Genomic DNA, 275,019 nt, shown 5'->3' on the forward strand with positions numbered 1-275,019 from the left:
GGGGGATATTTGATTTAATACCCTCTAGTTTGACACTGTTTGCAAGAAAATATATGTAGTCCTCGATTTACAACAGTTCATTTAGTGACCATTCAAAGTTACAATGGCATTGAAAAAAGTGATTTATGACTGCATTTCACAGTTTCGATCTTTGCAGCATCCTAGTGATTATGAGATCAAAATTCAGATGCTTGGCAACTGCTTCATATTTATGACCGTTGCTGTGCCAAAAGGTCATGTGATCATCTTTTGCGACCTTCTGACAAGCAAAGTCAAAGGGGAAGCCAGATTTATTTAACTAACTTATCAACTGCAGTGGTTCACATAGTAACTAAGGCAAGAAAGGTCATAAAACGGAGCAAAACTCAAATATCTCCTTTAATAACATAAATTTTGGACTCAATTGTGGTCATAAGTCGAGGACTCCTGTGTCTTATGTATGCTCACAAATCTGTTACTTGTCCCTCTACATGATCTCTGCACTTGGAAGTTTCACTGGGCCAGAATGATCTTTAACTGAAGAAAAAACTTCACAGAATAAGCCATAAAGGGCTGGTAGTAAACAAACTATGATGTGGGGGGAAAATGTATTAGATTCCATTGAGTTCTACTATAATAGTTTTGTGACCTTAAGTGGAAATCAGCATAAGTGGAAGGAACATTACCTTTATTATGAGCTGGGATTGTTCCGGCACTTTCCCTCTCTTATAATATATTTACAAGGCTGAAAAAAGCCAGCTACACAGCCAAAATTCTGATAGTCTTTGAAAAATAATTCTCAAATAATCTTAAAATGAAAGTTGCATTCCAGAATACAATAAAGCTGATTACTGAAAGACAAAATTGTTAGGATGTGTTTGTGTAATTTTTCAATGAAAAAATAATAAAAAAAATTAAAAACCTTTGTTGTTTTCCTCATACTATGGAGAACATAGAGCCATGGTGGCAGAGTGGTTAGAATGCAGTATTGCAAGCTAATTCTGCTGATTGCCAGGCTAATCCTGATAGGCTCAAGGTTGACTCAGCCTTCCACCCTTCCGAGGTCAGTAAAATGAGGACCCAGATTGTTGGGGGCAATATGCTGATTCTGTAAACTGCTTAGAGAGGGCTGTAAAGCACTGTGAAGCAGTGTATAAGTCTAAGTGCTATTGGTAGTGTGAAAAAAAGATACAAGAAAAACAAGAAATTCAAGAAGAAACCAGCATGGCTGCACAAAAATCTCTCTAAAAAATTAAAAGATAAAAAGAACAAATACAAAAAATGGAAGGGGGCACATAACCAAGGATGATTATCAGCAGACAGCCAGAACATGCAAAGAAAAGTCAGGAAAGCAAAGGCCCAGATTATTTGAGATTATCTTTTAAGGCAGGGGTATCAAACTGCCAGCCCATGGGCCGGACACATCACAACAAAACCGTGCCCACCCCATTGCCGGCAATGGGGGGGGGGAAAGTTCCAATATGTCACGTGACATCATGTGATGTTGCGAGTTTGACATGTCTGTTTTAAGAGCTTCTTCGTGTAATCTTTTATTTAGATTTGTTTGTCTTAATTTTATAGGAATTAAAATGAAGGAAAATTACATTTATAAACAGGTTTAGAGATATTTTGTTTTGAGCAGAATAACTGTTCTGACAGCAAGATTGTGATCCTGTGTAAAATGAGGTCAGTGCCTCTAAGGTTGTATTCTTTATCTTTTAAGAGACAGATCTAATTGAGCCAGTCAGCTTATACCACTCATTCTTCAGCATTTATTTTTGCACAGATATCAAGGAGCATTGAGGGACTTCACAAACAGCAGGGCTTTGAAATGCAATTGGTTGCTCTCGACTTGACTCAGGCATGTAGGCAGTTGGCACAGCAATAGCACATTCACTTTTCCAGGTTCTAGGAAACTGCGCAGGAAAAGTGGAATGGAGTGGTGGGTCTTTTCTGCCTTTAGGGGACACAACTGATTTCTCTAAAACGACGGCATTTCATCACTCACAGGAAGGTCTCCACTTTGTGCAGGTCTTTCCTGAAGCAGGACAAGAGATTGTGGTTTTTCAGCAAAGCAGCTTCACTCTGGAGATTGAATTCAAACTTTTCATAGCTGGGTTTAAGCAGCTGAAGGCCCATCTTCTGGAAATAGATGTTGTACATGGAAAGAGTAATAAAAAAGTATTAGGCATCTCATTCTGCTTCAAACAAACATCACACACACACACACAAACACACACACATCCTCAACTCAGATTTACTGAGAAGTATTTAAGCTAGGAAATTAAGTTAATTTATAATAATGTACAATTTCTAATATATTTTATGTAATGACATACTGTATATAGTTACAATGAAATATATATTTTATTCAATAAAATTTATAATAATAATTTATAATAATATAATTTGTAATATGCTAAATACTAAACCTAAGGATTGGGACATAATGTGTTTTTATGTTGATTTTGTGTACTTCCTGTTTGATGAACATAAAAGGAATAGTGAGCCTGTAGCTGCATCATTGTGACCCTCTGAACTCCATTCCACCATAGGCCATGGGTGGGTGCACAACCATGGGTGGGTGGCAAAATTCCCACTTTTCCCAATCTCAGGAAGGCGTCTGAATATAGTTTGAACTTCATATTGTTTAGCAACTTTTGAGTTCTGGAGTAGGAGGGCAAGGGCTGTGCTGGTTGCAAATTAATGGGAGAGTTGAACAACACTATAATGACTATGAAGCATAAATCTCATTCTGCAGATTCCATTGTAAGAAAAATGCATCCCTCGGCCCCTTTTCTGCACCCCCAAAAACATAAGAACAAAGCTCAAAATCATGAAAAAGCACACAGGAGCCGTTCAGAGTAAAAGAACATCAACTCCCTTTTATTTCTCTAAGCTGGCCACATGCCTCAACTTAAAGAAAATATTGTTGCAATCAGGAATCTGAATGATGCCACCTGTTTTGAAAAGCAGAAACATTGAATCAAGCCTATTGATTCACAAAGAGAGCTCCCTGGACCATTAGACATATTAAAGATAAGGGGATAAAATTAATTACATTTGTTTGACAGAGTTGAAACCAAAGGAAGCCAGTATTTTAGACCCATTGCTAGCCTTTGTGAAACAAGCTAAACAAATCTAATAACAAAAGCACACAAAGCAAGCCTCCAAATTACGAATACTGTAAAACTGTGTAAAAATCCTTGTATATACATCAAATCAATTTGTCAGCTGTTCCAGAACTACATGCTGTTGTTGGTTCTGCTCATTATTAAACTTTCTTTCCTAAGCAGCTGGCCATTTTATTTCCAGCATTTTAGCCTCCATTTTATTTCCAGCATCTTACTCCCAGCTTGGAACTGGACCTGATTTTTCTTCCAACATGACGATCATTGAATATAGGTCCTTGTGAATTAATTTTTGGGATTTATTTTCCTTTTATCTTAAAGAATACCATAAATTCGTATGCTTACTGGTTACAATCTCAAAATCAGGTAATTTTCTTTATCCTTTATCAATCGCTCCATTTGTTTACATTATGAATGATTATGAATTATGATTGTAAATCATGTTGGTTATTAGGTGGGCCATCATGTGACCAATCTGATTTTACTTTTTTTGTAGCAATTAAGCAAACACAAAAAGCAAGCCCATTGTCCAAGCAATCTCCCCCCCCCCCAACAAGCAGTGCATGGATATTTTTCTTCTTGGAACCTGGAAGTAAATGCTAATTTCCAGCAAGAACAGTCATAAATTGCAGGGACCTGACAGCAGAGTGCTGGAAGGCTGTAAATGAGGACCATTTGCCAAGAGCCCAAAATGTGGTCCTATGACCAAGGAGGGAGCAGCTATTGGAATTTTGAATCTGGGTCACAAGAATCCTTTTGGTGATGCATTGTACCCTCAAATGGTCACTAAGTGACTGGCCATAAGTCAAGGACTACTTATATTTTTCTATATTTCTATATTTTTCCAGTGTTGATAAATCATAATAGCAAGGCTTTCTCAATGGAAGGTAATAATCTTGAGGGCTAGGATTATTCTGATTTTATGGGTAGAGAGGTCTGTCTTCTCTAATTTCATAACATTAGCCAGGTGGGACAGCACAATCTGTGATAGTACTTAAAAAGTGCTCCTTAGGAGGGATTGTTTACCCTCATAAGAACCTGGATGCCTTGTTCCGAGTCCTGGAGTTTTCCGTAGACTCTGTCTGAGGTCCCAAACACAAGACTATTTGTAAACATCCTGTTTAGAAATCATATAGGATTTAGCCAGGACTGAATGAGAATCAGCGAAAACCTCAGCAGTTCCATGTCCTAGAAAAATAGATACACTTTAAAAAAGCAATTTAAAAACTTCTGTTTTCTGTCCTGACCTCTTAGAGCTCAAAGGAAGAAAGCAAGGACAGTAGCCTTCTGTTGTCTGTCTTAAGACAAATGGCAATAGAAGTTCAACAGGCAAGAAAAATTCCAGCCAGGGCAAATTGTCTTTTTTCTGATCAGTTCCTTAAACCTGCTTTAAACTTAGTTTCTTGCTAAACAGCAGTGATACACTTTCCATTATTGGAGAGGACATGTATGGACAGTAATAGATAGAAATGCTTCTTGGGTGGCTTTTAGATTTTTATAGATAGAATATGTCTCTTTGTTTCTATGAAAGCATGACATGTAAAATTAATCCATAATACGATCTGATTTCTTTTTGGCTTAATGAAGAAGCTTCTCTACATAGGAAATAATTGCTTATAAACCACAGTGGATGGGTTTTTAAACCAAAAACAAACAGCATTCATGGCTAGCTTAGGTATGACATTGGTTAAATGAAAAGCAATAAGGAGAAAATTTGCAGAGGTACCATTGGGAGAGTAGCATGTTCTGTGATGGATTGGCATAATATGACTGAGTTCATTATACAAAATCATAATCCAAGTTTGCCTTTAACCATGAGTTGAATGAATCCAGATTTGTATTTGTAAAGCTTGACTTGGGCTTTAGCTGCTGGTCTTTCTCAGTGTTGAGTTCAAATGTTATCCAGAAGATCCCAACATTATAGAAAAGTACAGTTTGTGTACAGAAAATCTAGTGCTGATCCTCATTCTAACTCATTGTTAATGGTATTACTCTGATAAAAACAAAAGGATAGTAGTTTAGTCTTGTGGCTTTGGTGCCTTCCTTCTTCACATCGGTAGCTGATTGGAAAAACACCTACTAATTGTGAAGCAGATTCACACTATTGCCTCACAAGGTCCTCCTATGTGTGCAATGTCACAAGGAATGTAGTGTGATGTCACCCTCTTATCCTCTTCTATGAAGCACTGATGTACTCATAGCACTCCAGTTAGAAGAGGAAAGATATAATTTCAGAACTGTTGTATCCTAGGGTCCTTTTGGTGCTGCCTTTCCAAACTGAATAAAGAAAATTGGAGACATGAAGGGAACTAAATGAGAAACAAAATTTTTGTTTAGCATTCTTCTCCCTTGCCACATTCTTTTTTATATTAGAAACTTCCAGATACTTCAGTGCTGGAAATGGTGGAGGTATGGAAAGAGTTGGTCCCATGACTCCATTGTAATGCTACATACAATACTGCTATTTAAGCAGTTTGGCACCATCGTGCAATTGTGATAGACCACTGCCAAGTGCTGCTGAATCAAATTCTTTAGGTGGGGACAAACACGGAATATCAGCAGAGGAGTTGGAGCAGACTAGAGAGAGGGGCATGCCTGCATCATCCTGGAGCAGTCCATAAGCATCTTTCTATTCCCACCCACTATTGGTCCCCTGACTTTACCTCTGATGCATGGGTGATGAAGCATAACAGATTTTACACATTTTATGGCTATTGAGATATGGAAAACTGACCTGTACAGCTTGGGAAGTATGCCGAGATAAAAGACAGCTTAAGTATGTCTTACTCATGGGTTGTGGTCAAGATAAAGGTAACATTATAAGAAAACATCAGAGGAAAAAAAGTTATTGCTAGGTCATGCAAGAGAGGTATAGCCCATGTCCAGAACCTTGCCTGAATCTTGGCCAAAGATATTTGAAATTTGCAAATGTGATAAAGTGTAGAGTTTCTAATGCTTTGTCCTCTAAGAAATCAGATCCTGCAACATAGAAATGAGGAATTGGGAGCCATACAGACAGTTGACTATATTATCTAGTCCCTTTCATTTTTACCTGGGTATCTGATTAGCTCTCTGACTCTTCTCCAATGTTTAGATTACACTTACTGCTATTTGTTTTGTTTTGTTTTTCAAACGAGTATAAAGATTTATTGCAAACTTCAGCTCTCTACAAGAATCTGAACTACTAAACAGTCAACAGAAAGGGCAGTAGATAATAATAACACTAATAATAGAGTTGGAAAGGACCCTGGAGGTCCTCTAGTGCAACCCCCTGCTCAGACAGGAAGCCCCACACCACCCCTTCCACCTTTATGGGTGACTCTTCCAGAGGAGGCATTGCTGGTCAGACATGAGGAATAGAGAACAGAGGATAAGAAATAGAGAAGTGGAATGGTGGGTGGATGTGTGACAGAATTTTACAGATGTTAAATAGACAAATAAAACCCACTTGAACATACAGTAAACTTTGGGCTGTTCTTAAAAGTACAGAGAGAGAAAGGGGGGGAGGAAAGAAGAAAAAAAGAACACAGTTCTCTTCACCCTGTTTTGCTGGCCAAGCAAACTGGGGTGAGGGTATTCCTTTTGTTGGCTTATTTTAACAGAATTTCTAGTAGAATTTTAAAATTCTTGTCTCTAGGGATTAACCTCGAGGACACACAAAGACCTTGACACACACAAACACAAAGACAAAGACAAAAAGAGAGGAAAACAGAACACTCAGTTTTCACATCCTAGTTCATGCGTGCCAGAGGAAGCACTCAGAGCCCTCTCTGTGGGCATGCGTGCCATGCCCTAGAGATGCAACCATCCCTCTTCAACCAGCATAGGTCCCATGTGGCCGGATGCATCCCAGCATGGCTGGTTTCTCTCCCCCCCCTCCCATCCCTCCTGGCCTCGCATGCTCTCCTTTTCCCAGGCACAACCCACTGCATCACCTCAGCTGTCGGCTGGCTGTCCAGCTCAGAAGCTGCTTTTCTGCTGGCGGTGGGCTACAGAGCCCCAGAGTGCACCGGTCGAGGGGCCAGCAGGCTGTGACTGTAGATGGACAGTGTTGGCCCCCATGCATTCGCTGGCCTCTATGTGTGGGGGTCAATGGTGTCAGGCAGCAGCCATCCTGGCCCCTGCCTCGCCTTGCCCTGTGACAATGGCACCTCTGCCCTGCTTCATCCATGAGTAGAGTCCACTCCTGCATAACCTGCATGCACGCTTCTTATACATTTCTGCCTGGATGGGCAATTTATCCCTGCCCCAGGCATTCATCCATCTCCCTACAGGAGACCCCGGTGGGATTCTAGATCCTGAGCTTCCCGTGCTCTTTCCCACCGCCTGCGATGAGACTCCAAGGCTTTCTCCTTGGTCCCTTACAACCCGTGGAATACACCACCAGCAGAATACACCACCTCCAACAGTGGAGGTATCTTTCAACTTGTGGTAACCCCTCGATTTTTCAGGCAAATGGCCTGGAGGACTCTTTTCACCATGATTTCAGAATACAGGCACTTCTTTTCCAGAATAGGGCTCTGTTCAGTGATTCTTAGGTAGTTGTCCAGCAGTAAAACCCTTTCTTTCCTTTGCACTCATTTCCCGTGCACTTTCTCTTCTCTTTCTCAAAAGGTCCTGGACTCTGGCCAAACCCCCTTGCTTTCCAGGGTTTATTGGTTAAACAGATCCTTTTTGCAGCTAGGAAAGGAGAGAGGAGCAGTATCCAGTATGGCAGAAAGAGATTCCACCTACACACATATCCACACATACAAACCCACACACCCTCTTTTGCTTCCTGGCTTCTAAAGTTAAATTTTAGACGTACTCACCTTCTTTCCAAGCAGCCTTTGAGTTCAAACTCAAAACTCCCTTTACAACCCTCGCTCCAAATGGAGAGAGTCTGGGAAACCCACCCACAGATACAGGGAGTCTGCTGCCAGCAAGATGGTGGCTTACCAGTCCCAGTCTATTGATGAGGTTAGCTTGAAGTCCCATCTGGATTGCCAAATTGTTGAAAGAAAAATCTTCATCAGGGTCCAGTCCAAGCTGGGAATAAACAAAATGGAGACTGCTTTAGGAAAGAAGGTTCTTGTTTATTGAGTTGCAGAACCAGATAGAAACATGGCTCTAAAGCAGTTGACCAGATGGAGCTGGGAGTGGTGGGTTTTTATACCTTCTTGGGCTTTTGTGTTTGGAGTTGTTCCTGTTCCTGTGGCATGAAGTTTGACCTGAGCTTTTGAGCATGACCTTTTGATATTCTGATGGTAATTAGTTAATCCTATTATGTCCTAAAGGTCATGTCCTGCTTCTCTGGGGCTATGACTGATGGCTATATCCTGTGTTGGATTTTGGGGTGAGGGTTGCTGATTCTAATCCTATCACTCTGCTGTTGTTAGCTATCAAATCTTGCTCCAAGGGATTTTGAAAGATCCTAACTTGAATGGGTTTCCGCGGGTAGTATTTGTCTTTCTGAATGGGATTATCAAATCTGCATTTCTACAGACCTGCTGAGTTTCTGGCTGAATATTTCCTAAAATATTTCTTTCTACAAAGGAAACAAAAAACTCCAAAACTGCAGAGACATAATTATAGCAAAGCAGGAACATGAAAAATAAGGAGCTTGAACACAGTAAAAGATTAAATGAAGTGATTACTCATTAACATCTTAGTGATTAAAATGGATTGGAATTTGATACGATGAGAATATCATACTGCTTATTACACAGGACACAAAAAATGAAACAGCAATATTGCTTTCACAGTCAGGAAGAGTATACAGCAGTAAAACAGCGAGTGACTACAATGTGATCATTGACCAAATAATGTTAATTAGATTTGAGAATTCTTTAATATGACAATTATCCAAATTTATGTTCCAATCATTGCTACAGAAGAAGGGGGAAATGATTATTTTTATGGTCAAGTTCAATTTGAAATTGAAAAAAAATACAAACAAGATGTGCTGCTTGTGGCTGGAAACTGGAATGCCAAAATGGGAAATATTAAGGAGGAAAATGTAGTTGGACTATAAGGATAAAGAAACCAAAATGCAGCAGAACAACATAAAAATCTTTGCCAAATGAATTATTTCATTGCTAACAGTTTTCAGATAAACAAAGTGACATCTATATACATGGACATCACTAGATGGCCTCATACATAGGAATCAAATTTACTATTTTATTGTATGGATTGCTGGAAGAGCTCAGTTATAACAGGAAAAAAGAAATCAGAGTCTGATTATGGAACAAAGATCACAAAATGTGTGCAAGTTCCAAGTTAATTTTCTAAGCAGAAAATGATAACCAACCAGTTTCCTCAATGCAATCATTAAATATTGATTGAAGTCCTGAGCCTCATCTATAAAGAACCAGAGAATCTGTGAAATGCAATCAAGTAAATGGTTAAGAAATAATATGAAAAGTAACTGCCAATTCCATGAAATAGAAGAAAGTAAAGAGGATGACAGAACAAATGGTGGAAATCACAGAGAAGAGAAGTCAATGTCATGAAGGACAAAGGAAGAAACTTGATATGAAATTTCAGACAGAAGAGACAAAAACAGTATCACAACAACATCTGTAAACACAGTGAAGATTAAACAGACGGGGGGAGGTCTTCCAAAGAGATCTCTGAAATTAAAAGGAGATCACAATTTCAAATTGATATGTTAAGAGAAGTCAATAGACAGACAGTAACCAATTCAAATAAGATCAAAAAAGGGACGGGGTATACTGAAATTCAGTACAGTACACATGTTAAAATCCAGGATATCTCAGTAGATATTCCATACTTAAAAGAGTCTTTAGAACTAGAAAATGAGATTACATCAGCACTCCAATCATTACAAACTTGTAAGTCAGCAGGAATTTATGGAATATCTCCAGAAATAAGGCAAGCAGCAGAGAAAGATTTTTTTTAACAAATTATGCAAGGAAATCTAAAGAATGAATCAGTGGACAATAATTTGAAAGAGGTGAGTCTATCACATAATAATCCTAATTTTGCATTCTAGCAAAATGAGGCTTAGGATCGCCAAATATAGATATGATTTATTAATTATAGAAATTGGGAAAGATATTCAAATGCATCTTTTCCTGCAAAAATCAGAATATGACAATCTATGGCAGAAAAAGTTGGAAGAAGCAGGGGGGAAAAGTATATTGGTACTTCTGAACTTTGGAAAAAGGCCTAACAACACCCTGGATTACCAAGTAAAGAGTTAATGGAATATCAAATAAGTCAATCTGGAGTTCTGCATTAGAGACATTATGCAAAGACCTAGCTTTTGGAGAAACCCATAAAGCTAAGGAAGTTGAAAGAAAAAGATGAGGACAATTAGCAGAAGGATGGATAATTCAATTATAGCAGCAATGGGTACATCTTTGGAATATTTGAAGGGGCAGGTTAGGGACAGATTGTCACGGAGAAAATCAGTGTAGCCATTAAGAATTGTCACTGACTTGATGGCACATAACCAATCAAGAGATCAAACAGCAGAACTGGCATGTATTATTGAAACCTGCCTTTGTAGGGAGAATGATATCACTCTGTCTGAAATTTGGGGTAATCAGTATTATCCTGATAATACTCAACTTTATGTTGCAACTTCAGGTTGTAAGAGAGATGCTGTTGATATCCTATCCAAATGCTGTGAGATTGTAAGGATCTGGATGGGAAGGAATAGCCAGCACTTGCAAGAGTGGGTAATTATACCTGATGGTTTCTGTCTGCTCCACCAGATCTGTGGGATATTTTAATCTGAGGTTTTATACTTATTATTTTACTATTTTAAAATAATACAGTGAATGTTTTGAATGTTTTCTATATTAAAGTAAATAAACCAGAGCTATAGGGTTGCAGTGGTATATAGACAATAAATAAATAATATAAATATTCCTAAACAGTTGCCAAGTGTTAAAGGACAACCAATGAAATATTACATAAAATAAGAAAAGATAAAGTTAGAATTAATAACAAGAGAGAAAGGGGTGAAATCAGGAAGTAGTGGAGTGAATAGAATAAAATGATAAATAAGGTCTTGATGACCTGGGAACAGACAAAGGGCAAAGATAGTAAAATAAGAACAAATGATCAGGAGGGATAAAATCAGGAAGTAGTGGAGTCACAGAATAAGATGATAAATAAGGTCCTGGTGATCTGGAAAAAGACAAAGGTTAAAGGTAGCAAAATAAGAACAAAGGATCAGGAGGAAAAGGAGTGGCTGGAAAACACTGAAGAATGTTGTTAACATTGACATGGAAATTAGCAGCACCCCCAGCAGTTATACAAACCATCCTCCTCCTGACTATGACCTGAGTCATTGAGTGAAAGCAACAGACCTCAGGGGGGAAAAACAGCAAAATGAAAAAAAGTTTGCTTTAATTCAGAAAGGAAATGATAATAAATTGAAAACTTACGAGTGTAATAAGGAAATAAATGATTTGTAAATATGCTTTCTCCATTTTTGTTCCACTTTTGTCCTTGCTTCCCAAAGTTCCAGAGAGAACCAGAGGTAGAAAAAACAAGAATGTATAATTGATACTGGGGAATTAATAATGCTCACTGTTATGTCCCGAGCCATGCAAACGGCTCGGGCGTTTGCAGGCAGTCCCGGGCAGGTGCAAAGCTGCCCGGGACCAGACAGGCTGTCGCCAGCGCCGTGCGCATGCGCGGGTGCTGGCGCGGGAAAAAGTAACCCATTTACCCGGGAGTTGCCTATATAAGAGGCTGCGAGGCGTTTGGGCGAGGCTGAAGCCATCTTCCTGTAAGCTGAACGCTGAATAAAAGAAACTGAGAACTCCAGCTGCTTCTCGTGTCTGTTTTCCCGCCACGGACTCAACACTGGCGACGAAGGTGGGATGCCTTGCACTACCTGGAAAGGAAGAAATGTAAGCTTACCCAAGGAGTCCTGAGTGGCGAAAGAGGAACGGTGTCGACTCGGCAGCTGCCCGCCAGTCCGGTGCGCATTCGGGGGTAGGCTGGCTGATAGACCCGTCTCCTGAAGATCCGAAGATGGCGAAAATCGGAAGGCTTTCAGAATTCGACGTCTCACATCCAGAGCAGTGGGAGTCCTACATATCCAGAATGGAGAACTACTTCAAGGCAAACCAAGTGAGGGAAGATAGCTTGAAGGCGGCCACCCTGCTTTGCGTTTGCGGCCAAGACGCCTTCGAAATCGCAGAAAACCTTGCAGCACCTGTCCCAGTAGAGTCTGTAAGCTACGCAGACCTGACGAAGCTGCTGAAGGAGCATTTCCATCCCAAGGTGTCCGTTATCTCATGGCGCCACACCTTCGAACAAAGGGATCAACGGTCCGGTGAGTCAGCCAAGGAATATATCGCCGCGTTACGGAAGGCCGCCAAGCCCTGCGAGTTCAAGGACCTCGAGGAATGACTGAGGGACCGATTCGTGTGCGGGCTAAGGCATCGAGAGCTACAACAGAGACTTTTTGCCAAGGAAGAATTATCCTTCCAAGACGCCTTAAGGGAAGTCACCGCAGAAGAAGCAGCAGGCGGCGCCATCAAAAACATGCGGCCGATCAGAAAAAGTGCAGAGGGTGCGTCCGTGCACCAGGAAGACGTCCGACGAAACTCCGAGGAGGATCCGGACGAGGAAGTCGACCGTCTACACCCCGCGAAGGAAGAGAACCAGAAGGGAAGCTCTTCGGCTCCGCTCAAGTGCATCGGTTGTGGAGGTCGCCCCAGGAGAACCGACTGCAAGTTCCGCTCCGCTACCTGCCGGGCATGCGGTAAACTAGGGCACATTGCAGCTGTGTGCCTGGGCCGACGAAAGGCACAACCCCAAGAAGAACGCCTGAAGGGTACCAGATTCCCCAGCCAGAATAGGGTAGGTTTTTGCGCTTCGCAAAGAAGCATCTGTAGAACAGGCACACACAAGCCCATGAAGAAAAAGCTGTCACTCAATGTGAAGCTACAAGGGGTTCCATTATCTATGGAACTAGACACAGGGTCTGCCCTGTCCATCATTTCATTGCATACATTTAGGAAGATTTGTTCCAGAAGTGGGTCTAAGGCCAAGTTAAGGCCTTCTGATATTGTATTAACAGATTTTCAAAACTCAAGAGTGTGTGTTAAGGGGGAGGCCACCCTTAACGTGCAATACAAGAGTTTTGAAGGTCCACTAGACTTATTAGTAGTAGGGGGTGAACGAACGAGTCTCATAGGACTCGATTGGTTTGAGGCCCTGGGGATACACGTCACAGGACTCAATAGCTTACAAACACTCGACCTACAGGAAGTCTGCAAAGAATTTGCAGATGTTTTCAGCCCCCAGCTGGGCACATTCAAAGGACCACCTGTGTCCTTAAAGCTAGACCCCACTGTCACTCCCATTAGATTAAAGCAAGAAGGGTCCCTTTTGCTTTAAAAAGTAGATTGACACTGAATTAGACAAACTAATCCAACAGGGAATCCTAGAACCTGTTGATTCCAGCCCATGGGAGACCCCCATTGTCACGCCTCTAAAGGCAAATGGGGACATTCGCATTTGTGCTGATTACAAATGCACACTCAATAAGGCATTGCAGCAACATGCCTATCCTGTTCCTGTGGTCAGTCACATCCTGGCCTCTCTCAAGGGGGGGCGTGTTTTTGCAAAGCTTGACCTAGCTCAAGCATATCAACAGCTGCCTGTTGATGATGATGCTGCCATAGCTCAGACCATTGTGACCCACAGGGGTGCCTTTAAAGTAAAAAGGCTACAGTTTGGAGTGAATGTCGCTCCTGGGATTTTCCAAAGCGTTATGGAAAACACACTACGAGGTATACCAGGGGTCTGCCCCTACTTTGACGATGTCTTGATTGCAGGAGACTCCACACACATTCTAGCTGAAAGGCTTAGGGCTGTCCTGTCAAGATTCAGGAAATCAGGCCTCAAGCTCAGAAAAGACAAATGCCAGATTGGGGTGCCTTCTACTGAATTTCTGGGATTCAAAATTGATGCTGCTGGGATTCATCCTGCTGAATCCAAACTAACTGCTATTTTAGATGCACCCAGGCCAAAGTCTAAGGCCGAACTTCAGGCCTTTCTAGGCCTCCTGAATTTCTACAATTCTTTTCTTCCACATAAAGCTAGTGTAGCTGAGCCTCTTCACAGGCTACTAGACAAACAGGCTGTGTGGCTGTGGTCACAAGCGCATGAGGCTTGCTTTAAAGAAGTCAAGGCCTTGCTCACTTCTAACAGTGTTCTTGCACATTTCAACGAGTCTCTCCCTGTGTGCATCGCTTGTGATGCGTCCCCCTACGGGGTTGGAGCTGTCCTGAGTCACCTCAGGTCTGATGGAACTCAGGTTCCTATTGCATACTACTCCAGAACACTGTCTTCTGCCGAGCGCAACTACGCTCAGATAGACAGGGAGGCTCTGGCTGTTGTTGCTGGAATTAAAAAATTCCACGATTTTCTATATGGCAGGCATTTCACAGTCTTCACTGACCATAAGCCTCTGCTGGGACTGTTTACCACACGTAAGCAGACTCCCCACATCATTTCCCCTAGAATGCTTAGGTGGTCTATTTTCTTGTCTGCATATGATTTTTCATTACTCCACAAGCCTGGGAAAGAAATGGGCCATGCTGATGGCCTCAGTAGATTGCCTCTGCCAGTAGTAGAAGCTGACCCCGCGCCAGCTGTCAACATTCTATCGATCCAAGCCTTGCCCGAGCTCCCTCTTAGTGCCAGGGATGTTACCGCTGAAACAGGTACAGATCACACACTTTCACGTGTCCGCTCCTGGGTCCTGTCCGGGTGGCCTGAACACTGCCCTAGTCCTGAGTTTCAGAGTTTCTGGTCCAAAAGAAACGAACTGTCCCTTTCTCAGGGTTGTCTGCTTTGGGGAAACAGAGTTGTCATTCCCACCTCAATGAGGACTAGGGTCTTAGAATCCCTCCACGAGGGTCATCCTGGCATTGTTCGTATGAAGGCTCTTGCACGCAGCCACTTGTGGTGGCCTGCTTTAGATAAAGATATTGAGGCTAAGGTACACGCATGCCACCTGTGCCAACGATCTCGCCCAGAGATGCCCCAAGCTCCTGTGCATAGATGGGAGGAAACACAGTCCCCATGGTCTAGGGTGCACATTGACTACGCTGGGCCCTTTCAGGGCCAGTTCTTCTTGGTCCTTGTTGACAGCCATTCAAAATGGCTTGAGGTTGTGCCTGTCTCATCCACCACCACTGCAAAGACTATTCAGGTACTGAGGGGGATTTTTGCTGCACACGGGCTGCCAGATGTCATTGTGTCCGACAACGGCCCTCAATTCACCTCCTCCGAATTCCAAGCTTTCTTACAGGCAAACCTGATTCGTCATGCCACGTCTGCGCCTTTTCACCCGTCCACCAACGGTATGGCTGAACGCATGGTGCGCATCGCAAAGGACGCCTTGAAGAGACTCACCTACGGGGACTGGCATCACAGGTTGGCTGACTTTCTCCTTTCTTATCGCACCACACCGTCCACTTCTACAGGGAGAAGTCCAGCTGAACTTCGTTGGGGGCGCCAACTTACTACTAGACTTGACCGGTTGCATCCGGACAGACTGCCTTCATCTACCTCACATCCTAGGGCACCTAGACAACTACTTGTGGGTGCCCCGGTTTGGGCTCGCAATTACGGGCCTGGTCATACATGGGTCCCCGCTTCTGTGTCCAGGATCACAGGTCCTCTCTCCTACGAGGTTGCCCTGGACAACGGTCGTGTCCTGCGTCGGCACATCGACCAACTTCGCTCTAGGCGAGGACTTTTCTGCTGAGACTCCTGGGTCTTTTCCAGGGGGGAGGGGGACCCTTTGGAGCAAAGGGAAGGGCAAGAGCTACTGCCCATCTCCACTGAGGGAGCCACAAACGGCTCGTCCCAAGGTTCTGCAATTGCTCCGAAAAGAAGTCATGGAGCTTACCCACACAACAGGCACTCACGCCTACTCCAGCCAGGGAGTCACCCCGGGGGCATACTCACTTTCCACACACATCACACAGCACTCCAGCAACGGAGGATACCCGGGGGCATCCCAACAAATCATTCCCCGCAAGAGAGCTGGCACACAATTCCCAAGGTTGGCCTGACCTTACCCCAAATCCTACAGGGGGTCAAACATACACAGAGCTAGTCGAGGAACCAAGTCCCGACTACAACAACCCTAGCACAAATCAGGGAACACCTGAGTTTTGGGAAAGTACAGAAACCCACACGAGCCCGAACACAGAATGGGGTTCAGGGAATGGACAGCCTCCTGACAGGTCTTGGACTGACCTAGGAGGTTCTACAGAGACGCCCAGCAGCGGCTATCACTTCAAGGGGCCTGAGGGTCTACAGCTAGGTAGGTCAACCAGGTCACAAAGTAACAGAAGCCCTGGCCTGACGAGCCCGGTGGGCAAGCAAGCAGGCCAGGCATCGGGGCACAGTCCTTGGAAGACACCAGGGCACAATAGAGAGAACAGGCTCACGCCTCCCTCCAGTCAGGGGACTTATGCCAGTAATCCAGAGCTAAGAAGGTCACAGAGAGCAAAGAAATCTCCTAAGTATCTAGAAGATTACATAACATTGCTGGCAAGGCAAAAGCCAGTAATCAGTGGGAGCACTGGGGAGCAAAATGTCATATAAAATAAATGTTGTATGTTGGTAGTAGTTTTAGCCCGGGGGAAAGGGGTGTTATGTCCCGAGCCTTGCAAACGGCTCGGGCGTTTGCAGGCAGTCCCGGGCAGGTGCAAAGCTGCCCGGGACCAGACAGGCTGTCGCCAGCGCCGTGCGCATGCGCGGGTGCTGGCGCGGGAAAAGTAACCCATTTACCCGGGAGTTGCCTATATAAGAGGCTGCGAGGCGTTTGGGCGAGGCTGAAGCCATCTTCCTGTAAGCTGAACGCTGAATAAATGAAACTGAGAACTCCAGCTGCTTCTCGTGTCTGTTTTCCCGCCACGGACTCAACACTCACAATCCTCCATGCAGACAAAGTCAAATAGTTCTATCATATTGCTCACTAAATAACTATCCTGATTTGTTTCCACTCACTTTGTGGAAGCAAGCAAGGGTGAATGCTTACCCAAGGCCTGACACTGTAAGAATAGAAAGTTATGAAAACTTACGATTCATATCTTCTTAAAAATCTCCAGTGATGGAATGCCCATGATTTCTGGAGGCAAGCTGTTCCACTGGTTGATTGTCCTCACTGTCAGGAATTTTCTCCTTAATACCAGGTTGCTTCTCTCTTTGATCAGTTTCCAACCATTATTTCTCGTCCTTCCCTCTGGTGCTCTGGTGAACAAAGTGACCCCCTCTTCCTTGTGGCAGCCCCTCAGATACTGGAATACTGCTATCACGTCTCCCCCGTTTCTTCTTTTCTTTAGACTACCAAACCCAAGTCCTGCAGCCATTCTTCATATGTTTTAGTCTCCGGGCCTTTGATCCTCTTAGTTTCTCTTCTCTGAATTTTTTCCAAACTCTCAACATCTTTTTTGTGATATGGTAACCAAAATTGGCTGCGGTGTTCCAGGTGTGGTCTTACTAGGGTTTTATAAAGCAGTACTAATACTTCGTATGATCTTGATTCAATGCCTCTGTGTATACAAACCAGGATTGTATTGGCTTTTTTTTGTTGTTGCTGCTGCACACTGCTGGCTCATAGTCAAGCACTAGGACTCCAAGGTCCCTCTTGCAGTTACTGTTTTTAAGCCAGGTCTCATCCTATCTGTACTTGTACCTTTGATTTTTCCTGCCTAAATGTTGCTTTTCTCCATCTCTTCTCTGTGGTTGAGCCAGAGAGTAATAAAAGGAAAAGTGAGTAAAATTTTGGTTAGAATAATCTGAAGGACCTTTCCTTTCTTCCCAGTTTTTGACACCAACTTATCTCCAGTCTTCTAATACAATAGAAAAGAATAGAGCAGAGCTCCATTATTTTGGGAAGGAAAACAAGAAAAGATAGGCATATTTATACAATCCTGCTTTAATTTTATCTGAAATGTTTAAATGGTCACTATTTTATTTGTGGAAAACAAGGGAATGAATTGAAACTATTTAATAATATTCTGAAAAGGGATCAGTGAATATCTTTAACTTTAGAAGTAGCAGCAGCCATGCTTCTTAAAACTGCAACATCATATAAATATCAAGGGATGTTGAACTTTGATAGGAATGAGTAAATGGTCTTCAAATTTTAATATTGAAAAAGAAATTTAAAATTGAATTTGCTGCAGAGGAAACTTACTTAGTGGAGAAACAAGCTTACCAAAGAACTATAATGGATGGGGAACAGAAAAGGATAGCATAAAGGGAAGATGTAAAATAAATATGTAGGCAAAAATTAGCTGGGTCTTAGAGTGGGAAAGGAAGAAGACAAGCTATAAAAACATCTGTAAGAGGAAATGGCTAGCCCGGAAAACTTAACTAAACTGAAAAACAGGAAAGAACCTATGCCTAATATTTATATTATTAATGTACATGTGATATGTGATTTAGTATGTAGCAGGAAATAGGTAGAAGACGGTCAGAAAGAGTGTAACCTCATAGTACCTCAGCCAATGGGGAAAGAGGAGGGATGTGGCAGCCAGGACAAGTTTGTATAAAGAAGGGAATATTTTGGATTGAAACTTTGGAGAGAACCAAGCTTTGAAAGCTTCTCTCCCCGCTTACTGCAATAAATGAAACAAAGGGCCTTCACTGTGTCTTGGCTGGTTATTGGTCAGGCAAGCTTGCCTCTGGTCATGAAGGAAAGTAGCCAGGAGCACATAACAACTTGAAGGCAAAACATTTTTGCCAGTTTCTTTACATTTGTCAATTTTAATCACTTTCTTTTTTCCCCAGAAGCTAATTAATTTTAATTCTTCTCCCATAGGAAAGGGTTTCACAATCACAGCAAGATTTGACATCCACCTTTCTAAGAGCTATTTCTGATTTGATTTTTCTCCATTTTTCATTCATGTTATTTTAACTGGGAAAATGCTTGGTGGGATATAGGAAGATGGGATTGGCTGGCTGGCTGGCTGGCTGTGCCATCAAATTATTGTTGACTGTCAGAAATCCACATAGATAATTTTTCTTCATGACAACCTCTCCCTAACCTAGTCTTTCAGGTCTTTAGTGGTGCATTCATTGCTGCTGTAACTAAGTCTATCTACCTAACTACTTTTTATCCTCTTCTTCTCCTTCCTTTTATCTTTCTCAGCATTAGAACTTTCTCCAGAGAGTTAGATCTTTGCAAAATATTTTCAGAGTGGGATATTTTGAGTCTGATAATGTATACCTTGAGTGAGAACTCCGGGTTGATTGCTTGATGACTCATTTGTTTTCTTGACTGTCTGTGATATTCTCAGGCATCTCTTCCAACATCAAAGTTCAAAAGCTTCAGTACTTTTCTTACTGTGATTCTTCAGAATCCAACTTTTGGTTCCATAGACTGTGACAGGGAATACTATTGCTTGCACTGTTTTGATCTTTGTAGGTTTAAACACATTGTGGATTTGAATATCTTTTTCAAGGCCTTCAAGGCTGATTTACCAAGTGCTAGTTTATCACATTTTTTCACTGCTTGTTCTTTATTGTTGAGATATGGAAGAGATGCAGACAACCTAGAAAAATCAGGAAGAGTCCTGAAATCAAGCTTTCATTCTTGTTTCAGTGCTTTAATGGGTGTTGTTCTCATTTCTTATTGGTAACATGGTGAAGAAACCATGTGAGAAACTCAATCATGTTGCCTGTAATGAATGGCACATTGACTATCAGGACAGCACCCTCCAGCTATTATTCTGGAAAAAAAATGCAATAGAAGCAAAATAGGGATGAGAAATCCAATTTTGTGCTGATGCAAGGAGAGGTGGATATACTTAATTTAGCATTGTGAAAAGCTCCAAAACTTTTTAATATAGGAGGAAGAGAAAAATCAAATTGCAAGAAATTTACACTTCTATTCTATTTGGCCTATATGAGTCTTCCTCCTTTCAGAGATCAGGAAGAGGAATGAAACAATCTATTTCAGAAGTGGTAGAAAACATACAGCATACAATCTTAATTTTTGAGGGAATGATGGAGATATAAATCTGTATGTGTTTTACCTGATCTTTCAGACAATTTAGGTGCACATATGAGCATTCCTGTAACTCCTATATCCCAGTAGTTATTCTGGATGGAGTTGTGCATCCCTGGCAGTATTCATAATTTTGGCTAGCATAGTACCATAGTAATGCCCTTGACTGGGATCAGGTTTCCTTGACTTCAGTAACTCATGCTTTGATCACACTTGATTAGACTAGTACAATGGGCTCTACAAGGAGCTGCCTTTGGAGACAATCCAGAAGCTATAATTTGTACAAATAAATTGGACAGATTATTGACAGGACAATCTTGTCAAAACAAAGCTGTGCTGATGCTGATGTTTTCAGAGCCAATTCAAAGTGTTGGTTACTATTTTAACAGGCACAGCACTGGGATGCATCAAATAGCAGCTTGCCATGGCTGAATCTGCCTATCCGATCTAGACATTGAGAGAGGATTAAAGAAAGTTCCCTCCCTTCACAAGTATATGGAGATTCTCAGTCATCCAGATCATGTTTGTTCCAAGGGTGCTTTTTCAAGAGCTGAAGAAGCTTCTTGAATGAGAAGAGAAACATCTTCAAAGAAAAACAAGAAAATCCAGTTGCTTCTTGAAAAAGCAAGGGTGAGATGGCAGGGGTTTTCTGTTTAATAGCTTCCAGCCAGGGCAGGGGTCTCAACATTCTTCAGCACATTGAGCCCCCTCATGAGGTTTCAGAGTGTTCATCATCTTTCAGAGATTTATTATATGAACCCGATTTAATAAATATTATTTTAATAATAGTAATACAAATGATAGCCAAGACAATCAGCAGATATGAAACTTGAATGCATATCATAAGCAGAATCTCCAATTTCAGTTGAATTAGAAATGTTTCTATCAATCAAGAAATGCAGTAAACCGGTCATCACCTGACACAAAAGAGACAGTGCAGTTCCCAGTGCAGCTATGGGACAACCCAAAGAAATATAATAAGAATGAAGCTTGAAAAAAGGGGGTGCAAAACAATTTTTAAAAATGAAATGAAAGAATTTGTCACAACAGCAGAAATGTTGGTGAAAAGGGCAAAGAAAATCAAGAATTGGTCAGCACCAGGCAAAGATGAACTGCATGGTTTTGACTGAAACATCTGGCTGATCTATACCAACTCATTGCCAAGCAGTTTAACATTATACTGCAAGAAAATGAAATTGAAGATTGCTTAACATCTCACAAAATCTACCTGATAATGGAAGGTCTAACAAAAGGGGCAGCCCCGGGCAACTACAGGCCAATTACTTGCTTTTCAGCAGCTACAAATTGCTAACTGGTGTGGTAGCTGATGCAGATTAACAGCATCAGCTCTTTCCACCTGAGCAGAACCAAAGTGCTCAGATAGCAAAGATAAAAAAGATCAGCTCCTAATTGAGAAGATTGGATCAGAATCAGGAGCCTAAAGTCTTGTTACATTCTGTGTAGTTGATTTTTTAATTGTAATCAAAGTTTGAGTTCGTATCTCTGGGCTGACATCTTGTTCTTTTCTGTAACCTCTTATTTCATCAGTAGCTGTAAGAATAGTTTGATGAATTGCTTTCAACATAAAGAGAATCTGTTCCTAATCTTCATCCATATTCTCTTAGTAGTGTATTAGGTTAAAAACTTTACAATCAGAGAATGCAGAAAAAAAATTGTCACTGAGAATGGAACATAGATGGGTTTCTCACAGCTGATGTCTCAAGGTTACATAGGCCTTATCTATTGTCTAGGCTGTTGGCCAAGTCTCTTTTAAGCAATAACAAGTTGTAATATCAGGTTTAGTCACAAGATGTCGCTCCTACCATTTAAAATTTTCTTCTAAGTCCAAAGTTTTTATACTTTTTTCAGTTTTGCTTCTTTTTTATAAGTAAAAACCTAGATCTTCAGTAAGAATAGAAAATCTTTTAGTTCACAAACTTTAAAAAATAAAATTCAGTTAGGATCAAGTTATTCTTGCAATGTTTTAAACTGCCCTGGATAGTCAGTCACCGCTATTTCTAGAGGGAGGGATAAAATCTCTCTTTCCTCTCCACAGGGGGGAAAGTACTTTAAGCAGCTTATGCAGGTAAAAAAAATAGGATTTAAGAGAGGTAGATCTCACCCACTCATCCACACTGCTTTATAATTGCCTCATGGTAAATGTGACTTCGGCTGTCTGCAGCCTAGTGACGAGCCATATTGCTATGGCCAGTCTTTCATCTCCCGGTTTGGAGGGCTGCCTCAGATCGAGCAGAAGGACTACTGCCCTCCCGCAATCAAGCAGGGAATCCCCTCCTTGTTGGTCGCCCCTACAGAGTGACTTTCTACCCTTTCCAGAGTCCCACAGCAAAGCAAAACTGGACGCAGAAGATGGAGCTCACCTTTCAGACATCCAGGGCAGCTGCATCGGCAAACCGGAAGTCCAGGAGCCTAAAGTCTTATGAGGCCCAGACAGTTTATATTTCTGTTTATAATAGACAGTTTATAAGAGACAGGCTCTTCAACTTCTTCATCAATGATTTGGATGAGGGGATAGATGAGGAACTCATCAAATTTGCATATGACACCAAGCTGGAATAGTCAACACTCCTGAAGATAGGCTTAAGATACAGAAAGATCTTCTTTTTGAAATCATTGATATCTGCACTAACTAAAAGAATGAGTATTAATTATATTTATTGATAAGTTTATTATGAATATTGATTGCTGTAATATATAAGGGTTAGGTATATTAATACCTGTATTTAATATATCTAATTGACAATTTATTACTATACAAAACGTAATATACTTAGGTCTAATTGTGACAATTTTGATATACTGGAGAGAAATATAAAAATTGTAAATAAGTGGGGAGGTTGGTTTGAAGAGTTGAGAAAGATGACAAGTATTCCCAATCTCATGAGAGTTCGAATAGGGAGGAAGCAGACAACACAAACCACAACAATGGAACCAAGTCCAGCTAGGCAAAGATCTCTGGAAGAAGTGACACAAAGAGATAGAGCGAATTCATTTAGAGATTTGCAACTAATGCTGCAATCAATGCAAGAGGTAATGTGCAAAAATCATGAAGACCTAAAAAAAGAAATAGGGGAAGTAAGAAGTGACACAGGGGAACTTAAGGAAAAGATGAAGTCAATGGATGGGAAATTTGAGTGTTTTCAACAACAGATTATGAAAAATGAACAAAAGTTACCAGAAATGGAAGAAAAAATGGGAAAAGAAGAACAGAGAGTAGATGAAATGAATGAGAGGTTAGTCCAGGCTAACAGAGAATTGAAATCAACAGTTATTTCCCTTGAATTAGAGAAGGCTGCCCATTATCTACAGTTCCAAAATGTCAGAGAGATGAAAGGTGAAGATTTACCAGTGATGATGATAGATATACTTGCGGGGGTTTTAGGCACCAGTAAAGAAGAGATGGTGAATGAGATAGATGAGACTTATAGAATCCATACGAATTATGCGAGACGGCATAATCTCCCTAGAGAAGTCCACGTTAGATTTGTTAAGAAATCTATTAGAGATGAAATATTATTTAGGACTAGAGGTGATCCATTGGAATACCGAGGCAGACAATTAATTGTACTTAAGCAAGTACCTAGAAGGGTGAGGGATTTGAGAAATCCTACCAACGAATAACCTCTAAATTGATAAGAAAAAATATTAATTTCAGATGGCTGGCACCGGAAGGGATTATGGTTGTGGGGCAGGAAAAGAGGCTTTGACTAGATACAATAGATAAAGCAGATGAATTTTACAGACAACATTTTGGCAGTGAGGAGGAGTTAGTGGAAAGAGAGGCAAGAAAGGAAGGCACATGCCATAGAAGAAAAGGAATCACAAACTAAGGGCAAGGGAGCTGGGAAAGGAGAGGATATAAATAATGGAAAAGATAATGGAAAATACAACGAGGATAGACTCAAAGAAGTTAAAGAGGCTAGATCGATAAGACTATTAGTGGAAAGAGAAAAGGAATCACAAGAGTCTAGACCAGTGGTTCTCAACCTGTGGGTCGGGACCCCATTTGGGGTCGAACGACCATTTCACGGGGGTCGCCAAACAAGGCTGTCCGCCATTTTTTCCTCCTTTTCTTTGGCCACGCCCCTGGCACCCGGTGATGTATAAGTGGTTGGGGGTCACCACAACATGGGGAACTGTATTATGGGGTCGTGGCATTAGAAAGGTTGAGAACCACTGGTCTAGACCGACAATAATAACAAGATCTAAATATAGATAAAGAGGTAAAAGAAAGTGCTGAGATTTTATCCCTAAATGTTAATGGTCTCAACTCCCCATTAAAAAGGATTTTTTTAAAAAAATAAACTTAGTAAGATGAATTTGGATATAATAAATCTACAAGAAGTTCGTATAAAAAAACAACACCAATACCTACTAAATTGCCCCAAATTGGGGAATATGTTTGCAGCACTTTCACAACAACAAAAAGGAGGAGTTGTAGTATATATCAAAGAGGGAATTCCGGCAAATCAAATTTATAAAGATGAAGATGGTAGAATTCTAATAATAGAAGTAATATTGAATAAAATAAAAATAGCCCTCGTGGGAATTTATGCCCCGAATGAAGGGCAGAAACAATTCTATAAAAAATTACATAGTATTATTAGTGAGTTTGAATATGACAACATCTGTATAATGGGAGACTTCAATGCAATTGCGGATAGACATCTAGATTATAAAAATGATAAGATTAGAAAAGGAATTAGAGGAACATTACCTAGTATAGTACCTTCCTAAAAATAGTAGAGGAGTTTAATATTCAGGACATTTGGAGGAAGAGGAATACAGGGAAAAAGCAGTATACTTACTATTCAGGGCGACATCTATCATGGTCCAGAATCGATATGTCATGGTTGTCAGTAGATTTAAATTTGGAAGTGGAAGATATTACAATTGACATGAACTCTTGGGCGGATCACAACCCAATCAGAATTAGATGGAGAGGGCAAAAGAAAATAAGGAGATGGACCCTGAAAAGAGCAATTTTAAAATATAAAGAATTCAAATTGAAATTGGAAGACCAAACGGGTCTGTTTTTTCAGATGAATAAAAAGGAAGATACAAATTGCCAAAACTTATGGGACCCAGCCAAAGCTTACATGAGAGGCGTTGCAATTGCTTATATGGCCAGAGAAAATAAAATTAAACTATAGCGACAAAGAAATTTAGAAGAAGAACTTAACAGGGCTGAGGAAAATGAACCACAAAGACATGACCTGAAACAACAAATAGACCTAATTAAGCACAAGATGAACACTATCGAAAAGGAAGAATTTGGGGCAGCAAATAAAACGTACTAAGCAAAACCTTTTTGAAAATGCTAATAAACCGGAGAGATGGTTAGCTTACAGAATAAAGAAACATAACAATAAAAAGAGGATTAGTAAATTCTACAATGAAGAAGGTGAAATGGTATATCAGAATGAAGGGAAGAAAATGGTGGCCTATGAGTTCTATAAGAAATTATATAAAGATGAAGAACGGAAAAATAATGATGATATACTAAAATATCTGCAAATAGCCAACCTACTGAAAGTTTCAGAAGAGATTAAAAATATGTTGAATAAAGAGATAACACCCCTAGAACTATCAAAGGCAATTAAGAAACAAAACAACAACAAAGCACCAGGCCCGGATGGTTTACCAACAGAAATATATAAAATTTTGCAAGAATCTTTAAGTCCAGTATTAATAGAACTATTCAATGAGGTCCTTAAAAATGCAAAAATGCCGACTTCATGGGAAGAAGCAATTCTCATACTGATTCCCAAGGAAAACTCAGATTCTGCGTTTATTAAAAATTATAGGCCTATTTCATTATTAAATTCGGATTATAAAATGTTATGCCCATAATGGCTAAAAGACTTGAAAGATGCTTAGTAGAATTTATACATATGGATCAAAATGGCTTTTTATCCAAAAGATATATAAGAAATAATGTTAAGATTGTATTGGATGTATTAGAATACTATGAGGTTCACAATGAAAAACAAATAGGATTAATTTTTCTTGATGAACAAAAAGCATTTGATAATGTGAAATGGGACTTTATGCTCAATCAATTGGTGTATATGGATTTTGGGGAGAAATTTATAAATATGTATAAATCAGTAAAAGTGCTACACTCAATTTGCCAGCAAATTTGGAAAACTCAACAGTGGCCACAGGATTGGAAAAGGTCAGTTTACATTCCAATTCCAAAGAAAGGCAATGCCAAAGAATGTTCAAACTATCGCACCATTGCACTCATTTCACATGCTAGTAAAATTATGCTTAAAATCCTACAAGCTAGACTCCAGCAGTATGTGGATCGAGAACTACCAGAAGTGCAGGCAGGATTTCGAAGAGGCAGAGGAACTAGAGATCAAATTGCCAACATACGCTGGATCATGGAGAAAGCTAGGGAGTTCCAGAAAAATATCTACTTCTGCTTCATTGACTATGCAAAAGCCTTTGATTGTGTGGATCACAACAAATTGTGTCAAGTTCTTAAAGACATGGGAGTACCAGACCATCTCATTTGTCTCTTGAGAAACCTATATGCGGGTCAAGAAGCAACAGTGAGAACCGAACACGGAACCACTGATTGGTTCAAAATTGGAAAAGGAGTCCGGCAAGGCTGTATACTGTCGCCCTGCCTATTTAACTTATATGCAGAGCACATCATGAGAAAGGCAGGGCTAGATGAATCAAAAGTTGGAATTAAGATTGCCGGGAGAAACATCAACAACCTAAGATATGCAGATGATACCACTCTAATGGCAGAAAGTGAAGAGGAACTAAAGAGCCTCTTGATGCGGGTGAAGAAGGAGAGTGCAAAAGTTGGCTTGAAACTCAACATTAAGAAAACCAAAATCATGGCATCCGGCCCTCTCAATTCCTGGCAAATAGATGGGGAAGAAATGGAGGTAGTGACAGATTTTATTTTTCTGGGCTCAAAAATCACCTCAGATGGGGACTGCAGCCAAGAAATAAAAAAAAAAACGCTTGCTCCTGGGGAGGAAAGCTATGGCAAATCTAGACAGCATACTAAAAAGCAGAGACATCACCCTGCCAACAAAAGTGTGTATAGTCCAGGCCATGGTTTTCCCAGTTGCAATGTATGGCTGTGAAAGTTGGACCACAAGAAAGGCTGAGCGCAAAAGAATTGAGGCCTTTGAACTATGGTGCTGGAGAAGACTCCTACGAGTCCCTTGGACTGCAAGGCGTTCAAACCGGTCAGTCCTTGAAGAGATCAACCCCGACTGCTCTTTAGAAGGCCAGATCCTGAAGTTGAAACTCAAATACTTTGGCCACCTAAGGAAGGACTCACTGGAAAAGGGCCTAATGCTGGGAAAGATTGAGGGCAATAGAAGAAGGGGACGACAGAGAATGAGATGGCTGGATGGAGTCACTGAAGCAGTAAGTGTGAACTTAAATGGACTCCAGAAGATGGTGGAGGACAAGAAGACCTGGAGGAGCATTGTCCATGGGGTCGCGATGGGTCGGACACGACTTCGCAATTAACAACAACAACAACAACATAAATCAATCTATTCCAAACAGGCGTTTAAATCAATCTATTCCAAACAGGCGGCTAAAGTAATAATTAATGGAGAAACAACTGAAAGTTTCCAAATTTAAAAAGGCACAAGGCAAGGTTGTCCATTATCTCCATTACTGTTTGTATTGTCCCTGGAGGTATTAACTAGAGTGATTCAGAAAGATGACCAGATCAAAGGATTAGAGATCAGGAAAGAAATATTTAAAATGCAAGTCTTTGCAGATGATCTTGTTTTTATAATTGAAGAGCCACTACAATCAGGGACAAGGCTAATGGAAGTACTGGGTGAATATGGTGAAATAGCAGGCCTAAAGATAAATAAAGAAAAAACCAAAATGCTTGTTAAGAATTTGACTAGAGCACAGAAAAATGAATTAGTTGATAGATTAGGTATCCAGACTACAAAGAAAATAAGATACTTAGGGATACAACTAACAGCTAGATATGCCACACTTAAAAGAGATAATTACGATAAATTAATGAAACAGATTAAAATTAATTTGGATACCTGGACTAACCTACAGCTCTCTTTTATGGGTAGAATTGCTGTAATTAAACTGAATGTGCTACCCAAAATATTATTTTTGTTTCAATGCATACCAATCAAATTAGATAAGGAATTTTTTTGAAATTTTAATCAAACCATACTTAAATTTATTTGGCAAGAGAAAAAAGCAAGGATTAAATTAAAATTATTGCATGATTCTAAGGAAAGGGTTGGTCTCAGCCTCCCACATTTGGAAAAATATTATCAAACTACAATATTAATATGGGTGCGGGACTGGATACAATTGAAAAATAGGAGATTATTAAGATTGGAAGGCCATGATATGCAGATTGGATGGCATGCTATGTTATGGGATGAGAACTACAAGGTCCACCAGTATTTTCAGAGGCATTATATCAGACGAGCGTTAATAGATATATGGGTTAAAATTAGGCAACAAAATTATATGCAAGTTCCCAATTGGATTTCAACATTGGAAATGCACATATTGTACACCCAATGTCTATACAATTAGGGAAAGTAATAACATATAAAAATATATTAGATGAGAGAGAAGAATTGAAATCAAGGAATAATCTTCAAGATGAAGGGATAGAATTGGATTGGTGGGCATATCTCCAACTGCAATCAAGATATAGGAAAGATAAAAAAAGAGTGAGGTATAAAAAAAAGCCAATAAAATCACATATTTTGAGGAGTGCCTTACTTCGGGTTTGGAAAAAGTATTATTATAGGTTAAACTATAAAATACCTATCTGGGGGATTCCTAGACATGCAATTGAGGGGATTTCTAAGGGGATGAATTTTGATAAAATTTCGTATAAAGAATTATTAACTTGGTCAGGTTCGGATTGGCATTTAAAATCTCTAGATGTATTAAGGCAAGAAAATATTCTACAGTCATGGTTTCAATATTTACAAATAGTGGACAGGTGGACTGTAGATAAAAAAAGAAGGAATAACACTAGAAGATGGAAATCTGGTTATTCAGATTAAAGATCAGAGTCAGGCCCATATAAAAAGAATTTACAATGCTTTAATAGAATTAGACTCTGAAACAGAATTGGTTAAAGACTGTATGATTAAATGGACTCAGAATATCCAGGATCCGATCCCATTGGACTTATGAGAGACAATTTGGATTAGAAATGTTAGATTTACACAAGTTCAAAATTTGAGGGAAAAATTTTATAAAATGTTTTTTTATAAAAAGGGGAGGGGAAGAGAGTAGGAGGGGAGGAGAGAAAGAGGAGGGAAGTGGGGAAGGATTAGAGAGAGTGGACGCAGCCTGGGGGGAATGGGCAGGCAGTACCAATGGTTAGGAATTTAATTGTATTTTGTATGAATAAATGGAAAATAAAAACTTTTTAATAAAAAAAAAAGCCAATAGAGCTAGATAAAATATTACTAGGAACTGAGGACAAAATGATTAAAAGAATATACCACTACCTTCTAGATCAGGCAATGTATGAAGAGCAGGTCACAGAAACTGGAGTAGGAGTAGGAGTAGGAATTTCGGCTTTAATATCTGGCAAGAATTGTGGGAAAGAAACAGGAAACTCACCTTAGCTACTTCTTATAAGGAAAATCTCTACAAGATGTTTTACAGATGGCATTTCCCACCCACAAGGTTAGCCAAAATGGACCCAAATCTCTCACCCATATGTTGGAAATGCAAATTAGCAATAGGGACCTATTACCATATATGATGAGAATGTCCTAAAGCCTGTGATTATTGGAATAGGATAAGAAAATGGTTGGAAGAAATAATGTTGGAGATAGAGCTAAAACCTGAACTTTTTTATTGGGCATAACCATAGAGAAATATGACAAGGGGATAATCTATTTGATGTTGCACATCTTGACTGCTGCTAGACTGGTGTTTGCACAAAAATGGAAGAACAAAGAAACTCCCACAGAAGAAGAGTTACTATATAAAATACTATCTTGCACTGAAAGGACAGGCTTACGATGGAACTGAAGGATAAGAGTGGATCAGAATACTTTGAAATCTGGGACAAATTTTATTATTGGTGGGAATCGAGGGGTTACAGATTAGTGTTAAGATAGAAATGTATATAATCTTAGGCTAGCAAATAGAGAAATGAATTAAGTATTGTATAAATAACACATATGTATTTATAGAGATAAAGAACTAAATGTAAGAAGAGAAATAATTTGATAGAAATGTTTATACTGGAATGTTACATCATGTCCAATGTTTTCTTTTTTAACTGTATTATAAATAAAAAAACTTTTTAAAAAAGATACAAAAAGATCTTGATAGACTTGAACATTGGGTACTATCTAACAAAATGAAATTCAATGGTGAAAAAAGTAAGATTGTACATTTAAGCAAGAAAAACCAAATGCACAGGTACAGTATACATAGGTGGTACCTTGCTCAATAGTAGTAACTATGAGAGGAATCCTAGTGGACAATCACTTAAATATGAGCCAGCAGTGTGCTGCAGCTGCCAAAAAAGTCAACACAGTTCTAGACTGCATTAATAGAGGGATAGTGTAAGCACCCACTTCATCTAACCATCCAAGAAAGCAAAACTCTTGAAACAGACATTGTCTCAAAAGGAAACTTTTATTAGGGCTTAGTGACAGTAGGGAAGTCAAGGCAAGATCTGGGGAAAATCCCGCTTAAATGGTATAATTAAACCAGCAATATTCCTCCTCTCACCAGAGTCATAATGTACATTTGAAATCCAGCCAATCCACAGGTGGCACAATGAGTGGGTAACTGGTACAGTTGGCACACATCTCAAGGTCTTCTCCAGCTTTCATTTCTCTGTAACCGTCTCTCTCATAAGGGAGACACATTACTTTCTCAAGTGGATAGGATGGAAGAAGGAAAGCAAAAAGCAAAAGTTATCCCAAGTGAAAACAAATATTCCCCCCTCCCCCCAGCTAAATCACAGGCCCCAAACAAATTACAAGAATATATATATATGGAAAAGAGACAATAAGGATTTGGGGACCTGACATATCCCCCCCAAAAAAAGAATGGGAAATCCACCTAAAAGCCAAAAAGAGAGGGGAACAACAATATATGCATATTAATTAGGCTTATCAGGATATTGAGAATGGAAATGTCTTAGAAGTTTAGGGGCTCGAACATGTCTCCTGTACACCCACTCTGGGTACAAGGGAGATTCTTCCAAGTTACTAAGTATTGTGTCACACCACGATGGATTCAAGAGTCCAAAATGTCCTTAATCTCAAAGTGTTGTTCATTCTGAACCTTGATAGGTGTGGATACCTGAGATGCAGGACGCCTAATGTTAGAAGTGGCCTCTGTCTTAAGTAAACTGCAGTGGAAAACAGGGTGGATTTTCTGAAGGTTCTTTGGCAAGTCCTATTCAACCATCACAGGACTGATAATGCGTTTGATAAGTAAAGGTCCTACAAATTTAGCGCCTAATTTCTTAGAAGGTTGTAAAGACTTCAAATACTTCATGGAGAGGTATGCTCAGTCTCTAACCTTATATGGTTTTTGTTCCACCCTCCATTTATCGGCCTGAACCTTATAGGCTTCTCTGACTTCATCCAGAGCTACTGGACTACTGGCCAGATATTTTGTAACTGCTTAATCCATTTTTGCAAGGAGGGGATTTCAGGCTCCTTGACAGGAAGTTCAGGCATGGCCACAAATGTTTGTCTATTAGCTACTTGAAATGGAATAAATCCATACTGGTACACAGCATTGGTATAAGTCACCTCAGCAAATGGTAACAAGTCAGACCAATTGTCTTGCTGGTAATTAATGAAACATCTCAGGTATGGTTCTTGAACTGAGTTCAGTCTCTCTGTCTTCCCATTCATTTACAGATGGTGTGAAGATGATAACTAGACTAGAACCCATCAAGTCCAGAAAAGCTTTCCGGAACTTAGAGGTGAATTGAACCCCTCTGTTTGAAATTATATATTGTGGGGCCCCCATGAAAATGATATATGTTCTGCACAGAGAGTTTGGCAAGAATCTTTGCAGTTGGGATCTTGGGGCATAGGATGAAATGCACTTTAGAAAAGAAATCCATTACAATCCAAATTACAGTGTTTCCAGCACTTTCAGGGAGTTCTATGATAAAATCTATAGAGATCTCTCTCCAGGGTTCTGACAGACTTGCTACTTCTGCCACTCCTGGGTCATTATGGCATGGAGTCAGAGCTCGATCCTCTCAGTTGCAATCCCAGGGAAGCTCTACAACTTCCTTGGAACTCATTGCAGTCTCCCTGAGGTGCAATGAAGTTTTTGGACGTCTTCCAGCTGGTAGACGATCCCCTCTCTTGGCCAGCATCTTGCTGCAGCAATCCATAGCTTAATTCCCCTCTTTGCCTCATTTGAAGCAGACGGTGCTACGAGCTGGAGCAGGTGAACTTCGTGTGGTCTCCCCTCACTTCTCTGACTGTGGCTTGAAGCTCAGTCTCACTGGGCAATGTAGGTGTTTGCGCTGATCGATTTCCATTTCCTCGGCTAGCAGGCACTAGTCATACAGCCTCCTTGGTGCTCCACGGGCCATGCAGGCATTGTACAGCTCTTCATTGAGCCCACCCTAGAAACAGCTCACCATGATGTCTTCAGGCCAGTGAAGGCAACTGGCCAGCTGTCTGAATTCTTCAGTGTATTCAGCGACTGGTCTCCTTCCCTGCTTCATGGTCTTTATGCACTCCCAGGCTTTCTTGTCTGCCAACCAGTCTTCAAACTGTTTGTGGAAAGCAGCCATAAAGCAGCTGAAATTCCTCAGTTCGGGTGCATTCCAATTATACAAGGTCACCATCCAGTCAGCTGCTCTACCTTCCAGTCCCAGGGTGATGACTTGTACCTTCTCAACAACAGTGGGCAGTGTTCTCCAATATATTTGCATGTAGGTGAACACTTGAACCAGGAAATATCCCACACGCTTTGGGTCTCCGTCAAACTTCAATCTGATTGGGATTGGTTTCACCTCAGCTGGTTGAGATGATCTGCCTCTGGTTCCTTGAGACAGATGGCCTCACTGTGGTACTACTGCTAGGCTCCAGCCACAGCCATCTCTCGGACCTCCGATTCTTCTTCCTCCGATTCACCTTCTGACTCTTCCTCTGATTTGGGGTATGGGAAGGACAACATCACAACCCACAATGAAGGCAACCTCCCCACCCCCTGCAAGATCAGAAGGATGGAGTGACAGAGAGAACAACCTCCCGACAAAATAACGAGCCGGCAACATGCCCCATAGACAGGACAGAGAGGGGGGAAATGCATCGCATAGACACCCCAATGACAGACACCCCAACCCACCCCGCAATGAGAAGATAAAGGAGTGACGAGTGCAGGCAGTTGGACGACGGACTGTGGGACACCCACATATACACAACGACCCCCGCGAGCGAGATGGAGATGGCAACACACCCCACCAATGACCCCGCAGCGGATGCCTGTGGGCGCCCAATGGAAGACCAGCTCCTGGGAGTCTACATGCACACAAGGGAAAGAGAGCTGATGAATGGCAAAATGGCGTCAGATACACACCCAGTGGATGGTTTGGTGATGGACGCACGGCAATGGCAAACCATAAGAGAAGGGGAAAGCAGTGAGGGCGAGTGATTGGAGAGAGATCCCTGATGCATCCGGACATGCCCCAGGAGAGAGACGACACTGCCCAGACCCGCTTGGCAAACCGACCCTTAGACACTCGCACATGTGCAGGAGTGGCAGGACTGGGGAGCAAGAGAATGGCACCGAGTGTGCACTTCGCCAGCAGCCCCATTGGGGAAGACCGGATGTGCCTCAGGATGGAGATGGGGGGGAGCGAGCAAGAGTGCCCCGAACAACTTGACAGCTGGACACGCACGAGGAAAATGATTGGGGGGAGGAAAGGGGAAAAGGGAAAAGCAGCTCTAGAAACTACCAGTGTGGTAGTAAATGCGAGCCCTTTAAGAACAAAACAACCGGAGATGATGAGTGAACTGATGACTAGGTCAAAAAGCTATATATATATATATATATAGAAGGGGGACAATAAGTATTTGGGGACCTGACAGATAGAATCAAGATTTCGTGAAATGTTAATCTTCTTCTTGTTGTGCCATATCCGTTATCGGATGTTGGCGATCATGTTGGCAATCCTGTTTTTATCAGCAGCCACACGAAAAAGTGCTGCTCAATTTGTCTAAACCAGTCCCTTAGATTTTGAAGTCACAATGTTCTTCTGCCTGGACCTCGTTTGCCTTCAATCTTTCCCTGGAGGATTAAATGGAGTATGCTGTATTTTTCTGGGTGTTGCACTACATGTCCGAAATATTCTAATTTTCATTTTTTTATTGTTTTGATGATTTCCCTTGGCTTTCCCAGGTGGCTTATCACCTCATTTTTGATCTTGTCAACCCAGCTTATACGTAACAGCTGCCTGTAAATCCACATTTCAAATGCTTCTAGTCCAGTGGTTCTCAACCTTTCTAATGCCATAATACAGTTCCCCATGTTGTGGTGTCCCCCAACCACTTATACATCACCGGGTGCCAGGGGCGTGGCCAAAGAAAAGGGGGGAAAATGGCGGACAGCCTTGTTTGGCGACCCCTGTGAAATGGTCGTTCGACCCCAAATGGGGTCCCGACCCACAGGTTGAGAACCACTGTTCTAGTCTCTTAATGCCTTTCTAGAGTCTCAACATCTTTTTTGTATCATGGTGACCAAAACTGGATGCAGTACTCCAAGTGTGATCTTACCAAACAGTACTACCATTTTATATGAGCTTGATACTATCCCTCTGTTGATGCAGCCTAGGACTGCATTGGCTTTTTTGGCAGCTGCAGGATACTGCTGATTATATTTAAGAAGTTGTCCAGTAGGACTCCTAGAGTGTTCTTTGTAGGGTTTTTTAATAATGTAAACTCAAAGGCAGGAACATCTGGATGTTACTGTTCTGTAAGCTATTTTGTAAGTTTTTCAGAAACTAAAAAGTGATGGCATAAATTTAAAAAGCCTACAATGGCTGATTACAAGATTTATATTTTAAAAAAATAGAGCTTTTCAACAAGGAGACCTATCTATTGTGCAAGAGCCCTCTTAAATTATTTTAAGAAAATAATGTAAACCCTTTATAAAAGCCTGCTTTGTTTCCTTTTCTCTCCACCCCATTTTTAAACCATTGTGACTGAGTAAGAGTTCTGGAAAACCAATATTTCACAATATTTTGTAAAGCTTCAATTGACCTAACAAAAATATTAATTTAATATGTATTCTGACCTGTTCTTTCTCTCTTTTCTTGTTTCCATTGCACCCTGCCTCTCTACCAGTATCTCTGAACAATCAGAAATAAACAGTTATTATTACCTAATCAGAATGATAAAAATTTTAATGTTTATCAGGAGCCAGAATGTTAAAAAGACAGAACTATATAAAAATGAGGTGAAGTGTTGTTGCTATAGGTCAGTGATGGCAAACCTTTTAGAGACCGAGTGCCCAAACTGCAACCCAAAACCCACTTATTTATCACAAAGTGCCAGGGCTGCATCAGTGGTGCCCTCGGGGGAGTTGGGGTTGGGCATGGCCCACTGGGTGGGCATGGCTGCGGTGAACACAGCAGACTAAGTGGGCATGGCCGGGGTGGGCATGGCCACCTTGATGTTGCTTGTGGGGGGATGTCTGTGGGGGCTAGGCAGGAATGGGGGAGATCCATGGGGTCTTTGGTGGGTGGAGCGGTGGGCAGGAGGCTCGTCCTGTGGGGTGAGGCAGAGGGTAGGCAGGGGGTAGGGTAGGGGTGCCATTGCTGGGGGGCAAGGCGAGACAGGTGCATGGGGCGTGCTCTATCACCTCTACTTGAGCTTGCTAGCCAGCTGCTTTGCCTCCTTTGTGCTGGGTGGGGCTGGCACTCCAGGTGCCAGCAGTGGCCTAATGGACCTGCGTGAGCTGGCAGCAGTGGTGGCAGTTGTGCCCACAGAGAGGACTCTGAGTGCCGCCTCTGGCACGTGTGCCATAGATTTGCCATTACTGCCATAGGTTTTGGGGTCAGGTTTAAGATGAGAATTGTCAATGAAAGTTGGCCATTGCTAGCAGTTACAAATATTTTTTTTTACCTAGGATTCCGGAAGTGCAAAGATGCTAAGAAAAAGACTCAGGCATTTCTTGAGTAGAGGTTTGAAGCTGCAGGACACAGCTTGACAAACTCTGAGTTTATTGATCCTTATATACTTTCTACATACATAGACTTTTACATTAAATGCTGACATTTTACATTCATAAGTTTAACTTTTAGATGCTGACATAAAGTTTCTTTATTGGAAAATTCCTTCATATAAGCAACTATTTTCTAGTAACATATTACCTGCTCAGAGACCAGGTAAAGACAAATACAGATAGATCAGAAGGAGAAAGAACTAACAGAGGCAGGAAGAGATAAGAGGGAACTTAAGCATATTATTTATTTAGGTAGGTAAGATATTAAGTCAAAAGGGGATGACCTTTTGGCTGCTTCCTTGGGACAAAGGGTATCAAAAGGTTATGAGGTTTGTGGGGGGGGGGGAATCATGGCAGTTTGCTGCGCGTGCTTTTTTCACCACATGGAAGAAAATAATAGTGGCTATCCAGTACAGGAACCTAGGTTTGAATCCAGCCTTGGAAGGAATATAAACTATAAAATGGTCTTACCATCATTTCAGTTACAATTAAATACTCATAATGCTAATGATAATAACTGATTAGTCAACAAAACAGACAATATAATAGAACATGAAGAAACTAAACTGCTCTGAGACTTTACAATTCAAGTAGACAAAAACCTGCCATGTAACACCCTAATTCTATCAATTGTTTATAGAAAAATAAAAAAATCTAGATAATAAACATTGAGGAAGTAAAGTGAAAGAACTGGAGAAGATCACAAAATACAAAGATCTGTAAATAGAAATAGAATGACTACTGGCAAAAGAAAGTGAATATAGTACCGACAATAATAGATGCCTTGGGTGCAATCCCAAAACATCTGAAGCACCACTTGAACACCATTGACATTGACTAGATCACTGTGACTGCAAAATGTAGCTTTACCTGGAACAGTTTACACCCTGAGACAATACGTTTAACACAATCAAACAACATTTAACAACAATCAAGCAATCAAACAACAAGATCTATCTATCCCAGGTCCTTGGGGACACTATAGGATAAAAATGTGGATAAAAGTGCCAAATCCAATTGAAACATCTGGCTGACTGTACAACCAACCATAATAATTTATCAGACTTTTACATTGCCTGACTCCCAACAACTCTGGATGGTACACAACAATAAAAAAGCAATTACAATAAAATCAATATATGATAAAGATAAAAGATGGCAAATACAATAAAGAGAGGGGTCTTTCCAATGCTCTCTGTAAAGAGCCAGATCTTCACAGCAGTTCTAAACCACTCCAAAGTAGGGCATTTGAATCTTGGGCAGAATCTGAAGCAAAACAAAAACAAAAACAAAAAAACAAATCAAATCAGCCACTGAAAAAGTAAGATAGCAGCAATGGTACTAGTTCAGCCTTCCCTTTATTTATTTTTTTTACACTCCTTATGGCTTCTATTAGAGCTCATATCTGGGCTACCAAGAAATACTAGAACGCTACTTAATTGATATAAGGTATAATAATAGAATCTTAAAAGCAAGACAGCTTTAGCTTATTTTGTTAGCTGTTGATTAGTTGGTTTAATTATGCTTTTATGAGTTTATAGTATAAAGGCTTGCGATTACTGCTTGTTTTGAAATTAGAATGTTTGAATTATCTTGTTACTGCTTGTTAAAAGATCTTTCTCCTTTTTTTTCACCACATTCACTATAGTAAAAAGTGTTGGGTTTTTTGGTTAATTTAGGGCAGTGAATGATCCCAGCCGTGGTGAATGATGATCCATATCATATATATATATATATATATATATATATATATATATATATATATATATATATATATATATATATATATAAACACTCACGATGCCACACTCAAGATGCCAAACACTCAAGATGGCAAACATTATCTACACCACAGCAGGTGAAGTGAGTTGACCACAGCAGGTGAAGTGAGTTGGGCTAAGAAAGGGTGACTGTTCCAAGGTCAACCAGCTGGCTTTCATGGGAATAGTTTCTAGTCTGGTGTTTCAACCATATTACATCAAACAGGCTCTTTGTGCTTTATTAGTGTTATGATATGCAGGCTGCAAAATAACAAGCACTAAAATAGCACACGTGAGAATTTTCTATATTTCTATATTTCGTTGCTGCCATATAGTTGTCACCCAAATCGTTGCAGTTGAGATGAACCAAGGTTAAGATTATATTCATTTTTCTCTATATCTGAACCTTGCAAGAACAAGGACTTATATATAACAAGCAGGTATTGAAACACATGGCCAAAGATTTTGAGGACATTCAATAAAAGCTGATAACTCTCGGGTTCAGTGTCCACTTACCTCTGACACTTTTAAAGAAGATAAAAATCGTGATACAGCCTGACAGAAGATAGATACTGAGTTAATGGGTTACATGAAAGATACTATGGAAATAAAAAAAAACTCCTGAGGTTTATACAGTATACACGAGTCCACAGAGCTATCTAGGCCGCCAGGTGGCGGTACAACTGTTCAGAGGTCGGAACGGTCTGGGCGTAGCTTCTGTCTGGTGGGGTGTCAATCCCGCCCAATTCCCTCCCTCGAGATTGACGTGCTTCCAGTAGCAAGCGGCTGCTCAGGTGTGGGCGTAGCCCCTGCAGAAATCCTTCCTTCTCGCTTTTGCTCACGCAGCCGGTGGTTGCGGTGCCCGGCTCGATTTTACATCGCCCTTCTTTCCTGGTCGTCGAGAGGAGTGGCTGCCCATCCGGCTGGCTTTCTGGCAGCGTCATGGCAGAGCTGGAGAGCCTGGAGTTCGGCAAAGCAGATTTCCTGCTTCTCGACACCGTGTCTATGCCGGAGTTCATGGCCAATCTCCGGTTGAGGTACAGAGTGGATTGCTGCGGACGGGGGGGGGGGGGAATCTCCGTGCCTCTTCCTGCCCCATTTGGAGAAAGAGGTGGCAGCAGGTGTTTCTCCCCTTGCTTTTGGGAAAGAAGGACATCTATCATGGAAAGTAAATCGGTTTCATTTCCCATCGCCAATTAAATGAACCCTAGTTAAAATGAATACTCCCTAGTACAAAAGGCAACGTATAGCCAATGATGATTGGGAGAAACACTAAGCAGGGAGAAAAGCTATTTATTACCATGAAATCCTACAGCTACTAGGAAGACCAGAAAATTAAGAACCCAGAAGATAAGGCAAACTACTTCTATATTGCTGCCAAGAAAACTATCTGGATGTAGCTGGGAAGTCATCAGTCATAAAGTTCAGTCTGACCCTTTTTAAAAGTCTTAACTTAAACCTTTGGACCATGTGTTCATAGTGTATTATATGCATAATCTAGCTGAATGAAAAGCAGTGCAATTGCTTATTGGGATTGTTAAATTTCAGCTACTATAGCTAATGATCAGGAATCCTGGAAATGTTACAATCTCCGAAGCAGGCTCTCTAGATTTATTGCTTTTCAGATCGAGTTAAAGTCAGAGAGAGGGTGGGTTATGGGTATGGGAAAATGGCTTTAAAAACAAACCTGTAAAAAAAGTATCATCCCTCTTTTACAAGGGTTGCAAGGGTTGAGAGAGAATTGTTTACCTGTGGCCACTTGTGAGCAGAGTTGAAAAGTTTGAGTAAAAGACTTCCTGATTTTTGTCAGAGGTTTTTACAATAGAAAAAGGTACAAGACAGGGATGTCCATTGTCACCGTTACTGTTTGTTCTAACATTGGAAATTTTGTTGATCAAAATTCGAGAATTGCAGGAAATAAAAGGAATAGAAGTTAATAAAAAAGAATACAAGCTAAGAGCTTTTGCAGATGACTTGGTGGTTACGCTGTCTCAACCTACCTATTCTGTAGTAAAGTTACTACAACTGATTCATCAATATGGATGGGTTTCGGGTTTTAAAATCAACAATAATAAGACTAAAATATTACCTAAAAATATGACTAATCGGGACAAGCAGATTTTGGTTAATCTGACTGATTTTGAAGTTGTTGATAAGGTAAAATATTTGGGGGTTACTTTATCTGTTTCTAATGTAAAATTGTATAAAAATAATTATGAAAGGCTGTGGATCAGGGTACAGAAAGACTTGAAGAATTGGGAGAAGTTACAGTTATCTCTTATGGGTAGAATTGCAGTGATTAAAATGAATGTCCTACCAAAATTTCTCTTTTTGTTTCAAATGCTACCTATTTTAAAGAATGAGGTTAATTTAAATGAATGGCAGAAAGGCATTAATAAATTTATTTGGGCAGGGAAAAAACCAAGGGTAAAGCTTAAAATCATGCAAGACTTCCGTGAGAGAGGTGGACTCAAGGTACCGAATCTGAAATTATATTATGATGCTGTGGTCTTAACATTGATTAGTGATTGGGTAAATTTAACAAATGTAGAAATACTCTATCTGGAGGGTTGGGATTTACTTTTTGGATGGCATGCCTACTTAATTTTTAATAAAAAAGTGGATCGAGTTTTTAAATCACATATTATAAGGATTTCTTTACTTCGGGTTTGGAGGAAATATTATAAGAGTGATTTTAAAATACCTTTATGGGCCATATCTTGGCATGCGATAGAGGGGATAAGGAGAGGAGTTAAAATGGATAGGGTCTCTTATACACAACTACTTAGATGGGATGGTCAAAATTGGCAGTTAAAATCTTTGGAAGATTTAGTGCATGAAAATATTACCTATTCATGGTTTCAATATAGACAAATAGTGGATAGATGGAAGATGGATTGTAATTTGGGCTGGCTTAGAGAAGATGAAAATCTTTTTAAACAAGTAAAGGATCAAAGACAAACTCACATTAAGAGGGTTTACGGGGTTCTAGTGGAATTGGACTCAGAATCAGAATTAATTAAAGACTGTATGATTAAATGGGCACAAAATTTTGGTGAACCAATTCCACTGGATACCTGGGAAATCATTTGGGTGAGGAATGTTAAATTTACACAAGCCCAGAATTTAAGGGAGAATTTTTATAAAATGTTTTATAGATGGCACCTTGATCCACAAAAAATGTCTCTAATGTACCCTGACTTACAGCCTAAATGTTGGAGATGTGGTTGTCTGGACGCCACTTATTATCATATTTGGTGGTCCTGTAAAAACATAAAAGCTTTTTGGATTAAAATATGGTGGAATATTCAAAGAATTTTTAGAAAGAGGGTAAAATTTACTTCGCAATTATTTTTGTTAGGTATTGTTACTGATTGTGATGCTAAGGAGGTTATATTGATGTTAAATTTGATTACAGCCGCAAGGCTGTTAGTAGGGCAATATTGGAAGAAGGAATCTTTGCCTATTTTGCAAGAGTGGTTTGTTAAAGTTTCTTATCTGGCGGAAATGGCAAAGATTTCGGCTTTTTTAAAGGAGCAATCGCAAGAGAAATGGGAAAAATGGATAAATTTTATACAACATAAATTGGATATAAAAAATATCATTTAGCTTTTTTATAACGTATATAATTTTTGATATTTTATAGATTGTACTTTTTCTCTTTTTTCTCTTTTTTCTCCTTTCTATCTCTTTTCTTCTTTCTTTTTCCTTTTTTTTAAGTATTTTTTTCTTTTTAATGCTTATGTCATATATATTTTATTATTAACTATTTTACAAGTTGTTAAATTTTTTTTTAGGTTTTTTTTAAATTTTAATTAAGCCTATATTCAGCTCTGGGAAGCTGGGGGGGGGATGGAGGGGGTGGTTTGGGAGGGGTTGGGTGAGGGTTGTTTTTTTTGTTCTTTTTTTGTTATTTGTAAAAACTTTTAAAAACTTTCAATTAAAAAAAAAGACTTCCTGATTCATACCTAAGTTTTTATTCAGTGTGCTAAATCCACTTGGATAAGTATTTATATATTTACTAGATTGGGTTGAATGTGGAAGCCCTGCTTTTAAATAGTCTTAGAGGATATTGACTGATAGGACTATTGTGTATTACTTTGTTAATTCTTGCAATAACATGAAAATTCTTGCTGGCTCACTTTTATAATCTAATCTTCAAGCCTTCTAGAAGTCTAATCATAGAATTTAGCTCTATCCACAATCTCCCTGGGATATCTACTTTATATAGGATAGAATTTTGCAGCTGAATTCTTGAGTAGCCCAACACCCTACCTCATCTTTATATCCTGCCTCAATGAAATCACTCAAATAATGGCTGAAATATCCACAGTGACTTTACTTCTTGGGAATAGAAATATTTTTATAGCACACACAGACTATTAAGGTCAAGAGAGCCATTATTTTTTTAATAATCTCTATTATATATTAGAATCATAACATTGTTTTAAATTTTCATCTCTAAACAATGTACATAATCCAGACTGGACAATAATTCTCAAACAGGATAGGCAGATTGCAGAAAAGATCTCCAAGACCTTCCTTAACATGCAACTGCAGCTGCCTTTTTAAAAACTAACCAAATTGGAAAATTAGAGCCTATTTTTGTTGTAAAATATTTCTATAAAGCACATCTCCACATTGAAACATCTGGCATTCTTGATTATTTCTGAGTTTGGAAACTGAATTTATAACTCAGTTATAAACTGAGTTTATAAGTGTAGTGGGTGGAAAATCTCTGGCCTCCAAATGTCACAAAATGATAAATCAAAAAATGCTACCATGTTGGCTGGGATTGTTAGGAACTGTAGTTTAGCAACATATACAGGTAGGATAGGGTTGTTTACTCCTGGTGAAAATCTATTTGATCTTCTAGTTTGCATTGTTGATTTCAGTACAATTTTCAAAACAGAAACTTTGTTTTGAATGGCATATGAATTCAATTTTAGTGATAAATAGGACTGCACACATTAGAATCTTATTCGTGTTGTGTGTCCTGTTTCATTACTGTTATGGTGGCTCTTTAATCATTAATTGTTAAGTATGTCACCTGGATATAGAATAGCCACTATGTGGCATGATTAAATGTTCATATTGAAGGAACGTGTATATATAATGATGGCACTAATGATTCCATTAATCAACACAGAATGTCTCAATACAGAATGACATGAATATGCTTGTGCTATATAGGCCTTTAGCCTAATTTATATGAGGTACCTACAGTTCAGATTTAATACATCTGTTTGCACCATTGTGTCGGTTGTCTGGGATAACGGTCTTTTAGCTTGTTTTCAAGAATCAACAACAGAACCAATATCTTGTCTTTCAGAACCCCAGAAAACCATACAAAATTCCAAGAGAAGTTCTGTCTCTGAAGTCAAGCAAATGCTCTCTCTCTCTCTCTCTCTCTCTCTCTCTCTCTCTCTCTCTCTCTCACACACACACACACACACACACACACACACACACACACACACACACCGGGTTTTTTTGGGGGGGAGCCAGTATACACACACATACCTGCCTACCCACCCACCACACCCAGATGTTTTGCTGCAGAGCTTTTATAGCTGCTTTTTGCTAAACGGCTGAGCTGGCTGAGGAAAGATCTTGAAGGGGCAGGGCACCATCAACCTAGGTGCTAGCTATTCTTAGGCAGCCTGCTCTCTTACATTAGAATTGACCAGTGCTTGAATAAGAAGCAATTTAGTGATGATTGCAACTTCCAGTGCCACTAGACAGACCAAACTAAGAAATCAAATCAACAAGAAAGCTAAAAATAGCTTTTATTGAAATTGACTACAATAATGGAATCCTGAAAGTCTGATTGTGTTGTGTCTCCTCCTTATTGTCCAGCAAATTATGGAGGTGTGTATTTGAACTACTACTGTTATCTTGTTGTTCTGGACTTTAAAAATGTGTCAGCTCCATTTAGTTAGACAACAGCTTCTGCATACAGGTAGTCCTTGACTTACAGCTCACAATTCATTAAGCAACTGTTGTAGGTTATAAGAACAACCCCCAAAAAAAGTGACTTAGGACTAGTCTTCAACCATCCCCATGGTCCGTGATCACAATTTGGGTGCTTGATAACCAGCTTGTATTTACAATGGTTTTAGCATCCTGAGGTCATGTGATTGCCATTTGTAATCTTCCCAGTCTTCTGACAAGCAAAGTCAACGGGGGAAATCAGATTCACTTAACAACTGCCCGATTCTCTTTATAGCTGCAGTGGTTTGCTTAACAATCATGGCCAAAAAGGTCATAAAATCAGACATTACTCACTTAACAATTACTTTGTTTAGCAATGAAAATTCTGGTCTCAGTTGTGGTCATAAATCAAGGATGACCTGTATCTCCATCAAAACAATTGTCCTTATTCACTACCCACCAGTTGCACCAGGTACTTTATAAGAATTTTTTAAATGCATAAAATGAAAACCTTTATTACCTATTATGCTTACACTGCCTGACTTCCCCATGGCAAACAGCTGTGTAACTGTTAATTTAAGTAGGTTAAACTACAATAAGGACAAGATTTTTCACAACTTTAATGCACGGAGATATTTTCTTCTTATTTTGGCTTAACAAAGAAAATATCATGAAAGTCCATTAGTGATGTTAGCTATGATAGGTAAAGTCTTCATGTTCAGAAACAAGACTGCTAGGTGCTAAAAGCCAAATGAAATACTCATTTCTTTCATACTCTTAAAATTTTCTTGCTTGAAAATTAAAGCAGGTAACAGAACTCCCATTCAATTTGCCCAGTACAGCTGCAGTAAAGGACATAGCAATGTTGCAGTCCAACATCAGGAAAGACCTGTTGCTGATTTTGTCTTAAAGCCATATCTTTACTCATGTGCATAATAGTTGAATTCATGCACCTATCTAAATGTGGCTGTATTGGCTTCTTGTTCTTCCTAATTTTTGTTATCTTTCTAGGTAGTTTGAATGAAAAGGCTTTTTTATGGTGAGGTTTGACAAGAGTTTTCGTTAAAGGGTAGGAAATTGCATTTTTGAAACATTTATTTAGCTAGCCTTGTGGTTGGAAGTAAGATCTATTGGCAATATAAGTTCCTTGCTATTTCCTTGAAGGGTGTATTTCACTGAACACTCCTAGGTCAACATTCAATGTGTGACTCAGAGATGGAAAGGAAAAGGAAATTTTTAAGTAGAGCTCTTAAGCCAGACAGTTAAGAGTTGTATATCATCTTAAATTCCAGACAGTAGAAGTTCAACAAAATAATTGAATAAAAGTGGATTAAGACAAAAAGGTATCAGTAGAATAAATTGATGCATGACTGTGTAACTAGGGAAAGTGAATTTCTGCAAGAATTGCACAAAGTAGATTTCCCTGTATTGATTTTGTTGTTTATCATTGTTTCTGTTACCTCTGAGGTGAAACTGCACCTACTTTCATTGCCTCACTTAGTAATTTTTATTAATATGGGCTTGGGTTCTTGCAGTTTTTATCAAGGGATACCTTGAGATTGGTTTGTTTATAGTTTTTGCTATTGTTTCAGTGATTAAAGTAGCAACCATCACTTTTCTATTGTCCTTCTACCCTAACTCACACATTTCGGAAAATAGAAAATAGGCGTCAGCGATTATTTTAGAGGAATGCTGTGTTATCCCAAAGAATGTCATGGGCATTTAACAATGGGACGAAAAAGTTATTGGGACTCAGGCAACATACAAATTTGATTTAAAAAAATAAATAAATAAAATGGAGTAACTACTTGCTGCCACTGTGAAACTAAGATGATCCCCTTCTCCCCATTTTTCTCTTACATCTAATTATTTAGCTAGAAATCACTCAGTGGTAATCTTGCCATCTACAGTGCTGATAGGACAGAACATAGCAAACTAACATCTAGTCCATTTCCCCACCTTGACTGTGGCTATTATGTTTAAGAACTTTAAAAATGTTTTTATGGACAATGCAAACATATAATCACATTAGTACATAGATACTTGGAATGATCAGTGTTTGATTAAATTTGTTTTAACCTTTCAAAAAACAAAAAACGAAGACCTGCTTGAAGCTTGTAATTATAATCATGTTTTTCACAGTTTTCTTAACACTGGTAGTTTCCCATTGCCTATTTGCTTTTAAAAATGTGGAAAAATGCTACTTTTGATGACCAGGTAAAATACTGGAAGAAAAATGATGTGTGATGCTTTTGCTTTCTTAACTAGAACTCCTGGAACAGTAAAAACTAAGTCTTCTGAAAACTGCTTTATGCCTATGAGGAGATTTCTGAGGCAGCAAGGAGAGAATTCATTGTACTATTGCCAGTGAAAAGCCAAATTCACCACAAGAATGTCCCTATAACCCCCGTAATTCCAAATATATTACTTCCTTTATGAAAGCATAGATAATTAGACAGGGAGTTGTCTTAAAATCAGTTAGGCATGAAATTTGCTTTTCCACCCTCTTTTTCTGCCTGGGAATACGACCAGTTTATGACTATTTAAAATAATTTAAGGTACTGTTTTCTGCAAGATTTAGAATCCTCCACCTTGGGTACCTAGGCTTTTCTTTATTTATTAGCAATAGCTTCAACTATCTCATTTCAGTTAGACTTGTAATGCCTTCATTAATAAAAATATATCTAAATAAAGAAATCTTTGTACAGTAATACAGTTTTGCATACTTAACATTGAAAGGTAATACAACTTAATGTAAATTGGTTTCTTTTTGAATGGAATGGAAAATATAAATATGTTTCAGACTTTGGGTTAACTATTTGGAATAATGATATGTTGATGAGCCTCAACTCATCAATTAAAACAATTGTATTATCCCAGATCTTTAATAAGGATATAGTTGTCAAATGTATTAAATCCAGTCAGAGGTATCAGGTAAGCTATGTGTAAATAGCAGTAGTAATAGAATCTCAGCTATATATTGAGGTAATTTGAAAGTATTTCCAGGAGTGTCAACATAATTTTCTGAGCCTAATCTGTGGATTGGCCTCTCTGTTCTTTCTGCAAAACCCAGTTGTACAGGACAGTTTCAGTATATTGATTCATATTTAAAAATCACTGTAATTCAGATAAAAATAATATATATGGCACACTTGTGGTCCAGTGATTTTTTTAAAAAATCTTATTTGTACTTCCCTTGCTGGGAAAGTGGTTGGGTGCTGTCATTCCAATAAGACAAAACTAAGCAAATCATGTTCTTGCTTTCGCATAATGTATTATTTAGTGAATGCCTGATAGATAGCATGTCAAGTAGTCACAATTTTCCCATAATATTATTTTTAATTTGTAAAGGGGTTAGGGTTCTAACTTTTGTTCCTGAACTAATTAAAACACACATATCAACTTCATTAATCTGACAGTTCCTTTTCTGGATGATTGGTGCATGTGTGACTACAATTTTTAATTCATTAATATTAAAATGATCTTAATCACTGGCTAAAAGATTGAAAAATGGGAATGGGCAGTGTCATAAGAAGTTAATTAGAGTAGTATAATAGATGCTTATTTTGCTTTGGACTGAAATTTCCTCCTATTTGGTCTAACAAATTGTTTTACCCAGATGGACTGATTCACTTTGCTTTGAGAGACAACTCCATCATAGTCTAGAGAGTAATGATGAAAAAGGAATTTCGTTCACTATGTTATCTTGGGAAACTCTTTGCATGTTTACAGTGTTTATGTATAAGCAGCAACAATAAACTCACACATACTGGATACAGAAAGACTTTTTAACAATTTTCTAATGAGGAATTTTTAAAAGTAACCTTGGTCCTATTTGGAAAATGGCAAACTATTTGAAACTTCTTTCACTAAGGATTGAAGGAAGATCACCCAGTGCTATAAAACTTGTTGGTCCAAAGGTTTCTAATAACTGAAAAACACTGAGCAAACAATTTCTGGAAGTGATTAGACAAGGAAGTATGCGAACTCAGTGTCCTTTAAGGTGCCGGTCTTGGGTTGAGCAAGATAGCTATTCCCTCATCTCTCAAAGGTCTAAAGTAAACTCACTGGAGATCACTGTCTTGCAATCTCCTCATGAGGACCAACTGTATAGTTAAGTGTGCAAACCAGCGTCTGCATTTCCTGCATCAGATGAGGAGCGCACATCTCTCTCCTTTTGTCCTGGCCACTTTTTACAGAGGCACAATTGAGAGCATTTTAGCAAACTGCATCATTTTCTGATTTGGTGGCAGCAGTGCCTCAGATAGAAAGTCTATACAGAGATTAGTAAGGACAGCCTAGAACAGGTGTCAAATTGCCGGCCCTTGGGCCAGATGCGTCATGCCAAAACTGCACCCAACCCATTGCCGGCAATGGAAAATAGTTGCAATACATCGTGACACGTCACATGACGTTGCGAGTTTGACACCCCTGGAATCATAGGAAGCTCGCTTCGTGGTATTCAGGATGCTGCTTATAAGCGCTTTGTGCTTAGAGCTCAAAGCATTGTTAGAGATTTCACACACCCACTTTACGGTCTGTTTCTGTTGCTCCCCTCTGGGAGGAGATTTCGAAGTATTTCTAGCAGGACTATCCAATGCTGTAATAGCTTTGCTCCCTATGCCATCTGTCTGGTAAACTCTCAAGATTCGTTTTTCTTGCCACACACATGTATACATAATCCGAACTAGACGATGTTTTTCTGTGCCGTATAATATATGTGGGTATATGCATAAGTATGTATGTATGTATGTATGTATTGTCATATTTACAATAGTGGCCAAAATTATGGAAACCTTTTGGGAAAAGTGTACATTTGAGGTTTGATGGCTAATAACACCACTTTTTTGGAGTAGTACCATAAAATTGTATATCAATGGAAAGATAAGTTAATCAAGAATGTGATGCAATAACTTTTATGAAGGATTTGCTATTAGAATAGCAGTTATAAAGAAGAAAAGTGAAACACATAGAAAAAATGAGATATACAAAAATTATCACCATAGAAAAAAATGAGATATACAAAAATTATCACCATGTCAGTTAATACTTAGTTGGGTAACCTTTAGCATGAATTACGGCCTTACGTCTTCCCATGGAATGAACCCTTTAGTTCTGCAGCTGTTATAATGTGAAACCAAGATTGAATGATTGCTTCTATTAACTGGGTTTTATTGCTGAGTCGCTTCTGACTAACAAGTTTCTTTAGTTGGCTCCATAGATTTTCAATTGGGTTAAGGTCTGGGCTATTCCCAGGCCATTCCAGCAGGGAATATGATTATCTTGAAACCACTTTTTGCACACAGCAGCAACATGACATGTAGCTGAATCCTGTTGAAATATAAATGTTTCATTGTCTTGGAAAAGATCATGTGCGGAAGACTTCAGTTTGGGCTCAAGTATTTCATTAATGTATTTTGGCCACTTATATTCCCATTAATCACACAAATTCTGCCCACACCTTTTGATGTCAGACAACCCCAGATCATAACACTGACTGGGTGTTTCATGGTACATGTAATGCAATCAGGATGCAAATCTTCTCCAATTCTTCTCCTTACGTATTTTATGCCATCGCTATCAAACAGGGAGATCTTGGTCTCATCACTCCAAATAACACTGTCCCATTGTTCTTCTGTCCAGGTAACATGGGTTTTAGCCTAGTTTAAGTCTTTTCAACCTTTATTTGAGAGATAAAATTGGCTTTTTTCATGGAATTCTAGATTTTAGGCCAAATTCCTGTAGTCTGCGCCGAACAGTCCTTGCACTCAACTTCATATTGCATTGTGCCATTTCATCTTGTATAAACCCAGATGATTTTCTTCTGTCTCATAGGCATAGTCTCTTAATTCTTGTATCATCACTTGCTGTTGTGCATCTTTTCCTGCCTTTACCAGTGTGGTTTTGTAGTGACTGAGTCTCCTTATACCTCTTCAAAAACTTAGAAATGCCACCTTTGGTTAAGTTTCCACCAATGTTTCTTCTAATTTCTTTATAACTGTAGCTTTGTTCACTTAATAATACTATTTTACATCGGTTTCTGGGCGACCAGTCAACTCTTTGCACTATTACTTTAATTTTATTACGTTTTACAAGCTCACTAAATGAAAGAACACAAAAAAACCCAACCAACTTGATAGCGATCACATAACACACTGACAAATGTCTCTTCTCAGCTTCAATACATGACATCAATAACTGAATCCTACTGTGATCTGATTGGCTCATTGCCAATACAAGATGACAGCTGATTGGCTCTCTAAACACTCATGCTCATTGGCTACAATCAGATGAAGGAAAGCTACCTGATATCAACCTAAGCAAGTTGTCCTTTTTTTGGTTCTTTGGCTATAACTTTTCATAGAATACAAATAATTGAATAAACTTTGTTGCATTACATTCTTGAGTAAATTATCTTTCCATTGATGTATAATTTATGGTACCACTCCAAAAGGAAGTGGTGTTATTAGCCATCAAACCTCAAATGTACACTTTTCCCAAAAGGTTTCCACAATTTTGGCCACTACTGTATGTACTGTATATTGGAGGTGACCCTTTGAGAGCTGTATGCAACGAAATTTCATTTTAATGTATGCCAATTGGTGTACATTTAAAATGACAATAAAGTTATTTTTCTGTTCTGTATTCTAGAACATTGGTGGCAATCTCGAGTCCTCTCCTTGCCCAAAGCGAAATTATGAAGAGCCAGTCTTCTTGCTGGCACTTCATTCCATCACAGTGGTCAATTGTATTTTTAGTGAAGTCTTCTTCACTAACATCTTTCCTTGGAACAATGCTTAACTATGTCCTTGTGACTTAAATGTAGAGGAATCCTTATGCCACGTTTCATTATATTGCCTTTTTATATACATATAAAAATACCTTTTTGAGCAGATTTTTTAGATCATAGAGACCATTTCTACATCCAACTAGTGCTGACTGACCAGCATGACTCCACATTTGTGGCAGTGACCAAATTCTCTTATGGTATGCTGCTTTCAAGATTGGAAGCCACATTCTGACTCGGCAAATAATAAATACCCAGTTCCTGATAAGGAGTTTAGTTTTTCTTTCTGTTTCGCTTTTATCTGTTTTATCTGTGAAGCACATTTTTCTCATTGTATATATATATATATATGGTCTACAATCATGTGTTGAATAATCAAACAACATAGGTAGTCCTCCACTTATGAAAAACAGTTGGGACTGGAATGTCAGTCATTAAATGCTTGTTAAGTGCCTACACTTGATTTTACAACTTTTAATGCTGTGTTCATTAAATGAATCTGGCTTCCCCCGTTGACTTTGCTTTTTGGAAGCCAACTAGGAAGGTTGTAAGTGATATCACATGGCCATGGGATGCTTGTTACTGTTGAAACAGGGCAATGGTTGCTGAATGCCCGAATCACGATCCCACAACCAGAGAGATACTGCGACTATCCTAAGTGCAAGTTACTTTTTTGAGTGCCATTTGTAACTTTGAATGGTTGCTACATGAATGGTTGCAAGTCAATGGCTACCTGTATATGTTTAGGAGTGTTTGTACTTAATATTAGGAATACCCTAACTGGGCTGCAAAAATCCAAATCCCCTTGACGCAAATTTTCTGTTATCACTTTGCAAATTACAGTAAATATATCTATTTCTTGCCTTCAATGATTGCCTAGATTTTTCCATTACAGGTATATGTCTAATAACGGTCCATTTTTTTGTTTCAAAATCTGTTTTGTCTTTCCAATCTGTTTTCACCTTCTGTTGCTATTGCTGAAGTTTTATGCATGGCTTGTCCTAGATGCTGGTACTGAAGAACTTAGTAGTTTTATAATTGCAACTTATAGTTGTTGCAATTAGTAACTTTGAACAGGTATTGTAATAAAAGACTAATAATTAACTTTTGAAACAATTTTAACATATTAAAATGCATTATACCCTTGAAGCAAATTTTTTATCTTTGGTAAAAGGTGTTCTTCCAACTTACTAAATACAAATCACATGTTTAAAAAATGGATAGGCCAGATCTATCCATTTGAGAAATATTTATGTTGTGTAATTAGTATTTTATATCTCTAAGGTTTCTGTGGGGAGGATGTTTGGTTTGGCAGGCTTAGTCTGTTCTTGACCTTGCCCTACAAACAGTATCGGGGTTGCAAAGCAGAACAACTGTTTTGCTTTTGGTGTATTCTTGTCAGTAGTAGAGTTTGTATCTTGTATAGTTTTGCAGTTTATCAATTAATTATTTTTGTTACACAGTGAATCCTTTCCAGTACATATTTATACCTTGCCTTTCAGAATGTACTCTGCTATTCTTAGCCAACTAATTTGTACCGTAGCTCAATATATCTGGAGGGCATCACTTGAAGGAAGAGTATCTCACCTACTATATTGTTTTGGGACTAGGGTATATTATTCTTAATATAACAACAACAATAATGCATTTATCTTCAAACCAACTTTCCTCCAATGTTGTAGGGTAGCGTTCCCCGAGAACAAATTATTTCCTTCATATATCTTGCTCACTATTTTATTACAAAAGCGGTACCATACTCCATTTTAGGTTAATGCATTAGAAAATAATGGTGTTGACTTGTTTACTTGAAAATCTGTTTCCATATAGATAGAAAATATAGTAATGTGTTTTTATCCCCTGTGGTGTTAGGAGAGGGCAATGCCATGATAAATAGTTTTCTGTAAAAACAAACAAACATTCAGATCTTAAAGATGAACATAGATGCAATGGCTCTTTTTAGCTTATCCTGGACTCTGAAAAACAGAACTTGATTTTCTTCTGTGTGACAGCCTTTTAGATATTAGAACAGTTCTAGCATTTACTCAAGAAAATTACAGAAGTCAAGAGAGCCTTTTATGCCAAGATATGGGCATGATAAAAAACAAGAAAGATACATGTTTACAGGAAAAAGAAGATTAAAAAAAGAAATGACACCAATAGAAGAACTAGAGTTTATAAAAGAATGCCAAATCAACCCATGAAGACTTGATCACTAAACTAGTCAGACATTCTGGAAAGTGGAAAACATTGCTAACCACAAAACTGCCGCTGTAGCATGGTTTGTATGAAGACTATGGACACAAAGCAGCGGCCAAGGGACTAGAATAGATCAGCTCATATTTCAACATAAAAAGAAAAGCAGTGTCAAAAACTTTTGTAAACAATTTTAAAAAGTTACATTTATTTCTCATGCTAATATGATAATGCTTAAGATTTTGCAATCCAGACTTCAACAGTACTTAGAATGAAAATTGCCAGATGTACAAATTGGATTCAAGAAACAGAGGGATCCTGAGAGATCACTTTTTAACATCCAGTGGATATTTTTTTAAAAAAGGAGTTCCAAAATAAGTATGCAGTATTCCAAGTGTGGCCTTATTAAGTTATTGTAAAGTGGTATTAACAATTCATGTGATCTTGATTCTATCTCTCTGTTAATGTAGCCTAGCACTGTGTTGGCTTTTTTGGCAGCTGCAGCACACTGCTGGCTCATATTTAAGTGATTGTCCACTAGGGCTCCGAGATCCCTCTCACAGTTACAGCTATTGAGCAAGGAACCCCCTATACTATACCTATGCATTTGGTTTTTCTTGCCTAAATGTAGAACCTTTCTTTTTTCACCATTGAATTTCATTTTGTTTGATAGTGCCCAGTGTTCAAGTCTGTCCAGATCCTCCTGTATCTTAAGCCTGTCTTCTGGAGTGTTGGCTATTCCTACCAGCTTGGTGTCGTCTGCAAATTTGATAAGTTCCCCATATATCCCCTCGCCCAAATCGTTGATGAAGATGTTGAAGAGCACTGGACTCAGAACAGAGCCTTAGGGCACCTCACTACACACTTCCCTCCAAGTAGATGCGGTTCCATTGAGGACCACACGCTGAGTACGGCCGGTCAGCCAGCTACGGATCCATCTGGTGGTGATGCTGGCTACCCCACATTTTTCTATCTTGTCAAGTAGTAGGTTGTGATCTACTTTATCAAATGCCTTACTGAAGTCCAAGTAAATTATGTCCACAGCATTCCTCTGATCCACTAATTTTGTCACTTGGTCAAAGAATGCAATAAGATTTGTCTGGCATGATCTATTTTTGTCAAACCCATGTTGGTTTTTAGTAATGACTTTGTTTACCTCTAGGTAATGAGCCGAGGTGGCACAGCAGTTAGAATGCAGTACTGCACGCCACTTTAGCTGACTGTGTTCAGCAAGTCAGTGGTTCAAATCTCACCGGCTCAAGGTTGACTCAGCCTTCCATCCTTCCGAGGTAGGTAAAATGAGGACCCAGATTGTTGGGGGCAATGTAAATATATATATACATTGCTTACTGGTGTACACCGCTTAGGGAGTGCTTGCACTTAAAGCTGTATATAAGTCTCATAAATAAATAAATAAATAAATAAATAAATAAATAAATAAATAAATAAATAAATAGGTGTTTGTTGATTTGTTGTTTGATTATCTTTTCCAGGATCTTCCCAGGTATTGAGGTCAGGCTGATGGGTCTGTAATTTCCTCGGTTCATTTTTTTCCCTTTTTTGTAGATGGGAACTACATCAGCTCTTTTCCAGTCCTCTGGTAGTTTCCCTGTGCTCCAGGATCTTTGAAAAATATAGTTCAGTGGTTCTGAGATCACATCTGCCAATTCCTTGAGAACCTTGGGGTATAATCCATCCGGTCCTGGTGATTTGAACTCATCTAGGCTGGAAAGGTGCTCACTTACCATTTTCTTGCCTAACTTGTGTTTCTATTCTGTTTTTTTTTATGGCACTATTTTTGATAGGTTGGGCTGTTTGTTCCTTTTGTGTAAAGACAGATGCAAAAAACGAGTTAAATAGTTCTGCTTTCTCTCTGTTGCTTGTCACCTTCTTGCCACTTTCACCCACTAATGGACCAATCATTTCCTTCACTTTTTTCTTGTTTTTTACATGTTGAAAGAAGCTTTTTTTGTTATCTTTGACTTTGGTCGCAAGCCTTAGTTCATTTTGAGCCTTGGCTTTCCTCACTTCATCTTTGGAGGCTCGGGCTATTTGCTGGTATGGTGCCCCTCTTTCCACTTTCTATACTTGTCCTTTTTATCTTTCAATTTGTCAGAGAGTTCTTTATGCAGGTTTCTTTTGTGAGCTGTTATTTTTCCTCTTTGTTGGTATTGTGCTAGACTGTGCTTTTATTATCTCATTTTTCAAAATTTCCCAAGCTTCTTGAGTTATTTTCCCCTTGAGGATTCTCATCCATGGAATCCTTCCCAAGCCCTCTCTAAGTTTATTGAAATTAGCTCTCTTGAAGTCCAAGACTCTAGTTTGATTGTGTTCTATTGCTTGTGCTTCCATAATGTTGAATTTCAATATTGCATGATCATTTCCTCCCAGGGTTCCTATGGCTTCAACACCTTCTATCATTTCATCTCTGTTAGTGAGAATTAGATCCAAAATGGCTAATCCCCTAGTTCCTTTCTCTACTTTTTGGGAGACAAAGTTGTCTGGTAGGTTTGCCAGGAACCTGTTTGATCTTCCACTTAGTGCAGAGTTTGTCTTCCAGTTGATGTCATGGTAGTTAAAGTCCTCCATTACTATTGTGATGTGCTTCCTACATACTTTAGTTAGCTGACTAGCAAAAAGTTCATCTATTTCCTCTGTTTGGTTGGGTGGCCTGTAGTATACACCTATGGCAATATCATTTTTCCCCCTTTTATATTGACCCAAATGCATTCAAGACAGTTTTTATCATTGTTATGCTCTATTTCTGTAGAGATGTAGTTATTTCTTATATAGAGAGCAACTCCACCTCCTCTTTTATTTGGTCTGTTTCTTTTAAATAATTTAAATCCCCTAGCTGTATGTTCCATGTGTGGGTTTCATCCCACCATGTTTCCGTAATGGCAACAATATCATATCAGCCCTCATTAACCTGAATTTCTAGTTCACTCTGTTTGCTGTTCATACTCTGTGCATTGGTGTATAGACATTTGAGTCCTTTATGACAGGCCCTGTATTTACTTTCTACATAACCTTTGTGGTGCCTGAGTTCCCCTATTGTTTACCACCTATTTGGTTAGGGCACTTTGTGTGGCACTCGCTGTTAGAGGCTTGTTTTTGCGTGGTATTCTTATCCACACACACATCTATGTTATATGCACTGATAGCCCTATAATTTTTAGATTGCCGGAGATAGGGTTGTTCTGTATCAATTAACTCACTGTCCCCAGTGTTTAGGGTGATAGGAAGATTTGAAAGATAAGCCTGTTTAAGTTGAGTGACTAATTATTCAATGTGTAAATTTCTAACACTTTTGAAAATATTGAGGTATTGTTGATGTATTTGTTGCAGTTGTTCAACGATTTTTCTTAGGGCTCATCCATTCTTCTCTTTTGGAGTTAATCCCCAACTATGGTGGTTAGCCTCAATTGGCAGAATAGAAGAGCACACACCATGGAACTTGTTTTGTTTTTTTTGCTTGGTGAGCAATGGCCAGTAGATTCTTCTTTATGCCTAAACCTAACCTTTTTTCTGATATTTAGAAATTTAAGAGACATTCTAATGGTTCGTCTTAGGATAGTAGCAATGGGAAATCAACCTCAGGAAAATCTTTCTTAAGGTCAGCAGTATTTCTCTAGGTGAGGTCCTGATCTGTTCAAGAGCCAAAATCAAAATTTCCATGGAGGAGAAGACCCCTTGGCCCAATAGGAGAAGGTGGCCCTGTAGTTAGGCAGTTGAAGCCCAGCAAATGATTGATCCTCCAAAGATGACTTCCTCATGCAACCTAGGATATTTGCATAGATTCCCCTCCCCCATTTTCTGGAAAACAGCACTTTCCTGTCAGATCACTTTGATCTGACTAAAAATTATCTCAGTAGTGGTTTAGCTCTAAGATGGAAGCTCTATGTAAGAACATAACAACAATGGTAAATGGGTTATCTTAGAGCTGGAATATGTTTCTACATGACCACCAAATATGATAATACGTTGCATCCAAACTACCACATCTCCAATATTTGGGCTGTAAATTGGGATACATGCGAGACATCTTTTGTGGATCAAGGTGCCATCTATAAAGCATTTTATAAAAATTTTCTCATAAATTTTGAGCTTGGGTAAACTTAACATTCCTCACCCAAATTATCTCCCATGTATCTAATGGAATCGGCTCTTCAAAGTTTTGAGCCCACTTAACCATACAATCCTTAACTAATTCTGTTTCTGAATCCAACTAAAACATTATAAACTCTTTTTATGTGGGCTCGATTTTGGTCTTTAATTTGTTTCACCAAATTCACATCTTCCGTAATAAAACCCACTTTTTGATCTATACTCCATCTTTCTAATAACTGCCTATACTGAAACCAAGAATAGATAATATTTTCTTGCGTTAATTCCTCCATCGATTTTAATTGCCACTTATTCCGTTCCCACTTAAGTAATTGCTTGTAAGAAATCCTATCCATTTTCACTCCTTTCCTTATCCCTTCTATAGCGTGCCCAGGAATTCCCCACAATGGTATTCTAAAATTTAATCTATAATATTTCTTCCAGACACGCAATAAAGCAATTCTTAAGACATGGGATTTAAAAATCCTATCCACCTTTTTAAGGAATATGGATAATGTATAAGTAAGCCATTAGATGAAACCAGAAACTAATTAAATTTTCAAAAGTCACTGTAATTGGTAGCTGGAGAATTCCAAGATTGTACTGTTGTGATTGGCTATGTGCTTTCTAGAGAGAACTACAAAGATGATGTGTTCCTTCCAAGTCTTGCTTTTTATGATTATGGATTTTTAATGCCAACTGTGAAGGAGGAAATACCTAATAATCTGCTGTAACTCTTCAGATGTGCTTTTCTTAGACAAATAGTAAATGTTTGCTGTTTCATGCTTTGATATACAATTGACTAATAGCGAATTTGTCAATGCCAATGGTGTTCAAGTGGTGCTCCAGTTGTTTTGGGATTGCACCCAAGGAGCCTATGACTATTGGTACTACCCTTGCTTGCTTTTGCCACAGTCTTTCTATTTCTATTTGTAGGTCTTTGTATTTTGTTATCTTCTCCAGTTCTTTCTCTTCTATCCTGCTATCTCCAGGCACTGCCACGTCCACTATCCAGACTTTTTTGTCTTTCTTATTGACAAGTGTTAAGTCTGGGGTGTTATGTTGCAGATGCTTGTCTGTTTGAATTCTGAAGTCCCAGAGCAGTTTAATTTTATCATTTTCTATGACTTTCTCTATTTTACGATCCCACCAGTTTTTGCTTACAGGCAAATGATATTTTTTGCAGATCTTCCAATGCACCATTGTTGCTACTTTGTCATGCGGCTGCTTGTAATCAGTTTGTGCAATCTTCTTGCAACAGCTTACCAAGTGGTCCACTGTTTCTTCAGCTTCTTTGCATAGGCGGCACTTACTGTCTGTTGCTGTCTTCGCAATTTTGACTTTGTATGCATTTGTCCTTAAGGCTTGGTCTTGTGCAGCCAGAATTAGTCCCTCGGTCTCTTTCTTCAATTTTCCTGCTCTTAGCCATTGCCAGGTTTTATTATTATCTGCTTTCCCAGCTACTTTTTTCATGTATTGGCCATGTAGTGCTTTGTCTTCCCATGCCTCTATTCTGTTCTTCATTTGGTCTTTCTTGTAGGCCAGTTTGGTCTCTCCAGTAGTCAGTAAGCCTTCCTGATATACTAATTTCAGTGCATCTTCATCATTGTTCTTCAGATATTCTTCCAAAGCCATTTTTCATTCTTCAACCATCTGATGTACTTGTAGCATTCCACGCCCACCTATTTGCCTTGGTAGATAAAGTCTATCAATGTCACTGCGTGGATGAAGGGCATGATTCATTGTCATTATTTTTCTGGTCTGCCTATCCATTGCTTTTAGTTCTGCTTGAGTCCAGTCCACTATTCCAGCTGTGTACCTAATGACTGGGATTGCCCAGGTGTTGATTGCCTTTATGGTATTTCCTCCATTGAGTTTGGACTTTAAGATCTTCTTCACTCTCTTGATGTATTCACCTCTAATCTTTTTCTTGACTTCAGTGTGCTTGATGTTGTCAGCTTGAAGGATACCCAAGTATTTGTAGTACTCTTCCTCATCCAGACTCTTAATGTTATTTTCGTGGGGCATCTTGATTCCTTCAGTTTTCACTATTTTTCCTTGTTTGATAGTAAGTGTGGCACATTTGTCCAAGCCAAACTCCATTACAATATCTTGGCTATATATACGGACAGTGTTGAGCAGCGATTCTATTTCAGATGATGTTTTTCCATACAGCTTCAGATCATCCATATAAAGGAGGTGGGATAGTCTGGCAGATGTTTTTGATGTTTGATAGCCATGTCCTGAGTTATTCAGTATTGTTGACAGAGGAAACAGTGCAATAACAAATAGTAATGGTGATAATGAATCTCCTTGAAATATTCCTCTCTTGATATTAACCTCTCCCAGCCTCTCACCATTGATCTGCAACTGTGTCTTCCATTGTGCCATCGATCTTTGCACAAATTTTCTGATGTTTCTACTGACTCCTGTTATTTCTAGGCACTTTATTATCCAATCATGTGGCAGAGAGTCAAATGCCTTTTTGTAGTCAATCCATGCCACATTCAGGTTGGTCTTCCTTCTCTTGCAGTTTTCCAAGATCATTTTGTCTATTAGGAGTTGATCTTTTGTTCCTCTGCTATTGGGCGGTTTCCTTTCTGCTCAGGTGGAAAGAGATTGTTTTCAACTAGATGCTGTTGTACTGCATCAGCTACCACACCAGTTAGTAATTGAAAGTTGTTGGTAAGCAGGTTTAATTATTATTATTATTATTATTATTATTATTTTAATTATTACCGATCATCGCACAGTCAGCCAGATGTTCAGACTGGATTTGGCATTTTGTCTACCTATCGAGTCCTTACCCAGGCCCTGGGATAGGCAGATGTGGATGTTGATGGTATTACAGATATCGTCGCAGGATGGAAGCAGTTCCTAATAAGGCCGCCTTTTGCAATTGACTAATAGCGAATTTGTCAATGCCAATGGTGTTCAAGTGGTGCTCCAGTTGTTTTGGGATTGCACCCAAGGAGCCTATGACTATTGGTACTACCCTTGCTTGCTTTTGCCACAGTCTTTCTATTTCTATTTGTAGGTCTTTGTATTTTGTTATCTTCTCCAGTTCTTTCTCTTCTATTTTGCTATCTCCAGGCACTGCCACGTCCACTATCCAGACTTTTTTGTCTTTCTTATCGACAATTGTTAAGTCTGGGGTGTTATGTTGCAGGTGCTTGTCTGTTTGAATTCTGAAGTCCCAGAGCAGTTTAATTTTATCATTTTCTATGACTTTCTCTATTTTATGATTCCACCAGTTTTTTGCTTACAGGCAAATGATATTTTTTGCAGATCTTCCAATGCACCATTGTTGCTACTTTGTCATGCCGCTGCTTGTAGTCAGTCTGTGCAATCTTCTTGCAACAGCTTACCAGGTGGTCCACTGTTTCTTCAGCTTCTTTGCATAGGCGGCACTTACTGTCTGTTGCTGTCTTCTCAATTTGTCATTTGTCTTAAGGCTTGGTCTTGTGCAGCCAGAATTAGTCCCTCGGTCTCTTTCTTCAATTTTCCTGCTCTTAGCCATTGCCAGGTTTTGTTATTATCTGCTTTCCCAGCTATTTTTTTCATGTATTGGCCATGTAGTGCTTTGTCTTCCCATGCCTCTATTCTGTTCTTCATTTGGTCTTTCTTGTAGGCCAGTTTGGTCTCTCCAGTAGTTAGTAAGCCTTCCTGATATACTAATTTCAGTGCATCTTCATCATTGTTCTTCAGATATTCTTCCAAAGCCATTTTTTCTTCTTCAACCACCTGATGGGTACTTGTAGCATTCCACGCCCACCTATTTGCCTGGGTAGATAAAAGTCTATCAATGTCACTGCCGTGGATGAAGGGCATGATTCATGTCATTATTTTTCTGGTCCTACTATCCATTGCCTGTAGTCTGCTTGAGTCCAGTCCACTATTCCAGCTGTGTACCTAATGACTGGAATTGCCCAGGTGTTGATTGCCTTTATGGTATTTCCTCCATTGAGTTTGGACTTTAAGATCTTCTTCACTCTCTTGATGTATTCACCTCTAATCTTTTTCTTGACTTCAGTGTGCTTGATGTTGTCAGCTTGAAGGATACCCAAGTATTTGTAGTATTCTTCCTCATCCAGACTCTTAATGTTATTTTCGTGGGGCATCTTGATTCCTTCAGTTTTCACTATTTTTCCTTGTTTGATAGTAAGTGTGGCACATTTGTCCAAGCCAAACTCCAGTACAATATCTTGGCTATATATACGGACAGTGTTGAGCAGCGATTCTATTTCAGATGATGTTTTTCCATACAGCTTCAGATCATCCATATAAAGGAGGTGGGATAGTCTGGCAGATGTTTTTGATGTTTGATAGCCATGTCCTGAGTTATTCAGTATTGTTGACAGAGGAAACAGTGCAATAACAAATAGTAATGGTGATAATGAATCTCCTTGAAATATTCCTTTCTTGATATTAACCTCTCCCAGCTTCTCACCATTGATTTGCAACTGTGTCTTCCATTGTGCCATCGATCTTGCACAAATTTTCTGATGTTTCTACTGACTCCTGTTATTTCTAGGCACTTTATTATCCAATCATGTGGCAGAGAGTCAAATGCCTTTTTGTAGTCAATCCAGGCAACATTCAGGTTGGTCTTCCTTCTCTTGCAGTTTTCCAAGATCATTTTGTCTATTAGGAGTTGATCTTTTGTTCCTCTGCTGTTGGGGCGGTTTCCTTTCTGCTCAGGTGGAAAGAGATTGTTTCAACTAGATGCTGTGACTGGCATCAGCTATACACCAGTTAGTAATTTGAAAGTTGTTGGTAAGCAGGTAATTGGCCTGTAGTTACCTGGTGTTGCCCCTTTTGCTGGGATTTTTCATTATTAGGTAGGTTTTCCCAGTTGTTAGCCACTTTTCAATTTCTCCTCCTTGTAGTATATTGTTGAACTGCTTGGCAATGAGTGGGTGTATAACAGTTAGATGTTTCAACCAAAACCCATGCAGTTCATCTTCACCTGGTGCTGACCAATTTTTGATTTTCTTTGCTCTTTTTTCTACCATTTTTGTTGTTATTACTAGTTCTTTCATTTCAACTTCTGTTTTATTTGCATCCACCTCTTTTAACCAAGCCGCATCCTTGTTGTATTTCTTTGGGTTATCCCATATCTGCTTCCAGAACTGCACTGTTTCTTCCTTGTCAGGTACTGACTGATTCCTTGCAGTTTCTCCATTGATGGATTGGTAGAAACGTTTCTGATTGGATTGAAATTGGAGGTTCTGCCTATAGTTTGCAATTCGAGCTTCATATCTACTGATTTTCCTGGCTATAGCTGTTATTTGTTGCTTTATTATTTCCAGTGCTTCCTTGATCTTCCTTGTTTCTAAGTGGTATTTCTTGATTAGGTATTCTTTGGTCTTCTTGTTCTTCAGCTTCTTTTCTTTCATCTGTTCTAGCTTGCTTGCATGTGATCTTAACTTGCTGATCTTATTTTCTAGTCTAACCTTCCATTTTTGTGGTGCACTGTTTGTTTGTTTTTCTTCTTTGTTGATTTTGCATCCCAGGTATTCTGTTATAACTGCAGCTGTGCTGTACATTAGTTGGTTTGTTTCTTGCAGTGAATTGGTGCTTATACTTGATATTGCAGTATTTGCATCTTTTAATGCTTGTGCTAGCTGTTTCTTTGGAACAAGCTTCAATGCAGGTAGCCTTATTCTGTTGTTTTTGTGCTGTTCTAGATGCTCAGTTATTCTTTGTTTCAATTCTTTTATTTCTTTAGTTAGAGGGTTTTGTTCTTCCTGAGGTAGAGGTGCCTGGTTTCCAAATGAGAACAGTTGTATATCTCTGCTAGATTCCTTCACTGCCAACTCCCCCTGGTTTGCCTCTACATTCTGAATTACTTCTGGTAAGGCTTTGATTTCTTTGCCCTGGGTAAACCTTTGCAGTTCGTCCAATTCTGTTTCTGTGAATATTTTATTTCGTGTTATAAATCGGCGTTGATCTGCTAGTCTCTGTTCTGTTATTTCTGATTCTGGATGTTGTTCTTTCCAGAACTGGTGCATTCGTTTTAGATATCCTCGTCTTGTTGGACTTGATCTGTAGTAACAGATCATTATTTCTTTGTTTTCCATCACTGTGTATCTGCGACGGGTAAACACCTTTTCTTCCAGTAGTTCTGCAGCTGCTGGCCCTGGTTGCTCAGCCAACAGTCCTGAGTCCTGTAACCCATTTTTCACCAGATATCCAGGAACTCCAATATCTAGTGCGGACCTTGTTAACCCGGGCGACGTCCGAGCCGGTATGGCATTCTGAAATTTACGTCTCACCATATTTTTTATGGGAGAGACACTCTTTGTCTGACTCCTCTGATGAGACCTGTCCAGTATGGTTGAACCTCTGGCATAGCTCTCATCTTCCTCAGAGTACACAAGCCCCACAACCACGTCAAGGTAGTGCCTCACTGGGGGATTATTATATTATTATTATTATTATTATTATTATTATTATTATTATTTCTTTTCATTACAGGTAGAACTCAATTTATGACCACAGTTGAGCCCAAACTTTCTGTTGCTAGATGAGACAATTAAGTGATTTGCCCCATTTTACAACTTTTCTTGCCCCAGTTGTTAAATGCATCACTGTAGTTGTTAAGTTAGTAATATGGTTGTTAAGTGAATCTGGCTTCCCTATTGACTTCGCTTGTCAGACGGTCGCAAAAACTGATAACATGACCCATGCACAGTACATCCGTCATAAATATGAACCAGTTGCCAACCATCTGAATAGTGATGACATCACCATGGGGATACTACAATGGTCATAAGTGTGGAAAACAGTCATAAGTTGCTTTTTTCAGTGCCATTGTAACTTTGAAAGGTCACTAAACAAATGGTTGTAAGTCGAGGACTATCTGTACTTTTAATAAATCTGCTCTTAAAAGTATTTATTTTCTCAATTAAATAAATCTGTATATATCTTCTGAACTTCCTATAGCAAGAAGAAATTCTTAGACAAGATTTTTCTTGAAAGTTTTTATTCATTTCTGTTTTTTGCCTTTTTGAAGACAGCACCCATTAATAATGGCAATATTGTTTACCAAAAGTATCTCAAAAATGTGGAATCTGATTTTCATGCTTCCCTCCTCTTTTGCTTTTCTTAATGCTAATTATTTTATGTACTAAGGAATGGGATTGGTCTGGAGTAAATGAGGAAGAAATTAATATTAGTATAGGTTGTAAACTTTGCTACAGGCAGTTTTGCTACGTGGAACCCAGGATATCATGATTTATTTTTATATGGTGAAGTGGGACAAGGATTAGTAGTTGCCACTTAGTTAATGAAATTTGATTATTTTGGGGAAATTATGCATTGTTCACATACTGGGAAAAAGGTCACGTTGAAACCATTTTGTAGCTTATACAAGAGTTAACTGAATTTACAGATAATGCTACACTAAAACATGGTTTACCCAAGAATGAGTAGTATTTGGGGGTTTAGCCTTTTGATTTTCTGGAAGTAAGCAGGAGGCTGTTTAGTGACATGATAACATTACTAGAAAAAGCTGAATTATTGTTAACTCCTGTTTTGAAGGGCTTGCATCCAGAATGTTTAGGATCAGATTCATGCAGTGCTTAAAAACTTCTGTATGGAGATATATTTTTATCATTATTAGAACTTTGGATACTATTGTAATATAATTGCAAACTAGCAGTCTGTCTGATGAATTCTGGGCAGTGCAGAAGCTTGTACTGTAGAAATGCATTAAGGAATATATTGTTTTACCTGCTTTTGAATCATTTTCAGCTGTTATTTCATTTTTCTAATGCAGGATCTGAAAACAAATGTCACATTATTTACTACTTGTTGATAAGAAGTTGCAGCTTGTTAGGACTTGTCAGATAATATGTCACCCTCACTTGTTTCCCTGTTGGAATTGCATCACTTTTATACTGTCTTTTCCCATGTGAGGCAACCAGAACTCATGTCTTTGCTTGTATGGTCATATATGAGCAGAGAGCTGTTGTTTCAAATTGAATAATAGTCAGCCTCTTCTGTCCAGAAGAATTACGGAAAGGAACTTCAGGGATGAATCCTTGAAAAGCATTAGTTCCTCCAGATAATAACTCTGTATATTTGTACATTGTTCAGTTATTGCTGAAAGGAATTTTAATGGAAGGAAGAAGCTACTGTATGTTTGGAAACATGCTGTTTAGGCCTTATTTTCGTAAGTATGCAGAGTGCTTTATATCACTGACCCACTTAAATGTTTTTTTTTTCAGAATGAAATATCAAGTATATATTTATATCTATTCCAAGGTGACCAACCGTCCTCCTTGAGGACAGTCTTCCTTTTGTAAGTTCTGTCCTCCCTCAAAAAGTGTCCTCCTTCATATCCTCCTTTTTGATATTTGAAGACTAATCTGCAGGGCTTTTTTTTCCTCATAGAACACTCAGAACGGCTTTCTGGCACCTTTTTTTTATGGTTTTTTTTTTTCAACTTTTGCATGAGCTGTGCTACTCCCCCTATTGGCTTTCTAAAGTCAATAGGAAATGCTGCTGAGCGTGCCAAAACACCCAGTTGGCAAACTTTGCACATGCAAGTTGTCTGTATTATTGTTGCAATGAATAAAATGTTTATTCTCCAGCACTGGACATGGATAATCCACTCAGTGGGTTGAGACTGTATTCCTGCCCAATCAGATCAGTCAGCCAAAGTTGACACGCCTGTCCTGGATCACGAGATCCCAGTCTTGACTGATCTCGCCCAGAAGACAGACGTTTTCAACTTTGGCTCCTAGGCAGGTACAGTTTCTTTCCATTGGTGGATTAATTCTCCAGTTGCTAGGATTTTAGCTTAAGCTAGTTGGAATTAATTAGGTTTAATCTGATTGAATATTTTAAAATATCCAAATTCTTTAAAACACAGAAATTGGAATTAGACTACTAGGGGATTATCACTCTCGTTAAGGAAGAGAGTAAACCCCTTAAAATCCCTCCCTGACCCAATCCCTCTCCCTCTGCTACCCACGTCGGCAGAAGAAGGAAACCGATCGGCCGGGCTTAACAGCAACAAACGTTAGCTCCGCGGGGGTAACAGAGAGTGATAGGGATGCATGCGCGGGGGGAAGAAGCCCAGGAACGCTTGCAGGCGGCGCGGAACAGCTGGGGAAGCAAGTCACCGTTCTCTAACTCACCAGGCACTCTCCAGGGCATTTAAAAGAGCCGCCCTTACCGAGGTAGCTCAGCGCACGCGCAGGCCTTTGTTTCACACGCATATGGCACAGGCAACAGGGGAAGCTACTGCGCATGCGTGACAGCATTTTAACGCATGCACAGTAGTTTCCGGCCTATGGCGACCATCCTGGAACAACAAAGAGTCATAAAATCGTGCGCGGCTTGCAATTGCACACGCACGGCCGGGATTTGAAGTAAAGAAGCAGGTAGAGAATAAGAATCCTAAAAGACCTCCTTCTTGGTCCGGCCTAGAGACAAGGGGCTCCTCTGCACTAGGATAATAGAGCCCCTTATTGAGATACATAGTTCCCTTGCAGGGGTTTTTTTTTTTGTAGCATACAAGAACAAATACTATTAGCTCCTTACTCCTTACACCTCTAAAAGAAAATAAGTTGCCTTTGGCTCCATCCAGACTTCGGGTCCCCCATTAGTGGCCCATACGCTTCTGGATTTGACGGTGGGTTCCAGGCATCCCCAGTCGTGTGCCTGTCCTTACCCACTATAGTCTAAGCCTTATTCCAGGCATCCCCAGTCGTGTGCCTGTCCTTATCTGTGCACAGTGACAAACTCAGACCATTTCCAGAGTCTGTACCTGAGTTCCAGGCGCCCCCTGTAGTGCGCCTGTCCTTACTCAGAGTAGAAACTCTCCTACTACCTGGGTCCCCCTTCGTGGCCCTGCGTTAGTGGAGAATGGAGGAAGCAATCATTCCCTCTACTGGAGCCTTGCCTTCAACCTCTGGAGCACCCGCTTCAGAGAGTTCACAGGCCTCTGCAGCCCCCAGGAAGGCTGCAAGGAAGTCATCAAAAAAGGTCGACAAACAGGCAATCAGAAGACACCAAGCCCTAGAAAAGGAATTCAACAGAGCCCAGAAAAGGGCCAGAATTGATAATAGGCAGAGCGGGGGGACAGTTCCCGAACTACCGCTGGGACTCTCCTCATCCCCACGGGCTGTTTGGTGTGCAGGGGATTCATCCCAGTCCCCAACAGAGGGCGGGGTAGGCGAATTCTCATCGCTCTCCCGATCACCCTCTCCACGGAAGATATAGGAACCTCCGGTGACCACGCTAACCATAGCACCAGCAGGGTTGCAGGCAATAGCTACCCCTCCGACACTGACGGGGGATTTACTAGCTACCCTGATAGCGCAGGCAGTAGACCGGGCATTTGAGGCCAGGGCTCAGACCTCCAAGGCCAAGCCACTAAGGCATAGAATGAGGCTTCGGGAGGAAACGGAGGACCATCAGGACCACTCTTCCCTCTCAGACTCGTCGGTCTCTGAGGAATCTTATCTGGACCAGCCGGCTACGTCACAGGAGATCCAAATGTCTGAGGAGGAGGAGACCTCACCCCAGGTACCATCTTTCAACGGCCTGTTTAACCCTTCTCTTTTTGTCACCATTCTGCTCAAGGCTGAGGCCATAGCCCATCTTGGGCACGGAACAACAGTGGAACCTATTGCAGTCGACATGGAGGCTGAGCCAACGTTCGCCGAAAAGATAACCACTCAACACCGCATACCATGCCCGACCATGTTCCTAAACACAATAAGGAAACAGTGGTCAGCACCAGCTTCCCTACCTCTTCCCAGCAATGTGGAGAAGAAACTATTTAACGTAGCAAGGGAGCTGGAGGGAACCTTGGAGGTACCAGTGGTGGATGAACCCATAGGACCCCTGATATCAGACACGGCCATATCAGGAGATTTTGCAGAGGCTCTTAAAGCCGAGGACCAAAAGGGTGAGTCCACCTACAGGAGAACACACCAGGCAATAGCATGGGCTACCAGGGCGGCTACCTCCGAATCTTTTTTCACCAAAGCCACACTCTGTTGGCTCCGAGAGTTACAAGCCCGGGTTCCTATGGAGGACATACGTACTCACCAGGAATTCAGTAAAATGGTTGCAGCCACGGAATATGCGTCGGACGCGACACTCTTAGCGACCAAGTTTTCAGCCTCCTCTGGCTGAAGAATTGGCAGGCTGATACCAAATCCAAGTGGAAATTGGCTTCGGCTCCGTACCAGGGGGCAAAGCTGTTTGGTGAGGCACTTACGCCATACCTAACAGAGAACAAGGATAAGCGTAAGGTCCTCAAACACATGCTTAAAAAACAGGACAGGAGACTCGGTTTCTGGGGAAGGAAGCAATCCTTTCGTGCGGAAACCAGGTTCAACTACTTTCAAAATTCCCAACCCTTCCAAGCTAGGCAGGATAGGGAAAGACAGACAGACAGACAGAACACAAAGATAGGCAGACTCAGGGAAGACAGCCCTTTCGGGGGAACAACCGCCCCTTCCGCCATACCAGATGACTCCTTCCCAGACCTTCCCATAGGGGGCAGACTAGCAGAGTTTGCCTCCCAGTGGGAAGAGACCACCACGGACGTATGGGTCAGAGACACCATACGTCACGGCCTATCCTTAGAATTCCTCTCAAAGCCCCCGAACCACTTCCGCCCCTGCCCCTGCCCCACGAACCCAGTAAAGAGGAGGCTAATGAACAAGGCTGTTCAGCACCTCCTAAACATATGGGCCGTAGAACCGGTGCCTATGAACCAGAGAGACCAGGGGTTTTATTCTATCCTCTTCGTGGTTCCGAAACCATCGGGGGGTTGGAGAGCCATTCTGGATCTAAAGAGACTAAATTTCTACCTAAAATACCGCAAATTCAAAATGCAGACACTACGCTCCATCCTAGGAAGCATAAGGAAAGGGGATTTTCTGGCATCTATCGACCTCACGGAGGCATACTTGCACATCCCTATCTCTCTGGCTCACCGCCGTTTTCTACGGTTCGCCTACAGGGGGCACCATTTCCAATACAGGGCGCTTCCATTCGGTCTTTCATCAGCGCCCAGGGTGTTCACCAAGATACTGGCGGTTCTGGCAGCACACGTAAGGAACATCAAGGGTCAGAGTCCAGTGTTACCTGGACGATATTCTAATCCAGTCATTGTCCGCCCAACAGTCTCAGGCGGACCTAAAAGTAGTGATCAAACTGCTGCAGGACCACGGTTTCTCGGTGAACTTTCTGAAGAGCCACCTAACCCCAACTACAAGAATACTCCATCTGGGAGCTGTCATAGACACAAGGGAGTGCAAGGTGTACCTGTCACAGGAACGCCTCAGCAGCATAAGGGAAACTGTAAAACAGGTAAGCCGCGGTCAGTCAGTGACGCTGGTCTGCCTCTCCCAGCTGCTAGGGAAGATGATCTCAACCATAGCAATCGTTCCATGGGCAAGGCTCCACTCAAGAGAGCTACAGTGGTTCATGCTCCCGTTTCAGAGACAGCAGCTCAGTGCATCCCGAAGAAGAGTAGGCTACCTCTGGGAGTACAACACTCCCTCAGGTGGTGGCTATCTCTGGCCCTCCTCAGAGGTTCTCCCTTCAGGGAACCAGACAGAATAGTAGTCAAAACAGACGCAAGCCTATTCGGCTGGGGAGCCCACCTGGGGACCAAGTGGACACAAGGCCGCTGGTCAGCAGTGGACCTCCGACACAACATAAACTGGCTCGAGCTCCGAGCTGTTCACCTAGCATTAAGACATTTCCAGAGCAGCATAAAAAGCAGTCACGTACTAGTCCTGACGGACAACATGACAGCCAAGGCCCACATAAATCATCGGGGGCACACACTCTCGCTCACTGTCGGCCAAGGCCCTCCTACTGGGAGCTTGGGCAGAACAAAATCTGGCCTCCATAAAGGCCGACCACATATCGGGGGAGGCAAACATCCAGGCAGATTGGTTGAGCAGATCAACAATAGATCACTCGGAGTGGCAACTACACCCGAGGATCTTCAGGGAGATCTGTCACCGCTTCGGGCTTCCCCAAGTAGACCTATTTGCCTCACCTTCCAATGCCCATCTGACTTGCTTCTTCTCCCGGTTCCCATCCAGGGGAGCAGAGCAGACGGATGCGTTACGGAGCCCTTGGCCAAGGGAGCTCCTGTATGCGTTCCCACCCTTACCTCTCCTTCCGGCAGTAATACGCAAGATTCTGCGGGAAAGAGCCGAGGTAATCCTTGTGGCCCCTTATTGGCCAAGGAGGCCTTGGTTCGCGGACCTGAGGAGTCTCTCCCACACGAACCCATGGCGGATTCCTCCGGAGAGGATCTCCCTCAAGCAGGGGGAGATCTCCCACCCAGAGCCACAATGGCTACAACTAGCCGTCTGGCACTTGAACGGTCAATTTTAACCAAAGGGTCTTGCTCACAGGGTGTAATTAGGGTCATACAGGTTTCAAGGCGTCCTTCCACGAACCGTATCTATGAGGCCACGTGGAGAAGCTTCCAATCATGGTGCTCTAAACAGGAATTGTCACTCAAAGGGATCACATTTCCAAAGATCCTAGAATTCCTGTTAGATGGCTTAGAGAGGGGCCTGTCGCCAAACACGCTGCACAGGCAGATCGCCGCCCTCAACTATACTTTCGGTCAACCCCGGTGAAACCTTGGGTAAGCATCCCTTAATACGATCCTTTCTCAAGGGGGCTGCGAACATTAGACCACCAACCGTGCACAGATACCCATCGTGGGAACTGCCACGAGTACTACAAGCTCTTACCAGAGCACCTTTCGAACCACTCAAAACATGTGACATTTGCTACCTGACCCATAAGGTAGCATTCTTAGTAGCTATCATGTCAGCTCGACAGATATCCGAGTTAGCTTCTCTCTCAACGAGGAAGGACCTGTGTCACTTTCACAGGGACAGGGTAGTCTTGCAAATAAATCCTTCCTTCATTCCAAAGATCAACTCCCTTTTTCACAGAGCACAGGAGATAGTCCTACCAGACTTCTGTCCAAACCCAGCCCATGCCCTAGAGCAACAATGGCACACTTTGGACGTACGCAGAGCACTAAGATATTACATTTCACGTACAGCGGAATTCCAACACTCAGAAGCGCTTTTCATATCCTTTCACCCCTCCACTAGGGGCTGGAAGATCTCGTCCTCTACTATTGGAAGATGGATTAGGGCATGCATTACTGGGGCATACCAGGCGGAGGCCTTGCAGGCCCCCAGGCATATCACGGCCCACTCCACAAGGAGCGCTGCCACCTCCTTGTGCTGGAGAAGGGGCGTTGACTTACCTGAACGCCTTTTCTCAGCACGGAGATGGATAATCCACACCCACCCTTCTAGACAGGGATAATAAGGAATATTTAGTTTGAGCCAAAACGTCTTACTGTCACTCAATGGCTTCGCTCATATTAAGACTGGGATCTCGTGGTCCAGGACAGACGTGGCAACTTTGGCTGACTGATCTGATTGGGCAGGAATACAGTCTCAACCCACTGAGTGGATTATCCATCTCCGTGCTGAGAAAAGGCGTTCAGGTAAATCAACGCCCCTTTTATTTACAATATTTTTTTCTTCAATTTATTTGTGTCCTCCTTTTCATTGTAAAAAAGTTGGTCACCTTATTATATCATTTATTTCATTGCTAATGTTGCTGATTTTATTATAGCTTTGTATTGTATGCATGGTTTGTTAATTGCTTTATAATGCATCATATAGGTATCTGAATTCATATATACTTTTGGATTAAAAGAAATGGGCCTAAAAGTGGTCTATTAAGAAAATGTGGACACATCTCTCTTGAAAGAAACATCTTGTGTTCCCATTTTGTCTATAAAGTAATTGGCTAGCATTCCAAATTAGATGTATGATTGATTCAGTGGTGTTGTAAATTTTAGCTAAATCTATCAGTTTTCCTTTGAAGTTCAAATGCTGAAATTCAGAAACAGTGCTCTACTGTATTTAATAGTTCTCAGTATTCACAAAGCAGCATAGAGCAAGACAAATGTAAAATATTTCTTTATAAGAAAACAATGAAGCTTCTAGGCGCATAGTTGCTGATAGCTTGTGGCCTATTAATAGCAAAGAAGGGAATTGAAAAACCTTTAAGAAATGTTTTTTTATTGCTATGCTTTGACAATTAGAAGAAGAAAGTCTATATTTGAGACATATTTGCATGTAATAATAATAATAATAATTTTTATTTTACAGTCACAGACCAAAATGCAAGTGCATGTAAATTCATTAGTAAACCAATGACTATTGATAAATATAAAATATAAGATAAATTTTCTTTTTTCTTTTTTCTTTTATTTTTTAATGTTGTTTGGAGTTATCTCCCTTATAATTCTTATTTTTATTTTAAGATTAAAAATTGTTTTGTCAATTGTGTGTTAAATAAATAAATAAATTTGGTGCAAAGTTTATATTCAAAAAGATAAATGGTCTGAAAAATCCATAGTGATTCAGTAATGTTAAATTCTCTAGCACAATGATGGCGAACCTTTTAGAAACCCAGTGCCCAAACTGCAACCCAAAACGCACTTATGTATCATCGGGTGCCAGGTGGGTGTGGCCCATTTGGTGGGCGTGGCCAATTGGGTGGGCATGGCCAATTGGGTGGGCGTGGCTGTGGTGATAACGGCAGACTGGGTGGGACTAAAAAGTTCAATCAATCAATTCCAACTTTGTGAGATCTTTTTTTCCCCCGCAAGAAGTTGAAATTGATTGATTGATTGAACCTTTTTTTTTTGCACACGGCGGTGGAGGCAAAAGCAAAAAGGTTTTATAAAACCCAGCTAAAGGCCTAGGACTGGGGTGACGGCGCACGTGCCCACAGAGAAGGCTCTGCGTGCCACCTGTGGCACATGTGCCATAGGTTTGCCACCACGGCTCTAGCAGATACCCGGTAAAAATCTATTGTCTACGTTTGCTCTGACTATACTGATAAGTCCAAACCGTACATTGTTTTGACTATGTATTCCCTCTTCAACACATGTAATCCTCAACGTATGACCACAATCGACCCAAAAAATTCTAGACAATTGTTAAGAGAATTTTGCTCCATTTTACAATCTTTCTTGCCACAGTTAAGTGAATCAGTGCAATTGTTAAGTCAGAAACCCAATTGTTAAGTGAATCCGGTTTCCCCATTGACTTTGCTTGTCAGAAAGTCGCAAAAGCTGATCACATGACTTTGGGACACAGCAACAGCCATAAAATGAACCAGTTGCCAACATCCAGATTTTGATCACATGACCATAGGGATAGTCAATAGTTATAAATCAGTGCTGTTGAAACTTCGAATGGTTGTAAGTCAAAGACTACCTGTATATTGAAACTTATCCCCTCAGATAAAAATTTCTATCTTATAAAAAGGGGGAGAGTTATTTCAACAACTATTGTAATACTTCATGATATCTGATACTCCCAAGTAAGAGGTCAGATTGCTTCTGCTGGAAAACAATTGTGTGGCATGTGGAATTTAGCCAAGAAAGCAAGATAGTCAAGATAGTATCCATAGGAAACGAAGTAAACGGATTAAAGCACCTCTGCTCTTTAAACGATATTGATAAGCTTGTAGCGCACTATGTGTAATTTCTTTATTGGTTTGTATTCTTGATATGTATTGTTCCTGATGTAAACAGTTTCATTCCTCTTTTCTTTTACTTCATATCAGAGAAATAATACTATTAATAGCACTGAAAATGTGGTACAGGTAGTCCTCAACTTACAACAGTTCATTTAGTGACTGTTCGAAGTTACAACAGCACTGAAAAAAGTGGCTTATGATCATTTTTCACACTTAACGACCATTGCAGCATCTCCATGGTCACGTGATCAGAATTCAGATGCTTGGCAACTGATTCATATTTATGACCGTTGCTGTGTCTCTGGCTCACGGGATCTTCTTTTTTGCGATCTTCTGGCAAGCGAAGTCAGTGAGGAAGCCGGATTCACTTAACAGCCATGTTCTTAACAGCTACAGTAATTCACTTAACAACTGTGGCTAAAAATTGGGCAAAATTTACTTAACAACTGTCTCACTTAGCAACAGAAACTTGGGGCTCAATTGTGGTCATGAACGGAGGACTATCTGTAAATGTGATCATGCTAACAGTTTTCAAAGAAGGTAGAAAATTGGACTCTGAAAAAAGAAAATGAAAGATATTTTTTCAGAAAAGTGATAGTAATTGACAATACTACGCAAGCTTGCTTAGAGGTAAGTCCCACGGAGTGGGTTGGTTTTTAAATACACACTTTCCAGGATGTTTATTTGATTTTCCAATTTAGCCTACAGTCTTGGTATTTCTGGATACTCCCCCATTTAAATTCTATTTAGGCGTGACTCTCTTTAGCTTTTTAAAAATCATATACCTGCTGCCAAATGCTGCCACCTGGAATTTATTGGACAGTAAAGACACTCAAGTTGGTGTGGCATTTGATTACTGCATCCGTGCCAATTTCTTGCAGTGTTGTAGAAGTAGTTTGCCACAGCCTTCTTCTGGGAATTATTTTTTTTTTCTTTGAGTTTCCAGTGTAACTCACTGCTCTGAGAATTCAGCAACTAATCAAGATTAACCCTGCCTAGCAGGTGAGATCAGGCAACATCATTTAGGCACTGCCATTCACATTAAGTATGCACAAAATTCAAGCCAAAGACAAAATTCAGTTTGTAAAAATGAATTTTACTGTTTTATTGGGATCCTCTTAAATCAGTCAGTTTTGCTTAGACAGTAGCCAATTAGGGTTTATAGAATAGGTGATATTTCTAAAGTACTGATATCCAGTAAATATGAATTATATTCAGAGCTTTAAAAATAACCAATATTTCTAGAGTATGTCAGATGTCTAAATGATTTGGAGTCTTGAATTTCTGTACTCCTAAGACAACAAAAGTATAACAATATTATAGGAGAAAAGCCAAATTAATTTATATTTTCCAAAATCGGTAGAAAAGATACTATTAGAATTAGATCCTTCCAACAAATGTTATTAAAAGGAAGAAGCTTTTGTGAGCTGTGGCTCACTTCATCAAATGGATGGAGTGGCTAAACTGAAGTAGGATTTAAATTGGGATGAAGTGGAGAGCTTTCCCTTTAGGGATTGGGTAGCAAGCCCATACTTAAATAGAGGCAACCTAGCCTAAGCCAGATTTTTAAAAGAAAGAAAAACCAACAACAAAATAATGCCAAAATGGAACCAGATACTGTCACAAGCCGAGATGCTTATTTTCTTTCCAGATTTACATCAACAGCAAATAGCTCAACAAGAATCAGTGGATACAAGTTTAACATCAGGACTCAAAACAAATTTGAAATAATATTAGGATTTTCAACATTCATGGATGTTCTGTTGAGGATTTTAAAATAATCATTTTGGAAAAATGAAATTTTAACTACACAATTCTATAAGAATTACATGACTTTAGAATCCTTGCAAGCTTTTATTCTCAGCCTAGGTTATCTGGCAGAATAGTATAATCTATTAGTAAAATGAATTCCAAGCACATATATCTAGATATGTAATTCTAGCTTCTTGTCCCTAGATATATGTACCTTTTGCTAAATATAAAAATTTGATTCTGACTGTTGCCTTGTTTTCCTTTTGTTTACATGACTTTTATATATACAAGGTGACTAGAGAAAGCCAGTTAAAATTCAGTCAGAGGGATGGCAGCGGAAATGCCTTGTTTTTGATTTATTGTGTTTTCTAGGAAGTCATTCAATCCTCCATTGCCTTTCTTTTGTTTTGCTCTTCTTTCCTAATGTCTGTGGATAAAACAGACATTCCAAGCTTATTTTCACTCTACAGTACAGTACGGGGGAGGAATGGCTTAGGATATTTTCTGATGCACATAGATAGAAAAGCATTCATGTGTTCCTCTTTTTATGATTTGACTTTTCCTTCTTTTTGTCCAAGATTTTTGCTTTGTAGTAAATTAAAATTGCAATGTGCCAGAAAAACATTTTTTCTTAAAGCCTTATCTTGTGAATTGAACTACATTCTCTAGTAACTGGCTACTTTGAAATATACATCCATTCCTTCATTATCAGTAACAGTTAATGTGAATGAAAAGGTTGAAAGTATATGGAAATCAGTTCCCTGGGTGACTTTTAAATCTTTAATTCTAGTTTAAATTAAAGGGGAAATTATTTAGGCTTTTAAGTAAAATCCTTTTTCTTTTGTGATCATCGGTCCCATACCTGTCACCGTGGGTTTTTTTTTTTTCTTGTCCAATATTTCTGTGCTATCATAGAATATACTACTTTAGAATTTAGTGTGTGTTTGTGTATGTGTGTGTGAGAGTGTGTATGTACTATGGCAATAGGCCAAAAGAATGGTTTACAGTTGGCATGGACCTGTTGGCAACCTTTGAATTAAATATGTTTCCTTTCCAAGATTCCTTTATAGAAGAATTTGTTTGCCCCAGTTCAGAATGCTGTACAAATAAAATAATTTGTCCTTTCACTCTCCTTGCTGTTTTGTCCCGTACAGGAAAGGAGGGATACAAATGTGAAAAGAATGGCATTTCCTACTCAGGGAAATTGGCTGTCCTCAACACTGAGTTGAAAAATGTATTAAAAATTCAAGTATAAATTTATGTTTCAGAATATCAGTAAAAGTGGTATGCCTCCATTGTAGAAAAATTTAGCAGAATTCCGAATTTTAAGGCAATATTTATTTATTTTATTTTATTTTTAAAATTTATAAGCCGCCCCACTCCCGGAGGACTCTGGGCGGCTAACAATAAAAACATCATAAAACATAACAAAATAAACAGTACAAGAACAGTCATCCAGGGGTCAGATTTTATAAACCCCAGGCCTGCCGGAAAAGCCAGGTCTTAAGCAGCTTACGGAAAACCAACAGGGTGGGAGCGGTCCTAATCTCTGGGGGGAGCTGGTTCCAAGATGTGGGCACCATCACAGAGAAAGCCCTCTTCCGCGGCCCCGCCAAATGGCACTGCTTGGCCGACGGGACCTGAAGGAGGCCCAGCCTGTGGATCTAACCGGACAAAGGGAATTATGAGGTAGTAGGCGGTCTTTCAAATAGCCTGGCCCTGAGCCATACAGGGTTTTAAAGGTAATAACCAACACCTTGAATTGGACCCGGAGACCAATAGGCAACCAGTGCAGCTCACGGAGGATAGGTGTAACGTGGGTGTATCGAGGAGCACCCACTATCACTCGCGCGGCTGCATTCTGGACCAACTGTAGTCTCCAAATACTTTTCAAGGGTAGCCCCAAATAGAGCGCATTGCAGTAGTCCAGACGTGAGGTGACAAGGGCATGAGTGACTGTAAGGAGAGCCTCCCGGTCCAGGTAGGGTCGCAACTGGTGCAACAGACAAAGTTGTGCAAAGGTCCTCCCAGCCACAGCCATCAAATGATGTTCCAAATTCAGCTATGGATCAAGGAGGACACCCAAGTTGCGAACCCGCTCTGAAGGGGGTATATTTTCCCCCGCAAGAGTCAACACTGGACAGTCGACATGATCCTTGGGAGGCAACATCCAAAGCCACTCGGTCTTGTCAGGATTGAGCCTGTTAACCCCCATCCAGACCCTCACGGCTTCGAGGCAATGGCCCATCACATCGGCCGCTTCACTGAGAGAGCTCGGGGAGGAGATATATAACTGGATATCATCAGCATACTGATGAAACCTCACCCCGTGCTGTCTGATGATCTCACCCAGCGGCTTCATATAAATGTTAAATAGGAGGGGGGAGAGGACCGACCCCTGCAGCACACTGCATTCAAGGGGCCTCGAGGTTGACCTCTGCCCTCCCACCAATACCGATTGCGACTGGCCAGAAAGGTAGTAGGAGAACCACCGTAAAACGGTGCCTCCCACTCCCACCCCTTCAAGTTGTCGCAAAAGGATACCATGATTAATGGTATCAAAAGTCACTGAGAGGTCAAGTAGCACCAAGACAGAGGAATAACCCCTGTCTCGGGCCCGCCAGAGATCATCCATCAGTGCGACCAAAGCGGTTTCTGTGCTGAAGCCGGGCCTGAAGCCAGATTGAAAAGGGTCTAGATAATCTGCTTCATCCAGAGACTGTCAGAGCTGGAGCGCCACCACTCTCTCTACAACCTTCCCCAAAAAGGGGAGATTGGACGGAAGTTATTTGAGTCAGCCGGGTCCAGGGTAGGCTTCTTGAGAAGGGGCCTCACAACCGCCTCCTTCAAGGATTGCGGGAAAGACCCCTCCCTCAATGAAGCATTGATCAACACCTGGAGCCAGCCTCGTGTCACCTCCTTGACAGCCGAGACCAACCAGGAAGGACATGGGTCCAATAAACAAGTGGAGGCGCTCATTGCTCCCACTGCTCTGTCAAAATCCTCAGCGTTCACAGACTCAAATTCATCCCATAAAACTGAGCTAAGACCTGCCCCAGTCATCTCAGAAGGCCCTGCCCAATCGGAGTCTAGGTCTGTCCGAATTGGAGCGATTTTGTCTGATAGGAATTGCATAAATTCCTCCGCTCTACCCTGTAAGGGCTCCCTGGCTTCCTGAACGTTAAGTAGGGAACGGGTCACCCTAAACAGGGTGGCAGGGCAAGATTCTGCAGACGCAATAAATGTGGAAAAATGCGAATATTTTGCCGCTCATATCGCCACTAAATAAGTCCTAATATAGGCTCTTAGAAGTGTCCGGTCGGATTCAGAGTTACTAGCCCTCCAGCGTCGCTCTAGACGTCTTTTCAGATGCTTCATCTCCCGTAGCTCCTCGGTAAACCAAGGTGCCCTCCGGGATCCACAATCACGGAGAGGTCACAAAGGTGCGATCCGGTCTAACGCCCCTGATGCCGCCTTATTTCAAGCAGCGACCAAGGACTCTTTTAGGAAGATAGGGGGAATCTTAAAGTGACATGGGAAATTAGTGTTAAGAGAAGCATTTGACAGAGGGAGAAAACTAGGAAAGAAAATCAGAAAGGAAGGGAGAAGAGGATAGTTGGTATATTTAAAAGGAAAGAGGAAACACTTTTGACAATTCTGGTTACACCTTAATTTTATTGTTAAACAAAATTTTAACTGCTGATACTACTTTATTTAATTTTGCAACATAAAAAAACACAGCTGAGATATTGTTCTGTCCAGATTTTATATTCATCTCCAGAATAAACTTAAAAGAAATTATGCTACTTCAGACCAAATAAACCCAATTTCTCCCCATGGTGAAACATGAATTTGTTTTTGGTTTTTTTGCCTGTACTGTTACTTATATTTTCAATGCCACGTTTAATGATAATACATTTAAGTACAACTGCTATCTGTCTTGTGAGGAGCCAATAATTCTTATATAAATCTGGTTGAGATTTTTTTTTTAAAAAAAAAATAGCAATCCAGATCTTATATAGATATTATACGTATATTGTTTTTGGAATTACTGAATCAGTGTATAACTGTTGTGGAGCTGAATAGTGAATAAATTATATCAACCATATCTGCATTCAGTGCAGATTGGAACCATTTATTTAGCAACCATTCAAATTACAGTGACACTAAAAAAATGACCTACAGCATCTCCACAATCACATGATCAAAATTCAACCAGCCTGTATTTACGATAGTTTCAGCTTCCTGGGGTCCTGTGATTGCCATTTGTGACCTTCCAGCTGGCTTCTGAGAAGCAAAGTCAATGAGAGAAGTTGAATTCTTTAATAACTGCATGATTCACTTAACAACTGCAGTGATTCACTGAACAACAGTTGCAAGAAAGGTTGCGAACTCAGGCATGACTAAATAAACACCTTTCCTAGCAAAAGAAATTCTGTTCCCTATCGTACATTGAGGACTACTTATAACAAAGGAGCCCAAACTTTTATCACCTTATTTATTTATTTATTTATTTATTTATTTATTTATTTATTTATTTATTTTATATGCCGCCCAATCCCAAAGGACTCAGGGCGGCGTACAAAATTAAAACAATCATCAACAATAAAACAATAAAATAATACAATCATACAGCATGTCCGATCATATCCCGCCCCCCCCCGGGGACATCAGCCCCAGGCCTGCCGGAACAGGAGAGTTTTAACGGCTTTCTTAAAGGCCGGCAGGGTGGGAGTAGTTCGAACCTCGGGGGGAAGTTGATTCCACCAGGTCGGAGCCACCACAGAAAAGGCCCTTCCCCGAAGGCCTGCCAGCTGACATTGTCTGGACAACGGGACCTGAAGGAGGCCCAATCTATGGGACCTCACCGGTCTCTGGGAGCTGTGCGGCAGTATGCAGTCCTGTAAGTAACCTGGCCCTATGCCATGAAGGGCTTTAAAGGTGATAACCAACACCTTGAATTGCGTCCGGAGACCCACAGGAAGCCAGTGCAGCTCGCGGAGGATAGGTGACACGTGGGCGTACCTTGGCACGCCCACAATCGCTCTCGCGGCTGCATTCTGAACCAACTGCAGCCTCCGAACGCTCTTCAAGGGTAGCCCCATGTAGAGCGTGTTACAGTAATCCAGTCTTGAGGTGACAAGGGCGTGAGTGACCATGAGTAAAGCCTCCCGGTCCAAATAAGGCCGCAACTGGTGCACCAGGCGAACCTGGGCAAAGGTCCCCCTGGCCACAGCCGATAGATGTTGTTCCAAATTTAGCTGTGAGTCCAGAAGGACACCCAAGTTGCATGCCAGCACTGAGGGAGGTAAATTTGCCCCCCCCCCAGGACTAATGATGGACCATCCAGTTGACCTTTGGGAGGCAAGATCCAGAGCCACTCGGTCTTGTGAGGGTTGAGTCTAAGCCTGTTCACCCCCATCCAGACCCTCACATCTTCCAGGCACCGGCAGATCACGTCGACTGCTTCACTGAAAGGACACAGGGTGGAGATATATAATTGGGTATCATCTGCGTACTGATGATACTTCACCCCATGTCGCCGGATGATCTCACCCAGCGGTTTCATGTAGATGTTAAAAAAGGGGGGACAGGACCAAGCCCTGAGGCACCCCATGATCGAGGCGCCTAGGGGTCCATCTCTGTTCACCCGCCAACACCGACTGTGAGAGGTAGGAGGAGAACCACCGCAATACAGTGCCGCCCACCCCCACCTCTCCAAGACGACGCAGAAGGATACCATGGTCGATGGTATTGAAAGCCGCTGAGAGGTCAAGAAGCACCAGGATAGAGGAATGACCCCTATCCCGGGCTCGCCAGAGGTCATCAGTCAGTGTGACCAAAGCAGTCTCAGTGCTGTAGCCGGGCCTGAAACCAGATTGAAAAGGGTCCAGATAATTCGTTTCATCCAAGGATCGCAAGAGTTGGGACGCCACCACCTTCTCTACAACCTTCCCCACAAAGGGGAGGTTGGAGACAGGATGGAAGTTCTTCAAAACAGCTGGGTCCAGGGAAGGCTTCTTGAGGAGGGGCCTCAAGAAGCCTTCCCTGGACCCAGTAGTGATGGTAGGTTAAAGTCCCCCAGTACCATAAGTCTGGGGAACTCCACCGCCAACCCGGCTACTGACTCCAGCAACGCAGGCAGGGCTGTTGCAACGCAGCTGGGAGGTAGGTACGTCAGCAGCAAGCCCAACTGAACCCGTGAACCCAACTTCAATAGGAGGGACTCACACCCAACAACCTCCGGGGCAGGAATCCCACGAGGACTCAAGGACTTCCGAGCGATGACTGCCACTCCCCCACCCCTGCCCTGATGTTGAGGCTGATGAAGCACCACAAACCCATCCGGGCACATCTCCGAGAGGGAAACACCCCCCTCAGGGCCCAGCCAGGTTTCGGTTATACATGCCAGGTCCGCCCCGCTGTCCAATATTAAATCACGGACAAGGGGGGCTTTGTTGACAACGGACCTGGCATTAAGCAACAGCAGCCTACAACTAGGGCCCTGTACTCCCCTGTCACCCGTACTACAGGATGAGCCTTTTGAGGGGCCGGAACAAGGAATCGCTCTAATATAGCGAGTCCTCGTTCCCCAAAGATGGCCTGCCCCTCGGCTCCCACCATATCTGCCCATCCCAGTCATAACCAGGATGCTCCGACCTTCTCCCCTCCCCGGAGTACCCCCACCCTCACCAGCCTTCTCCCTTTCTGACCAGACTAGCTTTCCATACAGACCAAGCCCAAAGGTAAGTCCTGCCCCCCCCTACTTTTGCTATTGCACTCAGCAGAGGGGGTACCAGGCTCCGCCCCTGACTCCACCATTCTCATACCCCAAACACTCAGTACACATTCACACTCAATTTATATACATAAAAATAAAAATATTCACATTCATATGCCCTAAATACAATAATAAAATTTATACATAACAGGGCCACCATTCATCTACATACATACACATACCCACAACAAACATTCTCTAAAAAATATTGCCCCTCTGTGTCCCAGGCTGGTCCAATGTGGCCGGCTAGGTGATCATTAGGTCCTTGTCTTGGGGCAGCCCGTACTTGGCCTTATGCTCCTCAAAGAGCTGGGTCAACTTCTCCAAGTACCTCTCGTGCAGCTCATCAATGGCTTCTCCGGACATCCAACAATTGTGTAAAGTCAACCCAGCCACGGCGGGACTGTAATTCGTCTTCTTCCACGGGGTGCCAGTGTAGGCCGGCTCCTCCGGCCTGCTTGACAGTCTCCCCAAGGGCCCGTTCCCCAACGCCAGCCCGCCGCTTTCCCCGGTGGGACCCGGCAACAGCGTACAATTGAAGCTGAAGGTGCTGGCCTTGTTGTCACGCTTCCTCTTGTTTCTGGCCATCACCATAACGGCGACGGTGGCAGTTGCCGCCGGGGCAGCGAGTGAAGTCACGTGGGGAGCCCAGGTCACCAGAGAAGGCCCCGCCATGGAGCCCGAGGAAAATGACGCGGCGGCGGCAATGATGGCGGAGAAAAAGGAAAAGGAAGCCGCACGCGGGGCAGCGAGGGTCGGCTGAGCGCCGGGCCGGATTGCCCAAGCGGGTGGCTGCGGCGAGGCCTGCCACTGCGGGGGAGGCTGCGGCTGCTGGTGGGGCAGGCCAGCACTCTCCAGCGGTAGAAAGTTGAGCTGTGGGTCGCCGCCACACGGGACGCAGGATATGCCAGGCGGCGGGGACAAGGCGGCAGCGGCCTCCAGGTACAACGAGGCGGCCGAGGCGGCGGACGAAAAAGTCGAGGAGGCCGAGGAGGAGGCCGGGGCGGCGGGCTGGCAGGCGAGCTGGCTCCGAGGCCTATCTCCTCTTCCCTCGGTCAGCTCTTCCAGCCCAGTATTTCCCACATTCAAAGCTCCAGCGTGTTTGTTGCTGCCTCAGACTGGAATTCTCTAACTATGAGCACAATTTCATGAAGATTATGTAGCATCCTTGAATGTCTATTTGTGACTCAGCTTTACCACAATTGCTAAGTGAATTACTACAGATGTTAAGTGAATCATCCAATCGTTAAGTGAATCTGGCTTCCCCCATTGACTTTGTTTGTTGGGAACTTACAAATGGTGATCAAATGATCCCTGGATGGTGCAATTGCCACAAATATATGCTGGTTACCAAATGCCCAAATTTTGCTCACATGACCATTGGGATACTGCAATGGTGAAAATCAGTCATAAGCCACTATTTTCAGTGCTGTTGTAACTTTAAATGGTCATTAAATGAATGGTTGAAAATCAAGGACTATCTGTACTTGGTTTCATGTTTCTAGTGGAGCTATCAAATAAAAATTTGTCATATCTTGCCTTGTGATTGATGAAGAACAGTGTGTAATGTTTGAGAACAAACTGGACTGAGATTCCATCAGCCATCAAATCCTGTAGAGTTAAGAAACAGGCTGATGAGGTCTAGAGGTAAAGAAACATTAACAGGTTGTTGTGATGCAGAAATAAAGTTGCTCTAAATAAAACAGGAGGAGAAACTATTGCCCCAGACTCAAAATATTTTATCGTTTACCATGAACCAAATTTAAAAAGAGCCAGTTGGGTCTAATGGTTAAGGCCAAGTTAAAAAGTGGGAGGCCATGAGTTCAAGTTCCACCTTAGCATACAAAACCAGCTGAGTGTCTTTTGCAAGTCATTCTCTCTCAGCACAACCCACCTCACAAGGTTGCTGTTGTGGAGGAAAAAGACAGGGGAAGATTTGTTGGATATGTTTGGGTAAAATTAATAAAGCTAGTACACAAATAAATAAATAATCTGCAATGCTATTTTTCTGTAGTGGCTTGGATTCATGGTATACTGGTGGAAAAATTAAATTCCCAGTAGAAAACTACAGATTTTTGACATGACATTTTGCATGTTAAATATTAAAATCTTGTTTTTAATAATGCTATTAAATATGTGCTGTATTACATATTACTATCACTGGAGATAAAACTTTAGGAATAAATCTGTGCATACATTCATGAATGCCCAGAATTTTTAGATTCCTAATCCTGTTTCTATATTTACATAAAGAACTTAAAAGACATACACAGTGTACATAATTCTGCCTGCACTTATATAAGAGTTACTGATGTAACTCTTCAAATACTGCTTACTTATAGTCAATAAATTCTTTGGTCATGAGGAAAAAGTATGATGAAATGAGCTTCTCCTTAAAGTACAAAGCTAGTGTAAGTTATACGATATTCATTGTCTGCTTTTTAATGTTTTCTAATTTTTCATTATCCTTTTCTATTGTCTTTGTCTTGCATTGTTTAGGTTTGAAAAGGGACGGATCTACACATTCATTGGGGAAGTAGTTGTTTCTGTAAATCCTTACAAGAATTTGAATATCTACAGCCGTGATACAATTGAACAATATAAAGGGCGGGAGTTGTATGAGAGGCCACCTCATCTCTTTGCCATCGCAGATGCTGCATATAAAGCTATGAAGAGGCGATCAAAGGACACATGCATTGTAATATCAGGTGCGTCAGAGATACCTGTTACTTCCCATCATGGTGATATTTTAAACAAAACTGGAAGATTATATTGCATTGCATCCCAAACTAACAATGTGGTGGTTTGGTGTAAAGTGTAAGTCCAGCTTGGCTAATAAGTTCTATGATTGATTATTGAATGAGTGAATGAGTGAGTAATATTGGTTTGTTCATTCATTCATTTGTTCGTTCATTGATATTAAATGGCTGCCTATCTAGTAAATGTAATTAATTCTGGGCAGCTAATAGCACATTAAAACAATAAAAATTATTATTAGTAAAATTAAAAAAAACAAGGGTGGTCACCGAAGATGAACCCAACAAGACAATACAAAACATGGGACCCATCTACTCCCTTGTCCTGGAGCACATAGAGTGCTTAATGGAAGGCCAGCAGAGTCAAGGCCAATCTGATCTTGAGGAGGATATGGTGTTCCAAAAGACAAGTGCTTCAATAAAAAAACAGGCGTCCAAGGTCCCATAAGACAGTGGTTCTCAACCTTTTTATACGGCGCCCCCTGTGCAGCACACATGTGCGGCGCTGCCCCCTACGCGGCACGCATGCGCGGTGCCATCCCCTGCACCGGCTGACAAAAAAATGGCGGATCGCGTTGTTTGGCGACCCCCGTGAAATGGTCATTCGACCCCAAATGGGGTTGCAACCCACAGGTTGAGAACCGCTGCCATAAGATGACATTCTTTAATTGAAGGGATCCAGACCATGCCCCTCCTTTCAGACCTAATGGGATGGATAAAAACAACCAGTGAAAAATGATCCCACAAATATCTCAGCCCTGTGATATGGAAGGTTTTTAAAGGTAATGACCAGCATCTTGAATTCCACTTGGAAATACACAGTTCCTGTAGCAGAGATGTAACATGGATGTATAGTATTGAGGTACACCCAGAAATGCCAGTGTTTCCAAGTTCTGGATCAGCTGCTGCTTCCAGATGGTCTTCAAGGATAACTCCATGTAATTGTGTTGCACTAATACACTTGAGAGGTGACTAAGGCATGTGCCTCTGAACAGTGCCTCTTGATCCAGGAAGGGGTGCAATTGAGTTCAAAAAACAAAGTTGTGGAGAAGCCTTCCTCATTATAGCTGCCATCTGCTCTTCAAAGATAACTTGTGAGTCAAGGAGGACCCCAAATTGCACAATGGATCCATTTGGGTCCAAAGATGGAAAAACCCTAGATACAGTGGACCCTAAAATCCAAGCCACTCAGTTTACCAAGGCTGAGCTGAGTTCTCTTCTTCCCCATCCAGGAGCTCACAACCTCCAGAAACTGAGAAATATTATATATCAAATGTGATTTATAGATTTTTGTAAATATAACCTGCAAAAGTTATTTGCCAGATGCTCTTCTATTCCAACTTTTCTTTTTAAAAAAATCTAACACTTGTTAGTCCAATACTGTCTACTTTTCTTGCTAACTTTTATAAAGAGTTTCAAAGGTTTGCCTAGTTTTCCTATTGAACTAGAAAGTGAGCGTGAAGACATAGAGCTTAATATTAATTTCTTGAATAACAAAGAAGTTCATTAGGCACACTTGTTCTCTCTAGCTAGTGAAATAGATGTGATTGTGTTATGATGCCTGTCTTTCATTTGTGCCCTCAGGGGAAAGCGGAGCAGGTAAAACAGAAGCAAGTAAATACATTATGCAGTACATAGCTGCCATTACTAATCCAAGTCAGAGAGCTGAAGTTGAAAGGTAAGGCATTTGCTTTGGAGGGAAAAATGTCTGATTTAATTGAATGCAAAATATAATTGCTCCATAGGAAAAAGTAGAAATGAAGGTGCATCAATAGGGTGCAGACTTTTAGCTTCTCAAAAGCTAAAGAAAAAAAAAGAACACAGAATAAATTGTATCAAATGTTCAAGGTACATTATGGAGCTCTAATATCAAATAATGGCCTAAACCCTTTAATAGCAACTTGCTGTTGCATAAGAGGTGGCTAGGGCAATGCCAACATCCCAAAAAGTAGTTGTCCCTGTCTGACTTATTATCTTCTGAGAATTTTAATGTGTCAGGTTTAAAGTGGGTTAAACTTTAGGCAACCTGAATACAACTGCTTTCATTTTCTCCTTACTATTTCTGCTATTAGTCAGGAGCATAATCTCAGCAATATTATCTATATATTTTGTCAGGATAATCTTCTATTCTCTAAAGCCCCTAAATCCTTGAGCATAATTTGGGAAATTATAGTTGGCTTCAGATTTCAGTTTTTAATACCTACAATGAAGGAAGTGACTCGACGACTGTATTTCTGCTTTCCTAACATAGAATGAAGTTTGCTTTAGATGAAAATTGAGAATTAAGGATCTATTATTTGCTTGAGATGGCTTTCTGCTGACCACATTTTGGAGCATGGCCTCCTTTAGCCTATAGTAGAACTAACATGGCCATTAGGTTTCTTACCTAGAAAAAAACATTATGTCTGACATAGGTTCCTTTACTACTGGTTTTTGGGCATGTGTGTTCTTTAAAGGGTGAAGAACATGCTGCTGAAATCCAACTGTGTTCTGGAAGCTTTTGGCAATGCGAAAACTAACCGTAATGACAACTCCAGCCGCTTTGGAAAATATATGGATATCAATTTTGATTTTAAAGGAGACCCCATAGGTGGACATATCAATAATTACTTGCTGGAAAAGGTAACTAGGGCTTTCATGCTCATCCACAGATATCTTTCAGAAATTAGTAAAAATTACTATATTATAAGCATCTGGATTCAAAATAGAAAATTGAACTGAGTTCTTGGGATAATACTTAAGTATATGGGAAAGTTGGCTCTAACTTGCAAAACTTTCAGTAAATATAATTGTAACAGAGACCACTGTTTTAAATAGATTATCATGTGGTTGTAAGGAAATTTACTATTACATGTTTCGTGGCCTGGTGAAAACCTCAGTTAAAAATGGAATAGATGATAGGGCAGTTTTTAAGTGCTGTCTAGCTTTCTGTTGTGTGACTATATGTGAAATTATTTTTTTAGAAAACATATATTGTATGTTTCTCTTCCCTTTCACCCTCCCCTCACTCTACTTTGCTACTCTGTCAGAATCATAATCTTGGAATAAACACTGAAATTTTGATGATTTAGGAGTTATTTTTCAGGTATTCTCCCCATCTCCCAAATTGAAATCATGCAGCAGTTTCTGTTGGTTTGGTAACCATATCATATTTTTAGAATTAATCCTATTGGATAATTTGAGATAGATTATCAAACTTGAAAAATGTCCTAAAACCATGGGCCCCCTAAATGTTACTGCTAATAATAAACTCCCACTTTAGCTGTGTCTTGCCCTCTGCTAGTTGTGTAAGTTGTCAAATAAAAATCAATCTTGGATAACCCTATTAAGCTTTCTATCCTATTTCTAGTTTATAATTTGTGGTTTAACAACTGTTCAAAAAAGTTGCTTACAAACCCTCCTTGGATAAATGGGTTCATATTTATTTACAACAACCCAATGGTTCACTTAACGGATTAAAAGATGATTAATGAAAACTTAACCAGTAGTATTATTAAAGTCCTGCTTACCCATCTGGTTGTCACCAGAAAGTATTCTACCCTTGGTCATACTAAATAAAATGTTGTGGCAGCAGCCTCATAGGGCCTCCATAGCTGTGTGAAAACCTAGTTGCCCTTTGTAGGAATTGCCACCACACTTCCTAAACTGAAATTGATTCGTGCAAATGGTTCTTATGCCACTGTTGTTCTGCAAGACTCTCATTATTTGTTTAATTTATTTAAAGGACTTTATATGGCTGTCCATCTCTCACATGACTCTGAATTGCTAACAGCCATAAAACTTCAATAGATAAATAAAATAATAATAATAATAGTAATAGTAATAATCAATTATATTGTGTTATATTGCAATAACATAAATTGTGTAACTAGTTCCCATCCCCCTTTAAGCCTCCCAAGAGAGATATTATTTAAACAGAGAAAGATTAGGTTTAAAAACAACCTGTTTTTAATATTTAACTTAATATAAACAATTTGCTTAGAATAGTACAGGTTAAAAAATAAATTAGCAAGCTTATTTCATAAGGCTCTTTCCTTGTTCTTCTAGTCCCGGGTGATTGTGCAGCAACCAGGAGAGAGAAACTTTCACTCCTTCTACCAGGTGAGTTACAAGTGTGAAATTGGGCACATTGTGGGTGATCACTTCTGAATTCAGAGGAATGCACTCTTTACCTTCTTTGTAATGTTCCACATTGTTTTATCCTATCAGTTTGCTAATCCTTCTTTCTTCCCTACTTCATTCACAGTGCAAAGGACAGTCTTTGTATAGCCATTTGGCTGTAGATGATAATTTATTCCATTCTGAGGCTCAAAGACTGACTCTTCAGATTTCCTTTATCCAAATGTAATGTTAGTTGGTGTTTTTATTTTCCTTGGAAGAGAAAATCATACTGGTTCTAGCTGCAGATGGAAATAATTTCCATATACTTCATGGTTTTGCCTTATGTGCCTGCTAGCAATTATGGTAACTGGATGCCTGTCTTGGATACCTCTGAAACAGCTAATAGTGCCTTAGGGTAGCCTTTTACAAAGGACAATGTCTGCTTCAGTTGGAAAATAGGATTCTGTATTACTATACTTTTATGCCAGGCTACCATGTTGGTAAAGCATATTGTTTTCCTGGAGAAGTGTGAAGACTATGGCACTGATTTCATTTATTTGAGAAATATATGTGGTCATATTATACAAAACAACTCTAGATAGCTAGCAAACCCACAAATAATAAAAAATAATTAATTTTTAAAATTATATTAAGCTAAAAATTAAGATTAAAATTAAGATATTTTCAATGCCATTCAGCATATTTTAATAATAATAATAACAACAACAACCCCCAGTGAGGCACTACCTTGACATGGTTGTGGGGCTTGTGTACTCTGAGGAAGATGAAATCTATGCCAGAGAATCAACCATAGTGGACATGTCTCATCAGAGGAGTCAGACAACGAGTGTCTCTCCCATAAAAAATATGGTGAGACATAAATTTCAGAAAACCATACTGGCTCAGATGTCGCCCAGGTTAACAAAGTCTGCGCTAGAAGTTGGATTTCCTGGATATCTTTGTGAAAAATGGGCTACAGGATTCAGGACTGTTAGCTGAGCAACCAGAGCCAGCAGCTGCAAAACTACTGAAAGAAAAGGTGTTTACCTATCGCAAATACACAGTTATTGAAAACAAAGAAATAATAATCTTTTATTACAGATCAAGACTAAGAAGAAGAGATATCTGAAATGAATGCATCAGTTCTGGAAAGAACAACATCCAGAATCAGAAATAACAGAACAGAGATTAGGAGATTGTCGATTTATAATACGAAATAAAGTATTCATAGAAACAGAATTGGATGAACTTCAAAGGTTTACCCAGGGCAAAGAAATCAAAGCCTTGCCAGAAGTAATGCAGAGTGTAGAGGCAAACCAGGGGGAGTTAGCAGTAGAGGAATCCAGCAAAGGTATACAACTGTTTTCATTTGGAAACCAGATACCTCTTCCTCAGGAAGAACAAAGCCCTCTAACTAAAGAAATAAAAGAAGTGAAACAAAGAATACCTGAGCATCTAGAACAGCACAAAAACAACAGAATAAGGATGCCTGCATTGAAGCTTGTTCCAAAGAAACAGCTTTTGTTGTTGTTAGTTGCGAAGTTGTGTCCGACCCATCGCGACCCCATGGACAACGTTCCTCCAGGTCTTCCTGTCCTCTACCATCTTCTGGAGTCCATTTAAGTTCACACCTACTGCTTCAGTGACTCAACCAGCCACCTCATTCTCTGTCGTCCCCTTCTTCTATTGCCCTCAATCTTTCCCAGCATTAGGCCCTTCTCCAGTGAGTTCTTCCTTCTCATTAGGTGGTCAAAGTACTTGAGTTTCAACTTCAGGATCTGGCCTTCTAAAGAGCAGTCAGGATTGATCTCCTCTAGGATTGATCAGTTTGATCGCCTTGCAGTCCAGGGGAGTCGCAGAACTCTTCTCCAGCACCATAGTTCAAAAACCTCAATTCTTTTGCACTCAGCCTTTCTTTCTTTTTTTTTTTACAAAGTTTTTATTGAGTACAAAGAAAAAAAGGATTAAAAACATTGAACATGGTAAATCGTCTTTGACTGACATCTCAGTCCATGTTGTACATTAATTACATATAATATATCTATATACAAACTATACATTTCTGATCTCTATCTTAACTTATCTCTTTATTTGTGACCTCCATTTTTCTTCCCTCCATCTATAAAATTTATTCCATATTCGATAAAATTCTGTTTCTTCCTGATTTTTTAATCTTTTAGTTATCCTATCTAGTTCTGCAGAATACATAATTTTCTTTATTAGTACTTCTTCACTCGGTACTTCCATTGCTTTCCACTTTTGAGCAAATAGTATCCTTGCCACTGTAACCACATGAATAATTAAATATGTGTCCTCTTTATTTACATTTTTCTCTAGTATTCCTAATAGTAATGCCTCAGGTTTGTATAGAATGTTTTGCCTAGTCATTTCTATTGCCCATTCCCAGACTATACGCCAATACACCTGTGCTTCTCTACATGTCCACCATACATGAAAAAGGTGCCCTTTTCCTTTTTACATTACCAACACATAGATGAATATCCGTTATACATTTTGGCTAATCTGGCCAGAGGGAGATGTCATCTGTAAACCATCTTATATAGGTTTTCTTTATATGATGTTGCCAATGTGATTTTGTTATTTCGTTCCCATACTTGCTGCCATTGATCCATATTTATATTATATCCTAGATCTATTGCCCACGTCACCATTGTTTCTTTAACCTGCTCCTCATATAGCTTATGTTCAGAATGCAGCTGCGAGAGCGATTGTGGGCGCGCCAAGGTATGCCCACGTGTCACCTATCCTCCGCGAGCTGCACTGGCTTCCTGTGGGTCTCCGGACAATTCAAGGTGTTGGTTATCACCTTTAAAGCCCTTCATGGCATAGGGCCAGGTTACTTACAGGACTGCATACTGCCGCACAGTTCCCAGAGACCGGTGAGGTCCCACAGATTGGGCCTCCTTCAGGTCCCATCGGCCAGACAATGTCGGCTGGCGGGCCCTCGGGGAAGGGCCTTTTCTGTGGTGGCTCCGACCTGGTGGAATCAACTTCCCCCCGAGGTTCGAACTACTCCCACCCTGCCGGCCTTTAAGAAAGCCATTAAAACTCTCCTGTTCCGGCAGGCCTGGGGCTGATGTCCCCGGGGAGGGGCCGGGATATGATCGGACACGCTGTATGAATGTATTTATTTTATTGTTTTATTGTCATATTATTGTTTTAATTTTGTACGTCGCCCTGAGTCCCTTGGGATTGGGCGGCATATAAATTTTAGAAATAAATAAATGTTCCAACAGGTGTTTATAAATATTCTTTATTTGTTTTTTCTCCGGGCCTAGCAGTATTTTATCTAACCCCGTATCTTGTCTTGCTTATCCTTCATGTATCTTGCTTGTATCTGGAGGTAAGACCACCACTCCATGTCTATTCCTTGTTGTTTTAGTTCTTGTTTTTGTTTTAAATAACTTTCTTCTGTCAAGATGTCTTTATTTATAATAGCATTGTCTTTCCTATACAAATTGGGATATGTGACTGCCTCCAATGGTGATAGCCAAGCCGGAATCTTTGTGTAATATTGGCATTTAACTATATTCCAGCTTTTTATTAATTCTTGCCAAACCTTATATCTTAAAAAATATTGGTGGTTTCTGCTTTGCCCCATCCATATGTGAGCATGCGAACCCTGCTGGAGGTCATAACCCTCTAAATGTAAACATCTTTTATTTTCTAAGGTTATCCAGTCTCTAATCCATGTTAGGGCCACTGCTTGGTAATATAGTTCCCAGTCTGAGAAACCTAAACCTCCCCTTTCTTTGGCATCCTGTAATGCCTTTAATTTTATTCTTGCTTTCTTACTGGACCACACAAATTTTAAGGTTAATTTATTCAACCCCTTGAAAAATTTCTTGTCTAATTGAATTGGGATATTCTGAAACAGGAATATCATTTTAGGTAAGATGTTCATTTTCACTGCAGCAATTCTCCCAAGTAATGAAAGATGCAAATTTTTCAACGGTCTAAATCTACTTTTATATTCTTTACCAATTTGCCATAATTGTCTTCTTTAATTGATGAGCAGCGTGCTGAAATAACTATCCCTAGATATTTTATTTAGAAACTACTTGTATACCTAATTTTGCCTCGAGGTTTCCTTTTTGTATATTAATCATGTTTTTTGTTATAATCTTTGTTTTGTTTCTATTTATTTTCAAACCTGCCAGATCCCCATACTCCAATATTTCGAATAGTTTCTGTCCTGATTGTTCTGGGTCTTCTAATATAAATGCTAAGTCATCTGCATAAGTTTGAAGTTTGTATGTTTCTTTCTTAATCTTAAGTGCTTTAATCTGCTCTCCTTGTCTTACTACTCTAGCAAAAATTTCTAATAAATATATAAATAGCAGTGGCGAGAGAGGACATCCTTGTCTTGTACCTCTCTGTATGTTGAATTTATTAGTGGCCTCTCCATTTATTATGATCTGGGCCTTTTGTTTGGAATATATTGCGGTTATCACATTTAAAAATTTTTCCCCAACATCCATTAATTTTAGTTGTTGGATCATAAATTGCCAATTGACATTGTCAACAGCCTTCTGTGCATCAAGGAACAGAAGTACCACTTGACGATCACTATGTGATTCATAAAATTCGAGAATGTCTAAGATTGTTCTTATATTCCGCTTAATCTGTCTGTTTGGTAAAAACCCATTTTGATCCGAATGTATGAAATCAATTAGGTACTTTTTGAATCTCTCCGCCATTATTGAGGCAAAAATTTTATAGTCAGAATTCAATAATGATATAGGTCTATAATTTTGTATCCATGTTTTTTCCGCTTCTTCTTTTGGAATCAATATTATATTTGCCTCTGACAAGGACTTAGGTATTTTAGCATCGGTTAATACGGCGTTGAAAACTTCTAGTAGGTATTGATTGAGTGCACTTTGTTGTTCTTTATATAGTTCCGCTGGTATTCCATCTGGGCCAGTCACCTTATTGATCTTTTGTTTATTTATAGCCCTGATTATTTCAGCCATTCTTATTTCCTCATTTAACATAGATTTTATTTCCTCCGGAATCTTCGGTATGTCTGCCTTCTCTAAGTATTCTATTATCCTTTCTGCATTTTTTCCCTCATTTCTCTTACATAGTTTTTCATAGTATCTTTGGGCGATTCCCCTTTTTATAGTCTCCTCCCCCTGAATCTCTCCTTTCTTGTCTTCCAGATTAATAATCTGTTGCTTCTCTTTCTGCCTTCTTAGTTTATACGCTAGCTATCTTCCCGGTTTATTCGCGTGTTCAAAGTTATTTTGCTTAGCTGCCTGTAATTTTTGTGCTAACTTTTCCGAATCCTCTATACATAGTTTATGTTTAATTAAATCCATTTTGTTTTTCAATCCTTTGTTTTCAGGATCTCTCTGAAATTGTGTTTCGGCCTGTTTGTATTCTTCCTCGAGCCTCATCCTATATTGTTTTTTTCTTTGTTTCTCTTGGCCATATACGAAATTGCTGCATCCCTCATATATGCTTTTGCCATATCCCAAATGTTCTGCAAGGATGTATCCTCATTGTCATTCGCTTGAAAAAAAAGGTGCATCTCTTTCTCCATTCTTTCCTTAAATTCTTTTTCTTTAAAAATCACTCTTTGGAAAGTCCATCTTGGCCTGCTCCTTTGTTCTTTCAAGCGAAAACTTACCAGATTATGGTCTGCCCAGAGGCAGCTCAGCCTTTCTTATGGTCCAACTTTCACAGCCATATATTGCAACTGGAAAAACCATGGCCTTGACTATACGTACTTTTGTTGGCAGAAACAGCTAGCACAAGCATTAAAAGATGCAAATACTGCAATATCAAGAATAAGCACCAACTCACTGCAAAAAACAAACCAACTAATGTACAGCACAGCTGCGGTTATAACTGAATACCTGGGATGCAAAATCAACAAAGAAGAAAAAACCAAACAGTACACCACAAAAATGGAAGGTTAGACTGGAAAATAAGATCAACAAGTTAAGATCAGATGCAAGCAAGCAAGCTAGAACAGATGAAAGAAAAGAAGCTGAAGAACAAGACGACCAAAGAACACCTAATCAAGAAATACCCCGTAGAAACAAAGAGACCAAGGGACTAATTCTGGCTGCACAAGATCAAGCCTTCAGGACAAATGCATACAAAATGAAAATTGAGAGGACAGCAGCAGACAGTAAGTGCCGCTTATGCAAAGAAGAAATAGTGGACCACATGGTAAGCTGCTGCAAGAAGATCATATAGACTGACTACAAGCAACGGCATGACAATGTAGCAACAAAGGTGCATTGGAAGATCTGCAAGAAATATCATTTGCCTGAAAGCATGAACTGAGGGGACCATAAAATAGAGAAAGTCATAGAAAATGAAAATGTTAAATTGCTCTGGGGCTTTAGAATTCAAACAGACAGGCACCTGCCACATAACACCCCGGACTTAACAATTATCAATAAGAAAGACAAAAAAGTCTGGATAGTAGACATGGCAGTGCCTGGAGACAACAGAATAGAAGAGAAAGAAGTGGAGAAGATCACAAAATATAAAGACCTACAAATAGAAATAGAACGATTATGGCAAAGGCAAACAAGGGTAGTACCAATAGTTATAGGCGCCTTGGATACAATCCCAAAACAATTGTAGCACCACTTGGACACCATTGGTATTGACAAATTTGCCATCAATCAATTGCAAAAGGCGGCCTTACTAGGAACAGCTTCCATCCTGCGACAATATCTGTAATACCATCAATTCAAACATCCAGATCTGCCTATCCCAGGTCCTTGGTAAGGACTCAATAGGTAGACAAAAATGCCAAATCCAGTCTGAACATCTGCCTGACTGTGTGATGATCAATAATAATAATAAAAAATAAAAGCTGAGCTCACTTCCCATTATGCTCCAGTGAAAGAAGAGCCAGGTTTCAATGTCCTTTCAGGATAGACACCCCCCTCCCAATATTTTGGTTTAGATGAAACAGTTTAAATATTTTGGGATACTAGCCATTCTGAGCCAAGAGAAAGTTTTCTAATCCTGGAGAAACCATGAGTTCTTGAATATTTAATAGTTTAAGACAGCTCCATTAAAAGCTGCACCACTTATAACAGGATGAAAGAAGAGGGAAGGAGAAACAACACTCTTTAAATGAAGGATACCCCTTAGCTGAGATTCCAGAAGGAAGATCCTAAAGATAGATAAAGTATCAGTACGTAATTGGGTTGAATGCCGCTGGAACCATATATTTTTTCCTCCTCCAAAATAACCTTATGTAAGAGAGAATCTAAATTATCTGGAGTGACTAGTAAAGGAGCAGCTGTTGCAATGCTTGCCCTCACTATTGAATATGTGTTTATACTGTATGTTTGAGATGGATTATCCTATCAAGACAAAGTATTTTAGATGGTAATAATATAAATAATGCATAGCACCAAAAAGACAATTGGTTTAAGGCAGTGGTTCTCAACCTTTTTAATGCCGCGACCCCCAACTGGTCATAAGTCGAGGACTTTCCCTGCCCGGGAGCGCCGCGCATGCGTGGTGCCGCCCCCTGCGCCAGCCGAGGTGTAGCTGGCAAGCGGCAGAGACAGAGCAGGCCGACCACTGGCTGGGCCACCAGTTGGCCCAGCCCAAGGGAGGTAAGGCACCCGCCGGGCCCCACGCGCGCCAGCAACCCTCCCTGCGCCTGCAGGCCTTCCACCTCCCACCCCTGGCCCTCTTTTACTTACATTTTTAGTAGTTGCTCAGCAGGGAGGGGTGGAAACTTCCAGACAGCTCGCCTTCGCTGCAGACAACTTGCAGCACCGTTTGCAGAATGGGACTTTTGGCGGGCTCAGCAAGAGAGTCTATTCAAGAGAGTCTATTCTATTGGCTTTCAAAAGCCAATAGAATAAAAGGGAGTAGCACAGCTAAGGAAAAGGGGGAAAAATGTGGACTGTGTTGTTTGGCGACCCCCATGAAATGGTTGTTCGACCCCAAATGGGGTCCCGACCCATAGGTTGAGAACCGCTGGTTTAAGGGGTGTTTGGTGCTCTCTGGGCTTGGTAGTTTCCTTGCAGATGTTTCAGTACCCAAACTAGGTAACATCATCAGTGCTAGTGACTAAGACTGATGATGTTATTTAGTTTGGAAAATAAAACATCTGCAATGAAAAAATCAAGCTTAGAGAGCACAAGGACCCTCATTTCAACCCTGAGCTACCATTATTCTCCTTTATCACTACAATTGATTTAAGTAATTGATTCTTATCTTTTTAGCTTCTTCAAGGAGGCTCTGAGCAGCTTCTGCGATCTTTGTATCTGCATAAAGATTTATCTGCATATTGCTATATTAGTGTTGGAGCACAACCAAAGGTGAGGAAGAATCATCTTTTTTTTTTGACACAGTTACATGGTAAACTATTCTATTTCTTATCAGTCTATACATTTGGTCGTGCATTATCTAATCATAACTATGAATGTGGATTTGAATAGGATATGTAAAAATGCTCTGGATATTACAGGTAGACCTTGACTAACAACACTTCATTTAGTGATTGTTCAAAGTTACAACATCACTGAAAAAAGTGACTTCTGACCATTTTTCACATTTATGACCATTGCAGCATCCCCATGACAATAGACAACTGGCTCATATTTATGATGGTTGCAGTGTCCCAAGGTCATGCGACCACCTTTTGCAACCTTCTGACAAGCAAAATCAACAGGGAAACCAGATTCACTTAACAACTGTGGCAAGAAAGGTCATAAAATAGGGCAAAACTCACTTAAATATCTCACTTAACAACAGAAATGTTGGTTTCAATTCTGGTCATAAGTCAGGGACTACCTGTATTGTATCTTATATTACCCTACTTGTATTATATAAAGTTACCTATTTTTATTTGGAATTCTCTGCTATGTTCTTTTTTGCTCCTTGACAACAATAACAAAAACAGTTTCTAAATTTGGCCAAATTGGTTTAAAATTCTCCTTGCCACTTTTTTATTTGGAAAAATAGTCTAATTCAAATATTCAGCTGAGATATTTTCTTTTTCAACTGTGATTTAATTCTTTTTTCCTTGTTTTCCTCCAACCTCCACCATCACCCCCTAATTTGGATTCATTATGAATATTTTAATAAATTAAATAGACTTTCTCTTCTGCTTTTCTTTTTCCTACTAGCTAGTTCACATAACACATTTATTACTAGTACTAATACTTTATTATTTGTTTTGGCTGAAATATTCCTAGAGATGAGATGTCCCATTTTCTCTGCCTAATATCTCATTCTTAGTGCTGAGGCAAGAGAGTGATTTCATGTTTTGTTTGTTTGTTTTTCAGTGTGCCATTAATGACAGTGCAGATTTCAAAGCTGTTGCTGATGCAATGAAAGTAATTGGGTTTGGACCAGAAGAGGTTCAAACAGTGTACAAAATCCTTGCTGCCATTCTGCATTTGGTAAATGATTCTCTCTGCTATTAGACTTCTGGAAAGAAATGTGTGTTGTAAGGTTATATGAGGAACATCAGGAACAAGAGAGTAATAGTTACATTTTACATCTATACATGCACATTCCTTTTGATGAGAGACTTTAATTCTGTTTAAATATATTAGAGATCGTTGATATTCAGGTTTCAGGTTTATTTATAAAGATAGGCAACCTAATAGAATGAATCAGGTTTCCATGGTTAAAAAAATTACAGATACTCCTTGACTTACAATTGTTGTTTAGCAATGGTTCCAAGTTACAACGTCGCTGACAACTTACACTTACAACCATCACACCACCCACACAATAACATGATTACAATCTGGGCGCTTGGCGATCAGCTCACATTTATAACAGTTGCAGTTTCTTGGGGCCGCATTATCGCCATTTGCAGCCTTCCCAGCCGGCTTCCTACAAGCAAAGCCATTGGGGAAGCCATCAGAGAATGTTACAATGTCATCATGTGTTATCTCAGTTAACAACATCAGTGATTCACATAAACAACCACAGCAAAAAAAGTTGCAAAATCACTTTTGGTCAAGTGGTGCCTCACTTAACCTTTGCATCATTTAATCACAGATTTTCTAGTCTAGTTGTTTTTGTGAGTCAAGGATGACTTATCGAAACCTCCAATGTTCTAGTGGACATGTTCTTTTCTTAAGTTTAATAAGGGATAACTTTCCTAATATTGTCGGTGACACGATGTATCAGGAATTTGGTTCCCTAGCAAGAAATGGTTTAGTTAAGATGGATATGGAATAGCTATTATCCTAGTTTGAGATGAATCAAGGAAATAGCCAGAGTTTTCAAGCAGCTGCAGTGTCTAAATTAAGCTTGATGCTGAAGTTGATGAGGGAATGAACAAGCTTCTTTCATATTTTCTCCAGGGCAACTTGAAATTTTCTGTGGATGGGGAAACACCAATGATTGAAAATGGCAAGCTAGTATCTGTTGTTGCCGATCTGCTCTCAACTAAAGCTGATATGGTAGAGAAGGCCCTGCTTTTTCGAACTGTAGCTACTGGTCGTGATATCATTGATAAGCAACACACAGAGCAAGAAGCCACTTATGGCAAAAATGCATTTGCAAAGGTGAATATAGATTCTATCATTTCAGTGTGAAGTCTACCTTTTTGGTTTATGATATCTTCATTTTTAAACTGAAGTTAATATGACTGAATCAAAAATTTCAAAATAGCCATGCAGATAAATCCACACATAAATTATTAGTATTGGCCTGATTTTTCTGTCCATGTTTTTCCGTTAATCACTTGTAATGAACAATTTATATAAGAAAGGGAAAAGGTGACATTCTCTCCAGTTATCAAAAATATTCTGTCAGTGATCCATCATCAGGTGCCTTATTTCTTGTGACCAGAAATCAAAATATTGTTTGAAGTTTGTCTGAATTGCCACTTATCTTTGAAATTATCTGGGCATTTATGAAGTCTTTGGAATTACCGAAGTTTATGGATGATATAAAAATCATATTATGAGAAATTGTGAGATGGGATATGAGAAGGCAAGTGCATTACTGGTGTGCAGGAAGATCGGATTGCACACATTTGTAGCTACTTTCCAGTGAAACACATTGTATATCATCAATGAAGTTAAGACGTTGGTGGAGGAAGAATCTGGAACTGGCTGACCTGTTAAATGCCCTGAAAATTACCCCATTGCAGTTTTAATAATGCTACAACAAAAGAACAGCTTTGTTTGCAGCTTATTTGTTTAACTCACGTAAGATTTTTACTGCTGCAGTGGTAGGTTAGAACTGGATGGTTCCCAGTTATCTTTTATAAGGCTACAGTGACCTAACATAAAAATACAGACTTAAATTAAATCTGGGTTCTAAATCAGGAAATAAAATTGGCTGATGTACTTGGGTTTGTAGGCAATATATGAGCGCCTTTTCTGCTGGATCGTGATGCACATCAATGATGAGATTGCAGTGAAAGACCACAACAGCGCTGTTCACGGCAGAAACACAGTGATTGGAGTTCTTGATATCTATGGCTTTGAGATCTTTGACAACAACAGGTGAAACAGGCAATCAAGCATACATTGGGTTCACAGGAGGATTTACGACATTATTTACTGGTTTTTCCTTTTTTATAGTTTTGAACAGTTCTGCATTAACTACTGCAATGAGAAGCTGCAACAGCTCTTCATTCAACTTGTTTTGAAGCAAGAACAGGAAGAATATCAGCGAGAGGGGATTCCTTGGAAGCATGTGAGTGGATTTACATGGTCTGCTCAGAAAGGCTCGGTGATTACCCCACCCCCAAATTAAGACTTAAAATTTAGTATCACATGGGGGGGGGGATCCAATAGGCTTATTTAAAACATCAAACCTAAAGATCACAGTCTCTAGAAAACCAATTAATAAAGCCTGCAAAAGCCTTGAAGAAAAAGATCAGGCTTTCGTGCCTAAAACTGAGAACTGAAAGCAGACACATTTTACCCAGTTAAGAAGGTAAAGAAAATGGGGATGGTTTTCAAGAAAAAAACTATTTCTGTTATAACTGGATTTGAGGAAAGGGTTAAAAATATAAAACGTCAAGGAAGACTATTTTTAGCTGTTATATAGCCTAAGGGAGTCCTTATAGAAATAATCTTTTAAATACTTTGATCCCAAGGCATGGTGAAAAAGATTACAATCGGCAATCTGAGTTATGCCTGGAAGCAGACCAATAGCCAAAGCAGCCACAATAGCAATAGTACATTAGACTATGATCTTTGAAAACACCCTCTGCTCCTGCAGCCATGTATTCATGGATATACAAATATTCCTGTGTTCAGCTCCCTGTTCACCAAATTAAATGGGGGGATCAACTCCTTCCAGATCCCATTCCTATTGGATTGTTATCTAATGGGGCCTTGGAAATGGGCATTTAATAATAAAGAAGTTTCCTCTGAACTTCTTCCTGGCAGAGGTTCAATCAGCTTCATCTCTCTTAGGCTTTAGGAAAATTGTAAAGATTTATCTGTTCCAACTTGAACAGGAAGAGAGTGTACTATAATTGAAGGTGAGAACCATATGCGCATGTCATTTATATTTTTTGGTTTTATCTTTCTTGAGCTTTCATTTTTACTTGTATCTGGAATTGCATGTATTTGGAAGCATTACATATTGGAATTGTTAGCTATGTAGAATCTTGAGCATGAATAAAATACAAGCAAAATGAATATTTTGTATACTATAACTTCTAATGGGTTTTCATGGAATGTCCCATGTAGAATGTATTATAATAGTCTAACCAAGAAAAGAATAGGTTATCACCCAGTTCACTTTGGTGTATTCCAATAATGGTTATCATTAAACCATGGTTGAGCAAGGAACATTCCTATATAATGTAGTTGCTTCTTCAAAGAGATTGCAAGTGCATCTAGCTATGGTTAAACAGCAACATCCAGGTGATCCTTATTCTCATGGACACATGCTGGTTCAGGATACCCATACTTACACAAGCTGGAAAAAAATGTACCCATATACTGATAATATCTTCCCCTAAATTTCTGGAATATGATACATTTCACAACAGTTTCAGTACATAGAAAAAATTATATCCTAGTACAGATGTCCTCAGGGACTCCGCATATTTAATCATTTTTTCCAAGATTCTGAGACTGCTCTCAGAACTTTGAAGGAATAGAGAGGGTTTCTACCTTTAATGTTATTGGTATAAAGTTCAAATAAAGCAGGTAAAACTTGGAATATATATTTCCCATCTCAACCACAGAAAATGTTTTATCAGTACTTCTTTATTCTTCAGAATTCTCTAGATTTAGAAATCAGTTTCAAACTGTTGCTATAGAATTTGAACAGCTTGTCTTAAATCTGTCTGAAATATTGTATATGAATTTAGAATAAATCTAATTGCATTCCAAAGTAGGAACTGCATCTGAAGGAAATTTAAACGGATATCTTCTCATTTCCTTTTGTATTACTGATTCTAGTAGCACAGTGTACTTTTCCTCATAGAGTTTTCTTTAATATTTGTGCTCAAATATTCTGTAGATTGACTACTTCAACAACCAGATTATTGTTGATCTTGTGGAGCAGCAACATAAGGGAATTATAGCCAATTTGGATGATGCGTGCATGAATGTTGGAAAAGTCACAGATGAAATATTCTTGGAGGTTCTTAATAAGAAGTTGGGCAAGCATGCTCACTTTTCCAGCAGAAAGGTATTTTTGTCTAATCTGGCATTAACTATAATTCTGTCACTAGACTATTTTTTTTTACTTAATTAGCATTGAAATGTTTTATCTTGTACTTTCTCAATTGAAACAGATCAGTTTACACAAAATTTATCTTCATATTATACCACTGCTTCTAAACATGTGCCAAGAAATTTTGAAAAGCATATTTTTTAGAGTTTATAACTGATTGATTTTTTTTCCTAAAACATTTTTATCCTCCTGAAAGGTTTCAAAGAACAGTGCACAAAAAGGTAATCTCTATCCACATGTTCACAATTTAAATTGCAGTACCTAAAAAACACTGTACAAAAACAAAAATAGAACAGAAGACCATAAAAAACTAATCCACACAATATTTTCTTTATTATCAAGTTGACCAAGTCATATTATCAAGTTCAGCAAATGCCATTTCCTCACAGTGGAAGACTGCTTCCTCTCTGATGGGCTCAGAGTGTAGCAACATGGAAGAAAGTTCATAACTAGACCAGTGCTGCCTCTTCCATCTTCCCCTCTTCATGGTGTCTCGTTCAGTATATATTTAATCCTATTGGGATTTTAAGAACTAGAACACACTTTTTAATCCACGTCAAGCCATAAATTTGTAGGTGTTACGGCTGAATTGAAAATACATGAATTTTCAGTGCATCCCATTCCATCCATAATGTGGATCTGATTTTGATGATTTGGGACTTAAACTGAACTATAGCATTTGTTAGCTTGTAGTCTGTTATTACTATGGTGACATTGACTGGAGGAAGGAACCAATTGGCACATACCGAATATGTAGCTAAGATTCACAGATTGAGAGAGAGAAAAAATTAGGAGCCTATGGTTTGAAGTACTCCTCTGCTATAAATAATGCTGTTTCCAAAGGGGAAAAAATTAATATCCAGCAGAGGGAGCCATAGACTTTTCAATGTTAAAGAGAAAACAGAAGCAGAAGCTGACTAGACAGTGATGTCATTTATAACCAATAGGAGTCCAGTTTAATTTCATGTAACATTTCCTAAGCAAGTAAGAGTAGAGAATATGGCATATATATGTTTTTTATTTCAAAAAGGTGAGGAGATTCCTTTTGAAACTATAATTGAACAATACTTTTATTGGAAGCAAACAGAAATGCAACAAAATGGCAAATTGTTAGAGCTATTCAAAAGGCTAATTACAGAAAACACTGGGAGAGGGGGGTGTTAAGGGAAAAAACTAGGTTTGCTGAATGCACAAAGTCTTGATTTGATCATATCCATAAAATAGAGTGTTAGATAATAATTGCTGTCTTAAACAAATAGTACTGAATACTATACAGATTTCAGGTTGTCCCTAGGATTGTTAGAGTTGCCTCTAGGATTGTTAACAACTAAGAATAGCTAATCATCCATTTTTGAAAGTACATCATATAGCAGTTAATACATTCTATCTTCTAAGTGAAATGTAGAGATTAAGCACTTTTCATTATTAACAAATTTAAAGGGATGTCATTTTTACAGTCAGAAATAGTAAAGTTCTTTGTGAATTGATATAGCTTGGGGAGAAAATAGCATAATTACAGTTTTACCCATAGTTTATATGTTTTATAAATACAGAAAGCCACTGGAAGAGTAGTGATGATGATGGTGATAATGATGATGATGGTGCATACAAAGACAGAATTGAGAAGACAGGAATAGGCAGACTGACTACAAACAATGGCGTGACAAAATAGCAACAATAGTACATTGGAAGATCTGTAAGAAGTATCATTTGCCTGCAAGCAAGAACGGATGGAACCATGAAATAGAGAAATTCATAGAAAATGAAGAAGTTAAATTGTTCTGGGACTTTAGAATTCAAACAGACAGGCACCTGCCACATAACACTCCAGACTTGACAATTGTTGATAAGAAAGACAAAAGAGTCTGGATATTGGACATGGCAATGCCTAGAGATAGCAGAATAGAAGAGAAAGAACTGAAGAAGATCATAAAATACAAAGATCTACGAATAGAAATAGAACTACTGTGGCAAAGGCAAGCAAGGGTAGAATTAATAGTAATAGGTGCTTTGGGTACAATCCAAAAACAACTGGACCACCACTTGGACACCACTGGCATTGACAAATTCACTATCAGTCAATTGCAAAAGGTAGCTTTACTGGGTACAGCTTCCATCCTGCAATGATATCTGTAACACCATCAAACATCTACATCTGCCTATCCCAAGTCCTTGGTAAGAACTCGATAGGTATGCAAAAATGCCAAATCCATTTGAACATCTGGCTGTGCGAAGAAGGAGGAGGAGGAGGAGGAGGAGGAGGAGGAGGAGAAGGAGAAGAAGAAGAAACTTGATAACTTGGATCGAAAGACAAGAAAACTAATGACAATGCACCATGCTCTGCACCCAAAAGTGATGTTGATCGATTGTGCTTGCCAAGATCTCAGGGTAGCAGAGGACTTTTACAGATGAAGCTAACTGTGGAAGGAGAAAACATGGCTTAAATGACTACATAAAAAAGGAAGGAGACTCTGATGAAGGTTTAACAAGAGAAATGTCTTGAAAACAATGAGATTGAAAGCAGAATATCAAAAGGAAACAATTGACCATCAGATTTGTAACTGGAAAAACAACACTATGCACAGTCAATATCTGAAGAACATTAAAGGAAAGGTAGATATAAAGCTTTGCAGACCAATTCCGTGAAAGCAAAAATTCAACATATCAACAACGACAGCAAATATCGTTTATGCAACGAGAAAGATGAAACAATGGATCACCTTATCAGTGGCTACAGCAAAATCTCACAAATTGATTATCTACAATGTCATGATCAAGTTGCCAAAATCATACATTGGAAACCTTGCCAGAAGGTTCAAATGCAGCAAAAATTACTGGGAGCACCAAATTGACAAAATTCTTGAAAATGAGCAAATCAAGATCCTGTGGACTTTCGGATCCAAACAGACTATTGTGGAAAAGAAGAAAGTCTGGTTCATTGGTATTGCAATACCAGGTGATGCATGAATTAAAGAGAAACAATTAGAAAAAAATTACAAAGTACTGTTATTTTCAAACTGAAGTTGAGCGACTATAGAGGAAGAAATCAGTGGTTGTACCAATAATAATAGGAGCAATACGCAAAGGGCTGCCTAGATACATGGAAATACATGAACTGCCTAGATACATGGAAATTTTGAACTTATTAGTTCTGAATGTCCTGACTGCAAAAAACCACCTTACTCAAAACTGCCTATATACTTAGACACTACTTTTAACAATTCTTAGGTCCTTGGTTAGGATTTGAACTGTTAAGTTTTTACCAGTCCCTGACCTGTGAATCAAATTGAAGATTAGCCATAATAATAATAATAATAATAATAATAATAATAATAATAATAATAATAATAATAATAATAAACAGTGCTGTATTGGAAGATCTGCAAGAAATATCATTTGCCTGCAAGCAAGGACTGACAAAATCATAAAATAGAGAAATTCATAGAAAATGAAGAAGTTAAATTGCTCTGGGACTTTAAAATTCAAAGAGACAGGCCCTTGCCACATAACACCCCAGACTTAACAATTGTCGATAAGAAAAATTAAAAAAAATCTGGATAGTGGCAATGGCAATACCTGGAGACAGCAGAATAGAAGAGAAAGAACTTCAAAAGATCGCAAAATATAAAGACCTACAAATAGAAATAAAATGACTGGCAAAAGCAAGCAAAGGTAGTACCAGTAGTAATAGAGCCCTGGGTTCAATCCCAGAGCATCTGAACACCATTGGCATTGACAAATTCACCATCAGTCAGTTACAAAAGACAGCTTTACATCCTGCGACGATATCTGCAACACCATCTAACATCCTTGGAAAAGACTTGATAGGCAGACAAAAATGCCAAATCCAGTCTGAACATCTAGCTCACTGTGCGACAGACCAATAAATATAGTCAATTGGAAAAGGCGATTTTACTTGGAACAGTTTACATCTTGCAACAGTATTTTTAACACCATTAAAAAACAATATCTCCCTATTCCCAATCCTTAAAAAGGATTCTGTGGGAGGATAAAAATGTCAAATCCAGTTTAAACCACCTTGGTTGACTGTGCGATAAACCATAATAATTAACTTCAATAGCACTTTTAAACTAATGAAACTGATGAAATTCTTCATGATCAGATGTAAAATATAAAACAATTTTTAACATGTATTTGATAATATTGTGTCCAAATTTAACACAATAGAACTACAATATTAAGCTTCTTGCAGAATAAAAAGCCCAAGCAAATGTAAAATAAGAGCTTCGTGGCTCTTGTGAAACATGCATGAAAATAACCTTTTGAAAGACACTGTATATTTGATAAGTTTGGCGATAATCACCATAATTATTATCAAAATCATACTGGATTTATGTTCTAGCATACATGAAATCTAAGATTTTCATTTCCATTTTTCATTCATTGTAATTTGATGCTTTATTTGAAACTGACAGACTAAATGAGTTCAAGCTATATATTATAAAATTAGATTCGTCAAAAATCATTGTAAAAATTAATTACAATTTTAAATAAGATAGCAGACTAAGGTTGGTGAAAGCAGACATTGAAAGCATCTGATATTCTTTTTTGTGTCTGTGTTGGAGGAAATGGGAGGGAGGTCGTGTTCTTTCATGCTAGAACAGTGGTTCTCAACCTTTTTATAGCCGCGACCCCGGTAGTAAGTTGAGGACTACCGGCCCGGGAGCGCCGCGCATGCGTGGTGCCGCCCCCTGTGCCGGCTGAGGCATAGCTGGCAAGGGGCGGTGGCAGGCAGGCCCGGGCGCTCCCGAGCGGCAGCGGTGACGCAGGGTGACCACCAGCTGGGCCGCCAGCTGGCCCCGCTCAAGGCAGGTAAGGCACTTGCCAGGCCCCACGCGCGCCAGCAACCCTCCCTGCGCCCACCGCTGCCCCGCTAGGCTTACTTTGGCCGCTGCCCATTCAGGGCGGCGGCAGGCAGGCCCAGGTGCTCCCGGGCAGCCGCGGCGGCGCAGGGCGACCACCGGCTGGGCCACCAGCTGGCCCAGCCCAAGGCAGATAAGGCACCTGCCAGGCCCCACGCGTGCCAGCAACCCTCCCTGCGCCCACCAGCCTCCCACCCCCGGCCCTCTTTTACTTACTTTTTAGTTGCTCAGCAGGGAGGGAAGCTCTGCAGACTGTTCCCTTTGCGGCACCGTTTGCAGACTGGGGCTTTTGGCAGGCTAAGCAGGGCAGAGACAGTCCTGGACAATTCCTACTGGCTTTTGAAAGCCAATAGAATTAGACTCTGTTCGCAAGCCAGTAGAATAAGAGGGAGTAGCAGAGCTAAGGAAAAGGGGAAAAAATGGCAGAAAAAATGGCAGACCACGTTGTTTGGCGACCCCCGTGAAATGGTCATTCGACCCCAAATGGGGTCGCGATCCACAGGTTGAGAACCACTGTGCTAGAATAAACAATGGTTTGCCATGCTATACAAAACTGATCAGCATATACCGTATATTCCGGCGTATAGGCCGACCTGGCGTATAAGACAACTCCCGAGTTCTACACCGAGTCGCAAGATGATCGACGCCGAGTCGCAAGACGATCGACGCCGAGTTGCATGGCTAGAAAGTCATCTTATATGCCGGAAACTACCGGTATTTCCGGCGTATAAGACGACCGATGCCGAGTCGCATGCCTAGAAGGTCATCTTACATACCAGAAACTACCTTATTTCCGGCGTATAAGACGACTCGGCGTATAAGACGACCCCCGAGTTCGGCGCCTGTTTCAATGCTCTCAAAAGTCACCTTATACGCCGGAATATACGGTAACTCATCTGCTCTCATTGTTAAAATTAAACTAAATGAAGGAAATATTGTTCAAACTGCAGTACAGTTGAAGATGATTTAACAAGCATTATCACACAGTTAAAATAAATGTGTTGATTGATTATTGAATTAAATAGACAAATGCATAACATTATGCAGGAAATCATCTTATAAATTAATACTTCTGCATTGAGAAGTACATTCTGTTTTCAATGAAAACTGCATGTTTGTGGTTTGGCAGCACAACTCATTTGGAATTACAGATCAAGCTTGTCTCCTTCCTTTTCCAATAATTAGAATTGATGGTTTTAATAATTTCAATTTTTCATCTCAGTCTTAGAATTAAAGTATGGCTTATATCTTCTTTTCATTTCTGTGGATATATGAATCCTACTTCTTCCATGTATTTCATATTTTGTTTACTGTATGGATTTGTATTTTTAAATGCATATTTCTTATCTTTATATTGCCAGGTCAATATTTCAAAAAGTGAAATAGAATGAAGAGTCAGATAGGGTCAATCAAACAGGTTGTATTTCAATATCTTACTAAAAGCAATAATGGAAATATTGAGAAGGGTATATTCATCATCACAGTTCTATATTAACTGATTTACTTATTGATGTGTGCATATAAAATGTTTTACACTTTTTTGTATTTAATTCACCAGGTGTTTTTTTAAATGAAAAAAGCCCTTTGTAAAGGTCATGTTTTGTGAAAAGAGCCCTTAGTAAACATCATATGCATTTGTTTCCCATGTGTTCTATCACTAAGTTGTATCAAATCACTAAGAAATACACTGTCTTGTCTTACAGAAGCTTGTATAGCATCTGCATTAAGGAAGGAGCTTTCACAACTAGATGTAGCAATAATTAGACTTCATTCAGATCTGTAACTGAAAACCTGCTGAAAGTTACCGGCAATTGCATTTTAATAATTACTTTTTAATCCATTTGTTTTTAAGCTTTGTGCTATGGATAAAAACCTGGAATTTGATAGAGATTTTCGGATTAAACATTATGCTGGAGATGTTATGTAAGTTTGTTTCTCGTATTTGTTGTCCTGATTCATATTAAAATATTATAAATGCATAGTTGCGTAATTATAGTTGCACTTTGTTTTTTCTTCTATATTTCCTTTTGCTTTTTTTGCAATGTAGGAAAACATCTGAAATTATTTCACTATGATATCCAAATAATTGGTGTAGCGTATATACTATATTGTGCTATAAAAATCCAGACATCTTATTGACAACACCTGCTCAATTTCCTGCCTTATTGTTCCATGCATGATAGTATATTCTCCTCCTCCTCCTCCTCCTCCTCCTCCTCCTCCTCCTCCTCCTCCTCTCTCTTTTCTCCAATTAAGATAGATTAAACCTGAGCTCCTTTTCAACTCTGTGAAGTAGATTGGGCTGAGAATGAGAGTAACTGACCTAAAACAGTTAGTTCCTGGGATTTAGGTCTCCTCAGTTGTAATAACATATCTTAATTGCTATGGTGTATACCAGTGATGGCAAACCTATGGCACATGTGCCAGAGGCGACACTCAGTGCCCTCTCTGTGGGCACACTTGCTGCCACCGCCGGCAGCTCACACAGGTACATTAGGCCTGGGCTTTTCAACATTTTTATCGATTGTACCACTTTTAGGATATGGCAATATTCAAGTACTACCTAGCAAGGTGTCAAAAACTTGATGATCAAAAAAAAAACCTGTTCAAAGTTGCAGTTGCACTGAAATGATTTATGACCATTTTTCACACTTATGACCATTGCAGCATGCCCAGGGTCATGTGATTTATATTTGGATGCTTGGCAACTGATTTATATTTATAATGGTCACAGTATTCCAGGGTCATGTGATCCCCTTCTGCAACCTTTTGACAAGCAAAGTCAATGGCAGAGCTGCTGGTGGCCAAGTGCTAAGGTGGGACTTCCTTTCCTCCCTCCCTTCCCTGCCTCCCTTTTTCTCATTCCCATCTCCTTCTGAAGGAAGAATTTGAACCCCCACACACATATTTTCACTCTTCCATATATTGATCAAACAAGGAAAGGCCTCCAGAGACAGAAAAGACAAGCTGCTGAGTGAACTAGCTTAGAAAGACACATTCCCCTTTAAGAACTAGCTACTGGCTAGAAAGGAAAGTAAGGAGTGCAGCCGGCACTTAAGGAAGAAAAGAAATGTAAGTACTGGCTGCCGGCTAAGGCAGCCTCCCCAAATGGCTCCATTCTTAAGTAAAGGAATGCTACAGGCAAAATCCATTCAGGAGAAAAATACTTCAAAATCCCTTGCAGCAAAACTTACAGCTAACAATAGCAGAGCAATAGAAGCTAACACGAAACATCAGCCAAATAGAAATTGCCAAACACTCCTTAAGAACACAAAGCCCGCCTTGCACAAATCCCAGAACTTCAAAGTCACAAAAGTACATAAGAATCCTTCCACTCTCCATCTCCCTCCCTCGTGCCTCACTTCCAGCCATTGCTATCTTTTTTCATTCCTCTTGGAGGGCGACCCCTCTCCTGCTACATTTCTTGCCTGTTTGCTGCTGCCAGCACAGGTGGCTGCCACAGCAGTTGTAGATCAGCTCATGGCCAGTCTGTTTCATCATCATCATCATCATCATCTCCTCCTCCTTCTTCTTCTTCTGTGCACCTGACTCCACCTCCTCCCAAGGCTGCTGCTTTTTTTCTCTCTCCCTCTCCTGCCTCCTTTTATAGCCTCTCCTATCTCTGCTCCCCTTTCTCATGGGGGAGGGTGAGCCAGCAGTGAGCCTTGGGCCTTTGCAGCGCCAGAGACTCTCTCACTGTAAGTCCTTGCCTGTGCTGGCTCTTTCCCTCCCCCACTACACTTGGCTAGGCAGGGCTGCGTACCACCTGCCACTCATTAATGTACCATAAGTGGTAGTGTACCACTGGTTGAAAAGCCCTGCATTAGGCCACCGCTGGCGCCCGGAGTGGCAGCCCCACCCAGGACAAAGGAGGCAAAGCAGCTGGCTAGCAAGCTCGAGAAGAGGTAGTAAAGCACACCCCCATGTGCTCACTGGCCTCTGTGGGGGGGTGCCATTGCTACTGCCTGACACCATCAGCCCACCCCAGCCATGCCCATTCAGTCTGCCGTGAACATCGCAGCCACGCCCACCCAGTAACCACAGCCCTCCCCCTCCCGAGGGCACCACAATGCTCATGCGGCTCTGGGTTTTGGGTTGCGATTTGGGCACTCAGTCTCTAAAAGGTTCGCCATCACTGGTGTATACTATGGTATAAACAGTTATTTATGGTTGTGGAAAATTAGGACATTGATTATTGGGAGAATATGTGATTTGAAAGTCAAACCCAAATACATCCCAATATTCCCAGTTTAAGAATTGAAAAAAAAACCTCTGCTGACACTTAGGACACTGTTGATAGAGTTGATAAAAATTTCTGTACCTAATAGTACAGAAGATAGTTCTAGTAGTATAATCTTTATACTACAGAAATATAAATATGCCTCTCTCCTACCCAATTTAAATGTATGCTGTGAAGTTAAGGTAAATAAAAGGCATAATGATAAATATAGAAACATAGAAGAATAGAAATACAACTTTGCCATCCTCCAAAGTAGCATAAACAGTCATTTCAGCTAAAACAGCAGCTTTAAGGCAAAGCACAATTTAACAAATGTTTGGTTTTGGTTTTTGTTCTTTTTCGCTGCACAAGCTTTTTTAATGATAACAAACATGTTTAACCTTTCTTAAAACCTGTTACCATTTATTTGATAATATATGATACTCCAATTCTCCATTCAAAATTGCTTCTATATTGCACAAATTTAGTGTTGCATTTTTAAAAAATGATTTGGTAATAATGCGTTGTCAGTTTAGTTGCAGCAAAGACTTTTTTATGAAATCATGGTGACTAATAGAAAACTGTGATGGTACTAAAAAGATAGTTATTATGTACTCCTTTTTTGATATTAGGCTGATAGCTTGGTTTTATTCTATTGTATTTCCTACATTAAGGTGTACAAAACATATTTGGAAAATGTTAAGGCAGAGGTATAATTTTGACACTTATTCCCATGATAAACTAAAGCCTTTTTGCATGTCATACATGATTAAGAGATATAAATATTTAAAATCAATTTATTACTAGTGAAGTCCTCAAGCCACTTAATCATTGCAGGGGAAAGTTGGATTATCTGAGATTGCAAAGTGGCATTGTAAACAACTAAAATTACCTCTTGATTGTTCACTTTGGACACTTGCATTATAAGTGTTTAAAACCCCTAAAGATGGACTTCTGGTTTGCCAATGCAGCTACCACAGACGTTTGGAAGGCGACCTCCGTCTTCCAGGTATGATTTCGCACTGCTGGGGGACCCTGGAAAGGGTCCAAAGTTGCCCTGTAGGAGAGACCAGCGAGGAGGGGATCCCCGCATAATCATGGGAGGGCGGTATCCCTTCCGCTTGATCCAGGGCAGTCCTCCAAACCAGTGGATGAAAGACCTGCCATAGAAATATGGCTTGTCACTAGGCTGCAGACAGCTGAAGTCAAATTCACCACCAGGCTGGGTGAGATCTACCTCTCTTAAATCCTAACTATTTTTTCTACCTACATAAGCTGCTACTTTTCCCCCTGTGGAGAAGGAAGAGAGATTCTATCCCATCCTCTAAAAACAGTGGCGACTGACTATCCAGAGGAGTTTAAAATGTTGCAAGAATAACTTGATTCTAATTGGATTTTTATTGTTTTAAAATTTGTGGACTAAAAGATTTTTTTATTCTTATTGAAGATCTGGATTTTTACTTATAAAAAAGAAGTAAGATTGAAAAGACTATAAAAATTTTGGACTTAAAAGAAAACTCTAAATGGTATGGGTGACATCTTGCGGTTAAACCTGATATTACAACTTGTTATTGCTTAAAAGAGACTTGACTTGTAGCCCAGACTATAGATAAGACTTTTGTAACCTTGACAGATATCAGCTGCGAGAAGCCCAGCTGTGTTCTATACTCAATGACAAAAAAGCTTTTTCTTTCTCTGATTGTAAAGCTTTTAACTTAGCACACTACTAAGAAAACATGGATGAAGATCAGGATCAGATTCTCTTTATGTTGAAAGCAATCTATGAAACTATTCTTACAGCTACTGAGAAAATAAGAAGCTACAGAAAAGAACAAGATGTCAGCCTAGATATATGAACCCAGACTTTGATCACAACTAAAAAATTAACTACGCAGAATATAATAGAAGAAGTGAAACAATTAAATACTATGACAGAAGATTCAACTGAACAACAAACACAGTTAATGGAAAACCCAGAAAAGGGACTGACAACATGGAAAAGGGAAAAGACTTTCTATATAAACCAGAAGAAACCTGAGGATCAAGAAGAAGAACAGACTGAAGAGAAGACAAACGGTTCAGGACAACTACATTGAGATGGAAAAACAGAGAGACGATTTGTTAATCCTTTCAAAAAAAGTGGCGACCGGATGGCTTTTTCTACTTCAAACAATATACATAACAACACAGGGAGATGTATTTGATGACTTAAAAGCAAAGACATGGAAGACGAGTTGCCAAAGAAAGAAAGAAAGCTAGAATAAGACTGAAGAAAATTGGGGTTTTGACTTATTAGTGAGAATTAAAATAGAACATACTCAAATAGATAAGATGTGTATTTTGAATACTAGATTTTGTTATGAGCTGAGATATTTAAAACTTGGAAGTATAAACACTAACAGTTAAATTTGAATATTGATTTACTTATAAAGGTTAAATGTAAAAGTAATTAAAATATATATAAGCTAAAATCTATTGATTATAAATATGTTTTTATTTAGTTATAATAAAAACAAAGCTTAAATATGAGATAGTAGATATCAAGAGAAAAAGAGAGAAAGTATTAAATGTTGAAATAAGAGAAATTTTGATTACTAAATTTAAGATGTTTAGAAATTAACAGAAAATAAGAATGTTATATTATTAATTAATTGATGTAAGATGTTGAGAAATAGAATGTATTCAGATAGATAAGACGTGTATCCTAAACATTAGATCTTGTGATGAATTGTGATAAAGGGAACAGGTTATTTAAAACTTGGAAATTATAAATATTAAATGTTAAATTTAAATATTAATGAGAAACTAAAAATTAGGAAAAACTAATTAGGACATTGATTGTCTATAAAGATTGAATATTAAAATAATTAGGATATGTATAAACTAAAATTATTGACAAATGTAAGAAAGTTATTTTTTTATTTAATCGATATAATAAGAATTGTATTAGTTTAAATATGAGACAGTAAATACTAAGGGGGAAAGAGGAAATATTGAATGTAATAGTTTGAGATCTGTACTAAAGATACTTATATGTTACTGAATAATCGATTAACTCAGCCACCACGTTGCTTTTCAAATATTTAAATATAAAACTACAAAATCAATAAAATTTTCTTTTAAAAAAACATTAAAGATGACACTGATGATGAAAAAGAGCAGGAGGAATGTTTACTGTCCTTTGACTTAAAGTATTGGAAAACTGTACATTGCTTCTTGAAGGGAGAATCTTTGAAAGCTATTTTTTCTTAACATTGTGTTTTAAATATTATTGATTTTCATCGGACTTTTTAGATTTTTAATTTTTGTTGATTTCTATTGATGTTGACTTCTATTTTGTTGATTTTTATTTATCTATTTTTCTCTTATTTTCTAAGTCCAGGTAATAATTTTATCTCAGTAGGTAGCTAGTATTTCAGTGCAGCTAATTATCATTTTTTTTAATATTTACCAGTTATTCAGTCACAGGATTCATTGATAAAAATAAGGACACTTTATTTCAAGACTTCAAGCGTTTGATGTATAACAGGTAAGAATAACTTTAACTATCCATTTATTTCTTTACATAGAACAGGCCAAATATGACTATATTGCTGTCTTTTTTTTTAAATTCTTTTTTGTATTTTGTAGCTCCAACCCTGTACTGAAAAAGATGTGGCCAGAAGGCAAACTGAGTATAACAGAAGTGACCAAGCGGCCACTAACTGCTGCTGCACTTTTTAAGAACTCAATGATTGCCTTAGTGGACAACTTGGCATCCAAGGTAAGAAGTTCCTAACTCAGGAAAGGTGATCTTTGACAACTATCTGTTATTTCATTACTGTTGCTACTTGTGAAGTCACTCTTGCCTTGAACCTATCAGCAACAAAATTCAGTGTAAGATTTCAATAGGGCGTTTTGGGATCAGAATGTTAAAGAATACTTCCAGCATTCATCTTCCTTCTGGCATTGAGAAAACTCCAAGATTATAGAGTGTGATCTGCTTATGAGAAGGGAGTGAAATCTGTGTTCCCCAAGCCCAGATCACACAAGAATTCAGAACATGACACAAACATTTGGAATAGGTAATAATAATGTAAGCCCAGGCTATATATTTTCTGCAAAAGAACACAAACAGCAAACAAGAACAAATCTGTCAACGTAAATGGTTCACATTTCTTGATGCAGCATGTTTAAAAAAATTTCCCTAGAATTTTTGCGTAGTGCCACATATAAAATGATCTAATCTGCAGCTATAAACAGTTCAACTGCACCATTGTGAACTTGTAGATGCTGAGAAGAATAAAGATGTTCTTAACATCTGTCTGAATTGTAGCTAAGTCAGTGTATGATTTATTTGTGGGGGGGAGCATTTCTAAGAATAGGTACTACAGCAAAAAGCTATTTATAGATGTGGCACAATTAAGTATCTTACTATGATCTCAGTAGTTTCCAGGGGGTACTATATTGTTCTCAGTGTTTTATCCAGGAGTTAATATTTTAAAGATAGGAAAATAACTTACCTTTTATAATGGCAATCTCTACTGAAGATAATTTGAAGCAGCCCTTTCCTGTTTCCATAGTGCAGTTGGCCAACTGAAGCAAACCCAAAATATTATTTACCAATGGGAACGTGTGCTAAGCTAAGACTTTGATATTCCAGGTATGAGAAGGGGATAAATAAAATATAGTAAAATAAACACACAAAAGGAATGGCACGGAGCAAAGCCTGAAATAAAAAGGAGAATAACATTCCTCAAGACTTTACTCGAGGGTTTAAATGTAAAACAATTTTTATGTGGAACATAATTTTTGATTATAAAAATTGTATACTAGCATTTCTCAAAAGAGACTCCTGAGTTTATTCTTTCTGTTTTATGGTTTTGAATATCTTAAGAAATATAGTGGCTGAACTCATCAGTTAAATCTATTTTACCAATTTATTTAGTAATGAATAATTTGGTTAACTTTCATCCTTTCTTCAGAAAAACATATTCTTCCGTTTACTCTATTTTGCTGAAGGATTACTTCTCTTTCACTGATCTCAGTTTTATAAATATCCGTATTTGCCTTATGAAGTATTGTGGCCCTATTTACTATTATGGGTATCTGTGGGAATTTTTCCAGAGAGGAAGAGATAAATAAGTTACAGTAAAGGGTGCAGCTTGTCAACTTCCCTGTATCTGTGCTTTTTGGTTTAGTGTAATGTTTGATGATAAATATGCAGTATGTAAGATAAAAGAATGTATAGTATATTTTGACACCATGATTCATAATAAATTTTAATACATTTTGTCAATAAAAATACTCTTCTAAAATAAGAACATAGTAAATCATCTTGTTCTATTGAATCAATCAGACCATGGTCCAGCTAACAATATTGCCTACACTAAGTGGCAGCAATTCTTCAAGTTTCTGACTGATTTATCTCAGTGCTGCTTGGGATTTCTTTTAATGATGGAAAAAGAGGGTTAAAAATGTTGTTATTATAGATGAATAATTGCAGTGTGTTTTAACACTAAATTAACACACTTCTCTTTGTCCTGCAAACATAAATAAGTTTTCTTTAGTTAGCAGTATTGAGTCTGAATTTATAGGAGATGTCTTACATCCTGGGGTTGAGAAGGAATGGGTTAGGGTTAGGGATCCAGCATCTACAGGGCTATCTGTTCTATCACAAATGGCTCTTAAGATCCAAAGAAGGAGTTTTTTTGAAGATACAACCTCTATCAAAGGTATATCTTTTTGACATTTAGGAGACAACCTTCTCCTATGCTGTTCTGTCCCAATACAGCTGCTATAAAAAGAGATGCTTTAATTATCAATTGTATTAAATTCATTATTTTAATTTATTTATTTTATATTTCTATATTCTTTTTGTTTTTAAATTTTGACAGCAACTTTGGGAATTAATCTAAATAGAAAGGCTTAACCTATGTATATGCATAATTTAAAAAAAAAACAGAGCAGGCCTTCCATAAAATAAAAGGACAAACATTTGAGGAAATGATTTCAGAAATGATTAGGAACTAGCTTTTTTTATTTTGCCTCAATAAAGGTTCTTTATTTAAATGACAGTTGGGAATTTTGCAAATAGGGAAATTTTTCTACCATCTTTCAAACCCGTTTCCAGCAGAGATCTGTGCTCTCAGTTTAGCTTCTTAACTGATTTTAAAAAGAAAGAGATAATAACTAACAAGCCAACAGAATTTTATGATAGTTGCAGTCTCTTTCATTAAAAGCTAGATCAGTCTTGGCAGAAGAAAACATACATTGGTCAAATTTTTCCTTCGTCTTCCCTCTCTTCTTTTTCTTACTGGCTGGCAACTGTTTTTCTGAGAAGTTCTCATAATAAAGATGCCTTTGAGAACGTTGGATTCTCTAATGGCTGACACTCCTGCTACTACATAGGATGTTCAATACTTCTTAGGGATAATGACCTCTTTATTTCTAAGAGTTGCATAGCAGGCAAAATTCTGCCAACTGTAGTTTTTGTAATTGCAGACTGGCAATCTTAAGATGACAGTGAATAGTAAGAAATTGTAGCAATTGATTAGGATATTAAATTTCATATTGACTAAGTTAGAAAACCAATGACTTTTTTGCTGGATGCCTGTAGTAGTCTCAGGAAGTTCTCTTTTTTTGTAAATATATTGTATTGATTTTTTTAACATAATCACCATAATATTTGGTAAATAGTGTGTTGTCTGGGTTTATATTAAACAATCACTAACCATTAGTTTCTATAATCTATAATACATATAGTAGCTTTGCTTGATTTTCTCTTCTTCCAATAATATTCTCTTTGCCAATCTTGAATTAATACAAGTCTTATTATTTTGATAAGTAACTATTAAGTTAAGTATAAAGATTTTTCCAACATTTCTACAAATAATAATCACATCCATATAATGCTTCCTTTCTAGCTAGACATCTTGGTTGCCTCGTCATAAATCCTGCTTACAATTCTTATTTAAATTTATTTTCTCCACAGTGTTCAAAACATTCTTAGTAGTTAAGATTTTCTCAAAGTTGATTACACTTAAATATTTAAGTCTATTTTCTTCGTACAAGCCATCTTATTTCTCATAGACTGTAGATAGATAACATCATTTATCCCCAGTCTACAACACAGTCCTTTCAACAGTTCCAAGAAGGCTCCACATCCATTTACACTACTCAGGTGACTCTGAAGACACAGATAAGCCTCCAGGTAGCACTAACTACTCGCTAAAAGAATGCAAATGACCAGCAGTCTGCAAGGAGTATAAATCTTTCCATGCCCCACCATCCGGTCAGAGCTGAAGAAGCTTCTTGGATGAGAAATTAAACGTCTTCAAAGAAAAACAAGAAAGTCCATTTCCTCATGAAAAAGCACCTTTGGGATAAATAGATCTGTTATTTGCATTCTGGAAATTCATGAAAGATCTGAAAGGAAATCTTTTATTATTTCATGTGATTTCTAGGAAAATATAGTCTTGTTTTTCTAATGGAATTATATAGGAAAAGATTAGGGGTCCTTCTTCCTTAACAATAGTTAAAGAATTGGGATGTTAACTTGCTTTCACCTTACTCTTTTATTTTATCTGTTAATTCAAATACTGTTGTTTCTGGTTGCTTTCTTTTAGGAACCATACTATGTCCGTTGCATTAAACCCAATGACAAGAAGTCACCACAGTTGTTTGATGAAGAACGATGCAAGCATCAAGTTGAATATCTTGGACTTCTGGAAAATGTAAGAGTACGGCGGGCAGGATATGCCTATCGCCAAACATACGAAAAATTTCTTCACAGGTAACAATTGATGAAAACTTTGCAGATTTATTATATTTAACAACAAAAATATGTTTGTGGCTTGACACTACATTAGCATTCTTACACAAATCACAGTTATGTCTTAAAGTAACTTTAAGAGAAATGTTATCAAGATTAGTGAGAACAGCTAAAGAAAAAACTATTTTTTAGTGTTCTAGATATGTTTTTATGGAAGAGCAGGAGTTTCATGGGATGTCTAAAGAATTTTACACAGACCTTTTATTAAAATGTAAAACACATTAAATCCAAATGGAACAATTTTTATAAATCCTTTTCTTACTCAAGGCTCAACTCTCTATCAACTAAAGCAATATCTTTCACTGACTATACTTATTTAGAATTGTTTGGCAAAAGCTAGAACATGCTAAAATTATGATTTGTAAAACATGATTAAATCATTCAGCCAGATCCACTTGAACCTTAGCTTAATTTAATATCATTAATTCCTTTTAGCTTTGTTAGTTACCCAGTCTATTAGAAGGTATTTTATATATATACATATACATACATACTACATACATACATACATACATACATACATACATACATACATACATACATACACCTTCTAATAGACTAGATAATTAACAAAGCTAAAAGGAATTAATGATATTAAATTAAGCTAAGATTTAGATAGATAGATAGATAGATAGATAGATAGATAGATAGATAGATAGATAGATAGATAGATAGATGTTAACAATTACACTAAAAATATGATCCCTGGGTATATCCATATTTAAAACCAAACAAATAAATATGAGCACCAGGGAGTGCTAAAAATTTTAATAAAATTTAGTAAAATGTCAATAAAATTACAATAAAACCAATAAAAATGCCTAGCTTTCGTCAGCAACTGCTGACATCATCAGGGCTCAAAATGCCAGTCAGTAGGAGAGTCCTCTTTATAGATTGGCCAAGATCTGCACCCGGCTCCTAGATCTTGTCATTGGGCCTGATGGAATAGGCTGTTTTCCGGTTGCCGGTTTCTTACTAGCGATAATTGCTTTCTTGCATTTCTTGCTTGTGTAAATGTCATCGGATGTTTTCTCTTTGCCAAATTCGGGGTTTGGTGGAATGTCCCCCCCTTTTTTTGCTTTGTTGCCACACCCACTTTGTTTAGTTGCACACCTCCATCACCCCCTCCCCCACTCCATTCTGATTGCCCCATTGCAATGCACTGTCTCTTATTTTCTTTGTGTTTCCCCCTCCCGCAATCATGGTCTCCGCAGGTGTTATTCAACTTAATTGCTATCACACCCCCTGCTTCCTCCTTACTCCTTGCTTGCACGTTGCCGTCTTGAGAGTTCTTCCGTGTTGCCTGTGGATACGGGCAGATCGGCCTCCCCTGTGCATCTTCATCACCCCCTCCCCCACTCAGACATCTCTGAGCATCTGAAGGAGCGTCGAGAGATGCAGGAGTATCAACGTGTGTACTAGGGGTTTGCACACACACCCCGGGACATCCGGAGGGGAGAGCATTGCCTAATAAGAGATCCATATTTAAAACACCCTTGGCGGGGGCATTGAATTCCCTGCCGTATTTGGGAGGGGAAAGAGTAGTCTCTCCAACCCCACTGCCTGTAACAACTCGAATATATATATATTTATTTACCAAAATGCACTGAAAAAATAATGTTTGTCTTATCTGAAGATGGGCTTATATGCAAACCCAACAATTTAGTTTGCATATCATTCTGTGACTTAGGCAATTATAGCTTGTACAGTAAACTATTGAATAACAAATCAAGGATTAGTGATATTTCACAGTTATTACACATTAGCATTTTGTAAACATGTTTAAGATTCCCTAATTATATATCAAGATTGTATATTTATTTTCTTTCTATGGGAAATCTATTTTGGCAAAATAATTTGGGTTGTTGTGGACCTTTTTGCCATATTACTGACCATCGCATTTAGTACTGGCAAGCAATGTTTTTTTAAAAAAATATTTGTATCAATGCAGGTACAAAATAATTCCTGAATTTACTTGGCCAAATCACAAATTACCATCTGACAAGGAGGCTGTGAAGAAATTGATTGAGCACTGTGGGTTTCAAGATGATGTGGCATATGGAAAAACAAAGATTTTTATTCGCACACCACGAACACTCTTCACGTTGGAAGAAATGCATGCCAAGATGCTTGAATGGGTGGTTCTCTTTCTACAAAAGGTGAAAAGCAATATTGAAATTTCTTATAAAATAATCTACATCTGATATCCACAAATTCACAGAATGAAAAAACATAACTTGTAAAATAAATTGCTTTTAATCATATGCCAGTCCTAGTGACTTACATGGACACATTCATATAGTTTTCTTGGTAGTGATAAGGGAATGGTTTGCATTGCCTTCTTGCAGAATATTTTTTTTTTCCTTTCAAATCTAGCATATTTCCAATGTGGTTTTAACTCTAAGGGATTAAAAACAGATGAAAACTAAACTGAATTTGAAAGACCTGTCCAGTCTTGTTCTGTTCACATGTTGGCCATCCAGATGTCTGTAGGAATTTTACAAACTGAATAATAGCACTTTCCTTCTCATATTTCTCAAGAAATAATCCCAGAGAAAGAACACTTTGTGCACAAGAGAGGTTGCACTTCAATAATATCCATTATTGTCTCTCCTCCATTAATTGGTGCCATTGATACTTAAAGTCATTCAGGTGATAGTAATTGATACATCTTGGTGAAGACAGTTATATAGTTAAGCATATATTGCATAAAAAAGTCTGTCTGTTTAGGATCCTTGGATGATCTCAGTTCAAATTGAAAGAGAAAGAAAAACAGTTTTGTCCATTTGCTTCATATAATGTGTACTAGCTTATATCTGTGATATGTTCTCTTTTACTTTTTCCATGCTAAAAAGTCCCTGATGTTCCTACAGCTCTTGAATATTTTTTCTTGCCAATCACACACTTCTGCATCAGCTACTGCTGTGAATCACTCCAATAGTTTTAGCAATTGCTTATTATTGGCAAAAAACTAACAATGTTTATTAAAAATATTTTGTGGAGTCCTTGGTACTCTCTGAACTTGGTTGTTTGCTTGCAGAGGTTTTATTACCTAACTAGGTAACACCATTAGTGTTGTACAGTTTAGTCCTGAACTATATATATATTCTCATCTATTGGTAAAAAATGTTTTATACTGTTATCAAAACCCATTTTTTTCCTCAAGGAAACTGGTCATTCAAAACAAATGTTGAAATATAATAACCAAATTTGCTTTGCAAAAGTAAGCAATTTATTATTCTCTATTGTCTGTTTAACTCATTAATTATTTAAACATTGTTTGATTGCTATTTTCATAATCTAAGTAGTAAGCTGAGAAAAAGGAGAAATTTTTGAACAAGATGGAACTCCATGGTAGGAATAGGGGTTAGAATTTTTAATAACACAGGCATTAATTTGGTAAGGTAAGGTTAAAATAAGGTAAAGTAAGGTGAGGTGAGGTGGGGTGATGTAGATGGGATGGGATGGGATGGGATGAGATGAGATGAGATAAGATAAGATAACCTTTATTGATGTTTTTTTAGTGTGGGCACACTGGCCCACATTAAAAACGAAATTCTGTTGCCTGCCTGTTCTCAAAAGAAAGTATATATCTACACATACCCATACATAACACACACATACACATGCTACACACACACACACACATATATGCATGCACACACACATATACAAACATATATATACATATACATACATACATGTACATACATGTATACATATGTACCCATGTTTCCCCAAAAATAAGACCCGTTTTTTTTTGGGGGGGTTGCCTCCCAAAGAGGTACCAGGTCTTATTTTCGGGAGGGTGGGGTCTTTTTTACTCACCTCCTGCACCGAAAGCCCAGCCCAGCCAGCCCACGTCTTCTGCAGCCAAAGGAGCAGCTTCATTCTGCAGCTGCATTTTGGCCTGCATTTCACAGTCAGGCCTTTCCAGAAGGCCTCTGCAGCTGAGTACCGAGTTACACATATACATACATATAAATAATATATAAATATTAATCACCATTTTGAACACATAGCAGAAAGAGGAAACTTGAGAGTTCACAAGGTTGATGCTATATAGAACAAAACTGTGACTGAATCTAGATGTTCTGCTTCAGATACGACAAAGCCTCTTCCCAGAAGATAACAAAGAAAACATGTCATGAAGAGGACATGTAGTGTCCCAGACTATATCCTGCGGACTCTTCAAACATAGTTTATATGCCATGTCCTGGATAGAAGGAAGTGAACTACCAATCATCTTTCCTGCCATCCTCACACTCTCTGCACTGACTTCCTGTCTGAAGCAGTAATGCTTCCAAACCAGACAGTAATGCAATATGACAGGATGCTCTTGATTATCCCTCTGTAGAAAGTGGTAAGGACAGGAAAGGAAGATGTACTTTTCTGATGTGACGCAGAAAATGCAGGCGCTGCTGTGCCCATTTCACCAGTGAGCGACCAAGCTCGCCTACTCATTAGCTGCACATCTAGAAACTGCTAACCACCTCCACAGGTGAATCATTAATACACAGAGCTGTGTGGCTTTTATTTATTTTTTATTAACTGATGCTTCAAATAGAGCCTTTGTGATTAAAAATTCCAGAAATGAAGACTATTTTCATTATATGATAACAGCAAATAATTCCTGATAAATACTCATTCTCTGTTTCTTAAAGGTAGTTTTTCTTTCACTCTCCCTCCCCTCCTCTAACTCTTTCTCTCATACACACACAAACACACAGACAAACACGGGGTTGTAATATGTTATTAAATAATGCAGTTATTTAATTTTATGAAATTAGCTTTAAGATTTTACTTTTGGCTTGTTCATTTTATTATTATTGGTACTTGTTTACTATGAAAAAAGATGGTATCTATTATCACTGATTAAAAGCTTGTTAGAAAAACTAAGCAAAAATACTTTAGGTGAAAATGAAATAATTTTTCTTCAATATCATGTTTTTGAATGCACTTTGTCGATTATCTTTGCAAATTAAAATGCTATCTTTTCATATATATTTTTGTTGTACCCTGAATCTTGTATCTTTCTTAATTTGCACAAAAATGCACAATTTTGACTCCCTTCATAGTAAAACTGTCTGTGTGAAAGGTTCTCTTTTATACTTGCAGTAGTGGCAGGGATCATTGGCAACCTTGGTTAATTTGTTTTTTAAAAAAAGTCTTTACCTTTTCGTATCACGTACTATTCAAGGCTGTTTATGATATTTATTTGTAACTGAATTATGATTTTAGTACAGTACAAAATATTTCCTGAATTTTTTATGCATTATTTAAAGATGTTCTCTACCTTTCTGTACTAGTTTTTGAGACAAGTAACAATAACAATAGACAAAAATATTGCATATACTAAAAATAATTATTAACGGTAAACCTAATGAGAAGGTAATATAGAATAAATCACTCCTAACAACCACAACAAAGCTTGTATTGAAATGACAGTGAAGAAAGTAGCTTAATAGTCTGTTCTAAGGATATTGGAAAGCCTATATTTTAGCTAAAATTTGGACAGATTCATAAACAAGAAGATGGATCACAACTTTTAGCTCTGCCTGGAAACTACTAATAGATTTATTGAACTTCTTTTTTTTTATTGAAATTTTTATAAACTTTTACAATAAAATCTCTCCCCCCTCCACCCATTCCCCCCTTAACCCTCCCCCCTCTTCCCAGAGCTGAATACAGAGCTAAAAAGAACAGGGAAAAAAAAACATAAAAATTAAATAAACATCAATCAACTATACATAAATCCTAAAAAGTTAAGAAAACACTTTAACTCCAATACAATAAAATCAGCAAATCTAACCATAACAACTTTAACTATAAATTATTCAAAAGCTAAATAATACTTTCTAATCCCATATTTATTCTGAACAAAATTTACCCATCTTTTTCACATAGAATTATATCTCTCTTGTGAACGGTCTTTCAGATAAGCCGAAATTTTAGCCATTTCTGATAAATAAGAAACTTTAAGAAACCATTCCTCTAAGTAGGCAAGGAATCTTTCTACCAATATTGCCCAATCAATAACCTTGCCGCCGTAATAAAATTCAACATTAAAATAATCTCTTTACTATCACAATCTCCAATAATACCTAACAAAAATAATTGTGGTGTAAATTTTATCCTTCTATTAAAAATCTTTTGAATGTTCCACCAAATCTTAATCCAAAAAGCCTTTATATTTCTACATGACTACCACATCTCCAACATTTGGGCTGTAAATTGGGATACATGCGAGACATCTTTTGTGGATCAAGGTGCCATCTATAAAACATTTTATAAAAATTTTCTCGCAAATTTTGAACTTGGGTAAACTTAACATTCCTCACCCAAATTATCTCCCATGTGTCTAATGGAATCGGCTCTTCAAAGTTTTGAGCCCACTTAACCATACAATCCTTAACTAATTCTGTTTCTGAATCCAATTACACTAAAACATTATAAACTCTTTTTATGTGGGCTCGATTTTGGTCTTTAATTTGTTTCACCAAATTCACATCTTCCGTAATAAAACTCACTTTTTGATCTATACTCCATCTTTCTAATAACTGCCTATACTGAAACCAAGAATAGATAATATTTTCTTGCGTTAATTCCTCCATCGATTTTAATTGCCACTTATTCCGTTCCCACTTAAGTAACAAAATCTCTAATGTTAAAACAAACAACGGGGACAATGGACATCCCTGTCTTGTACCTTTTTCAATTTGAAAAACCTCAGATAAACCTCCATTAATTATAAGCTGCGGTGATTGTTTTTGATAAATACCTCTAAAAGCTTGCAAAATTTTATCCCCAAAATTCATTTCTTCAACCAACCTCAACATAAATTGCCAATTTAACTGATCAAAGGCTTTTTCAGCATCTAAAAAAATCAAACCCGCAGGAATCTGATTATTTTTATCCAAATATTCTATTAAATTAATAATTTGTCTAACATTATTCTTCATATACCTCCCAGTTATAAAGCCAGTCTGATCAGTATGTATAATTTGATTCAATACAACCATAAATCTATTCGCTAAAATTTTTGAAAAAAATTTATAATCTATATTCAAAAGAGATATAGGTCTATAATTTTTAGGTAAAGTAAGATCTTGATCCTCTTTTGGAATCAAAGATATGAAAGCCCTTCTCCAAGATAAAGGTATCTCTAAACCGAATAAAATACTATTAAAGAGTTCCTTTAAAGGCTCAATCATCTCATCACTTATAATAAATTGATGTCAATCCATCAATACCAGGTGCTTTATCAACTTTTAATTGTTTAATTGCCTTAATAATTTCCTGTGAGGTAATAAACCCATTAATCTCATCTCTTTGATCATTTGTTAATCTAGGAAAATGAGCATCTTGTAGGTATTTATCTATGTCCTAACTCCGAACCTTCTGACCCATATATAATTTTGTGTAAAAATCTAAAAAAGATTTTTTTATCAATTCTTTCTGAAAAACCACCTTGCCATTATAATTTATTTTATCTATAACTCTCTGTTTCTTCCTTAATTGATAAGCTAACCACCTGCCCAGTTTATTTGCATTACAAAATGTATTATGTCTCATAAAACGTAAGTTAGTTGTAACCTGGTCAGCCATTAACATATTAAATTGTGATTTAAGCAAATTTACATTCTTATCCAAAGGATTCATAATTAATGCTTTTTCTTTTATCTTAATCTCCTCCTCCAAATCTTTACGTTTTTGCATTTGTTTTCACCTATAAGAATTATTCATTTGAATCAAAACCTTACTAGCATCCCACACCATTGCCATTGAAGTTCCCTTAAACATATTTAAAGTAAAAAATTCCTTTAAATGTTCTCTAAGTTTCAATATATTCACCTCATGTCTAAATAAATTTTCATTCAACCTCCAAGATCTTCTTTCCTCCTTCTCAGGGATTAATTCCAACCATACAGGACTATGATCAGTAAGTGTCCTTGGAAAAATTTTTACATTTTTAACACTAAAATATAAATCCATAATAATCAAAAAAAAGTCAATTATTGAAAACGATTGGTGCCTATCGGAAAAAAAAGTGAAGTCACTCTCATCCATATTATGTTCCCGCCAAATATCTCTCAATTCCAAATTTTCTTTCAATTCAAAAAAAGCCTTTGGTAGTTTAGCTTGCTTGAAGAAAGTAGAAGATCCTTTCTTGTCTTTATATGTATCCAAAACTCCATTCCAATCTCCCATCAAAATCACAGATTTATAATCCAATGAAATCAATTTTTGATGTAAAAACTTATAAAACTGTTTTTGTTGTTGATTAGGAGCATACAAGCCCACTATAAGCAATTTCTTTCCTTTTAAAACCACTTCAATCATAACATATCTCCCTTGAGAGTCTGAATCTATTAATTTAGCAGACAAATTTTTCTTAACATAAATGACAACACCCCCTTTCTTCCCTGGAGCAGAAGATACAAAATGAGAACCCAATCGGGCATTTATCAAATATTTTTGATCCTTTAAAATAATATGAGTTTCCTGCAAACAAACAATATCATTATTATATTGCTTTAAATAATGAAATATTTTCTTTCTTTTCTGAGGAGAATTTAAGCCATTAACATTCCAGGTCAGGAGCTTTGCCATCTCCTCCAGCTGCAAGCCTGGAGAAGACTGCTTGAAGATCTGACATCGAGGATCGAATCAACGAAGATCTCTTGGGTCTTGCTCCTCCCACAGGCTCAGAAACAAATTCTTGTGTAGACTCTTTTATATCCATCTTGTGTTGCTCTTTTTCTCTTCATCATTGAGCTGCTCGAGTCATTCTCTGCTCTTTCATCTCAATCGACTGCTGCATCAACTCAGCCTGTAATTTTCCAACTTTCATTGATACGGTATCTCCAACCAATTGCTCTCCCTCTTTCACATCAAGAACTTTAGAGTGTAAAGGTGGTGGTGAGCGAACTCCCAGGACAGAAATATAAAACTCTTTTGCCTTTGCAACTGTATTAAGTCTATAACGTGTCCCCGCATGGCTCATCACAATTCCAATCGGGATATCCCATCTAAATGGCATCTGCCATTTTTTAAGTTCCTCTGATAGAAAAGCAAAGTCCTTCCTTCTTCTTAAAATTTTTGATGGAATCTCCTTTAAGATTATCACATCCTGAGCAGCAATCTGAAATCTCTGATTGTAAAATGCTTGTATTACTTCATTACGTAAAGATCTTTTTCCAAAATAAACCACCACATCTCTTGGTAGGTTTCTCTGCTTTGCAATCCACGAATTAACTCTAAATATTTTCTTTATTTCCCTCAATATCTCCTCTGGTTCCCTCTCAAGTATCACAGCAATGTCATTTGCCACCACTTCCCTCAGATTTTCCTGCATATTTTCCCTCAAGCCTCTGACTCTTAAAGCGAACTCCATTTCTCTATACTGAGACATGAGAATTTCATCCTGTGAACACCGTTTTTTCGACATTTTCAACACGATCTTCTATTAAATCCACTTTATCAACAACATCCTCAATACGATTATCCAGCTTTTCAACAACAGAGGCGAGTCCTTGCAGAGCTATAACTATATCCTCCCTCATAACTCTATTTCTCTCTTCTAAAAGTTCCTTCATTTCTTGTCTAATTTGACATACAACATTACCCATAACATCTTTACCATAAGTGATGGTACAGGCGGTGAGGGTGGTGGTGATCTAGCTTTAGGTTGTTGAACTGTAAGTATTGCCGGAGAGGAAGCCACTTTAGGCACAGCAGAGATTGCTTGACGCTTCGAAGTCATTTTAAGAAAAACTTTTCTCCAAAAAATCCAAAAGACCAAAAAGAGGGGAAAAAAACCCTCTTGTACATATATATATATATATATATATATATATATATATATATATATATATATATATATATATATATATATATATATATATATATTTACCCTTCTCATGCAGCCACTAAAAATCCCAAAAATTATTGCTTTGTAATAAACAAAAAAATATAAAAATCCTTTAACACTTCTCTTTCATATGCATGAGAAAGAGAAACCTCTCATCGCCATTTTATTTTTCCCTTATAACAAAAACAAGAAAAAGACTATTCTTTTCAGGAGTTAAAGTTCAGATTAAAGTTATAAATCCATTCCCCTGATCAGCTCTGTCCGCATTCAAAATTAGCTCACCAGTTCACGTAAGTTGCGGAGGTGGAAGCTGCGTCTTGCTTCGTCCCAAAACAAAAAGGGACAAAGGCATCTGAGTCGTGGAGAAATGCCTAGGACTCCGTGGGAGCTCACCTTCAATCCTGAAAAAAGATCTCGAGATCTTAGTGGTTCTACCACTATCCACAAGGCAAAAAACTCACCTCTCTCCCTTTGCCCGGGAAAGAAGCTTCAAACCGCGGGACAGCTGATGTTCGCTTTCACCGCAGCTTTTTACACGATCTCAGGTGGACGGCTACAAAGTAGCCGCCATCGGCACAGAACAACACCACCGGAAGACCAGATTTATTGAACTTCTATGACTTTAATAACCAATCAGGTCAGAAATCTGATTATAGTCTGCTAACATTTTTCAAAGACTAACTAAGGGAGATATCACGAGATATCATGGTTTATGGGTCTGGGACAACTCGCTGCGGCCAACTCACCATGACCAACTTGACATGGCCAACTCATCATAGGAGAACTCACTGCAGGACAATTCAACACAGGTTTAGTGTCTTTTATTATTCAACAAAGCATTACGAAAGTTGGTAGTCATAGGAATGATTTTCTTTGATACAATAGATAAAATAATTTTGATGAAAATGTTGTTAACAAAAATAAAAGGAACTAGGGGGACTTCTGGTGGTTAGCATCGATGATGGCGGCTACATCGTAGCCGTCCTCCTGGGACGGCGTTAGATCTGTGGAGCACAGCGGACATCAGCTGGCCCGCGGCTCGAAATCCCCTTCCCGGGCGAAGGGAAGGGGTAGAGAACTACACGAATAGAGGTAGAGCCTCTTAACCCCCCCAGGATTTTTTTTGGGGGGGTAGAAAGAGCGCTCCCTCGGAGTTCGTGTTCTCTCCGCCTCCCAGCTGTTTTTGTTTCCTCGGAAACAAAGTGAAATGCCGCTACCATCTCCGCGCTTAAAGTGTTCTGGTGAGTGACTTTTAAAGCGAACAGAGCTGTTTAAAGGATTTTACTTGTAGTGTTTGATTTCTCTTTTAGTCTATATTGATTTCTTTTTTGTTTTGTTTTGTTTTTTGCTGGTGTGGAGAGTGAAAGTAAGATGGCGATTTGAAAGTGCCTTTGTTCTTTTTTTTTTTTCTTCCGGAAAGAATTGACTTAAACGGAACGTAATGGACTATATAGCTCTTTCTCTTTTAAACTTTTTTTAAGCTTTTCTTTTTTTGAAAGTGGTTTGGTGGCTTTGAAGTTTCTTTTGTACTCTCCTTTGTTTTTTTAATTTTTGAGGATTTTAGTACTTTTTTATTCTTTTAAGAAGGAAGAAAGAGAGAACAAGATATTTTAAAAAATGGCTTCAAAGAGGCAACCAGCTTCTACAGTTTCTAAGGTGGCTTCTTCTCCTGCAATCTTACCAGTACAACAACCTAAAGCTACATCATCAGTACAACAACCTAAAGTTACACCACCACCTTCTCCTCCTCTGCCAGTATTATCTGTACAAGATATGAAAGATATAATGGGAAATGCTGTATCCCAAATCAGAGAGGAAATGAAGGACCTTTTTGAACAGAATAAATCTAAAACTAGAGGGGAAATGAAGGAGCTTTTAGAGCAGAATAATACTATTTTGAGGCAAGATATAGTAACTGCCTTATCAGGATTGGCTTCTGTGGTCAAGAAGTTTGATTCCAGAGTGGAAGAGGTTGCAGACAAAGTTGACTTCCTGGAAGATAAATTTGAAGATATGGAAAAAAAGATGGAAATTTCACAAGATGATATTCTTATGTCTTAGTACAGGGAAATGGAATATGCCCTGAGAATCAGGGGTCTGAAAGAAGACATGAATCAAGATTTGACAGAGATGGTGGTTAATGACCTTGCTGTTGTTTTGAACAGGGAGAAAGATGGATTACGTAGAGAAGTGGAAAAAATTTACAGAGTTAACTCTTGGGTTGCAAAGCAAAAGAATCTACCAAGAGATGTGGTGATTTATTTTGCAAAGAGATCTCTGTGCAATGAAATCATACAAGCTTTTTATAATAAGAGGTTCCAGATTGCTGCCCAAGATGTCATCATTCTAAAGGAAATCCCATCTAAAATTTTGAGAAATGGAAAAGATTTTGTTTTTTTAGCCAATGAACTTAAAACAAGAATGATGCCATTCAGATGGGAGATTCCGATGGGTATTGTGTTGAGCCATGCGGGGACACGTTACAGACTTAATACAGTTACTAAAGCAAAAGAGTTTTATAACTCGGTCCTGGGAGCAGGCTCATCGTCATCTATGATTCAGAAAGTTTTGGATGGCAAAGAGGTGGAACAGCAGTCTGAAGGATTAGGTGTCATGGTTGCTGGAAAGTCACAGGTTGAATGGTTGCGACAAACAAGAGATCAAAGAGCAAAGAATGACTCGTGCAGCACACAGACGTAAGGAAAAGGAACAACAAAAGAAAGAAGTTAAAGAATCTTCTCAAGAAAGTGTCTCGTTGCCAGTGGGAGGAGCAAGACCCAAGAGTTCTGCAACACATTTTTCAATGGCAGATCTCCAGGCAGTCTTCTCCAGGCTTCTGGTTAAGGGAGATGGTAAAGTTCCTGACCTGGAATGTTAACGGCCTTAACTCCCCCCAGAAGAGAAAGAAAATCTTTCACTACTTAAAGCAACATAATAATGATATTATTTGTTTGCAGGAAACACATATTTTACCTAAAGATCAAAAATACTTAGTTAATGCTCGTTTGGGATCTCATTTTGTATCTTCTGCTCCTGGGAAAAAAGGGGGTGTAGTCATTTATGTTAAGCAAAACTTATCAGTCTGTTTGGTAGAATCAGATCCCCAAGGAAGATATGTTATGATTGAACTTGGCTTATATGATAAGAAAATACTTACAGTGGGACTGTATGCACCAAACCAACAACAGGAACAATTTTATAGACTGCTACATCAGAAACTAAGTTTGTTGGACTATAGATCTGTGATATTAATGGGAAATTGGAATGGTGTGTTAGACACACAAAGAGATAAAAAAGGATTTTCTACTTTTTTCAAACAGGCTAAATTACCCAAAGCTTTTTTTGATTTGAAAGAGGACTGGGAGCTGCGAGATTATTGGCGTGAACGCAACCAAGAGGAGAGAGACTTTACTTTCTTTTCAGACAGACATCAATCTTTTTCAAGAATTGATTTTTTCTTGATTACAACTGACTTATATTTCAGGGTAAAGAATGTAAAAATCTTTCCTAGGTCGTTGACGGATCATAGTCCAGTTTGGATGGAGTTGGTTGATGAAAAAGAGGAGAGGAGATCGTGGAGGGTGAATGAGAATTTATTTAGACAAGAAAAGAATGTTCAAAAATTAAAGGAGTACTTAAAGGATTATTTTGCTTTAAATATGCATAAGGGAACTTCAATATCAATGGTATGGGATGCAGGTAAAGCCTTTATGCGTGGGATTTTGATAAAAATGAATAATGTTCATAGACAAAAGCAGACTCAGAAATGTAAGGAATTGGAAGATGAGATTAAATTAAAAGAAAAATCTTTGATTTTAAATCCTACAGACGAAAAGGTTAAAGAATCTATAAAGTTACTAAAAACACAATTTAATATGTTGATGGCTGATCAAACCGCAACCAATTTATTGTTTATGAAACAAAATACATTTTGTAATGCCAATAAACCAGGGAGATGGTTGGCTTACCAACTGAGAAAGAAACAGAGACAGAGAATTATAGATAAAATAAATTATAATGGTAAATTGGTGTATCAGAAGGAGTTGATTAAGAAATCTTTCTTAGATTACTATCAAAAACTATATAAGAGCACTAATGTACAAATTTTAGACATAAATAATTACTTAAGTGAAGCCAACTTCTCCAAATTAACAGAAGATCAGAAACAAGAAATTAATGGTCTAATTACCAATGAGGAAATTGTGACAGTTATTAAGCAATTAAAATTAGGTAAAGCACCGGGTACAGATGGTCTGACATCCATTTATTATAAAACTTTGGTAGAAGAGATGATTCAACCTTTATGTGAGCTTTTTAATAACATACTACAGGGCTCAGAGATTCCTCCGTCATGGCGTAGAGCTTTTATATCTTTGATTCCAAAAGAGGATCAAGATCTCACTTTACCAAAGAATTATAGGCCTATATCTCTTTTAAATGTAGATTATAAGATTTTTGCAAAAATTTTAGCTAATAGGCTTATGAGGGTTTTGCATCAGCTTATACATAAGGATCAATCGGGTTTTATAACTGGTAGGTATATGAAGAATAATGTTAGACAAATTATTAACTTATTAGAATATTTAGATAAGAATAATCAAATTTCTGCAGGGCTGATATTTTTAGATGCTGAAAAAGCTTTTGATCAATTGAATTGGCAGTTTATGTTAAGATTAATTGAGGAAATGAATTTTGGAGAAAAAATATTACAAGCTTTTGGTGCTATATATCAAAAACAAACGGCACAACTTATTGTTAATGGGGTTTGTCAGAGGTTTTTACAATAGAAAAAGGGACAAGACAGGGATGTCCATTGTCACTGCTACTGTTTGTTTTAACTTTGGAAATATTGTTGATTAAAATTCGAGAGTCGCAGGAAATAAAAGGAATAGAAGTTAACAAAAAAGAATATAAATTAAGAGCTTTTGCAGATGACTTGGTGGTTACTTTGTCTCAACCTACCTATTCTGTAGTAAACTTATTAGAACTGATCTACCAATATGGACGGGTTTCGGGTTTTAAAATTAATAACAATAAGACTAAAATATTACCTAAAAATATGACTAATTTGGATAAGCAGATTTTGGTTAATTTGACAGATTTTGAAGTCGTTGATAAGATAAAATATTTGGGGGTTACCCTATCTGTTTCTAATGTAAAATTGTATAAAAACAATTATGAAAGGCTGTGGGTCAGGGTACAAAAAGATTTGAAAAATTGGGAGAAGTTACAGTTATCTCTTATGGGAAGAATAGCAGTGATTAAAATGAATGTCCTGCCAAAGTTTCTTTTTCTATTTCAAATGTTACCTATTTTAAAGAACAAGGTTAATTTAAATGAATGGCAGAAAGGTATTAACAAATTTATTTGGGCAGGGAAAAAACCAAGAGTAAAGCTTAAAATTATGCAAGACTTCCGTGAGAAAGGTGGACTCAAGGTACCGAATCTGAAATTATATTATGATGCTGTGGCTTTAACACTAATTAGTGATTGGGTTAATTTAACAAATGTAGAAATACTCCATTTGGAGGGTTGGGATTTACTTTTTGGATGGCATGCCTATTTAATTTTTAATAAAAAAGTTGATCAGATTTTTAAATCTCATATTATAAGGATTTCTCTACTCCGGGTTTGGAGGAAATATTATAAAAGTGATTTTAAAATACCATTATGGGCTATACCTTGGCATGCAATAGAGGGGATAAGGAGAGGAGTTAAGATGGATAGTGTTTCTTATACACAATTACTTAGATGGGATGGTCAAAATTGGCAGTTAAAATCTTTGGAAGATTTAGCACATGAAAACATTATTCATTCATGGTTTCAGTATAGACAAATAGTGGATAGATGGAAGATGGACCGTAATATGGGCTTGCTTAAAGAAGATGAAAACCTTTTTAAACAAGTAAAAGATCAAAGGCGAACTCATATTAAGAGAATTTATGGGGTTCTAGTAGAACTGGATTCAGAATCAGAACTAATTAAAGAATGTATGATTAAATGGGCACAAAATTTTGGTGAACCAGTTCTACTGGATACCTGGGAAACTATCTGGGTGAGGAATGTTAAATTCACACAAGCCCAGAACTTAAGGGAGAATTTCTATAAAATGTTTTATAGATGGCACCTTGATCCACAAAAAATGTCTCGTATGTATCCTGACTTACAGCCTAAATGTTGGAGATGTGGTTGTTTGGATGCTACCTATTATCATATTTGGTGGTCATGTAAAAATACAAAAGCCTTTTGGATTAAGATATAGTGGAATATTCAAAGAATTTTTAGAAAGAGGGTAAAATTTACCCCACAATTGTTTTTGTTAGGTATTGTTACTGATTGTGATGCTAAGGAGATTATATTGATGTTAAATTTGATTACAGCCGCAAGGCTGTTAGTAGGGCAATATTGGAAGAAGGAATCCTTGCCTACCTTGCAAGAGTGGTTTTTTAAAGTTTCTTATTTGGCGGAAATGGTAAAGATTTCGGCTTTCTTAAAGGAGCAATCACAAGAGAAATTCTTTGCGGTATGGGAAAAATGGATAAATTTTATACAATATAAATTGGATATAAAGAAATATCATTTAGTTTTTCAATAACTTATATATAAATTTTAATATTTTATAGATTGTACATTTTCCATATCTCTTTTCTTCTTTCTCTTTTTTTTCTTACTTTTTTCTCTTTCAAGTACTTTTTCTTTTTAATATTTATGCTTTTTTCTTATATATATATTATTGTTAATTACTTTACAAGTTGTTTATGTAATGTATTTAGATATATTTATGATTTATATTTTTTCAATTTTTTTTTTTTAAGATTCTTAAAAATTTTAACTAAGCCTATACTCAGCTCTGGGAAGGTTGGGGGGGGATAGAGAGGGAGGGTTGGGGTGGGTGGGTTAGGGTTGTTTTTTTGTTTTTTGTCTTTTTTTTTTCTTTCTTATTTGTAAAAACTTTAAAATTTTCAATAAAAATAAATAAATAAAAGGAACTAGGTGAACCCTGTAGCAAGTTGTCCCATGACAAGTTGGCCATGATGATGTCAAGTGCTGGGGAAATCAGGAGATTCAGGCAGTTCAACTGAGTATAAAGTTTTATTGCAAGCTAAACTCTCTACAGGAATCTGAGCTAGTGGTGATCAAAACAAATTGGCAGTAGATAAGAGTCAAAGGAATTCAAGATGGACTGGATTTAGATTTCTTGTGGGCGCGCAGAGATTTATGACTGATATTGCATTTGATCCCTCCCTTGGGCTCATCTCCTGCAGGTGAGTAGGCCATGGCAAATTGGTTGTGAGGAGTTGGCTGTGGTGAGTTATCCCATTCCATGGTTTACCATGGCAGATAAAGCAATTTAAATAAGGGGTATAGTTGCGCCATTAGCCTCTGAGATTTGAAAACACATGGCCTGTTTGCAATTCTTTTAATAATAGTTTATTAAATAATTGGAGGGAGGGAAGTAAGAAGCTACACCTCATGTGGCATTTTTCTAACTGCTTCATATTTTATCAATTACATAGTTAGTCTTTTATCAATTACATAGTTATATAAGGCAATCTAGTATAACAGCTATAAAAATAAATCCAAATTTGTTTTAGAAATACTCTTTCACTGTAAACATCCATTTATGCTAGTACAAATAGAATTCAGTGTTTAATGCATGGCTATATTTAAATCATACTTCTAATGTCTTTATTTCCCACACATTCTTGGACTCACATTTTTTGTAATGCAAACTAAGATAATTTAGGGAACTGCCAGTTTAACTTCTCAAAGACCCTTTTGTTCAGTTCCCCAAGCCATTTTCTCTGCTTGGAAAGACATGTGTTTGGTTCCCTCAAGGTGCCTTCATGGAGAAAAACATGTCATCTTAAGTTTCCTGCTCCACATAATGTCCCTTCCCAAATATAAATGTGTCTGCCATCCTTCCCAGTATTGTGAGTAGCGCTGCTCTGCCCTCCCCCTCGCCTTGAGGCATTCTAGTTTCTGCAAACACTCCTCTTAGGAGACTTGTCAATCAAAGTCCTATCAGCTGGGGTTGCCATAGCAATGTTTTTGGGCTAAGTGGTGGGTGGTGACGGGGTAGGTGGGAATGAATAGATGAGAAGATGAAAACAAAAGCTGGGCCAGCTTGTTATAATTTAATATTTTGGTTCCAAATATGTTCTTAAAATGGTATATGTTAGGAATTGTTAGTGGCAAACAAACAAAAGCCCCTATGATAGAGGACAGCTATTTCATATCATTATTTAGTTACAGACCAGCACCTTAACTGGAGATGGGCTTCAGCATAATGACCTTACCAAGGGCTTTTCATTTACCACCCTTTGAGATCAGATTTCTGACAGTTGGTAAGAACAAATACTGCTTTTCTATCAACATAATACATTGATTGACAGAGGATTCCCAGCATATGCTTCAGATCATAGGGAATCAGAGACTTTATGGAATGGTTCCATGTGTTTGAAAAGATTACTAACCCTTAAGCCTCAGAAATCAGTTTCTGTTTGGCAATTAGTTTTTAACACTCAGGTTTGGAATTATAAAAAATTATAAATTACTCTAAGCCAAGTTATTTCATTTTTCATTTCATTTTTTTTTACCAAGCTTATATATCCTTCAATCATCAAGCAACGTTAAGGACTTCATGTTTCTTTCATATGTAAACAAAATAATCACAATAACAATATAGATGATCATTTTTGTGAATAAAAGCACATCAGATCTCTCTCAGATTATGCCAGTTGCATCTGGACAAAAGTCTTCTATTACTAATCTGTTACTAAAAAAAATTATAAATATCAGAAATATAAAGTATGGGGTGCCAATCCACAGAGTATATATTTTAATCTGAATTTTAATGCTTACTTAAAAAAGAAGAAGAATGAGGCTATTCCTTATCATGATTCATTGTTTGAGGCAAGATAATGTTAACAATTTCATCCATCTCTGAATAATAACATCTTGTTTTAATTTGTCCCTCAGAGGCCAACCTTTTGAAGGGCAGTTATTTTTTAGCCTCTTAATAGGCAAGAAATAGAAGATTTTTTTGCTGCAGTCTTGACCATAACCTCTGACAGAATAGATCTTATCTGAGATGTTTTATTGAAAACATTTAGGTGAAAATTATCTGACTCACTTCAAACTGGGTGTGTGGAAAATCCACTTTTCTTTGACAGTGTGAAATATTTTTTTGCCAAGTAGCTCATGCAAGTATGAACAAAGTTTAGTGTGAGAGAATACATGTTTGCATATAGTTCAATCATGATAATGATGATGATATTGGATGGGACCTTGGAGGTCTTCTAGTCCAACCCCCTGTTCAAGCAGGAGACCCTATACCATTTCAGATAAACATTCACAACTTCTGAAAGCAAGCTGTTCCACTGCTTAATTGTCCTCACTGTTAGGAAGGTTCTCTTTAATTCCAGGTTGCTTCTTTTCTTAATTAAATTTCCATCCATTGCTTCTTATTCTGCCTTGTGGTGTTTTGGAAAATAAGTTGATCCCCTCTTCTTTGTGGCAGCCCCTAAAATACTGGAATATTACTATCATGTCACCCCGGTCCTTCTGTTCTCTAGTCTAGCCATACCCAAATCCTACAACCATTTTTCATATGATTTAGTCTCCAGGCCTTTAATCATATTAGTTGCTCTTCTCTGCACTTTTTCCAAAGTCTCAACATCTTTTTTGTAATGTGACCAAAACTGGATGTAGTATTCTATGTGTGGCCTTACTAAGGTTTTATAAAGCAATACTAATACTTCACATGATTTTGTCTGTATGCCTCAGTTTATACAACTAAGGATTGTATTAGTTTTTTTGGCTGCTGCCGCACACTGCTGGCTCATGTTTAAGTGATCGTCCACTAGGACTCCAAGGTCCCTCTCACAGTTTCTGTTTTTGAGCCAGGTCTCACCTAATCTGTACTTGTACCTTTGGTGTTATATAGTTAAGCATGGAAATATTTCTCTAAGGATCACAGACAGTTGTCATCTTATGATAATAATTGAGCCCACATTTTATGTCATAACTTATGATGGTCATAAAGCAAGTCACTACAAGACCAAACCTGATTTTATTACCTTTTTGCTGTGGTCATTAAGTGAATGCTGTGAAACTAGATTTCCAGCAAAAACACTATCATGTGATACAGAAAATGGGTGGATGGATGTCAGAACTTCAACTCCAAATCAGAAATCTAATTTTCAGGATCCGTTATAAGTTCAAACAGTCGCTAAGCACCTGGTTGTAAGTTGAGGATTACCTGTATAAAGCTGTGTTAAGTCCCAGTGACCATAACAGCATTCAAAGGATTGCTCATCTTTGTGCACAGTTATTAAAGTACCTTGTAGGCTAGTGTAGGAGCTGTTTGGAAGCTAATGTGGATATTGTTTTCAGTGGAATTAGAAATGTGAAGTTCTTTCTTTATGAAATACATTTCAGATAGTTTCTTTTGGGACAAGGTTTCTGGCTTGTGATGGCCAATGTTAAATATTAAATAATTTGCTTTGAGCTATGTTTCCATTTTCTTATCTAGTTTTGCATTTCTCATTATTGCCTTATTACTTCAAATATTTGAAATTGATCTCTTTTATCTCTTGTTAAGATGAAAATGCATGGGGCAAGATAAGGAAAAGTCCAACATAAGTACCTATGCAAAATAGTGATTAGGCCAATCTAAAAAAGTTCTTCAGCATTCTTCAATAAAGACTATATTGGGCAGGCAAATGCACGTATAGCTTCTTTATTTGCCATCCTGCAGCGTCCTGAGATCATGCCACCCAGATTCAGCTATTTTGCCAGGAATTTTTTTTAATGGGGACAGAGACTTTATGAAGATACATTCTGCTCATATATCTCCCCAGACCCGAGCAGAAATGAGCCTGCTGCAGCTCTCTGACAAAATGAGATATATTTTTTAGGATAACATTTTTGCGCTAATCTTCCGCTGAAAAGATCATCCCAGGATGATTAACTGCTTATTGAAAAAAGCCTAGGTAATTCCAGAATAAAATATGGAAAAGAAGGAGGAGGAGGAGGAGGAGGAGGAGGAGGAGGAGGGGGAGGAGGATGAAAACAGTTGATGAAATGGTTAGAGCCCAGGGACAGGGTAAGGAAACAGGAGCCAAAGGCAATTGTTCTCTATACTGCAGTTGTACATTGTTTACTCTCTCTGCCTCTGTCACACACACACACACACACACACACACACACACGCACGCACAGAGAGAGAGAGAGAGAGAGAGAGAGAACATCATGATATACCAGTGAATGGATGAATTACAAAAAAGAAGGAAATCAGTCTTCTGAAAAATGGGGAAAGTATATTAGCACCCTACAGTAATAGTACTGGCACTAACCAGGGTATTTGTGTGATAAACTTATTATATGCATATGTCGGTGAAGTGAAGTTTTGAAAGGGTGAAGTTTTAGCAGTAGTTAGATTTCTATAAGAGAGAGAGTATGATAGTATAGTGAATTATTTGCTCTCTCCATTATCATAATGACTGTATAGGTGCCCACCCATCCTTTGAATAGTATAGTGGGTGGGAACTATATACCAAAAAAATTGAAGGTAGCAGGACAAATTAAACTTGATGTATAATTATATTACATGAATAATATAATTTATAATTCAAACTTAGCTTTGTTCTTGTGTATCTGTGTTTGTGTGCGCATGTGTATGTATGTGTATTAGCCAAAGTATATAAAAATAATTGAATTAAAAATTACTGATTAAAATTAATTATTTGTAAACTAAGGTACACTGTTTATAATACTGATTGATCCCCATCAATTATCCTGTCTTATGCACACATTCTCACACACAGACACACTATACAAACATATAGTCCTTTCCCCGCCCCCCCGCCTCCCAAAAAAAGGAATCAGCTAAAAAAGGAGAAAAACAGGCTGGAAGGGAAGTGATGTTCATACTAGTAAAGGACAGAAAGAAAAAAGAAAGAGCAAATTGAATGAAAATGAAACAATACGAAGTGATAACAGAACAGCTAAGGAAAAAAAAGACATCTGGAGAGAAAAGTAGAGCTTATAAGAATTAAAGCATTCATTAGATTAAACAAAGAGAGATGGGTCCTATCCTTGTACACTTTAGTGTGTTACTCTTTGCATATGCCTTACCACACTGTATAAAATTGAGTTCTTTTTGTTTACAGAACCCTCTTTTCCTAAATATCCCTAATTGCATGTCTCATCAATTCATTTATTTTGGTGCAGTTTCCCTCTTCATTAAAACTTTTCTATTTTTCATATACACAATTCTCATTTTATTTATTCCAACAATTCCTACATATGTCCCATCCAAGTTGGATAGAACAGATAGTGTTGAACCTTATGATAGGGGTATATTGTATTGGTATATATTACAAAAAGCCGTTCTCTTTCCTTTTTCTTTCCTTCTTTATTTCTCTTGAGGAAGGTTGTTTATTTGGGTTTCAGTTGCTACAAATATTGTTTCTCATTGCTTCCTAGACTATATTTTACACCTTCTCCTAAATTGATGTAACCCACATTTATAGAGGTATATACAAGAAAGACTGTGGTGTGTTTTTTTACATCATCTATATAAAATATTGATAATTATGTTTCTAATTGCACTGGGTAATTAATTAAGTAGAAAATTTATGCATCTCTAGGGATCTGTAAAATGCCAGCTCAGAAACAGAATCAAAGTTCTTCAACATTTGTGAAGGAAATAGGAGTTATTTGCATACCAGTAGGAGGAACAAAGGCTTCTTTTAAGTTGAGCTGAAGAAGAAACAAATATTATCCCAAGGAAAGCAATAGGCATTTTGAATAGAATGTAGCCATTGTGATTGCTTCTTAGAGAACATTACTTTCTATCTAAAATTCAGTATGAGCCTCATGGGAGTTTGGAATTCATATTTGTGGAAAGTGAAAGGAACAGTATTTGCAGAAATCCTACTGATAAGTTTTTCTCTTATAAAATAAGTATTTTTCAGCCATAAAATAAAAATGCCTTTCTGAACTAACAGGTCTGTATCCAGCGTATCACTAGAGACTTTACTTATATTTTAAAAACTTCATCCATTTCCCAGATGTTCTCTCTAATCTACAATTTCTTCCAAACATGAGTATTCTTCTACCACTGCTCTTGTGTGGATGTATTTCTCAGATCTTTCTCCTTTTTTGAACAAGAGAATATGTTTAATTATGTTAGATCCTGTTTTTCAGCCTGTAAAAACTTTGCAAAAACAAAGAGCTTGCATTATCCCAGTTTTTAAAATGTAGTTATAGTTTATGACTATCTTCGTAAGACATTTATTTAGCCTTTTCAGACTAATATTTCTAAAATGTGAGAAGGGATGATGATGATGACGATGACAACAACAACAATAATAATAATAATAATAATAATAATAATAATGGCAGAGGCCTCTTATAGGTGAAACAAACTGTGGAAGAGGAAAAACAGCTTAAATGACTACATAAAAAGTAAAAGAGTCTCTGCTGAAGGAGGTGAACAAGGGAAACCTCTTGAAAACAACAAGACTGAAAGCAGAATATTGAAAGAAAACCAATTGAGTATCAAGTTTCTAACAGTCAATATCTGAAGGACATTGAAGGAAAGGTAGATACAGAGCTAACATGGAACTGGTTGAGATCAGGAGTGCTGAAGAAAGAAGCTGAGGGCTTCATCTTGGCTGGTCAAGAACAAGCCTTGCTGACCAATTCCATGAAAGCAAAAATTCAACATGGCAGCAACAACAGCAAATATCACTTATGCAACAAGAAAGATGAAAGAGTGGATCACCTTATCAGTGGCTGCAGCAAAATCTCACAGACTGATATCTACAATGTCATGATCAAGCTGCCAAAATTATACAATGGAAGCTTTGTCAGAAGTTTGGGTTTGAATGCAGCAAAAATTACCTTACAAAAGTTCTTGAAAATGAGCAAGACAAGATCCTGTGGGACTTTCTGATCCAAACAGAGACATCTGGCCCACAACATGCCTGACATCACTATTGTAGAAAAGAAAAATGTCTGTTTCATTCATATTACAATGCCAAGTGATGCATGAATTGAAGAGAAACAGCTAGAAAAAATAAAAAAATATTGTGATTTGTAAACTGAACCTGAACGATTGTGGAGGAAGAAATCAATGGTTGTACCAATAGTAATAGGAGCCATTGGAACAATACCCAAAAGGCTGCCTAGATACATGGAAATTTTGAAATTATTAGACCTGAATATCCTGACTTTGCACAAAACCACCCTACTCAAGCAAGCTAGAAAATGAAGAAAGAAGAGAAACTGAAGAACAAGACCAAAAAATATCTGGTCAAGAAATATAACTTAGAAACAAGGAAGATTAAGGAGCACTGGAAATAACAAAGCAGCATAATATAGACAAGAAGATCAATGGATACAAAGCTTGAATTTGCACATTACAGGCAGAATCTCCAATTTCAGTTAAATCAGAAACATTTCTGCTAATCCATCAATGGAGAGACTAGAGTGAACCAGCCGGCATCTGACAAAGAAGAAACAGTATTGTTCTGAGCACAAGAACAATACAACAAGGATGCAGCTTGGATAGAGGAGTTGTTAAGAATAAAAAAGAAGCTGAAATGAAATGCAGGATATTGCGACCATTGTAAATGGATTATATTGGATGCAATAAATATGTCCATTATTTTGAGAGATATCTAGATGGCAATGTGACTCATTGTATCAGAGGTCAGCTAAAAGAGAGCCCATTAAATTTCAGTGCACACTAATGATGGTATAAAAATGCTTTTTCAATAAATCATAACAATAAGATGTAACAATTAAAAAAAACCCTGGATTTCATCATCTGTAATGGGCAGTAAGGAATAACCTGAACAGGAGGAACTATCCCAACCAAGGCAATGATCAGATAAAAGGCATCTGAATGCATTTCTGTATTTCAGATATGTCCCCCTAGTTATCATGAAACTAAAGAGAGGGAGGGAGGAAGCAAATTCAGATGCACAAGATTCTGTTGATGTAACCTCACAATAAAGTAATATTAGCATTCATATCATAAGTCTGATCTACCTTGATGTGTTGATGTCATCCTTTAGGTTAGAGAAGGTGATCATTTAAATAACAAATCATGACAAGTTCTAATTTAATTTGCTTAACAATAATTGCTGAAAATATAACAATTTGGCATTCTTAATCTTGGGTGCAAAAATTCATGCTGTGAAGTCAAACTATAAAATTTAAGTCAGAATAAAGATGCTATACAGCATTCTGACATACAATTTATTCAGAGGGGCTATCACATAAGCTGTTTTCTGAGAAAATGTCTGTTGAGGAAAAGTTGTAAAAGGATCAAATGGACTTCTATCCATATTTTCATGAAATACAGCAAATCAATATATATCTACTACTTGGCTTTAACTGCATTAGACATACAGTTTCTCAGACAATTTGCAAGTTTCTTCTCCTGATTTGCTATTAAAATATTTAACTGAAGTGATTTTTTTCCTTATTTAAGACTGCTACCTTTTTTACAGCGCAACAAAAAAAATTAAATTATTTTTTATATAGTAATTTATTATTCTTGAAATAGGAAGTCAATCCTATTTCTAGTTTAGGGAAGTTAGACCCCATTAAACTCACTACATAAAAGTGTTTTATGGTACTTTTAACTGATACTCCAATTGACAAATGTATAATTTTTATGGGAGTTGCTTATAAAGATAAGTTATGGTTTATTTAACTATGACTATGGAATAAACCATACATTCCTGGGTTCATACAAACATTGCAAACTAAAAACAAGCAAAACACATTATGTTTTAGCATGATGTCAAATTAGAGTGAGCTATCTTCCTAGAAATTAGTGGGGAAGAACGATTTCAAAAAGGTTGACTACATTTAATCGTATTTATTCATTTATATCTAGATGGTGTTCCCAGTTATGTGGCAATATTAGCTAACTATGGCTGATTTTAAAAAAATCTCAGAAGGATCAAACTTTATTAGTGCTGGGTGCAAACAAACCAGGAATCTCAGTAGGTTAGACTACACACATACCCTTGATTAATAGAAGCAGAATAAATTATGCCACAGCCTAATGTTTTCTGAATGGCTACTTCTGTAGGTTTGGAGAGGTACATTAGCTCGACTCCAATACAAGAGGACCCGAGCTGCCCTCAAGATTTTAAAATGTTACCGTCGATACAAAGTGAAGTCTTATATCTGTGAGGTTGCCCGACGATTTCAAAATGTGAAGTCTATGAAAGATTATGGGAAGCATGTGAAATGGCCTAATCCTCCAAAGGTTTTGCGACGGTTTGAAGAAGCTCTACATGCAATCTATTACAGGTAAGAAATGGAAACAATCCAACAAGATGCCATCCAGCATCTTCAGCATCTCTCTGTGGAGTTATCTTTGTAGATTGAATAGTAGAGATGCTACTTCAGGAAGCATCAACCACAGAAAGAATACCATTGTACATTTCTAATGACATGAGTCAACTGAACATCTTTTCTGAATGAAAATACTCATATTGATGGATAATTTTGAATTTTTGTTTCACAATCCTTGCCTTATGTCAAAGTCCTGTATGACTTCTTAATTTTTTTCTCAGATGGAGAGCACATGAACTAATTAAAAGTATCCCACCCAAAGATTTGCCACAAATCAAGGCAAAAGTGGCAGCATTGGAGTTGCTTAAGGGCCATCGAGGGGATATTGGATTGCAAAGGGTCTGGCAGGGCAACTACCTTGCATTGGTAAATATAATAGAACCTGTCAAAATTCAGTCATTATTTCTTGCAATACTACAAAAATGAAAACATAGATAAATAGTGAACTATTTGCAGTTCTTGCTAGATAAATTAATAATTTATTAAATTAATTAACATGTGAAATTCCTGCCAGACAAAATAGTGGTAATATTGTTCAGTAGGTAAGCTAATCTGGTCTTCTAGTCTAAACTGAACTCCTGAAAATTCAAGTTTGGCCTCCATATTCCAACTGTACTTGAAAATTTGTGGAATCTTCTCCAAAAGTTTTGAGCCAGTGGATATGTTTGGAAATTTAAAATCATATTACAGACACTCTTGCAATATTAATGTCAGCAGTAGGTTTAGCCAATTAAAAAAATCTATATACCAAGATAAAAGCCTGTGTTGGAATTTTTCTGTATGCCCCTATGTCTCTTTAATTTTTTTAATCAGACAGTTATGGGAGAAATAAGAATAATTGAAATAGCAACAACAACAACAAATTGTGGTGCCTACTGTCTACAACAGCAGTCCCCCATATGATTATCCCCCGATAATGTTCAGAAAGTCACTGAAAATTTTGACTATTTTCCTGGCTTTGGGGCATGGGAGTAGGAAAGCTAATCTAGGTGTATTCTATTCTAAACTGAACTCCTGAAAATTATAGGATGCTGTGCTTATTGTAGAGAGTTTGCCTTTTGGACACCTATGTCCATCTCAATTTTATTTCTTGACTTTTTAAACTTAAGCAAACGGAGAACAATAGCTACATTTATTAGTAATGTATATTTGATTTGGAATACTAAAGGTGCTCTGGACTTGTTTTAATAATAGATAAATTTATTGTTTCTTTAAGAATCCTGGTAATTCTCAGGCTACAGGTTCATTCACCTCTGTTATTTCTGAGTTGCAACGCAAGGATAAGTTCATGAAGATTCTTTTTTCATCTCAAGTTCGTAAGGTAAGCTGGAGAAAATTGGAAAAAATCCTCCGAAACACTGAGTGTTTTGGATCAAAAGTAGGCTTCAGGGGAAAATAATTTTTTTATGGTTGGCAGAAATAATATAGGAAGTATTTGTTAGCCCAATAGTAAGTTAGTTCAATGGTGATGGCCTTCTGGGTAATTAGGCCATAGTTTAATTATTTGGTGTCCTGACATTTCACCAGCCAATGTGGCTGGTACCTTCAGAGTTGAAAGTGCTCTGTAGTGCATTTAACTCTCTCCGAGTTCTCTTTATTCTCTGCACAACCATGATTTCCATCAGCCCTATTGTTTGCTTTGCTCATTCGTGTCTTCTAGAGCGCTCGGTTTCAGAATGTATTCTGCCATATAAATTGTTTGATGAAAATAGCCTCCTTTTGTTCTTTTCATGAATTCTAAAGCCAGTCTCTATTATTTTTCTTATCATAAAGTTCTTTCTATGACTTTAGTTTTTTCAGGAATTTATCTTTCCCCTATATTTTTGCTCACTGTCTGTATGAAAAACAAGCTCATGTTTGTTGTAATGTAACATGCAAAACATAGGTGCAGATTCTCTAAATTCATTATAGATACACATTGTGTTACTGCTAGTCAGCTGTTTCTGGTGTGTATCCTTGTGTATTTGTCACAAGCTTTTCTGTGCCTTATGTATTTGTTTTGGATAAATTGCGGGTGTATCATTTGGAACATGTTGATAGTACAAACCACTTGTATAACAACAGTGATATTTGCAGCTAGTTTGTTCTGAACATAGACTATGCTAACAGCAATTATCAGAAGACTAGAAAAGGATTAGTTGCCAAGGGAGTGGAATGGTGAAATGAAAAGCCTAATATGGAAGTCTAGCTATTTTGGTGCACCTGGGTGGTGAAGCAATAAGGAGAAATTATGGCTCTGGGGCAGGGTTGGCAGGAATCTGTGCAGTCTGTTGATGTACTGAGTGCTCTAGCACTAGTATATCATGATTTTTGGCAAGCTTAAACAATATCTCAATTTAAAAGCTCTCAGATAATATAATTTGTATAGCCTTTTACTAAAAACCTTCAGAAAAACTTTTAAATAAGAGTGTAGAGTACTAAGATAAAAAGATTCTTTGAATAAGATAGCTGTAGGATTCTTTATTTTATTAAAACATTGGCCCATTAATGTCCTGAGATCATTTTGAAGTAATTTCATCAGTAATCTACTTGTGTAGCTTCATTTGTCCTATAACATTTGATAATTTCTCAAATAATATTTGGAATCTTTTTCTGTTCTCCCCTTGCTACTACTGAACTTTTCCACAAGGCCCTGCAAAACAATGATCAGTATTAATAATCTTTATTTTTTGAAGTCATATTCAGTATGCTCCCTCTGCACAAGCATATTATATTACCCAGCATGTTGTAATTCACGTAATGGTAATAACAATAAATCAGGCATTCTAAAATTAATATCTGTACCTAGCCTTATTACTGTATGTATATTTTTCTCAGCTTTGTTCCAGGATAGTTGGTTGTATCTTGAAGAATTTCCTTGCTAAGTTTGTGCGTCTGTGCAAAATCAGGCAAAATTTTGCACTGAAACGAAAACATAGCATTTAATAGTCTTGGATTCTTCATGTCCCCCTTTTGTCCAATATTTTGGGAAAGAACTGCTGCTGTATTCAAAATCTCCAATAAAGATGTAATAGAATAGATCATTTGAACATAAACTTTCTTCTTCAGTACAAAGGACAGCTCCTTGTATACAAGGTGGGATGCTGGTATTACAAGAAATTGTGAAGTCCTTGTTTTCTTGGAGGCCTGTGTGATCATTGGTCATTAAATATGATCAATAACTTGATATGATTCAAGTGATAACAATCCAGAGCAAAATAAAAACAATACCAATAATTACTTGCATGACTCTGCACAAAGTAAGAATTCCTTAGTCCAACTAATTAATAGATGCTTTTCATGTTACCTCTAACATATTAAATTCTGAAGTTCTTGATATGAACATAATGAGTTGTTTGAAAAAGGAAATCAGGGACTGCCCCATCATGTTCACTTAATTAATGTAATATGCAAAAGTTACATCCTAGTAACCTAGTGTCTGTGTCTCTCTGTGTAAATATTTGCTCATTGAATTAGAGGTAAATTCTTGAAGGTTAGATTAAATGGATCCTTGACAATATTGCTAACATCAATGCTACAAAATTTGATCAGGGACCAAAAATCAAAGATGATTCAGTTAAATGCATCATATAGGCATGGACAAGACTGGAAAAATAGAAATTTATATTCCAGTCACAAAATGGGGCGGTGCTAAAGAATGCTCAGACCTTATAGTTCAACTTATTTTCCACTTGAATTAGGATAATTGTTAAGATTTTGCTATTTGTACTTCAGTAGCACATGGAAAAACAAACTATATTCAGAAGAGACATAGGACAGTCTTCCCATTTATATATCTGATTTTTTAAAAAAAAAATACTAATCCATTCTTTCAATTCAATCTTAGGGAATTTCTCCATTTCCACCACTGGTGTTAAAGGAGAAATTCCTGGCATTAACCAATATCTCCATTTATTCCATAATTCTATCAATTTTTTTAAAAAGGGATTTTGAATCCTCTTAACAATTTTTTAACATCCTTTTTGAACCAATATGTTTCTATAAGATCACCTATTTCCCTTAATTCCTTCAACTCTATATCGGTCCATTATAAATATATAATAGGTCAACAGCCTTTTTTTGTTTACCACAGTACATATGATAGTCGCTATTGTAATCTTGACTTTTTTAGATCTTTTTAATAGGCATATTTGTTCTTTATTAATAAAATATATTTATAAAATAAAAATAAACTGTTCACTAGGAGCACTTACAGGAGCAGTTAAGGTTGGATGTTTTGGACAAGCAGTGCACAGGCAGCAGTCATTGAAAAAGACTTGGCTCCCAAAGTTTTTCCAAAAACTTTGGGAGCCAAGTGAAAAAGAGTCTAACAGAAAAAAAAGACTCTGATAAAAAATAAAGTAGCCAGATATCCTAATTGTTTACATAAGCATTGACTTACAAGAGCTCAAAGAAACAATTACTAAGACAATTCTGGCAAATTTGTGTCCTTTGTGCCACAAAAAATTGGAAGTGACTAAATGACTAAAGCAACAGTAATTTTCAGGAAATGAGTAGCATGTAACAGTAATGTGAATGAAAGGTAGAAGTGGAAGAGGAGTGGGCAAAAGCAAGATAAAACAAAACCACAGAGATTTGAGTAAGTTATCTTTAATGTTAGCTGAGGATAACTCTTGGAAATTGTAATGGGAAAAGAAAATATCTTCCTTAGCTTCAAGTACAAAGTAGCTGCAGACCACAGCAATTTTCCAGAACAGGAACTAGTTACCATAATTAGTTACCAATATCAGACATCCAATAGTGGATCAAGAACATGAAGAGCTAGACAGCACCTGACCTGAACATGATCCATGCCTGCTGGCTAAAGAAACTGACCCTTAGCAGCATAGACAAACCAGATGCTAGCAGCAGGATTTCAGCCAAACCGGCCAACACAAAGAAAGATAGTGCTCATCATGAAAGACCCCCCATAGGGGAAGAGCACTATCCAACTTGACAATAACCTGCTTCCCCACAACATGGAAAATCCTATCAGACATCATAACTATCCAGTTTTTTGCTGCAATTATTAAGCAAATCATTGCAATATTTAAGCAAACCATGGGGTCATTAAGTGAACTTGCTTTCCTCTTTTACTTTGTCCAAAGCCCTCTGGGAAGGTCGCAAATGGTGATCACATGATCCTGGGGAATTGCGACTATTGTAAATACATGATGGTTGCTAAGCATTTCAATTTTGTCCATATAGCCTTGGGGATGCTGCAGCAGTTTTAAGTTGAGGACTTATTTTCACATCATCATAACTTCAGTCATTAAATGAATGGTCATAAGTTGAGAACTACCTATGAGGAATTATTCTTGTGATGTCCAGCAGAGATAGTATATGCAGCCTGGTCAAATTTAATTTCAAAATTGTGATGGAGGAGAGATAGAAAATGGCATGACCCATTTCAAAAGATCTCACAAGCTGTGTGGCTGGGAACCAATCTTGTTTGATATGAAGGTTGTTTGTCTCAGATACACTGGTTAAAAATACTTCTGGTGTTTTTGAAATTTAATTTAATGGATAGAGGCTTTCTGGCAAGAGCCCTATATGGAGCAAAGCGTGACAGGTTCCTATCCCTAAGAAGGTTTTGTTGTGCCTCTTTGCCAAATTAGTCTGCCTTGATTGTAGAGCATATAGAAGGCTCTTTGCTGCAAATCAGACTGTGGGCAGTGTTTCAGGTATCCTGCTTCCAATTTACTTGAGACTTTATAAATAGGATCTGAACATCTTGAAATGTGTCACAAAAATAATTAGCAGTTAAAGCAGTTCGTGAAAAACTGGTGTATATCAATAGACCCGGGTGCTAGAAAGCAATCTGGCTGCTCTATTTTCCACTAATTACAATTCTCAACATAAGAGTCCTCATTATATCCTGTTTCTAAAATAAAACGGTTGGAATTATTTCCTGAACATGAACTCTGTGTAAGGGACATAATGTAGGTTTCATTTTCTAACTTATTAAGTCCAAATAATATGTAGAGTTAGCACCTTTGTCTAGGATTAACTCATGGAGATTTCAAATACTGAAATGGACTATGATTTAAATATGATGCTTTGCTAATAAGGCAGGTCAGTTTATTGAGATTAGAGAAAGTTTCAGGAAAAAAGACTGAATTTTTCTGTTCTTTCTCTTCATATTTGGCACTCTCTCTGCTAAACAACCATCATGATAGCAGCACACAGTGATTAATCAGTGACAAAAATATTTCCTTTACTCAGCTAATTGATGGCCAGATTATCAAAAATAATTGTTTTGGGTTAGTCTTTTAGTGTTCCCTAGCTGAGTTCTAGAAGGAGAGTATTCCCCAACTGCGTGGCCAAAATAAAGAAAATTTGTCAGATCCAAAAAAGTCAAATTGTTTGGTGAATGATGATATAAATCTGAAGCAGATCTGAAGTTAGGGGTAGTTTAGTGTTCTTTATGTCAAAATAATACTTTAAACTGATATCATTGCAAAAGGTTTATATAAATACATACAAATGTGTACTAATTTTTAGAATATTATTTTCTGTATATATTGTTAAAATAAAATTCAATTATTTAAAACAAAATTTAAATATTTTAAGGAAGCGTTTATCAGATTTCCTCTGTAGTGACCTGGACTTCAAACAGTTAGTCCAAAAAAAAAAAAAAGTTCTCAGAACTCTAATTAATGCATTTTGTTAGAAATATTAAAATTTCAACTTCAACAATTCTAATGAGCGCTCTTATTTGCAAATGCAATATTTATATAATGTAGACCAAGATTCTGGTTTTCACAATAATAATTCTTTCAGTGTGTGTGTAATATATTGTACTGTTTTTAAGATAATAATTATAACACTAGTGTGTGTTTTAATTATTTGCAGATAAACCGCTTCAATAAGGTAGAAAATCGAGCAATTTTTATAACTGACAGGCATCTTTATAAGATGGACCCTGTAAAGCACTACAAAGTGATGAAAACTATCCCATTGTATAATGTAAGTATTACTCTGTTAACTTCCGGAATATTTTCTTTGGGATTTATTTTTTATGCATTGTTACTTGCTAAAAAAATATATTGTGGTTATATAATAAGAAAGTTTCTATTTGTTGTACTGTTTACTTGCTATAATTTCCAATGGTTGAAAATTTCAGCATGGTTTAATAGAATATGATCATTTTAAAATAACAGTGGCAATCCCAACCAGAGATATAAATCTTGAAACCCTTATCCAAATTTTGCTTTTAGCTATTGTACCTATTCATGCTTTATGAACTCCATACTTCTCAGTGTAATCATATAGTATCTGCTGACCTTCCCCTCCCATTTCCCGTTATCATTGCAATCCTTTATTCTGTATTGCTATATTACTTAGCTTTCCTGCTGTATGTCCACACAATTGCTTAGTGCAAAATGGGTTATCCCAAGTTAAAAGGTCAGAATTTTTTTTTAAAGCAAGAACAGAACATTTGTAAGCCCTTCTCCTTCGTCTCACTAATAATCCTCTCAGGAGCTGATTGGATGCCCTAGGCTGGGAAATACATTTCTCCTATTATAATTTATTGTTGAAGTTTGTTTGTTTTAGGAATGACTTGTCTTGAATAGCAATTAAAATATGCCAAATCATATTAAAATAGCTTGGTCTTTTGACACTGTTAAGAGTAAAAGTGCTAAGTACCGGTAGCTGTAAGAGAAGGAAGGAAAGAAGGAAGGAGGGAGGGAGGCAGGCAGGCAGGGAGGGAGGGAGGGAGGGGGAGAGAGAGAGATTTATAAGAGTATAAGAGAGAGTATAAGATTTCTCTTGAAGATGCAGATAGAAAAACTTATTTCAGTTGCTGTGAGAAACTTCCTAAGCACTTATCTTCCACTTAATTATGGCTTAGAGAGGACCAAGAGGGAAGTGGTTTTCTATATACTATATTAACAAGCATTCTTACAGTGAAAAGTTTAATAAAATCATCTTATATAGTGACTTTTCAAAATTAAACAGACTTTTTTTTCTTTAGCATATGTTCATTCCTTTAAGGCAGATGTTGTGTCCATCAAGCATACTTCCAACCAATTTATGATTAATTTAGTTTATGTACTGTCCTTCCTATCTAACAATAAGCTTAACTTCTCCCAAAGAAATCTGGAATTTAAATGTAATGAGAACAATTTTGAATTCTAAGGGAAGAAATGAAGGCATTTAAAATATTTAGAATTGCATTTTTAAGCTTCATCTTGAAGCTTAAAATCTCCAATGCTGGCATCAGTTTTACTAATGTATAAGAATGCATATAATAACAGATCCAGGTATAACTTGAATAAAAAGCAACTGAGAGGAACAAATGAAATGAAATGATTAACATATTCAAATAGAATCCCTTTTTTTCTTCCTCAGTTGGTCATGGGAATGTTTTCAACAATGGTTGCTATGTGCTCAGTGATATAGCTAGTCTAGTCCTTTGGCATCAATGGGGCACATATAGCAACACATTCAGCGACACTCACCATCAGCATGCTGGCCCTAAGTGGGTGATTTTGCCCAGTGGAGTGTTTTTTTCTGTTCTTATTATATTAAAATACTTTTTTTAAAAAATAAACCACCAGCCTCAAGATTTTAAATTGCTATTCAGTTAAAAAACATCAAGCCAGTTATGTTTATTTTTTTATCCTATTTCATAATATAAGTAGTTAATATATTGTTTATAGTTTTTATTTTTCTGGAGAAGCCCTAGAAATTAGATTCCTTAGAAATTTTGTGGAGAGAATAATATTCAATTATTGATGTTAATTTCTTCCTCTTATACGTATCGTTATTAATTTTATATAATACACAGTGTCTGTACTGAAACCAGGCTTGTTGAGCTTCATTTGTCTATCAACCCATGTCCACCATTGTGGTTTCTAAAGCTTGCTTGTCAACATCGCAATATCCCCATGGAACCTGTTGCCATAGCAGGCATCAGCTGATGTCTGGTTCTCCTGCAACTTGTTTTCTAGCTTAGGAAGCTATACATATCACTTCTAACCTTTTAAAAAAAAGGATATCACCAAGTAGAAATATTTACTTGGCATCTTTGCCATCTAGAAGTAGAAATAATTATTTTTTGGATGAGAACAATGATGTTGTTGCAGGAAAAAAATTCAAAAATGGAGGAAATTTTTGAAATTTGGAAGAAATATGTTCACTTTATATTTAGCAAGGTTATGCTGTATTTCAAGGATTTCATTTGTTAATTTATAATTTACTGATTTTACTAAAAAGAAAAGTTGTACATAGTATTACTATTGCTTCAGACAATTTTTGTTAAAATGAGCCAGGATCAATTACTGCAGTCAACTTGTTATATTAAGAATGTGGATTAATGTAAGGTATATCACAAAGCAATTGTCCAGTTGCTTCAGTGTGTCCTCCTATTAGGACAAACCACCATTATTCATGTCATTCCCCAACTATTAGATTACATTTAAATCAATTCTTTATTTCATGCCAACAACATGTACGTTATTGATTATAAAATTCCCAGGCTTGTGTTACATAAATGACCTTTCTTTTTTAAAAATTACTGACCGAGACTGCATTTACATGTCATGTTAAGCCAGAATTCTCCAATAATCTTATCTCATTGTGAGACGATATAGCCTAAATCAGGGGTGTCAAACTGCCGGCCTGCGGGTCGGATGCATCACGCGGAAGCCACGCCCACCCCATTGCCAGCAATGGCAAAACAGTCCCAATACGTCACGTGATGTTGCGAGTTTGACATGTCTGGAACTGAGAATTCCTTTAACTGAATATGAAATATTGGTGAACCTTATAAATGAGATGCTTAATAATGCAGTATACCTGCTTGAACAGGTAGGCTTTAAACTGGATTAATGTAGTATCATTTCTACCTGTAAGTATTGCTATTTTAGGTTCTGCTATAACACCAGCTTTCTATTCCACAGAACATGACTCAGTCTTAATTTTCCCATCCAGAGACAGATAGTTCTAAAAGACTAAACTGGCTTTTTTTTGTGTGCTTCAATAGAAGCTAATTATGAAATTTGACATTTCTTTACATACTTTAAGAAATTAATGGCCTGGATAATGTAAATATAGTGGAACATTCTAGTCTATGTACGTATACTTTTGTCATTTTTTTAACATTGAAGCTGTTGGAGAATGTTGAATAGCAGTAGAGATAATTGTCACTCAGCATCCACTTATTCATGGACTGGGGACGGTAAGGGCAATGACAAAGTGACATGGGAAAATTGATATTGTTGAGACATGATTGTTCCATGGTTAATTATAAGTGGGAATCTGATCTAAGAAAGTCGTTGTATAATAGATTGTCTTGAGAGGCAACAAATACTCTAAAAATTCTTGCCTTTAGTCTATAAAGTATATTCTACAGCATAAAACATTGCTAGCTTTAACATTCTTATTTCATGCAGCTAACAGGACTGAGTGTCTCTAATGGAAAGGATCAGCTTGTGGTTTTCCACACAAAAGACAACAAAGATCTAATTGTTTGCCTTGTCAGTATGCATTCACTTAATGAGAACAGAATTGGGGAGCTGGTTGGAGTCGTGGCAAATCACTTCAAAAGGTAAGACGAATATGCATCTCTGAATCTGAAACAAATATGAAAGTAAAAATTAAGCCAATTGATGATATAGGTAGCCCTTGATTTACAACTATTCATTTAGCAACTGTGAAAAGTTACAATGGTGCTGAAAAAAGTCCATTCCTTGCATTAATGACTCATCATCCCCATGGTCACATTATTGCAATTCAAGCACTTAGCAACCAGCTCACATTTACGACCAGTTGCAGTGTTCTGCAGTCACATGATCAGGATTTGCAATTTTTTTTTGCCAAAAAAAAAAAGCCATTTGGAAGAATGGTTTGTACTTACAATCTCAGTGTTCACTTAATGATCATTGTTGAAATGGTTGTACAATTGGTCTTTGACTTATGACTGCAATGACTTACAATGAAAATTCTGGTCTTAATTCTTGTCATAAGTTGAGGATTTCCTATAGCCTTTTTTCCGTCCTCTATCTATAATTCGATTGTTGAAATTTCCTGTCTTCTTTCTTTTCCTAATTTGAAAAAATTCCAACTTTGATCCTGCTAATTTGGTTTGTTTTGGCACTGTTATATATACTGTTATTTTTTTCATTTCAACCATTGACAAAAAGCGGATCTAGGTGGCATGTATTTTTGTAAAACAATGCAAAAGGAACCGATAAACATGACTGCTAATAACTGTCCTGCATCAAGTCTATTTCTTTTGCAAGAAGCAATGTGTTCTGCTGTGCTGTACTATATTCTCAATAGATTTTATTAATTAGAACTTCCATTTCCTGTTCACACCCACCCGTTACGTGTATTATTTGAAAAGTGTTCAGCTTCTATTTCACAGTTCCTTCCCCTCCTCATCTTAACAAAAACTGACATTGCAGCAGTAATTTGTCTATTTCTTTTGCACTTTAGATTTTTACTTATGTCTGTTTAAAGTACAGATTTAAAATATGATACCTTAGGTTACTAATAGCTACCATATTCTTCATATCTTTTTTAAAAAGCAAGTTTTGGCATTTTGATTGTAATTCTTCTTGTTTTGGAGCACTTTAATTTTCCTGATCCTATGAAACATTTTAGTTCCTTATGGAAGATTGGCATTCTCATGGATATACAGTGCTGTGAACTATCAACCCATTTGCTTGGCCCTGACAGAATCTGGTCTAAATGGAAACAAAGGTTCATCAATATTATTATCTAAATCAACTTCAGCAAAGAATCATCACGTACATAGGGGGCTTGGTTTTGAGGTCTTTTACCCATATTAAGTATTGTGTAAAAAAAAAAATCATCAGCTTCATAGAAAGCATTTGCCCTTCGCTTCTATAACTTTTTGCTAATCTTGCATTAGAATAGCCGCTTTGATGTAATGGTAAAGGTCAAAAGAATGGGACTGATTGCTAAAAGGAAGATAATATGGAATCAAACACTAGATATTTTTTTTCTTGTCTGAGTTAAATTTTAATTGTTAAATTAAATAAAATTAATAATTGGAAATAAATTTTATTTCTAGAATTAATGCATTCATTTTTTTTTATATGGTAGTTATTTAGAACCTAGGAAAGAAAGGAAAGCCTAGGGTGAATAGACAGGAATTGATTACTAAAATGCAGATTATAAATGGGGAAATTAAGCTACGTTCCTGAATCTTATACTCCAGTTCTTTTCTTAACTCTAACCACCACTGTTCATTCTCACACATACACATATACAGGTAGTCCTTTACTTATGACAGGTTACTTAATGACCATTCTAAGTTACAGTGGACCTCTGAAAAACTGCTTATGACTCAGTTTCAAAGTTACAGCAGCTGTAGCATTCCTGTGGCTACATGAACAAAATCCAGGCAGATTTGCTTCTTTCAATCTACCGTAGGGATGCTGCAGCAGCCCCGCCGCCTAATTCCTCCCCATCCTGCCCCACCAGATTCCACACTCCTCTACATCCCCCCCCCACCCTGAATCACTTACTTTCTGTGGATGTTCAGGCTTTTCTACCTCTCAGAATCTCTAGACTCTGTGGCTTTGTTTTGGAAGCGGGTGCCATTTTCGGAGCACCTGCAATTAATTAATACTTAACATCCACACTAGGGATAGCAGAGATGACAGCTGTAAAATGAGGTGGTCATGTGGGTGCCTTACTTAAAGACCATCATGACTTGCAACCATAATGGGCAGGCTTCATTAAAGAGCCGAGGTGGCGCAGCAGTTAGAGTGCAGTACTGCAGGCCACTTTAGCTGACTGTGTTCAGCAGGTCAGCGGTTCAAATCTCACCGGCTCAAGGTTGACTCAGCCTTCCATCCTTCCGAGGTAGGTAAAATGAGGACCCAGATTGTTGGGGGCAATGTAAATAGATATAGATATAGATATAGATATATAAAATACAAACAAACAGAAGGAGCACCCATGGGATCACCCCTCTCACCTGTCATTGCCAACCTCTACATGGAACACTTTGAAACCCAAGCTCTAGAAAAATCTGATCACAAACCCAAACTCTGGCTCAGATACGTAGACGACACCTTCATAATCGGGCCACATGGGAAAGAAAAACTGGACAACTTCCTCACACACCTCAACAGCCTACACCCCAAAATACAGTTCACCATGGAAACAGAAACTAACAACCAACTTCCCTTCCTGGATGTCTTAGTCTACAAGAAATCCAATGGCTCCCTAGGACACACCATCTAACAGAAGAAAACACACACAAACCGCTATCTGCACGCTCTCTCACACCACCACCCAGCACAGATCAACTCTGTAGCCAAGACCCTCATCTCCAGAACAAAACGCTTAGCTGACGAACAACACCTAAAACCCGAACTACACACCCTCACCAATGTACTAACATCCAATGGATTCCATAGAAATAAGATTACAAACCTAATCAAAAAAGAAACCCCCACCAAAATCCAAGACAAAGAACAAGAAAACGGCAAAGCCCTCCTCCCATACATAAAAGGCATCACAGACAGAATCAGTAAGATCCTCCATAAACACAACATCAAAACAGCATTCTGCACAAACAGAAAAATATCCACCATCCTTAGAAACCCCAAAGATAAAATTGAATTAGAAAAGCAAGGAGTATACGAAATCCCATGCACCACTTGTCCCACCACATACATCGGACAAACCAACAGAAGAATAAGGGCACGCATTGAAGAACATAAGAACTCAATCAAAAAAGAGGAACCAACATCTTCCCTGGTCCAACACCTTAAAGCTACAGGACATGAAATTGACTTTAAAAATACCAGAACCATTGCCAAAAGTGAACAATTTAATAACAGAATAATCAGAGAAGCCATCGAGATAGAAAAACGCCCACACAGCATGAACAAGTGAGATGATACCTCCCGCCTACCAGCCATTTGGAAACCCGCCCTTATTGACAAACGACTCCCTAAAACAAAAAATGATACCAGACCCACACTCACAAAAACCACACAGGATGTCACCACCAAACATCCACGCAAAAAACAAACCCAAAGCCACACTGACTATGAGGCACGACCACAAACCAGAAGCCAGACCACAGCTGCATCATTAGCCACTTTAAACCACCCCAATCCATACATGAAGCAAACTGACACCCTCCATGAAGAGGAAGCACGACCACGAACGCGAAGCCAAGGAATGGCAGGGCAGCCCAAAATCTTGAATCGCTCTGCAACTCAGACTAACCTGAGCACAACCAAACAGAACACTCCCCCAGCCAATCAGAGCACAGCCAACCCCCCAGCCAATCAGAGCACAGCCAACCCCCCAGCCAATCAGAGCACAGCCACGCCCCTAACAAATCAGAACACACCTCCACCCAATCAGAACACAGCCAAGCTCCCACCCAATCAGTTCATACCCCCACTGGCAGTTAAAAGGAAGAAACAGCTAAGACCACACATTGCTGCTCGAGCACGAAGCTGAAAGCACCAGCCTGAAGATGACGAATGGGACTTCGTCGAAACGTCGCCAAGACACTTCCAATTTTACGTGGGAGAAAACCCGAACAACCAAAGACCTACATACAAATACCCGCGAAAACCTCAGAAAACAAATATATATATATATATATATATATATATATATATATATATATATATATATATATATACATACATACATACATACATACATACATACATACATACATACATACATACATACATTTCTTACTGGTGTACACCGCTTAGAGAGTGCTTGCACTTAAAGCGGTATATAAGTCTCATAAATAAATAAGAGATATGTATAAAGAGAAGGTGAATAAAGTACAGGTAGTCCTTGACTTACAACAGTTATTTAAGTGACTGTTCAAAGTTATGACAGCATTGAAAAAAGTGACTAATGTGATCCACTTTTGTGACCTTGTATCAAGTAAAGTCAATGGGGGAAGCCAGATTCACTTAACAACCATGTTATTAACTTAACAACTGCAGTGGTTCATTTAACAACTGTGGCAAGAAAGTTCGTGAAATGGGGCAAAATGTACACAACAAATGTCTTACTTAGCAACATAAATTTTGGGTTCGATTGTGGTCATAACTCGAGAACTACCTGTAGTACTATAATATATTTTCCTACTTTCTCCCCACTTCATTTCAGTATAAGATATAGAGTTATTTGTAAAAATAATAAAACAAAACAAATTTAAATCTGAGATCTTGTTTTGTTTCCCCCTAGCCCTGCTGCCTAGTTGATTGCTTATAGGAAATAATGATAATATGCTGATTACTGCATTCATAAGTTTTTCTCTGTGCCAGAATACAGTACTGCATGATTTTTTAAAAAAAGTACTCATACATATAACCACCACTACCCCGCGCTAGTCTCAATATTATATCTCAATATCTCTAAGCAATATTATACGAAGTACAGAAAATGAGTAAAAAATAGTAAATCAAAGAAATCAAATACAAGAAAAAAAGAAAAAAAAGAAAACATAATTAAATATGGCTTATATTAGCACAGTTCTTGGTACTTCTTCATAATTTCTGCCTTTGCATCTGAATAGTACAGTATAACTCCACATATTTCCATAGTACTTTGTAACATAACTCTTTTCAATCAGTTACAAAAAGTTTCAGCATAATTTTCTTGATGCCTGCTTTCCATTCATTCATTTGGGAGATTAATTAATAAACTAATGTTTCTTTTTCACACAGAACAGGGTTTTTTTCTGCAGTTTTCTTCCATGTCCATTTTTCTGATTTCAACACTAACAATAACTACTCTGTCCTGCATTCATAACCTTTCATCATTCACAGATCCTTCATTAATTCTCTCAATCTTTCCTCACAGTCAGTCAAGTACTGCTTTCAGATTCATCTTTAGCCATATTCTTAACCTTTTTTCTAACCACATGCCAAGCAATAATCATTCTCGTCCTTCCTTGGCTGAATCACTTTTTCTGTATGCTCGCATCTCATTTCCAGCTGTCCATTCTACCTAACTAACAGGATGACTTGCATTCATCCAGAATCCTGCACAACTTTGCTTTAGATCAGGGGTCCCCAACCCCCGGTCCATGGACCAGTACCGGTCCATGGCATGCCAGCAACCAGTCTGCACAAACAAGCAAAGCCCCATCTGTGAGATGCAGGCAGCACACAAAACCACACCCCCTCCAGTCCATGGAAAAACCTCTCTCCACGGAATCGGACCCTGGTGTCCAAAAGGTTGAGGACCTCTGCTTTAGATCACAGTCCTTGGTGGTTGGCACATTTTGACCAGTATGCCTCAACTAAAACCTGAATTTTATCCCAGATGCACTGACACATTTAGGATATATTAGTATTTTAAAGCAAGGATCTCTCATCTAAAATAACCTGAAAGCCAACTTACATTACCCATATCCCACATGAAAAAGGAACTGACACATTTAGAATACAGAAAGGAAGAAAGACACCATGATCTAAGTACCAGATGCCCTATTTAACCAACGATCAAGCTTGATGTTGAGATGAACTTGAATGTGTTATGATGGGGAGGAGGAATACAATCATCACTGCAAACAGTATCCTTCCCATTTTAATCGTGCACAAACAAGCTGCTTGACTGAATACAAAAAATGCATTTGCTCAATAAAGAATTCTGTGCAATAACATGAAGATGCCCTTTAAAGAAGATGAAGATTTTGCTTAGCTTAATAAATTTCATACAATTTACTTGCTTATTACACTTATCCCATCTTATCCAAAATGACACTGGGCAATTTTCAATACAATAAAATCATTAGTAAGAAAACATCAAAATTAACAAGAGTTAGAATTAGATAAAACTAAGAACCAAGGGCACAGCAGTATGGAGATGGGATTGTCTCTATTACTCCAGCAACTACCTCCAGGGTAAAGCGCTCCTATTGGAGCCCCAACCCAACTGGCAGACCCAAGTTTTAATGCCTTTCAGGAAGATCAAAAGGGTGGGGGTGGATCTCTCCTCTGGTGGCAAGATGTTCCAAAGAGTGGGACCATGGCAGAAAAAACTCTTCTCCTAGACTTTGCCAGCTGAATGTCATTGACCGACAGAATCCCAGCATGCCAAAGCAAGTGGAACAGGCCCATCCAATTGGGGCAAGGCTGTTCCTCAAATAGAATTTAGTTATACATTTATTCATTAACTGCCCTTTCCCTTATACTATACATGCAAGCTATCCGCAAAAGAATCTCTCCTACATATCCTAATAATAGGGTACCTTCATATTGGGAGAGGCACTCCTCCAGAAAGAGGCACTCTCCCTCAGGAATTATAGCTTTAAAAGAAAAACCACAAAGGAAAGATTCTATTTTCACCATCATCTCTTAGAAATAGGATATATAATAGGATATCTGAAATTGCTGGGAGGAGGCAATATATTGTGGAATAGGAATCAGAAGATGATATATAGTGACATACAATACAAAACTATGACTGCAGTATTTTTATTTTGTTTTGTTTTATAATTTAATTTTAAATATATCATTATGGAGTCTATATTTTTATTTCATGTGGTATAACAGAATACAGCATTACTGCACAAAAACAGCATATAAAAACAGCATATAAAATGTGCATCAAAATAAAATCACCAGTGTGCTGAATTATTTTAAAAATGCAGAATATAAATGATGAATAAAATTAAATTATGTATGAGCAGTTACTAGAGTCGCAAAGCCTATTGCCGGATATCTAGATCTTTTGAAATTGGACACCAGTGCCTTCAAAATGATAATTGCAGGAATCTTGGGAATCTTCTGATAGATAGGCCATTCCATTGCAATATGATGTAAAGTTTGTGGGACTTTCCCACAGTCAGAGTTACTATTAACAACCAGCCCCCATTTGTAATTGGTTGATTTGCATCTGGTTAAGCGCTGCCAGTTTTCCTTTGGAAAATCAAAGCTGGAGGGGCAATGTACTGAATGAGACACTAAATTAAACAGGTCTGGTTAGAAGTTGCCCATTCCAGGTGCCATGCTATCTCAATATCAGTGTCTTCTTTAACTAATTCCTGTCCAAATTTCCACAGCGGGTTCCAAAATTTGAGCCTGAGTATTTGATTGTCACAGTCCTCATATATAGGGAATAATCAGTTTGCCTCGCATTTCTGCCATTCCCTTTTTAAGACTGATTGTCTTCTAAGGTGTGGTGGTGACATTTTAAATAGAACTAAACTAGAAGAGAGTCTATATCTAAAAAACAGTGAATGAATATGCTAATTAAAGAACAATTAAAGAAAACTATTTGAAGCTCTTAACAATAACTGACATTTTGTTAAATCTATGTAATTTGGTATTATTGGTTATCCCTAGCTCCAGATCCCTTAGGAATTAAAAAAAAAGAACTGTATAGATTTATAAGGAATTCTTCTACTTATTTTCTTCATTTTAAAAGCAGTATGCGTCTAATTAAGTTTTCCTTTTTGATCCTTACATTTTCTCTTTTTTATTTCAGTCTTATATCTGTTCTTACTTAAACTTCTTTTTTGTTGTATGTTTACAACTATGACTTTTTAAATTTATAAATGAAAAAAATATTTAAACTGTTTTTGCAGAGTTGAAGGAGTGGAGAATAAATAACTATATAAAATGGTTTCATATATGATTTATAACAAAATTAAATTATTTTGTTTCAAGACAGTCTATGCATGCTAATAAGTACTCTCTTGAAATTAACCTAGTTTTAGTTATTTTGGAAGAAAGAAAATCCATTTTTAGAAAGATGCAGAAGAGTGGTAGGAATAAGGAATTTAAATTAGAGTTGGGAGTCGTCACTTTAGGATTGCACACTTTTCCCCTTATTGCTACATCACTGTTTCACATCTGAATAGGAGTGTAGAGGAGTGTTTCTATTACAGTTGATTACCGTCCTAAGGGGACTGTTGTATAGAACCGGACTTGACACTTGTCTCAGTCTCAGGTGTAGCTGATGCAGCTTCTATGTCCGTCTCTGAGCTAAGGTAAATTTTGAAGGCACTCAGCAGAGGGAGCTGGTGAGGTAGCCATAAATAATGTTTTTAAAAATGCAGTCTTCTTCCCGTTCATATTTGCCTCCATGAACTTCATGGAAATGCCCATTTGTTTTCTTGGCAACTGTATATTGCCCTAATTAAGACTAGAGTCTGTAGGAAGCCAGAACATTCAGACGTTTGCAATAATGTCTATGTTCTATGTTCATCCATTATTTTGATATAACAGTTCACATTGGCTAACAGCTAATAGACAGGGTCCTTTTAGCCTGCACTGCTGGAGATTGATCCCAATGATTATATTGTTGGATGTGCTAAAGAATGTTGGTTTAGCATCAGTTATGGGTTTTACTCTGTTGGAGTTTTTTCCTTTGTTGTTCTTATTGTAAGTTGCCTTGCTTAAGATAGAGGCATATAACAGTCATATAAGCCAGAACGGGAGAAAAATATAGATCTAAAATATTAAATGAAGCATATGTAGCATCAGCCTTAAATGCATCTGTCATAGTGATTTGTCATATCTTTTATTTCACTGCAGCTGCTTAAGAAAACCCTCTGTAGCTGAACATTTCAACAACTTCCATATTAGAAATATTAAATGTCAATCCTCCACCTCCCTTTTTAAAACTATCATATTGCTTAGCAACCTTAGACAGTGGCTGGTTTTATCCTTTCTTCTTTAGCGGAGTTTAAAGTTCCTAATTCAAACAAGATTCTGATACTTAAACATACTTTGCAATTTTAATTGTCCTGTTGCCTATTTTGGAAAGTTAAAAATCTGATTATGCATGTATAATGTGCTATCAATATACCTATGCTTTTGAATTTTTACCCAATTTAAGGGTTCCACCTATGAGTTTCATATTCTCAGCATAAATGTTTGCAAACCTAACAGAGAGATAAAATAAAAGTGGGCAACAGTTTTATAAAATATTTAAATACAAACATGGATTTATGTAGTGGTGTAGGGGGTAATCAAGAAATCTTGTTATTTCGGTCTGATTGAGTAAGTTCTGTTATATTTATCCCTGTGATAGTCTAGGGAATATGACAAGAGTACTAATGTATTTAATTTTTTTTATGTATTAAATTTGTTTGCCATCCATCTCACCATGAGATATGGTGCACACATTTTGGGTTCAAATTTACTTTCTATAGTTCTATTCTATTCTATGCATTTTAGTTGGGCATGAATTGCTGTTTGACTCTGAAGAACATATCATGAATTTTGAGTTCTGAAACTAATTCTAATTCTGTAACAATGTATTTTTGATCTAAAAGCAATAAACCCTATATTATATTTTATGAGTATATATCTCATATGAGAAATGCAAATCAATGTTATATAAAAATAAGAAACAAGGATTTTTTAAAAAAATGAAGCTGATTACAAGGATTATCTTGTTCACTTCCCTGGTTGAGCTCCTTTATTTCATGTTGTATAAATGAAATCATAATGTTTATCAGATCATACCTAGAATATTGTGTCCAATTCTGAGCAAACATTTTAGGAAAGTGTTTGATGAGCTGGAGTGTGTTCGGACAACAGCAGTCAAAATTATAAGGGGTCTAGAAAGAAAATTCTATGAGCCATTGAACATGTTTCGTTTGAAGAAAATGGGTGGAGTAACACAATAGTTTCATGTGTCTAAAAGATTGGCATATAGAAGACAAGGCACTCTCTTCCTTCCTGGAGAGAGAGTCTTTGGTAACATGTTAGAATGGAAAGCAGGGGTGCAGTTTTCCTCGCACTCCAAAGCTCCCTATGTTACCCCTCCCCCCAACAAAATGGCAGACAGTCCCATGGGTCAGCTGAGGAAGAGGAGGAGAAGGCTTCACCCCACTTTCCTGGGGGCATGAGGGGAAAGAAGAATGACCCAAGGGTTCACAGGCTGTCTAGTTTTTTTAAAAAGGCTAACACCCACACAACAACGTGAACCCTCTGCACATGCCTCACCAGCTGAATCATAGAAGCTGTACAGGTAAGCCAAGTCTTAGATCACTAAACTACTAATATGCAAAATGAATGGGTTGAGATGACTAGTGAGACTGGAAGAGGTTATGTTGAGTGATTGATCCTGAGGATTCAGCAAAAGGAAATTAATGAACCAAAATGGCAACATAAGAAATAATGATTGTGGTCTAATGTTTGTTATTTCGGTCTGATTGAGTAAGTTCTGTTATATTTATCCCTGTGATAGTCTAGGGAATATGACAAGAGTACTAATGTATTTAATTTTTTTTATGTATTAAATTTGTTTGATGTTTATAAATGCTTTTCTCATTAGCAATCAGAGATATTGTTTAACAAGGTTACTCTCACTTGTACTTACATGAATAAGAAGATGATATGTTTAAATTTTCTTATCAAAGTTATGGAAATATCTACCATATTCCTGTCTCTTAAAATAAAGAACAGAAAGCTGTGGGGCATTTTCCAGAAAATTGAGCTGGTTTCATATTATAGTTAAAACTATGAATCAGAATTCCTGCCTAAAATGTCATCTTAATCATAAAGCTCAGTGCTTTAGGAAATGCAAACCTCCAACTAGGATATGAAAATAAGAGAATTTGCTTGTAGAATTGTAAGGATTACAGAGATCCTGAGGTGTGAAACACTTTTTAGTATTAATGTTGTAGTCTTCATTATAACCCTCTAGATTGAAAGTAAGCACAGTAGGCATTTCTTAATCAAATATCCTTAAAAGTACATGGTATATATCAGGATGCTAAGTATTCATTTTATTACTGTACTTAAAATTATATGCCATCATTCTGCCTCTGTTGTCATTGAAGAGCTACATCTTAATGTTGTCAATATACTGATCAAGTCCAAATACCAAAGAGACATATAAATTTAGTTTTATTTATTTTTCAATATACAAAAAATGTCACTCACATCCCACAGTCTGTCCAAGACATTTTGATTTCTGAGGTAGACTAACAAATTGTTCCCTCCCTGCTCAGCAGATCTGTTGTTCTTATTTAAGGTCAGTCAGCTTATTCTGACAGAAATTCCCAGAAACATCTCCTACCAAGCCAATTAAAATACAGTAATAATACATTAAATCAATGGTGGCAAACCTATGACACGCATACCAAAGGTAACACTCAGAGCCCTCTCTGTGGGCACGCGCGCCATGCCCCAGAGATGGCAACCATCCCTCTTCAACCAGCCGCCCGCTAACTCACCAAGATCCCATGTGGCTGGATGCATCCCACCACGGCTGGTTTCCCTCCCCTCCCCATCTCATCCCTCCTGGCCTTGCATGCTTTCCTTTTCCCACTGTATCACCTCCTCAGCTGTCAGCAGGCCGTCCAGCTCAGAGGCGGCTTCTCTGAACTGCTGGTGGTGGGCTGCGGAGCCCCAGAGTGTGCCAGTCAAGGGGCCGGCAGGCTGTGGCTGCTAACGGACACTGTCGGCCCCCATGCGGTCGCTGGCCTCTGTGTGCAGGGCCGATGGTGTCAGGTAGCAGTCTCCCCGGCCCCTGCCTCACCTTGCCCTGCGACAATGGCGAGCCTCCTGCCCACTGCCCCACCTGCCAGAGACTCCCTGGATCTCCCCCAACCCTGCCCAGCCTCCACAGGCATCCCTCCCCATGAGCAACATCGAGGTGACAATGCCCACCCAGTCTGCCATGACCACCCCAGCCATGCCCACCCAGTGGGCCATGCCCATCTGACACCTGGCAATAAATAAGTGGGTTTTGGGTTGCAGTTTGGGCACTCGGTCTCTAAAAGGTTCGCCATCACTGCATTAAATCGTAAATTTATCTTCAAGGACTAGCTATTAAAGAAATGGTATGTTTCACTGTGAATCTGCCTTGAAGTGTAACTTTATTTTTCTTAAATTTCTCAGTAATCCGAATGCTGTCAAATATGAATTTTAAGCCTTAAGATCTGAACGTAGCACTGTTTAGAGATTTGCATCATTTGAATCTGATAACAAATAATTTAAATGAATTGGCCTGAATAAACTTTTTAATTTCAGAGACCAGTAAAGTTGATGTTTATCTGTTTTCAGATTTTGTATTGCACAGATGATAAAGTTTAACATGTGGAACATGTATGTATGTTCCTTCCAGCATTGCCATATATAAGGCATGTTAAAATGGGCTAGAATAAGCATTCTGTGTTGTTTTGGCACAATTATCCTATTTAAATATCTAAATTCATGTTATTATCTTGGGTGTTCCAAAATATTACCCTAAGGCATTCAGTATATCTTAGTTCTGTTTTCCCCTTTATATCTGTATTCTTTGTCTAAGTACTTTTCTGGCTTGTTCTTATTGTATTTTCCAGAAAGTAAGACCTACTCCAAAAATAAGCCCTAATTTTGGGGCCAGCTGCACACCTAAAAATCAAGCTAGGGTGGGTTGGGGGGATGGAGCTGCCCCACACACCCCGCATCCACATCGTTGCAGTCAGGCCTCCCCTGAATCGACACCTGCCTCTCCTCACTGGCCCACTTCTTCTGTGGCGCTCCCAGGTCTGCATTTCATCATCAGAGACCTTCAGGAAATGCCTTTTCAGCTGGGAATGGCGCTCCGGATCCCCCCCCCCGGCCTGCATTTTGCCATCCAGAAAGGCCTCTGAAGCTGAGAACTGAGGTACAGATTCAAGTGGTAGGTCAGTTCTTGGCTGCAGAAGTCTTTCCAGAAGGCCTCTGATGGCGAAATACAGGCCGAGGGGTGCTACATATGTCAATTCAGAGCTCCATTCTCAGCTGCAGAGGCATTTCCTCAAGGCTGTAGAAGAAGTGCGCTGGCTGGGCGGAGCTGTTGATGCCGCTGCCATAAGGTGAGACCATGGAAAATACACCCCCCAAAAATAAGACCTGGTGCCTCTTTTGGAAGAAAAAAAAAAGACTGTGGGGAAACACAGTACCTGATGTGTGTTAAGAGGGCTAAAGATATGACAAAAAGGCATAATGAGCATTTCCAATGGGGGAAAAATTTATATGCCATACTAATAGTGCTAACCTAAATGGGTGAAACTCTTAATTTCAATTGTAATTCAGTTAAATTAAGCCATTGCATTTATTTATTTATTTATTTATTCATTTATTTAATTTCTATAGCCGCCCATCTCAGTCAGGGACCCTGGGTGGCTTACAGTTAAAAAATATACAACAATAAAATATAATAAAAACAATAAATTTCTTGATACAACCTCCAACTGAAGCAATGCATTAGTAGTGCAACATGGAATCTAAAATAACTTCCCTGAAATTTAATCATTTGGCCATCCAATTTCTCAGGTCCAGATATAGAGGCCTTTAAAAAATGAAGTACCGTAATATATTATTAAAATCTAGTCAAGAATACCACTTAAAGCTTATATGAACCTTTTTTTTTAAATGCAATGTGGAATGGCTGTTAGACATACCATTTTTAGAAAAGGAATCTAAGCACATCTTTTTCTCATAAGGGAGCTACATATATTTTCTCTCTTTATCTGTTGCAATAATTCTTAATGTATATTTTTAATATTTCTTATTTATTTAGATCTTATATAGCAACATATTGGAGATGTAGTGTCTTCCATCTTGTTCAAATGTCCATTGAATTCCATTAGTACAAGAAAGTTCTAGTTACCCATTGCAAGGAGCATTGCAAGAACTGGTCACGCAGTTACTTCCCTTAGCTCCAATACGTATTGCTCCAGGAGGCTTTGTGCACATTCCCAGGCACATAATCTTGATATTGATCCCCTTACACTAGTGCAAGCACTATGGAATTGTCAAAAGATCCATCTGGCCCAATCAGCTGTCCTGGCATTTTGTTTTCTGCTTGGGAAATTACAGACTTCTTGTTCTCAGGAAGACTTTTACTTTACTGCCACTGCTTTTGATCGGAAGGAAAGGAAATAAAGACCATCTGTCTAATAACTTTAATCAGAAAGAGTTTTTCTCCTTCCCTCAACAAGTTTCTACTATTCAGAAAAAACTTGTCAGGGTGCAACAATAATTTCTGGCTATAGAACGGGGCTACCTAAAAAATTCTGGGCTGTTCTGAAAGGAACATTTGAAGAAATGGTTCATAGTTAACTTTAGTTTCTTTCTTTAAAAGGGTTAGCTAAAGTTCACAGTACAATTTTTGAAAAAAAGTCCACTCTTACAAATACAGAGGACTTTCTTACATAACTTTTCAGTATAAACAGGATTCAGTGAGGTCCTGCAGGTGTGGCCAACATTTCTATTCCCTGACAAGTGTATATGCATGCTAGACTTGGACTAGTTGTTATCCTGCAGATGTTGTTAAGCCTCAGTTCCCAGCCCAAACTAAAAAGGCTAGTAATGATAGAAGCTGGAAGTTGCCACAACCATATGCTGTCTGTCCATATCTTTCTATTGTTGGTTGATTCTCATGAGAGACTTGCAGGAATATATTACTTGTTAGATTCAGATTAGAAGAGGAACTTAAATCCCTTGAAGATGTAGAACATTTTAAAAGATAAATTACACATATTTCTTTAAAAGCACAGAGTTATTACTTGAAATAAAAAATAGGGTGTAATTAAGTAACTGACTGAAAAATATTTATTCTGATACATATCATACAAATCTACTATCCAAAGACCTTTGCTATTTTTGTTTCATCATTAGTCTGATGAAGATAAGCATTTCTTTGAATTTAGCAGCTTTTGAAACTGTACAAGAAAAGCACTGTCCTATCACATCTATTATTTTGGTAAATCCAGGTAGGCAAAATACTTATTTTTTGTAGTTCATTTTTCAGCATGTCTTCATGAGGAACATGTAATTAAATTGGTCCTCTTAAAACCTGCTCAGATTTTGTAGCCAATTTTCCTGTATGAGTAGTGCCAGGAGATATTGTCAGAGTATTGAGGGTAGTGTTTTGCTAACTGACTAGCTGTACTTTTTGCTGATTGACCACTCAGCTCTTCAACAGCACTCGTTGCAATGTGGCAGTGCATATTAGGAGTGTATTATTAAGTATGAAATCTAATAATGCAGCTTCAGTTTTTTCCTCTTATAAGAAATATGGTGAATTTTTTCTTTAGTGGAGCAAAGATTTATTTACTGTGCTTGACTGTTACATTGGTCAGTAAAAAGGAAAAAAGTGATAAAGTACAGGTAGTCCTCGACTTACAACAATTCGCTTAGTGACTGTTTAATTACAATGGAACTGAAGTGACATGAACATTTTTCATACTTATGACCATTGCAGCATTCCCAGGGTCATGTGATTTATATTTGGATGCTTGGCAACTGATTCATATTTATGATGGTCACAGTGTCTCAGAGTCATGTGATCCCCTTTTGGCAAGCAAAGTCAATGGCAGGGCTGCTGCTGTGCTAAGGCGGGATCTCCTTCAGACCCTCCCTCCCTTTCATTCCAATCTCCCTCCCTCCTCTCTTCCTTCCTGTTTCCCTCCCTCCTTCCCTGCCTCCCTCTTTCTCATTCTCATTTCTTTCCTTCTGAAGGAAGAATTTGGAAAAAAAAACCATATTTTCCCTCTTCCATATATTTATCAAACAAGGAAAAGCCTCCAGAGGTAGAAAAGACAAGCTGCTGAGGGAACTAGTAACTGCTCACCCCAAAATCCAACAAAATCCACAATAGAAACTGCCAAACACTCCTTAAAGAACACAAAGCCTGGCATGGATAGCTGCCACAGAAGTTATAGATTAGCTCCCGGCCAGCTTGTATGATCTCTCCTCTCTCCCACCCCTCCTTCTTTTCCTTTTGGTGCAGCTCCAGCTGACTCTTCTTCCTCCCAAGATTGTGTCTTTTTTTTTTCTCTCCCTCTCCCACCCAAACTGCCTCCTTTTATAGCCTCTCCTGTCTCCACCCCCCTTCTCCTCCTTTCTCTTCCGGGTGAGCTGAAAGTGCCAATCCTGGGGCCTTTGCCTCACCCCAGCAGCCCTGCAGCTCCTGAGGACTCTCTCACACCATATCCTGCACTGTGCTGCTTTGGCTTGTTCCCTCCCCCACTACGCTTGGCTAGGCTGGGCAGGGCCGCGTACCATCTGCCAGGTGCCAATGTAAAAAACAGGTTGAAAAGCCCTGTTCTAGAGGGCTTAAAAACTGTTTTGGTGATAAGATAACCTATTCATGTCCTTTCCAGGATTTGAAGACAGTTAAAGCTACTATGGATAGCTTTAAAACAACAGAGAGAAGAAATTGTTGTGAGATGTGAAAATATGTAAGAGTAGATATATATTGTAGACTTCTGTTACTCCTAAAAATGCCGCATAGATAGAATGCACAGTTTGGGCTACTTGGAAGCTACTTTGAAAAGTGTAATAGAAGGGTAAAATTCAAGAAAGATGGATTGAATATCTTACTGAAAATGGATTTAAGCTCTATCCCTTCTTATTTAAGAAGGGATATATACTGCTGCATATATCTTGGTTATCTAGGAAATCTCCTTTCCTGTAATTGAGAGAGTATTATTTTAACTGCTTACTACTTTTTTTTTATTGAAAGTTTTTAAATTTTACAAAACAAATCCCTTCCCCAAACCCCCACCCTCCCGTACCCTCCCCCATCTTCCCCAAACCTCCCATACCCTCCTTCAACCTTCCCAGAGCTGAGTACAGGCTTAATTAAAATTTTCAAAGAAAATAAAAAATAGAAAAAAACTTAAAACACATATAAATCCTAAACAAATCTAAATACCTTAAATTAAACAAATTATCTTCTCTAAAACATAATAGTTGCAAACATTAAACACACATTATAATATACTTTAAACATTTTCTAGTATTGTACTTATATTATTATCCATCATTCTATATAGAATCCCCAAAACACAAATTTAAACATTACTTTCTTTAAATATCCATACCTACAATATAAGATCTAATCTCCCTCTTTCTTTACTCTAGAGCACAAAAATAAGCACATAAACATTCATTATACCATTAAGACTGGATACTCTTTTGAATAATTAAACTAAATACTTATATTTAAACTTCTTATCTAAAATTTTCGTTCAATCTCCATAATCTTCTCTCCTATCAAGAAAAGAAAAAACTTAAAAAACATATAAATCCTAAACAAATCTAAATACATTTAATTAAACAAATTAGCTTCTCTTAAAAATAATAATAATAATAATAGATCCCATAAACATAACTTAAAACATTAAAGTTCCCTTATACCTGTTTAAATCTTTACCAATAACAAATTCCTCCACAGTAAACACATTCCTTCTTTTATCCATAAACCTCTTAAAGGTAATTCCAAAAAGTTTGTAAATCTTAATTCTCCCGCAATCTCAATAGTCTTCTAAATACTTAAACTAAGTACTTAAACTTAAACTTCTTATCTAAAATTTTCATTCGATCTCCATAATCTTCTCTCCAATAGCCAGTTCCATCCACTGTAAACACAATCCTTATCAGTCTCTCTTGTCCATAAATCTCGAAAGAAGTACTTTAAAATCTGCCCTTAAAGGTAGCTCCAAAAAATTTGTAAGTCCTGGTTCTCCCACAAACTCAGGAACCAATACTTGTGAGGCTTCCTTAACCTCCTTCTTCTGTTGGTCTTTCTCTTTACGTTTATATGTTGCACAAGTTGTCCTCTGCTCTTTCATCTCGACTTGTTGAGGCCCCTCAAACTGAAATTTCCCATTTTTAATTAATATAGGCTCTTTACACTGCAATTCTGCCCTTAAAGGTTGCTCCAAAGAGTTTATAAATCCTACTTCTCCCGCAGATTCAGAAACCAATACTTGTGAAACTTCCTTGACCTTCTTCTGTTGATCCTTTTCTTTACAATTGTATGTTACACCAGTTGTCTTCTGCTCCTCCATCTCTACTTGCTGAGGCCCCTCAAACTGAAGTTTCCCAATTTTCATAAGTGTAAGCACTTCAGATTGCAATTCTGCCTTTTTATCTTCCAAAGCTTTAAACGTGATAGGTGGCGATGAGCATACCCCCAGGACCGAAGTATAAAAGTCTTTTGCTTTAGAAACAGTATTAAGACTATAACGTATCCCCAGGTAATTCACCACCATTCCAGTCGGAACATCCCATCCAAACAAAATTTGTCTCTTTTTAAGTTTGTCTGCTAAAAAAGCAAACTCCTTTCTTCTTCTTAAAATTTTAGATGGGATCTCCTTTAAAATTATAACATTTTGTGAAGCAATTTGAAACCTCTTCTTATAAAAAGCTTGTATAATTTCATTGCGCAGGGATCTTTTCCCAAAGTAAATTACCACATCTCTTGGCAAATTCTTTTGCTCTGCCACCACAGAGTTAACTCTAAATGTCTGTTCAATTTCACTAAGTATTTCCTCTTTTTCTCTATTCAAAATCACAACAAAGTCCTTTGCAACCATCTCTCTCAGATCTCCTTGCACAGACTCACCCAAACCTCTGATTCTTAAAGCATATTCCATTTGTTTATATTGAAGCATAAGAATCTCATCTTGAAAATTTTTCATCTCTTTTTCCATACTTTCAAATTTTTCCTCCATCAATTCCACTTTTTCTACTACTTCTTCTACGCGAGAATTCAGCTTTTCAAGAACAGAGGCAACTCCTTTTAGAGCCAAAACTATCTCTTGCCTCAAAGTCTTATTGTTTTCCTCTAGAATCTCTTTCATTTCTCCCCTAATTTGAAGTATAACATCTCCCATCATATCTTGCAAATCCTTCACCATTGTTGACTGTGGCAAAGAAGAAGATGAGGCTATTAATTTAGGTTGTTGCGCTGATGATGACACCGAAGAAGAAGCCACTTTAGAAGCTGTAGGGATTACTGGACGCTTTGGAGCCATCTTAAAAAAATCTTTACTCCTTCTTAGAAATTGCAAAAATTAAACAAAGGAAAAAAAGAAGTTAACTCCATAAAATCAAAAAAAAAAATCCTTCAAGAGGAGATCATTATAATAAAAAAAGGAGTTCAAAAAAAAAGAAAAGAGAGAAAGAAAAAAGAATAATTAAATAGAAAAAATCCATTCCATTTTTTTAAAAATACAAAAAGTACAAAAAACAAACCAAAAAAGTACAAAAATAATAATACTAACACTCCATTCCAATCATTAAAAAAAAAACAAAAAAAAAGGAAAAGGGAAAGGGAAAAAAGAAACCCCAAAAAGCCTGCCGGTCGCCATTCTACCTTCCGAAAAAAAAACACCGAAAGGCTTACTACTTTTGAAAATCAGAAAATCCATGATACACTAATTATTCTATAGGAAAATTACTTTCAGTATGTTTTGGAAAATTAGAGGGAGACAGGAAATGTCACGTTTGTGACCCCTATAGAATTTCTCATTTCAACAAAGTGTTTTGAATAAAAACATTTCAGTGTCTAACATAGGTGCCAAAGATGTCTGAAACTCTCTATGATAAGAAGTTTTCATCCAGTCTCTTATATATTAACAATCAACGAATGGGCCTGCCTAGGCAAGTCTACTTCCTCTAATCATGAAGTAGAAATTCTAAGGTTTTTTTAACAATCAGCTGACTGTGCAACAGATGTTGAGTAGTTCTGTGCAAATCCTCCAACCCCCAATTTCACGTTCTATTTTTATCCCCAAAGATAATATCATTACTATCTAACCTCCATGATTGTTTTTATAATAATAATAATGCACACTGAAGTCAAGAAAAAGTTTAGAGGTGAATACATCAAGAGAGTGAAGAAGATTTTAAAGTCCAAACACAATGGAGGAAATACCATAAAGGCAATCAACACCTGGGCAATTCCAGTCATTAGGTACACAGCTAGAATAGTGGACTGGACTCAAGCAGAACTAAAAGCAATGGATAGGAAGACCAGAAAAATAATGACAATGAATCATGCCCTTCATTCACGCAGTGAGATTGACAGACTTTATCTACCAAGGCAAATAGGTGGGCGTGGAATGCTACAAGTACATTAGATGGTTGAAGAAGAAAAAATGGCTTTGGAAGAATATCTGAAGAACAATGATGCACTGAAATTAGTATATCAGGAAGGCTTACTGACTACTGGAGAGACCAAACTGGCCTACAAGAAAGACCAAATGAAGAACAGAATAGAGGCATGGGAAGACAAAGCACTACATGGCCAATACATTAAAAAAATAGCTGGGAAAGCAGATATTAACAAGACCTGGCAATGGCTAAGAGCAGGAAAATTGAAGAAAGAGACCGAGGGACTAATTCTGGCTGCACAAGACCAAGCCTTAAGGACAAATGCATATAAAGTCAAAATTGAGAAGACAGCAACAGACAGTAAGTGCCGCCTATGCAAAGAAGCTGAAGAAACAGTGGACCACCTGGTAAGCTGTTGCAAGAAGATTGCACAGACTGACTAAAAGCAGCGGCATGACAAAGTAGCAACAATGGTGCATTGGAAGATCTGCAAAAAATATCATTTGCCTGTAAGCAAAAACTGGTGGGATCATAAAATAGAGAAAGTCATAGAAAATGATAAAATTAAACTGCTCTGGGACTTCAGAATTCAAACAGACAAGCACCTGCAACATAACACCCCAGACTTAACAATTGTCGATAAGAAAGACAAAAAAGTCTGGATAGTGGACGTGGCAGTGCCTGGAGATAGCAGAATAGAAGAGAAAGAACTGGAGAAGATAACAAAATACAAAGACCTACAAATAGAAATAGAAAGACTGTGGCAAAAGCAAGCAACGGTAGTACCAATAGTCATAGGCTCCTTGAGTGCAATCCCAAAACAACTGGAGCACCACTTGAACACCACTGGCATTGACAAATTTGCTATTAGTCAATTGCAAAAGGCGGCTTTACTAGGAACTGCTTCCATCCTGCGACGATATCTGTAATACCATCAAACATCCACATCTGCCTATCCCAGGTCCTGGGTAAGGACTTGATAGGTAGAAAAATGCCAAATCCAGTCTGAACATCTGGCTGACTGTGCGATGATCCATGAGAATAATAATAATAATAATAATAATAATAATAATAATAATAACAACAACAACAACAACAACAACAACAACAACAACAATAATAGGAGTCAGACAAAGAGTGTCTCTCCCATAAAAAATATGGTGAGACGTAAATTTCAGAATGCCATACCGGCTCAGATGTCGCCCGGGTTAACAAGGTCCGCGCTAGATATTGGAGTTTCTGGATATTTGGTGAAAAATGGGTTACAGGACTCAGGACTGTTGGCTGAGCAACCAGGGACAGCAGCTGCAGAACTACTGGAAGAAAAGGTGTTTACCCGTCGCAGATACACAGTGATGGAAAACAAAGAAATAATGATCTGTTACTACAGATCAAATCCAACAAGACGAGGATATCTAAAACGAATGCATCAGTTCTGGAAAGAACAACATCCAGAATCAGAAATAACAGAACAGAGACTAGCAGATCAACGCCGATTTATAACACGAAATAAAGTATTTACAGAAACAGAATTGGACGAACTGCAAAAGTTTACCCAGGGCAAAGAAATCAAAGCCTTACAAAAGTAATTCAGAATGTAGAGGCAAACCAGGGGAGTTGGCAGTGAAAGAATCCAGTAGAGATATACAACTGTTCTCATTTGGAAACCAGGCACCTCTTCCTCAGGAAGGAACAAAACCCTCTAACTAAAGAAATAAAAGAATTGAAACAAAGAATAACTGAGCATCTAGAACAGCACAAAAACAACAGAATAAGGCTGCCTGCATTGAAGCTTGTTTCAAAGAAACAGCTAGCACAAGCATTAAAAGATGCAAATACTGCAATAGCAAGCATAAGCACCAATTCACTGCAAGAAACAAACCAACTAATGTACAGCACAGCTGCAGTTATAACTGAATACCTGGGATGCAAAATCAACAAAGAAGAAAAACAAACAAACAGTGCACCAGAAAAATGGAAGGTTAGACTAGAAAATAAGATCAGCAAGTTAAGATCACATGCAAGCAAGCTAGAACAGATGAAAGAAAAGAAGCTGAAGAACAAGAAGACCAAAGAATACCTAATCAAGAAATACCACTTAGAAACAAGGAAGATCAAGGAAGCACTGGAAATAATAAAGCAACAAATAACAGCTATAGCCAGGAAAATCAGTAGATATGAAGCTCGAATTGCAAACTATAGGCAGAACCTCCAATTTCAATCCAATCAGAAACGTTTCTACCAATCCATCAATGGAGAAACTGCAAGGAATCAGTCAGTACCTGACAAGGAAGAAACAGTGCAGTTCTGGAAGCAGATATGGGATAACCCAAAGAAATACAACAAGGATGCAGCTTGGTTAAAAGAGGTGGATACAAATAAAACAGAAGTTGAAATGAAAGAACTAGTAATAACAACAAAAATGGTAGAAAAAAGAGCAAGGAAAATCAAAAATTGGTCAGCACCAGGTGAAGATGAACTGCATGGGTTTTGGTTGAAACATCTAACTGTTATACACCACTCATTGTCAAGCAGTTCAACAATATACTACAAGGAGGAGAAATTGAAAAGTGGCTAACAACTGGGAAAACCTATCTAATAATGAAAAATCCAGCAAAAGGGGCAACACCAGGTAACTACAGGCCAATTACCTGCTTACCAACAACTTTCAAATTATTAACTGGTGTGGTAGCTGATGCAGTACAACAGCATCTAGTTGAAAACAATCTCTTTCCACCTGAGCAGAAAGGAAACCGCCCAAATAGCAGAGGAAACAAAAGATCAACTCCTAATAGACAAAATGATCTTGGAAAACTGCAAGAGAAGGAAGACCAACCTGAATGTGGCATGGATTGACTACAAAAAGGCATTTGACTCTCTGCCACATGATTGGATAATAAAGTGCCTAGAAATAACAGGAGTCAGTAGAAACATCAGAAAATTTGTGCAAAGATCGATGGCACAATGGGAAGACACAGTGCAGATCAATGGTGAGAGGCTGGGAGAGGTTAATATCAAGAGAGGAATATTTCAAGGAGATTCATTATCACCATTACTATTTGTTATTGCACTGTTTCCTCTGTCAACAATACTGAATAACTCAGGACATGGCTATCAAACATCAAAAACATCTGCCAAACTATCCCACCTCCTTTACATGGATGATCTGAAGCTGTATGGAAAAACATCATCTGAAATAGAATCGCTGCTCGACACTGTCCGTATATATAGCCAAGATATTGTAATGGAGTTTGGCTTGGACAAATGTGCCACACTTAAAAACAAGGAAAAATAACAAGATCAAGATAACATTAAGAGTCTGGATGAGGAAGAGTACTACAAATACTTGGGTATTCTTCAAGCTGACAACATCAAGCACACTGAAGTCAAGAAAAAGATTAGAGGTGAATACATCAAGAGAGTGAAGAAGATCTTAAAGTCCAAACTCAATGGAGGAAATACCATAAAGGCAATCAACACCTGGGCAATCCAGTCATTAGGTACACAGCTGGAATAGTGGACTGGACTCAAGCAGAACTAAAAGCAATGGATAGGAAGACCAGAAAAATAATGACAATGAATCATGCCCTTCATCCACGCAGTGACATTGACAGACTTTATCTACCAAGGCAAATAGGTGGGTGTGGAATGCTAGAAGTACATCAGATGGTTGAAGAAGAAAAAATGGCCGTGGAAGAATATCTGAAGAACAATGATGAAGATGCACTGAAATTAGTATATCAGGAAGGCTTACTGACTACTGGGGAGACCAAACTGGCCTACAAGAAAGCACCAAATGAAGAACAGAATAGAGGCCGGGAAGAACAAAGCACTACAACAATGGCCATACATGAAAAATAGCTGGGAAAGCAGATAATAATAAAATCTGGCAATGGCTAAGAGCAGGAAAATTGAAGAAAGAGACTGAGGGACTAATTCTGGCTGCACAAGACCAAGCCTTAAGAACAAATGCATACAAAGTCAAAATTGAGAAGACAGCAACAGACCGTAAGTGCCGCCTATGCAAAGAAGCTGAAGAAACAGTGGACCACTTGGTAAGCTGTTGCAAGAAGATTGCACAAACTGATTACAAGCAGCAGCATGACAAAGTAGCAACAATGGTGCATTGGAAGATCTGCAAAAAATATCATTTGCCTGTAAGCAAAAACTGGTGGGATCATACAATAGAGAAAGTCATAGAACATGATAAAATTAAACTGCTCTGGGACTTCAGAATTCAAACAGACAAGCACCTGCAACATAACACCCCAGACTTAACAATTGTCGATAAGAAAGACAAAAAATTCTGGATAGTGGACGTGGCAGTGCCTGGAGACAGCAGAATAGAAGAGAAAGAACTGGAGAAGATAACAAAATACAAAGACCTACAAATAGAAATAGAAAGGCTGTGGCAAAAGCAAGCAAGGGTAGTACCAATAGTAATAGGCTCCTTGGGTGCAATCCCAAAACAACTGAGCACCAACTTGACACCTTGCTTGACAAATTCGCTATTAGTCAAGTTGCAAAAGGAGGCCTTACTAGGAACTGCTTCCATCCTGCGACGATATCTGTAATACCATCAAACATCCACATCTGCCTATCCCAGGTCCTGGGTAAGGACTCGATAGGTAGACAAAATGCCAAATCCAGTCTGAACATCTGGCTGACTGTGCGATGATCAATAATAATAATAATCTCCAGGCACTGCCACGTCCACTATCCAGACTTTTTTGTCTTTCTTGATGTACCGTAAATGCCGGCGTACAAGGCGACCCGGCGTATAAGACGACCCCCATCTTTATAGCTAGGCCGCATTCCTAGAACGTCGTCTTATACGCCGGAAACTACCAGTATTTCCAGCGTATAAGACGACTTGGCGTATAAGACGACCCCCGTCTTTGGCGCCGATTTCAGCGCTCGCGGAAGTCGCCTTACACGCCGGCATTTACGGTATTCACCTCTAATGTTTTTCTTGATTTCAGTGTGCTTGATGTTGTCAGCTTGAAGGATACCCAAGTATTTGTAGTACTCTTCCTCATCCAGACTCTTAATGTTATTTTCGTGGGGCATCTTGATTGAAATTGGAGGTTCTGCCTATAGTTTGCAATTCGAGCTTCATATCTACTGATTTTCCTGGCTATAGCAATTATTTGTTGCTTTATTATTTCCAGTGCTTCCTTGATCTTCCTTGTTTCTAAGTGGTATTTCTTGATTAGGTATTCTTTGGTCTTCTTGTTCTTCAGCTTCTTTTCTTTCATCTGTTCTAGCTTGCTTGCATGTGATCTTAACTTGCTGATCCTATTTTCTAGTCTAACCTTCCATTTTTCTGGTGCACTGTTTGTTTGTTTTTCTTTTTTGTTGATTTTGCATCCCAGGTATTCTGTTATAACTGCAGCTGTGCTGTACATTAGTTGGTTTGTTTCTTGCAGTGAATTGATGCTTATACTTGATATTGCAGTATTTGCATCTTTTAATGCTTGTGCTAGCTGTTTCTTTGGAACAAGCTTCAATGCAGGTAGCCTTATTCTGTTGTTTTTCTGCTGTTCTAGATGCTCAGTTATTCTTTGTTTCAATTCTTTTATTTCTTTAGTTAGAGGGTTTTGTTCTTCCTGAGGAAGAGGTGCCTGGTTTCCAAATGAGAACAGTTGTATATCTCTACTGGATTCTTTCACTGCTAACTCCCCCTGGTTTGCCTCTACATTCTGAATTACTTCTTTTTTTTTTATTGAAAATTTTTGAAATTTTTACAAATAAAGAAAAAGGAAAAAAAACCCTACCCAACCCACCCCAACCCTCCCACTCCATCCCCCCAACCTTCCCAGAGCTGAATATAGGCTTAATTAGAATTTCTACAAATCTTAAAAAAAAAAAAAATTTAAAGTATAAACCATAGATAAATCAAAATACATTACATAAACAACTTATAAAATAATTAACAATAATATATAAGTGAAAAAAACATAAATATTAAAAGAAAGAAAAAACTTAAAAGGAAAAAGAATAAAAAAGAAAAGAAAGAAGAAAAGATATAAAAAGATAAAATAAAAATGGGAAATGTAGGGAAAGAGAAAAAAGAAAAAGATACAATCTATAAAATATTAAAATTTATATATAAGTTATTGAAAAACTAAGTAATATTTTTATATCCAACTTATGTTGTATAAAATCTATCCATTTTTCCCATACTGCAAAAAACTTCTCTTGCGATTGGTCCTTTAAGAAAGCCGAAATCTTTGCCATTTCCGCCAGATAAGAAACTTTAAAAAACCACTCTTGCAAGGTAGGCAGAGATTCCTTCTTCCAATATTGCCCTACTAACAACCTTGCGGCTGTAATTAAATTTAACATCAGTATAACCTCCTTAGTATCACAATCAGTAATGATACCTAACAAAAACAATTGTGGAGTAAATTTTACCCTCCTTCTAAAAATTCTTTGAATATTCCACCATATCTTAATCCAAAAAGCTTTTATATTTTTACATGACCACCAAATATGATAATAAGTAGCATCGAAACAATCACATCTCCAACATTTAGGCTGTAAGTCAGGATACATACGAGACATTTTTTGTGGATGCCATCTATAAAACATTTTGTAAAAATTCTCCCTTAAGTTCTGGGCTTGTGTAAATTTAACATTCCTCACCCAGATGGTTTCCCAGGTATCTAGTAGAACTGGTTCACCAAAATTTTGTGCCCATTTAATCATACATTCTTTAATTAGTTCTGGTTCTGAGTCCAGTTCTACTAACACCCCATAAATTCTCTTAATGTGAGTTCGCCTTTGGTCTTTTACTTGTTTAAAAAAATTTTCATCTTCTCTGAGCAGACCTACATTACGATCTATCTTCCATCTATCCACTATTTGTCTATACTGAAACCATGAATATATAATATTTTCATGTGCTAAATCTTCCAAGGATTTTAACTGCCAATTTTTAGCATCCCACCTGAATAATTGCGCATAAGAAACACTATCCATCTTAACTCCTCTCCTTATCCCCTCTATTGCATGCCAAGGTATAGCCCAAAATGGTATTTTAAGATCACTTCTATAATATTTCCTCCAAACCCGAAGTAAAGAAATCCTTATAATATGAGATTTAAAAACCCGATCAACTTTTTTATTAAAAATTAAATAGGCATGCCATCCAAAAAGTAAATCCCAACCCTCCAAGTGGAGTATTTCTACATTTGTTAAATTAACCCAGTCACTAATTAATGTTAAAACCACAGCATCATAATATAATTTCAGATTCGGTACCTTGAGTCCACCTCTCTCACGAATATCTTGCATAATTTTAAGCTTTACTCTTGGTTTTTTCCCTGCCCAGATAAATTTATTGATACCTTTCTGCCATTCATTTAAGTTAACCTCATTCTTTAAGATAGGTATCATTTGAAATAAAAAGAGAAACTTTAGCAGGACATTCATTTTAATCACGGCAATTCTTCCCGAAAGAGATAATTGCAACTTCTCCCAATTTTTCAAATCTCTTTGTACCCTGACCCACAACCTTTCATAATTGTTTTTATACAATTTTACATTAGACACAGATAAAATAACCCCCAAGTATTTTACCTTATGAACAACTTCAAAATCTGTCAAGTTAACCAAAGTCTGCTTATCCAAATTAGTCATATTTTTGGGTAATATTTTAGTCTTATTATTATTAATTTTAAAACCCGAGACCCGTCCATATTGGTAAATCAATTGTAATAACTCTACTACAGAATAAGTAGGTTGGGACAGGGTAACCACCAAGTCATCTGCAAAAGCTCTTAATTTATATTCTTTTTTATTGACTTCTATTCCTTTTATTTGCTGCGATTCTCGAATTTTAATCAGCAATATTTCCAAAGTTAAAACAAACAGCAATGGTGACAATGGACATCCCTGTCTAGTCCCTTTTTCTATTGTGAAAACCTCTGACAAACCCCCATTAACTATAAGTTGTGCCGTTTGTTTTTGATAAATGGCACCAAGAGCTTGTGAATTTTTTTTCTCCAAAATTCATATTCTCAATTAATCTTAACATAAACTGCCAGTTCAATTGGTCAAAAGCTTTTTCAGCATCTAAAAATATCAGTCCTGCAGAAACTTGGTTACTCTTATCTAAATATTCTAATAAGTTAATAATTTGTCTAACATTATTCTTCATATACCTACCAGTTATAAAACCCGTTTGGTTAGTTGCAGTTTGATCAGCCATCAACATATCAAATTGTGTTTTAAGCAATTTTATAGATTCTTTAACCTTTTTATCTGTGGGATTTAAAATCAAAGATTATTCTTTTAATTTAATCTCGTCTTCCAAATCCTTACATTTCTGAATCTGCTTTTGTCTCTGAGCACTATTCATTTGTATCAAAATCCCACGCATAAAAGCTTTACCTGCATCCCATACCATTGACATTGAAGTTCCCTTATGCATATTTAAAACAAAATAATCCTTTAGATGCTCCTTTAATTTTTGAATATTTTTTTCTTGTCTAAATAAATTCTCATTCATCCTCCACTATCTCCTCTCCTCTTTTTCATCAACCACTCCATCCAAACTGGATTGTGATCCGTCAATGCCCTAGCAAAAATTTTCACATTCTTTACCCTGAAATATAAATCAGTTGTAATAAAAAAAAAGTAAATTCTTGAAAAAGATTGATGTCTGTCTGAAAAGAAAGTGAAGTCTCTCTCCTCCTGGTTGCGTTCACGCCAGTAATCTCGCAACTCCCAGTCCTCTTTCAAGTAAAAAAAAACTTTGGGTAGTTTAGCCTGTTTGAAAAAAGTGGAAGATCCTTTTTTGTCTCTTTGTATATCTAACACACCATTCCAATCTCCCATTAATATCACAGATCTATAGTCCAACAAACTTAGTTTCTGATGCAACAATCTATAAAATTGTTCCTGTTGTTGGTTTGGTGAATACAGTCCAACTATAAGTATTTTTTTACCATATAAACCAACTTCAATCATAACATATCTCCCTTGAAGATCAGATTCTACCAAACGGGCTGATAAATTTTGCTTAACATAAATGACTACACCCCCTTTTTTCCCAGGAGCAGAAGATACAAAATGAGATCCCAGACGAGCATTGACTAAATATTTTTGGTCTTTAAGTAAAATATGTGTTTCCTGCAAGCAAATAATGTCAATATTATGTTGTTTTAAGTAATGAAAGATTTTCTTTCTCTTTTGCGGGGAATTAAGGCCGTTAGCATTCCAAGTCAGGAGCTTTACCATCTCCCTTAACCAGAAGCCTGGAGAAGACTGCCTGAAGATCTGCCATTGAAGAACTCTTGGGTCTTGCTCCTCCCACCGGCAACGAAACACTTTCTTGAAGAGATTCTTTAACTTCTTTCTTCTGTTGTTCCTTTTCCTTGCGTCTATGTGCTGCACGGGTCATTCTTTGATCTCTGTTTGTCGCAACCATTCCGTCTGTGACTTTCCAGCAACCATCACACCTAGTCCTTCAGACTGCTGTTCCGCCTCTTTATCATCCAAAACTTTCTGCATCATGGATGATGATGAGCCTGCTCCCAGGACCGAAGTATAAAACTCCTTTGCTTTAGTGACTGTGTTAAGTCTATAACGCGTCCCCGCATGGCTCACAACAATACCCATCGGAATCTCCCATCTAAATGGCATCATTCTTGTTTTAAGTTCATTGGCTAAAAAAGCAAAATCTTTTCTATTTCTTAGAATTTTAGATGGGATCTCCTTTAAAATGATAACATCTTGAGTAGCAATCTGAAACCTCTTATTATAGAAAGCTTGTATAATTTCATTGCGCAGAGATCTCTTTGCAAAATAAATCACCACATCTCTTGGTAAGTTCTTCTGCTTTGCGACCCAGGAGTTAACTCTGTAAATTTTTTCCACTTCTCTACGTAATCCATCTTTCTCCCTATTCAAAGCAACGGCAAGATCATTAACCACAATCTCTATCAAATCTTGATTCATATCCTCTTTCAGGCCCCTGATTCTTAAGGCATATTCCATTTCCCTATACTGAGACATAACAATATCATCTTGTGAAATTTCCATCTTTTTTCCATACCTTCAAATTTATCTTCCAGAATATCAACCTTATCTGCGACCTCTTCCACTCTAGAATCAAGCTTCTTAACCACAGAAGCAAGTGTTGATAGAGCCATAACTATATCTTGCCTCAAAATAGTATTATTCTGCTCTAAGAGGTTCTTCATTTCTCCTCTAATTTCAGATTTGTTCTGATCTAGAAGCTCCTTCATTTCCTCTCTGATTTGGGATACAGCGTTTCCCATTATATCTTTCATATCTTGTACAGATAATACTGGCAGAGGAGGGGAAGATGGTGGTGTAGCTTTAGGTTGTTGTACTGGTAAAATTGCAGGAGAAGAAGCCACCTTAGGAACTGTAGAAGCTGCTTGCCTCTTTGAAGCCATTTTAAAAAAGTCTTATTTCCTCTTTCTTCCCTCAAAAATTAAAAAAAACAAAGGAGAGTTCAAAAGAGATTTCAAAACCACAAAACCACTTTCAAAAAAAGGTTTAGAAAGTTTAAAAAGAAAGAACTATGTAGTCCATTACATTCCATTTAACTCGCTTCTTTCCGGAAAAGAAAGAAAAAAAAAGAAAAGCACTTTCAAATCGCCATTTTACTTTCACTCTCCACACCAGCAAAAAACAAAAAAAAGAAAGATCAACATAAACTAAAAAGCAAATAAAACTCAATAAGTTCAATCCTTTATCCAACTCTATCTGCTTTAAAATTCACTCACCCGATCCCTTTAAGCGCGGAGATGGTAGCGGCGTTTCACTTTGTTTCCGAAGAAACAAAAATAGCTAGGAGGCGGAGGCAACACGAACTCCGAGGGAGCTCTCTTTCACCACCACCCCCCCCCCAAAAATCCCTGGGGGGTTCAAGAGGCTCTACCTCTATTCGTGTGATTCTCTACCCCCTCCCTTTGCCCGGGAGGGGGATTTCGAGCCGTGGGACAGCTGGTATCCGCTGTGCTCCGCGGTTCTGACGCCGTCCCAGGAGGACGGCTACAATGTAGCCGCCATCATCGACGCTAGCCACCGGAATTCTGAATTACTTCTTGTAAGGCTTTGATTTCTTTGCCCTGGGTAAACCTTTGCAGTTCGTCCAATTCTGTTTCTGTGAATACTTTATTTCGTGTTATAAATCGGCGTTGATCTTCTAGTCTCTGTTCTGTTATTTCTGATTCTGGATGTTGTTCTTTCCAGAACTGGTGCATTCGTTTTAGATATCCTCTTCTTGTTGGACTTGATCTGTAGTAACAGATCATTATTTCTTTGTTTTCCATCACTGTGTATCTGCGACGGGTAAACACCTTTTCTTCCAGTAGTTCTGCAGCTGCTGACCCTGGTTGCTCAGCCAACAGTCCTGAGTCCTGTAACCCATTTTTCACCAAATATCCAGGAACTCCAATATCTAGCGCGGACCTTGTTAATCCGGGCGACATCCGAGCCGGTATGGCATTCTGAAATTTATGTCTCACCATATTTTTTATGGGAGAGACACTCTTTGTCTGACTCCTCTGATGAGACCTGTCCAGTATGGTTGAACCTCTGTCATAGCTCTCATCTTCCTCAGAGTACACAAGCCCCACAACCACATCAAGGTAGTGCCTCACTGGGGTATTATTATTATTATTATTATTATTATTATTATTATTATTATTATTATTATTATTATTATTACATTAAAAAAATAGCTGGGAAAGGAGATAATAACAAGACCTGGCAATGGCTAAGAGCAGGAAAATTGAAGGAAAAGACCGAGGGACTAATTCTGGCTGCACAAGACCAAGCCTTAAGGACAAATGCATATAAAGTCAAAATTGAGAAGACAGCAACAGACAGTAAGTGCCGCCTATACAAAGAAGCTGAAGAAACAGTGGACCACCTGGTAAGCTGTTGCAAGAAGATTGCACAGACTAACTACAAGCAGCGGCATGACAAAATAGCAATAATGGTGCATTGGAAGATCTGCAAAAAATATCATTTTCCTGTAAGCAAAAACTGGTGGGATCATAAAATAGAGAAAGTCATAGAAAATGATAAAATTAAATTGCTCTGGGACTTCAGAATTCAAACAGACAAGCACCTGCAACATAACACCCCAGACTTAACAATTGTCGATAAGACAGACACAAAAGTCTGGATAGTGGATGTGGCAGTGCCTGGAGATAGCAGAATAGAAGAGAAAGAACTGGAGAAGATAACAAAATACAAAGACCTACAAAGAGAAATAGAAAGACTGTGGCAAAAGCAAACAAGGGTAGTACCAATAGTCATAGGCTCCTTGGGTGCAATCCCAAAACAACTGGAGCACCACTTGAACATCATTGGCATTGACAAATTCGCTATTAGTCAATTGCAAAAGGCGGCCTTATTAGGAACTGCTTCCATCCTGCGACGATACTGTAATACCATCAAACATCCACATCTGCCTATCCCAGGTCCTGGGTAAGGACTCGATAGGTAGACAAAATGCCAAATCCAGTCTGAACATCTGGCTGACTGTGCGATGATCCATAATAATAATAATAAAGTTGGAAGGGACCTTGGAGGTCATGGAGTCCAACCCCCTGCTCAGGCAGGAACCCTACACCATTTCAGACATTTACTACATTTATAAATGGCAAGATTCCTAAAAATCAAGTTCCAAGTGTAGTTTTAAAAGTTATTACCAGACAACAAAGAAAGCAAAGGCAATACATAGTTTGTATGAGTTATTTTGTGTAAAAACACATCTGTGAGAAATTTTTTGTTTGTGCTGGTGCTTTATATTTCTATTTGGGTTGCAATTAGAAATGGTGTCCAGAAAAAAGCAGTTTAATTTTAGCTATGAAAATCATGTTATTAGCAAACCCTTAGAGGAAAGTGTAGAAGAGGATTATCTATTTCAGAGGTCACCGACCTTTCTTGGTTGTGGAGCAGAAGAAAAGGGAAGGGGAAGCATTTTACGCATGAGCTTATGCGTGCGCACACAAAGGGCCACGAGCATGCGCATGATGCAAATGGGGCAGGGCTAGCACTTGCATGATACTTGCTAGCCCTGCCCCGTTCTTGTGCACAGCACCCTGTTTCTGCACCCAGAAGTGTGGAGTCAGCCCCTTTTCGCACACCAAGATGCAGCGGCATCCCAGTGTTGGCCCATTTTCATGCAGTGCAGTGTCCTGTTTTTGTGCCCTGTTTTGTGCCCTGCAGTGTGGTAGCATCCCGTTTTTGTGCCCCGCAGCATGGCATCAGCCCATTTTCACACCCTGAGGCACAGCATCGGCCTGTTTTCACGCCCTCAGGTGTGGCGGCATCCCATTTTTGCATCACGCAGCATGGCACCCTGTTTTTGCAACCTGTGACCGCAGCACTACCATAAGTAAGGGGTTGTACATGTACATGTGCATGCACTGGCCAGCCTATGCCGCAGCCCACAGGTTAGGGACCCCTGATCTATGTCTTTGTTAGAAGACAATGAGCAGTGCCAGGCAGATTCCTTTGATGAAAAATCTAGGTTGCAGTTTAATGACAGAAGAAACAAAAGGCAGGTCATCCTACAGCTCTCTACAAAAAGAAAGAAAAACTATACATTTAATTATATACAAAAACTGATTGATTAATGTTCCAGTGGAATGTGCAGTGGTTAGAATACAGTATTGGAGGCTAATTCTGCCAGCAGTTTGCCGTTCAAGTCTCACCTGCTCAAAGTTGACTCACCTTCTATCCCTCTGAGATCGGTAAAATGAGGACTCACGTCGTTGAGGGCAACAGGCTGACTCTGTAAACTCCTTAGAGAGGGCTGTAAAGCACTATGAGGAGGTATATAAGTCTAAGTGCTATTGCTATTTAGGGATTTTTTTTTCTCAGGATACATTTCCTACAATATATATGTTTTCTATGAATATGTGATGTGACTTGTATAGATAGACCTGTTAAGTGCTGGGACTATAAAATAAAATACTATAATTTTTGGACAGATAATATGATTCAGTTATTGCTTTCTCTTTAGTTTCCTGGCTTTAGTTTGGGATGAATATGAAGATAGGAAGCTGCATCTGGGCTGCTAGCTACATTTGAGTATCATACCATGAAATTAGCAGCAACATACCTCTATGCTACAATGATAGGTTCCTCCTACACATTGAAGCATTCAAACTGTTATTCCTATTTTAAAGATAGTTATCATAAAATATCTCTGGTTTAAGCAGAGATAGACGTAATTGTGAATTAATCTATAAATTGTTTATTTTTGTATAGTAGAAAACATTTTGAAGTAGGTATCACCTTCCAATTTGCTCTGGAGGTTGGCTTTATTTATTTCTGAGTTTGATCTCAAGTGAAGGACTATTCCCTTCTCAGTGCCTTTTCCTACAGAGCACGCAGAGAATTGCACAAGCCAGGAACATCTAGACCCTTAGACCTACTCTGTTTCATTGTTTTTTCTTTTCTTTTTCCATGTAGTTTGCTACAGATTCCATAGCCAGCAAGCTGATTAATAACCTCTCATTCTCTGTGGACACATCAAATTTTACCATTAGCTGAGGTCAAATAAATGTGCTGGTCTCCAGCAGAGCATCCCCACATTATAATAAGGCACACTTACTTGCAGAAAATCCCTGGTTGAGCTCTTGACATTTCCAATTAAAGGGTCTTAGGTAGAAAAAAACGCATGTTTGTACCCATGGAAAACAATTACTAGTAAAAATAGATTATGCTAGGCAAGGAATTCTTGAGTCAGTGTAAAGCTGTTTTATATACAGGTAAAAATATGTAATATGAAAACAAAAATATAGTTGTATTTGCTTTGTTCACCTTGAAGGTTGGCCCACTCGAGTTATTTAGCATTACACCCTGCTGAGTCATAAGAGATGGAAACAACACCCTGGAATGGCTTCACTATCTATGAGAATCAGGTTGGGTGGTGATACAATTAGGTTAGTGACAAATGTCTTGTGGGAACTGGCATTAATTTAGCCCTTGTTAATTTCCACTAGAGGAGCAGTACTTCAAAGCAATTAAATGCTGAGCTGGTAGCATTGACAAAAGCCATTCAGTTAATTTGTACCTTTTAGCATAATGAGAGTTCCAGAAGGCAGAGGAGGAGGTAATGCCCTTACCATAGACTCTACTTCATCTCATTCCTCACCTTATTCTATACCAGTGCTTCTCAAATAGTGGGGGCGCGAGGCTCTGTAAAGGGGGGCTCGTTTGACCTCGGCAAATACTGTCATATTGGATTTCTAGATCGGATCATCCGACTCACTCGCAAGCGGCAGCCCAACGCAGAGGACAACATGACCGCCAACGCATGTGACACATGCAAAGGACCCGATTGGATAGACATGATGCTCTATCTTGATTGGCCAAACCCGCCCGTGTGACTTTTAGACCCGGAAATCGGTCCTCTGTACAGAAAAAAAATTTTTACACTCGCGCGGGGGGCGCGAAATGTTTTCTTCTTCCTAGGGGAGCATGACAGAAAATAATTGAGAAGCACTGTTCTATACCAAGTAAAAGTTTTGAAAATGAGAGGCAGAAATCCTATTTGTATTATTGAATGATCATATGGAATTATTAAATTATTTTAACAGTGGACATCCCCTTGGACACTTTAAAAATCCAAAATCCATGGCATAATATTTTGATTAGTCCAACTGAATATTCACAGAATAGTTACAAACTTTCAAGTTTTAAAAAGTGATTATTCAGGCAAGGCAGAAAACAGACAAAAGAGGAGAAATCATGGCTGTGCATGTAATTACATTGTTAGATATAGTGATGGAAGCCTGGGCATGCACATTGGGTGTTATCAGGTACAAATATGGTATTGAACTATATCAAGGAATCTTCTGGAACTTACTGGGGGGGAAAGTAAGCAAGCGTATGTTTTGAAGTTCTCTGTTTTTGAAAATATAAATTCTAGCTACTTAAAGAGATACCTCTCTCCATCTGAAACAACATCCATAGAACAGTTTGTCCATATATTAAAGTTGGCGTATTACTAGTATTAGATTGCCATTGAATCAGTTGCTCTTGTGAAGAGAGTTTCTCCATGCTGACAAACCAGACTGAGACCACAATGAAATTTAATTATCTTTACTAATGTTCTTTACCAAAGTGTACCCTCTGAACTCTGTATTTCTATGGTTTCAGCAACATCACAAATAAAATTATAAGATGTGGAGGTGTTCTGGTTCTCAGTACCAAACAAAACAGAAGTATATTAAGAAATACACTTTTCCTTAATGCCATTAACACTGGGCTTGAAGAGAGAAATCTAGCTCTAGAGTTTTTAATACTCTGCTCAAAGATTGTCAGAAGACAAAAACTTTAGACTACCCAGAAGAATAGTCACTTCTACAAATACTGTTGATCAGAGCCAAATAAACTGATAAACATGTAGCCTAGAGTCTCTACACTTCAGATCTTTGTTAGTCATAAACCTTCTTGAACTATCTTGGCCAAATTAGTCTACTCTGTTTTAAAGTAGAAGTAAAATAAGAGAAACCTGTATCATAATCTACCTTTGAAAATGTAGATAATGTGTCATAAATACCCAATCTGAGCAAGATAATAAAGCAAAAGAAAAAATATTGAAGAAATGAAGTGTCCTGATATTGCTATATATAATATTAGTAGTTCCTAGTCAGTATTTATCTGATTGTGATTGATCTAAAAAAAGTTAGCTTCATGTTAGATAGACAGATAGACAGACAAGACAGTAAGTCTGACTGGAAGATTTTAAAAATTGTGAGAGAAGACAATGGCAAATCACTCCTTATTGTTTCCAAGAAAACAGCACCTATGTATCCATACTGTATATCATCACATGAAATCAAGTTTAATTTGAGAGAGATTTTATGTTTATCCAATACTATACTTTAAGGAATTGGCACTTTGTAGCTTTTACTGGATGCAGCCATGGGTTGCTAAGAATCTTGTGGCCTGTAAAGTTAAGAATAATTAATTGCTGGAAATAGCTCAGTATCTGAACATCTAGCTGAATTAACTTTTGGAGACATAATAATTTATCCTTTCCAAAGCTTTTCAACATATGTAAGTACTAGAGAAATAGCTATTGTGTTACAGTGGAGTAGAGCTTTCCTGTCTGCCCTTCTAAAAAAGCGTCTCATCCTATGAACCAAGGGGCCAGGGTGGCTCACATGTTCAGACACTGAGTCAAAAGACCATTGAGAGATCGACAGCTCGGCAGTTCAAAACCTGAGAGGATAAGCCACATGACAGAATTTGTCCCAGCTCCTGCCACCTAGCAATTCGAAAGCATGCAAGTAGATAAATAGGCACCACTTTGGTGGGAAAATACGTGTTCCTGGGCAACAGTGATATCATTGGCTAATCCTTTCACCTTGGTAGCACCTTGGTAGGTGCTTCAAACATGAATGTAGTAGTATGAGCCAACTACACCAGTGCTTGTTGCTTGTTAGATGTGGATGAAGAGTAAAATTAAATGGAACAGGAATAGAAATGAAAAAGTTATCCTCTACCTCACTATACCATGAGTGGTTGTTTTAAGATGTTTAGCCTTAAAGCCCACAGAATTAAGCAAACTACAAGGATCTGGATACATATTATAATGAAGCTACGATGTTCTGGGAACTGCACTTTTGAATTATATTTTGGCTCCTCACAAGCTCTGTGCTGTGATGTGTTATTGAGCTCTATATTCTCAAAAGACTTGCAGAATTTTCCAATGTGCATATTATATGTATATGATGCTTCAAATAAAGAGGAATAAAAATAGGAACTTGAGTATGTTTCAAAGCAGCAATAGGGCAAATATGATGGATTCGTTATAGCAGGGATGGCCATGCTTGACCATCAAATTCCCTCAGAGTTGTCTTTGATCATGACTATTAAAACTGATTTACATTTCCTGCGCCTTGGAAGTGAAAATGGTGTCCCAAAATGTTAAACACTGCCCTTGACATTTAACAAGCGTCCATCTCTGCTTTAGATTAATACTCTTGAAAGCCATAAAGGGAGGAGAGAGAGAGGGCTCTATGTTTTGACCTGGGTATACTTTTTCTTGGTAAAAATGCTTCAGTATTTAAAAAAAAAAAACAGACAGCTGTGCCTGGATTACTTGTGCCCATGAAGTAATTTTATCTGTACTTGGTGGCCTTGTAAAGTGTTATTCTGACCTAGATAATAGATTTTTGCCCACTTGTAAGAAAAACAGTTTTGCATATGGAGTGATTAACAATGAATTAATCTTAGAAAAGGATTGTTTTACTTAAGTATTATAGTACCTATCAAAGCTAGGGGGTGAATATAATAGAGTACTTCAAAAATAGAATTGCTTCCTGAATAAACTGGTATTGAACATACAGAAGATGCTGTAGCCTATTACATTTGATAAAATTTTATTTTTTATTTTTTTCCCTGAAACAGTTCAAGTCAATCTGTTCTTATAGTTATTTTTAAAAAAAAAATATAGAGAGGAAATGTGTTATTCAGATTAAATTAAACGCCTTGATCTTTTTCCAGAGATCAATATGTCATATGATACCACCTATCGTTTGCTGTAAAGAGAGCTTTACCTCACTTTAAGTTGAAGGTCCATCCTTGAAGTACTATAGGCAGCGAACCACACTGTTTCATTTATAATGAATTAATTGATAACAAGACCTATAGAAACCAGACTATTAAGTGTCTAGACTGATACACTTAAGGAAGTGTTTGTGTGGTTTACATATTGTGCAATAGAAACTGCTGAGCAGCTGTGATATTTAGCATTGTGTGTATACAGTATTTCCTCTCTGGGAGCCAGTTGCCAGATGACATTGAGAATGCCATTGGCTGAAGAGTCAGTGGGTGGTTTCATGCTAATCAGAAAAGATGTTATAATAGACTAGAGTACACATTCATTTCAAGATGGCAATGGGAAAAGAGTCTATTTGAAACCTTGGATAATACTGTTACCTATTAATATTTGCTACAGCATGACCAGCTTCTCATATATATATATTTCTGAGTTCTTATTGTAATATTGGAAATTTAGCAAAGGTGCAATCATTATTTAGTCCCCTTTTGTTTGCGTGCTTTAGTTACACAGCTCATCTGTATTATCTACTTTCCTCCAGCATTTAAACTGATTACGGTTGAGATGTCCTACGTCACTTGGAAAATAGGGGACAGTAGAAGTGTGATTGTAATCAATGAATCACAGCCTATATAAGCATTTTTGATAAAAGGAAAAGAGTACTGGTTCAGAAAAGTTTCCAATACTGGAATATGTGAATTTGAAATCAATAATCAAAGCAAACCAAATGAATTGCAAAGTGAACTCTGTGCAAAACATTTTTGAAATGTGAGAAGAACGTTCACTTCCAGTGCTGTGATATCTGACCCAAATTAAAGCTAGGGCTTTCTGAAGTTCCCTTAGGCTATCTTTTAATTCATGAAATTATTCTACTCTGATGCTTCTAATTGCTGTGCAATTCCCAAGCTTTAGCTTTGAAATCCAAAGCCCTTGTTCTCACAATTGCATTGCGTGTACATAAATCAGAAGGTGATAAATCATACCCCATTTCGTCTTGGGTAGGGGTGGAAATATAAGGACTTCATTAACTCCATTGGATCTGACAGTACACAATCAAGCTAAGTCAAAAGAATATCTATCTAGTGTTCTACTAGCTTATTGCTCCACGGAGTATTAACTAGTCTTCATTACACTGCTCGTTCCCTCACTGATGCAGTGAAATGTTACAATAACAACTTGACTTTTACTTGATTTAGAGGAAGAAGAGTCCTATGGGAGTTACAGCTCTGCAAACTGGATTCCATGTGACTAGGTTAACATTTAATAATACCTGTATTATTGTATTTAATTATTGTAATAATACAGTGATTACACAATGTAATTAATGATAAGAATTTTTCTCATAGCTTTAGCATCTTTCTGACCTGATTCTTGAATACCAATTCCTTAGGCAAGATTTGCATAGTACAGAATCATTTGTGCTTGCTTAAGGAAAAAATCTTCTATATGTCTAGATCAGTCTTTTTCATCAAATGTCCCTGTGTGTATTGGTCTATAGACATCCCAAATGGAGATTGTCAAGGCTGTGTAGAACAACATATCTGGTGGATTGAGAAAAGCTAGTTTAAAATACTGTAAGAGTATTTTAAAGAGCCACTGTAAAGTAATAATTTGGGGTGGTCATATTTTTTCTTTGTATGTTTATAAATTGACTTTGAATAGTTTATAAATTTTTAAATTTATAAATCATTCCTAGTGATTTGATTTCAGGTGGTTCACAAGTAAACAAGATCAAAAGGAATAAAGTACTGTAATTCTAAATGAAGGAATAAAGGGCAGCAACTGGATAGGAGCAAAAGCAAGCTACTATTAAAGGGACTGTCAGTCATTCTCATCAAGGCCTTCATGACCTTTCACTAGCAGTGTGAAAGGGTGAAATTAAATAAATAAATGTTAAATATCTTCATCAATGATTTGAATGAGGGGATAGATGGGGAACTCATGAAATTTGCAGACGATACTAAGCTGGCAGGAATAGCCAACACTCCAGAAGATAGGCTTAAGATACAGAAGGATCTTGACAGACTTGAACATTGGGCGCTATCTAATAAAATGAAATTCACTGGTGAAAAAAGTAAGGTTCTACATTTAGGCAAGAGAAACCAAATGCATAGGTTTGCTCAATGGTAGCTACTGTGAAAGGGATCTTGGAATCCTAGTGGACAATCATTTAAATATGAGCCAGCAGTGTGCTACAGCTGCCAAAAAAAAGCCAACACAGAAGGATAAAATCACGATCACATGAAGTATGAATACCACTTTACAATGCCTTGGCAAGGCCACACTTGGAATACTGCATCCAGTTTTGGTCACCACTATGTAAAAAAGATGCTGAGACTCTAGAAAGAGTACAGAGAAGAGCAACAAAGATGATTAGGGGACAGAAGGCTAAAGCATATAAGGAACGGTTGCTGGAATTGGGAATGTCTAGTCTAATGAAGAGAAGAATGAGAGGTGACATGATAGCAGTGTTCCAATATCTCAGGGGCTGCCACAAAGAAGAGGGAGTCAAGCTATTCTCCAAAGCAGGAGAAGAAGCAACGGATGGAAACTAACCAAAGAGAGAAGGAACCTAGAACTAAGGAGAAATTTTCTGACAGAACAATTGATCAGTGGAAAAAGCTGCCTCCAGAAGTTGTGAATGCTCCAACACTGGAAGTTTTCAAGAAGAGACTGGATGGCCATTTGTCTGAAATGATACAGGGTTTCCTGCCTGAGCTGGGGGTTGGACTAGATGACCTCCAAAATCCCTTCCAGCTTTATTATTGTTGTTGTTGTTGTTATCTTGACATATCTCCTCCCCCCTCCTCCAGCATTTCCTAGTTGCTTGTTTTGTAAAAAAAGAAAAGGCTTGTCTGGTTTCTTTTCTTTCTGAAGTCACAGAAAAGTGTTTTTGCTGGTAAAATGGAAAGGTATAGTTGCCTTAACAGGAACCTTCTTGATTAAGAATCTTTGTATTCCATCTCTACAAACTTATATGCTGAGTTGAACAGGGGATAGCAGAGACAGAAAAGTCTTCCACGAGCAGCAGCAGCACCTTAGAAAAAAGTTCCAGTGATTCCTAAGAACATGTGCAGGATCAGTTGGTTCCTATCAAACTTGGCCCTCATGTGTCAATTAAATGCATCTCCTATTTTGTTTAAGAAAGGAAATAAACATAATAAAGACACCCGTGTATGAATTGTGGAATGGAACTAGGACATACTCTAAATGTCTATTTTAACAAAGAGAAGGACGAGGGGGGACATGATAGCAGTGTTCCAATATCTCAGGAGCTGCCACAAAGAAGAGGGAATCAAGCTATTTTCCAAGGCGCCTGAAGGCAGGATGAGAAGCAACAAATGGAAACTGATCAAGGAGAGAAGCAACTTAGAACTAAGGAGAAACTTCCTGACAGTTAGAACAATTAACCAATGGAACAACCTGCCTCCAGAAGCAGTGAATGCTCCAACACGGGAAGTTTTTAAGAAGAGACTGGACCGCCATTTTTCTGAAATGGTGTAGGGTTCCTGCCTGAGCAGGGGGTTGGACTCCATGACCTCCAAGGTCCCTTCCAACTTTATTATTATTATTATGGATCATCGCACAGTCAGCCAGATGTTCAGACTGATAGGCAGATGTGGATGTTTGATGGTATTACAGGTATCGTCGCAGGATGGAAGCAGTTCCTAGTAAGGCCGCCTTTTGCAATTGACTAATAGCGAATTTGTCAATGCCAATGGTGTTCAAGTGGTGCTCCAGTTGTTTTGGGATTGCACCCAAGGAGCCTATTACTATTGGTACTACCCTTGCTTATTTTTGCCACAGTCTTTCTATTTCTATTTGTAGGTCTTTGTATTTTGTTATCTTCTCCAGTTCTTTCTCTCCTATTCTGCTATCTCCAGGCACTGCCACGTCCACTATTCAGACTTTTTTGTCTTTCTTATCGACAATTGTTAAGTCTGGGGTGTTATGTTGCAGGTGCTTGTCTGTTTGAATTCTGAAGTCCAAGAGCAGTTTAATTTTATCATTTTCTATGACTTTCTCTATTTTATGATCCCACCAGTTTTTGCTTACAGACAAATGATATTTTTGCAGATCTTCCAATGCACCATTGTTGCTACTTTGTCATGCCACTGCTTGTAGTCAGTCTGTGCAATCTTCTTGCAACAGCTTACCAGGTGGTCCACTGTTTCTTCAGCTTCTTTGCATAGGCGGCACTTACTGTCTGTTGCTGTCTTCTCAATTTTGACTTTGTATGCATTTGTCCTTAAGGCTTGGTCTTGTGCAGCCAGAATTAGTCCCTAGGTCTCTTTCTTCAATTTTCCTGCTCTTAGCCATTGCCAGGTCTTGTTATTATCTGCTTTCCCAGCTATTTTTTTAATGTAGTGGCCATGTAGTGCTTTGTCTTCCCATGCCTCTATTCTGTTCTTCATTTGGTCTTTCTTGTAGGCCAGTTTGGTCTCTCCAGTAGTTAGTAAGCATTCCTGATATACTAATTTCAGGGCATCTTCATCATTGTTCTTCAGATATTCTTCCAAAGCCATTTTTTCTTCTTCAACCATCTGATGTACTTGTAGCATTCCACGCCCACCTATTTGCCTTGGTAGATAAAGTCTGTCAATGTCACTGTGTGGATGAAGGGCATGATTCATTGTCATTATTTTTCTGGTCTGCCTATCCATTGCTTTTAGTTCTGCTTGAGTCCAGTCCACTATTCCAGCTGTGTACCTAATGACTGGGATTGCCCAGGTGTTGATTGCCTTTATGGTATTTCCTCCATTGAGTTTGGACTTTAAGATCTTCTTCACTCTCTTGATGTATTCACCTCTAATCTTTTTCTTGACTTCAGTGTGCTTGATGTTGTCAGCTTGAAGGATACCCAAGTATTTGTAGTAATCTTCCTCATCCAGACTCCTAATGTTATTTTCGTGGGGCATTTTGATTCCTTCAGTTTTCACTATTTTTCCTTGTTTGGTAGCAAGTGTGGCACATTTGTCCAAGCCAAACTCCATTACAATATCTTGGCTATATATACGGACAGTGTTGAGCAGCGATTCTATTTCAGATGATGTTTTTCCATACAACTTCAGATCATCCATGTAAAGGAGATGGGATAGTCTGGCAGATGTTTTTGATGTTTGATAGCCATGTCCTGAGTTATTCAGTATTGTTGACAGAGGAAACAGTGCAATAACAAATAGCAATGGTGATAATGAATCTCCTTGAAATATTCCTCTCTTGATATTAACTTCTCTCAGTCTTTCACCATTGATCTGCAACTGTGTCTTCCATTGTGCCATCGATCTTTGCACAAATTTTCTGATGTTTCTACTGACTCCTGTTATTTCTAGGCACTTGATTATCCAGTCATGTGGCAGAGAGTCAAATGCCTTTTTGTAGTCAATCCATGCCACATTCAGGTTGGTCTTCCTTCTCTTGCAGTTTTCCAAGATCATTTTGTCTATTAGGAGTTGATCTTTTGTTCCTCTGCTATTGGGGCGGTTTCCTTTCTGCTCAGGTGGAAAGAGATTGTTTTCAACTAGATGCTGTTGTACTGCATCAGCTACCACACCAGTTAGTAATTTGAAAGTTGTTGGTAAGCAGGTAATTGGCCTGTAGTTGTCTGGTGTTGCCCTTTTTGCTGGATTTTTCATTATTAGGTAGGTTTTCCCAGTTGTTAGCCACTTTTCAATTTCTCCTCCTTGTAATATATTGTTGAACTGCTTGGCAATGAGTGGGTGTATAACAGTTAGATGTTTCAACCAAAACCCATGCAGTTCATCTTCACCTGGTGCTGACCAATTTTTGATTTTCTTTGCTCTTTTTTCTACCATTTTTGTTGTTATTACTAGTTCTTTCATTTCAACTTCTGTTTTATTTGCATCCACCTCTTTTAACCAAGCCACCTCCTTGTTGTATTTCTTTGGGTTATCCCATTCTGAAGTCCCAGAGCAGTTTAATTTTATCATTTTCTATGACTTTCTCTATTTTATGATCCCACCAGTTTTTGCTTACAGACAAATGATATTTTTTGCAGATCTTCCAATGCACCATTGTTGCTACTTTGTCATGCCACTGCTTGTAGTCAGTCTGTGCAATCTTCTTGCAACAGCTTACCAGTGGTCCACTGTTTCTTCAGCTTCTTTGCATAGGCGGCACTTACTGTCTGTTGCTGTCTTCTCAATTTTGACTTTATATGCATTTGTCCTTAAGGCTTGGTCTTGTGCAGCCAGAATTAGTCCCTAGGTCTCTTTCTTCAATTTTCCTGCTCTTAGCCATTGCCAGGTCTTGTTATTATCTGCTTTCCCAGCTATTTTTTTAATGTATTGGCCATGTTTTTGCTTACAGACAAATGATATTTTTTGCAGATCTTCCAATGCACCATTGTTGCTACTTTGTCATACCGCTGCTTGTAGTATGTCTTTTAATTTACCTACAACTTTATACTGCATTTTTGTTATGTTACTATTGTTAATGTGTTAACACTGGCTGTTGCTTTTATATACTGCTCCAATAGCCTTTTTCCTCTCATTTTTTCCCTGAACAAATATTAACATTTAACCAAGTTAATACAAGTTGTGGTCTATGATAATATATCAGGAAAGCCCATAGCTAAGTATTACATTTACCAGGAATTCATTGACAGCTAGAAATTTATCATAGGGTCTGATTGCACTAGCTGCATACTGTATATTATTTCTTTTTCTATCTTAAATGTCTCAAAACAGAAGGGAATATCCAAGTACATTTCAAGAATATGACAGAGGAAGTTTCTGAGGAAAGTGACTCAGGCAGTTGAAAAAAGGAAGTATTTTTATGTTGGTTTATATAAACATGAAGGTGACCTAGTTCCATCCTGTCCTCTCCTCCCCCCAAGTGGGGCAACAGCCTGGACAATGGAAGCTGATTTTCAATTTTTAACACCAAACAATTACACTATCTAGTGGTAAAATAGGCAGATTTCAGTGATGCAATTTTATAGCATCTTTTAAGTTTGGGAAGATTTTACTGGAGATAGTGGTTTGCCTCCTAGAGCTTCTCATTTTCATTCTTAAAACTTCAGAAGCGATTCAAGATAGGAGATGCTGAAAATGATACTGACTTGCTCCAGCTCTACCCAGCACAAAAGCTGAAAAATGAAAATAAAGAGGTTGTTTTTATGTTTTATCTTTCCATCATAACCCTTCCAGTGACCTTACTATATCACTAGGTGGCCTCTGACTCTTCAGAAGATTATGAGGATGAGCCCAGTCCTATCAGGAGTCCTACTCAGTAATGATGATATGCAACATGCATCTTCAGAGAATGTTAGAAAAACGCAACATTTATCAGAGCTTCTTCATTAATATAGTTGAGGCCGCTAGCTCTAGAAATGCCAATAATCTGGCAGGACCAATGACAATTTCTCACACCAGCATCTCTACCCCTTGAGGGCTAGGTACTTGATTTCTGTTGAAACAAAAATTGAACTTCTCATTAGTCATCAATTGTGAGTTACTTCTCTCTAGCTTTATAAACTTCTAAAACTGTCTCAGTGGCTACGCCCTCCTGTGTTTGAGGCTGAGTTTGCTTGGTTGTTGTTATTTCAATTCGGGAAATGATAGCTTAGTGGAAAGTAAAACTTCCAGACTATCAGCTTTTATCTGAAAGCTTCAGATCAACGTGTGGGAGATAAAAACTGTGTGGGTGAGTACTAAAAAAAATTATGCAGAAAACATTGTAAGCAGGAGACCTATCAAGATCTAAGGATTTGGAATATTAGGATTTCATGAAGTGTAAACTGATCTGTGAGAAATATTTTCTTACTTGAAGACAAAAATGTTTATGAAAAGAGATGCAAACTCTGTAACATATATTTTCTTTAAAACTATCAATTTGTTTTGCTGTTGGTAAAAACCATTTATCATCAAAGTGGTGGATATAATGATTAGAAAAGAATGCTACTTGTTACCAATTGTGATATTAAGGAGGTTATATTGATGTTAAATTTAATTACAGCCGCAAGGTTGTTAGTAGGGCAATACTGGAAGAAGGAATCTTTGCCTACTTTGCAAGAGTGGTTTTTTAAAGTATCTTATCTGGCGGAAATGGCAAAGATTTCGGCTTTTTTAAAGGATCAATCGCAAGAGAAGTTTTTTGTGGTATGGGAAAAATGGATAGATTTTATACAACATAAGTTGGATATAAAAATATTACTTAGTTTATCAATAATTTATATACAAATTTTAATATTTTATAGATTGTATTATTTCTTTTTCTCTTTATATGTTTTATTATTATTTTACTTTCTTATATTTCTTTTCTTCTTTCTTTCTCTTTATTCTTCCTTTTCTAAGTATTTTCTTTTTTTTCTTTAATATTTATGTCTTTTTTATATATATATATTATTGTTAATTATTCTATTAGTAGTTTAAGTAACGTATTTAGACTTATCTATGGTTTATATTTTTTTTTAAGAATTCAAGAAAATTTAACTAAGCCTATATTCAGCTCTGGGAAAGTTGAGGGAGGGAGTGGGAGGCTTGGGGTGGGTTGGGGAGGGTTGTTTTTTCTTATTTTGTAAAATTTTAAAAATTTTCAATAAAAAAAAAGAATGCTACTTAAAGATTTTTGTATTTTCATGTTTTATTTTGGTAGTTGAATAATTTTTCCATATATTGTATTTGATAGTACTATTGTTAGGGATAATCAAAGTGGCATTAGAAATACATATTTTAAGCTCCCTAAAACCCTTCAGCTGATAGTACAGAATGAAGAAATTTAATCCAGCATATTGGTAAATCCATTATATCTTTGTGTTTTTGCACATATATATATATATATATATATATATATATATATATATATATATATACACACACACACACACACACACACACACACACACACACACACACACACATATTTGTCTCTAATTATATTAAAAATACGAATCCTGGGTAAAGCCATTTGTATTAAACAGCTTTTAGTTTGATATTATCCTGGTGTTTGAATTTATTTATTTTATAGCATATACAAATAATTTTCACTTAATAATTGCCTCACTTAATGACCACAATTGGCTCTGACATCTCTGTTGCTAAATGAAACTGTCATTAAGTGAAACATGTGATCCTTCCAGAATTAGGTTGTCAGTTCTGCACTTATTAAGTGAATCAACTGCAGTTATTAAGCATGACTTGAAACTTGCTGCTAGCCTCTCCATTGACTATTTTCATCAGACATTGGCTTGAAGGTCACAAACGGTGCTCATGTGATCCTGGGACACTGTGACCTTTGTAAATGCATGCCAGTTGCGAAGCACCTGCATCGTGATCACGTGACTGTGGGGATGCTGTGGCAGTAATAATTTTTAGAACATAAAGCTACTTTTTCAATACCATTGTAAGTTTGAATGGTTGCTAACGGGGCAGTTGTTAATCAAGTACTACTTGTATGTATACATACAGTAAATAAGAAATTGGAAGAGGTGATTTTAATTCTCACATAAGATTTCCACTATTCTTATATGTATAGAATGGCACTGTGTAAAATTGAATGCTAGTAAGCTCTAAATATTCAGCATGAAATATTTTACCTTAAGGGACTACAGGGTCGTAAAAAGGAAGTTTTGTAATATCTTATTGGTTCATCCCTTCTCCCAGGGAAGGGATTGATAGTACGCCAGGATGGGAGAGAAAATGCAAAGAACAGAGCAAATCAGTTAAAATAATCACAATATATTAATAATTTTTGGCAAAATAGGTTCTCCCTTGGAAGGAGGACTCTTATTATAGTGGAAGATGCTGCAGTTATGGGGGGGGGGATGGGAAAGATGTGTTGAGCTTGACAGTAATTATAGGTCCAGTGCCGAAGGAAGATCTCTAAGCAAGAGTGCAGGTTTCCATAGCAACAACATCAGTAGCTGAATGACTTTCTATCACACTAAGCTGGTGATTTAATGAGTTCATTACTGAATTCTGTGGAAAACATGAAAGCCTGGGTGAAACATTGCTGCTGTAGCTTCTGAGACACTGCTGTGTGTGTGTGTACACGAGAAGAGAGAGAACTGCATACAAACACTGTAATGTTTGAAACAAGGTTTATTGTAGCAGAAGATAGATCAGCCACCACACAGCTCCTCACTAAATAGCAATTAAAATTATAAATCTATAATAGCCTATAAGAAAAATCAGATGGGTCTGGCATGGCTAAAACCTTTAAAGGGGAGGGGACTTTTAGAGAGGTACACAGAGTTGTTTGGATAACCAATACTTGACTGCCGCCCCCCCCCCCCCCCCAATAACAATAGCACGTAGACTTGTATACCACTTCACAGTACTATACAGCCCTGTCTAAGCGGTTTACAAAGTCAGCATATATATTGTCCCCAACAGTCTCGGTCCTCATTTTACTGACCTTGGGAGGAGGAAAGGCTGAGTCAGTCAGGATCAAACTGCTGAACTGTTGGCAATCAGCAGTCAGAAGAATTAGTCTGCAATCCTGCATTCTAACCACTGTATCACCACAGCTCTCTTTTCATGTTTTCCAAAGTGTGGGAAAATCCCTTTGCATATCCTGCTACAGTTAGTAACTGTGCAGATGAGAGCATACAGATTAAAAAACAAAAATATAGGAAAAAATACAATAACAAAAATTCAAAGGCCCCTTCTTGGGCTTTTTTATTGAAGGCTCAAAAGTCTCTGTAAAAAAGCAATATGTGGGAAAGATTTGCTGCAGTAATAATAACTGGGAGTTTCTTCCACAATCTCTCCTCTTTGTTTGAGACCTTCTAAAAACATTATTCAAGGTAAATTCTCAGTGATGAATCCGCTAGCCAGAATTAGCAAAATGAAATATATGCAGACATAAGCATGCAGGAAGGAAGCATTTGACTATGGTGTACAATATTTGTGTTTGTATGGGTCTCTTAATGGTTATATTACAGCTATTTTTTTCAAATTTGATTTTTTTAAAAAATTATAAACATCTCTATTTTTTATACTGTAAAAATTCTGATTAGTTTCAAAACAAACTTAGTAGTAGTTACGCTATCTGCCAACAATATATCCCATCCAGTTCACCAAATTAGGCCCTTCTTAGAAAATTTTGATTCTGGAACCATAATATTCCATTCACTCAATTTTTATATGTATTGAAGACATTATTCAAATTTTTTCAAATCCTCTTTTGGTCTTTTTTTTTTTCAAACTTGATTTGTGATTCCTCTCCTCACATGTTCAAATTAGGCTGACAAAGCACAATTGAAACATCTGGATATGTTGATATGGATAGTGTTACAGTATCACTTTCCCTATCATTAATTTACCTTTTTCAATAGAATAAACACTGTTGTTCTTCAAAGTGTAACCCAGTATTGTGCAGGAAAAAAGAACCTTACCTACCCTGAGGCTAACTACAAAAGATAAAAGCTGATTTGTTGAATCCTGGTAATCTTCCCTCCGTATCCCAGATATATGCAGCAGGACGACAGTATATAGAACATAGAATAATAGGGTTGGAAGAGACGTCAGAAGTCTTGTAGTCCAATCCCCTGCTTAAGCAGAAGACTTTTTGCCATTTTGGGCAAATGGCTCTCCAATCTCTTCTTGAAAACGTCCGGAATTGGGCGCAGTCTCACCAATGCAGTATAAAGCAGTACTATTACTTCATGTAATCTTGAAATTATCCCTCTGTTGATGCAACCTAGGACTGCATTAGCTTTTTTGGCAACTGCAGCACATGGCTGGCTCATATTTAAGTGGTGGTCCACTTAAGATACCTAGATCCCTCTCACAATTGCTACTGTTGAGCCAGGTACCACATACACCTATTCTATACTTCTTACTAGCTGGTCTGAGCAATGTGCAGCTGCTTCAGTTTCACATAATAGTGAATCTCTTACAATCACCATCCTTGTCCACCCTCTCATTGGAATATCTTCATTTTGTTGATTCATTTGCAGTTGAAAGTTGTTCCTAATGTTCTGAAGATGTTGGAATAGTAGAATTGTGTTCTATTAAAGTATCATTCAGTCTGAGCCAACTTTATTAAAGTTCTTTAAGAAAAAAAAGGAAATGTATCAGAGAAAAGTAGAAGTGACACATCTACTAATTTTTTTTAAAAAGTGATATGCAAAACAAATACTGAAGTAAAGAACTGTTTGAAAAACTGCAAAGGTTTTGTAAATAAAACAAAAATTTCCTCTGGTTTTTTTTTTATGGTCTAATGATTAATGCACTAGGCTAGAAAACCATGAGTTCTAGTTCTGCCCTAGACACAAAGCCAGCTGGGTTATTTTGGCCAATCGCTCTCTCAATCCTAGCAAGCAAGCAATGGCAAACCACTTCTGAAATCTTGCCAAGAAAACTGCAAAGATTTATCCAGACAATTGACAGATTGACATGAAGGCATACATACACATTCTTTTGTATTAGCACTGTGGCTTGAAAATGCTTTACTTCCAGCAAGAGTAAGGGAAATATAACAGATTCAGACATATATATATGTCTTTAATAATTTTGAATATAGGAATCCCAGGTATGGACATTTATGTAAATTTATGCACATGCTCCCCCTTCTCATTTAGCCCTTTGCTCTGATGATGTTAACAGGTTGTTAACGAAAGCTCAGCAGTTAATAAAAAAAGCCTTTTATCTTACATCCCAGAGCTCTTTATTTTTATCTGATTGACTTTATATATATATATATATATATATATATATATATATATATATATATATATATATATATATATATCCCAGTGTATGCACAAAAATATAGATCCATAATTAAATAAAAAGATGAAAACAATTTTCATTTTTCTTATATCCAGTGAAATAACAAGTTGTTTTTCAGTGAACTTGGTTCCTAATATGGCATTGCTGCTTACTTGATATCCCTATTCTAAAAATTAACTGAAACACCATGAACTGATAACAGTTATAAAGTCTTATACGTGTGGTACTGGATTGGAAAAAAATAGGGAGGGTGTTAAATTATCTGTATCCAATTGATTTAGGTTATACTTTGAAGTATAGATTCAGAATATATAATTTGGTTCCTTTCATTTTGCAAGTTGCAACTGGTGCTATTGTGTAGATAAATTCTTAGAAGATTTGATATTTGGAATTCTGCTTTAGCCTCTTGAGTTGAACATGCTACTAAGTAACAGAACTATGGTGCTTGTAAAATAGGACAATTCTTTCCTCCCCCCCTCCCCATTACATGGTTGCAAAATTATTGCTACAAAGAAGAATATGAACATTACAGGAAGTTACATGTTTTTGTTCTGTTATTTTCACTTTGCAAAATACTGTATGGTTTTGTGGATTGCTATTCAGATAAGGAATGCATTGTAACTTGCAGTATGCTAAACAAGTTGATAGTCTTTATCACTATATAAAATGTCTTTAATTTATTTTGTACACATTGTGAAATATTGTATTTTTGTGATTTTCTTCTCCCTCTCTCCAGTAGACCACATACAAATTTATATATATATATATATATATATATATATATATATATATATATATATATATATATATATATGGAATGAATAAAGCGCGTTCACCAGGAGAGTTTAAAGTTAATTGTTGTTTTCTCCAATTCTCTAAACCAGGAGCTACACCTCCTCCCTACCAGAAACAATCTGATATAAACTACCCAGAAACCTCCCAACAATATCAAGGGGAAACCACACCCCCTTTAATTGGAGAAAACAACAATAATGACATTGGAGCGCTTAAGAAATTTGAGGATAGAACCACTAAATTTAGCACTACCCATAATAATAATAAAGGTGGATATCCCATACAGAGAGGGGAGAAAAAACATGTGATGACGACCCGTTCGCTTGATAAAAGGGAAAGTAACATGAGCGGGGAATCTGCCCAAATACCAACAGACTTTTGCTCACAGAAATGGGGGGGATTTAACTTGAATATTGAACCTACGAGGGAAGATGAGCATGGGGGACACCATGATGGAGGAGGATGATTCAAACATTGAAAAATACCACATCCAGTTGATGCTTGTACATGCGAGCGAAGATAAATACGGGAGCACGCAGCAGAGGAAAGATGTTAAATTGCAGCCGATGAAGCCCCGCCTCCATGGTAGGATACACAATGACATCAAACTAAATCCCCCCACTGCAACGAGAGCCAGTACTGCCGGGAGAGGGCGGAACATAACTTTAACAATACCCCCTGAGGTCGACGGAAATGTGAACAAAAGTGCTCGAGAGAACGACGGAAGAAATCTTTACTCCGATTCCCCCTCCCACCTATCAGCTGTTCAGCAGGGAATGCTAGCACAGTCTAGGAACCACGCGCAGACGTCTATGGAACCCGTTTGAATCACCTTGTTAGAAACGGTCTCTCAGCCCTGAAGATGTTGGGGAGTTTTCCCAACGAAAGCTTGGCAACCTTTTAATATAGTAAAATACTTTAATTAAAGTATTTTAACTTTAAACTCTCCTGGTGAACGCGCTTTATTCATTCCATTTATAATTATGCCCGGGAGTCGCATTTTCACCATCATTATTGAATATATATATATATATATATATATATATATATATATATATATATATATATATATATATATATATATAATGTCAATTATATATATATATTATAATGATATAATTATAATTGTTTGGAAAATTGCAAAACTTCTGTAAATAAAATAGTTTTCTATGGTAAATCTTTTTCAGTTTGTGGTCTAAATAAATGAGTCAAAATAACAGAGGTAGGGCTGCAGTTTATCTCCCATAGTTTGTCCCTATCTCAAAGGATATAACTATTATGTTCACTTATTCTTGAATTGATCTATTGTCATAGTCTCATGGTAGCTTATAATGGTATGTCATATCTAAACTTTTCCAGCTAATTAGAATGAGTTCTATTATCTTGCTACATGAGGAGTTCATACATCTGCATTCTGCTAGATTTCATAGCCTTCCTGTCATGATTTATAAGAGGAAGGCTATGAAATCTAGTTTAGCAGGGTGATCTTAGGCCAGTCATTCTCTCTTAGTCCTAGGAAGAAGGCAATAATAAACTACTGCTGAAAAATTTCCCAAGAAAACTATAGGGATTTGTTCAGGCATTTCTCCTTGTTCAATCACCAGAAATCAAAGGTGCAAAACAAACAAATCATGGTATAAAGCAATACTGAAAAGAGACAACAAAATCCTCTTGTTTATACTTTAGACATAAGATTCCAAATACAGTGTAAAATTAAAATAAAGCATATTTGAATGTTTGCCCTGTAGAAAGTCCCCAGTCTTGCAGTTAGCCATCATAGGGAATATAGAAAATATTAAACTAGGCCAGATGAATAGAACGAAAAGTTCTATCCTTTTCTTTTTTCATTCCAAGTGTGTCATTTTGCTGGTGCTTAATAAATAAACCCCCAAGTAATGTTAATCTCAGAAAGAGAAGAGAACAATATCATACTGTATTTTTCAGCTGTTCCGCATGAGTTAGACAACAACAGATGTCTTTTATCGCAACTTTCTTTGAGGTATTTTAAATGCAACACAACAACTGGCTTCTCCACCCCATTGGGGGGGGGGGCACTCCAGCTGGGAAACTAAGGTTTTATTCTGATGAAATGGTGTGTCTAAATTGGGAAATGGCTATCTCACTGGAATCTGTAAAATGGAAAATACTTTTAAAATAGGTTTGCTATTTTCTGGAGAGGAGCTGTTTTGGGGGGATGTCTTTTGATCCATCCAGAACTTCTTTTTTTTCTTCTGTTTACAAATACAACAAAATTCTCAGATTTAATCAAAAAAGAATCTTTGAACCTACCCAGGTTCAAAAAATAATTCTTTTCTTATACCTGCTTTTAAAATATTAAAATTATGTTTCTTAATATTCCTGAAATACATGGTTTTATTTGTAGAAATTACCTTGGATATTTTCCTTACTATTAGCCAAGTGTTGTATAATGTACCATTATCTCTTCCCTTTGTAAGTTAAGACACATGGCAACATTATGCTATTTTCTCCATTAGTTATCTTGAAAACATATTTTATAATCCAAAATCTCTATTTTTCCCCAGAACATTTACTGGATATCAGTTACTGTTAAAACTATTTTAATAGTAATTATAATATAAATCAAGTACATGCCTTGGGTCAGCACTGATAATACATAGCTTGTAATATCTGCTGTTGTGAATTAAATATTTTATCAGAAGCTACAGGTGATTTTGATCTTATGAGACATTCTTCACTTTCATACCTTTTTAAAACCTCTTTTTTTACTTATGGACAGATTAAAATTGATGTAGATGTGTGGCATAATTTTTTACATTTAAGATACAAGGCTGAGAGTTAATTTTGTATTATATGACATCAAGCTTCCTCAACTCGACACACATGTAATTTGCAAGTTTGGATAAGGTTTCCTGTACAAGCACCAGATTTCACATTTTGTCTTGTTATATATGCTACTACATAAATTATTACTATAAGTGAATGCCAAAGAAATAATCTTGTAAGAATAAGAGTGTCTTATACACATAATTGAATAGAACTTGTGCATTTCTGTGTTGGTCATGGCCACAGCAGTCAGGATCTAACAGCATGTAACAATTTATCATCCACCGTTTTGATCATTCAATACATACCAAACAAGCGCAAGTAAGGAGTGCCTCCAATTCATTCTTAATATATACATTTTGACATTTTTGTGAAAACACTTTGAGGGGATGTTGAGGCAAGTTAAAGTAATCTGAACATTGATCTCTAGATACATCTTAGCCATATATGATTCTCCTTCAACTACATGCAGAAGAATGTAGACTTTTTTGAAGAGTGACACTTTTTTAATCCTTTGAACCTCCTAGGATTTTATCTTGTGACTGCAGCAAGATAAAATATGGTAAATAGCACATTCAGGAAGCATTGAACTGCTATAATAACTTTGCAACAAAGCATTAAGCAATTATTCTAGTGAACAATTTTTCCTTTGTAATTCATTTTTCCAATCTTTTGGTGTTATTATTTTTGTGGTTGTTGCTATTTGTCTATTTTTCTTTCATTTTTGCTAGAAAAATGTAAGAGATTAGATTTTGATGCTTTTTAGAAGTGTTTTTGAAAGACAGATAAGGAAAATATGCTTTAGTGCTATTGCTGAAATAAATTAATTAATACTGAATGCTAAAAAATTGCATCTAGGAATTCACTGTTTGTCTTTAGGCTGGTTACCAGAAGCCTTCTAGTATCACTTAGTCATAATGGTCTCAATTCTTCTGTTCCTGGTTCTCTTGTTAGTATTTTACCCTTTTGTGCTTACTCACAGAACAAAGAGAGGAATTTTCCCTCTCAATGGCTGCAAATGTTATTACCGTATTTTCCGGCGTATTAGATGACTTGGCATATAAGACGACCCCCAACTTCGCAGCCGATTTGCATGCCTAGAAAGTCGTCTTATATGGCGGAAACTACCGTAATTTCTGGCATATAAGATGACTCAGCGTATAAGACAACCCCTGACTTTGGAGCCGATTTGCATGCTTTAGAAAGTCATCTTATACACCAGAAAATACGGTATTTGTTTTTGATTTCATTTCATTTCAGTGGTGGGTGAAGGCAGAATTCGGTTTCAAAATAAATTCCAGAAGTGTAGATCCATTGAAGTAACTGAGGATTTATATCATAGCTAAGTTATGTTCCTCTGATACCAATAGATCCAGTAATTGTTAAGTCAAGATCTAACCTATTATGCATTAAATGTAGAGGTTCAAGGAATAAGCTCCAAGTCTGGTCAAATTTCACCTCAGCCAATCAAATTGTGATCATGTAACTATACGGTTGAATGGAGGTGACATTTTGTGAGGGCTGAAAGTGTTTTATGGCCCATAAAGCACTCTTTCTGAGACCATCATAATTCCAGACCATTATGAAACTAATGGTCATAAATCAAGGACTACCTGCATTTAGCACAAATCAGTGTTTGATTCAAATCAAATTAGGGATTATTTTTCACCATTCCCCCATTTCTGCTGCTGCTGCCCTAGAGTTTTGCCTCTAAGATTACATCAAATTTGTATAGAGACAAATAGTGTGACAAATCATAAAAATAATAATTTGGGAGTGCTTCTGGAATCAGTCATTCTATTATATTCTGCTAGTAATTCCAGCGCTATTTTTGATCTAGGTCAGTAGATCAGCTGTAGACATTTTTGGAAACAACATTTCTAACCACCATCATAAATGCCTTTTGTCAACTGGGACTATGGCAACATTCTGTGTAGATCTGCCTCTGAAACTGGGGGGGCAAGGGGGGGAAGGAAATAGGGGGGAGGTGTGCTGGTGTCAAGAGTATAATATTTGTTCTCATAATTCTGGTTGATTGTTGAGATAATTGGTGAAACTCTGTCCTACGTACTGGTACAATCTTTGTGTATATGGGTGGGTATGCAGGGCTAGTCTTTCCTTAATTATAACTGTCATACACTGTTTCATTCTGTTCTCTGGAGGCTTGGTATCTTATCACAGTCTAGAAGTTAATTTGCACATTAATACCAAAGTGGATTTCACTTGTTGTTTATATTACCTACCTGTTATTGTACAATTGAGCATAAGTCCTAAAATTTGATCAGAAGGGAAAAAAAGAGATGAGTATTCACAAATTGATGACATATCAATTCTAGTAGTTGTGCTTAGCATGAGAAAAGTCAAAAGAAAAAAAATGGAGTATGTTTCTTTGTTAAACATTTATACCCTCCTTTTCTAATTCAAATTATTTAATACTTAAGTACAAAGGACTGTATGACATGCATTATGATATAGTAAACTGATTAAAAAAGCAATACAGGTAGTCCTCAACTAACGACCATAATTGAGCACAAACTTTTTGTTGCTAAGCAAGACAATTTTTAGTGAGTTTTGTCCCACATTACAACTTTTCCTGCCCCAGTTGTTAAGTAAATCACTGCAGCTATTAGGTTAGTAACACAGTTGTTAAATGAATATGGCTTCCCCATTGACTTTGCTTGTCATAAGGTTGCAAAAGGTGATCGATCACATGATTGCAGGACAATGCAACTGTCATAAATACATGCCAGTTGCCAAGTGCCAGAATTTTGATCACATGACCATGGGGATGTTGCAATGGTTTTAAGTTTGAAAAACAGTCCTAGGACATTTTTTTTTTCATTTTGAATGGTCATTAAATGAATAGTTGTAAATGGTTGTAAATTGACACTAGCTATAGTACAACATTACAGTAACATAATACAATATTATCCTGAAAAATGATCATACCAAAATACCTAAATCATCTCTTACTGCAGGAGGATCCTTGGTAGATTTGCTTTTTAAAGTGTAAACTGTCTGAAGTTATTTGGAGACATGCAGCTTCTAAATATAAATAAGTAAATAAGATAAAATCTGTAAACATGTAGGTATACATACATATTATCAAAGTTATTAATGTTCCAAAAGCTTCAACTGGGGAATGTGATTAAAACAGACTCCTTTGAAGTATGTACACAATTAGCTCTCATAAATTTAGGTTGAAAGCCTTTTAAGGAAGATGCATGGTTCGTAACATGATTTTAAGATTTTTTAATTTTTAAAAAAAGTTATTTTGGGGAAACAACTCTAACTCTACTAGCTGTCCTTTTAATCCTTTATTTTAGTAAGATAAGTCAGTACAAAAGTCTTTGCCATTCAGGATATGTTTTAATGAAGGCCTTTTCCTTACCTTAGACTATTAGATAATATTCTGTTCTAGTTGTAGAATAAGCCAGCATTTATTCTTAGCTGTTAAAATTTTGCTGCAGGATATACTGGAATACAGGGCTACATGGATTTTTTTTTCTTTATTTTAAAATTACTAATTTCTGAATTCAAAGTTCTCATTGGTCAAATTAGAAAATGCAAATACTAAACCAGGTCACTGCCTTAAAAAAAATAATATTTCATGCCAATAAATTGTCCTTTCACAAGCTTATCCGATTCACAGGGGAGTCCCAGCATGGCAAGCTGGAGCAAAAAGGGCAAGTAGTTTTACTTCACAGATGGTGGTTCAGAATCTGACATTTGCTAAAATGCATTTGGAGTCACACTTCTTCATTCCAAAATGTATAAGCTAAAGATTATACAGTCTTTTAAAGGAGGCTAGGCAAATTTGGGAGATGGTACTTTAGTTGAACCCTATGGCAGGATCTCAGCTAGTTTCAATTGTAGAGTTTATCAAAGGCAAATGTAGGCCAAAGCTATCTGTTCCTGCTACACTCCCCAAAATGAAGCTCATTTCCATGTACATAGGACACCATAAAATATGTGTCTTAAGAAATAGTTAATATATGTATAAACAAATATGTTTATCAATAGCTATATGGACAGGCCAGATAAATTTGAGAGCTGAAATCCATAACACCCTTTCACCCAGTTTCTTACTTCTAAAAGTAGAGTGTTTTATCCAGTTCCTCTCCTCTCCCACATACATAGCAGATTCACTTGTGGGCTTCAAAGCAAAATGAACTACTAGGCAGAAATTTCATTGCAAAAATGTACTGAAACTGTAGAAAGCATTTATTTTCAGGTGACCCAAGCTAATTATAATGTTTATGTAGCACATTGTCTCTGTAATCAGCAATAAAACTCCATAGTAGCACATTGTTTGGTTTGTTTCCTTGAAGCATAGAGTACAGTTCCTGCCATGCAGTATTTATTATTTCTTCCCAGCTCCTTCCACATAGTATTTTTGATGTTTTGCAATATTTTTCCCTCAGGATGGGAGAATTATCTGGTGAGTGTATTGAGAAAAAAAAAACTTATTTTTTTACTCCCAGCTGGCTAGTCATAGTTACTATGAATCAGCTGGGTACAATGGGAAGGTATAACCAGCTACTTCCAAGTGTGCCCTTTCTAACAGGTATTGTGCATTCCCCCCAAAAAAGGAGTTGATCATGTTTATTCTTCACAAAAACATGGAAGAGAGTCTCAATACTGCAAAATAGCATATTTCAAGTAGACTCTGATACAGAATTTATTTAACATAAGATAGTTGTTTTTGCAGCAAAAGAAAGTGTAATATAGCTATTCCTCCAGAAATTATTTTATTTTACGTAACTTTAAGATTATAATATTCAGAGTATGAGTCATCCTTATCTTGCTTTACTTTCTCCCTGCAAATAGCACGAAGTAACAGTATATAGATTTTCTTTTCCATACTATTTTCCCTTTGACACTCTGTAATTCTGGAAGAATATTTCTACATAGTTCATGTCTCCTTGGTGTTAGATTTTTTCATCAGCTTTAAGTTCCCATTGTTTGATTTGCATCCTTTTTTGAATGGATTCAGGAAGCTTCTTTTTACATTCTAGTAATTTGTCTCTTGGATGTTGGCTCTTGATGACTCTCTCTGGAGAGTTTGAAAATTAGAATGTTAGCAATTTGTAAAGCATTCAAATGAAATAAGAAGTCAGAAGAAATAAGGACAGATTAACATTTATGTAGGGTGTTAGAACACTGAACTCTCTGAACCCTTATAATAATCAGTATTTGCTAGGGATATACAGAGGGATTTTATGGCAGACGTGGAGAGCTTCAACTTGAGGCAAATTGCCTTAGAACACTTTTGTAGATTGGCTAATACAGTGGTGGCGAACCTATGGCATGGGTGCCAGAGGGGCACTCAGAGCGCTCTCTGTGGGTACGCGCGCCATTGCCCCAGTCCTAGACTCTCAGCTAGGTTTTATAAAACCTTTTGGCTTTAGGCATCTGCCACCATGTGCAAAAAAAAAAAAAAAGGTTCAATGAATCAGTCAATTTCAACTTCTTGTGGAAAAAAAAAAGATTTTGCAGAGCTGGAATTGATTGATTGAACTTTTTAGTCCCACCCAGTCTGCCGTTACCACCGCAGCCATGCCCAACCAATGGGCCATACCCAGCCAATGGGCCACACCCAGCCGGCATCCAACAATGCATAAGTGAGTTGCAGTTTGGGCACTCGGTTTCTAAAAGGTTCACCATCACTGGAAACCATATAGCAAGTGACAAAAGTAAGAGATCAGAACATAGTCAAGTTCATATTATTGGCAAGGTTGAAATTGGACTTATGCTTCAATCTTTTAGCTGCAATTGTGAAATCTTGATCCAGTGTTTATTATTAATATTGAGCTTTTTCATTTATGAGTGAATCAGGCAAGTCAAATAATAGGTCACACATAGAATCTACCAGATTGTGCTTTGGCAGGATGGAAGTATCTTTGTTTGGGGGACAAGAGAGGAAACCTTTCTATTCTTGCATTGCTCTTACTGCATCTGCTTAGGATTGAGGTTCAAAATGGAGAGGCTGGTGAAGAGGGAAGGCCAGGCTCTGTTTTGCAAGAATAAAAGTTAGTTTTTGCTAGCCTAGATAAAAGAAAAACAGTCTTGATGAAGCAGAGAGTGGAGAGAACAGAAAATTTGAAATGTATCCAGATGCAGTTTTTAAAACATGCTGATTAAAACAGATATGCAGCTGGACAAACATGACTGCTATATCTATCAGACAGGTGCTTCATTTTCATAACTGGTGTGGTAGGGCTTTCAAAGGGAAGCTTCTGGAGTTCAGCAGGTAGGCTTATTCATAACCATCAATACACCTAGTTCATTCTGTGTGTGGTGCAAAATGAAGCAGAAAACCCTCTAGTGCTTCTATTAATAACCACCTCTTGCTTTGCTGTTTCCTGTTGTATTTCCTGTTCAGTAAGCAAGTTTGGATGCTCCAGGATTTGAAGTATACAGATTTGTGTGTATATGCACAATTGTGTGGATAAACAAGATAGTTGGAATGCTGTCAGATAGTAAAAATGCATATTTTATAATTGATCTGTAGTTGGAATTGTAAACAGGCATCTGCTGAAAAGGCAGCAAACATACCTTCTAACGTCTTTCCCTACAAGCCTAATAAGAACATGCATGTTGTTTTCATCTTCTAGTTGGCTAGCAATGATGATGTATCAGATTGAATGCTAAGATCAAGGTTACTATGGTGACTGAAACTGAAAGCTGTAGTGTTTAAAACAATGTTTTCTTTTTCTCTCCAATCTTCACCACCATTTTCTCAGCCTTACTTTCTTCTTCCACATGTGGTTCCTTTTTTCTCGATGTTTCATTAGAGCTGTGTGGGTGATTTTTTTCAATTGTAACCATCTCTATCTTGTCAGGTTTCTTCCATTTTAATCTGGGTTATTCAAGACTTATCATATTCATGATAATGCCATAGTACACTGAATTACATATTAGCAAACCACATCTTAATTAGCTTGTTCTACAATCCCAATCTATATATTAAGATTATGTTTCAAAGTGGTAAACTTGTCCCCCCTGTACAGTTACATAACAATTCAGGATTCTTTCAGGATGGGCCTAGAGATTCCAGGAACTAAAGTTAGGTTTCAAAGCAAGCAATTCTCTGAACTGTAGATAATCAAATGCTAGCTGCGATTTGTGATGACCAACTCTCTTGGGCATTTCCTTCTCATCATGAGTCCCACCAATGGTGCTACTTGATTTTTCAAAACACAGGAAATTGGAAAATGGCTCTTACTGTTTTGTATTACTTTTATGTCCTTCATTTTGGCTCCTGGCTCTCCTCATATAATATTCCAATGATAATATGCTTATCTTGTATATTAAATTATGTTTTAATGGAAAGGGTAATATTTTTATTATTGTTGTTGTTGTTGTTTGCTACCCACAAACCAAGCAAATAAAAATGTGGTTTTTTCAATTGTTTTTATGTAAATAACATATCATAGTCTACAATATAATTAAATGAGACAAATCTATTATGTACTACTCTATTACAGTCAATGGGATTTATATCCATATAAGATGTCCACAACAAATGTATCTGTCTATTTTAGATGCCACAAAATTCTTGAAAAATTATAAACAAAATGCAAAATAACAACAACAACAATTAAAACATTTACATTTTTTAGGTAGCTGAGACCAAGCAGATCTCTTTCGGTAGGTAGATGGAGTGTCTGTTTGTCTGTCTATCTATCCATCTATCATTGCAGGTGGCAATCTGAAAGAAAACCCCTGCAGGTCATTTTAACCATGAAATATGAAAAAAGGCATTTCTTTTCATTTATAACATTTTATTAGATTATTAAAATACAAAAGCAAATAGTAGGACACAGTGGGGAAGAAAAAGGAAAAGAAAAGTGAGGGGGAGAAGGGAAAAAGAAAAGTCATTGACTTCCAACTTCTTCTGTTGCAGTAGAATAAGACATTAACATTGAACCGCAACTTCTTATTTTTCCATAATAGTATAAATTTTCCATTTCTATAACAACAAATCAATTTAATTAGTAAAACCAAAATTTCATTTTTTTTCCACCTCAAGCACAAATCTTTGCCAACTCCATCCGCTTCTGTAGTCATTTTTCCCTATGGGAATCAAAATGTCCTTCCATTTTTGTGCATACAATAATTTTGCTGTCGTCAACATATATAGAATCAAAATTCCACATTTTTTCCCAAGTGTTTTTCCATTAAGCCCAGAAGAAAAGTTTCTAGTTTCATCTTTATCTTTACTTTAAAAAAATTTCTGTATTAGGATATGAATCCTATTCCAATATTTCTTTACTTTATCGCGTGTCCACTATAAGTGTTAAAAAGTCCGTTCTTTACACTTACATTTCCAACATTCATTTGAAATATCTTTATACATTCTAGATAACTTATCTGGTGTTAAATACCAATGGTATATCATCTTATAAAAATTTTCTTTCCAAAGTTCCTTGCTTACTGAATCATACAATGCTTTATATGTTCACTTTTCAAGTTCAAGTTCAATAACATTTTATAAACCTTATCAATAATATGTTCATCACTACCACACAATAAAAAAGGCATTTCTTCACATTGTTTGGTCATAAACCAGTTAGGATCTTATAGGTCATGGCCAGCAGTTTAAAGCACAGATACACACACAAACTGTTTGCAAACCATTATAGATGTGCAGCAGTAGAATGGGCATGTTCAGAATGGCCAATCCTCAAAGGAAGCTCCGTGTGTATATGTTATAGCACTGCAGGCAGGAGATTACCAATGCAGGTTATGTGTTGGTTAAAGTCATGGGAAATTTCAAGCAGACAAGTTGTGAGCAGTGAACATCCCCACATTATGAACCTGCTTCTTATAGTAGTGTATATTTCCAAGTAGAGCAGATTGGCCTATTATAATAAATACTATGAAACAAGTGTCGTGTAATTTAAGCATTCCAGAATTAGAATTGAATTGTCTAGTAACAAACAGACATCAGGTTGGGAAGTTGTACCAGAACAAGCCAGTTTAGATGTCTTATCTTTTCCTCCCATCATGAAACTATACAGTTCTCTCAATCATCTCCATTACTTGTTGCTATAATTTCACTGTGCCAAGAGGCAAAAGCAAATACCTGGTCACAGAACTGATAATATGTATACTTGAAGATAATTAGTGAATCATATCATAATCTTTGAAAGGTATGGCTGGGAGTGATGAAAGCAATAGTTCAATTGAAAAGCACTTCGTCAGGGAAGACTACCATAAAGAGAGCAGTCTTTTAAATCTACACTTGCTCTGTTTTAGGCTTGAATTTCATTTCTGAAACATCCATTTCCATCATCAAGAATGAAGCAATGTTTTAAAAGTCAGATGCTGTTGAAAGCCCTTTGCGATTATGCTTATTGTTGCTACAGTTCTTTTCCTTTTTTCCAAATTGTGAACTCGCCTCAGTAATATATATGGATTTAACAGACTTTAAAATATGTTTTTAAATTGGAAGGAGCCAAATGCATAAATTAGAAAAGTAAATGCTTATTTTTCATCCTTACTTCAAGGATAGTAAAGTAACCTTCATTACTTGTTTTCGTAAACAGGGGAACAAGTTGGCCCCAGACTGAGCAATGGTGGGAGACAGAAAGCTAACTTCTCTTTATGCAAATTGGATGATTCACTTCTGAACTCTTGCAAGGCAAGAGGTTACTAACTTGTTTATGGACATGTGTCTGCATATGAATCTGCAAAATTATTTGCAGTTTTTTGAGAGGACAGAATGCTCTGTTATCCTGACCTCATTGCCAGTGATTTACATTATATTGTCTCTCTAAGCACCAATGATCTGTTTTGACTTTAAGGTGCATTTACTGCATCTAAGTCTGCTAATGCTCTGCAAAAATAGCAAATTAAGCAGATTGATGTAGCTTAGTGTGGTGTAACTAAAGAAATATTAAACGCGAACAAGGAATGACTTTGCTGTTTCATTCCTCAGTTCTGGGTCCTCTGCCAGAGGCCTGGGAATTAGAGGGTTCTGCACAGTATCTTAGTTGTTCCTAATACTGCACTCTTCTGGACAAAGAGATCTAATATCATTCCGGGGATCTGTTGGAGCCACTCTTCCAGTTCAGGAGTCTCAGACTCAAGTGCTTCTGCCATCACTGGGACCACTTTGGCTTTTTAGTCTACACGTCCTCTCCAGTTCCTCCTTCAAGCCCTGGTACTTCTCCAGCTTCTCATACTCCTTTTTAATGTTGATGTCACTTGACACGTCTATCACCATAATCAGATATTTAATATTGAGAGCACAATGCATTTTAGTCAGAAATAGGCCTGTGGAATTTAATGAACTTTTCCACCCTGGATTTTGAACAGAAATAAAAAACCAAGCACCAGGTATACTAGGGAATAGAATTAAAGCATGAAGGAAAGAATTATAATTTTGATGAACAGTACGAGAGTAATAATGCACTAGTAATATAGGTCTGGTTTGCAAAATTAAAACAACCGGTGAAGACTTTTTAAAAAGTATGCCTTAAAAGATTTATTCTCATTTTTCTTTTACTACAACCTATATTCAAAAAGCGAAGAAGAAGGAGAAGAAGGAGGAGGAGGAGGAGGAGGAATGATTAAGGGAACAGGCTAAAAACTGGGAGAACTATTTTAGTTATAAAGCCAGTTGGATGATCATGGGCCAGTCACTCTTCTAGAAAGAAAGCAAAGGCTCCTGAACATCTTCTGAACATCTGGACATTCTAGACTTCTGAACATCTTGCCAAGAAAACTGCAGGGAGAGTTTTCTATACATAGAAAAGTGATTTACAAACTGCATAAAATGAAATACATGTTTAGTGACCACAACTGAGTTTGGCAACCTGATTGTTAAGTAAAACAGCAACTGTACCTGTGATCTTTCCTTCACAGACCCTCAAAGGTTATAAATTTGAGGATTGGTCATAAAGTTACTTTTTCATCAATATTGTAACTGAATGGCTTCTAAATGAAGCAGTTGTTAAAGAAGGATTACCTATAGTCAATATTATATTAGCATAAAGATGATTATGCATCAATTTAGCAGTTTAAGACCATTGTCAAAATCAAATCAATAATCAATATTAACCAAGACCACCAATATGCTACTAGCAATTAATAGGATTTTCAATCTTATCTGAGGAAATCTGTCCTTATAACAAATCCTGCAAAATATAATATTTTAAAAGCTTATGATAGGATAAGCTTTGGATGTGGTTCAGGTCCATGTGCAGCATTAAAGTCCATAAATTATTTTCGGGTTTAATTAAATTCAGTGTCAGGGTTGTTGTTTTTTTAAATAATAAAATACAAAACTGGTTGTTTTTACATTGATGCGTACTCCTATAGTTTAGTTTGCTATTAAAAAGGAATTATATGTAATTCTCAGAAAGAAATAAACTATTCTAGCAGCTGTTATCATGTACAGGGCCAGTTCTGTATATTTGTAGAAAGATAACTACTTTTCTGTTAAACACTGCTTAACAGAAAAAAGAAAAATTTGTTTCATCCTGTGCTGAATTATCTTCCAAAATTGTTGAGTTTATAACATTACTGTCAAATATGGGAAAATGGTTATTACATTTCCTGCATTTTTGAACATTATCTATTTTGATAATTAATATCAAGGTGAAATACTAATTTAAAAAATGAAAAACTGGAATGTATCAATTTTCTCTGAGTGTAATCCTTTTTTTCAAGAAATTATGGAAAAGCTTTTAAAAGTTATTCATATTTAATCAGCTAATCTGTTGTCTTTTTTAAAGGAGACTTTCCGTTCAGTTTACCCAGGGTACTTAAGAAATCAGATACAAATTATGGGACCATCCAATAAACAAAACTGTCACTAAGTGGGAAATCATTTAACATTCTCCTGGAAAAAGACAAGACTGCAGTGCTCATACCTTTGGCTTTTGCTGCCATTCTTTTAGCATTCTCCTGCCATTTGGAATGCTTGAATGGCTGCTTCTTGTCTTGAATTATCAAAAGCAATGCAAACTTGCTGGCAACCTAGGATGGGGAACCATGGGTACAGTATGCAAACAGGTTGAAATCTCTTTCTATCCGATTTTTTCAATCTGTGAGGTGTAGGTAGAGAAAAGGGACAAGTGATTTCTATGGGCAATCTCTCCTTTGCCTTACTCTTTCCCTCTTGTCAGTGCAATCACATTGCTTTCATGTATAGATTAGCAAACAGCTTACTCTTTTAAAATCCCATTCCTCTTCACTCTCTCTGCTCTGCAAAGAGGGAAGGGTAAAGCAAAGGAGTCATTGCATTCAGAAACCACTTGATTGTTTCTCTCTACTTCATGAAACTGAGCGTGGGGGATATTGTAATTAGGATTATTGGAGGTGAAGATATGTGAAGAGCCTTGTTCCTACTCTTTTTGTATGAGTTTTCTACCTATAAATTTTCTGATCTCAAACCAAGGAATGCATAAGCTACAGTTGGCCAACAGCATAAGATGCCAGACCTTATCCTCAGTGACTAAAGTAATTCTTCCTTTTCTTCATTTGCCTAATCTGTAATCTCTGCCTGTTAATCATGGCCTCCCAAATGTTATAAGGGGTTTCTCAGATTGAAGATAGTTGATATTTAACAGTGGCCCGGGAATTGGGGACCCCTGTTTTAACCATTTTCCCTCAAAATTTAATCCTTTTTATTTCATTGCTCTCTTTTTACTACAGTGAAAACCGTCGCCTGCAAGTAAACATCACCAACCCTGTCCAGTGCAGTATGCATGGGCGAAAATGCAGCATCTCAGTGAAAACCAAAATCAACCAATCAGAGCCAAACTTCATCAAGGATCGTACAGGTTTCATCCTCTGGGTAGCTGAAAATTAATTTTATTCTGTCACTAAGCATCCTTCCACGTTCCACTGATGCCTTCACTCTTAGTGCCTTCAGTCTTATGGAGGGAAGGGTATGAAAGTATTGGTGTGTGACACACATCAAACATTGTTAATGAATCAAAAACTTGAAATGCTCCCTTCTTTAAGCCAACTATGATCTTAAATTATTGTATGATCTATTGTGTACCAAAATGGCTTTTATTAATGAATTCTCCAGATTTATAAAATTATTGTAGAGCTAATAGTTGAGACTGCAATGTAAGGAACCAAAAGTTTGTATGAAAACAAACAGAAGTAACCACTTTCAATTTTACAAATACCAAATCTTAATTTATAAATGGGAGCTATATTGGGGGGAAAGAGATTTTTCTAAAAAAGAATGATAAGAGGCTGGAAATTATTTCCCTATAAACTACTCCATCCTTTCAATCTTTTTTCCAAGGAAGTTTCATTTGGCACTCTGTGTGTATTCAGGCTGGGGATTCATTGTTTTGTTGGGTGCAACTCAAGGACTTGCTGAACTTATAGTGTATTCCTATATGATCTCTCAGTGGGTCTGGCTTATAACATGAGCTGGGGACTATGAGTTTTAATCTCACCTTAGCCATGAAAGGAAGCTGGGTGATCTTGGGCCAGTCCTTCCTTTCAGCTCAATTTGCTTCATAGGTTGTTGTGGGGAAGGGGAAGGGTTGGGATTTGTTTGCTGCCTTATTTGTAAAAACAGTAAAGGTGGGATACAAATAAAAAAATATTTCCCTTCCCCCTTTCCTTTCAGTATTCAATCTGGCTCATATACTTCTTAATGACTGATTGTCAGATACTACTCCTATTGCAAGCATTAAAGCCCAAAGCTTGGGTCAATATATAATGTGCTTCCTTTAAACAGCTGGTATTATTCTGGCCAGCATAGACTTGTAGTTGCCTTTTGTTGCTTGTACAGTCTTCTGCTGAGGTGCAGTTATAGCCTTGTTAACAGGGCTTTGTTTCTTCTTGTGCCAAAAGAAACATATTTTATTTTACATTGATGGGGAGCACTTCCAGCATCTTAAAACAAGGGAGGAGATTGCTATTTTGGACCATTTAAAGGTAAATAATTGTAAACCTGACACTGCTGGACAGGTCAGGACTTAAATAATTATAATTGCACACAGCCTAAGAATAAAGCAATGATGGTAGAACTAATTTTTCAGTATGCCTGCTTTTGTTTTAAATGTGAAAAGGCAGTACTTACCATTTCTGTGAGCTGGGGCACAAAATGGCAAACAAGTGTTGCCTAACCACAGTAGCTAGCTAGAAGTCCTGTTTGCTTCTGAGTCACTCTTAAATATGGTTCATTTCCTAAGTAGGATTATCTGCCTCTGCCCAAGATGAGTTATTGCTCTTCTTTTCAAATTAGTTTTTCAATGAAGAGGATTGCTATCTCAAGTCCTTTCTTTTCCTGTTGATTAGCCCAGTCTTATCTTCAAGTGCTCTTAAAAGGGCTTCTTCAACCAAGTGCCTTCCAGGTAGGGAATATCATTCTAAATCCCATTATTCCCAGCCAGAAACCATCTAGCTGTAATTTAGGGGAAATGAAATACAACACAGATGGAATTTACAAGCAGAATAGGAGTTGCCCTAGAAGATCAATGTAACTGTAGAAATCTCTTTAGGTATTCTCTTCTTTGTTCCTCCAAATGCCAGCATATCCATGATGAAAAGCTAGCAGTAGAGCCTAATCCTTCAGTCCAACTAAAAAGCAAGCTAGCTTTTGATCAGTCTAGCTATCTAGACTGAGCATTTACAGTCCTATCTCTATTGCCAACAGAAAAATGGACCGCCTCAGATCACTGATGCCTTCAAACATTTACTTTCAAAGCAGCCAAATTAGCCTCAGAAGTTTTAAAATTAGCACTTTTATTTAATATTCCAAAATAAGGGCTGGATTTGAATGATGACCAAATTTATGAAAATTGTATAGAAGATTAAAACTTTCTGTACCAAGATACAAATCTATTAAGTTGATTATATAATGTGTAATGAAGTATTTTGATTTAAATGAATTAACAGTATTTCTGTCTTTCTTGATTTGTGTGTATGGTTTTCTGTGGGGCAGATACATTATTCTGCTTGGTTTAACAAAGGTAGTTTCTGCTACCAAAACAGGAAGAGGAAATTCCTCCTCCTCGCCAGTATGCTTTGCAGAGCACCCAGTCAACAGGGGAGTATTGAGAACTGGGCAAGGGGCTCCCGAGAGAAGAAAATCTAAGTGTATGAGCTGCTCACAGGATACCAGAGTCTACCTTGTATATGTATTTCTGGGATTTATCTATAAATTAACTATTTTTTAATTGTACGCCTGATCTTTAAGAATGAGGTAATAGTGTAATTAATATTTTAAAATAGTTTATACAGAAATGTGGACACACACGCCCTATTCATAATTAAGATGTATTTTGTTTACATAATTGAAATAAAAGGACTCTCATCTATACCCAACTCCATTTGCTTGATTTTGATTCTGCATTTTCTGAAATGTATTTGACTGATTTTCTCTCTTCTCTTTTCAGAGAAGAAAATAATTTCAATTAATCTATGTCATTTTCATCAACTATGGTAATAGACCTTCCCTATTACCTACTGTATTACATGATCCATTATTTTTAAAAAATATAATCTCCTGGTTTATTGATGTTTAAATCATGAGATCTCCAAGCATTGGTTAAGATAATTATCTATTTTGTGATTAAGTGCATACTCTTGTTTAAGGTATAGCATTTGAGAGAGTATATCTATGAATCAAAGTAACTGACTCAGTTTTAAGATCACATAGATTGAAACTTATCATGTGTCAAAGTAGATTCAACTGTTTCCCCAAAGCTCCATTATTTACCACAGTCTTCCTTGTCATCTTCCCACCACAGATAGAAGTTTTTTAAAAATTCCTCTGAAAATCATTTGTGTCATGGATGGTCAGTGCATTTTATTTTTAATCAGCACAGTACAAAAATAAATAAAAATAGGGAGGCATTAAGTTACAGGCACACACAGCTCTTTGACAGTCTTGTCATATTTATAAATCTCACATACTTAGAAACACACTATAGTACACATACATACAAAAGACCATTTATAAATTAAGTAATAATAAGCAATAATACCAATTTTGGTCAACAAATATCTACAGAAGGGATTGCACACTAAAAAAAAATCCAAAAACTTTAACATACATAGACATATAGAATTTAACAGATCCTGTTTTCTTTTCTCCCACTTCCAAAATGTAGTTTTGAAGAATGTTCAAGTGAAAAAAAATGGCACACTATTTTGTGTTTTTTTTCCTTTGAGAAAAAATAGTTTAGGACAGAGCTAAACATTAAGAACCGTGTACAGTTTATATCAGAAAATATCTAGAGGTCTTGAGATGAAATACATTGATTTGAAGAAATGAAGGTGTGGATGAAAGCAGAAGATCTGCTTGAAATTTGTGCATGGTGAATTATTGTGTTTCTATTTTTTTGTCTTTTTACAATCAACTGTTCTAAAGTTTTGCCTGCTGTCAAAAGTCACAATGCTGCTTTTGGCATGCACAGTATTACAGGAAAGCAATAATGGAACGACAAAAAAGGATTAGGTTTTCTTTTTCCTCTTGCCATAAACATAGATTTTGTTCTAAAATGATTCATTTCACACAGCAGCATAGTAAATTCTCACTCATTACTCTTTTATATCAAGTAAGTCAATTGACGGTTTTCCCCACTATAAAACAGTAAATATATAGGTTCAAGCCAAGATAGTTTTGCACATCAATGATACCATCAAGTCACATTTGCTTCCCATGCAGTGCAATCTAAAGCATACCTACTCAGAAATAAGTCTGATTCCTTGAATGCAACTTATTTCCATGTAAACATGCAAAGGATTGCAGCTTTAAGCTTTCATATCCATATGAGTACAACTGTGATTTTACCTTTAATATATAGTCTTTATTAAAAAGGAGAGGAAGGGCAAAAAGATTTACTGCCATTTTGAACAACCAGAGGAATGATGTCTTCAAACACATACCAGAATTTAGTCTGAACTACTGTAAAGTATTCCAGAACTCATGCTGAATGAAGAACTGGGGTCTCTAAGGGAGACTGATATGATGATAGATGCCACCCATTTCAGAGCGGCAAATGGTTTACAGGAGAGAATTGTAAAGGAGCCCTCCCTTTCCTCTTTGATGCTAAGGCTCAGTTTTCCTTTACACATTCAACAGCAAGCTTAACAGTATCTCACTTCTTATGGCTCAGATTTTGGCCTAGCTTTTGAGGCAGTGGCAAGACCTGCTGAACAAACCCAGCAGCTGTTTAATCATCACAACATATGAATTTAGTTCAAGTCTACTGCAGCCTTTTAGCTTTGACCTTTTCAGATTTCACAGCTTTTAATGTTCCTCTGTATTTTTAATAGTGCTTTGTTGTTTTTTAAGTTAATTGCAAGCTACCTTATTTAAAGACACAATACAATTCTCCCTCTGCCTTTCTGCTAGAATGCCAGCATCCTTAGCAATAGCATTAGAAGAGCTTTCTAGAATATTTCTAACTTATCATTTTATCCACAGCCTTCTTTACCCCAGAGTATTATTGCCTTTATACTATTTAACTGTCCAGCTTGTGAGAACTTAAAACAGTGAAGATTACCTCCATACCAAAAGTTCACATCTTCCATAGAACCCTAGATCTGGACTATTGACTTTTAATACATATTATTAGTAACTGAGGGAAATTCAGTCTCCCCACTACTCTTTTTTATATACTTTTGACTATCCCTGAAGATTAGAATATTTTAACCTTTACATACTGTTCAGGAGCTAGAGAACAAAACAAAATAAATATCTAAGCATAAAAAATTAAATTTATTCAAATATTTAGATGTTCAGTGTGGGGGAAAATATTTAAATTCTTAGATGTTCATCTATAATTGTAAGTCTACGAGATGGAAAAGAATGTCTCCAAGCATGGGAACAGATTTGTGGCCCAAAAGAACCTTCTGCAATATTACTCTATAAAATGTACAAAATATCTGAATATTTTGTATCTGCTGTAGGTTTAGATTACAACTTATCTTCACTCTCAGTCTTCAACACTATAAGAAAAGGGAAGTCTTTTATTATCATTCAGTGGGTTTCCTTGTTCTGTTTATTGTGGCTGTTATTGTCTTTTCATAAAGCGTGAAGAGTGTTGGTTGGCATATGAACTATACCGGGTAGGCCACCTTGGCTCTTTTATGACTCGTGGACTTCAACTCCCAGAATTCCTGAGCCAGTTGGCTCAGGAATTCTGGGAGTTGAAGTCCATGACTCATAAAAGAGCCAAGGTTGCCTACCCCTGAACTATACCGTCCTGGCTGGAGCTGCAAGGAACCCCCTAGAAGAAAAACATTTCTACACTAAAATTCAGCACCAAGTCCTACATGTAATAACATAAGCCTAGCATTTTTCAATAAATAATTGAATAAGGGAACTTGATTGCGGATTCTCAGAAAAATCTCAAGGGACTCAAATTCAGCCTGTATGAAACAGCAAAGGTATATTATGCAAATATCACCCCCCAAAAAATTAACCATTTTTGACCAATCAATACTAACATATATCACTTCCCAGCAAATCAATAACAGCTAGTAACTATTGCCTGGGATTTTTGAATCTCACCTCCTAACCCATATTCTGGCTTATATCTGCCTTAGCAAGAAAAGATTGTCAAATCTCATCTTCGCCCTTCGATACTGATATTTAGAGAAGACCTACGGAGCCTAGATCAAAGGTCCCCAATGAAATGGGTGCAAGTGGTGATATCATACACAGAATGAGGTGTCTCTTGTATATTTTCTGACTTTTCCTTACCCACTTCTGTTTCTCAATATAATCACTCTGTCGTGGAGTAAGAGTCCCTTTTGAAGGCCAGTACTGAGATGATGTCATCTTGTTGGAATTGGTGTATAAAGTAATAATAATTAAATTTCTATTTTTAAAAATCCATTCTTGAATCCCTTTTTTAGAATACCAAGTGCTAGAACATCTATTAGATTTGGTCTTTTTCTTCTTAAGAATTGTAAATATTATGTTCCTCCACTGCTTTCCACTGTAAAGAAGTAAATCCTGCAGGCTAGTTTATCCCAATTTGCAAGCTGTTTAGGACAAGCAAAAGGTGAAAGGATGCCATGATCTTATGTTGTGGTGCTTGCTTCTCCACTCAATTTTGCCCTCTCCTGGTTTACAATCTGGAAAAGAAGCCATATCCATCACATGCAGCAAAACTGAAAACCAAACAGACAAACCCATTTCATTTCTTGTCAGTTTTGATTCATAGAAGCCAAGGTAATAATGGTGGAGACCAGTGGTGGGTGGCTGATTTCTTTCAGGCCTGTCCCGTCTCACCTATGTGTCCTGGCTTGTTTGGAAAAGAAACAGAACATAAAAAAGAAGATAAATGAAAGGGTGAATGACAGGGAGTTTCAGCTCACCGATCCAGGCCAATGAGCAGCCGGTTCTTCTCTTCTTGGCTGCTCTCATTCTTCAGGTCAGCAAAGACCTGAGTGAAATAGTGTGGGTCAGCATTGATTTGCAACATTTTGGGACTCATGAGGTTGATGATGGAGAGGCAACGATCCCAAAATGCCTCTTTACAGCTCTCCACCAGGAAGGGCTTGAGAGGGTAGGAGATCTCATTGCCCATATAGGAATAGGAGAGATAGAGGCAGGTAAGTAAGACAGCCTGAAGATCATGGTCCGTGGCTACTTCAGATGAAATGACATCCCGGCAAAGCATGTACAGAAAGACCACATTGGCTGGAGTGATGAAGCCTTGGTCTTGCCAGCCTTGCAGGAGGAGAGATCGGTCCACACTTCTAAGCCACAACACTGGATCAGTGGGGGAAAGATGCTTCAGCCTGTAGCAGCGTCTACAGAGGAATGCCCCCAAGCATCTTAGCAGCTCACTGGTTGAGGCTTGGACAAGGACCCTCTTGGGGGTGCCAGATGAGTTGCAGCTGGGGTGGGGTGTTTTCTTGACAGAGGAAACGGTGCCCTTGGAACTGGAAATTTGGTGGCTTGGAGCTGTAGGCTGACTGCCCTGGTTCTGGGCAAAGGTGGACAGATTGGCACAGGAAAGAGATTTCTTTAGGTTCTCATTGTTGAGGTGTGTAATGTTGTTCTGATAACTGCTGTTGGGCTGCACCTTCTTGGAGTTTTTCTTTTTGGCAGATACAGCTGCGATGCGTTTCCAAGGCAGCACTGAAATGATAGAGTGGCGCTTCAGGCTCTTATCCTTGGCATTCTTACTATTCTGGACTGCAGTATAATGCCCCACTGTGGTTGAACCATCCTCGGAGAGAGTGGCTTTCCGGTAACTGGGTGAAAGGCTCAGCACAGTGCCCATGGTGCACAGGCAGCTAGGAGCAGACCAAAGTGGACAGAGCTGGGTGCTGTCACCACCAGGGCAGAGGGGTCTCTGATTCAACCGTGCTGACTCTCCTTTCCGTTACGGCCTTAAATAGTTTGGATTCAGAAGTTACCTACCAAAAGCAAAAACAATTCCAATAAGCCCTGGCAGGGATCAGTTTTCTTCCAGATATACAGACCCCTGCTTTTTAGTAATATTAGCCCATTTAATTATATTCATTTCTAAGAGCATTATTATTTTTATTATTACTTTTCTCCATTTCTTCCTTCCAAATTAAACTGTCCTACATGTGTGTGGGGGGAGACCAAGGGGGGAGGGCACATACACATGATTTGGACATGTGCAAAGACTGCCCCGCAAAATGGGACCTTGAATTTCAAGCCCAAAGCCTTGTAGGAAGGTATCTCTGATGCTCCCACACACACCAAAGATTTGCTGGTTTCCTTTTCTATAAATGGCATATATACTCCTCCTCCTCCTCCACAAAAGCTGAAATAAAAAGCTGGGTATGTTTAGAAAGGATGGCTGCACAGATACCCTTGCTTCAATGTTATGCTGGCAAATGTATAAAATGTGTCAGGGATGCTTTCTAGAGAGGGAGCCATATTAGTTGGCTGCAGCAAAACAAAGAATCTCCTTATGAAATAATTGATGTATCATGGAAGATGTCAGATGCTTCTTCATCTTTCTAAAATAAAGGTATCTTTCCGTCCATATGCATGTACAGACAGAGGGAGAGAAAGATCAGTCATCCATGTTTTTAATTAGACGCCCACCGTGCATATTTATTACATTTCCCCACTCCTGCCTACCTACTAAATAGTTAGAAATGGTAGTACCTTTAAGAAGATAAACTCTTCCACCAAATCGTCTTTCTTCTCTCCATCCAAGCTTTGCTTTTTCCGCGCGCGCGCGAGATAGCGCTGGGCTCCCGCACGTTCTCCCTCCCGCCGCAATGTTGCTGCATTCCTCCCGCCTCCCCTCCCCAAAGGACGCGATGGCGCCTGTCCTCCTCCTCCTCCTCCGTGGTACCCACCGCAATGCGCGCCCACCGGGCACTGTGGTTTCTGTCCAAGGTCCTGCAGGACCGGCTCGGCTCTGGGGGCTGCGAGGAGGCGGAAGAGGGGCGGGTGCGAGGCCGTCCGGCTTCCCCAGTCAAACGAGGAAATGCATGCAGAGGTTCGTCCGGTGTGGCAGCGGCACACGACGGATGCCTGCTTGTCTGCCTGCCTGAGCGCCGTCCCCAATGACGCCTCCTGGAGTGGCCAGTCGCTCCCTCCCGAGAACTGTGCGGGAGCCCCGACTGGCTGTGAGCAGCCTTCTTCGGCACCGCCTCAGCTGCTTTGCCGGCTGATTCACTGCGCCGCTCGCCTTAACTCCGACCAGACGGCGCTCGCTAAACCCGCCTACTCCGCCTCCGCCACCCGCTCACTCGTCTCACCGTAGCCGCAACGTGCCTGCAAAGCAGGGCGACCCCCGGCGGACACCAACACAGCGCGGCAAAATGGCACCGAGACTCCCGACCCTCCTCCCACCCCCACCCCCCCCCGAACACTGTCGGAGCGCGCCTCTGCGCGGATGCAGAGCGAAACGCCGGATTGGTGGCCTAGAGACAGCCGGTCCCTTCTATGGGAACGTTTTCTCTCCGCTGAAAGGATTCTCTGTGAACTCTAATGCTTCAACCAGCAGCTAGGGCTCCTTTTAAGCACCGCATGGCGTATCCTTTATCAAGCCAGACTGAGCTGAACACTGGCTGTTGTTTTGAATGCTGTACATCCGCTAAATCGTGGTGTTTTGTTCTGTCCATAATTTCTAAGCAATAAGGTACTTCTACTTCAATTTCTGTAGAGAAATTACACTGTGACCCAGAACTTACGCAAAAAATAAATAACATTGTCACCTGAGCAACTATTTTCAGGAGCAGAATTCTCAAATACATAACACAGTAGAGTGCCTTGACAAGCTTTAGAAGCTCTAAAAAGCCCCCTAGTTCCTCCTTGAAGAGTTAATCCTCAGATAACTATTACCATTTTAAAACATTTTACATCCTTCCATGATAAAGCACTGGGAATATCCCTGGAGATTTAAATAATTCATTTTTAATTAAACCAATCAACAATGGAATGTCTAATACCAAATAATTATCCCATGTAGAAAAATGTGCTCAAGATTGTTATGCTCTTCTTAAAATAGCAACCACTGTGGTGTCATAATGAAAGCATAGGACCAGCATGGGAGAGATCCAGGTCTCTAGGTCACCCACAGAAGCCTTCTGAATGGCTTTGGCCCAGATTCTTTTTTCTCAGCCCAACCTACTTCACAAAATTGTTGTGGAGAAAAACGGTAGAGATATGTCCAATTTTTTTGAGCTCTTCTAAGAATGGCAAGATATCAATCAATCAATCAATCAATCAAAATTAATAAAACTGGTCTGTAGCAGCATTCAGAAGACTATATCTGTTCTTCTCACCTCAATCTCACAAAACAAGAGTAATAACTATTCTCAAATCAGAATCAGTCTTCAGCTAATAGCCTGGGCTCAACTCTGGACCAACTGCCAAGAGCTTCTCAGAATGCTGGATCTTTTCAGCATCATTCCAAAACTTTCATTCAAAGACAGCTGATATCACAAAGGGAAAAAAAAAACTTCAAACAAGGAGGCTGTGGCCACTGGACAATTGTCACTGGGCTACTTCTTCCTCTTCCAAGCATCCATACTTGGCTGCCCCCTTTTAGCCCTTGGATGTACTGATTTAAAGGAGGGGGTGAGGCAATAAGCAAAGACTTTGCCAGGAAAATTGGGGGGGGGGACTATTGGTGCCTTTGAGTTAGTGTTGACCCCAGCAACTATTTGGACTAGCCCCTGAAATTTTCTTAACAAGGCTTAAGGGAAGTGCTGAGAGTGAGTGACATGCCCAAGCTTCATGTCCAAAACAGAATTAGAACACACAGTCTCCCTGTTTCTACGCTGTTCCCTTACACCAGAGGTCCCCAACCTTTTGGGCACCAGGGACCAGTTCTGTGGAGAGAGGTTTTTCCGCGGACCGGGGGTGTGTGGTTTTGTGTGCTGCCTGCATCCCACGGATGGGGCTTTGCTTGTTTGTATGGACTGGTTGCTGGCATGCCGCGGCCCAGTACTGGTCCACAGACCGGGGGTTGGGGACCCCTGCCTTACACTACACCAAACTCTTTAATTTGCTTAGAAAATGGCAAGAGTGAGTAATCTTGCAGATTATGTTAAGCCATTGCTAGTTTTAAATCTTTCATTAAATATACCATGATTGGCATACAGCATATTAACCTATAAACCACAATGGTTAGAATCACAAAGAATGTGCTTCACTCTACACAACATACTAAGCCACAAAGAGACCAGGATTGTAGCATAATTTGTCAATACAGGTTAATACAATTATCACATATAGTACCTCATACATGTGCAGTATTATATACTTAGTCATGGACTATTATTTTTAAATACTGTAATCACAGTAAAAGGATGCTGCAGCCATTGCCTAGGACACTCCATGAATGAATGCTGGACCGTTAGTTGTTTTCTTGCTCAAAGAAGATCTGAAGGGACCTGCCTTTATAGAAGTATTTGAATGGTCTCAAAAATACGAATCTCAAAAGGTTCCAACAATGTTCAAGGTGCAGGGAAAATATGAGATTTATGGCACTACTCAGTTCATCTAAACAAAACTAAGTAAATATTTTCAGGTCAAAAAGATGTGGGTTGGACAGTAAGCCGAAGATCACAATAAAGTGGAGAGAAATGATGAAAATGGAGGAAGGACGTGATTTGTGCATTATAGCTGAATCTTGCTTTTAAAACATTAAATCTTCATAATAGTCAAGTTGCCACTGAATAGTAACTTCAGTCACAATAATGATTGAAGGTTTCAGGTCTAAAAGTAGACAATTCTAGCATTCCTTCCTTTTTTTCTCTGCCTTCTTCAACTACATCCCAGCTCCAGCTATATAGTCCAGAGCTGGTTCTCTAAAACATTTTGGCCAGTGGACACATCTGGAATATTAAAAACATCCTTGTAAGATGGTTGCCATGCGAGGAGGAGTGCTGCCAATCACAAAATTATACCAGGGGTCAAACACAGCTCTGGGCTGCAGTCACCCACTATTTTTCTTTTATAAAAATCCCTCTGCAATCTATTTTCCCAGTTGCATATTTGAAAGTACTGTTTATGCGTGAATTTGGTCCTTTGTTTTACAGAATACTGCTTCCTATTTAATCAAAATAACCCAGGAAAACAAATAGGTAAGGTAAAGGTCTTGATGTGCCAAGGATCAAAACTTGTCAGCAGGTAGTCTGCTACCTGGGCTCTATATGAGGATACTTGTGTCCAATAGGACCAGAGAAAAATATCTTGCAACTCCCTTCAAATGATACTCTAAGTCTTTGCCTTGTATCTTATTTCATTTTGGAACCTTCCAACTCCTCCCCCCCCCCTTAAACTGCAACCAGTTTTGGTCACCATACTACAAAAAAGATGTTGAGACTTTGGAAAAAGTTCAGAGAAGAGCAACTAAGATGATCAAAAGCCTGGAGACTAAAACATATGAAGAACAACTGCAGGAATTGGATTTGGCTAGTCTAAAGAAAAGAAGGACTAGGGGTGACATGATAGCAGTATTCCAGTATTTGTGGGGCTGCCACAAAGAATAGGACATAAAACTATTCTCCAAAGCACCAGAGGGCAAGACAAGAGACAAACTGACCAAAGAGAGACGCAACATGGAATTAAGGAGAAACTTCCTAACAGTGAGGACAATTAACCAGTAGAACACCTTGCCTTCAGAAATCATGGGTGCTCCATCACTGGAGGTTTTTAAGAAGAGACTAGATAGTTACTTGTCTGAGATGATGTAGGTTCTCCTGTTTGAGCAGGGGGCTGGACTAGAAGACCTCCAAGGTCCTTTCCAGCTCTATTCTATTCTAAACCTATTTTTTGTGCACAAATTAACTAATGAGAAGTTGAGAGGCTGCATAGTAAGATATTTAAACTTTAATGAAAACTATACTAAGGCATGGTTATTTAAATCATTATTTATTGACAAAGACACAATTGGCTGCATTTATTAATGTTTATGGATATATAAACAAGTGGGGTTTGCAACCCCATTTAGCCATGCTTTTAATAAAGCTATTGAAATTAGCAGGATTTACCTTAGCGGTAATTTAATATTTTGATTTCAATAAATCTACTGCATGCATAGCTATGTCAAAACATAACACTGTTTTCTGCATGTCAGGTATATATGAGATGTATGCAGTGGTGGGATTCAAATATGTGAACAACCAGTTCTGTATGTGGATGCCACTTCTGGAAGTCCATTCTAGGCCTGGGCAACAAACAATTAGCAACTGGTTCTGCCAAAGTGGTATGAACCAGCTGAATCCCACCACTGGAAATATGAATAATATCTAGCTTTCTCGGGTTTCTAGTTAAAGAAGGAAACTGTTCTTCCTCTCTAGTTTAATACGAAATGTTAATTATCTGTGTGCCAACTGATCATGTTGTTAACCTTTATGAGTAAAATAGCAACAGTATACAAGAAAACAGCTTATGCCATGGTAAATCTGTTCATTTTTAGAAGTGCCAAAGAACACTATGTTTACTCTGCAAATAGTGCCACCAAGTGATCAAAAATTGTATTATGCCTCTTGTGACTACCAAGTAAAAAGGAATTGTTCAAATATCTGTGCTTCTTGCAAAGCATTTTGCAGGACAAGTTTCCCCTTACATAGTAGAATAGACCATAAAGGCTGGATTCACAAAAAACTAAGCCCTAGAACTGCATTAACAAAATATTTGTTCAACTAACATTCGTGCTACTGTATCTGAGCTGAAATACCATGAAAAACAATGTGACAGCAAAAAGTAGCTTCATTGATTGCTTTGCTGCAATCCAATTCTGCAGAACAGAGATAGTTTAGCATACCATGCTATGCCCAAACATAAACCATTGTATTTCTTAACATAATGGCTAATTTCTTACAACATGCTAATGGCTCCCTTTATATGCTGTGGGTCACCACAGGCTAATGAAGTTCATTTTAGCCTAAACTAGGGTGTTGTTTAGCTGCAACCTGGACAGAGAGTGCCATCTTTCTTTTGTAAAAACATAGCCTTCTGGAAAGGCATAAAAGCAGAGCTCTGTGGCCTTGCTTGGGGTGCATAGAGGAGCATGAAGCTATGGGGTTGATTAGTACCCTGAAAGCCCTCCTCCTGCCTTTTAATTAATTTACAACATTCCTTGCCTCTCTTAAATTTTATATGCTCTTTTTATGCTTTTTAATATTTTATTGAGCACCATCCAGAGTACCTCTCTGAAAGAGATGGGCAGTTCTTAAATAAAATAGATACAAAATAAAGTATTTTATAACTTAGCATAAATAGCATACCCTCGCCCATTTTTGTATTCCCATTAATGCTTTCAAACTTAATCAAGTATGCTATTTACTGAATTTGGGCTGTCATTTATCCACTCTTCATGCTACTTCCAAGGATTTAATGAGAAATCAGTGGGCATTTGCAATTCAGAAACATTTTACTACAGCCCTTCCCAAAATGGCACCCTTCATATGTTATGCTATTGGAGAAGAATAGTTATTGTGAGTGCCCACAGGGAGAGTGGTAAAAAAAGGCAAGACGATTACTATCTCTACATAATGGAGGCCTTCTCTTTTTTTACATTGCTTGTAACAAGTGGGCAAGACTTTGATCTCATGGTCATATACACTACTGATATCTTTTTTTACTATACCTGTGAACAGAAATGGGTATGGGAGACCAACCTCCAAAACAGACATACTGAAGCATGGACATGCACTAACATCAAAGTACCTCCAAATGCCTTCTCAGGATACAGGGAAGTTTGGGCATTCAGCAGATGAATTGTATTGGCATCCAAGAATTGCAGAGGGATAAGATTTCTTAATTTTCATGTTGGTTGGCTGAATGAAGTAGAATTACTGCTAGATCCAAACTCCAATGCACATATACACAAATGCATAACAGTAAGTATAGAAATCTTGCTTGCCTCCCCCTGCCTCTTCTACCATTTAGAACATTTAACCTAGAGGAAAATGTTGAACAGTCTGTTGGCTGCTAGATGTTGCTGATAATCTTCCCTTGTTACTACTTCAGTGTGTGCCTGCAAAAAAATACTAAGTCTGAAAGCGAAACAAGGAAATAAAAAAAATACTCCAGAACAAGCAAACCATTCCTATAACAATGCCAAGAAAACAGTATGGATGACATCACCAGGAGCCTAGTTTGTCTCAACAAGCTTTCTTCCCTTCTCCTCCCTTCCCTTGTCCTTTCCTTTTTACTTTACTTTCCTCTTTAGTCTTTGCTGCCATCCACTGATAATAATAATGAATAGCAGGGCAGCCTTTCCTCTCTTATTGTTTTACAAATGTATTACAGTCTACTGTAGATCTCACCTCCTCTCAAGCTCTTATATCAGTATTTTCCCCTTCCTTTTATAAAAGTGCCTAGCAATTATTTTTCTTTATTCCTTCAGTGTCTTTTCAATATTAACGCCTCTCTTTTCCCATCCATTCCTTGATTTCTACCAATGTTGCTTTCTTTCACAGAACTTTAAAAGGAATCTAAGGTTAAGGTTTACCTATATTTTCAAAGTACTGTTTTTACAAAATAGTCATTTTGAGTTCTGTCATAGATTGAAATACTCTGCTTGTCTTGTTTTGAGTCTGCTTGCATATATCACATAGCATACCTCACATTAGAAAAAAAGCATATGAAGATGCCTGTAATTTTCTGTACTAATTGGTGCTATCATGGTGCTATTGTTGTAGATATGGGGGCAATGTAGATATCTGGGTCGTGCAGAGTCTGGTTCCTATATTGATATTGTTTCTTGTTCTTTGCAAGAATCTGCTTTCAACTGGGTTGTTGTATGCATAGTATTGGCCTGCAGCCCAGTGCCTGGGAAATTGCAGTGCACTGTCCACAATGGGCAACAGCTTATTAATAAAGCAGACTTCAAAATGACTGTTTAAAAGGACCACGGAATGAAAAATGGCAGAACTCACATCAGAAAGTCTCAGCCATGGCTTCAACAAATACAGTGACCCATGAAAACTACAGTATGTTAATGTGAAATCTGTCTTACCTGTAACCTGCATCTACATAACCTGAAGCTGTCTTCCTTTCTTCCCGCTTTACTCCAATTTAAATCTTCAATCCATTCAGCTTAGCATTTTGCAAACTTAGCAACTTTAAAATGGCAACATAGGTAACTTTAACATCTTAAAGTTGCTCTGTTTGAAAAATACTTGATTAATCCACTCTAGGTACTTGATTAAATGAACAGTTAATCAGGAGAGCTTATGTCTTTTAATAAAGTTTGATTGGAAAAAGTTCTTTCAATTTTTTGCCATTGCAGACATCATGGCTTTCCTCCTACAATTTCCTTAGCAAGGTACCTTTTCTTGGGTGTCTGTTTTGTCCAAGGAAAGAAAGCATTACATGAAGGTATTGTGTAGACCGGGTGAATTTGTCCTTAAAATAGTTCAAATAAAAAGCTGAATTCCTTTTTAAGCAAATAGTGCTTTTCCCAGGCCTGTTAGAACATGCATTTTTTTCTGGGTTTAATAGCAGCCAGTACAGCCCAGAATAAGAATCCCAGAAACAGTAGTCCAGTATTATGTAGAAGGTGCCAATTTCTCTATTTTACCAGATTATGTGAGATTAAAGGACATAAGAAGGTAGTAAACTAGGACTTAGATTCCTACTGCAATATGATGAAACTTGTGTATAAAGAATTTTTAAAAACAAAATGCAATTAAATTTCAGATTTCACTCTTGAATTGAAAAATCATTACCAATACTTAATGTAGCAAAATTTAAAAATATTGAAATTCAAGTTTGTTTAGAAATAGTCAGTATTGGTAAAGAAAAGGCTCCTGACACTCACGGGCCCTTATTCTGATTTCATCTAGTCTGTTTTACTCTGGCTTTAATACCAATACCAAAGTGAAGCCTTATGGGGCCTGATTCAAACTGAAGCTGCTTCTAAAGCTCTGGAGGAGAAAAAAGAGGCATATAGTGATTTAAAGGGAAGAATTAATCCCTTCCTTCCAGCAATGCAGTAACTCACCTCCGGGAATTGCTGGGGTATTGTGAGATTCCTAATGATCTGCTGAAGGATTAAGGGCTCCCCTTTCACTTCATCTTCCTTCTCCCCTGGTGTTTAGGAAAATGAAAAACCAGAACCTGCTACTGTATGTTAAGATCACAGGTGTTCCTGCTTAGGTATTATGAGCCCCAGATATTTAAAAGTTTAAGTGGGAGAGCTCAATCAAATTTAGGACTCACATCTTTTGCCTCTTACCGAGCGTTTTTTTTTTTCAACAAACAAGTTGTAAAACTATATGGCTTGATTGATGTAATGTTCCACTCTTTCACTTTCAGCTGCCTGAAAGATACATACTCTTAAATTACAGTAGTCTCTTCATTCTTTTTTGCTGTTCTGTGATTGTCACCCAAAACACCACAGCATGGAACTGTGATATTTTTTTTTCTTTCTAGTTTCTTTGCAGTACTCCCTTTCTAAATCCCTCTCTCCATCTGGTTTCCCCGTAGTTTGTGATCAATGAACTGCAGCTGCCTGCACGCATTCCTTCCATTTTACTTTGGCTTCTTCTTGTCCTCCATTTCAAGGGGAGGGAGTATAACACAGTGGAGTAATTATGATGAACTGATGATATGATACCTGAAAAAATGTCATGTTAATGAGAAAACAAATTTCCCAGGGCTATACCCACACTGAAGCCTGAGAAATAGGAAAGGAGAAAAGACAGTGAAATAGAATATCTTGGAATAGGCCAATATTTTTTTTTAACTCAAGATTTTAAGTGAAATCCATAGACGATAGCCATAAGTTATGCATCCGGCAAGCATTACTTGTCTTTGAGGTAATTTGCAGCCATATAATCAAAAGCATCTGGGAGAAAGTGATAGAGAAGAAAAGCTGAGGCTTGGGATGCCACTGCTAGTGGGAATAAAGAATCAGATGGTGAGACAAACCACTTAGTCTGCTGATTCTGATGCTCACTCTTGATAACATTTTAAGAGTTGTCCTTTATTTTACCTCTACGTCTTAATTTCTTAAATTACAAATTTTCATTGTAATATCCATAGTCAAAAGGTTTGTTTCTATAACTTAGTACAAGTGCTACACACAGTATGTGCAGGAATACCTCTTTCAAAACCTTCTCAGTAGTAGAATGTTTCTAAATATCTTTGAAATTTGACTTTCACTGGCTTAATATAAATTATCTGTTTATGGGGACTTCTGTTTTTGCACTATAGCATACGGATTGAGGAACTCTGCACCCTGCGGCTGATTTCACCCTGCCAAGGGCCCCTAAATAAGTCTGAAGTCGCCCCGAAGAGGCGACAAAGAAAGAGAGGTGCCCCGATGATCATGGAATGATGGTGAACGAAGCCCTCTAACCCAACAGGAGAAAGACTAGCTGCACACAAGTGTCTAGGCCAAGGTACTTGCAGCCAAAGTCCAAGAGCACGAACCAAAACAATGGTGAACAGTGTGCTTGGAACTGGTGAGAGTATCAATCTTCTCTCCTCTCCTCTGTAACTAAGACCTTGGGAAAGATCCCCAAAGTAAGAAAACCTCCAAAAGTGAAGGGAGGGGACTAGACCCCCACTCCCTCATAGATGGAAGTGGCAAATTAACCTTTAAGGGAGAAAGAAATATATTGAAATCAAATTTAAAATACTACAGTCTGGATAAATCTAGAAATTAAAAAAAAACCTGCTAAGATTATACTCTAAAGCAGTGTTTCTCAACCTTGACAATTTTAAGGCATGTGGACTTCAACTTTCAGAATTCCACAGCCAGCAATGAAGTTGAAGTCCACATGCCTTAAAATTGTTAAGGTTGAGAAACACTGCTCTAAAGAGTTTTGATGAAACTATAAAAATAACAGAACATTAACAACACTGACTCAGAAAGTTCCCTTGAACTTTAATAATCCACAAAAGACAGCTGGGTGGGAACAAAGAAAGAATATATACTGGACCAGCCATAAGATTAAAAAGTGCCTGAAGGAAAAGAAATATTCTGACTGTTGTCTAAACTCAAGAATTGTTTACAGAAAAGAAAAACTTTGACACTGGGCTAATCTTTTAGAGGAGAATTTACAAGAAGGACTCAAGGTGGCTAAATGTACTGAATTGCAATTTTGACTGGTTGACAACTGATCCCTGAGTAAAAGAACTGTTATAAAATATTGATTTTATTGATGCCTTGACAATTGGAAATATGTGGATTATAAAAACTATATATAACAATACAAACTATACAAAATTGGGCTGTTTGGATTCTGAATTTGGCTTGTTTGATAAGGCTAATTATAGAGACTATGGCACTGATAAAGGACTATTTGAAAGGGGGAGACAACATGGATATTGTATACTTATCAAAAAAATGACAGAAAACCACATTTAATACTAAAGGACCTAGCCTGGAATATCAAAGACCTCCAGAAGCAACATTTCAAGACAAGACAAATACTTTCCAGGAGGAAATGTATGTAATGCTATGACAGATACAAACGACAATAGCTTCAAACCGTGAGGAGATCAAAAATAACTTTGACAACATAAATGAGCACATCTCTAATGAAAACCCACAATAAAAAAACATTCAAAAATGATGGTAAAGAATGAACAAACAAATCAGATAACAAAACATAAACTAGAAGAAAATGACTTAATCAGCAAAGCTACAAATGAAGAGAATTATAATTTAACACAAACAGGAAAAAACCTACAAGACTCTGACATAACAATAAAAATGGAAAAGATACTTTATTCATCAGAACGTCAAAATAAATCTGAGGATAAGAAAGAAGATTTAACAAAATGGACTATAGAACTGCCAGGAGAACCACTAGAGTTCAGAAAATAAAAATACATCCTGTATTCTCCACTCCCAACAATACTTACAAAAATACAAGAACTTCCTGGCAAGTGGAATATATCAACTTGGAAAGCTACTTGGCAAAAGAAGAAGGCCAGAGACAGATTCAAGAGATTTGACTCGCCCTACCAAATGGAGTATTACATGAGCAAACACTTTTTTGAATATGGTTAAAAGAACAGATAATTTTGGATATAAAGAGGCCCTACAATAAGAGGAATAAGAGATATAAGTATTTTTTATAATATATGAAATGTAAAAATATTGGGATGATGTATGTGAACAAAAAGTTTAAAATTTAAAGATAAAAAACTGAAGAGAATTAGGACTAAGGAATGACTGAAATACTAAGGGGAAATTAAGCCTAAATAAGAACTTTGAAAATAGGATATATAGTGATTTAACAAATTACTTTTACAAATATAAGTGAAATATAAACTGATCAGAAAAGATGTTATAGGTAGATGTTATAAGATAGATAAGCAATATAGTATTTTTATAACGTATGAAATATGGGATGTTGTATCCAAATGGAAAATTTGGATATTTAGATGATTAATATTGAAAAAATTATGACTGATAAGAATGGTTTTAATATTAAGGGGAAATTAAGCTTAAATAAGAATTATGAAAATAGGATATATGGTGAACTAATAAGATGATTTTTATAGAAACCACACAAGTTGATAAGAAAAATTGTCATACATGGACGTTATTATTATTTGTACAAACATGAACAAAAATGCTGCTCGAAGCACGAAGCTGAAAACATCAGCCTGAAGATGACGAATGGGACTTCGTCGAAACGTCATCAAGACACTTCCAATTTTACGCAGGAGAAAACCCGAACAACCAAAGATCTACATGAACAAAAATGTTTATATTTAACCATTTATGCATTGAAAATATTAAGAATTATATTTGTTTAAGGTTGAAGGAGGAGAATACTATTGGGAGAAGGGAAGATCAAAGAAATTAATTAATTAATTTACTAATTATGGACTTACAAAAATTAATTATTACTGACTGTTAATTAACTACTATTGTTTTTTCCAAATTATATGAGCCAAGACAAACACTGTACACTAAGCACTAAGGACTGTTATTGTAAAAAAATCAATAAAATATTTCTAAAAAAAATAAATTATCTGTTTATAAACTACAGTTGGGTAGGTTTTTAATTTATTTTTATTCTAGCATTCTTACCAAATTCCAGTCCCTTGGGTTCTTAGAAAATTCTTAAACATTAAATAGCATCGAGGTAGTCTAATTTCATAATGGATATATGTTCTCCTTGCTATTTCTGTAGCAATATATTGTCCATTGCCAGCTTGCTGGGCCTGTCATTGCTGGGAAGAGCTGCTTTAGCCAACTAGTTTCAGGGTGATCCAGGGGGGGGTCCTCATGGCTGCCCTAGCAGTCCTGTGGCACGTCATACTTCACCCAATCCCTTACTTTCTCCTGGACTTTGAGAGGAAAACTACTATCAACAAACTACTCTTTGCAGATGATCAGGGATTGATGGCATGTAAGGATAAAGAACTGCAACAACATCTTCTGTCCATGAACCAAGAATGCAAGATAAATAATATGAATATCTACAAAGAGAAAAGAGAAATAATGGCAAAATAAATCAAACCCTAAACATAATAATAGAGAGCACAAGCATAAAACAAATATCAGAGTTCAAATATCTAAAAATGACTCTCACTGAGGATGGAAAAATGGACAATGATATTAACATATAATGCACTAAAGTTAACCAAGTATTGGGACAGCTCGCCCCACTCCTACTACACAAAGGAGTACCAATCAGCACAAAGAAATATCTCATGCAAAGCATATTCATCCTCATCCTTTGCTAGCACTGTTGAACATGGGACACTTGCAATAAAGCCTAGGCAAAAGTTAGTCACCACAGAAATGAGATGTTGAGGAAAGATGCCAGAGTGACCAGAAGAGATAAAATAAAAAATGAGATTACAAGAGAAAGAACTGGAATAAAACAAACTTTAAACTATATCAAAAGACAGCTAGTTAAGTGGTTTACTCACCTGGAGAGGATGTATCAGATTCTATACTATATAAGGCAAATACAAAAAAGAAGAAAATGCCAAAGAACATGATGCAGGCCCAGAAGAAGATGGAAAGACAACATCAAAGACACCCTACAACAATATCAAATAACAATGGTTGAGGCAGCAGCAGGAGGAGGAGGAGGAGGAGGAAGAATACGGTCTTAGTGTCAGTTCTTCCAGATCTCTCAGATTTCATTCCTCTTTATTGCAGGTTAATCCTGAATTTGCATTATCCTCTTCTGTATTTGGCAAGAACCCATCTGCCTTGTATATTTTCTTGTGTGCCCTGCAGAACCTTGTCAGGAAGATTATGTTTGGTCAATCTTTAAAATAGAAATAGAAAAAGAGCCCATCTGGCAAAAAGGTTAGTGCAATTAACCAGAGTTTTTCAGACGGATTATGATGGGGAAATTGTGTTGTGAATAGTGATATTGATATCATAGCTGAAATTGCCAGCAGCATTGACTTTAGATGAATGACTTTTAATCAGTGTTTTAAGCTGAAGTTTCCTGCTTCATACACATTTTCTGCTAATGGGAAATCTACATCTCACTTTTACCTGAAAATAACAACAGCAAAAGATGATTAGTCAATTGACATGGATTTTTTTTATTTGCAGCTTTTTTCACATCAGTATGACTTCCCTATTTTGTATTTGGAAATCCATGCTCCCCCTTTCCTCTGTACCAGAGGTGGGGAATTATGGCTCTTTTATGACTTGTGAACTTCAACTCCCAGAATTCCTGAACCAGCATTGCTGGCGCAGGAATTCTGGAAGTTGAAATCCACAAGTCATAAAAAGGCCATAGTTCCCCAACCCTGAGAGTCTAAACCAATATTTTTAAATTTTAATAACTTTCAGATGTATGGATTTTAATTCCTCAAATTGCTGACTGGGGAATTTTGGGAACTGAAGTCCACAGATCTTAAAGTTGCTACATTTGAAACTACTGTTCTAAATTATAGGTCATTTTTCCCCATTCCATATCTTTTCCACCTTTCAAGAATTGATTTAGACATTTTTCTTTTTCTTAAGATTTTAAAGAAGGCAAATTCTAGCCATTTCAGGAATAAATGTGACTAACTTTGCTATCTCTCAGTGGACATCGCCTCAGTTTGTAACAGGCCAAGAAAATCCATGACTAGATTTTTCCTAAACACAATAGAATGTTGTGAAATCCAGCAGCATCAGAAATCCTGGAGAACAAATTTGCTATATTCAGACTAAAAGAAACAACACTGCCAGCTGGGGAGATTAGAAAAGGAAAGAATGTTTGGCAGTTCTTCCCTTTAATGGACTTTGGATCAAATTACTAGGCATTTTCCTGTATAACACAAAGGGCGAGACAGACAGAATACACAAAGAGAAATCACTGTGGGTGTGGTTTTCTTAACCATTACAACAAATTTGGCTGTCTTTGCAGTTTATGTGTCATATATACAGTTATTAAGTAAAGATGTCATTATCAAGTTTGTCTCCTACTCTTTTAGGCATTTTTAAATAAAGCTTTACATACATTTTTCTGTTTATATCTCATTCATTTTTTTTCTTAAATGGAAACATTTAAAAATAATAGCAAAACTGCCTTGAGTATTGCCTATGAGATATACTGATGTTACAAATAGCATTTGATGCTATTCACAATTGACTTTTGCTGCATGTATACAGAGCTGCACTACTGTTTCCTGGCTCATACTCTCACCGTGTTTAACCCTGACAAGGGAAGAATATATTTGGACTAAATGCTGTTAGGGAACTTTGCTTAATTTATAGTACAAATAATTTCTCCCAGTTGCCCTAAGATCTTTCTTTGTTTATGTTTTTTTCAATTCATGAATGTATTTTATTATCTAGAAGCAGAGCATCAGGGACTCTTAAAATAAATTCAGGTAGTCTTCAACTTATGACTGGTCACTTAGTGACCATTCAAAGTTATGATAAATCCCGAGGGCTACTTTTGACCTAGATTCAAAGTTTCAATGGCCAGGCTCCCTTACCCCAGTCACATGTTCGTATTTTGGGCACTTTGCACCAAGCTGTATTTACCTCCCATTTTCAGCATCCCAAAGTCACATGACTGTGATGTATGACATTTTGAGCCAGAAACTGGGATTTACTTTGGGTTTCCAGCAAGAAAAATACCCTTTGTAGACAACGGATTCATTTAACAACAGCCACAAAAGACGTGAAATCGGGCATAATCACTCACAGATGAGCAGCACAACTTACAACTGTTAAATCTAGATTCAATTATGATAATAATTCAAGGACTACCTGTACTTTGATAATTATTTCTCCTTAAAATAAGTATTCCATAATAAATTCCGTATGAAATTTGTACAGTTCCCAATTGATCCTGAAAAGATAATCTAACCAGGTTTTCAAAAAATTGTTTGAAGAATAGATATCAGCAGGAATGTTTGTTACTCAGTCACCCAAACAAACAATATCAGTTAGTGATATCTGTTGATGCCTTCTCATCAGTACAGTACTCTACATGTAGAGCTTCAGGATCAAATGAGTAAAAGCTCTAGCTTGTTATGAAATAAGAAATTCTACAAGGGTAGAATGAAACATAATGACTGTAATGTTATAATTTGCCAACAGATGGCAGTACTGACATACTAGAAATACTGAAGTGATCTTTAGCATTTATTCTTTCACTTTGCTTGGTAAAAAAGTTGCTGTGAGAAGCGATTGTGCATCAATGTCCTTTAAACAATATGGCATGATAGAATTTTTGTCTGAGTAACATCAACTGAAATTTAATGCCAAATGTATTATTTGTGGGGATGACTGTGTTGGTGTGAGCATTGTGCATTGCTAGGCCAAAAAGAAACAAAGGTGGTGAACCAGAAAAAGATGATTTGTGTGATCAAGAATGAGGTGGATGACCTGTGACCAGTTTTACATGAGAAAGGCTGATCAACTGATTCAGAATCAATATATAACTCAATGGAAAACTGCTTCAAAAAAACATGTTTTGGCAATATGACAACTCTAGGCTTCACATCTCAAGAAACCACCCAAGACGCAATTGTGAAATTGGATCTTACCCACCATACAGTTCACACTTTCCACCACACCATTTCTACTTTCCTCCAAAGTGAGGGGATACTTTTCTGAATATCTCTTTGATGCAAATAAAAGATTGCTAGAACCCAGCTAAAGACACAAAAAAGGAGGTCATTACAGCTTTCAGAAGCTTATCCATTTTTTGGCATAAGTATGTAGCAAATGGCGATGATTATGTGGAGAAGTAAATACAGATAAAAAAAGAGCTAATTCCAAGGATTATTTTCCTGCTTCATTTATTAAAATATTTCTTTAAAATTAAATAATGGAGGTAAGGGCACTGTTTTTCTTTCAACCTTAATTAGTTAAGATATTAGTTTCTTAAAATAATTCAACAATAAAGTTTATAAACATCAGTGGAAAATTGTCATTTAAAAATTACAACGCATATAACACAGCAAAATATAATACAACAGAATTGAGAAGAAACAATAGGAACAAATCAATTTTCTTGCAGGACTAGGTAGTGCATTCAGACCACCCTGAGAAGGAAACTAATTCACAGGAATTACACACACACACACACACACACACACACACACACACACACGCATACCTTCCCTTGCCACAGATGCCACTTTTGCTCCTCAGACTGCAATCAAGTATGATTAAGGTACACCTCTGGGAAGATCAATGGTGTTGCACAATTCAAGAATCAGGAAAAAAGCTATTCTTTAGGGGCCTTTACATCTAATTACTCAGTTTTCCCAGTCTATTTCTTCCCTGCTTATTTCCTTCCAAATGCTATTCCTCTTTTCGTTCTTTCTTTCCCTCTGTGCATCTGGCAAATACATACCTAGCAAGTGCAAACCTGAGTCTGCCCTTGAGTCCCATGAGGCTCCTGTTATGAAAAACTATGTGAGTTTAGGTACATTTTTCAGCTGAATTTTCTATAATCATAAGCTGCCACTTATTTAGCCTTGAAAAATAAAACAGTAACATGGATTACTCTATCAGCCTATATCTATGACATAACCCATCCATGGGATTTTTGATGGGAAGAGGGCATATTGAGCAAATTGGCACAGATTGTGTCAGTTTCTAGCAAAGCAGATTTCAACAGAAAGGTGAAAACTGACCCTGACAATCAAATCAAAACAGCAAGCTATTGCCTAGAAAAGCAGGATGATCCTCTGATTTCTGGTTCATTTCTAGTTCTCTCTTCTAGTTCTCTCTTAAAAGCAAGCAGGCAGATCCTTCTGGGCCCTTCTCCTTCATGAATGGTTCCATTGTGTAAACATCATCCTCTATTTTTTCACACTGGCTGGATCTGAGGCTAGAAACATACTTGAGAAAGAGAGCTTAACACACCCACTTTTATTTTGAAGGATAAGCCTCTACTTGAAGGGGGAGAGGAAACTAGGAAACAGCAAGCAACAGTGAGCCCCTTTTTTCTCTATCCCTTCAGCAGAAACTGGAAAACTGGGGTGAAACACTTCTTGGCCTGCGGCAGCTTTTCTTCAAACCTAAGACACTATCCCATCTAGCCAGAATTTGTGTCACAGAGTGGCTGATTGAATACATTTGGAATCTCACCTCTCTCCTCACTCCCAGATCCCTTCCTAGCAATCATTAAGCCCTGCAGGCTTTAGGTACATCTATGCAGTCAATGAAAGATGCTTTCATAAGGTACCACACAAATTAGCTCTGTCCCCCAGCATATCTCTGAGCCACAGGTCAGCAACCTGCGGCTCCGGAGCCGTATGCGGCTCTTTGAGCCTTCCCCTGTGGGTCCTAGCTTCCTCTGCCTTTGCAGAGAGAGACAGAGACAGAGAAAGGCAATTACACTTTCCTGCTTCTCTCTCTCTCTCTCTCTCTCTCTCTCTCTCTCTCTCTCTGTGTGTGTGTTTGTGTTTTTGTGTGTGCGTGTGTGTGTGTGTGTGTGTAAAACAGAGTGCACTCACAGTGTTCTCCGAGGAGGTGAAAAGCTTACTGGGTGGAGCTCCTCCCTTTGCTGCCTCTCTGCAGGAAGCAGGAAGGGCAGGAGAGAGCTAGCTAGCCCAGCTAGGCTGACTCAGGAATTCTGGGAGTTGAAGTCCATGAGTCATAAAAGAGACAAGGTTGCTTACCCCTGAGCTTGTTGGACAACAGCTTGAAGCTTGCCAGGTGAGCAGCAGATAGGAGGGGGGGGAGAAAGAGAGAGAGAGAAAGAGAGGAGGGGAGGGGGAGAGAGAGAGAGGAAAGAGAGAGAGAAAGAAAGAGAGTGGGGGAAGAGGAGTGGCAGACCAAGGGCAGATAGAGAGGGAGAGAGACAGAGAGAGAGAGAGAGACCCTTTTGACATCTAAAATGAAGATAACACTGCATATATCCTTTTTTTACCTGTGTGTGTATGTAATTTTATTCTCTTAAAGCATTCTCTCGGTGATCATTGTTTTAATAGTATGGATATTCCCAAGAGTCATATTTTTACTTTTATTTTTAATGTGTGTGTGTGTGTGTGTGTGTACACACACACACACACACATCTATAATAAAGGTAAAAAAACAATATATGCGGTGTTATCTTCATTTTAGATATCAAAAGGGTTTTGCGGCTCCCGGTGTTTTGTTTTTGGTGGGAAACGGGTCCAAGTGGCTCTTTGAGTGTTTTGGGTTGCCTACCCCTGCTCTGAGCCGTCTTGTTAACAAAGTAGGGAAGTGCAGCTTCATTGATAATTTATTGGAGAGCAAGTTAAGATGCAGTGATTAGTGGATTTGTCTGCTAATGGAAAAATATACACCAATTACTCCCCTTAATTTGTGCTAGGAAAGGAGACAGGTTCTAAGAAAGGCTAGTAACCTCCCTAAACTTTTAAATATAAGCACTAGGCATTTATTTCTACATGGACCTGACATACAAGTCTCTATAGAGAAGTCCTGATCTGCTGCAGTTTGGGTGCTGCTGTTCCTCTTTGGTGGATCTTCATGACTCATCTCTTGGTGTTGCTGTCCATCTACTGGAAGTCCTCCTAGATTCACATTTGATGAGGTGATCAAGAGGATCTTCTCACAATCATTTCGTGCACAATCATTTCATACAATCTCATATGGAATGGGAAGCTCTACTCATACTCACATTTTGTTCACTTCTCAACTGAAGTATTGCAATGTTCTGAGGTTGTAACATCTAATCCAAAAAGCAACAGCTGGAGTAATGGGTATTTTCTAATTTGTCCATATCATACCATGATTTTGAAAACCACACTAGTTTCCAAGTAGCTTTTGGATGCAACTGAAGGTTCTGGTTGTCATCTTTAAATCCTTAAATGATTCAGAATTTTGACATCTGTAGGGTTGCTCCCACCTATCCTCCAATACTCATGAATTAGAAAGTCAGGCAAAAGGGGCGTTGTCCTACCTGAACGCCTTTTCTCAGCATAACGATGGAGAATCCACAAATGGGTTAACTTTGCTTTCCTGCCCTTTAAGTCTAAGTTAGTCAAACTTTGCCATGCCTCTCTCCTGGACCAGGATTCCCCAGTCACGATGAAGGCGCAGCTGTTGACATTTCAACATGGTGGCTCAATTACCCCTGACACAGAACCTGATGGACCTAAGGGATGGTTATGCTGAGAAAAGGCATTCAGGTAAGACAAACACTCCTTCTCCAGCATGAACGATGGATAATCCACGAATGGGACATATCAAAGCCTCACTGTCTCTGTGGGAGGGAAGTAGTCTGGGCCTGTGTACCACTCTCCAGTACTACCTGCTGCAGTACTCTCCTAACAAATGAGGCTTCCGCAGAGGTGAACTTATCTAGTTTATAATGCCTCACGAAAGGAGAAGGTGAGGACCATGTCACCGCCTTACATATGTCCTCAATTGATCCCTATGTCTCCCACGCTGCCGAGGTTGCAGCACTGCGAGTGGTATTTGTAGTGATACGACTTGGAACCGGCAGGGAATGTGAATGGTACATCCCTGCTATGCAAGCCCTAATCCACCTGCTGATAATGGAGACAGTCACTTTCTGCCCCATTGAAGAGGGCTGGGATGAAACGAAGAGGGCTTCCGACTTGCGAAAGGACATGGTCCACTTAACGTATTGACGCAAGACCCTGCGAACGTCCAAGGTATGCCATTTACGTTCCAAGTCGTGAGATGGCTGAGGACAAAAATCTGGCAGCACCACTTCTTGTGACCTGTGAAACAATAAATTGATTTTAGGAACAAAGGAGGGGTCCAATCGAAGGACCACCCTGTCAGCATAAAAAGTGCATAAATCATCTCTGATAGAGAGAGCTGCCAGTTCAGAAATGTGCCTAGCCGAGGTAATGGCTATCAGGAAGTTGACCTTAAGTGTTAAGAACCGTAGAGTGCCGGTTCTGATGTGCTCAAATGAAGGTGAAGTGAGGGCCTGTAAGACCCTGGATAGATCTCAAGAGGGATATCTGTGAAACACGGGCGGTTTAGCATTGGTTGCTCCCTTGACAAAGGAACGCACCATGGGATGCTGAGCCAAGGGCCCTGAATTGCCACATGTAAGCTCTGTGGACAGAGCAGCCATTTGTCTGCGGATTGTGTTGGGCACTAAGCCCTTTCTGAGCCCCTTCAATAAATGATCCAAAATTCTTGGAATGGTAATTGCCAAGAGGTTTAACTGTTGCAATGTGCACCAGTTACAGAAATTTTTCCATGTGGAGTAATAAATTCTGTTTGTTGTAGGCCATTGTGAGGCCGGAATCACAGTAATTACATCTGATGAGTAGGACTCTTGTGTCAGCAGCCGTCGTTCAAATGCCAGGCGGTTAAGCCACTGGGGCTCTGGATGTTGGAGTCCCCTGGCTGAGGGAGACTTGATCCCAATGTATACTCCACAGAGGAGAAATAGAAATACTCACGAGGTTGGCAAACCATGGCTGTCTTGGCCAATGCTATTTAGCAATAAGTATCACCTCTGCCTGTTCGTGCAGTATCTTTCAGATAACTGCCTGGATCAGAGGGAGAGGAGGGAACGCATACAGCAGACCTCCTGGCCATGGGCTGAGGAGGGCATTTGTCCTTTTCGTTCCTGAAGACGGGAACCGGGAGAAGAATCTTGGGATCTGGGAATTTGCTGGAGTATCGAACAGGTCCAGTACTGGATGACCAAACCTCTCCGATACCTCCTTGAAGAGATCTAGATGCAGGCGCCACTCGGAGTGGTCCACTATTGTCCTGCTCAAGGAATCTGCTTGCCGATTCGTCTCTCCTAAGATGTGCTTGGCCTTGAGGGAGGAGAGGTTGGTCTCAGCCCAGGTTCCTAACAACTAAGCCTTAGCCATAAGGGACCTGGAATGGGGACCCCCTTGCCGGTTGACATGGGCTTTCACCGCCATGTTGTCCGAGAGAACTAGAATGTGTTGCCTTGTCACTATACTGTGAAAGAGGCATAGAGCCAGTTGTATAGCTCTGAGTTTCAACCAGTTTATGTTGTGCTTCAGATCCGACTGGGACCACTGGTCCTGAGCCAACTGTGATTGTAGGTGCGCTCCCCAGCCAAACAAATTGACATCTGAGATTAGGATGAACCAGGTGGATTCCTTGAACAAGGTCCCCTTGGCCACCACTGGGGAGACCTACCACTGGAGGGATTTTAGGGTCCGTGACGGAACCCTGACCCTTTGGCTGGAGGAACTGATACCCAGCCCCTGGAATGGGAACAAGAACCATTGCAGGTTTCTGGAGTGTAGTCGGGCCCAAGGCACAATTGCTATGCAGGAAACCATCGTTCCTAATAATTGGGAAAACATAGACAGTGTGACTATACGCTCCCTTTGAATCCAGTTAAGCAGGGACCGGATGCTGTCCCGACGTTCCCAAGATAGGCATATCTCACGTTTCCTTGTATCTATCACCGTGTCCAGGTGGAGACAGGTGGAGGGAACTGTTTGGCTTTTCTGGAAATTTATTGAAACTCGTGGTCTTGATGGACAATGCCAGTTCTGACTGATCCAATTGAACTGAGGCATATTGAATGAGGATGTCATCCAGATAACACTGGATGAGCACCGGAATGGTCCTCAATGCACAGAAAGCACCGCCAGGACCCTTGTGAATGCTCTGGGGCTGATGAGAGGCCAAAAGGTAGAGCTCTGTATTGATAGTGTTGGCCTGCATAGCAGAGCCTGAGGAATTCCCGGTCCCCGGGAAGGATGGGAATATGTAGGTAGGCCTCCATCAGGTCAAAGGACGACAGGAGGTCCCCCTTTTCTAATGCCGGTCAATATGGATTGGACCATTTGCATTTGAAATCTCCTGTATGCTAAGTGAGTATTTAATCCTTTTAAATCGAGGATTGCCCTCCATTCTCCTGAGGGCTTGGGAAGAATGGACAGAATGGAATAAAACCCCCGTGCCTTCTGTTCTACCAGTACCGGCTCTATAGCCCGGATCTCTAGATGTCGAATGTCCTCCTCTATGAGACCTCTTTCGAGCGGAATTTTGGGCGATGGGCAAGAGACAAAATGTCTCGGGGGTTTGGAAGTGAAGTCCAGAGATAGGCCAAATCTGATAGTGTTGAGGACCCAGAGGTCTATGGTGGGGCTTTCCATGTGTGCGTGAAAAGATCCAATTTGCCCCCTATGGGAGAGGCCTCCCTGCAGTCACTTGGACTGAGGTCTGAAATAGGTGTCTGGGTCTGTCCCTATCACCAGATCTGTCGAATTGACAGTCTGGTCGGGGGGGGGGGAAAGGTCGGGAGAACTGAGCAAACTCCGATCCAGTCCCTGAACCAAAAGACTGTCTGCAGGCATAGGAGTTAGTCCTCCTATCTACCGTCCTGAAAAAGTGGGACATGACCTTACATTTATCCTTATTTTCAATTAAATAAGGAATTAAGGCCTCTCCAAACAACTGGCCGCCGCTGTACGGGGCAGCAGCCAAATGCCACTGGGACCTAGTATTTACTCATTACTATTTGAGCCACAGGAGTGTATGAGCGGCGACATTGGACACTATTGCTCGAGATGAAATTTGGCAGCGTGTGACTATGTGCCTGCCATATATTCAGATGCAGCCACTAATTTGGTCAAGTCGTGGTGCATTCGTACCTCTTCTGGTGGAACTCTAGCCTGCAGCTGGCGAAGCCAAAGGAGAGAGGTTCTGGCAAAAAAGGAAGTGGATGAGGCCACTCTTGTTGCCCATGCAGAGGCTTAATGGGTCCTGCGTAAGATAAGTTCTGCTTTCTTATCCTCTGATCTCAAAGCCTTTGCTATGTCTCCTGACAATGTAAAGGAAGAACAATGGTGTCAAGGGTTCATCTACAACAGGGAGTAGCTAACACCACTGATAGTGCTGGGTCCACATTAAACAGCCTGGTAAAGGTGGTTTCTATAGATGTAAATGTTGCCTCTGGTCTCAGAGACCTGACCCTCGTCACAGGTACAGGGATCTGAAGTCCAGGCCCATTGCTGGAAGGGGCCATCTCCACCTGTTCTGCCCTGGGAAAAACAAACTGACCTGTTTCCCCTTATGGAGACCAGGCACTTGGGGCAGCCGAGATTGAAGGAGCATGTTGCGGGCCAAAAACTGATGCCTCCATGAGAACAGGGGAGACCTGTCTGGCTCCTGCCCTGCTTTGTCGCTTATCTGCTATGGAGAATTGTTTCTCTAAAGCCTGGTGCCTCCTGCTTGCTTCTTTCCAGCAGCTATAGAGGATCTTTTGCCAAAGATGGCTTTGGTTTTGAGCTTCCCATCAGCCTCCTGTTTGGATGGCTTGGACTTCTTGTGCCTGGTAGCACTGCTGGAAGGCACTTTGAGCATAGCAAAGGGAATGGGGGAGGAAAAAAGGGGGAAAAAAATAAGGAGGAAAGATACAACCAGGCTAGTGTTGCTGCTTTAAGACTAGGAGCCAATTTCACCACATCTGATCAGGGCGAAGACTAAGTCGTGACTGGGGAATCCTGCTCCAGGAGAGAGGTGTGGCAAAGTTTGACTGACTTAGTCTTAAAGGGCAGGAAGACAGAGTTAACCCATTCATGGATTCTCCATCGTTCATGCTGGATGTTCTGTTTTAGAATCAGAGACATCGAAGCAAGGCAGGAGTAACAAAACACAACTTCTTTATTGAGATCACAAACAGAACAGAACAGCAAAGAAAATAGCACTAGCCCTTTTATACTTGCTTTGCAGGGACAGCATCAGCCTATCAATGCAAGGCTAGTCTCCCACCTTGTACATGCTCACAAGGCTGGAGACAGCCTGTCTGGACCCAGGCAACCACATGGTCTGCCCGGGCCTTCTGCAGCCTCCTGAGCCTGCTGAGTCATTCAGCAGGCCCAGGACATAACACCCCTTCCCTCTTGGATAAAACAATAAGTAAATACTTACTGTTTTTATAGCAGCATACATATACATGTGTTCAATTAAGCATGTTGTTATTTCTAACACAGTGATCCTGCACGCAGGCAGACCCAGTCATGACATTTCTCATATTTACAAGAATATCACATATTGTTTAATACTATCAAACCAAACATCCCAACTCTGAGTGTGCTCTTAGTTCAAGAGAACTATTAAGCCTCCCTTACATACATTCTATTTTTTCACAAGACTATTAGGCCTATCCTGGAATTGACAAGAACCTTACATAGTCTTGTAAATGCTTGGGGGGACCCCTTGCTCATTCTGATCTTCACAGAGCTGTTGTGGGTGCCTGGCCTGCGAGCTCGCCTGCCAGGCTTGGCAGACCAGGACATTAGATGCCCCCTTGAATCCGGCGGCCCTCCATTGTACTGACTGGCCGGAGCCTGTAACCCCAGACCAGAGTTCCTTGGTGGGGTGGAATTCCCCGAGTCCACAATGGACTCCTCTTGGGAGCACTGTCCCGTGAGCCCAAGACCAGCAGATGGCCTGTAGTGCTGGTTGACTGGCCAAATCCATAGACCCAGTGCCCGAGTCAGGAGCCGCCTCATAAGCAGAACCCCCTTCTGGAGCCAGTGTATCCCCATTTTCATGGAGAGACTGTGGTCCATGATTGTAATCGTGGTCTTCCTCCCCCCCGAGAGCAGAGCCAGGAGCGGAAGTGTTGCTGGGAAGCCTCCAGCATAGTTGATTGATGTGCTGCCTTAGCACACGACCATCATCCAAGGCCACTTCGTATGACAATGGCCCAGAGACCTTGCATATCACTGCGGTCACCCAGAGATGTCCAGGTCCATAGTTTCTTGCCCAGACCAGATCGCCCACCTGTACTCACCTAGTGCCTGCGGCTGTGACATCTGTGAAGTCACCCGGTCTGGGTGCAACTGTCCAGTTTGGTAATGAGTCTGTGACCCCAGCGGAGTTCAGCTGGGCCCCTCCCAGTGGCAGTACAAGGTATGGTGTGGTGGCAAAGAAGAAAGTCAGCTAACCTGTGATGCCAGTTGCCATAAGTGATTCTCTTTAAAACATCTTTGGTAGTATGCACCATACGCTCAGCCTGCCGTTGGAAGCTGGATGGAACGGCGCAGATGTGGCATGCTGGATCATGTTGGCTTGAAGAAAAGCCCGAAACTCAGAAGACATAAATTGGGGTCTGTTGTCGGAGACAAGGACGTCTGGAAGACCATGTGAGGTGGCGATTCCTCTCAGCACCTGGATGGTCCTAGCAGTAGTAATAGAGGAGACAGGAACAACCTCTAGCCACTTGGAATGGCTGTCCACGAGGAGAAGGAAGAATTGCCCCTGAAAGGGCCCAGCATAATCGATGTGAACCCTCGACCATGGAGTATGTGTCTCCTCCCACCTATGTACAGGGGCCTGAGGCATTTCAGGCCTTGACTGTTGGCACACTTGGCACCCATGAACCTGGGTCTCGATCTCTTTATTAAGCTCAGGCCACCATAGATGGCTATGTGCAAGCGCCTTCATCCGGACAATTCCGGGATGACCTTTATGTAAAGATTGCAAGACTCTAGTCCTCAATGAGGCTGGGATGACTACCCTGCTTCCCCATAGGACACACCCCTTGAAAGTGGAAAGCTCATGTTTCCTCTGCCAGAAACTCTGGAATTCTGAACCTGGACAGATATCAGGCCACCCTGACAACACCCGTGTCAGCATGCGTGTAAGCGTGTGATCAGTGGCAGTTTCTGCAGCCACGTCCCTAGCATTGAGGGGAGATTGAGGCAATTCCTGAACAGAGAGAATGAGAAGAGCAGGAGCAGGATCTACCTCTATCTGCGGTAGAGGTAATCTGCTGAGGCCATCTGCATGGCCCATTTCTTTACCTGGTTTGTGGACCAGAGTATAATCATATGCTGACAGGAAAATTGACCATCTCGGCATTCTAGGGCAGGGCTTTTCAACCTTTTCACCCATTGTACCACTTTTAGGATATGGCAACATCCGAGTACCACCAGTCGCCTAGCATGGTGTCAAAAACTTGATGACTAAAAAAAAAAAGGAAAAAAGTGATAAAGTGCAGGTAGTCCTCGACTTACAACAGTTCGCTTAGTGACTGTTTGAAGTTACAATAGCACTGAAAAAAGTGGCCCCCAAGCCACAGCTGAGCAAGACACCTGCCTGCCCGCCCGGCTGCGCTCTTCCTGCTGTCCAAGATTTTCATTGTTGTGAGCATTTCTGTTGAGGATTGGCAGCAGGGATGGGATGGGAGGGCGTTTGGTTTTTATTCCCCCCATCTGCTGGGTGATTGCAGCAGGTTTTGGTCACTTCACATGACCCTGGGACACTGTGATCATCATAAATGTGAATCAGTTGCCAAGCATCTGAATGTAAATCACAAGACCCTGGAGATGCTGTTTGGCGCTTCTTCTGGGCTCAGTGGAAATGCGAGAATCAGCGCCGAGCTCCAGCTGGAGCCTGGCGCTGATCCTGGCACTTCTGCTGAGCCCTGACAGCCCTGCAGAGCCAGGCATCTCTTGCTCAGGCTTGTGCGGTGCTGCCACTGGTTCATTTCATTCCCCTCCCCCACTACTTTTCTAGGATGGTCGCATACCACCTGCCAGTGGCAATGTACCACAGGTGGTACCCATACCACTGATTGAAAAGCCCTGTTCTAGAGGATATTATATGAGGGGTTTGTTTGTTGTAAACAAACCCAGAAGAGGCTTATGGTCTGTGTAGACAGTGAAATGATGGCCATATAAGAAATCATAGAATTTCTTTATGCCAGCCACTATTGCCAAGGCTTCTCTGTCAATCTGCGCATAATTCTGCTCTGCAGATGAGAGAGTTCTGGAGTAGTAGGCCACAGGAACTTGCGTCCCATCAGCCTTGAGGTGGCTTAGCACAGCCCCAACCCCATAAGGGGATGCATCACAGGCTATGCATACAGGCAATTGCTCATTGAAATGAGCTAACACAGCATTTGAGGAATAAGGCCTTGACCTCTAAAAAGCTCTTTTCATGGACTTGTGTCCACTGCCAAGGAGCCTATTTATTTAAGAGCCAGTGTAACCGCTCAGCCACTGTGGCCTTGTGAGGTAGAAATGCATGGTAAAAGTTTAACAGTCCAAGAAAAGCCTGAAGTTCGCTTTTGGACTTGGGACTTGGGGACTGCTAAATTGCTTTGAGCTTAGATTCAGCAGGATGGATGCCTTCAGCATCAATACAAAACCCCAGAAATTCAGTGGAGGTAACTCCAATCTTACATTTGTCTTGCTTCAGCTTTAGCCCTGCTTGGCGGAAACGCAGCAAGACAGCCCTCAGCCTTTCAGCTAAGTTCACAGATGACTCCCCAGCAATGAGGACATCATCAAAGTAGGACAGACCCTAGGAATCCCATGGAGTGTTTGCTCCATCACACTCTGGAATATTCCAGGGGCCACATTAACCCCAAACTGCAGCTTTTTTACCTTAAAGGATCCCCGGTGTGTCACAATTGTTTGGGCCTCAGCCGTTGCCTCATCAACAGATAGCTGTTGATAGGCCTAAGCCAAATCAAGCTTTGCAAAGATATGCCCCCCCCCCTTGAGTGAGGCCAGAATGTGGCTCACCACAGGCACTGGGTAGGCATGCTGCTGCAATGCCTTATTTAGTGTATATTTATAGTCCGCACAAATTCGGACTTCTCCATTGGCCTTCAGTGGCATGACTATTGGGGTTTCCCATGGACTAGAGTCCACAGGTTCTAAGATGCCCTGATGGAGCAGCTTGTCCAGCTCTGCATCTATTTTGTTCTTTAGGGCAAAAGGCACCCTTCGGGGCTTGATCCTGATGGGTGTGATGGCTGGGTCTAAATGTAAAGCAATGGGAGGCCCCTTGTACGAGCCAAACTCTGAACTGAACACATCAGCAAACTCCTTGCAAACTTCTGCAAAGTCTGACGTTTGCAGATTGTGAAGTCCAGTCACTTGAATCCCAAGGGCCTCGAACCAATCGAGTCCAATAAGACTCGTACGATCACCAACTACCACATCTAGCAGCCCTTCAAAACTCCTACGCTGCACCTTGAGCATGGCCTCCCCCTTCACGCTAACTCTGGAATTCTGGAAGTCAGTAAGGATTAAATTTGAAGGCCAGAGTTTAACTCGTAGGCCACTTCTGCTGCAAACCTTATTAAAGGTGTCTAAGGAAATGATCGATAGAGCGGACCCTGTGTCCAACTCCATTGACAAGGGAAACCCTTGCAACTTCACGTCAATGTGAAGCTTCTTTTTAAGTGGCCTGTGAATCCCGGTTTTGAAAACGGCCCTACGGGACGCGCAGAAGCCCACCCTGTTTTGGCTGGGAACCTTGGTACCTTTCAGAGGCAATTCTTCTGGAGGCCGTTGCTTCTGGCGACCCAAACAGACGGAGGCAATGTGGCCTTGCCTGCCACAGGCTTGGCAGATAGCGGAGCGGAACCAGCAGTCAGAGCACTTGTGGCGAACTCCACACCCGAAACACTGAGGGACTGAGGTTGTCTGCTGTCTACCTTCCTGAGGCCTTCTTCCTGCTTGCTGCTGAAGCCTGTCTTACCTCCATCTCTGGCTCCTCTTCGGAATCCTCCCGAGCAACCTCTTGATGGACGGTACTAGGCGTTGGGGGATTCTTGGCAAGCCCCAAGGCCTTCACCATTCCACCTGCTGCTTCTTTAGCTGCAATCTCTCTTAACACATCTTGGAATGACACATCTTCTTTTGCAAAAAGTTTCTGTTGCAGCTTACGACTCCGAAGCCCACAAAGTAAACAATCCCGGAGCCTCTTTTCTAAATCCTTGAATGCACAAGGCCTAGCTGCTTGTCTTCAGGCAGCAACAAAGTCTGCAGCAGACTCAGCAGGTTTCTGATCCCTCTGCTTGAATGCATGCCTCCATGCAATTACTGAGAGCTTGGGTTCAAAGTCCTCTCACAGCATCCTCTTTAAGTCAGCATACACATTGGGGCTACAAGATTCTCTGCAATATAGAAAGTCTCTTGCCCACAGATACACAGCAATGTAGTAGCTTTAAGGCCATCTTCCTGGATCTTGTTTACTTGAAAGTAATTCTCTACTCGAGCCACGTAGGAGCTCCAGCGTTCAGGGTGAGAAGTATCAAATTTCGATAGACGGCCTAGCTTTGACATCGTTACAGCCTGAAGCCTCTTGGATGCCTCTTGCTGCAAGGTATAAGAAGGGGTCCCACAAAGCTGAGCTCACCTCCAGCATTCTCATACTGGCAGGCAATCACTTCCTCTGGACGCCGAACTTCCCAGCGCTTCAGGCCTCCTCTGGTAAGTCAGCCTACTTCTCCTGTTGTCCTTCTTGCAGCCTATCCCACCTTCGTTGCCAATGTTCTGTTTTAGAATCAGAGACATCGAAGCAAGGCAGGAGTAACAAAACACAACTTCTTTATTGAGATCACAAACAGAACAGCAAACAAAATGGTGCTGGCCCTCTTATGCTCCCTTTGCAGGGACAGGATCAGCCTATCAATGCAAGGCTAGTCTCCCACCTTGCACATGCTCACAAGGCTGGAGACAGCCTGTCTGGTCCCAGGCAACCACATGGTCTGCCCTGGCCTTCTGCAGCCTCCTGAGCCTGCTGAGTCATTCAGCAGGCCCAGGACATAACACTGGAGAATATGGCTTTTTCATCAGATCGTGGGGACAAGAATAATACATTTGGTTCTCTCTAACAATACAAATTTTATTTGAGTATTCACACGCATATTACATTCCAAGGCTTATATATTGTTAATTTTTATGAATGTTGTTGCTGCTTATTATTTTGTCTTTTGAATCATTTTAATCCAATCTACAATGGTTGGGAATATGTACATTGCTCAGAGTTGCCTTGGATTATATTATTTTGTAAGCCCAATAAACTAAGTAAATAAGCAAATGTCAGTCTACTCTAGCACCATAAAGCAAAGGGTCACAGAGGGAAACTGGCAGTGAGCAGAAAGGGTGTGTGTCCAGAGTGAACCAGCCAATAGGAGTTGGGTAGATCTCTGCTGCTCCATCACCATGGAAGCAACACAAACAATGCATATAGCCAGGCTTATGTTGCAAACCATGTGGATCAATACTTCCACATTATGGGAATGAGGTAACTGTACCTTTTATTCCTTCTCCCAGTGATTTTCTGTCATTCCAAGGATTTCTTGGTCAGCATTGGAAATGGATTTTTGTCCATTCTCACTGTTTTAATAAAAAGCTCACCAATAGGATGCTTTTCCTTCAAAATAAAAGTTGCTAGATTAAGCATCTGGCCATCAGTGAAGACAACTGTATTTATCTGCAGCTGTATTTAGCCTAAATTCTTTGGAATGTTGCTGAACAATAATCTCTGCTTCCCAAACTTCTGGGGCTGCTTAGTACTGTGGTTAACACCATATGGTGGCCCTTGCAATTCCTGCTGCAATATTGCCAGCAGATCCCGAGGATGTCTTTTCAAATGATGAGGGAGAAGAATGAATGCAAAATAATGCCTTCTTTATTTTGGTTATATAAATCAAGAGATCAGCAAGGCAGCAATTTTGTTGTGAAATTTCCCCAGTACAAGCTCTTCATTTTGCCCAAACAACATTATTCCTGTCTGGCTTTGCAGGTATAGCAAACACTCAGTGGCCTGTCATAAGAGAATTGGCCCCTTTCTGCTGATTGTGCTTTTGGGTTAGTCCCTGATGCAGCACAGATTTTTTGACCACTTTATTCCATGGCACAAAATATTCACTTCTTCGAAGTCTATGCTTTCTCAGTTATTTCCACAGCATAAAGCAATAGTGACCAGGAGGATTCAAGACTCTGGATTATTTCAGTTGATTGGCCAGGATTTTTGACTGCTAATTGTTTAAGAGTACTAGTAATAAATATTTTCCCCACCCCAGACAAATTTATAACAATGATCAGTAGAAAGCCTGGGAGGTATATTTTGTGAGGGAACTGTTAACTCTGCTTAAACCCTCCCACCCCCACTCCGCATTCAAAGCATATTTTTGCTGCAGATTCAAGTGGTGAGAGATTTAAAGGAGATCTCCCAAGCCTGAAGACACTTAATCTGGATGTAAAATACAAATACATAAGTTGTTTCTGTATTTCCACAAGGAGCCACATCACCTGTTCCCAATGTCCTTCCATGATTCTCATGTCGTAATCAAAAAGATGCATCTACTGTTCCTAGTATAAACGGGCAGCAAATTAACATTTCTACGGTTAATTTCCTGTCTGATGTCAACCGCTGTTAAGGGGCCAGAGGAGATCCGTGTATCACAATAAGATTCATTTGCAAAAGAAAAACATGTTAAAGCGACTCTCACGTCCTCCCATCCCAGTCACCAAGTTGGCAGCATTCCTTCTATGCATTCCTCTCCCCCCACTTCCCAATCCTGTTTCCAGCATGCAATTCTTCTTCAGCTCAAGGTGAGGCAATGCATCTTGGGATTTGTAGTATGCCCCATTTCATCGGGCATTGGTTTCATATACAAATGCAGGCTATTTCTACAGGCGTTCCTATTCAACGAAGGTTTCCTTTCCTTGTATTTTACTATAATTACTGTAATCAGAATTTCTTTTTTTTTTATATAAATACATTTTTATTGAAAATTTTTTAAAAATTTTACAAAAACAAAACAACCCTTCCCCAAACCTCCCCAACCCTCCCATTCCCTCCCCCGACCTTCCCAGAGCTGAATATAGGCTTAATTAAAATTTCTTCAAAAAATCTTTAAAAAGATATAGACCATGAATAAATCTAAATACATTAATTAAACAAATTATAAAATAATTAACAATATATATATAGAAAAACATAAATACCAAGAGAAAAATACTTAAAAAGAAAAAGAATAAAGAGGAAGAAAAAAGAAAAAGATAAAAGAAAGTATAATAAAAGTAAAAAATAAAAATAAAAAAGTAAAGTCTATAAGATATTTTAAATTTTAAATATAAGTTATTAATAAACTAAATAATATTTTTATATCCAACTTATATTGTATAAAATCTATCCATTTTTTCCATACCGCAAGATACTTCTCTTGCGATTGATCCTTCAAAAAAGCCGAAATCTTTGCCATTTCCGCCAAATAAGAAACCATTCTTGCAAAGTAGCAAAGATTCCTTCTTCCAACATTGCCCTACTAACAACCTTGTGGCTGTAATTAAATTTAACATCAATGTGGTCTCTTTAGTATCACAATCAGTAACGATACCTAACAAAAACAATTCTGGGGTAAATTTTACCCTCCTTCTAAAAATTCTTTGAATATTCCACCATATTTTAATCCAAAAAGCTTTTATATTTTTACACGACCACCTGTAATCAGAATTTCTGAAGGTAAGCTGTTCCACTGATTAATTATTAGAACTGTCAGGAAATATCTCTTTATTTCTAAGTAGGTTTTCTTCCTCATTAATTTCCATCCGTTGCTTCTTATTCTGTTTTCAGGTGCTTTGGAGAATAGGTTGATCCCCTTTTCTATGTGGCAGCCCCTCAAGTATTGGAACACTGCTAACTAGTCACCCCTTAGTCCTTCTTTTCTTAATGAAGGATCTGTTGAGCTCATTCTGGATCTTGACCGTAATTTTTCGAATGTTGGCTATTCCTGCCAGCTTGATGCCATTTGCAAATATAATAAGTACCTCTTCTATCCCTTCAATCTAAATTGTTTAAGCGGATATTGAAGAGTACTGGACCTAAGATAGAGCCCTGAGGTACTTCCCTCCATGTAGTTGCAGTTCCACTAAGGACTATATGTTGAATGAGGTTGGTCAGCCAGTTATTAATCCATCTGGTGGTGATGCTGTTTAATCTATATTTGGTACCACTTTATTCTATAATGCAACAGTAAGACCACATTTGGAACACTGCATCCAGTTCTGGTCATCACGATACAAAAAAGATGTTGAGACTCTAGAAAGAGTACAGAGAAGAGCAACAAAGATGATCAGGGGACTAGAAGTTAAACCGTACAATGAATGGTTGTAGGAAATAGGATTGTCTAATCTAAGGAAGAGAAGGGGTGACATGAGAGCAGTCTTCTAATATTTGTGGGGTTGTCACAGACAAGAGGGAATTGACCTATTTTCTAAAGCACCTGAAGACAGGACAAGAAGTAATGGGTAGAAGATTATCAAAGGGAAATCCAACCTAGAATTAAGGAGAAGTTTCTTTACAAGGAAAGCAATTAATCATGGCTTGCCTCCAGAAGAGTGCTTCATCACAGGAAGTTTTCAAGAAGAGAGTGGACAGCCATTTATCCATAATGCTTTAGCAGGGAGTTGGAATAGAATATCTTCAGGGTCCCATCCAACTCTGATATTTTGAGTTTTAAATTCTAATAGGAAGAACAACAATATATATGTGTAGCAGGGGTGGCTGAAAGGCTTTGCAGGAGCCTGCCCAGGGAAAGGGAAGCTTGGACAGCTACTGCCGGTTTTGGGTATGGCGGGCGTGGATCGGGCGGAAGGAAAGAAAAAGGAGGAAAGAAAGGGTGTGGTGGTGGTGGTTGCTGTTGCAGTTGTTGGAGAGAGACCAGGTGAAGTCGAAGAGGGATTTGAGGTTTTAGCTGATCCCTTTGCGTGAAGGAAAGGAAAGAAGAGAATGAGAAGGTGGAATTTTACTGCTTTCTTTCGCAGGGGGGATATCCCGAACAGAGGCAAGAGAGAGAGTGAGGAGAGAGAAAGTTACTAGGTGTGCTAAATTCAGATTTTAACAATAAAGGAAAAGGGGAGGGGTTTGAACACCGATGAGACCTGAGACTGCGAGCGATGGACGACAGAAGAGAAGGAGAGGCTGGTTGTTACTGCTTTGGAGACTGGTGGCCATCCGAACTTTGATTATTGTTACTTGTGAAAGTTATAGACATTGTGGGGAGTTGCCCTTGTGGGGCGAGCTGTTACTGCAGAACACTGACTACCTTCGTTCATGTTCCTATCACTGCCTGGAGCCGGGGTTTTCCCCACCCCCCTTGTTTCCAAACGGATGCTGTGAAATCAGTGACTAATGCTGCTATGATTGCCTGGGGCTGTTAAACACCATCACGCATTGACTATTGGGACTAGGGGCTGGTCATCTTTGTTCCTGAAAGCCCCCTTTGATAATGAGAGTCTGCCACCTCTTCACTTCGTATGAGCTTCTGCTAGAAAGGACACTTTACTAACACCTTGAGAGCGCAGCTGCAGAGCGCAACGGAGGGGGAGCGGGGCTGGGAGGGCCTGGGCTCTGATGGCCTCTGAGGGGGTAATGCTACATATGTAATGTTTCATTAATATTTTTAGTGTAATCCTATCAGTAGTTATTCTTTATAAGACCAATTTGCTCACCAATTGGCCGGGTAGAAAATCATGATTGAAGCTTCACTATGTAAAAATAATGCTGTTATATGCACATGTATGCAGGAATAGAACATGCTCCCTTGGAATTGTTGCTGTCTTAATAGTATACATTTTCCGAAACAATCACAGCAGAACAAGCTTAGAGCAGAGTTTTCAGTCAATCAGTCCACCTGTTAATGGGCAGGATCACTGAAGAGGGGGGCTTACTTGTTATTTTCCAAGCTAATCAAAGTTAAAAATCCTACAACAAGAATGTGGAGGGGAGGGAAAAGGACTGTACCTTAGCTTTATCTTGCCTGGTGTGTTGATTATACATATGCAGGGAAACATTTGCCTTAAAGAGCAATCCATATGCCATCTCTTTTCTTCCATTCTGAGGTGGTACAGGCTAGACACAGATTGATCTTCTGAGCGAGAACTAAGTTTTTGGCGGGCTTTACCATTGCTATGGTAATTGCCGTGGAATTATATGTGTGCTGCAGTTACCAATTGCATATTGCTGGTAAAGAATCACAGTAGCAGTAAGCAGTGAAACAAAACTGGTTCTGTACTGCCACCTGCAGGAGATTATGCAAATAACTTCTGATTTTTACTGCCTTGTTCTCAATACGTGTAAATCTAGGTTAGAGTATTGTTCCATTTTTAGTTAGGAATTTTAAAAAATATAAGAGTGTAAGAAAATTTGACCTCATGATTCAACTGGGAACATCTGATCCTGAAATACTATTGAAATTAAGTCAGTGTGGTCTTATTTGATGGAAACTCCATACAAAATCCTCTCAGCTTGGTAAAGGAAGAAAATAGTGATGGCAATCCATGTCAATAATAATCAGCATTAGGCAACACCTTCTTATTTGTTCCCTACTTGCTTTGCTAAAGATTTTATTTATTAATTAGTCAAACTGCTCCTCAAGAAGGAAATTGCATCCAAGACTATCCTATTTATCCAAAGTCACACACTCGGAAAACCTTCTCTGGTTCTCTTGACACAGAAAAGGACCTGCCAAAAACCCACAGTAATTTCAGAACTGCTGGTGCCTGAGAATTACATCTGCTATTGAATGTGTTCAAGCAGAGGGGGTCCAGTCTATATTGTAGAGACCTAACTGGACAACTAATACCAGGCTTTAAAACAGTGTTTCTCAAACTTGGCAACTTTAAGTATGGCTGGCAGGGGAATTCTGGGACTTGAAGTCTACACATCTTAAAGCTGTCAAAGTTGAGAAATACTGTTTTAAAGAATCAAAACTACTACTCAATCTAAAGTATAACTAATGCTGAGAGTTAATAAAAAATGCAGCATAAGACATTGGAATTCATCAGGTGGGATACATACATTGCTTTCTGGTGTACACCGCTTAGAGAGTGCTTGCACTTAAAGCGGTATATAAGTCTCATAAATAAATAAATAAATAAATACATAGTAGCTGCACTCTAAAATAAATGAATTTCAGGAATAAATTGTGGATGAAAAACAATCCCAGTGAAAGGGGAGATGGATACAACTGCTGATCAGCAGTTCTGTCATCTTGGCTCACAAAAGCAGAAAAAAAAAACCTCACCTAAAGTTCCAGATGGATAATGTGTGGTTCTTGATTTACAGTATTACTAAGCTGCAGTTCTCAGCATTGTTCAAAGTGGCAGGGAATTTTAACTCAAGAGGTGGCCATCTCTGCATTCGGATTTGATCACTGCTGCGCTGCTACTTATTTCATGTTCCAGCTAAGGACTTGATCTTTCAGATGCTGAGACTAAACCTGATACTGAAAGGATATCCTGCAAAGCTTTTCCAGATGCTGCTGTTCCAAGTCACTTTGCCAAACCAAAACACAAAAAAGAACAAACACTGTTCAGGGTGTATTTAAACATACCCTCCTTGGCTCTTAACCAATCACAGTTCCTGCTGAGCTTCATTGTGGATGCTCATTCTAAAGTCTGGATGTGTTACAGCATGCCCAGGTTTTCAATTTAATGCATACTTTCATAGGAAGTAATCTTAAACTTAGTGGGGCTAGTGAGCTACTAACTATGGGCAGGATAGGTTTGAAAAAAAGGGGGCCTTAATACAATCAATGTTGAATCTGAATCCATGACCAGTACATTTTACTCACTACATTAGAGCTATTTCCTTGGCAGCTCTTGTGTGCCCTTGGAAATCCATCAGCTCCACTTCATTATATTTACACAAAAGCTTTTGCTTTCACCCAAGCATTATCTAACCCAATACCCTGCAGATGTCTTCGAGTTGCTACCAAGAATTTCCAACTAGCATAATATATAGAGACCTATTCAGAATTAAGGGACGCCTACAGATAATATAGAATTATAGGTTTTCCACTTATTCCCCATGGCTATTGAATATTTGGTGCTGATTATATATTAAACTGTTAATCTACTGGATGATTTTAATGGGTATCTTTTAATAAATGAATGTTTAGATTTTAGATTTTAGAATGTTTAGATTTAGATTTTATACACACATATACACATAATCTGAATCAGGGCTTTTCAACCTTTTCACCGATTGTACCACTTTGAGGATATAGCAATATTCGAGTACCACCTAGCAAGGTGTCAAAAACATGACTACCAAAAAAAAAAAAGGAAAAAGGTGATAAAGTGATAAAGTACAGGTAGTCTCAACTTACAACAATTCACTTAGTGACAGTTCAAAGTTACAATGGCACTGAAGTGACTTATAACCATTTTTCACACTTATGTCCATTGCAGCATCCCCAGGGTCATGTGATTTATATTTGGATGCTTGGCAACTGATTCATATTTATGATGGTCACAGTGTCCCAGGGTCATGTGATCCCCTTTTGTAATCTTTTACAAGCAAAGTCAATGGCAGGGCTGCTGCTGTGCTAAGGCGGGATCTCCTTCAGACCCTCCCTCCCTTTCATTCCAATCTCCCTCCCTCCTCTCTTCCTTCCTGTTTCCCTTTCTCCCTGTCTCGCTCTTAAGAAAAAAAATGTAGCAAGTACTGGCTGCCGGCTAAGGCAGCCTCCCCCAATGGCTCCATTCATAAATAAACAAATGCTACAGGCAAAATCCATTCAGGACAAAAATGGACATTCAGGACAAAAATGTTTTGCTGTAAAAGGTAGCAAAACATATAGCTAACAATAGCAGAGCAATAAAATTAGAACCAGTAACTACTCACCCCAAAATCCAACACGGGACATCAGCCATCAGCCATAATAGAAATTGCCAAACACTCCTTAAAGAACACAAAGCCCACATTGCACAAATCCCAGAACTTCAAAGTCACAAAATCACATAAGAATCCTTCCACTCTCCCAGTTTGTTGTTCAACTGATCCAGAACCGAACTGCTGAAACGGCACTTCACTTCTGCCAATAAATATCTCCTCTCGAGCAGCCGGCTTCCTCTCATCTATTTCAAACACTGACGCTTCATTTTTTTTTCTTTTCTCTTAAAGGTACAGCCTCCCGTCTGGAAAGCAAGCCCCTGGCTTTTTCTTCCAACACTTACTTCCTTTCCATTTCCCTCCCTTCTTCCTACTCTCTATCTCCCTCTTTCTCATTGCCATCTCCTTCCTTTCTTCCTCCCTCCGTGCCTCACCTCCACCTGATGCTGCCTTTCTTCATTCCTCGTGGAGAGCGACCCTTCCCCGCTGTGTTTCTTTCCTGTTTGTTGTTGCCACCTATATGTGCATCCGGCATGGATGGCAGCCACAGAAGTTGTAGATCGGCTCCCAGCTGGCCTGTTTGACCTCCTCTCCTCTCCCCCCCCCCCGTCCTTCTTTTCCCTTCGGTGCAACTCCAGCTGGCTCCTCTTCCCAAGGCTGCATCTTTTTTTCTCTCTCTCTCTCTCTCCTTCTCCTGTCCTAATCTCCTTTTATAGCCTCTCTTGTCTCCACCCCTTCCTCCTCTTTTCTCTTCCGGGTGAGTCGGAAGTGAAATAGACAAGAGGAAGCTTTTGCTTCGCCCCGGCAGCCCTGCAGTTCCCAAGAATTCTCTCGTGGCAAGTCCTGCACTGCGCCACTTTGGTTCGTTCCCTCCCCCACTACACTTGGCTAAGCTGAACAGGGCCACGTACCACCTGCCAGGTGCCAATGTACCAACAATGGTACGCATACCACCAGTTGAAAAGCCCTGATCTAAATGGTACTAACATTCATTTTTTAATGAAGGGCAGAGAGGAGTGCAGGTTCTACTGAGGCCAAGGTTCAGGGGAGGGATAAGCTTGAGAGAGAAGACGATAGGGAGGAATGGCAGAGGCTTTTAGGAGGTAGACCTGGGGGGAAAGGCAATAGGAAATGGGTCAGCTTCTATGGGGTAAGCCTGAGGGAGAGAAAGGGATAGGATAGGAGAGGCTTCGGTGGGGCAAGCCTGAGGGAGAGAAGGGGATAGGAGAGGAGAGATTTCTGTGGGGCAAGCCTGAGAGAGAGGGAGAGGGGGGGGAAGAAGAAGACTGACCACCATGCTATCATATGACCCGTCTGCTGAGAAAGACTGACCACCACCCCATTATGTGATCTGTCTGCTGAGAGAGACTGACCACCACCCCATTATGTGATCTGTCTGCTGAGAGAGACTGACCACCACCTTATCACGTGTTTCAGTCAAGCAGAGGTGCCTAAGTGAAGGACCACTATGGACCGGCAGCCATATCAAGAAGGCCAGGAGAACCGGGACTCCAGCGACCCTTTCAGAGGTTGTGATACAAGTGGGGACTCATCTGGGATTTCCTTCTGGCCTTGCTCCAGAAGGGGGTGGTGGTCCCATCCAGGGACATGAGCCAAGTGAGCAAAATGGACTCCATCACTGTCACTAAGTGGTGTGAGGACCAGAACAGTGAAGTAAAGTTGAGCATAGCAATTGACATCCCTGGGGATGCTTGGCCATAAGTGCAAATTCTACAGGCAGTACACATGATAGACACAAAAATGGACTGGGACTCCTCTCATTCTTATGTGCTATTAGAGTGGAAGAAAAGGATCCCAGAATGCTTTGGGATTGAGAGCTTTCAATTGACTGAGAACACCAGAGCAAGAGTGATACACCCGATCCCATGGACCACACCTTCAGCAAAGACAGTGGGCCCCCAAGAGGAGATGTACTTTGATTACCATAGGGACAGCAGAGACAGGAACTGCCCAGGCCATGGGGAGCCTAACACCCATCCACACCCTGACTGGCAACTACTGTGCTGGGGCTGAGTACAAGAAACTTTTCAGGGATACAACCAGTGCCACAGGGAAAGGAAGAATATGAAACCTGGATGGAGCAGGCAGTACAAGCTGTTGAAGAATGGGATGTATCAGATGCTCAAAAGAAGCAGAGAGTAGAGAGAGCCAAAAGGGTGCCACTGCGGAAGCCATTAGAACAGTTTTTGTTTTAATTAAAAAAAATATATTTTCCATTTATTCATACAAAATACAATTCACAAGATAAAATAAATTCATAACCATTGGTACCGCCTGCCCATTCCCCCCAGGCCGCGTCCACCCTGTCTGGTACCTTCCCTACTTCCCTCCTCATTCTCTCCTCCCCTCCTACTCTCTTCTCCTCCCCTTCGCCTCTTACCATCCTACTTCCTCCCTGCAACCATTAGAACAGTTTTTAATCCCGTGACCCCCAACCAGTCCTAAGTCAGGGACTACCCAACCAGTCGTAAGTTGAGGACTACCCAACCGGTCATAAGTCGAGGACTACCCTATTGGTCATAAGTTGAGGACTTTCGCTGCCTGGGAGCACCGCACATGCATGGTGCCGCCCCCTGAGCCGGCCGAGGCGTAGCTGGCAAGCGGCAGAGACAGTGCAGGCCAACCACCGGCTGGGCAACCAGCTGGCCCAGCCCAAGGGAGGTAAGGCACCCGCCAGGCTCCATGCGCGCCAGCAACCCTCCCTGCGCCTACCAGCCTCCCACCTCCCATCCCTGGCCCTCTTTTACTTACATTTTTAGCAGTTGCTCAGCAGGGAGGGGTGGAAACTTCCAGACAGCTCGCCTTCGCTGCAGACAACTTGCAGCACCGTTTGCAGAATGGGACTTTTGGTGGGCTCAGCAGGGCAGAGACAGCCTGGACAATTCCTATTGGCTTTTGAAAGCCAATAGAATTAGACTCTATTCAAGAGAGTCTATTCTATTGGCTTTCAAAAGCCAATAGCATAAAAGGGAGTAGCACAGCTAAGGAAAAGGGGAAAAAATGGCGGACTGCGTTGTTTGGCGACCCCTGTGAAATGGTCATTCGACCCCAAATGGGGCCCCGACCCACAGGTTGAGAACCACTGCTCTAAGGTCATTTAAGTCACTTAAGGGAATCCGCTGAGACCTCTCTTGGAAAGGCTTATCTTCTTGTAGACAGATTATATGTTGAGCGCTCTTAGCACATCCCACATCAAATTCATCTTTCAAGATGTTACCACCTCGGTCAACTTCCGGTGGTTAGCAACGATGATGGCGGCTACATTGTAGCCGTCCTCCTGGGACGGCGTTAGATCTGCAGAGCACAGCGGATATCAGCTGGCCCGCGGCTCGAAATCCCCTTCCCGGGCGAAGGGAAGGGGTAGAGAACTACACGAATAGAGGTAGAACCTCTTAACCCCCTGGAGTTTTTTTGGGGGGGGTAGAAAGAGCGTTCCCTCGGAGTTCGTGTTCTCTCCGCCTCCCAGCTGTTTTTGTTTCCTCGGAAACAAAGTGAAACGCCGTTACCATCTCCACGCTTAAAGTGTTCTGGTGAGTGACTTTTAAAGCGGACAGAGCTGTTTAAAGGATTTTACTTGTAGTGTCTCATTTCTCTTTTAGTCTATGTTGATTTCTTTTTCTTTTGTCTTTTGCTGGTGCGGAGAGTGAAAGTAAGATGGCGATTTGAAAGTGCCTTTGTTTTTTGTTTTTTTTCCCGGAAAGAAAGTATTGATTTAAACAGAACGTAATGGACTATATAATTCTTTTCTTTTAAGCTTTTCTTTTTTTTTGAAAGTGCTCTGGTGGCTTTGAAGCTTTTTTTGCACTCTCCTTTGCTTTTTTTTAAAACTTTGAGGTTTTTAGTACTTTTTTTCTTTTTAAGAAGGAAGAAAGAGAGAATAAGATTTTTAAAAATGGCTTCAAAGAGGCAACCAGTTTCTACAGTTTCTAAGGTGGCTTCTTCTCCTGCAATTCTACCAGTACAACAACCTAAAGCTACACCATCAGTACAGCAACCTAAAGTTACACCTCCACCTTCTCCTCCTTTGCCAGTATTATCTGTACAAGACATGAAAGATATAATGGGAAATGCTGTATCCCAAATTAGAGAGGAAATGAAGGACCTTCTTGAACAGAATAAATCTGAAAGTAGAAAGGAAATGAAGG

The 275,019-nt window shown here is 38.5% G+C and overlaps 3 protein-coding genes across 5 annotated transcripts; 2 read left to right on the forward strand and 1 right to left on the reverse strand.

The window, feature by feature from the left end:
* Positions 1–14,937: 14,937 nt before the first annotated feature.
* Positions 14,938–15,831, forward strand: LOC120302753 (uncharacterized protein K02A2.6-like; the record flags this gene model as incomplete). Its single annotated transcript, XM_039331641.1, has 2 exons — positions 14,938–15,425; positions 15,528–15,831. Coding segments are annotated over 2 exons (792 nt in total), but the record flags the coding sequence as incomplete, so codon positions are not given.
* Positions 15,832–38,926: 23,095 nt separating this feature from the next.
* MYO1D (myosin ID) lies at positions 38,927–226,963 on the forward strand. Of its 2 annotated transcripts, XM_039331714.1 has the most exons (22): positions 38,937–39,160; positions 84,761–84,969; positions 86,602–86,695; positions 87,474–87,639; positions 89,065–89,118; positions 97,356–97,451; positions 98,421–98,537; positions 99,456–99,659; positions 100,462–100,607; positions 100,686–100,800; positions 102,589–102,759; positions 109,540–109,610; positions 115,361–115,435; positions 115,537–115,669; positions 119,514–119,680; positions 121,671–121,878; positions 145,714–145,937; positions 146,204–146,348; positions 147,199–147,303; positions 152,817–152,930; positions 156,362–156,516; positions 224,321–226,963. In XM_039331714.1, the coding sequence occupies exons 1-22, from the start codon at positions 39,066–39,068 to the stop codon at positions 224,475–224,477; spliced, it is 3,021 nt and encodes a 1,006-aa protein (XP_039187648.1). In that variant the 5' UTR covers positions 38,937–39,065; the 3' UTR covers positions 224,478–226,963. The 2 variants fall into 2 exon arrangements, with proteins under 2 accessions (XP_039187649.1, XP_039187648.1); XM_039331715.1 differs by lacking the exons at positions 109,540–109,610; positions 115,361–115,435; positions 115,537–115,669; ... (6 more) ...; positions 156,362–156,516; positions 224,321–226,963 and adding an exon at positions 104,358–104,809 and having other exon boundaries at positions 38,927–39,160.
* A 457-nt stretch (positions 226,964–227,420) lies between these two features.
* CDK5R1 (cyclin dependent kinase 5 regulatory subunit 1) lies at positions 227,421–233,393 on the reverse strand. Of its 2 annotated transcripts, none has more exons than XM_039331688.1 (2): positions 232,946–233,393; positions 227,421–232,021 (listed from the first exon to the last, which is right to left on the reverse strand). In XM_039331688.1, exon 2 carries the CDS (start codon positions 231,883–231,885, stop codon positions 230,968–230,970), a length of 918 nt encoding a protein of 305 aa, XP_039187622.1. In that variant the 5' UTR covers positions 231,886–232,021; positions 232,946–233,393; the 3' UTR covers positions 227,421–230,967. The 2 variants fall into 2 exon arrangements, with proteins under 2 accessions (XP_039187622.1, XP_039187623.1); XM_039331689.1 differs by lacking the exon at positions 232,946–233,393 and adding an exon at positions 232,749–232,881.
* Between the last annotated feature and the right edge of the window lie 41,626 nt (positions 233,394–275,019).

Source organism: Crotalus tigris, unplaced genomic scaffold (assembly GCF_016545835.1).
Source record: "Crotalus tigris isolate CLP2741 ecotype Arizona unplaced genomic scaffold, ASM1654583v1 scf7180000024437.13266115, whole genome shotgun sequence".
Lineage (NCBI taxonomy): Eukaryota > Metazoa > Chordata > Lepidosauria > Squamata > Viperidae > Crotalus > Crotalus tigris.

Coding starts and splice junctions, on each gene's coding strand:
- MYO1D (XM_039331714.1), top strand. CDS start 39,066: ATGGCAGAGCTGGAGAGCCTGGAGTTCGGCAAAGCAGATTTCCTGCTT. Junction 84,970..86,601: donor CACATGCATTGTAATATCAG/GTGCGTCAGAGA, acceptor TTGTGCCCTCAG/GGGAAAGCGGAGCAGGTAAA. Junction 121,879..145,713: donor TGGTTCTCTTTCTACAAAAG/GTGAAAAGCAAT, acceptor CTACTTCTGTAG/GTTTGGAGAGGTACATTAGC.
- CDK5R1 (XM_039331688.1), bottom strand. CDS start 231,885: ATGGGCACTGTGCTGAGCCTTTCACCCAGTTACCGGAAAGCCACTCTC.